The sequence below is a fragment of the Vicugna pacos genome, unplaced genomic scaffold (assembly GCF_048564905.1).
Source record: "Vicugna pacos unplaced genomic scaffold, VicPac4 scaffold_112, whole genome shotgun sequence".
NCBI classification, from domain to species: Eukaryota; Metazoa; Chordata; class Mammalia; order Artiodactyla; family Camelidae; genus Vicugna; species Vicugna pacos.
Window position 1 is genome coordinate 541,217 of NW_027328792.1, and position 288,358 is coordinate 829,574.

Consider the following 288,358-nt stretch of genomic DNA (forward strand, 5'->3'; position numbering starts at 1 on the left):
TGGGGTGAGGGGAACAAGATACATTTTTAGATATGTTCATTAAAAAGCAGACCACCAGACCAGCCAGGTCCTTGTTTTGGGGATAATACATTATCTAACAACACACAAGCCCAGCGTTTATAGCTGAGGGTCTCGGTCCTTGCTTTACAACCAGCAGAGTGCTATCTAAAACCTCAACTACACAAGCAAAGCATTGTCTCTGCTTTTTAAGGCAAGGCGTCTGGAGTGAGGATGCACAGGAACTTGCTTGTAAAGCAGTATCAAAGCATATTTTTTCTTCTTAAAATTCAGAGGCGACTGGGGTGTGTTACAATTTGTTAACCCAATCATCTGCTTCCACATGGAACCATTATGGAGGACACCCTAGGATGAAAATCCTGGATGTGGGTCTCTTCCTGCCATCTTCAGCCACTCTATCAGGGTCTAGGCACATCCGTGAATAACGATCCTACAGTACCACTCACTCTCTTAACTCCTGGTGATTGAAACTTAATTTTAGCTCTACACAACTTAACGTAGAAAAGTTTCAGCAATAAAAGATATAATATTCCATTTATATCTCATCATATTACTGATTTTCTGATTGCTCTAAGCTGCTTCTACTTGGTAAAGCACCTCATTCTGAAGCTGAATTCAGTAATTTCCATTGTGCATTTCTAGCCAGTTTGGGCTCGCTAACTTCTTTTGGTCAAATATCGATATACTTAATTGATTTCTTTGTTTATCAATTTCAACCAGGAGGAGAGGGAGTGTCACTCTTTTCCTCAGCCCACCCTCAACTCTTTTCCCATCAACTCAGGCCTCCTGAAAACAAAACAAAGTATTTTTTTCCCTTCTACTCTTTCCACAAACCCAACAGGAAACATCAGCCTGGAGAAAGAATTCAACACAAATGTTAAAACAAAAATCTATAAACCTGAAACAATACCATCTCCGAATCATGATACACAATGACATGAGATTAAGTGTGTCAGGCACAAAGCATGAGGGAGCCTGACTACCTGATTTCTATTCTTCAAAGGAAGGAAGGTTTTCGTATTTTTTATTATCATTCTTGGTCATTGTTTCTGATTATGCCAAAAAATAATTTATGAAATATTTATGCACTGCAATAACTGATTTTTATTGTATCAATTTTAGAAGGCATTCAGAGGGGATAGGAAAACCCACCTCTGTAAAAAATGCAAAATTTCTTCCCCTGTAAAGAACACGTATACAAAATGCAACAGAGAATTCAAATTCTTGTGGAGAGGAGCAAAAGACACAGAATCAAATCAAAGTCATTACAATGAGTCAATTTAAAATTCACTGGACAAACATGCTCAATGCATACAAATAATTTTAAAGGCACACTGCAAACCATTCACTTAATGATCTGCAGGCTAGAGGAAGAATTTCACTCTTTAACAGACAACAGAAATCAATAGGGTGCCCCACCAAACAAAGAGCAGTGAACAATCAGGTTTTTAACAGTTCTGAGAAATCAGCATGTTCTAAAGATCAAAATCCAGAAATTTTAAACATTCATTCAAACCACAATGAAAAAAGCACTTAAAGAAAAAAAAAAAAAAGAAAGTAAGCACATAGATCATTGCAACAGAACAATGAGAATTTCTTGTACCGCTAGAAGAAAGAACAGGCTATAGCCTTTTACTTGAAAAGAGACTACTTTTAAAAATAACTGCTAAAACACATTTCATCATTCATGTTGCATTTAAAAATCTGAGGTACATGTATCTGATCAGAAAAGCAATTCTGAGTAATAGTATGTTACAATTCAGTGCCAGTTTGCTTTAGAAGAAAAGAGAAAAGTTACTGTTTCTAATTCTGCACAAAGTTTAAAGAACCTCCCTGCCTCTATCTCCTCCCATTTCCTAAGCTCGTGCTCCCTAATCCTTCTGAAACAAGTATGAGAAAGTCTTATTCCCAATATGCCAAATGACAACTGAATATCAATTTATTAGTGTAAATATATGCCAACACCTTGAAATGGAGGAGAAAGGTATCAGAAGTCTATATGGAATTTCTTTCTACCTTCCTGAAATCACACACACCAACGTTCACACAGACACAGACACAGACACAGACACATACCCCCTGGATTACTGGGCACTTCACAAGCTTAGTACTTACAACTTGTAGAAGGTAACTTTGTAGTTACTTTAAAATACAAAACTGTCAGCTTTTGAAAGCCTTCATCATCTGCTAAACCATCTAAATATCAAAGAGACCCAATTAGCCTTCTCTGTAGAATGTAATTTCCCTTGATGGCAAAAGAGTCTCTAAGAAGTACTGGATCAAAGATTCGTGTTTATCACTACCTATGATCGTTTTTAAGCACATTAACAGATTCAGAAATGTATGTCTCAAAAACATTTATTCCTATTGAAATAGTATACGTGTTCAATTGTCTATACAGTGACTAGGTCCCATGATGGTGTTTAAGAGCTATTTTGTGTATAGCAATATTTACCTTCAAGTGCAGAAAAGGAGGGTGTGTATTACTCAGTTGTAGAGCACCTGCTTAGCATGCACAATGTCCTGGCTTCAGTCCCCAGTACCTCCAAAAAAAATAAATAAAAATAAGTGCATATTTAAAAATAAGAATAAAGTTATAAAAAATGCAGACTAAAAACCACTGCAATCTAGGTGCTACAATTATACTAAAAAAACAAGTGTTTCTATCAAATATTAACTATATGCCAATCACAGAGACAACCAAAAGTCACACCTGAAGCATCACGTGTGATTCTCAGCAACCCTACTAAGTAGACACGGATGAGAAACCCGGCTCTGCGGATGAGGAGACGGAGCTCGGAGGAGCCGGGGACGCTGACTGTCCTGCTCCCCGTGACACCGCGTCAGCCCAGGGCAAGCGCTGACAGAGCTGCACTGAGGGGACACCCAGCTGCATGGAACCTTGGGGCACTGGGGAGTCCCAGAAAACACTAAAAACTTTTCAGTGAAAAACCAGCTAAAATATATTACACTGTGCTGCATCCTTTAAACAGGGAAAGTGACTGAGACCTTTTTGATGCCTCCGTGTCCTTTCTGCCATTATCAGTTACTTGCCCTCACAGTGCGACCAGTGATGATCTGGACCCCATATGAAGTGCACTCAGATGGAAGAGCTTTTAAAGCTGGTTTATGAAGTTTGTAAGACTGTCTATGACTCACAAAGGCGGTCATTCATCACTTCTCACCGGTGTGGACGTACCACCTGAAATCACTCCTTTCTGCTTTTTAAAATCCCTTCATCTACTCCAGACTTTTCAACAGCAAAGAAGTAGCTCAACCACAGACAGTGGACAGCTTTTCACCAAATGGACTCGAACAGCCCATCTGACAACCTGGAAGCCCTTGTCTTCTATTAAACCCACTTCCAGGTACTTCATCATTTTCTGATTGGTGGACTCGGCCTCTGACTGGCCTACTCAGAGAGCTCCCAACCTCACATCCAGGGGTGGGAGAGGACCATGCTGTTGGGGGAAATCAGTGAGGAAGCTGGACATCCTCCAGCCACGTCTGCACGGGTAGAAGTGCCTCAACGTGCTCAGAAATTATACCGTCATCATCCCTGGGCTCCCATGGACTGGTTTCACATTAACCAAGCTCATGAGACACTGATGCAAGGAAACCAGAAACTTAAATTTTTAATGTAACAGAAGACGTGAATCTATGAACCAGACTGAAATATCAGAGTTCAACCATGAGTACATTTTCTCCTCCACGGCCCAATCACGGGCAGGCAGTCACATGGCAAGCATGGACAGAAACGGAGCAGGAAGGGTTTCTAGATTAATTCAATGGACTATATTTCTATTATACGAACAGATCTACTGCCCAGAAGTCAATTAACGCCAATCACGGTGCACTCTCCGTGGACAGCGGCCAAGAAATGACTATGAGCTCCTGTGTAACACTCCTTTCCCTGTCCTTTCTAGGCTAACTGATGCACAGAGGTATAAAGATTCAGGGATGTCGATAATGCTAAACACCCAAAGCCCATCTCTGGGAACCTCAAAACCAGACAGCCAGGGTTTAAATACCAGCTCTGCCAATTACTAGTTCTGTGATTTTGCCAACTTAATTACCCTCTGTGTGCCTCAATTTCCACACTGTAAAACTGGGATAACAATCAAACCTTCCTTACTCGCTTGTTGAGAAGATTGAAGGATTCATTTCTGTAAAATGCTCAGAAAAGAATGTAGCACATTTTGGGTGTTCAACAAATGTCAACTTAATATCAAATTGTTTTACAAGTGTCCCCTCTAATCATCTTATCTGTTTCCTGGCTAGCCTAAGTCCCAAATGAAATCCTTATTTCTCCTTTTACACACTCTTGGGGAGCACCCTTATGTTCCATCCAACCACCTGTTTAAACTGAGGGAGTGGATGTCTCCTAACCACTCCTCTGGGCCATGGAGGGTGCTTCTCCCTTCACACCCCTGGCCCCTGGCCCACAGCTAGCACTCATTACACTAACAGAGTGAGGTGTGAGTCCGGGGAGACAAGCAGGGCATGTGAAACCCTTCCTTTCACTCCAGTGTTGGTCACCATTGGGAAGCACGCGGGATGCTCAGCTCCATGTCAGGAAAGCCCTGTGCATGAAAGGGCAGGTCTTCTCAAGGGAAGGCTCGCTGTGGCCCAGAGCTACATGGGACAGGGTGAGTCTGTATTTCTGGGACACAGTATCATGACACGCATTTTCCCACAGCCTTGAAGTTCATGGAGAACGTGGCTTCATCAGTAACAAAGAAGACATTTATTGCCTGTCTACTCTTTTGTGTCATCTCTCAGTAGGCTGCTGGAGACAACATAAGTATAAGTATTGGATCTCCTTAAACCCCAAAATATATGAAGTAACAAATAATTCTGTGGCTTAACGTTGGTTTAGGGCGACTGTGTAACAGTTCTGACTCTGCTGATGCTAAATTATGGGTATAGGAACTATGGAACCTCCTCAAATATCTTTCATCATAAAACCATCTCTTCTTATTTTCCTGTTTCTTAGTAATTGCCAAAGACTCTCAAATGATGGCTTCACACAAAACAGCAGCTAAAGTTTAAGAGCCCTCTTGACATACACACTGTGGTAAACACTGCACATAATTTCTAATTCTCACAATTCTACAAATCAGATACAAATGTCCCCATCTCACAGACGAGGGAAAAACTCAAAACGAACTGACTCAGGCTCAAGTGGCTCAGTGGCAGCGCGTGCAGGCAAACCATATCAAAAACTACACCCCTTCGTATATGTACCAAATCTCCTACCACCAATTAACACACAGCGGCGGGGTCAAAACTCAGGGAACTCAATACACTTTTCACCTTTAAGGTCCTCCAGATGCCGCTTCTAGCTGTTTTATAAAATCCCGGCTCACTGGTTTCTAACACTAGAAGAAAAGCCCGATTTTGCTATTGTTTGCACAGCAAGTCTGAAATGTTCACAGTGAGATGACAGAATAAATCTAAGATATAAGCAGAATAACTTTTCCAGTTAGACAGACATAATGGACATTGGGCTATTCTGAAGCATTAAGTAAAGTAATCAAAATAAAATAACGTTGTTTAAGCCTCCTTTTACAAACAGGAAAGTTAAGACTGTAAGTAGGTGCAACAGTGCCACCTATGGGTAAAATGACCTTCCAGGTTACCAGGAAAGATGCAACACAAAAATTGCCTGTAGGATCAGTAACGAGAATCAGATAAATAAAACTTATATAGCACATGCTGCACTTTGATTCGGGGGAAAGGAGGGATATTCAGTATTTAATCTGATATTGCTAATACTCCTGAATATAAACAGAAGATATAGGCTCATGGAAACTCATCTTAGAAGAGGAAAGAATCCAGTTCAGCCACTTCATTTTACAGGAGGGGAAACTGAGACATGGGATCTGTCCTCCTGGCAATCAGCAGCAAAGTTCTCCTATGCCTCATGTCTTGCACTGTAGCAAAAACCAACAGATCTGTACTAGGCCTATATTCATAAAATTCACGTTTGTATTTTTCCAACAGTAGGTTATCTAAGTATCTTGCAAAATACTAAAAGAGCCAGGATATCATACAATTTTGTTGCCATACAAAAACATTTATTTACATAATAAAACAGCATGAGCTTTATTCTCTCTATTAAAAAAGTGACATGTCAAATCAATGTTTTGATATTTTAAACCTGTTAAGAATGTAGAAAAAAATCAAAATTTTCTTTAATCACAAAATAGAGGAGTTTATTCCCTGAAAATGATCAATATGGATTTTACTAAACTTAACGGATCTGGTCAGAATCCCACGAATTTAAATGTCTGAGTGGATGGTTACACGGCAACATAAATTCTGATTTGTAACAATACATATTCTGTGTAAATAATCTTCAAGGTCATCTGATTAAGGCAATTTAACTAGTCCCTGTCTCACTAGAATGATACAGATTTCATTAAAACTTCATACTACACCAAAAAAAAAAAAAATGAATCCTTGTTACTTTAAACCATATTCAAATATATCATACAAATACATATTGAATATGTATCAGAAATAAGCGACACTCTTTAGTATTCAGAGTTGATCCTTCTAAAATATCTGTCATTGTGACAGCACACTTTTATTAAGCACCTCTTGGGTTCTTTGTATACAAGGCATCTACCTCTCACAGTCAGACAAATTAAACGATATTACTCAAATTTCACAAATGAGGAAATGTACATAAGCCATGAAAATAAAGTACATATTCATCAACAGGAAAGAAAAGAGTAAAGACTTTTCTTACAATATTCACTGACAATCTTTTCTTCCATATTAAAACTACATAAAACCAATTCAGTCTTTGTAAGTGTTTCTGTCAAAAAGGGCCACAAGAGAAAAACAAGCAACATCATTAGCAGTGGTTGGACTTTAAGAGCTCACTTCTCTTTTGCACTATAATTATTTTTAATGTTTTGTTTTTAGTGCTTACAGAGCACTAAAATAAAAAAATAACTTTTTATGTAATTACCTGAGAATTAAAAATTTGTGAAAATGAACAATTTTAATTTCTGCCACTCTGTCTCAACTTCTCAATGGTGTCTCTCCTTTCAAGGCCTCATCAGTCTGAGGTCACTAAACTCGGCCGTTTATGGAGTCACAGGTGTTCGGGTAACCACTTAACGGGAGGCTGATAAGAGGAGCAATTAAGAATGCATTCTGTGCAGCCTGGGTTCCAGCACCGAGCTAGCCACAGCCTGCTGCGTGTAATTGGGACAAGCTGCTCCATCTCTCAATCCCTCAGCTGCAAAAAAGGAGACACTGATACCTACAATCAAACACCTGCTATGAATTAAAACATGAGGAAAACATTTTAGCCTTAGGTAGGTGTCCACTCACAGTGAGTTTGGTCATTATGATGATGAGGATGGCTGTTAACAAATTAAGCTAGACCAAACAGGAGAAATCCCCTTAAAGGAGAAACATTTTAAGTCAATGAGCATTTCTTTTTGGATGAATTGCAGAATATTCTAATGATTTTTTAATAAACCAAATTTTGTCCATTAATTATAGATTTACAGGTTCATGGACAAGTCTCCAGAAAAAGAATTAGAGGCCTCTTACCTCTGTAAACTAAGAAAGTAAATTTTAACAAAAATCACGGAGGAGATTATACCTCATTTGGGAGAGTAAGTGCTTAACATGCATGAGGCACTCAGTTCAGTCCCCATTAACTCCATTTAAAAACATGGTTTTTTAGGAAATGGAAAATTAAAGCAAAAAGATGGAGGAATACAGAATTTTTTAGAGACTCATCTCAGATTTAAGATGGGGAAGAAACCATCCATTTCTCAGAAGAAATCTTGAGGACTATGTAAACTGGATCTGAGATGTCTAGTCCTTTAACATTATTCAAGAATTCATATTACCAAGTCTTAAAATTACCTGATAACGCACAGTGGTGATACTGATCATAACAGCTTCCATCACGGATCGAGCTCCGGCTAGGACTGCTCTGTTCTGACATCTCTGCCCCTCAGGCCTCACCAGGCTGAGAGCACTAAATTCGGTCATTCAAGAGCATCTTTTGTAAGTCCTCCATTTGTGCTTCTGACTCTCCCCTCACCAGCTCCTCTGAGGGAAGCACTGTTATCATCTTTCCCACTCACAGATAAGGCCACTGAGGCACAGAGACTAAACTCGTTCCAGGTCACATTGGCATTAAAGGAATTCTGTATTTCTGCTGTTTGCTTTTGACAAAGGAATCTGAGATATCAATTCAAGGCAGACTGTTAAATAATCAAGTCTGTCAGGTCTTCACCTCAAAGAGCAGATAGTATAAATTCCTGATGTAGGATGAGGCTGCCGCCACAAACTGACTCAGCTTGAAATTAATGTCCAAGATGAAGCAGCGGATACACGTAAATATTCACGATTGTCAAGTCTGCTCACGGGTCTGGGCCCTTCACTGCCTGAACGGGGGTGAAATCCCCACCCGTGTCTGGGAGAGATGCATGGTGCTTCCCAGGCTCAAACAGGCTTCACGGGCTAATTCCTCCCACAGACTGGCCTCAACGATTAAAAGCTCTCAAGGTTTTTACACCATGCAAAACAAAAAGACATTTCTGCAGATGGAGCACTTTCTTAGGCTTAAATCTTTTTTTGCCTACACTCACCCAGGGGGAAAAAAGAAACATGACTCTGCAAAGTCTCTGACCCTCACCACTCACAGGAGTAGAACAGCCACAGCAGAAGATGGCTCTTCACATTGCAGGATGAGAACAAAATAAAGATGTCCCAACAACAGGCACTCCCAGACACAGCGCTCAGCAGTCTTCTGCAAACTCACGGTTGTGTAGCACCCATCACCTTCTATTTCCAGAACACTTCATCACCCCTAAAGAATCCGCCTATCACTAACAGTCACTCCCTAATCCCCCTCCAACCAGCCCCTTCCAGCCATCACCTGCTCTCTGCCTCTGCATGTGCCTTTTCTGGGCATTTCAGATCACTGAAATCAACAATATTTGACCGTTTGTGTCTGCTTCCTTTCAATTAACAAGCTGTTATCAAGGCTTGTATATTTTGAAGTGGTATCAGCATCTCTTTCTTTTTTTTTTTTTGAAAACGTTAAAGATTATTAGAAGGTGGTAAGCACTATCAAAAAGAGTAGAGTGGAGCATAAGTGATTGGGTTTCAAAGGGAAAAGTGTGGGTTGAACAGTCAGGGTGGACTTCCAAAAACAGGTGGCCTTTTTCATTTTCCTCTTTTTTTTTTCTTTTTTATTCACTCTTACGTGTGAATAATCTTCCACTACATGGAGATACTACATTCTGTTCATCCATTCAGCAGCTATTTATGGACGAGTTCCAGAAAACTGAGTGTAAGAGTTGACTAGCATGGATGGCATTTAAGCAAAGGGCAAAATGTGCTTTAAAAAAAAAGCCAACAAACAGAGGCACAAGGAAATTCAGTGCGTTTCTGAGCAAAGTGCTTGCTTGCTTCGGCAGGACTACCGTGCAGGACTGTGGCGGATATTGGTAGGAGTCACGGTGTGGGAGAAACATGAGAAGACTCCCCACTGCAAGTAGCTCAGACAATTCTCCTCCCTCATCCTGTATTGTTAGAGCAATGTTTCTAGGTTACTCTTATTTCAAGTAATAGCACTTTAACTGCACATCTGATCATCTCCATCAGACCACCTTTCCTCCAAGCAACGGAAAAGCATTCAATGACCTGAGCAGCTCCAGGACATAATGGTGATGGATTAGGGAGTCCTGCAGCATTCCAGCCTGCAGGCACAAACCGCACATGTGCCCTGGTGATGTCCAGAAAATAAAATGCATGGAAATATCTCACTGTTTTTACACGACATCTGCCCTCAATTTGCCCCAAAATCATGCTCGCAAAGCACTAATCAACCCTCTCAATACAAAAATAAAAAAGCTAAGAAGGCAAATTTAGGCTCTTTCATTGAAAACCAGCAACCATCACTGCCAGTATCTGAGCTGGAATGCTCCTGACTTTGAAAACCACTGCACAGTTACTTTTCAAGCGTAAAACTCATATATGTATTCCATGTAGATGATATTGCAGTAGGATTTTTCTTTTCAAAATTTCCACTTGCAACATTAGCACAAGAAAGTTTATGTATAGGCTTTAAAAAAATCAATTATCCTCCACTTTCTTAATTTTGAACTAATTATTATTTTATAAATGTGGCTATGCTGCGTATTATAAACCGTTTGATTTCTGAAAACAAGACCTTTATGACCTCACTATTTCAGAGAAAACTTTAACGATTCTTTGAGAGGTGGGGCCTGGGGCGCCCACTATCAGCTCTTTAAATACTGACAAGGATGTGCTATGAAGTAATGCAAAGGCTCTAACTCCACATTAGCTCAGAAAGCAAAGAAACTACACCAAAGACTTCCTTAAATATTTTATATATTTCTATTCTTTTGAATATTAAAGTTCTTAAATGATATGATTTTTTTGAAAAAGACAACAGCTGTATTAAATTTCCTCTCACCAAGAAAGCAATCTTTATGAAGTAAAAAACCCCTATGGAAATCGAAATGACAGGACGTTTCTAGCTAAGTGAACATCCAGATCTGAACACAAAAGTAAATCCGATCAGATCTCACTCGAAGGAGCTCTACAAAGTCCTGGGCAACCCTGGAAATTAGCTCTTTTGTTCCAAATGTTGGCTGAGCTAAGATCATCACACTAGGCAGGGAAGGAGAGAAGAGGAAAATCCACCTGGCGGCCTCCATCAGTTTTCTTCCAGCCACAAAATGCCTCTAGGTCGGCCCGCTAACAAGTCCCCCAATAAGGAAAGCCGGCATCCACACTGCCCCTGCCATCCCCAAGTAGCCCCGATGCCCATATCCCAGCCTGTGAATGGTCTTCTAATGATCCCCCAGTTGGTGGCACCCACCCCCTCTTCCCCGCTATACAAACACAGAGAGCCACGGCAGCCTTCCCAAATCACAAATTTGATTACATCAACCCCCACTTCAAACCCTTTAGAGGCTCCCTGTTAGAGTTCTAGCCCCACCCCAGACCCTGCTCGCCCATCCTCACCTAAGTACACAGGTCCCCAGTGACCACAGGGGCCCCTGACCTGCTCCTACTTCCCACTTGCTCCAGTCTCATTTTGACTGTTTCCCAAGGAAGCCTTCCCTCCCTCCAACCTCCACAATTTGTTCCTCTCTTCCTAGAACATTCTAGGCTAAGTCAACTTCTGACAATGCTAAGCTCTCAAGAATCAAATACATTTTGCTTACTAAAGTGGCTACACGCTCTCTCCCCTAGACTCACAGAAGTGCACGTGTAATGTATAAATGAATGACCGGTTGGGTCTCAAAGGGACAGACATACCTGCTCTCGCCCGTCCCGATCCTTCGGTCTGTAGAATATCAGAAGCAAAACCAGAAGTACCTTTCCTGAGGGTCACTTCTGTTGACACCCTTCACTGCCTACTGTGTCAGTTCTAGTAAAACTCAACTTCTTCCAAAGCACTACATCCCGGACTCTCTCCAGTGTCCTCCCCAGCAGGGGCTCCCTCCACCCTGGACTGCACAGGGCACTCTCCCCGGGTGCCCATGCCAAAAGCCTCCAGGCCTCTGCCCGGGCTGCACCTGCGATCTGAGACACATTCTTGACTCCTTCTCCTGGCTGACTCTTACTCTGTCCTCACAACTGAATGTAGAGCCCATTTCTTCCAGGAATTCCTCTCCGATAATGTCCTTTAGGTCTTGTCTGGTCTCTATCTATAGCAGCAGTACATGGTGACCAACTGGGTGTTTGCCCGCTCCTTTGAGACCACGAACACTTGGGAACCACGTGGGAAGGAGTGAGAGATTACAAGACAGGTGGGGGTATCAAAAAGCAGAAATCACAGTCCAAGTCCCAAATTCAAGGATACTTTCTCAGAAAAAAGTATAAACTATTTCACACGTGTGCAATTTGGCTACTATTTTTGTGGCTTGGGGACAGCAAGAACTTGGTGTTCTAGTCCAAAACCTAGGTTACATGCAAAGAAATGTATATATTCATATCCAAAGGAAACAAGAGCTGCTCAACAACAGTTTGCAGTTAGAACTGAAAGGAACTTTGATAAAGGCAATCTCTCTCTCTCTGTCTTCTTTCTTTTCTGGCATCATATAATTTTAGAAGTATTTGCGTGACTAACAGACATCTACAGCCCGTGATTCTGCACTGAAGTGTTTGGGGCTGAGGAAGCCCAGATTACATTCACTCTGTAAATGCAATCACACCAACACACTGATAGGTGCCGTGTGGTGAAACTGATGTTCCAAAGCAGGCAACCTTATTCGGTAAGAGAACTCTGAATAGAAAGGAAGAAATGCAATGTCCTATACTGAATTTCATTTGCTATATGGGCCATTAACTGATAGTATATCTTGACTAATGAAACCCAAAAATAAATTGTCAATGTCGGTTTTCTTCATCTGACCATTTTATGCTAACTTCGGATATTAAATCCTCACTCCATACGGAAGCTCAGGCCTATGCTGCAGCACAGTTACACCCCGTGGAAGAAAGCCGACCAAGGGAGAATTGGAGAGTTTCCCTTTAGAAGCTGCGAAGTGTGGTTTTACACCTGTATATCATTTGCAACCACATCATCGACAATGGAGTTAGACGTTACCTCTGTGGGGCGAAAAGCACTGCATGCTTCAGAACCATAAAAGAACGCTGAGCTTTGTGAAACAGTCCTGAGGCACTTAAATCATACTTTTTCTGAAAGGCTCCAAATCTGACCCACTTCACCATTCCAGGTATAACAGGGAAGTACTGGAAACAGTAGAGAGAACATGCCCTTGAAGTCTGACAAGGCTCTGCTTGAATCCTGCTACAGCATTTATCAACCGCTAAACAAACCAATTCCTTAACCCCTCTGAGAAGGCTTCCCAATCCCCAAAAGGGGGCTGTCAGCGCCCACCTGGGAGTCATGGATGTGAATGAAACACGCAAGTAGGGCGGCCGACTGCTACCTGACACGGGGCCTGGCTAGTTTCGCTCCGCTGCCCTTCTGCCCCTTTAAACTTGCACTGATCCCCCTGGTAAGGATCAAGTCCCCGGAACAGACTGCCCGTATCTTCTGTGTATCCCTGGATACATGACTTACACTTAGGAGGCCAGAAAAACAACTGCCTCCTCCCAAGTCACTAACAATATTCTTAAGAGTCTGGGTATTTTTAACTCTATTTTTCAGGGAGACTATTCCAGAACTTTCCAAGCACCATTCTCCAGGTTGGCTCCCCTCCCAGTGCCCATCCTTCTTACCTCAGATCCTCTGTCTGACTGCCTCCTGTTCATGGGAAAGCGAGTCCGGTAGGGTGGGGACTCCCTAGGCCTCCCTCCCTCCCTCACAGGTGACTGTGAATACCTTCTCCCCACTCCAACTCCAGCTTCTGAGGATTCTAGCCTTCCGTATCCTGCAGCCTCTGCACCTTCCTAAGACGCACACGTGGCCAAGACTCTCCCTTTGGATTTCTTTCTGGCTGGCCCTGCTGACCCCCAGGCCCCTTAAGGATAAATGGGATTGCTCTGAAATTGATAAACGCCGCTGGCTGACACACCAAAGCTGCGTGGTCTGGGCTTACCTCCAACCGAGGCACAGCCCTCCCCTCCCTCAGCCTCAGTCTGCAGCTCTCGAGATGATCTAATTCACATGCAAGGCTGTGAACACCAGCTAAGAATGACGACTCCCAACTTGTATCTCTAGTCCAGCTCCTTCACCTGAGCCCCAGTCTCATAGAGCCGAGTGCCTCTTTGAAGTCCTAACTTGGATGAAAAATGGCATCTTAAAAATGCCTCATGTCCACCATTTACTCTGGAATTCGATTCCTGGCAGGTACCTCCCAGACTCCCCATTTTAGTAACAGGCTCAGCACCCACCTAGTTGTCTCAGCTCACATTCAATTTCCACTGTTCCCTCCCCCCGGCCCTGCCCTGGAATCAGTCCTTTTATTTTCGCCAATAAGCTGATCTCAAGTGTGGTTTTGCAGGGACCATGGCCGGAAACACACAAGCTCACAGCATGGTTCACTAACAGTCCGCCGTAGGGTGCTCCCTGGAGGGGGAGGCATCTCCTGCCGCTGGTCACCTCAGAAGGCACTGGATTCTCACACAGGAGGCCCAGGAGAAGGGACTCAAGATTTTCCCGTGGTCTGAGCTTTGAAGGGCCCGAGGTCTGGGGGAGCTCCTAATTAGCAGACACACTTGCCAGTGAGCAGATGAGGATGGGGGAACCCACGCAAGGCTGTTATCACTCCAACTCCTGGGCTCTCGGGAGCCACGGGAAAGACCTGTGTCCAGTGTACAGCCCAGCCATCACAGATCCCAGCCTGCATTTGCCAACCCGGACAGCCTAGACTCCATCTACTTGCGACACTTACTTCTGTTCTGTTCCCCACCCAGAATGTGATGGACTCATTCAGATATTCTGGCCTGTCTCAAGCGAGACAGATTCAGTGAAAAATGAAGTGTCCACATTTGGACCAGAGCATGAAAGGAGAAACAAGGCCTCATGGTCAGCATGATGGTGGTGGCCACACCCTTCCACCGGGTGAGATGAACCATGGTGAGGGTGAGAATCCAGGGTCCTAGGTCGGCCAAATCATCTTCCTTCACGGTTGTCTGGGGTGTTGGAGACTGACTACCACAAACTAACGACACGGCTGTCAGTGGTGGATGTCAGCTGCAACAGAAACGGATTCAACTCTTTACTGCCAACATGGGTTAAAAGTAAAGGCCGGGGCAGGGAGGTCTGCACGGCTGCTGAGGAAAACCACAGACCCAGCTCTGAATGCCCACTGGCTGGAGCAGAGAGGAAGCTACGGCCCTTTTAGCTGTCCCTGTGTCCAACAGATCCAGGTGAGCCAGCTACTTAGGAGAAGGTCATGTTGTCCTGATACCCAGAAAAACCAGCCTCGTAAAGGGAACAAATAGTGTCATGGATTTTAGACCCAATTCTGCCCCTTTATGAAGGCAAAGTAAAGTAAATGGCACGGGGAAGTTGAATGCAAAAAAAAAAAATTAAAGAACCAAACGGTGACCGCTTCCTCCAACAGCGTCCCCTGCAGCTGTCACCCCCGAGCCGGCCACTTCCTCACCAGTGACCGCTGGCCAGGAAGCGCCGTCACGCACGTCACACAGCGACAGCCAGGAACCGCGTGCCGAGCACGTTTGTGTAAAAGCAGGAATCGAGCAAAATGCTGCAGAGTTTGAGCTTACAAGTTTAAATACTCCATGAAAAGAATCCCTGAGCAGCCGACTAAATCAAGTCGCATCTTACTTCTTCAAAACAATCAAACAAATTTAATAAGGGCGCATTTGTCACCAAATAAAAGGAGGACCAAACAGGTCCCTCAAAGCAAGGATTTTAACAGGTATCTAACACCAGTGGGTAATGTGCTAACAAAGCAAATATTCCAAAACATTAGAAAATACAAAATGACTAGGATAATACATGGATCAAGACAGATATTAAGATTTTGCTTTTTAAAGCGATGGAGACAGTATGGAGGGCAATCTGGCTATTTCCAATGCAGGGTGTGCACAGCCCACATTTTCAGATGCAACAACATGCTCACTGGGCAGTACAAATGAAAAAGGAATAAAGAAAAAGGAAAAGAGGAACAAGAGAAAATTAGAAACACACAAGAACAAAAATGATTTTGACAGCATGTACAAGAATTTACGTGAGTGTGTGAGGCCAGGGACGAGGGGATGGTGAGACCCACCCTCACCCCCTGCTCCAGGGAAAGCAGGGACCTAAGGGGAGCGGCGCTGCCGGGGGACCCCAACGTGGTCAGCGCCCCTAACCAAAATTCCACCTACAAGCTTCAAGGCAGCTTTTGAGCTACAAATTGTGGTCGCATTTCAGTCTGGACCGTTTTACTCACTTCCACCAAGAGTAGCAGGAGAGAATTAGGCTCTGCTCCTGTACCAAAGAATTGTTTAAATAATTAATGACTGTGGAATACTAAAAGCAACAATGGGGTAAAAGTGACTGGAGGAGAATGTGCTTGACCCGAGCTCACTGGCCGCGTTATCTCACTGACGTTCAGAAGCTGGCTGAGCCCTTATGGTACCAGAACAGACAGACCCAAAAGGAGGGAGGTTTAATGCGCTGCTGTGTTTCGATACTGGGAGCCATGCCTGGTACACGAGGTTCTGGGTAAACAATGGGGACAGTGTCAACCACTGTGGGCTAATTACACATCCGGATACTCCGCCAAGTCCCAAGGGCAGACTTCAAAAGACAAAAACAAGCTGGCATTCTCTGGTGGGGCTGCAGACTCAGAGACAAGCATTTGTTGAGCAAAAATATCACCAGTGCCTCCTATGACAAAAGAGGAGGCACTGGCGTGGGGGCTGGGGCAGGGCTCCAGGCTTCCACTGCTCACTCACCAGTCTGTCCAGGGGGAGAAGTGGTCCCTGCTTATGTTGCACTGATGCACCTACCTTGACTAATGCCTGGGGCCTCAGCAGGTGTTGACAGGAGAGGTGAACGGAGCCAGACTTGGTGTAGCACGGTGCTGGCAGCTATGCCCTCAGCAGTGCCCAGGCTCCTATACATGCCAGCTCATCTTAAGAAGCAGATGGGGAGTGCGGGCATGTAGATCACAGGGCCCTGAGAGGACAAGTACAGATCATGGCTACAGCATGCCTCTCCCCTTCCTTAAGTCATAGAGGTATGTCTGGGAGGAAAAGAAAATTCATCCAGAGCCCGCTACATTATCTCTCGCAGGTGGGACTCGTGTCCCCTGTGCTTCTCACTCACAGGGCTGGTCTAGACATTCTTTTTATCAATTCTCTAGCATCTTCTCCTCCAACTTACCAACAACCAGAGAGTAGGATCTGATCTTAGCTAAGTTCAAGAGTCACAGAGCACTTCCTTCACAGCGGGCCCAGAAACATGTGCCAGGTTCTCCGACCGTCACCTGTGGGACCACCATGAGCCCTCTCCAGACTCAAGGACAGAGGCCGTAGGCCGGGGGAACACAGCTTCCCTCACTCTCCCCAGCAAAGGTTTCCACGTCTCGGAAAAGGCATCTCACCCTCTTCTGCCTGAGGGACAGCACAACAGATACACCGGGAAACAGAGCTGAAGTTGGGGGGGTAGGCAGCCCAGAAGAGCTCGTCTGTACTTCCGAGGCAATGTGGGGCCGTTGACTTAATCACAGGGAAAAAGTGAGAATGAACATTTCCCTGCTCTGTCCCATACACCGTGATACGCCTTTCCCTGCATAAGGAGTTCATTCGGAAGTCCCCGGCGGTGTTTCTGATGTCCTAACTTGGCATGGAGGCTGTCGGGCAAGAAGAGAGGGCCTGAGCAGAATAGGTGCTGGGCCTGGGAGGCAGGAGACACCGGCTCCAGCCCCAGCTCAACCAGCTCCTCGTTCCGCCTCTCGGGGTTCAGCATCTCATCTATAAGCAAAGGGATGAGACTGTCCCAGGACAGGCTGCCCAACAGAAATGAAATGAGAGCCATGTAAATAACGTTTCCCATTTGCCACGTTTAAAATGGTAAACAAAGAAACAAACCAACAAACAAAAAACAAATACTAGAAACTGATTTTAAGAACAGATCTTACTTAATCTACTGTATGTAAAATACTATCATTTTGACATGTAATCAATATAGGAAGTAAAGAGATAGTTTATATACTTTTACTAGACAAGCCTCAGTGTCTGATGTGCATTTGACCTAGAGCACATCTCAGCTCAGTCCAGCCTCCTCCCCAGTGCTCCTAGCATCAGTGGCTTTGGCTACTTTATTGGACAGCAACCCCAGGGGTCCCACCATGGTCATGGCTGTAAAGCGGGAGTAAGTGTCCACACTAACCCTAAAAGGATCTCTCTGAAACAAAGGCGGATTCACTTTGAAATGTCTGGAAACCGGCGGGCTGCATCTCCATCCCCCCTTGGCTACAAGACAGACTTCTTCCTTGCTGATCCCTTTCTGGATGTAGGGAAGCAATCCGGCACAAAGCCAGGGTGGACTGGCCTCCAGGTAAACTTACCTGCTGTCTGTGTCCAGTCCCATGAAGTCCTCCTTCTCAAACGGGATGCAGGGGAGGGGGATCTTGTCCCCAGAATTCTTGGGGCCACCATCCAGCCACTTGGAATTGAGCAAGATGAAGAGTGACTCAGTGAAGTCCTCGATCCTCATCTCCACCACCCTGCAGTCCTCTAAATTTGAAGGCAACGTCGGTGCGCGGCTGCTCGACTTCCTCCACATGCAGTACAAAGACAAAGAGCTGAGAGTCATTATCGAGGTGCCATACAGCTCCTCTGCACGTGGAGCTTCTCCAAGGCCTTGGCAGAGAGACAGTCGGTAATGGTGACAAGGCCCACGACCTTGCAGTGTTTCTGGAAGACGCTCCACCCATTCTCGGGCACATAGCGGTGCCTGTAGTGGATACAGAGTGTCCACTGGGAGCCACATGGGCTGATATGGCTCACCGAGGTGAGTAGCTGATAGATGCAAAAGAAATTCTCCTCTGAGATGATCTCCATGGTTTGGACTACAACGGGAAGAGTCTGGTGGTCCTCAGCACACTGCACGTAGTCAGGGATGCTCATGTTGCAGGCCCTGCCGAGACAGGAGAGGAGATCGAGGTACATACTCTGCTGTGTGCTATGGGCCCATCTGGGTTGCGGTGACCTGGTGTGTACCAGACAGAAGGCAAGGGAAGCCAAAGCAAATCCAAGGGTACAGTTTGTCCTCATAGTCTGCACATGGCTACTGTAGCTCGGATCACATTACCCAGCTTTTGGTCTAGGCTTCCTGCCTCTGCAGAGAAAGGTCATTTCTTATTTTCTATTTCCAAGCACCTAGCAAGGCCCTGATGCAAAGTCACTGCTCAAAAATGCTGAATAAAGAAATGAACAAAGGAAATGCTTCCCCAACCCCCTTCAGCAGAATATAAAGAGAAGGACCACAGTAGGATCAAAAGATCTGGATTCCTATTCAATTTATTTGAACCCCTTAGCTTCATAGTAATGGATAAGAAAACTTGCCTTGGGGTAGAGGGTACTGTTCATTGGTGGAGCACATGCTTAGCATGTACGAGGTCCTGGGTTCAAACCCCAGTACCTCATTTTAAAAAATCAAACAAATAAATACACCTAATTTCCCTCCTGAAAAAGTATTTTTTAATTCAAAAGTCAAAAAACACCTTGCAATTGACACAACATTGTAAACTTGACTATACATCAATTAAAAAAAATCCATGCCTTGCAAGAATATATCTGGATTACGGATGTTTGCAAATGTAAAATGCCTAGGGTACCACCTGCATAAAAAGTGGTGACTGTACAATTGTACTATCCCCCCTTTATGAGCTATTCTTCCTTTGGGGGAGTTATAACCTCTCAGAGCTAATTTTCTCAGTTTAAAAAATATAAATATTTCCTGGTTCTCAGTACTGCTGAAGAATCAGATAACCCTAAGAAAGCATCTGACCCACAGAATTTACTCAATAAATGTTTCTTGAATGAATGAATAAACAAGCAAAGTGAATGCTGCTCCCTGCCAAAGACCATCATAATGATACTTCCTGGGAATCCCAAGCCCACGTTCACCAGACTCTGCACTAACAATGTGGGTGACCTGGGCAGGCCTGTGTGCTTCTCTAAGCCCCAATTTAATCGTGGATAGAAATGAGGGCAATAACACAAACCTCAAATTGTTAGTGAGTCAGTAATGAATTGTACCCCAACACTGCAAGATGGAACCATTAAGGAAAACTGGGCAAAGAGTCCATAGGCTCTCTCCATATTATCTCTTACTACCACATGGGAATCTACATTACATCTCAAAATAAAAAGTCTAATTTTTTAAAGAGGTTTTCGAGGTTAGGTGAGCTCACTGTCTCAAATAAGGAACACACAGTACAAATAGGACAATGCCCAGCCCATGAGATACACTCAGTTAACATTCCCACTGAGCCCACTAGTCCCTCCAACTTCTAATGGTGTCCACTTCCAAGAGCCCATGTGACCATCCTTGTTCTAATTTTCTATTTGTAATTTTTTTCTTTTCATTAAATAGAAACACCCAATTCCATAGAATTCTTACCAGATATCATGATGGCAGCCCTTCAAAACCTGACCACAGAGATCATGATGGCAGCCCTTCTTGGTGAAACAATAAAATGAATAGCCATTTTCACAAGACCTCTGAGTAAATCTACTAGGGAACTTCATCCTGGACTGAGGAAGAGGACTGGGGAGGAGGGGGCATTCAGGGGCACAGAGAATCATGGGCCACCTGTCCCACGATGGACTTTAGACTCACCCTCACCCTTCAGGAACTACTAAATACACACAGACAGAGTGCTATGGACAAGATTTTGTTTTTTAAACAAATCCCTGAATCCCTAGCAGGTCTTGTTTCTACCCATACACAAATGGCTTATCTGCATAATGTTTCACAAAAGCCTTAAAATATTATCACCCCAACTTGACACATCAAGAAACTGAGGTAGAGTAGTTTATCACATTCTACAAGATTAGAGAGAGGCCACGTCAGACACCGTATTTAAATCCAAGCCCCTGCTCCAGTGCTCACACTAGAAAGTGTGACATACTGCCCCTTTTCTGCCCTCTCCCTGCAATCAATCTCTGAAGAGTCTTTTCTGTGTCACCTGGAATCACAATCACATTCATTTTCCACAAAGAGCTATGTCACTCCTTGGAGGACTTTTCAAAATCTAAAGGGTTGGTTTGAGAGGAGAGATTTGCATTTTCTGTTTCTCAAAGGAAACATGGCTTTAAAAGAAACTGAAAAGTAGTTATCTAGTCTAAGCCCTCATTGTGCAGAGAAAGAACCGGAGGCTCAGAAGAGATGAGGAAAGGGCCTTATTAACAAATATTGCCTCAGCGCAGCACCAAGCCAGACCTGGCACTTCTAGGGGAGGATCTGGAAGGCCCAGGAGAATGAGTGTTAGAAAACAGAAAGAGAAGAAGCATACAAGGCCCCGTCTCTTCACCACCATAACATGAATTTCCACCAAATTACCCAGAATGGGTGCAGCCAATATTAAGTTTGTCAAAAGAGGTTATAGAATTCTCAACCATAGTGGAAATTCCAACATTTACTGTGCTTTTTTCCCAGTTCAAGCATCAATTCAGTGGGCACTCTGTACCAGGGACTACACGAGGCCTGGGGTTCTCCCAAATACAGATCTCTATTACCACGTGTGCAAACCACATTAAGGCCACCAGAAGAAAAGCGCCCACAGATAAGATGGAATTACTGAAACTGAAAGCAGCAAAAGAGCATATATTACTAGGAAAAACGGTGCTCCTAGTAATGGACTCATGGACATAGAAAGCAAACTGTGTTTAGCAGGCAGGAAAGGGGGGATTAACAGATACAAATTAGTAAATATAAAATAAATGACAAGGACCTGCTACATAACACAGGGAACTATATTCAATTTCTTGTAGTGATTTATACTAAAAACAATCTAAAACATATATATATACATATGCATATGTTTATAACTGAATCTCTGCTGCACACTTGAAACTAACATTGTAAATTGAATACACTTAAATAAAAAATAATTTTAAAAAATAAGTAAAAATAAATGCAATGCCATTAAGAAAAAATAAAAGAACTCTCTAATCCCCTTAACTGTAGGTGGTCGAGAAATCTAGCTGCAAACACCAAGTCCACTGGATCACTCCAGCACTGGCTGTCACTCTTTCTGACCATCAGAGAGTCACTTGCTTCACTGAGGTTACTTTTCTCTTCTGTGAAAGGCTACAGTTGCAACTAATGATGTATAGAATCTCATCATTCACAAGCGCAAAAAGTAGTGAGGACTTCACATGGGCCAGGCTCTGGTCAGATGAAAAGATAGGGTCCCAGATATATTCATGGGTAGAAGAAGTTTATGCCATAAAGGTATAAATTCTTCCTGTTTTGATAGACAGATTCATTTCAATTCTGGTTAGAATTCCTACCAGATTTTTCTTGGAATATAACAAGTTAATTTATGGTCAGGAATAGCCAAGAAATTTCTTTAGAACCACCACTTGGGAGGGGTGGATAGGTCATTCATTTCCACTGCTCTTTCTGAAGTGATGAAAACGTTCTGGAATAATAATGCATGCACCACTGTGAATATGCAAAAAGCTGCTGAATTGTACCATTTAAATGGATGGAATTCATGGTGTGTGAACTATATCACAATAAAACTGTCCTATGAAAATTATTTCTTGACAATTATTTTTCAGTTTATACACTAGTCTGTCCCACAATTTAAGAAAAACAAAAAACCTAAACAAGCCAAACTCTGCCAGGAGCACTTTAGGACTGCAATATCCCTGGGTCTCCAAGGCCTCTGGTGGTGCTGTTCCTGTTAACGCACAATAGCTGGGCTGGGCTAGTTAGGGACTGTAACTATCTTTTGAAAATCGAGGATCACTCCTTTCACCCTGGGAGAGGGAAGGAAGGAGGATGTCACAGCCTCATGCCTTCAGCACATTTTTAACAGAACCAAGCCCTGCTTTCACCACTGCAATCCCTCTCACTATAAAAACACGTGACATCAACAAGCACCGCCATCATAACACCTGAAAGTGTTCAAGGTACTTACCTGAGGCAGAAACATGGAGGGGGGAGACAGAACCTCGCTTAGCAGTGACGCTCCCTTTTCCCGACTCCACCAGGAGAAGCTGGGCGTTAGAGCCGGAGGCTTTCAGCCCAGGTAGCAGCGCCCACGCCACAGAGCTGGTCCTCAGGGAGCGGGAAAGGGAGAGCAGGGCAGCCCCGGGGTCGCGGGGCAGGGAAAGCGGGGAGGGGGACGCGGGCTGCAGCCTCGCTCGGAGGACAGCCCCAGCCACAGTCCCAAGCGCCCGCCCCCGTCCGGGTCCGCAGACCCCGCCCGCCCGGGACACAGCCCGCCCAGGGGCGGGGACGGGCCGCCGGACGAGAAGAGGAAGCCCGGGAGGAGAGGACTAGCGGGAGGGAGAGGGGAAGGGGACGCCAGCCGCGGACTGAGTGGATCCCGGCTGGGTGAGAGATGGCAGGTGCACACCAGGCCCTGGACACTGTGGCCGGGACGCCGGGGCAGGTGGCGCTGGCAGAGGGGTCTGGCCTGAGCAATTCATCTGAACACGGGCTGACTAGCGCCCTTGGGGTCTGTGACAGGCGGACCGCCCTCCCGCAGCCGCCTGACCCCTTTCCCAGGAGCCCCCACCTTGCACTTCCACAGTCAGAGGCCCCGACCCCAGGCAGGAACCAAAGGCCTACCGGGCGACGTAGTTGAGAAGCCTTTGGGCCCGATCCCCGGCTCGGATATGGAGCTCCCAACCAGCGGACCACTTGGCACTGACTGCGCATGCGCAGGAGGGCCAGCGATCCTCTCTGGGTTCTGTGAGAGAAGGTGGGACAGCGAGGGAGGGAGAAGATGGGAGCGGGTGGAGAGGACGGGAAAATTGGAGGGATACAGATGGACAGGATGAGCAGAGAGAAGGAAGGGATCTGGAGAAGGGAGGGTCTTAGAGGAGTTGGAGAAAAAAAGCTTTACCTCTGGGGCACCCCTAGGCGGCAGACCTGCCTCTGTACCCTTCTGTTACCCTTCAAGCCCCGCAGCTCAATTTTACCACCGTGATCCAACCCTCCGTCCGATGCTTCTGCAGAAACCCTAGGGAGATCACACCCGTTGCCCCCACGCGGAGCTGGGTTTTCTGTTGCTCTGAGAACCAAGCACCCGCAGGTGTTGTCGCTCAGAACTACCTTGGGAAGAGCACATATTCCCCTTTTACACGCTGGGAAACAGGCAGGCAGGATCTCTGCCTTAGCTCCACTGTCCCAGGTGTTGGGCTGGCGGGGAGCGGGATGGTACAAGATCAGAGCCCCAGACAGAGCAGACTGCCTGAGTGTTGGTGCATAGTCCCCATCCCTCCTGGGTAAACCATACCCCACCCTAGTGGAAACATCAAGGGCTCACAGTAGTTCCCTGGGTGTGGGAGAGCTGTCCTCATGTGAAGGAAAAGTCCAGCTGGGCTAACAAGCTAAGTCACAAATCTAAGTGTGATAAGTGTCAGTTTACTGATCTAAATTATGCTGGGCTATCTCGTAAATCTGAAGTTTAGTGTCAGTTTATTGGCCTAACAACCTAACTCGTAATTCCAAGCTCAACAAGTGTCAGTAATGTGATCTGTTACAAATTGATAAGCTCCAGTGTACTTATTCCTTGCTTTTTGTTCTTTGAGCCTTATTGGCTAATGCCCCCTTACTTGTAACTAAGCCTTTAAAACCTCATGTGCACGTCTTGGAGGTACTCAAAACTTCGGAGCCGAAGCCCCTCTGAGCCCACCGGCATAATAATTCTGAGTACTCCAACACTCCGATTGGTGCTTTTGTCTTGGCTGGCCTGTTTCCATAACACTCAGCTCCAGTGCCCAGCTTTCTAGGTAGATAGGAGTGTTACCAAGTCAAAATTAATTCTCCTCAGTGCAGGACAGGCCAATAAGTTGGGAGACCAGATGTTGGGGCATGGAATAGCAAGTTTCTGTAGACCTAGATGGCAAACTAATGTCCTGGAAAACCATCTCCCCAAGTCACAATTCAGGCTCCTTTCCTATGTGCTTGGTTAGTGCAAACTTCTTAGTGTAGGAATTCCTTCTTGTTAGAATCCTTTCTTCTTGCAGCTATCTGCGTGGGTCAGATCCCTGTAAACCTCCAACAAAAGAAACGTTATTTTCTATTCTGCAATTTGCTATCTTTTAATGAATGAAAAAGTGTTAAATATCCTTAAAGGTCAGAGCCTTCAGAATAGGGTCTCCTGTTTATTTCAGGCTCTAGGCAACATTGTTTTACAAGCAAGATGAAGCCTAGGTGACAGAGCATAGGGTTAAATTCAAAGGAACAAATCTAATATGGAGTCAGATTTGTTCTGTTATATTACCCGGCCAGATGCCACTTGAGGATTTAAACCCCTTTAAGTTAAAAATAACTAAAATTTTAAAGGAATTTACATACATAGGTGGGAATGTGCAAAGCATATCTGGAAAAGCACCCAAAGGATAGTAAACAGAGGCATCTCCAGAGAGGGCTGAAAGAACAGAGGATGAGGGAAAACTTCTTTCACTTGTGTATTTTTGTTCTCTGAGTTTTTTTTAAACCATTTCCTTGTATTTCTTTTTCAGATAAAAGAAATGTGTAATGGAGCAAAGGAGTAATTAGCTTAGCAAATACAGCAGCCATGGAATCATTAGTCATCACTTTTGATTTAAGCCAGAAAGCATTTTTTGACTCTCTCCAATGTGCTCTGTCCTGTTTTAAGACTTCTATTAATATTATTATTATTATTATTATTATTATTATTATTATTATTATTATTATTATTACTATTACTACAAGTACTACTACTATGACTATTACTATTATTACTATTATTTTATGAAATAATAACACGGTTTACCTCACCCCTGCCCATGGCTGGTGGAAAACCAACTGAGTTTTTCTTGAGTTGTTTTCCAAGGAGTAGAGATGAGTTTATAAACAGAACACATCTTCAGGGCAAAACAGGCAGTGTACATTACCAGCAGGCCAGACAGCAATGAAGGGTTTTCAATAGAGGCACCCAGAAGCTGAGAGAGAAAACCTCCAGGACACTACAAAAAGCTGCCCAAACTGCCATCTCCATGGTACTACTGAAATAGGAAAGAACAAATCTGACTCCATATTTGATCTGTTTCTTTGACTTTAACAAAGCCAAGTTAATATGCTCCGGTCTTTTCATGGGTTATGATGTCACAGAGGAAACGGACAGGTCAACAAGGAACCACTCTGCCGTGATCACGGAGCCGGGGAAAGGGATGGGCTGCAAGATGTATGAAGCAGCCACAACTGTGCCCGTGCTTCTAGGCAGGTATCCAAAATCGCCTCGACAAGGTGTCAAACATTTGTGCCCATGTCCTCATCAACAGACATGTATTAAAGACAAATGGAAACATATAAAAGGCCAATACCCTTGCTGGGTACACCGTCCAAAGAACAAAGTCTCAGTTTGACAACTGGCCATCTCGGTTCCATGGGATTCATTCTTGGAGAACCTTAAAAACCACTCTTCTGTCCTCAAGAATTGCTGCATATTTGTCCTATCTTTGGCTCAGGGATGCAGCACGTTCAAGTGAACTTTAATGTCTGCACAGATTTGACTGTCTTTTTCCAGGTTCACTTGTCCATTCAAAAGAGGCCTGAGCTAAGTCCATCCTCCGTAAGATCTATTCCCTCCAGTGACAGCTCATTGAGCCTGCAATTAAAAGCCAAGTGAACAAGACTGTCCTCAGCTAAAAAGTTCACCGATCTTTCACTGTTTTCTTAATCTCCTCTCCTGGCTAATTGCAACAGACTAACACCTCCCTCCACCAAGATACCCAACTATGTCATTTTTCTCCCCAAAGAGAAAATAAGGTCCATAAAATAGGAGACAACTCCATAGTCACCTCTGAATTCTTAGCATATAGTAATGTCAATAAATACAACTCAGATTATTGTTAGTTTCCTTTAAAACCTTTCTGGTTATTTGAATGAGACCTTGGAAGAGAGGTGTTTGCTGTCCAGTATCTTGATCCACAAGACTCTGGAGGCCTTTTTCGGAATAGCTGTTCACTGATTCATTCAAAATACAACTTATCAATCAAGGAGTAGCTGTGCTTTTCTGCCAGGAGTTTGTGGTCACTCTCATGCCAGAACAGCTTTAAACTATATCCTTACTTTGGATTTGTTATTTTTCCCCTCTTCCAACAAAATTGACTTTTCTTACTTTCTTGTTTTGAGGAATTTTTTTTTTCCTATTTCACCCTTTAGTAAAGCAAGATTCTCAGGATGGGCTTGGCCCATTATATGATCACCCATCCAACTCCTAGTGTGAGAGGTCTGGGGCTCACATCCCTCCCTCCTGTCAAGGCAACTGAAAATCAGTTCAGGAGCCAACCAGCACACCACGGCTTCTAACGCTCACGTATCTCTCAGAAACCCTGCTTTCTCGTTTGTCTTGGCTTCTGAGAATTTTCCCTCACTTTCTTGACAATGAGTTGTGCAGCTTGAAAGATGAGGAAGGAAGGTTTTATTTCTCAATCAGCATTTTAAGGAACTTGTGTAATGAAGGTTTTCAGGAGTTTCTAGTACCCTCCATTGCCGAGACAGAAAACACACTAGACATTTTCTAAATTTAGTTCTCATGTGCATTTTTTCTGTGCTTTTTTTTTCTTAACTGCTAACAGACATTTTTTAATTAAAAAAAAATAAGGCCCCAAAAAGAATAGAACACTGAAGGGGCAAACAAAATTAAAGGGCAAAGACAGAAAAATGATAACTACTCTACAAAGTTAATGTAATACATACACTATGTATCAGATCAGCAATTCTCAGTAACAGCTAATTGAAACATGACCATGAGGTAAAATTTCTCTCCTGTCAGGACATGGCCAACAGAAAATACAATTAAACCAACAAACTAATTTCCTAAGTCTGGCGAGGTACAGAAGTCTACAAGCTAAATGTGTCTTATTCTAGAAAAGAGGGAGTCTCACCAGCTCTTTTCTGTGGAGCCTGAGCCCACGGGAGGACGGTGAAGTGAGCTCTGTAAGTACCCAATTAGCAAAGTGAGTGATGAATAAATAGACGTGAGCTTTGATGACAGAGATAATACTACTATTCGTTTGTCCTTTAAAGTATGACTTCACGTTCAGTGATCAATACTTCGGCGTCCTTAGGAGTTGAGATTTTAGGAAAATGCACAACCTGGGCCCAGATCTCCTCTTTAAGCTCGTGACACTGCAGTTAGTTGTCTCAAAGGCAGCTCCAACTCCACATGCAAAGAGCTGACTTCACGGTGTTCCTCCCATAGCCGTCCTTACCAGGGCCCCTGGTCGGAGGGTAAGGTCTCCCTGCGTCTCCCAACTCAGGCCCATCACTCACAGATGTGAATGGACCCCTCCTTCAGGGACCAGATATCCTCAGACACCGAGTCCCACTACCCTCAACTGACCTACCAGATACTCACTGGCACTCACTCAGCACTGACCCTCTGCTGGAGACCACGCTGCACACTGCACAGTGTATCTCACTGGATCTCCACAATAGTCCTGGGAATTGGGTACATCACTGCTTCAACTGATTAGATAAATTGTTTCACTTCCTTGCGTGCGTCATTCAAACTGACACGGCTACTAAGCCACAAGCCTGGGCCTGAAAACCACTTGAAAATTGGACACTGCTACACCTCGCAGCCACCCTACTCTGACTCATCACATCATCTCCTGCCAAGCCTTCTAAATGTTTCCAAACATTCTAGAAGACAAATATGAACTATGAGAGCACCCCACTCTCCTACTTAAAATCTGTCAATGATGGTTCACTCCCCTTAGGAGAAAGCCCAACCAGGCCTGAGCACAGCCTAAGGCCCCAGCATCCGCTTTCCCTGCACGGCCGCGCCGCCTCACCCACCACGCAGCTCTACACGTGCCGTGTCTAGGACAGGGATGCTGACTCCGCACAACCCAGGGCTTGTCTCACTCGAACAATGATCACCTTCTTCAGTGTTCATCTTCTTCATTGCTGACTCTCACAAAAATGTTTTCTCATGATGAATCAATATCTTTTTCCTTACAACTGCCCATCATTAATAATGAGCTCCCCCCAAAGAGAGAAGACCTAATTCTCAGTCTCCTTATCTGTAAAGTGAGAATAACAAGGAAATATGTGAGGTTTCAAGAGAAATAATATTCATGTGAGGCTGAGGGACAATTCCATCATACAGTAAGCATTCAATATGTGCTTACTTAATATTAATAAGAATATATTGCATTCTAGCAACCTTCAATCAATGTTTTATGACTTTGTCCAACAGACTACTGACAAACTGTTGGACGAACCACTTTGAGCAGATCAGCACAAGCATACTGGGAGAGGTAAGTGCTGACTCCAGTTACAGCTGCAGCCACCCAGCACTACGGGGCGGGGGCAGTTTGCTCAAACTCTTACATGTTGCTTGAGCATTTAGTTCTCATTATAGAATAAAGACAGTTGTTCTTTAGTCAAAGCTCCTGAAACATAAATCTTCAAAGATTGATGCAAATTAGGTTTCAAGTACAACACTCTCACTAGAATTTATTTGAAAATTATAGTCTTAGCTACTCCGCACATCAAAAGGGCATAATCTTAATGTATCTGACTAAATACACTGAAAGGGTTGTTTAAAAGTAATTAAGAAGAAGCCATTCAGAATAAGCTCTCAGTATCATCTGCACAAAGACCCACCCAAGGGTCTCATTTCTCACTTCCACATAGGTGTTTTCAAGTAGCTTACCTTGGGTCTTGGTTTCTTATAACACGGGGCGGGGAATAGTTGTGGATAGATTTATGTAGCAAATATATACCAAGGGTATTTGTTGTGAAGGAATTCTACAAATAAGAAGATTGATACATAGTCCCACCCATAAGAAATTCAGCCTTTCCATTTACAACAGCATTAAAAATAAAGTGAGAGATACATTTAACAAAAATTTACAAGATTTGTACATTGAACTTTTTGAAGTATCACCAGAATAAATTTTAAAAGATCTACATATATGGAAGACATCCCATTTTCATGGAATGTTTGACAATATTATTAAAAATGTTAAGAATCCTCAAAGTGAACTATATATTCAGTGGAATCCCTATCAAAATTCCAGCTGACTTCTATGCAAAATTGAAAAACTGATCCCAAAATTCACATGGACGTGCAAGGGGCCCAGGACAGCAAAAACAACCTTGAAAAAGAAGAGTAAAGTTGGAGGACTCACTTTAAAGTGTACTAAAATGCTATAGTACTAAGTCAGTATGATACTGGCATAAGTTTGGATAAATAAGTCTAAGAGACACAATAAAAACCCACGGGGAAAAACTTACATTTACAGACACTTTTCCACTAGGGGGCCAAAAACACTCCATTGAAAGAATAGTCTATTCAACTAATGGTTCAGGGACAGCTGGGTATCTGCAGGCAAAAGAATCAATCTGGAATCTGAACACCCATATTTTATATAACAAATAAAATTAATTGAAAATAGATCACAGACAGAAATGTAAAAATTAAACCTATAAACTTTCTAAAAGAAGACACAGTATAAATCTTTGTGGGCCTAGGATAGGCTTTGGTTTCCTAGATACAAAACCAAGAGCACAAGTGATAGAAGGAAAAAGCAGATAAACTGGACTTCATCAAAACTAAAACCTTTTTCTTACAAAGGACATCATCAAGAAAGTGAAATGACAGGGGAAAAGGGTATCTCAAGTCAGAGAGTGCGTGCTTTGCAAAAAAATAAAATAAATCTTTACATCAAACTACCTCCCTTGTAAAGAAATTGTTTTAATGTTTAAAAAAATATAGTTAAAGGACAATGTGCAGAATAGAAGAAAAATTTTGCAAAGCATGTATCTAATAAGAGAGTAGTATCCAGGATATATAACGAATGCTTACAACTGAACAATACAAAAAAATACACCCAATTTTTAAATTTACCACGAATTTAAATAGATATACAAATGGCCAATAATCATATGAAAAGATGCTCAGCATCACTAGGGAAGTCAAAAACAAAATGAGATCTCATTTTACACCCACTAGGATGGTTATAACCAAAACATGGACAATAACAAATGTCGTTCAGGAGGCAGAGAAACCTCATATGCGGCCAGGGGAAAGGAACAATGTTGCAGCTTCTTTGGAGAAGTCTGGTATTTCCTCAAAAGCTTAGAGTTATATGTCTCAGCAATTCCACTCCTACATATAGAGTCATCTCTCAATATCCTTGGGGGGTTGGTTTCAGGAACCCCACACCCTGGATACCATAATCCAAGGATGTTCGAGTCCCTTTACAATCAACCATCTGGATTCATGTAGTGGAAACTACAGATATGGCGGGGCAAATGTACAGCCAACAGAATGAAAACATATTCTCATAAAAAATTTCACATCAATATTCATAGCAGTATCATTCAGGGTAGCCAAAAGTTACTAACAATATCCATCCATCAATGAACGGATAAACACATTTACCAAGAATAGGCCCACAAACTTTTGGTCATTGAAACTTTGACAAAGGAGGTGAGAACATACAATGGAGTAAAGACAGCCTCTTCAGCAAATGGTGTAGGGAAAACTTAACAGCTGCATGTAAATCATTGAAGTTAGACTACTCCCTCACAGAATATACAAAAATGAATACAAAATGTGTTAAAGACTTAAACATGTAGACAAGACACTATAAACCTCTTAGAAGCAACCATAGGCAAAACATCTGACATACATCTCAGCAATGTTTTCCTAGAGCAGTCTACTCAAGCAATAGAAAAACAACCAAAAATATACAAGAGGGATCTAATTAAACTTACAAGCTTTTGCACAGCTATGGAAACAGTAAGCAAAACAAAAAGACAACCAACCTATGGAATGGGAGAAAATATTTGCAATAAATGAAACTGCTAGGGGCTTAATTCCCAGAATATGTAAACAGCTTTTACACTTAATAAGAAAGAAAAACAAACAATTCAATTCAAAAATTGGCAGAAGTCCTAAAGAAACATTTCTCCAATGAAGACGTACAAATGGCCAGTAGCCACATAAAAAAATATTCAATATCATTATCAGAGAAATGCAAATCAAAACTGCAATCAAGTATCACCTCTCACCAGTCAGAATAGCCATCATTCAGAAGTTCACTGACAATAAATACTGGAAAGTCTGCGGAGAATTGGGAACACACCTGCACTGTGGTGGGGATACAGTTTGGTGGAGCCATTGTGGAAAAGTGTATAGATGTTCCTCTAAAGACATAAAATTGACCTCCCAGATGACCCAGCAATCCCACTCCTGGGCATATATCCAGAAGGAACCCTAATTGAAAAAGACACCTACACCCCAATGTACACAGCAGCACTATTTACAATATCAAGACATGGAAGCAACCGAAATGTCCACTGAGAGATGACTGGATAAAGAGGTTGTAGCATATTTGTCCAATAGACTACTATTCAGCCATAAAATAATAATAAAATAATGACATTGGCAGCAACATCAATGGACCTGGAGAATGTCATTCTAAGTGAAGTAAGCCAGAAAGAGAAAGGAAAATACCATATGAGATTGCTCACATGTGGACTCTAAAAAAAAAAAATAGAAAGAAACAAAAAAAATAAACTTATCTACAGAACAGAAACAGACACAGAGACATAGAAACCAAACTATGGTTACCAGTGGGGAGAGGGTGTGGGAAGGAATAAACTGGGAGTTCAAGATTTGCAGATACTGAGTATGTAAAGAATAAACAGCAAGTTTATACTGTATAGCACAGGAGAATATATTTAATATCTTATAGTAACTTATGTTTAAAAAGAGGATGAAAATGAATACAGGTAGGTTCCTATTTAGCTGAAGTGTTGTGCTGTACACAAGAAACTAACACAAAATTATAAACTAACAAGACTTCAATGAAAATATTTTTAAATAGACCAAAAACGAAAACAAAGGAAAAGGATATTATCAAGCAAAAAGAATAAAGTACTGATTCAGGCTACAATTATGGATGAACCTTGAAACTTTATGCTAAAATAAGCCAGACACAGAAAGCCAAATAGTGCCCTTTAAAGTGAACTGTATCTAAGCGTTTATTGTACTACTCCTGTAAATTTTCCAGAGGTTTGAAATCTATCAATATCAAAATAAAATGTATTATGCATTAAAAACTTAAAACGCTTCCTCACAGGAGGGCTTTAATTATTAAATGCAGAAACGCATATAAAGCTCTTGGAAAAACAATTTGCACGTCCACACACAGTCACTGCTGTCACTGCCACTCAGAGGGTGGTGACAGCGCTGATGAGAGCTGCCTCCACTCGCTCCCCTGCAGAAAGGAGTGAAGGCCTGAGCTCTGACAGGCAGGGTGAGCGTGAACCTGAGTCATACACAGCCACGTTCCAGACTCTGCGTTACCCAACTTTCTTATACAAACTGCAACATGTAATGTAAACACGCTAGAGGGATGTATCTTACAACACAGGGAATACAGACAATGTTTTACAGTAACTATAAATGGAGCATCTATTGTACACCTGAAACTAATATCATATTTTAAATCAGCTATATTTTTATGAAAAATTAAAAAATATTTTTAAAATGCTATCACTTTAATATTCAATTCGGTTTTTAAGTTACTACTAAACAGCTCAGAATGTATAAAAGCATTTAATTGTGCTGTTTGCTTACATATTTATTTACATTCAGCCTCTTGCTAAAAGAGAATTTAAACAATTCTGTTAAACACAGCTTAACAACCATAACAACAAAAGGCAAAACGGAGAGTGAAGAGAAAATGGAGATTCAATACTTAAATGAAACCAGGGGGAAGTAAACTCATAAAAATGGATTCCATGAAGTCAGGGCAAGTGTTAAGGCTGACTAGAAATTCAGCTGTAGGATTCTTGGCAGCGAAACCAAAAAGAAAAGATGATGGGGCGGGTGGTAGAGCGTGTGCTTAGCGTGCACGGGGTCCTGGGTTGAAGCCCCAGGGCTTCCACTAACAGGTAAATACATCTAATTAACTGCCCCCCTAAAAGATCACCAAAGAAAAGAAAAAGAGAAATTTCTTTCCCAAAGAACCCTGATATTAAATTTGGATTAAATATTAAAAAAAAGAAAAAAAGAAAAATTCAAAAGATAAGTGACACTGAAGGAAAACCACAGCTGGCCTAACAAGCTAAGTCACAAATCAAAGTATGATAAGTGTCGGTTTCCTGATCTAAGTTTTGCTGGGCTACCTGGTAAATCTGAAGTTTAGTGTCAGTTTACTGGGCTAATAAGCTAACCCGAAAATCCAAGGTCAACAGTTGTCAGTAACGTGATCTGTTCCAAATTGATAAGCTTCAGTGTACTGATTCCTTGCTTTTTGTTGTTTGAGCCTTATTGGGTATTAGCCCCATACTTGTAATTAACCCTATAAAACCTCATGTGCACGTCTTGGAGGTGCTCAGAGCTTTGGAAAAGAAACCCCTCTGAGCCCGCCAGCGTAATAAATCTCAGTACTCCAACCCTCTGTGTGATTCTTATTTCTTGGCTGGCCTTTTGTTTCCATAACAACACAAGCGATAATGCCCGTGAGATAAATCTGGGGAGGCTGCTGGTAAGTCGCCATGTCTCACGTGGGAAAATCTGAAACATCCTTCTCACCACTCAGAGTCATCATAAGCCCACACCACACCTCCTGCCGTTAAATGCAGGAGCACGGTTAGGGCCCGGCCTTTGCTGTCTTTGTGTCATCACAGTGATACAGGATGGAAGGGGGAAGAGCACAGCCATTCAAGGAAGGCCGCAGCAATTGACATCAAAATGGTGAAGGATTCAACCCCCAATAGGCCTTGAGGCTCAGGATGAAGAGATTTAACTTCTAGCAGATCTTGAGATTCAGTAAACATCCATTGTAATAGTAACCTGGTGAATAACATGCCCCAGGCACCATGGCAGTCCCAATGATAGCCACAAAAGGTCAAAGGGTGGGAAATGGCCAACTCCCTGGGAATCCTAGCCCCTTGCCCTAAGGCTGGTCCTTCTACTTATTAGCATATGAAACCACCAAGCCCAAGAAAACAAGCAACACAGCGCCACCTCGCGGTCACCACTCTCTGTCCCTCTTTGGAGAAGACAGACCTTCTGTCTGTGGGGTGTGTACCTACTTCTAATCTGTGCATGAAACCCCCACACCTCGTGACGTTTCTCTTGCATTTCAATGTATCTGTCTGAATATATATACCTTTACTCAACACTGGCTTGCTCTTGAATTCTTTACTGCATGAAGTCAAAGAACAAAATCTGGTGGGGCACATCCCAGGGGCTCAACGAAAGCCTGGGACACAGCCCTTCTCATGCCCAACGTTTTTTATTCTTGTATCAACAGGACTGGGCTGTGAAGTGACGTCTGAGGCCCCAGCTAAGGGACAGAACCAGCTTCCAGGGTTCCAATTTGCGGGCAGCCTCTTCCCCAGCTTGGGCCTTGGGGTCTGCCCGGTTCTCTGTGTTTCTCTGTTGTGCTGACTCCCCAGCCATACAGCGTACTCCTAGGCCTGTCCCCACAAAACCCTTCTCTCCAAAATACAAGCACGTCATGTCACAATCCTCTTGTTCAACCAGGAAATGTTCAGCCCACTTTTTTCCTCCCCAATAAATTACCCAACTCTCCTCCCTCCCATCACATCACTTCTTTCTTTGTGAGAACTCTGCACTCGCCACACCCCATCATGAACACAGGTGTCTTGCTGGCTGTGACCGAGATGTTTCTGTCTCACACAGCAAGCGTCCTTTCACTTTCCCCTTGTTACCTTAAAAAAGCCTTTCCTGAGTCACCCACCCCTCTGATTATGAACTCACAATGTGCTGAAGTTGCAGTCACTATGTGCATACATCCCAGTTTTGGCTAGGTTTCCATCACAAGATCTTCATTAAGGAGCTGCATCAAGAAGTTATACAGGGTATTCGTACATCAGAGTGGAGGAACCTGCAAAAAATTTAAACGGCTTTGAAGAGAGTGTTAACCAGGGACAGAGATGTCGCGGGTCCTAGTCAAAAGTGTCATGAGGAAAAATGTTCTCCCAAGGCTCAGAGTGGCTTCTGAACACAGAATCCTCAGGGAGGAGGTGACAGGCAGTGATTAGGGTGGGTGATACAGGTTACGCTCCCCCAGCTGGGGAAGAATAGGTTTTTTTCTTGTTTTCCAAACAATTTCTTACTATCTTTTTCTCTTATTGCCACATACCATTTCCTACGAATTAAGCATATCAATGTCAGTCATTTGGGCCACTTGGGAGAAGCTACACGATGCCATTCACAGGGATGGGGCATGACAGCCACACCAGTCTAGGTTGAAAGACCAGTGGGGGTATTTGCAAGGTAATCACGGGCATGCGACAAACTCCCCAGCTTCAATGACCTCATCTCAAAGCTGGGGTCAATAAAACTACCAAGCAAATTGCGTGAAGATTATGGCCAATGTTTACTAGGTAAGTGCCCGTGAAAGCTGCCGCTTAATGGGGAATGAGTACGATCAATGAGGCCCTGTCTACCTGCCCACATGCGCCCTGCCTTCCTGCCTTGCTGCAACAGCAGAACTTGTTTAGCTGAGATGAACACCCCCAGAGCAGCCCAGACGGGAAAGCTCCCAGCTCTGCACGGCGAGACGTGTTCCTTTCCTTCTCAGAGCTGATCACAGTTTGCTGTCGTCTGTTTTTATGTTTATCCCTTTTGTAACTCCCTCTCCTCCGGAGTTTTTGCTCAAGCAGCACAGGGCCAGGTGTGTCTTGGGTCCTGCCGGATATTCTGGGCAGGGAAACAGCCAACTCCATATCTGGCTCTGGTGCTGAACGGAGAGAGCAGAAGGCCCAGGGGCCCATGCTGAACTGAGGCCCCTGCACCCAAAATTATGGTCTGACCTTGGGCAAATTACACAGTCTTCTTTACCCTGAGATTCCTCATCTGTCCATGAAAATAACTGCCCATGTCACACAGAGTTACAAGTATTAAAGGAAATCAACAAATTCACAACCTAGCCAAGGGGCTACAAGTGCATCCTCAACAGACAAATGCTGCCTTTACGGCTCTGACGCACGCTAAGCGGGGCGGCCCCACACAGTGAACACTGCTAAGTGCCAGGGTGTTAAATGCTTCATGTGTGCTATAATACTCTTTAGATCTTACAACAATCCCAGGAAGAAATGAATATTATCATGCCCATTTCACAGATTCACCAACAGGTTGAGAGTATGCATTCTATTCCAAGGCCCTATGGTGAAGAAATGGCAATTTAAACCGGAATCTGGGCCCAGGCCTTGGCTCCATCTCTCTCCCATCCACCTGACCACTTGCCTATGAATTCCACCTGTCCAATATAAAAGTTTGCAGCCGGCCATCCCTTAAAAGCAATGTGTGCCACCGTTTGTCAATGTTGTTTAATTACCATAAACTGTTCTCAGAAACCACTACAGTAAAGAAAGTTGGACTTAAGGAATTCTGCATTGCGTTCTCCTGTAATGTGCAGGATCCCTTTCCTACACCTCCAAATCCAAGTGTATGCTTCCTCCGTGTTTATGTTTGCACACGGCTTATTAAAGCAGAAGGTATCTGCAGTAATTCCATCTCGGTTGCTTTCCAAGTTTGCAGATTATCCATATTCGGTCTGTGAACGAAAATACTACAATGTGAATGAGAATACTGCAACCATGTCAGTAAACAAAGAATACTGATACCAAGTCATTAAAGGCTTCCGCCACTCCCCGGCGAGGACAGGCTTGCAGCCCAGCCACTGCAGCAACTCACAATGGTGCCCTCTGAGCAGACTCAGAATAAGAAAGGACGGGCTACTGGCCCGAGATAGCTAGGTGCTTGTCTAAAAAATGAATTCAGTGAGTCCTAATATTTGCTTCCTCCCATTCATACAAAATCACTAAATTCTTGAACTTGAGATACCTGGCTTTCTTTAGATAACAAGTAATCTTTTATTGTTCCAACAACCTGGTCTTTGTTGTAAAGCTCCTATATATCCTAGCTCTTCCTCAACCTCTTGGGAGCAGTCCCTCAGAGAGTTCTGAGAGACAGTCATCCTGGCTCGAGTCCTCCCGCCAAATGAAACATAACTCTTAACTTTTAGGCTGCACGTTTATTTCAGTCAACAGTTTTGGACACCATGAAGCACCACAGCAGATTTCTCTCCACCTGAACTCTCCAAGTAACCAGAGCCTTGGTACCAGCAGTGGCCCTTTGTGCTCATCCGCCTCCTCGGGGGGTCCAGATGAATTTGGCTGAGTCTCTCCTGGTTCTCAGATCTCACATATTGGTTGATGATCCTAAGTTTTATCTGGCGGTGTATCCAGGTACGTGGCCCTCCAGTTGAAAGAAACTGAGGTGAATTACCCACCCAGTGGAGACATCCCGAGTGGGTCCAAGTTGAAAGACACTGGGTTCAGGACTGAGTGGTTAGGTAAGAGGCTGGTCTAATGTTTTCCTCAATTTGGTTACCTCCATTGAATTTTTCAGGATAAAAGTAAAACTCTTATGAGGAAACTTTCAACTCCAAATTTTGGACCATCCTCCTGGCTGGTAACAGCATTCTCGGGTGACAGGGAATCTTCCAGGAGTGGTAGACACAAAGACTTCATGCCACAGAGTTGTCCCTCTGGGAAATCTTACTAGCAAATTTATTCTGAGAACCCGACCTTACAATGGGGAATAGAACTTTCAAAAAAAAAAATAAAGAACAGAAAAGAAAAGAAAAAGAAATGACAGATTGCCAGTCTCCAAGTAAAACCCCAGCCAGATTTATGTACATACAAAACTTACAACATTAATCGGGAATAAGAAAAAAAAAAAACTCACTCTGGAAATAACCAGGCCTGATAAAAACATTTTTTGGCATTCTGAACTTGTAAAAACAAAATCCCCTTTAGTGGGAACTTGGATTTCTCTTCCTGTGTCCTTGAAATTTAAACGTTTTATCTTTCTCTGGATGTTTTAAGTGTGTGCATGTAAGTATATATATGTTTAGTTTAGTTTTTAAAGGAAACCTTGGACTCTGCCATACAAAAGTTCAAGTATTGTGTACATATGGTGGCCACGCAAATAAATTGGGATTCTAAGCAATTCTTTGATTGTACCAATTTTCAGATATTTTGCCATCTTAAACTTTGTTGCATCAGCCTGGACCACGAAGGCTTTAAGCTTTTGGAGAGTAAACCTTTGAATTTTATTTAGGCAACACCCCGACTCTCATGTGGAAGGGCCTCTTCATCTTATTGGTTTAAAATCACTATATATATAAATATAAATATATATATAAATTGATGGCCATATGATGGATTTTTTAATTTGGAAAAACTTTTTAATTGGTGAAAGTTTAAAGAGATCTCATAAACGGCTGTTTTATTGGTACCTATTAAAATAAAGTTTAAATGCAGAAAAATATATCTAATGGTTAACCTAAGAACTCAGATATAAAAATATAACTGGTTTGAAAAGCTACATTTTTGTTTTTCCTTTCTGATAAATGTTTCTAGAGATGCTAATAAAAACTTAGTATAATTAATGTTAATTAGGTTGAATAACTGGAAAAAGGATTGTAAAAATGTCAAAAAAACAGATAAGTGGCTTATCCCAAAAGGATAAATATTTTTATATGGTTATTTTGAATGAGATAAATAAAATGGACATTTTTGGATTTACATACAGGGTTTTGATACTACACTACGTAAAGTTAAAAAAAAAGGGCCAAAGAGTTCACCTACTCCCCCCCAACATTAAAGTTCAAACAAGTCCGTTTTATTTACCACAGTTTAACATATATTTATATGTAGACTGAAATACTTGATCAAGGATTGGGACAACAGACCAATTAATGAAATTAAAAATCGAGAAGGGCCTAAGCTCTTTGGCTGAAACTTGGGCATCCTAGAGACTTCTATAAAATTATATACAATGTACACCCACAAAAAAAAGGTTTCTGTCACTCCTTCTAGAAATAAGAATTATTGATTAAACTTAATAAATATAAAAATTAAAGGTATAAGATTTAATAAAATTGAGATAAAAGTTTGTGAAATTGGTATATTTAGATGGTCTTTATATAAACCTTTTGCTTATGTTGTGGGATAGATATGTTTCAGTGGAAAAACGCTTCCCCTTCTTGGTATTATAAGGCTGGGCACATGTCTATCCCTCTGAAAATATTAATTGAACAAATTAAAGGAAACCAATATAGTTACTTGAGACGTCCAATATAACGTAAATCTAAAAAGTAATTTGAGTAGCTAAAAAAAAAAAATAGGTTTACCCTGGGTTTAACTTATAACTCAAGGAAAAGAGACCTTAATAAATGTCTTATGCAAGCTTTGGAAGACAAAATAAAGAAAACCTTAGTTTTAAAACATGGAATTCTTTGTTTACAGCTCTTCTCACTGATACAAAAATGCCAATTAAGGAGATAAAATTGGGTCTGGGTGACAGAGCATTTATCTGGGGACCTGGAAGAGAGTGTCTTTGTCTTGCAGATCAGAAATATAAATACAACAAACAGTGACCTAGGACTGAGCCTAATTAGCTCAACGAAATAAAACTTGAGGCCATGAAATTTTTGGCATTTTAGAACTCAGAACTCTGACGGGTCCTTCAGACTTTGTGAGGAAATCTTAATTATCTGTTTCATAAATAGTAAGCCTTAGTGATTTGAGCAAGCAAATTCAGCTTACTCCAACTATTATTATAAATATAAGTAAGTTTTAAAGTGAAGCTATGAGATCTCTAGCTTTTGTCTGTTTATAAGCCTGCATACAGATTATAGAAGTGAGATATTTCTACTGCTAAAAAAAAAAATTTCGAAGTCAAAGAGCTCTGCTTAATTGATGTAAAAATATAAGAGCTTAAAAATTAAGTATTTTTAAAATAAAAACTTAACAAATTGACTTTCAGTGTCATGTGAATTGGAAAATATTCAATATTAAGGTAATATTTGATATTGTTTAGTTTAAGTATGTTCTAATAAATGTAGACATCTTTAAAATCATCCATCTTAACTATAATACCTTTACTGTACCTAGGTTTAATGAAAGTCAAATAAGATCCTGTTATATCTGTTGCAGATTTGTCAAAAAAAAAAATAACAGTAATGTGCTGTGGTAAAATTTTAAGTAAATTAAATGCAAATGAGATGAGAGCTTTGGGTAAATATTTAAAATTTATTTTTAAAATGTATGCTTAAAATAATCTCTAAATGTTTGATATCTTTAAATTCTAGAGTTGTGCTAAATTAAGTTAAATGACAAGATTTTATTAAATATCTATGCCATTTTCAGATAAAATAAGATTGAAATATGAATTACTTAACATTTAACTTCCTCTTACAGTGAAATTAAGGTGTTTAGAAATATTAATAAATGGTTGGTGTCACACAGAAATAGTCTCTATTAGTAAGGGAATGATCTCAGTATCCTAGGAAAGTAATATAAATGCGTAAAGGAAGATGTAAGAATGGAATAATACTTTGTTAATGAAAAATAGTGACTTTCTCCTGAAGCTGGTTACCTCTGAATGGAAGACAAAATAAGGGACACACTAATATAAGTATAGAAAGCTGTGGAAGGCTTGTGGAAAAGGAACCCTGAGGAAAGTTTTGTACGTGGTCAGAATTGGCTAAGTTTAGAATCAAATTGGGCAACGTAAATGAATCTTAGAAGTTAGCTGGAACAAGATTAGATTTGGTTTTCTCTCTGTTAAGAGGAAAAAATTTTCTTAAAATATTAATCCACCTTCAGTAACAGATTGTAAAACTTCTTATACCACTTAGCTGATCTGTTCTGCCTTTACATTTGACATATTTTCTTGTTAATGAATTAGTACTACATTACAGTGATCTATATGTTTATCTGATCAAGTGTTCTGAAATCTTTCACAAAGCTCCCCAAATATAAAATTCTAATTAATTAAATAAAAATTAATTTAATTAATTAAAATTCTTTTAATCTCCAGTTAAGTTTGGGATGCTACAGAAGGCCCCTGAAACATCCCAAAGAGAGATTTTTAACTATAAAGTTTCATTTGGCATTTTAAATAACATGGAATTGTCAAATGAATCATAAAACTTCTAAGGTTATATTGAATGAGAAATATTATTAATATAGGTATTGTAGAAATTATATGGACTCCCTAAAATTCTGGTTTATCTGAAATGTTACCAGTGATAATTATGGGTATAGTGAACAGGTTTCTTTATTGATTATAGTGTAACGGTGTTTAACCATGCTTTTAAATCTTTTGTCATTTATAGACAGTTAATTGTTTTCTTCTGATGGTTTTGCAAAATGCTTTCTCTTCAAGGAGATTTACTGATTTCTAATAAATTTCAAACTACAGCACTGAACTAAACTGGGTAAGACATTTTAAAGTTCTAATGAAAACTCTCATTAAAAGAATTAGTTACATGGGACTGATTAACCAGCTGAATATGGTTATAATTTTTGATATTGTTTGAAATACTACTGCCTTTTAACCTGTTTCCCAGACATAAAGAATCTCTTCTCCTTAAGCTAGTTATGGTTCACAGCAATTTGATAAATTATAACTATGTATACAGACTTGGAACAGTTATCTTTTCTCTCTATCTGATCCCTCAAAAGACTAAAAATACTTAGGTCCCCAGTGGCTCTATCAGACAAATTAGGGAGATCATCTCCTAAGAGATATAGGAGTATAAAGGTATTTTAAGGATTTTAAAGAGAAAAGAATTTACCTAAATCTGTAAGGCAAAAATCCATGAAAAGCCTTGACGTAGCTTTCTTGGCCTTAGAAAACCTTATTAACATTCTACCCTGAGACTCCGTATTAAAACTTCCAACACAGTCAATTTAAAAAGCCTATATGATCAAATAATCAGATTTAATTTGTAAAGAAATTAATCTTGATTTGGCTATATTTGAGAAAACTGAGGGTAACTTTAGAGAGAAAAAAATTATATTTTAGTCGATATTAAATTCTAGTTTTGTTAATTGAGGTCCATATTTACTAAGACACTTCCCAGATCATTCCTTGCTGTTATGTCACACTGCTGTACAGTTTAATTGAATTATGAAAAGAATACTCTAGGTTTGATTCTGAAGCTCAGTAATCTATCCTTGGGTAAAATTCCAATGCCCCATGACCTGCAGCCAGGGGATTATACATACTGCAACAGGCATGACTTAAAGAACTGTCTCCAACCTGAATGGAAAGACCCTTTTTCAGATACTCTTAACTAGACCATACACACCAAAGCTGAAGGAAACGGAGTCTCGGATTCATTTCCTATCTGAAACAGCCCCTGCAGTGCACTGGCCTATAGAGCACTGCTCACCTTAAAACAATGCCCAAATGGAGAAAAAGCTTCCATACCAGGATGAGAAGAAGATGACATCTGAGCTAGACTGCTGACCCAAGACACCGGACCAGGACTGTATACCAATTACTTTGATAATTTCTCCAACCTTTGATTATGAACTACTCCAATTGTTAAGTTTATGATAAATTACCTATGTCTAGTACTTCTGTGTTACCTTGGTGGGTTTCCCTAATACAAGGCTCTAACTAGATAGCCCTCAGAAACGTTATTCTAAAAAGAATTTATAGTTCTGTTTAGGCCACTGTTGATCTTACAAGGTGGGAGATTTCAACTGGCCAATTAATACCTGCCCTGACCCTGACCATAAATATGAACTTTCTCATAGGATCAAACTCAGAAACACAAGCAAAATTTTAACCCAAAAATACAACTTCTCGACTATTAAATTCTTACTCGTGACTTTATTAACGTTACTAGCTGTATTACTTATATCCTGTCTATTTTATAAAATTGTTGTCTGTTACATTTCCCAATGTGTAACTAGGCCTACAAGATGGATGATGGCTAAACATCTTGAAGAAACAGATAAAATTTATAACCCTGAATAAAATAAATATAATAGTGTGATTCTAGGTATGGGAATGAGCAAAGATGGGTAAACACTTCCTGGATCATAATAGAGTAGTAAGACAGGTGATCCAGAGAACTTTTAGTATCAACAGGGCCTGATAAAAAAAACTAACACCTTGAATGGCAACTCAGAAGATTCTTCACCTGAACTAGGAATGAGCCATCCTAGCACCGTGGGACAAAATTGGTCATGAAATGTCTCTCAAAATATTGGTCGAATTTAGGACCAAGGGGGAACACTGTGAATGAAAATACTACAATGTGCATGAAAATACTGCAACCATGTCAGTAAACAAAGAATGCTGAATCCAAATCATCAGCGGCTGCTGCCAACCCCCAGCGAGTTCATGCCTACAGCCCGGCCTCTCAGCCACTCACAGTGGTGCCCTCTGAGCAGACTCAGTGCAAGAAAGGACAGGATACTGGCCCTAGATAGCCAGGTGCTTGCCAAAGGAATGAATTCAATGACCCAAATGTTTGCTTCCCACCATACATAGAAAACCACTAAATACTTGAACTTGAGATATCTGGTTTTCTTTAGATAACAAGCAATATTTTATTGTTCCAATTACCTGATCTTTGTTGTAAAGATTCTATTTATCCTAGCTCCTCCACTACCTCTTGGGAGCAGTCCCTCAGAGTGATCTGAGAGGATGTCATCCCGGCTCGAGTCCTCCAGCCAAATAAATCAAAGCCCTTAACATTTAGGCTGAACGTTTATTTCAATGACGTTCCAGAATAGACACAACTCATCAATTCTGTAATGGAACACACTGAATCAGGAACCAAAAGCGTGTTTTAGTCCAGAAAATCTCCAGGTTCCTATTTCTTCCTGTCATTATACAATCCCTCCAGAACTCATTACTTTGCTGTCTGCTCCTCTGGCAACCAAACTCAGAGAAGAGACAACTCAGCAGAGCGCCCTGCTGGGGAGAACACCCCGCAGAAGCACTGCAGGCTGCCTTCCCTCCCGCACGCTCTGCTGACCCTTGGTGTCCCCCGTGGAGACCAGGCCAACACAGCTCTTCCCAAGAGCTGCAAAGTCGCACACGTTAAATAAATCATTTTATTTTATATGATATTTTACGTATATACCCATCTCTGAAAACAGCTTTGCCAGAAGCCCAAATCTTCAACATTAATCTGCAAAGGCAAATCAGGTCCCCAAGGGAAAACAAGTCTTAAGACGACGCTAAGGCCTCCAAAGTCCTCTCCACGACCATGAACCAAACTGCCTGCAGGTCTGCAGCTGCAGGACGCTACATGTCTGCTTTTAAAGCAACCCCTTTCTGCCCTCGGGTGCTACAATGCCCTTTTATGCCCTCCCATCACAGGGCAAGAGCAGCCGCTGCAGAGCCTTGCAGGGTAGCACTGACAGGACTGGACAAAGGGGATCAGAGCTAAACAAAGCATTCTGATGACACGAGCTTGTCACTGTGTCTCTTTACAGATGTAGATATATATAGAGAGAAGTGGGGTGATATTGCTCAAAGTCACACAGCTAATAAGTGGCAAAGTATATAACTCTGCTCCTCCCTCCTGTGTGACGCCCAACTGGGACAACCACAGGGTTCTCTCGTGGCTGCCTGAACAGTCTTTTCCTATCACTCATGACACACAATAGTGTCTGAACTTAGCCTGCATTTGCAGCATCTTTTCCCTCCAGTTTCTCAGGAACAAGGCTGTTCGGGCCTGTATGAATTCCGGCTTCCTGAAATCTCCGTGCTCAGGCTGGTCTTGCCTGTGCATCCGGCCCGCTGCTCAGAGGCTCTTCCTCCCCTGCAGGACGACGTTTCTAATCTTCACAGGGACACAACTTCAGGGGAGCTCTCCTCTCGCCCTCAGCATGGCAGGTGTCCCAGGCCTCATCCCGAGCAGCCCCGTTAGGACGGTGTCTGCCCAGCTCTGCTAGTCAGATCAGCAGCCTCAATGCCAGGGATTATACCCAGGTCACACTGCAAACCTACTGCCCGCCTCACAGCCCCCAGCCAGCAGGTCACCTGGAAGTCACAGCAAGTGCCCCACCCAATCCAGAAGTCTCTTCTTTTGCCAGCACCACTGATGAATGGTTTCCAACCTTCGGTCAGTTTCGCACAAAACAGCACCTTCAACTGTGAAACGGGTGGTTTTTCTTCTGCACCTCTTCCTTACTGGAAACGTAAAGGGAAACCAAAAGGCCTTTTCTCAACCCTTTTCTGATGAAACCCTCCCACCCACAATACTCATATGCTCAAGAGCTTTGGATCCACATGATTTTCGTTCTCTTAGGCTAAGTGGCTCAAAAAACTAAGGGATTCTTTCTCCTTTGAGGGTATTAGCACTCAGTTTCTCGGCTTTAATCTGTTTTTGTCTCTCTCTTCAGTGACCCTAGCAGTTGCCACCTCTTACTCCCTTCAGCAGCCTCCCTCCCAACTTCTAGTCTAGGAAATCAGCTGTGATGAGGGGCATGGGGGCAGTCACAGAAGATGCAACTAAGGCACAGAGAGGCTACATAATTTGCCCAAGAAATCACCTTGAACCACCAACAGAGTGTGTCACGTCCCTCTGTTTAACTCTAATACTAAGCAAGTTAACTTTTTGTAGATTATGTTTATAAACAGATGAGGTATGAAAATACATACAAGGACACACATCAACTCTAAGATATTCATTAACTCCACTATTTTGTTTCTATTTATTTTATTTCTATTAAAAAATTAAGAACCCCTGCAGTCAATATAGCAAAATGTTACTGGGTTTTAAATCCAGAATATACAGGGGTTGTGTCATTACTCATTCTTGTATGTATTTTCACAAGACAAAATGATTTGAAAGTCTCTCTCCCCGCCCCCTACTCACTACTGGCTCTCACCAGAGCTCCCAGACCACACATCTAACAGCCTTTCACTTTACCCACAGCTGAACTCATCAGTTTTCCCCCAGAACTCCCTCTGCTGCTTTCCCTCCTCAGAACACAGCAGGACCATTATTTAACTCATTAATCCACCCAGAAACCTGGGCCTTACTCCATCCTACCTTCACAGACAGCATTGATCCTTTCCTCTTTACCATCTAAACATGCCTTCAATCTGTTCGCTTTTACCCACTGACCGTCCCACCGCTCAATTGGAAGCCAACAACACTGCCCACCTGGACTCATGAGTCTCCCAGGTGGCCCCACAGCCACTCTCCCCTACTTGAGACAAATGTGATTGTGTCTCTCCCACGCTTTTGGACTCATTTCAGACCCACTGTTCTTAGAAGAAACTTCAATTTCTTCACCTGGTGAAGGTCCTTGCCATGAAACTGTCAGCTCAGTAAGGGCAGGACACACCCTCGTCCCTCGGCTCCACCATCTGGCAGAGCATCAGCTTGGGAGGATTGAGTTCTTAGCAAACTACTTCACTTATCCATACAAATCCATGGTAGATTAGAAAGATTTTAGATGTTGAGCTCGACTATTAATTTGGGGATTTTGCACTGGCAACCTGCAAGTATATATTCCAATTATTGTGTCTTCTTAAAACCATACCCAGATTAAAGGAGTATTTGTGGAATGTCTTCAGAGTAAAAGGGACTGTACTTTTACAGATTTTATGTTTTAAAATATGAACAACCCGGACAGGGTCAAAAATAGAACCGCCTCACAAGTGACAGAAGACAGGTGAGACGCATATAGCAACAGGTCACAAAGATGGTAAGAGCAAAATTGTTTCTCCAACCCCCAAAACATTCCTCCAAGAACTGAAAACTCAGAAATTTGAAAGTAAAATACTATCATATAAAGAAAGAAAATAAATAATCCTCTTCATCAGGGTTTCTAGACCTGACTGCAGAGTTATTAGCAGGCCATACTGAATCCTAGCACAGAAAAATCAGATGGACTAGTGGTGAGTAAGTTCCAGGAAAATGGCAGTAACTCCTCCACTTGAAAGAGGACACACACTCACTTGTTCAAGGTGATTGTAAACCACATTCTGCAGAAATTCAGAAGATTCAGGCACCGCTTCTAGATGGTGATGACACGGAAGGACGGCTTGGATGCATGCTTCTAACTGAGTCACCGGCATTCTTACACTGCAGGGGGAAATGGAGGCCCTCAGCCAAGAGCACAGTTGTTCCTGTCATGTATCCCAGGCCGTGCCTCGGGGACTCAGTGTACTGTAGCAGTCCGGCCCCAGGTGAGGACCCGCAGCGTGGCCCAAGCAAGCAGGAGGGGCACTGTGCTTGAGAAATCCCATCCCCCATGGGGGCAAGAGGGGCTGGTGGGGTTGTGTGAACCTATAAATGCTCATAGAAATACACCTGCATACAGTGAAGTGATAAAATTAAAAGTAGCAGGCTATTTAACAAAATTTCAATTGTCAGTGTTAATTTTACCATTCCATTCCGCTTGTCCCCTGCACTCTGAGACAGGCTTAGGCTCTCTCACACATGCAGCTCTGATGCAATGGTTGTGAAGTTATTTTACTTTGCTGCAAGTGTCTTCGCTCCCAGTGTCACTGTGACTGTCGTCTCTTAACACAGTCAGATATCTTCCTGCATCTCTCCCTGAGTTCCTTGCTCCTGCTTCTCAGATCCTGAGATAAAGAACAGGTGAAGGCACATGACTGGAAAAGTCAATGTGGACTTGACCAAAGTCCTCAGTGACCCCCTAGGTGAGTGCTGCCCACCCCTTACCTTCGATTCTCAAGGTTCTGCCCAGGGTGACATCCAGCCAGGAGAGAGTCCTGGGCCCTATTAAAAGCTGTGTGGCTTGGGTGCAGGGAAAGCTGCAGGAGCTGGTTCCGTAGCCGGTCCCATCCACACCTCTGCTCCTCTCTCTCCTGAGGCAGCGCTGCCAAGCCCCCAGGCTCCCTGAGCTTCTGTCTTTCTCTTCTACTCTACTTCAAGCCCTTTTCCTCTTCCTTTACTCCCTGATTATCCCTAGCTGGAGTGATTTTTCTATCATAGAATCTGAAAAAATTTCCTGCAGCTGAAAAAGAGGTGCCAGAGGTCAACGCGCATATGGTGGTTCCTGAATAGAGCCCCTGGTTAGGGGGACCCTCACCAACACTCACGGGGCATCAGGCATGTTGCAGGGTCGACCACCACCAACAAGAGTTTGCTGTGACACCAAGGCACGCACAGCATCCCTGCTCACTAAATTGTAGTTGTAGTCCTTTATTAAGAAGCAAAAATAAAAAAATTGCTCACGTTTCTTACTAAAATTATTTATGAGGGAGAAAAAGAAATTGTAATAGAAAGAACAAATTTCACTCCATGTTAGATGTGTTCATTTGGCTTTAATCCTGTACCTTGTTTTCTAGGCTCAGACTTGCTATCTCTGCACCTTTTGTAAAAGAAAGTTGCCTTTAGCCTGAAATATCCAGGAGGGCCTATTCTCCGGGCTCTGATCTTTAAGGATATTTGCTCTTCTACACTTATGTATAGATGGCAAGTTGTAAAATAGTGAATAACCTTTCTTTTTTTTGGAGGTTTTACAGGGGCACCATAATTTGACCCACATGGACAGCTGCAGGAACAAAGGATTTCAAGGACAAACAATTCATACAGCAAGAAGTTTGCAACAACCAGCCACATCCCTGCCGCTTTTTAGTATAAAAGGAGACTGAATTCTGCCCTGGGGAAGAGAGTTCTACTGGATAACAATATGCCATTTTCTGGGTCTGCCAGCTTTACAAATAAAGTCTCTTTTCCTTACTCCAACATCTCATCTCCCGATTAATCGGCCTGTCATGCAGCAAGCAGAACGAGTTTGGACTTGGTAACAAATTGACTGCCTTAGAGGTAGTATGTCTCCACTGTTTCCTCATTTCCAGTATTTCACCACCTATCAATTTTATATGCTTTTTAACAACATGAACAAAAAACCTATTACAAGGAATTGATTCCACAGAAATAAAATTATTTCTACTCCTTCAAAACTTTTTTCTTTTCTATTTTATTTTGTTTTGCTTATTGAAAAGAAAATAAATTCAAATCTTTTTATTTCACGTATTTTTATAACTAGATATTGTAAATACTACAAAGATATTTAAATTGCAATAAAAATTGTTCATATATTAGTATAAAGATATATACACAATCAATGCAGATTAGGAAAGGAGTAGATATTTACTAAAAATCCACTGCACATCCAGTCTTTTACAAGCATATCCTGGAATATAAGCTCTATTATCCAGGGTCCCCCACCCCCAATCTCACTGCGGAGTCCCTTAGTAATCAACTACCAAGGCACCAGCATAGAACCATGAGATCACTAGTTTAGGTATAAATGAGAGTATTAGCTCATTCAATTCTAAAACAGAAACCTTAAAATAAATACTGAACTTACTTACAGATAAACAAATTTGGACACAAAAAAGTACAGTTTCTCCCCAAATTCACAAAGATAATAACTGGTAAAGGCAAGATTTGAACTCATCTGCCTTGAATATAAAGCTAAGTTGGAAATCCCCTTCAACTGTGGAGGACCAGCAGCACAGCCTGTCACCCTATCTTTGTTCAGATCTGGCTTTAGACAGCCTGAGACAGCACCCCTTCCTATGGAACTCGAGGGCAAACAATAACAATAAGGATTTTATATTCAGTAGTTTCTTAGGTCTCAATTATATAAAGTGTCAGCAGGTCAGCAGAAAACTCTGGGAAATATGAGTGGGTCCAGAGCTTTTTGCTGATAAGAAACTCAATCTATCAGGACAGAGTGACCTTCCCATGAGAGGCCTCATGGACATAAACTAAAGGCAACTGAGCAATGAAAACTAGCAAGAACATGGAACTCAAGCAAGAAGGATCCCTACCATCCCCTGCCCAGTTGCCTCTTCACCTTTGTGGACAAGACGGCAGAAAGTCCATGTTCTTGTCCAAGTTACAACATCATGGATTCTCACCCATATAATATTACGACTCTATGCTGTCTTAAGTCCTTTCCAACTAAAATATGATGACACCAATATCTCAGCGGAATGTCTATGTCTCCACTTTCTCTCTTCTATTAGGAGACTATATCTATGGCCACAAAGCCGAAATTCAATTAAAAACACCATGCACGAAGCCTGGTGAAAGTCTGTGTAAGAGACATTGTTCTCAAGCTCAGTGAGTGAAAACTCAGAAAAAGTGGTCCTTATCCCTCTGCAAGTGGAAGGTAGCCTGATTGTGTGTGTGTATGTGTGCACACGTGTATGTGTAAATCAAATACAATGTATTGTGGGATGTGCACAGATTTTTTTTATGTTACTATCATTTCATGAGGATGAGCCAACCTTTAAAGTAATTTGAATCTACTATTCTGAGAGAGTCTCAGGATCTTTTGGTGGAGGATGGGAAAGGGGAAAGGAAAGGAGGAAAGAAGTAAATGAAGCAAAGCTGTAAGTATACTGCTAGGGAAAGGCAAGACATTAATTTTGTTCCTACTTGCATCACACACAAATTAGGGACTGGCTTTCCCACATGTCTTGTCAAGCACTGAGTTGCAGAAGAACAGGTGACAGCCCATTTCTCACTGAGCTTGTGACTGTACGTGGCATCTTATAGACACTAATTATTTAACCTGATCAAACAATCTGGCAGCAGGCTGTAATTCTCCTATTTTGAGAGATAAGAAAACAGGAAGTGAAATAGGGTATATAGCTTGACAAAAGTCAGAGGACAAGTAAACTAAAGAGGATGAATTCAAACTCAGATCTGAATGCAGAGTCTGATCTTCCCACTCTGAGGGCTGGAAATTCCTTAACACACAGGGTCCCCAGCTCCTCTGCTTTGTTCCTGGCACCAAGCATTTCCCATGGCGATATTCTCCAGTTCTCAGACACAGCGCTCTGTGCAGCCAATAACCTCCATTCGACCTTGATCATCTACCTGTCACGCCCACCAGGCTTCACCAGGCAAGAAAGCTGGCTTTCAACTGCAAACAAAGCCACCCCTGTTTTATCCTGGACTCTTCAGCGGCTTTTCCAGCGTAAACACAGCCATGAAAGTGCTCACAGTTTGTACATGAGCCACACTACCTCTCTCCATCTCTGTCCCCACCTATACTACTTTGCTATGACCATTTTGAGAATCTTGGAAACAAATTTTTAAAAACAGAAAAGAAAGGATTCTGTAACAAGTACTTAATACTTACAATTTTAAATGAGAAGTTACAAAGTGAGTATTTACAAACCGAATCTGCCTTCCTAGGTGTCAGTTTTAACAGTTAAAATATACAATAGCAAAAAATTCTGACTTAAATAATTAACAAAAACATCAACAATAATCTGGAATAAACTCAAAAATAATGCCCATGTTGTACATGGTGGAAGTACAGGACTGTACTGTGGGGTAAAGTAAGAGGTGTGAAAGTAGAGACATCAACATTTTGTATGGAGGAAAGCAGTTTTGTAAAAATGTACGTTCTCCTAAAGATAATTCAAAAGTACTAAAAAATCCCACGACAGCACTTCTTTTTTTTTTAACTTGAAAAATTATATTAGAATTCTTCAGGAATAATAAAGTCATAATACTAACCAAGAAAATTTGGGATCGAAAAGAGAATCAAAAAATCGCACTGTCAGATATTAAATAAATGTTTACAATATGTAAGATATAGTGCTAGTGTAAGAAAGTAAGATTGATAAAAATAAACCATGAGCTCAAAAAGAGACTCTAGTGTACATAAGTATTCTTTACAGGTGGGATTTCAAGTTAAAAAGCAAAGTAGGAATTCAATAATTGTCTTGGGACAATCAGAGAATCCCCTGGAAAAAACAAATTCTATTCCAGTCATAATGACCGCAAGAAAAATTACAGAATGTGATGTGAATATTAGAAAGTACTAATAACAGCGAATATAATTCTTTGCTCATATTAATTCAACTTCTCTTCACTATAACAAGTACCATCATCATCTCCATCTTAGAGATTAAAAAAACCTACAGAAGAAATTTATACCATTATAAGAAAGTATTTCTAAGAATAATATCAGGAATAAAACCCAAAAAGAAGACATTTACAATCTTAAGATTATTTTGGGCCACAACAAAAATGAACCTACTGAACAAAATGAAAGGCAAAATATGACAAGGAAAAGCTCTCTGATACATGTTGATGAAGACAAGGGGTTAATGTTCATAATATACATAGAGCTGTCACAAAGCAACAAGAAGCTGCCTCACTTAAATGTGTGCAAAGGACAAAAGAGATCATTCACTTTTTAAAAGTCAGATGGCTAATGAGTGAAAAATGCTCAATACCTCACTGGTCATCAAGTGCAAATTAAAACAATGAAAAAGTACTTTTGCTCATCATATTGGCACATATTTTTAAAAGATATTCTAGCTAGTGTCCATCTTTGAGAGAACAAACTGTGAGCGATCTTTTGGAGGATGACATGTCAATGGATATGTAAACTCTGAAAAATGTGTGTACACACAGGCTGAACTCCACATTTTGGAATCGTTTCATTTAGAAAAATTCAGTTCAAAAAGATGTACTTATCAGAGCATTTACACAGCACTGTTTACAATGGTGAGAAGAAAAGCTGAAGTGAAATCATATCCAGCGATAGAGAATTGGTTACATAAGTTATTCTACATCTTTTCATGCCCCACAGGAGAAGGAATTTCTTGATTCACTTGAAAGGAGCCTGTGATTTATGTAGTTGTCACATCCAAGGACTAAATTTCCAGAAACCTTAACGAAAATAATACTCATACAAGATCACAGGAATGTTTGTATAAGAAGTATGCCAGTCAAACACCCTTTCTGACAGTGGAAAATGGAGAAAACTTAAGTGTCCACCATCAAGACAATGATGCGGTAAATCACGGTGAGCTGTGGGCACTAAAGTTCCGGTGTTTCGGCGTGGTCCAAGGCCTTGTCCACAGTACGCTCCCACGAAAGGTGTCCTTACACAAGAGACCAAACCTGCATATCAGGAAAACCCTCTACTCTATCTGAAAGGACCGGGTGAGTCTGGAGAGAGAGGACGTCTGTGATATATACCTGAGTGAATAAACCGAGCTGCAGAAAACATATAGTATGGCCTTATTTTTCAATAAAGCATATATACACACACATAGACATAGATTTCTCATATACGTGTATGTATGAGTTTATTTATATGACATAGGCATAAAGGTCATGAAATATATACTCCACATTGTCAGCAGTTTTTACTCTCAGGAAAAAAGGGGAAGGGATGTAGGGGACTTTCGGTACCACAACAGATCTCTTTTCAGAATTTCAGTTAAGTATACTTGGAATTTAAAAGTTTATTTAAGTCCAAAGTAAAATGGACGAGGACTCCACAAGACAGAATGCTATACTAGTCATTAAAAATCATGCCAGGGGAGATAGAATATTGTAGAAAAATGTGTAATAAGCCGAATGGAAAATGGAGGTCTCCACACAGTATACAGGCACACATTGCTCGCTGGTTTTTATGACAGAGGTAATACACACTGATGAAAAGAACAGAAAATAGATGTTAATGTGTTAATTATTATCTCTGAGTACTGGCACCAGGATAGATCCATTTGACCCTTTTTTCATACATTTATATTAAATACACACTATTTTTCATCTGAAAAATGCATTTTTAGATGTCTAGTACCACACATTGGAAAATTACACGAGTACTTACAGAAACAAATAACTAGGAGACACCGCAGCAGCGTCACAAAGTGTAGAAAGGGCGATCCTGAATAACACCGCGCAGTTACATAAGGACCCACAAAGTGAGAGCACCTGCTGTAACAGGGCGCGGCCCCCTTCCATTTGTCAGATGTGTCTTCAGGGCTGAGGCAGTTCTGAGCACGGCCAGTGTCAGTGCTGGTGTCTGGATGGATGCCACTGGAGGTGAGGGCACCTGCAAGCCGAGAGGAAGAACAGAAATCATCCTCTGCTTTTTCTGTCTTGTTTCTTTGTTACTTTTAAAGAGAGGCGGAAATAAGATAAACTGGATCTTTCCTACTGAAATTTCAGTAATGAAACCATTTTTAAAGTGATCACAACTTATATTCTGCCTATGACTGTCTTTTCAACAAAGCATCATATTTATAAAATGTTAATTAACTCAGTTAATTAACTCCCTGTTGAAACATTCTAGTAAAGAGCATGAACTGCAGTATGTAAAAGAACCACACCTGCAGTGACTAGCTCAGCTGTCTTGACGGCAGTGCAGTCAGCCCCCACCATCCCGTGGCCCTGAGCTCCTGATGCTGGTAAGAGAGCGCGCTGCTGCCTCAGATGGAAAGAAAAGGTGAAAGCATTTTCTGAAATCTACAGCACTGACAAAACATAACTGATAAATCCCAGGCTCCTTTGAGGCTGTCATTTTCCGTTTCTGGCCAACACCCGTCAATGAGCAGAACCACCCCATTCCCGAGTCATGGGACTCACGTGGGCAGAAGTTTTGGAGAAATTTCCAGGTATAGAATGTAAACCAACTATACATAAAACTCTGAAAAAGAAAAGATGCAATAATCTGATTTTGGAAGACACTAAAATATTCTCCTAAGCCTTAGTACTTGGAAAGGCTGGGCTTCTACTAAGCCACTTATTTATTTCACAGCCAATGAGCATCTCCCACAAACCCTGTTTCCCTGTGTCTGCTGGGAGCTTCAGGCACATTGATGTTGTCTATCTTATAAGTCACAAGGCAGAGGCGTGTGTCTCACGCTGGCAACTCTCACACAGGCTCAACTCCTAGCCTCACTGTATGAACTTGGCCCCATTTTCTCACCTGTTTATTTGGTACCTGTTCTTCTGTAAGCTGCCTGAAATGCTTATTGAAACAAGTCAGAAGAATGAGTGGGTAGAGAAATGGACAGATGGACAGGTGAGAGATGGGCAGAAAAACAGAGAGTCTCCAAGAGAAGGGGAGCAATCAAAATTACCTATGCAAAACCCTCTTCTAGTCAGGGAAGGAAACCACCACGGAGAAGTGTGAAGAGGCAGGTTGCTTAGGACTGTTTCCTGGATTCCATGAAAAGTCACACCAAGAGATGAGAGGGTAGAACTATAAATAATAAAAGAAAAAATCATGCATGTTTGAAAAATATATCTACATTATGTACTTTCTAAAGAATAGAGTCAAATTAGCAAGGCCCAATAACACAATCCTTGGGTATATACAGAAGTGAGAATCCCATCTCCAATCTGCAAGGCATCCCTTTGGAGCACTGAGAGTCTACACGGTGCAGTCATAAAGCCATCACCGCAAAAGCGATGCTATCCTGCACTTACGAGGAAAGAGCAGCTGTGCTCGGTCTGCCTACACGTGTCTTTTACACCCCTCAGCACCTCTACGGGGGAGGGACGCCTAGCGAGCCCCATCTCTGCAGGACAGAAAACAAGTCCAAGAGAGGCTAAGCCGACCTACCAATTCTCCATCTCACAGGACTTGTCACTCCAGACCAGGACTCGAACTCGGACCCACGTTTGTAACCACAGTACTACCGTATTTTATGTGCTTTTTGTGTGTATAATACATTTGTTTCTGGCATGAAAGGGTATTTAATAAATGATCGGTTGTCTTGTCTATCTCATTAGTTCACAATCTTTATATTTTTGAATTGTACTCTTCCCCTGGAGAAAGGAACGGAAAGAGCGGGGGTCAGAATGAGGTGGGGCTCCATTCTTTATCTGTTGCCTCATCTCATCCAAGTCCCCAAACAGGGAGAAAGAGCAAATGTTCTCTTCATCATTTAAAGAGAGGGCTCCAGTGACGGTGACTTACTCAACCCCAAAACCAAGTCTGGGGGAAGGGCACATGCAGCAACGAGAGCAGTATCACCTGTAGGAAGGCAAAAAGAGCTCAGGGGATGGCTCAATGGGTCAGCCTGATTTCATTTCAATCGATAATACAATAGCACACTCTAAAAAAACTAGAATGCAATGGATTTCCTCTTTCTTGACATCTAGCAAGTTTCCACATCTCACATGTAACATTATCACGAACTAGTGAAAGGAAGAGTCCACAGACAAGGAAAATCAATGCCACAGGCAGGCTGAAACACAGGCTGGAGGAAAGGAAGGGAAAGGGCATAGTAAAGAAGAGGGGAAATTCTGGGAAAAAGACATCATCACAAGGACTCTCAAGCATCATCCAGCAATCATATAATCATTCTTTCAAGAGAGAGTTACTTAGGTCCTATTTTGTGCAACATTGTACAGTGGGCGAAGCAAGAGCACAGCGTCCATGGTGGCAGCAAGCTGCGGAGCTCCAATACACTTCTGATCCCGGTACCTTGCACACTTGTCCTCAGTATAAAGGCAAAATATATAGTAAAATAATCCAATGTAAACTCTATGCAATGCTGAAAAAAATTAAAGAATACCTAAATACCTGGACAGACACACCACGCACATTCCTGAATCAAATGACAGCATTCTTGGGATGGCAGTGCTCCCCAGAGCGATCCATATATTCAACGTGGACTCGATCACAATCCCAGTGGGTTCCTCTGCAGAAACTGACTATCTGCTGCTACAATTCATATGGGAATTCGAGGATCTCAGTAACCAAACCGTACTTGAAATAGAAGAACAGTTTGAGAGGACTTGTAATTCTCAATTTCAAACCTTACAACTGTATCTCCAGGTGAGATTAGAGGCCATTTTTAAGTTATAATTGTGTTTATCCTTATTTTCTAAATTCTGTACAACGAATATACCTGTTAGAATAAGAAATTTAAAAAGTAAGGTATCTTTTAAAACATGCAAACCTATTCATTCATTGGGAAAAAAATATTTTGACTATAAAGAAGTAAACAAATATCTAGTGAAAAAGGACTATTTAAAAACAAGAGTGCATTTACATTTTTTGTAAATTGGAAACGGAAAAGCACAAACACATCAAGTTTCTAGGGAGAGTGTTGCAACATATTAATTGTTATTTCCAAAATTCTAATTGAACAATGAAAACTCACGAAAGAGAAAATCTTGATTGACAGCCAACTGCAAACACATGGAGAGCAAAGGCCTAGAAATCACAGTTCCTTTAACTCTGCTACTAACTCAATAGGAGAGGAAATTCCTCAGTGAGGGGACAGTGGAATCCCATGCATAAGACAGGATACACAGTACAAACTGCACTAGAATTGGGGGTGATTTCCATAGAAGAATTCTAAAGTTACAACATTGATGAAAAACTATAAAAACACTGACAGACAGATTAAAACACACAGTCATATATATTATATAAAAACATATGAAGTCTGCCCCCATGTTGCATAGAAATACAAACATATTTGTTCATTTATGGGCACTGATTACTTTATCCCAGGTAGAATATTTCAACTAAAATAGATAATCAATAATACACTCCTCTTGTCAAAACTAGTTGATAAGTTACTCTGCTATGTATGCATAATGTGTCTAAGATAGATTTAAAATTAGTGAAAAAGATTTTTGTATGGTTTCTTGAACCCTTCTCAAAACACCAAGCTTAATTTTAAAATAAATCTGAGCAGTATTTCTATATGATCTTTTCCCTTGTGAAATGAACAACACAGTCTGTTGTCAAAATTCTTTCCTTACAATGATTCACGAGCACCGTATACTCACAAAACTGCTGGACAGCAAGGCACTATCCAGACACTGTGACAAATCAAATGAAACACAAGGAAGACAGTGACCCTATTCTGCAGGGCTTATAATCTGTTCCAACACCGGGTTTTTATTTGATTTGTTTGATTGGTTAGAAAAATAAAATCACTCAAGTACATTCTTCTTTGAGCATTATGTAAATCATGACTCTCTTTTTAGTGTCATGAGCAGGAAAGACTTGAGTATGAATTGATTAGATCAACTAGGCACAATCATCGCTGGAGCCTGTGTAATAAATAAGTACATGAGATCTAAAATAAACCTACACAGATCTCTGCAAGGAAAATGAAGAGGTGAGTTCCCCAATGAGAAAACAAACAATCAAGAAATCAAAAAAGGAAAACTTTTTCATTAATGATTCCAGGCAGTAGTGGAGCATGGTGGTGAAGATCACAAATGCTGGGGACAAACATGAGGGTCTGAAATCCCACAGCACTGGGTAGCTGTGACACTGATATTTCAGTGAAATTTTCTGCACCTCAGTCTCCTATCCATAGACTGGGGACAGCCACAGCACCCATCTCCTAGAACAGTCTTAAGAATTAAGTTATTTTTTATATAAAAGTTTAAATAAAATACCTCAGATTTTAAATATTACCCCAAAAGCTCAAGGAACAAAGAAAACAGTGATAAATTGGAGTTCATCAAATGTTAAAAATTTGCTTCAAAGGACACCATCCAGAAGGTGAAAAAACATCTGAGAGGAGAAAATTTTTTCAAATTATTTATCTGATTAAGTATTTGTATCTTCAAATAAAAGAAAAAACTCCTACAACTCAACAAGAAAAAGAGAACTCAATTAAAATGTGTATAAAGTATCTGAAAATGTATTTTTCAAAGAAAATATACAAATGGCCAATAAGCACAATCAAACGATGTTCAATATCATTAGCTGTAAAAGAAATCAAGTCAAAACCACTAGGAGAAACCGCTTCACACTTACTACAATAGGTTATAATAAAAAAAATGTGTAACAAGCACTAATGAAGACACAGAGGAAGCGGAGCATGCAGCCCTTGCTTTTGAGGATGTAACACAGGGTGGCCACTTTAGAAAACAGCCTGGCAGGTCCTCAGAGAGTTGAACATTTGGTTTATGAATGACCCAGCATTTCTGCTCTCTGGTCACACAAGTAAGAGAACTGAAAACAAATGTCCACATAAAAATTCCTACAGGAGTATTCACGGCGCCATTACTCTTCACAAACAAAAAGCAGACACAACACAAACGACTATCACCTGATGAATGGGTAAACAGTAGGGCCCAGATATACAGTAGAATATAATTCAGCAATAGCAAAGCATAGAGTACTGACCCAGGCCACAACCTGGAAATACATTGAAAAAGTTACTCAGTGTGAAAGAAGTCAGTCACAATAGACAGTTCCATTTACATGAAATAACTTGTTTTACATGAAATGTCCAGCACAGGCAAATCCATAGAGAGAGAACAATGGCTGCCTGGGGCTGGGGGAGGATGAGGAAGATGGGAATGACTGCTTGTGCATACAGGGCTTCCTGTTGGGGGATGAAAATATTCTAAGATTGACTGCGATGCACAATTCTGGGCTTTGAGTAAAAACCGCTGCACATTTTAATGGGTGAATTGTATTAAAACTGTTAAGGACAAAAGCACCTAGGGCCAGAACCTTCAAATAGTAAATGCAAATTGCTAACTTTTATTACAGGAAGAAGAAACTGCCCTCAGCATGAAAGCAGGAGATCGGCAAATATGGGTTAACAGAATTGGACAAGAGCATTTCACTTGAAAGAGTTGCTGAGTGTACACGAAATATTCAGAAATAGGAAAATCAGCTTGACATCACGAAGAAGCATTCTGCTTCAAATGCAGATCAAGGATTCGGCAAGCCCAGCTGCTAGAAATAACCAGAGAAGAAACCTGGTTCTTACAACAAGCACCAGAGCCAACAAGGAAATGGTGGTGAGGAAAGCAGGCAGCCAAAAATCTGGAACAGTTTGCTACAAATAATTTCTCCACTGAAAATTCAAAAATAAAATGAAAGTGATGCAATGCTGAGCTGGCCTCACGTTAAAGGGCTTCCTCTGCTGCTCGACAGTTCTGTAACCCCGAATGAGAGACTCAGGAGAATCAGCATGGCTCCTGGCAGTCCCCAAGTGACTGCCCTCCAGCACGTTTACCACCATCACATCTGCCAGGGTTGTATTGCAGAGAAGAGACCAACTTCTAAAAGGCACAGGAAATGTTTACCAGGGAAGAAAAGGCTGCTGTCAGTCCTGGGACAGAGGCAGTGTGAGCAGAGGCCAGAAGGCTGCAGGTGAACTGGAGCAGACCTGGGGCAGGAAGGGACCACGGAAGAGCAGATCTCAATTTTCTACTCTCTCTCCCTCGGGTAGGAGAGATAAAGCCTGCATCCTTCTCACCTGGAACTGTGGGTTCTGGCTGGCAGAAGTCTTACGTACAGGGAATGAATACTCAAGACTCTGTGGAAAAAGTCACGAAAGAGAGAGGGCGTAGGGACCCAACTCCACGAGCCTCTCAAATGATCCCATATTTATTGTGTATAATCAAAGGAAAACGTCATTAACAGTTGTGTGATAGTAAGCAGGAACTTGGGGAAAGAAGGATGAGACAGAGATTGTAGAATCCACCATGAGTACAAAGGCTTAGTGTATCTTTAGGTAAGTCATGGGGTGAGGGGAATAAGATACATCCTTTAGACATGTGAATTACAAAGCAGACCACCAGACCAGCTAGGTCCTTGCTTGGGGGATAATAGAGTATCTAACTGCACACAAGCCCAGCCTTTATAGCTGTGGGCCTGGGTCATTGCTTTGCGATGAGCAGAGTGCTATCTAAAACATCATCTACGCAAGCAAAGCATTATCTCTGCTTTTTAAGGCAAGGAGACAGGAGTGAGGATGCACAGGCACTTGCTTGCAAAGCAGTTACTAAGCATACGTTTTCTTCTTAAATTTGACAGGCGGCTGGGGTCTGTTACAATTTGTTAACCCAATCATGGGCTCCCACATGGAACCATTATGGAGGACACCCTAAGGTGACAAATCCTGGCTCTGGGTCTTTTCCTGCCAGCTTCAGCCACTCTAGCAGAGTCTAGGCACATTCCTGAATAATGATCATACAGAACCACCCACACTGTTAACTCCTGGTGCTTGAAACTTAATTTTAGCTCTACACAACTTAACGTAGAAAAGTTTCAGAAATAAAAGATATTATATTTACTTTATATCTCATCATAGGACTGATTTTTCTGATTGCTCTAAGCTGCTTCTTCTTGGTAAAGCACCTAATTCTGCAGGTGAATTCAGTACTTTCTTTGGGCATAACTAGCCAGTTTGGGCTCGCTAACTTCTATTGGTCAAATACCGATACACTTAATTGATTTCATTGTTCATCAATTTCAGCTGGGAGCAGAGGGAGTGTCACTCTGTTCCTCAGCCCACCCTCAACCCTTATCATCAGCAACTCAGGCCTCCGGAAACCAAAAAAAGCTTTTGTTTCCCTTCTACAGTTTCAACAAACCCAACAGGATACATAAGCCTGGAGAAAGAATTCAACACAAATGTTAAAACAAAAATCAATAAACCTGAAGCAACTCCATCTCCGAATCATGATACACAATGACATGAGATTAAGTGTGTCAGGCCCAAAGCATGGGTGAGCCTGACCACCTGATTTCTATTCTTCAAAGGAAGGAAAGTTTTCCTATTTTTTATTATCACTCTGTCATTGTTTCTGATTAAGCCAAAAACTAGTTTATGAAATAATTAAGCATTGAAATAACAGATTTTTGTTGTATCAATTACAGAAGGCATTCAGAGGTGTTAGGAAAAACCACCTCTGTAAAAAATGCAAAATTTCTTCCACTGTGAAGAACACGTATACAAAATGCAACAGAGAATTCAAGCTCTTGTGAAGAGGAGCAAAAGCCACAGAATCAAAGCAAAGTCATTACTATGAGTCAACTCAAAATTCACTGGACAATCATGTTCAATGCATTCAATGAAATTTAAAGGCATACTGCAAACCATACACTTAATGATCTGCAGGCTAGAGGAAGAATTTCTCTCTTTAACAGACAAGAGTAATCAATAGGGTGCCCCACCAAACAAGGACCAAAGAACAATCAGGTTTTTAACAGTTCTGATATATCAGCATTTTCTAAAGATCAAAATCCAGAAATTTTAAACATTGATTCACACCACAATGAAACAAGCACTTAAAAAAAAAGAAAAGAAAATAAGCACATAGAACATGTACATAGATCAATGAGAATTTCTTGAGACGCTGGAAGAAACAGGCTATAGTCTTTTACTTGAGAAATAAAACTACTTTTAAAGATAAATGCTAAAACACATTTCATCATTCATGTTGCCTTGAAAAATCTGAGGCACTTGTATCTGATTAGAAAAGCAATTCTGAGTAATAGTGTGTTACAATTCAGAGCCAGTTTGCTTTAGAAGAAAAGAGAAAAGAAAAGCTACCGTTTCTCATATACTGCACAAAGTGTGAAGTGTCTCCCTGCCTCTTTCTCCTCCCGTTTTCTAAGCTCATGCTTCCCAACCCTTCTGAAACAAGTATGAGAACCTCTTATTCCCGCCAATATGCCAAATGACAAAAGAAAATCAATTTATTTGTGTAAGTATATGCTTAAACCTTGAACTGGAAGAGAAAGATATCAGAAGTCTATATGGAACTTATTTCTACATTCCTGAAATCACACACACAAACGTTCACACAGACACAGACACAGACACATACCCCCTGGATTACTGGGAAATTCACAAGCTTAGGATTTCCATCTTCTAGAAGATAACTTTGTAGTTAGTTTAAAATACAAAACTGTCAGCTTTGGAAAGCCTTGATCACCTGCTAAACCATCCAAATATCAAAGAGACCCAATTAGCCTTCTCGGTAGAATGTAATTTCCCATGATGGCAAAACATACCCTAAAAAGTCCTTGATCTAAGTCTCGTGTTTATCACTAGCTATGATCGTTTTTAAGCACATTAACAGATTCAGAAACTTATGTCTCAACAGCATTTATTCTTATTGAAATAGTATACGTGTTCATTTGCCTATACAGAGACCAGGTCCCATGATGGAGTTTAAGAGCTATTTTGTGTATTGCAATATTTATTTTTAAGTGCAGAAAAGGAGGGTGGGTATTACTCAGTTGTAGAGCACCTGCATAGCATGCACAATGTCCTGGCTTCAGTCCCCAGTACCTCAAAAAAAAAATAAATAAAATAAGGGCATATTTAAAAATGAGTAAAGTTATAAAAAAATGCAGACTAAAAACCACTGCAATCTAGGAGACACAATTACAATAAAAAAAACAAGAGTTTCTATCAATTATTGGCTATTTGCCAATCGCAGAGACAACCAGAAATCACACCTGATAACCATCACGTGTGATTCTCAGCAACCCTACTAAGTAGACACGGATGGGAAACCAGGCTCTGCAGATGAGGAGACGGAGCTCAGAGGAGCCGGGGACGCTGACCGTCCTGCTTCCCGTGACACCACATCAGCCCAGGGCAAGCGCTGACGGAGCTGCAATGAGGGGACACCCAGCTGCATGGAACCTTGGGGCACTGGGGAGTCCCAGAAAACACTAAAAACTGTTCAGTGAAAAACCAGCTCAAATATAATACACTGTGCCACATTCTCTAAACAGGGAACATGAGTGAGACCTTTTTGATGCCTCCGTGTCCTTTCTGCCATCGTCAGTTACTTGCCCTCACAGCGTGACCAGTGATGAACTGGACCCCATATGAAGCGCACTCAGATGGCAGAGCATTTGAAGCTGTTTTATGAAGTTTGTAAGACTCTGTCTGTGCCTCACACAGGCGGTCATCCATCACTTCTCACCGGTGTGGATGTACCACCTGAAATCACTCCTTTCTGCTTTTTAAAATCCCTTCATCTACTCCAGACTTTTCAATAGCAAAGCAGCAGCTAAACCACAGACAGTGGACAGCTTTTCACCAAATTTCTTGAACAGCCCATCGGACTACCTGGAAGCCCTTTACTTTTATTAAACCCACTTCCAGGTACTTCATCATTTTCGGATTGGTGGACTTGGCCTCTGACTGAGCTACTCAGAGAGCTCCCAGCCTCACATCCGTGAGAGGACCCTGCTGTTGGGAGAAATCAGTGAGAAAGGCGTACATCCCCCAGTCATGTCTGCATGGCTAGAAGTGCCACAACGTGCTAAAAATTTATACCATCATAACCCCTGGGCTCCCATGGTTTCACATTAACCAAACTCATGAGACACTGATGCAAGAAAACCAGAAATTTAACTTATTAATGTAACAGAAGATGTGAAACTATGAACCAGACTGCAATATCAGAGTTCAACCATGAGTATATGTTCTCCTCCACGGCCCAAACACGGGCAGGCAGTCACATGGCAAGTGTGGACAGAAGCAGAGCAGGAAGGATTTCTAGATGAATTCAATGGACTAAATTTCTGTTATACCAACAGATCTGCTGCCTGGAAAACAATTAATTCTAATCACGGTGCACTCTTCGTGGACAGTTGCCGAGACACGACTGTGAGCACCTGTGTAACTCTCCTTTCCCTGTCCTTTCTGGGCTAATTGATGCACAGACGTACAGAAATCGAGGGATGCAGATACATCTAAACACCCAAAGCCCATTCTGGGAGCCACAATACCATACAGCCAGGGTTAAAATACTTGCTCTGCCACTTACTAGTTCTGTGACCTTGGTCAACTTACCCTCTGTGTGCCTCAATTTCCACACTGTGAAACTGGGATAACAATCAAACCTTCCTTACTCGCTTGTTGAGAAGATTGAAGGATTCATTTCTGTAAAACGCTCAGAAAAGAATGTAGCACATTTTGGGTGCTCAACAAATGTCAAATTAATATTACAGTGGTTTACAAGTCTCCTTCCTAATCATCTTCTGTGTTTCCTGGCTAGACTAATACCCAAAGGAAATTCTTATTTCTCCTTTTATAAACTCATGGGATGAACCCTTCTGTTCCATCCCACCACCTGTTTAAACTGATGGAAGGGATACCTCCTCCCCACTCCTCTGGGCCATGCAGAGTGCTACTCCCTTCACAGCCCTGACCCCTGGCCCACAGCTAGCCCTCCTCACATTAACAGATTGAGTTGTGATTCCGGGAAGACAAGCAGGGCATGTGAAACCCTTCCTTTCCCTCCAGTGTTGACTACCCTAGGGAAGCACCCTGGATGCTCAGCTCCATTGCAGAACAGCCCTGTGCATGATGGGGCTCATTCTCTCAAGGGAAGGCTTGCTGTGGCCCAGAGATACCTGGGACAGGGTGAGTCTCTACTTCTGGGACACAGTATCATGACACTCATTTATCCACAGCCCTGAAGTTCATGGAGAACGTGGCTTCATCAGTAACAAAGAAGACATTTATCGCCTGCCTACTCTTTTGTGTCATCTCTCAGTTGGCTGCTGGAGACAACATGTGTATAAGTATTGGTTCCCCTTAGGCCCCAACATATATGAAGTAACAAAAATTTCTGTGGCTTAACGTTGGTCCAGGGCGACTGTGTAACAGTTCTGACTCTGCTGATGCTAAATTATGGGTGTAGGAATTATGGAACGTCCTCAAATATCTTTCATCATAAAATCAGCTTTTCTTATTTTCTTGTTTCTTTGTAATTACCAAAGACTATAAAATGATGGCTGCACACAAAACAGCAGCTAAAGTTTATGAGCTCTCTTGACATACCCACTGTGGTAAACATGTTACATAATTACTAATTCTCACAATTCTACAAAGCAGATATGAGTGTCCCCTTCTCACAGACGAGGGGAAAACTCAGAACGAGCTGACTCAGGATCACATGGTTCAGTGTCAGCACGTGCAGGCAAACCCAAGTCAAGAAACTACACCCCATCATATATGTACCAAATCAACTCCCACCAATTAACACACAGCGGCGGGGTCAATACTCAGGGAACTCAACACACCTTTCAGCTTTATGGTGCTCCAGAGGCAGCTTCTAGCTGTTTTATAATATCCCGGCTCACTGGTTTCTAACACTAGAAGAAAAGCCCGATTTTGCCATTGTTTGCACAGCAAGTCTGAAATGTTCACAGCGAGATAAAAGAATAAAACTATGATATAAGCAGAAAAAATTTTCCAGGTAGAAAGACATAATGGACGTTGTGCTATTCTGAAGCATTAAGCAAAGGAATCAAAATAAAATCACATTGTTTAAGCCTTATTTTACAAACAGAAAAATTAAGACTGTAAAAAGTTGCAACAGCGCCACCTATGGCTAAAAAGACCTTCCAGGTTGCCGGGAAACATGCAACACAAAAATTGACTGTAAGATGAGAAACGAGAATCAGATAACTAGAAGCTTATGTAGCATATACTGCACTTTGCTTCGGGGGGATGGAGGGGTATTCAGTATTTAATCTGATATTGCTAATACTCCTAAATATAAACAAAAGACATAGGCTCATGGAAGCTCATCTTAGAAGAGGAAAGAATCCAGTCCAGCCACTTCATTTTACACGAGGGGAGACTGAGACCTGAGATCTGTCCTCCTGGCAATCAGCAGCAAAGCTCTCCTAGGTCTCATGTCTTGCACTGTAGTAAAAACCAACAGAACTGTACTAGGCCTATATTCATAAAAGTCACGTCTGTATTTTTCCAACAGTAGGTAATCTAAGTATCTTGCAAAATACTTCTCAAAGAGCCAGGAAATCATAGAAGGGTATTGAAATACAAAAACATTTATTTACATATTAAAACAGCATGAGCTTTATTCTCTCTATTAAAAAAGTGACATGTCAAATCAAAATTTTGAAATTTTAAAACCTGAAAAGAGTGCAGAAAAAAATCAAAATTTTCTTTAGTCACAAAAGAGAGAAGCTTATTCCCTGATAATAATCAATGTGGATTTTTCTAAACTTAATGGTTCTGGTCAGGATCCCGAGAAATTAAATGTCTGATGGATGGTTACACGGCAACATGAATTCTGAGCTTACATTCTGTGTAAATAATCTTCAAGGTCGTCTGCTTAAGGCAATTTAAGTAGTCCCTGTCTCACTAGAATGACACAGATTTCATTAAAGCTTCATACTGCACTTAAAAAAAAACAATCCTAGTTACTTTAAGCCATATTAATGTATATCATATATACACATATTGAATATGCATCAGAAATAAGCTACCCTTTTTAGTATTCAGAGTTGATACTTCTAAACTATCAGTCACTGTGAAAGCACATTTTTATTAAGCACCTCTACGGTGCTTTGTATACAAGGCGTCCAGCTCTCACAGTCAGACAAGGTAAACCATATTACTCAAATTTCACAAATGACGAAATATACTTAAGCCATGTAAACAACTAAGATATTCATCATCAGGAAAGAAAAGAGTAAGGATTTTACTTACAATACTCACTGACAAAGTTTTCTTTCATACTAAGACTACATAAAACAAATTCAGTGTTTGGAAATTTTTCAGTAAATAAGCACCACTAGAAAAAACAAGTAACATCATTAGCAACAGTTGGACTTTCAAAGACCACTTCTCTCTTGCACAATAGTTATTTTAAATGTTTTGTTTTTAGTTCTCACAAAGCACTAAATTAAAAAACTATTTCCTTTACAGTCATTACCTGAGAATAAAACATTTGTGAAAATGTACAATTTTAATTTATGCCACTCTGCCTCTCATTCTCACTGGTGTCTCTCCTTTGAAGACCTCATCAGGCTGAGATAGCTAAAATCGGTCATTTATGGGCTCACAGGAGTTCGGGAAAACACTCAACGGGAAGCTGATTAGAGGAGCAATTGAGAATTCATCCTGTGCAGCCTGGATTCCAGCATCGAGCTAGCCACCGCCAGCTGCGTGTCATTTGGGGCAAGCTGACCCATCTCTCAATCCCTCAGCTACAAAAAAGGAGACACTGATACCTACAATCAAACACTTGCTATGAAGTAAAATATGAGCAAAGCATTTTAGCCTCAGTTAGGCGTCCACTCACAGCGAGTTTGGTCATTATGATGATGAGGATGGCTGTTAACAAATTAAGCTCGACCAAACAGGAGAAATCACCTTAAAGGAGAAACATTTTAAGTCCATGAGTATTTCCTTTTGGGTGGACTGTAGAATATTCTATAGATTTTTTTTTAATAAACCAAATTTTGTCCATTAATTGTAGATTTACAGGTTCATGGACAAGTCTCCAGAAAAATAATTAGAGGCCTCTAACCTCTGAAAATTAAGATGTAAATTTAAAAAAAAAATCAGGGAAGAGATTATACCTCATTTGGGAGAGTATGTGCTTAGCATGCATGAGGCCCTCAATTCAGTCCCCAGTAACTCCATCTAGAAACTTTGTTTTTTAAGAAATAGAGAATTAAAGCAAAAGGATGGAGGAATACGGAAATTTTTAGAGACTCATCTCAGATTTAAGATAGGGAAGAAACCATCCAATTCTCAGAAGAAATCTTGAGGACTATGTAAACTGGATCTGAGATGTCTAGTCTTTTAACATTATTCATGAAATCATATTACCAAGTCTTAAAACTACCTGATAACCCACAGTGGTGATACTGATCATAACAGCTACCATCACGTATCGAGCTCCGGCTAGGACTGCTCTGTTCTGACATCTCTACCCCTAAGGCCTCACCAGGCGGAGAGCACTAAATTCGGTCATTTATGAGCATCTCGTGTAAGTCCTCCATTTGTGCTTCTCACTCTCCCCTCACCAGCTCCTCTGAGGGAAGCACTGTTATCATCTTCCCCACCCGCAGATAAGGCCACTGAGGCACAGACACTAAACCCGTTCCAGGCCACATTGGAATTAAAGGACGTCTGTATTTCTGCTGTTTTGCTTTTGACAAAGGAATCTGAGATATCAATTCAAAGCAGACTGTTAAATATTCAAGTCTGTCAGGTCTTCACCTCAAAGAGCAGATACTATAAATTCCTGCTGTAGGATGAGGCTGCCGTCACAAACTGACTCAGCTTGAAATTAATATCCAAGATGAAGCAGCGGATACACGTAAATATTCACGATTGTCAAGTCTGCCCACGGGTCTGGGCCCTTCACTGCCTGAAAGGGGGTGAAATCCCCACCCGTGTCTGGGAGGGAAGCGCGGCTCTTCCCGGGCTCACCCAGGCTTCATAGGCTATTTACCCCCACAGACTAGCCTCAACGGTTAAAAGCTCTCAAGATTTTTACACCAGGCAAAACTGAAAGACATTTCTGTAGATGGAGCACTTTCTCAGGCTTAAATTTTTTTGCCTACACTCAGCCAGAGGGAGAAAAGAAACAGGACTCTACAAAGTCCTGACCCTCACCACTCACAGGAGTAGAATGACCACAGCAGAAGATGGCCCTTCACATTGCAGGATGTGAACAAAATAAAGATGCCCCAACAACAGGCACTCCCAGACACAGCGCTCAGCAGTCTTCTGCACAATCACAGTTGTGCAGCCCTCAACACCTTCTATTTCCAGAACACTTCATCAGCCCAAAAGAATCCCCCTATCACTAGCATTCACTCCGTAATCCCCCTCCACCCAGCCCCTTCCAACCATCACCTGCTCTCTGCCTCTGCATGTGCCTTTTCTGGGCTTTTCCGATCACTGAAATCAACAATATCTGGCCGTTTGTGTCTGCTTCCTTTCAATTAACATGCTGTTAGCAAGGCTTGTATATTTTGAAGTGGCATCAGCATCTCTTTATTTTTTATTTTTTTTGGAAACGTTAAAGATTATTAGAAGGTGGTAAGTACTATCAAAAAGAGTAGAGTGGAGCATAAGTGATTGTGTTTCAAAGGGAAAAGTGTGGGTTGAACAGTCAGGGTGGACTTCCCAAAACAGGTGGCATTTTTCATTTTCCTCTTTTTTTTTTCTTTTTTATTCACTCTTACGTGTGAATAATGTTCCACTACATGGAGATACTACATTCTGTTCATCCATTCAGCAGCTATGTATGGACGAGGTCCAGAAGAATGAGTGTAAGGGGTGACTAGCATGGATGGCATTTAAGCAAAGGGCAAAATGTGTTTTCAAAAAAAAGCCAACAAACAGAGGCGCAAGGAAATTCAGTGCGTTTCTGAGCAAAGTGCTTGCTTGCTTCGGCAGGACTACCGTGCAGGGCTGGGGCGGATATTGGCAGGAATCACGGTGAGGGAGTCACCTGAGAAGACATCCCACTGCAAGCAGCTCAGCCAATCCTCCTCCCTCATCCTGTATTGTTAGAGCAATGTTTCTAGGTTACTCTTATTTCAATTAATAGCATTTAACTGCACGTCTGATCATCACCATCAGACCACATTACCTCCAAGTCACAGAAAATCATTCACTGACCGGAGCAGCACCAGGACATAATGGTGATGGATTAGGGAGTCCTGCAGCATTCCAGCCTGCAGGCACAAACCCCACATGTGCCCTGGTGATGTCCAGAAAATAAAATGCATGGAAATATCTCACTGCTGGAACACGACAGCTGCCCTCAAATTGCCCGAAAATCATGCTGGCAAAGCACTACTCAACCTTCTCAGTACAAAAAAAAAAAAAAGCTAAGAAGGCAAATTTAGGCTCTTCCATTGAAAACCAGCAGCCACCACTGCCAGTATTTGAGCTGGAATGCTCCTGACTTTGAAAACCACTGCGCAGTTACTTTTCAAACGTGAAACTCATATATATATACCACGTAGATGATATTGCAGTAGGATTTTTCTTTTCAAAATTTCCAGTTGCAAAATTAGCACAAGAAAGTTTATGTTTAGGCTTTAAAAAAAAATCAATTATCCTCCATTTTCTTAATTTTGAACTTATTATTATTTTATAAATGGAGCTATGGTGCGTATTTAAAACCTTTTGATTTCTGAAAACAAGACGTTTATGACCTCACTATTTCAGAGCAAACTTTAACGATTCTTTGAGAGGTGGGGCCTGGGGTGCTCACTAACAGCTCTTTAAATACTGACAAGGATGTGCTATTAAGTAATACAAAGGCTCTAAGTCCACATTAGCTCAGAAAGCAAAGAAACCACACCAAAGACTTCCTTAAATATTTTATATATTCCTATTCTTTTGAATATTAAAGCTCTTAAAACATATGATTTTTTTTGAAAAAGACAACAGCTGTAATAATTTTCCTCTCACCAAGAAAGCAATCTTTATCAGGAATAAAAACCCCTATGGAAATCGAAATGACAGGACGTTTCTAGCTAAGTGAACATCCAGATCTGAACACAAACCTAAATCCTATCAGATCTCACTCGAAGGAGCTCTACAAAGGCCTGGGCAACCCTGGAGATTAGCTCTTTTGTTCCAAATGTTGGCTGAGCTAAGATAATCACACTAGGCATGGAAAGAGAGAAGAGGAATGTCCCCCTGGCAGCCTCCATCAGTTTTCTTCCAGCCACAAGGTGCCTCTAGGGCAGCCCCGCTAACAAGTCCCCCATAAGAAAAGCCGGCATCCACACTGCCCCTGCCGTCCCCAAGTAGCCCCGAAGCCCATATCCCAGCCTGTGAATGGTCTTCAAATGATCCCCCAGTTGGTGGCACCCTCCACCTCTTCCCCGCTACACACACACACAAAGCCACGACAGCCTTCCCAAAGCACAAATTTGATTACATCAACCCCACTTCAAACAGTTCAGAGGCTCCCTGGTAGAGTTCTAGCCCCACCCCAGACCCTGCTCGCCCAGCCTCATCTCAGTACATAGGTCCCCAGTGACCTCAGGAGCCCCCTGACCTGCTCCTACTTCCCACTTGCCTCCAGGTTCATTTTGACTGTTTCCCAAGGAAGCCTTCCCTCCCTCCAACCTCCACAATTTGTTCCTCTCTTCCTAGAACATTCTAGGCTAACTGACAACGCTAAGCTCTCAAGAAGCAAATACATTTTGCTTATTTATGTGGCTACACTCTCTCTCCCCTAGACTCACTGAAGTGCACGTGTTATGAATAAATGAATGACGGGTTGGATCTCAAAGGGACAGACATACCTGCTCTCACCAGTCCCGACCCTTTTGTCTGTAGTATATCAGAAGCAAAACCAGAAGTACCTTCCCTGAGGGTCACTTCTGTTGACACCCTTCACTGCCTACTGTGTCAGTTCTAGTAAAACTCAACTTCTTCCAAAGCCCTACACCCCGGACTCTCTCCAGTGTCCTCCCCAGCAGGGGCTCCCTCCACCCTGGACCGCACAGGGCACTCTCCCCGGGTCCCCACGCCAAAAGCCTCCAGGCCTCTGCCCGGGCTGCACCTGTGACCTGAGCCACATTCTTGACTCCTTCTCTTGGCTGACTCTTACTCTGTCCTCACAACTGAATGTACAGCCCATTTCTTCCAGGAAGTTCTCTCTGATAATGTCCTTTAAGTCTTGTCTGGGCTCTATCTATAGCAGCAGTACATGGTGACCAACTGGGTGTTTGCCCGCTCCTTTGAGACCACGAACACTTGGGAACCACGTGGGAAGGAGTGAGAGATTACAAGACAGGTGGGGAAATCAAAAAGCAGAAATCACAGCCCAAGTCCCAAATTCAACGATACTTTCTCAGAAAAAAGTATAAAATATTTCACACGTGTGCCATTTGGCTACTATTTTTGTGGCTTGTGGACAGCAAGAACTTGGTGTTCTAGCCCAAAACCCAGGTTACATGCAAAGAAATGTATATATTCTTATCCAAAGGAAACCAGAGCTGCTCAACAACAGTTTTCATTTAGAACTGAAAGGAAATTTGATAAAGGCAATCTCTCTCTCTCTCTTCTTTCTTTTCTGGAATCATATAATTTTAGAAGTATTTGCGTGACTAACAGACGTCTACAGCCCGTGATTCTGCACTGAAGTGTTTGGGGCTGAGGAAGCCCAGATTACATTCACTCTGTAAATGCAATCACACCAACACACTGATAGGTGCCGTGAGTGGTGGAGCTGATGTTCCAAAGCAGGCAACATTATTCTGTAAGAGAACTCTAAATAGAAAGTAAGAAATGCAATGTCCTGTACTCAATTTCATTTGCTATATGGGCCATTAACTGATAGTATATCTTGACTAATGAAACCCAAAAATAAATTGTCAACTTCGATTTTCTTCATCTGACCGTTTTATGCTAACATCGGATATTAAACTCTCACTCCATATGGAAAGCTCAGGCCTACGCTGCAGCACAGTTACATCCCGTGGAAGAAAGCCGACCAAGGGAGAACTGGAGAGTTTCCCTTCAGAAGCTGCAAAGTCTGGTTTTGCACCTGTACACCATTTGCAACCACGTCATCATCAAAGGAGTTAGACGTTACCTCTCTGGGACGAAAATCACTGCGTGCTTCAGAACCATCAAAGAATGCTGAGCTTTGTGAAACAGTCCAGAGGCGCTTAAATCATACTTTTTCTGAAAGGCTCCAAAACTGACCCACTTCACCATTCCAGGTATAACAGGGAAGTACTGGAAACAGTAGAGAGAACATGCCCTTGAATTCTGACAAGGCCCTGCTTGAATCCTGCTACAGCATTTACTAGTCGCTAAATGGACCAATTCTTTAACCCCTCTGAGAAGGCTTCCCAATCCCCAAAAGGGGGCTGCCGCCGCCCACCTGGGAGGCATGGATGTGAATGAAACACGCAAGTAGGGCGGCCGACTGGTACCTGACACGGGGCCTGGCTAGTTTCCCTCCGCTGCCCTTCTCCCCTTTTAAACTTGCACTGTTCCCCCGGTAACGATCAAGCCCCCGGAACAGACTGCCCGTATCTTCTGTGTATCCCTGGATACATGCCTTACCCTTAGGAGGCCAGAAAAACAACTGCCTCCTCCCAAGTCACTAACAATGTTCTTAAGAGTCTGGGTATTTTTAACTCTATTTTTCAGGGAGACTATTCCAGAATTTTGCAAGCACCATTCTCCAGGTTGGCTCCCCTCCCAGTGCCCATCCCTTCTCACCTCAGATCCTCTGTCTGACTGCCTTCTGTTCATGGGAAAGCGAGTCCGGTAAGGTGGGGCTCCCTAGGCCTCCCTCCCTCCCTCACAGGTGATTGTGATTAACTTCTCCCCACTCCTCACTGCAACTCTAGCTTCTGAGGAGTCTACCCTCCCGTACCCTGCAGCCTCTGCACCTTCCCAAGACGCACACGTGGCCACGACCCTCCCTTCAGATTTCTTCCTGGCTGGCCCTGCCCAGCCCCTGGCCCCTTAAGGATAACTGGCATTGCTTTGAAAATGGCAAACGCCACTGACTGACACACCAGAGCTGTATGGTCTGGGCTTTCCTCCAACCAAGACACAGCCCTGCCCCCCTCAGTCTCAGTCTGCAGCTCTCGAGATGATCTAATTCACATGCAAGGCTGTGAACACCAGCTAAGAATGACGACTCCCAACGTGTATCTCTAGTCCGGCTCCTTCACCTGAGCCCCAGGCTCATCGACCCGAGTGCCTCTTTGAAGTCCTAATTTGGATGACAAATGGCATCTTAAAAATGCCTCATGTCCACCATTTACTCTGGAATTCCATTCCTGTCAGGTATCTCCCAGACTCCCCATTTTAGTAACAGCCCCAGCACCCACCGAGGTGTCTGAGGTCACATTCAATTTCCACTGTTCCCTCCCCCAGGCCCTGCCCTGGAATCAGTCCTGTTATCTCCATCAATAAGCCCATCTCAAGTGTAGTTCTGTAGGGACCATGGCCGGAAACACACAAGCTCACAGCATGGTGCACTAACAGTCCTCCGTAGGGTGCTCCCTGGATGGGGAGGCATCTCCTGCCGCTGGTCACCTCAGAAGGCAGTGGATTCTCACACAGGAGGCCCAGGAGAAGGGACTCAAGGTTCTCCCATGGTCTGAGCTTTGAAGGGCCCGAGGTCTGGGGGAGCTCCTAATTAGCAGACACACTTGCCAATGAGCAGATGAGGATGGGGGAACCCACGCAAGGCTGTTATCACTTCAACTCATGGGCTCTCAGGAGCCATGGGAAAGGCCTGTGTCCAGTGTACAGCCCAGCCATCACAGATCCCAGCCTGCATTTGCCAACCCGGACAGCCTAGACTCCATCTACTTGCGACACTTACTTCTGTTCTGTTCCCCACCCAGAATGTGATGGACTCATTCAGATATTCTGGCCTGTCTCAAGCGAGACAAATTCAGTGAAAAATGAAGTGTCCACATTTGGACCAGAGCATGAAAGGAGAAACAAGGCCTCATGGTCAGCATGATGGTGGTGGCCAAACAATTCCACCAGGTGAGATGAACCAGGGTAGGGTTGAGAATCCAAGGTCCTGGGTTGGACAAATCATCTTCCTTCATTGTTGACTGGGGTGTTGGGGACTGACTACCACAAACTAACGACACGTTAGGGGGCCCACGTGGTGGGCGTCAGCTGCAACAGAAACGGATTCAGCTCTTTACTGCCAACATGGGTTAAAAGTAAAGGCCGAGGCAGGAAGGTCTGCACGGCTGCTGAGGCAAACCACAGACCCAGCTCTGAATGCCCACTGGCTGGAGCAGAGAGGAAGCTACGGCCCTTTTAGCAGTCCCTTTGCCCAACAGATCCAGGTAAGCCAGCTACTTAGGAGAAGGCCATGTTGTCCTGATACTCAGAAAAACCAGCCTCGTAAAGGGAAAAAATAGTGGCATGGATTTTAGACCCAATTCTGCCCATTTATGAAGGCAAAGTAAAGTAAATGGCACGGGGAAGTTGAATGCAAAAAAAAAAAAATTAAAGAACCAAACGGTGACCTCTTCCTCCAACAGCGTCCCCTGCAGCTGTCACCTCCGTGGCGGCCACATCCTCACCAGTGACCGCCGGCCAGGAAGCGACGTCACGCACGTCACACAGCGACAGCCAGGAACCGCGTGCTGAGCACGTTTGTGTAAAAGCAGGAATCGAGCAAAATGCTGCAGAGTTTGACCTTACAAGTTTAAATACTCCATGAAAAGAATCCCTGAGCAGCCGACTAAATCAATTCACATCTTACTTCTTCAAAACAATGAAACAAATTTAATAAGGGCGCATTTGTCATCAAATAAAAGGAGGACCAAACATGTTCCTCAAAAGCAAGGATTTCAACAGGTATCAAACACCAGTGGGTGATGAGCTAACAAAGCAAATATTCCAAAAAATTAGAAAATAAAAAATGACTAAGATAATAGATGGATCAAAACAGCTGTTAAGTTGTTGCTTTTTAAAGCGATGGAGACTGTACGGAGGGCAATCTGGCTATTTCCAATGCAGGGTGTGCACAGCCCACATTTTCAGAAGCAACAACATGCTCACTGGGCAGTACAAGTGAAAAAGGAGTAAAGAAAAAGGAAAAGAGGAACAAGAGAAAATTAGAATCACACAAGAACAAAAATAATTTTGACTGCATGTACAAGAATTTATGTGAGTGTGTGAGGCCAGGGACGCGGGGATGGTGAGGCCCAACCTCACCTCCTGCTCAAGGGAAAGCAGGGGCCTGAGGGGAGCGGCGCTGCCGGGGGACCACAACGTGTTCAGCTCCCCTAACCAAAATTCGACCTACAAGCGACTAGGCAGCTTTTGAGCTACAAATTATTGTCGCATTTCAGTCTGAACCGTTTTACTCACTTCCACCAAGAGTAGCAGGAGAGAATGAGGCTCTGCTCCTGCACCAAAGCATTGTTTAAAAAATTAATGACTGTGGAATAGTAAAAGAAACAATGGAGTAAAAGTGACTGGAGGAGAATGTGCTTGACCCGAGCTCACTGGCCGCGTTATCTCAATGACGTTCAGATGCTGGCTGAGCCCTTATGGTACCAGAATAGACAGACCCACAAGGAGGCAGGTTTAATGCGCTGAACCACTGTGGGCTAAGTACACATCCGGCTACTCCGCCAAGTCCCAAGGGCAGACTTCAAAAGGCAAAAACAAGCTGGCATTCTCTGGTGGGTCTGCAGACTCAGAGACAAGCATTTGTTGAGCAAAAATGTCACCAGTGCCTCCTATGACAAAAGAAGTGGCACTGGCGTGGGGGCTGGGGCAGGGCTCCAGGCTTCCACTGCTCACTCACCAGTCTGTCCAGGGGGAGAAGGTGGTCCCTGCTTAGGTTTCGCTGATGCACCTACTTGACTAATGTCTGGGGCCTCAGCAGGAGTTGACAGATGAGGTGAACGGAGCGAGACTCTGTGTAGCACGGTGCTGGGAGCTATGCCCTCAGCAGTGCCCAGGCTCCTAAACATGCCAGCTCATCTCCAAGAAGCAGATGGGGAGTGCGGGCATGTAGATCACAGGGCCCTGTGAGGACAAGTACAGATCATGGCCACGACATGCCTCTCCTCTTCCTTAAGCCATAGAGGTATTTCTGGGGAGGAACAGAAAATTCATCCAGAGCCTGCTAGGTGGGCTCTCGCAGGTGGGACTAGTGTCCCCTGTGCTTCTCACTCACAGGGCTGGTCTAGACATTCTTTTTATTAATTCCCTAGCATCTTCTCCTCCAACTTACCAACAACCAGAAAGTAGGATCTGATCTTAGGTAAGTTCAAGAATCACAGAGCACCACCTCCAAAGCGGGCCCGGTAGCACATGCCAGGTCTTCTGACCGCCACCTGTGGGACCACCATGAGCCCTCTCCAGACTCAAGGACCGAGGCCGTAGGCCGGGGGGACACAGCTTCCCTCACTCACCCCAGCAAAGGGGGACCACGTCTCGGCAAAGGCATCTCACCCTCTTCAGCCCGAGGGAAAACATGATAGATATACGGGGAAACAGAGCAGAAGGTGGGGGGTAGGCAGCCCAGAAGAGCTCATCTGTACTTCCGAGGCAAAGTGGGGCCATTGACTTAATCACAGGGACAAAGTGGGAATGAACATTTCCCTGCTCTGTCCCATACACCGTGATACGCCTTTCCCTGCATAAGGAGTTCATTAGGAAGTCCCTGGCGGTGTTTCTGATGTCCTAACTTGGCATGGTGGCTGTCGGGCAGGAAGAGACGGCCTGAGCTGAAAAGGTGCTGGGCCTGGGAGGCAGGTGACAGCGGCTCCAGCCGCAGCTCAACCAGCGCCTCGTTCTGCCTCTCGGGGCTCAGCATCTCATCTATAAGCAAAGGGATGAGCATGTACCAGGACAGGCTGTGCAACAGAAATGAAATGAGAGCCATGTAAAGAAAGTTTCCCAGTTGCCACGTTTAAAATTTGAAACAAAGAAACAAACCAACAAACAAAAAACAAATACTAGAATGTGATTTTAAGAACAGATCTTACTTAATCTACTGTATGTAAAATACTATTATTTTGACATGTAATCAATATAGGAAGTAGAGAGATAATTTATGTACTTTTACTAGACAAGCCTCAGCGTCTGATGTGCATTTGACCTACAGTACATCTCAGCTGAGTCCAGCCTCCTCCCCAGTGCTCCTAGCATGTGGCTTTGGCTACTTTATTGGACAGCAACTCCAGGGGTCCCACCATGTTCCTGGCTGTAAAGCGGGAGTAAGTGTCCACACTAACCCTAAAAGGATCTCTCTGAAATAAAGGCGGATTCACTTTGAAATGTCTGGAAACCGGCGGGCTGCACCTCCCTCCCCCCTTGGCTACAAGATTGACTTCTTCCTTGCTGATCCGTTTCTGGATGTAGGGAAGCAATCCAGCACACAGCCAAGGTGGACTGGCTTCCAGGTAAATTTACCTGCTGTCTGTGTCCAGTCCCATGAAGTCCTCCTTCTCAAACGGGATGCAGGGGAGGGGGATCTTGTCCCCAGAATTCTTGGGGCCACCATCCAGCCACTTGGACTTGAGCAAGATGAAGAGTGACTCAGTGAAGTCCTCGATCCTCTTCTCCACCACCCTGCAGTACTCTTAGATTGAAGGCAACGTCGGTGCGTGTCTGCTCGGCTACCTCCCCATGCTGCACAAAGACAAAAAGCTGAGAGTCATTAAGCGATGCACCATACAGCTCCTCTGCATGTGGAGCTTCTCGAAGGCCTTGGCAGAGAGACATTCGGTAATGGTGACAAGGCCCACGACCTTGGGGTGTTTCTGGAAGACGCTCCACCGATTCTCGGGCACATAGCGGTGCCTGTAGTGGATACAGAGTGTCCACTGGGAGCCACAAGGGCTGATATGGCTAACCGAGGTGAGTAGCTGATAGATGCAAAAGAAATTCTCCTCTGAGATGATCTCTATGGATTGGACCACAACGGGACGAGTCTGGTGGTCCTCAGCACACTGCACGTAGTCAGGGATGCTCATGTTGCAGACCCTGCCGAGAGGGGAGAGGAGATCGAGGTACATTCTCTGCTGTGTGCTACGGGCCCATCTGGGTTGCGGTGACCTGGTGTGTACCAGCCAGAAGACAAGGGAAGCCAAAGCAAATCCAAGGGTACAGTTTGTCCTCAGAGTCTGCATATGGCTACTGTAGCTCGGATCACATTACCCAGCTTTTGGTCTAGGCTTCCTGCCTCTGCAGAGAAAGGTCATTTCTTATTTTCTATTTCCAAGCACCTAGCAAGGCCCTGATGCAAAGTCACTGCTCAAAAATGCTGAATAAAGAAATGAACAAAGGAAATGCTTCCCCAACCCCCTTCAGCAGAATATAAAGAGAAGGACCACAGTAGGATCAAAAGATCTGGATTCCTATTCAATTTATTTGAACTCCTAAGCTTCATAATAATGGATAAGAAAACTTGCCTTGGGGTAGAGGGTACTGTTCATTGGTGGAGCACATGCTTAGCATGTACGAGGTCCTGGGTTCAAACCCCAGTACCTCATTTTAAAAAATCAAACAAATAAATACACCTAATTTCCCTCCTGAAAAAGTATTTTTTAATTCAAAAGTCAAAAAACACCTTGCAATTGACACAACATTGTAAACTTGACTATACTTCAATTAAAAAAAAAGCCTTGCCTTACAAGAATATATCTGGATTACGGATGTTTGAAAATGTAAAATGCATAGGGTACCACCTGCATAAAAGGAGGTGACTGTACACATGTTCTATCCCTCCTTTATGAGTTATACTTCCTTTGGGGAGGTTATAACCTCTCAGAGCTAATTTTCTCAGATTAAAAAATATAAACATTACCTGATTCTCAGTACTGCTGAAGAATCAGATAACTCTATGAAAGCATCTGACCCACAGAGTTTACTCAATAAATGTTTGTTGAATGAATGAATAAACAAGCAAAGTGAATGCTGCTCCCTGCCACAAACCATCATAATGGTACTGCCTGGAAATCCCAAGCCCACCTTCACCCGACTCTGCATTAACAATGTGGGTGACCTGGACAGGCCTGCGTGCTTCACGAAGCCCCAGTTTAATCGTGAATAGAAATAAGGGCAATAACACAAACCTCAAATTGTTAGTGAGTCAGTAATGAATTGTACCCCAACACTGCATGATGGAACCATTAAGAAAACTGGGCAAAGGGTCCATAGGCCCTCTCCATATAATCTCTTACTACCACATGGGAATCTACATTACATCTCAAAATTAAAAGTCTAATATTTTAAAGAGGTTATCGAAGTTAGGTGAGCTCACTGTCTCAAATAAGGAACACACAGTACAAATAGGACAATGCCCAGCCCATGAGATACACTCAGTTAACATTCCCACTGAGCCCACTAGTCCCTCCAACTTCAGAGCAAGAGGATGGGTCCTCGTGGCAACAGGCCACAGCACCTGAAGCTAACAAAGCTAATGGTGTCCACTTAAAAGAGCCCCTGTCACCACCCTTGTTCTAATTTTCTATTTGTAATTTTTTTCTTTTCATTAAATTGGAACTCCAAATTGCATAGAATTCTTACCAGATATCATGATGGCAGCCCTTCAAAACCTGACCACAGAGATCATGATGGCAGCCCTTCTTGGTGAAACAATAAAATGAAAAGCCATTTCCACAAGACCTCTGTGTAAATCTACTAGGGAACTTCATCCTGGACTGAGGAAGAGGACTGGGGAGTAGGGGGTAAACTGGGACACGGAGAAATATGGGCCACCTGTCCCACAATGGACTTTAGACTCACCCTCACCCTCCAGGAACTTCTAAATACACACAGACAGAGTGCTATGGACAAGAATTTTTTTTAAACAAATCCCTGAATCCCTAGCAGATCTTGTTTCTACCGAGACACAAATGTCTTATTTGTATAATGTTTCACAGAAGCCTTAAAATATTATCACCCCAACTTGACACATCAAGAAACTGAGGTAGAGAAGTTTATCACATTCTACAAGATTAGAGAGAGGCCACGTCAGACACCGTATTTAAATCCAAGTCCCTGCTCCGTTGCTCACACTAGAAAGTGTCACATACTGCCTCTTTCCTGCCCTCTCCCTGCAATAAATCTCTGAAGAGTCTTTTCTGTGTCACCTGCAATCAAAATCACATCAATTTTTCACAAAGAGCTATGTCACTCCTTGGAGGACATACCAAAATCTAAAGGGTTGGGTTGAGAGGAGATATTTGCATTTTCTGTTTCTCAAAGGAAACATGGCTTTAAAAGAAACTGAAAAGTATTTATCTAGTCTAAGCGCTCATTGTGCACAGAAAGAAACGGAGGCTCAGAGGAGAAGAGGAAAGGGCGTTATTAACAAATATTGCCTCAGTGCAGCACTAAGCCAGCCCTGGGCACTTCTGGGGGAGGATCTGGAAGGCCCAGGAAAATGAGTGTTAGAAAATAGAAAGAGAAGAAGAATATAAGGTCCCGTCTCTACACCACCATACCATGAATTTCCACCAAATTACCCAGTATGGGTGCAGCCAATAGTAAGGTTGTCTAAACAGGTTATTGAAACCTGGAATTCTCAACCATAGTGGAAATTCCAGCATTTACTGTGCTTTTTTCCCAGTTCAATCATCAATTCAGTGGGCATTCTGTACCAGGGACTACACGAGACCTGGAGTTCTCCCAAATAAAGATCTCTATTACCACGTGTGCAAACCACATAAAGGCAACCAGAAGAAAAGCGCCCACAGATAAGATGGAATTACTGAAACTGAAAGCAGCCAAAGAGCATATATTACTAGGAAAAATGGTGCTCCTATAAATGGACTCATGGACATAGAAAGCAAACTGTATTTAGCAGGCAGGAAAGGAGGGATTAACAGATACAAATTAGTAAATATAAAATAAATGACAAGGACCTGCTATATAACACAGGGAACTATATTCAATTTCTTGTAATGAGTTATACTAAAAACAATCTAAAACATATGTATATACATATGCATATGTTTATAACTGAATCTCTGCTGTACACCTGAAACTAACATTGTAAATTGACTACACTTAAATAAAAAATAATTTAAAAAATAAGTAAAAATAAAAGCAACGCCATTAAGAAAAAATAAAAGAACACTCTAATCCCCTTAGCTGTAGGTGGTGGAGAATTCTGGTTGTAAACACCAAGTCCACTGGATCACTCCAGCAATGGCTGTCACTCTTTCTGACCATCAGAGAGTCACTTGCTTCACTGAGGTTTCTTTTCTCTTCTGTGAAAGGCTACAGCTGCAACTAACGATGTATAGAATCTCATCATTCACAAGCCCAACAAGTAGTGAGGACTTCCCATGGGCCAGGCTCTGGACAGAGGAAAATATAGGGTCCGAAATATATTCATGGGTAGAAGAAGTTTGTGCCATAAAGACGTTAATTCTTCCTGTTTTGATAGACAGATTCATTGCAATTCTGATTAGAATTCCTACCAGATTTTTCTTGGAATGTAACAAGTGAATTTATGGTCAAGATTAGCCAAGAAATTTCTTTAGAACCACCACTGGGGAGGGGTGGATAGGTCATTAATTTCCACTGCTCTTTCTGAAGTGATAAAAACGTTCTGGAATAATAATGGTTGCACAACTGTGAATATGCTAAAAGCTGCTGAATTTTACCATTTAAATGGATGGAATTCATGGTGTGTGAACTATATCACAATAACGCTGTTATATGAAAAAATATTTCTTGACAAATATTTTTCTTTTTATACCACTAGTCTGTCCCACAATTTAAGAAAAACAAAAAACCAATACAAACCAAACTGTGCCAGGAGTTCTTTAGGACTGCAATATCCCTGGGTCTCCAAGGCCTCTGGTGATGCTGTTCCTGTTAACACACACTAGCTGGGCTGGGCTAGCTAGGGACTGTAACTATCTTTTTAAAATTGACTGTCACACGTTTCACCCTTGGAGAGGGAAGGAAGGAGGATATCACAGCTTCATGCCTTCAGCTCATTTTTAACAGAACCAAGCCCTGCTTTCACCACTGTTAATCCCTCTCACTATAAAAACACGTGACATCAACAAGCACCGCCATCATAACACCTGAAAGTGTTCAAGATACTTACCTGCGGCAGAAACACTGAGGGAGGAGACAGAAGCTTGCTCAGCACTGATGCTCCCTTTTCCCGACTCCACCAGGTGAAGCTGGGCGCTACAGCCAGAGGCTCTCAGTCCGGGGAGCAGCACACACGCCACTGAGCTGGTCCTGAGGGAGGGTGAAAGGGAAAGGAGGGCAGCCCTAGGGGGGAGGGAAAGGGGGGGTGCGGGCTGCAGCCCCGCTCGGAGGCCAGCCCCAGCCCCAGCCCAAGCCGCCCGCCCCGTCCGGGTGTGCAGACCCCGCCCGCCCGGGACACAGCCCGCCCAGTGGTGGGGACGGGTCGGCGGCCTAGGAGAGGAAGCCCGGGAGGGGAGGACTCGCGGGCGGAAGAGGGGAAGCGGACGCCAGCCGCGGACTGAGGGGAGCCCGGCTGGGCCAAGAGGCGCAGGGGCACACCTGGCCCTGGACAGCTGTGGCCGGGGCGCCGGGGCAGGTGGCGCGGGCAGAGGGGTCTGGCCCGAGCAATCCAGCTGAACACACGCTGACTGGCGCCCTGGGGGGCTGTGACACGCCGACCGCCCTCCCGCAGCCGCCTCACCCCTTTCCCGATATCCCCTCACCTTGCACTTCCACAGCCAGAGGCCCCGGCCCCAGGCAGTAGCCAAAGGCCTACAGGGCGACAGAGCTGAGAAGCCATTGGGGCCGATCCCCGGCTCGGAGCTGGAGCTTCCAACCCGCGGTCCAGCTGGCAGCAACTGCGCATGCGCAGGAGGGCCAGCGATCCGCTCTGGGTCCTGAGAGAGAAGGGGAACCGAGGGAGGGAGAATAGGGGAGGAGGAGGGGAGGCGGGGAAAAGTGGAGGGAGACACATGGACAGGAGGAGCAGAGGGAAGGCAGTTATCTGGAATTGGGAGGGGAGTAACAGAGATGGGGAGAAAGCGTTTTACCTCTTGTGGCACCCCGAAGGAGGCAGCAGTCCTGCCTATACACCCTTCTCTTACCCGTCATTGCCCACAGATCATATTTTACGTCCCTGGCCCAGCCCTCCAGCTAAGGTCTCTGCAGAAACCCTACGGGTATCATACCCGTTGCCCCCACAAGGAGCTAGGTTTACTGTTGCTCAGGGAACCAAGCACCCGCAGGTGTTGTTTCTCAGAACTACCTTGGGAAGAGAACATATTCCCCTTTTACACGCTGGGAAACAGGCAGGCACGATCTCTGCCTTAGCTCCACTGTCCCAAATGTTGGGCTGGCAGGGAGCGGGAGGTAAAATGTCAGAGCCCCAGAAGGAGCAGACTGCCTGAGTGTTGGTGTAGAGTCCCCATCCCTCCTGGGTAAACCACACCCCAACCTCGGGGAATAATCAAGGGCTCACCGTAGGCCCCTGTGTGTGGGAGAGCTGCCCTCAGTCCCAGTGTCCAACTTGCTAGGTAGGTAGAAGTGTTATTGAGTCCAAATTCATTCTCCTCAGTGCAGGACAGGCCAGTAAGTTGGGAGACCAAGTGTTGGGGCATGGAATAGCAAGTTTCTGTAGACCTAGATGGCAAACTAATGTCCTGGAAAACCATCTCCCCAAGTCACAATTCAGGCTGCTTTCCTATGTGCTTGGTTTTTGCAAACTTCTTGGTGTAGGAATTCCTTCTTGTTAGAATCCTTTGTTCTTGCAGCTATCTCCCTGGGTCAGATCCCTGTAAACCTCCAACAAAACAAACGTTATTTTCTATTCTGCAACGTGTTATCTTTATATGATTGGAAAAGTGTTAAATACCCTTAAAGGTCAGAGCCTTCAGAATAGGCTCTCCTGTATATTTTAGGCTCTAGGCAACATTGTTTTACAAGCAAGAAGAAGCCTAGGAGACAGAGCACAGGGTTAAAGTCAAAGGAACAGATCTAATATGGAGTCAGATTTCTTCTTTTCTATTACTGTGGCAGAAGCCACTTGAGGATTTAAATCCCTTAAAGTTAAAAATAAGTAAAACTTTAAAGGAATTTACATACATTGGTGGGAACTTGCATAGCATATCTGGAAAAGCACACAAAGGATTGTAAACATTGGCATCTCCAGGGAGGCATGTAAGAACAGAGGATGAGGGAAAACTTCTTTCACTTGAGTATTTTTTGCTCTGTTTGAATTTTTTTAACCATATGCATATATTTCTTTTTCAGTTAAAATAAATGTGTAATGGAGCAAAGGAGTAACTAGCTCAGCAAATACAGCAGCCATAGACTCACTGAGTCATCATTTTCGATTTAAGCCAGGAAGCATTGATTGTCTCTCTCCTATGTGCCCAGTGCTGTTTTAAAACTCTTTTATATATTTTTTTAATAAAATAATAACATGCTATCCCTCACCCCTGCTCAGGGCTGGTGGGAAACCAACTGAGTTTTTATTGAGTTGTTTTCCAAGGAGTAGAGATGAGTTATAAACAGAACACAACTTCAGGGCAAAACAGGCGGACTGGTTTTCCAGCAGGCCAGATAGCGATGACGGGTTTTCAATAGAGGCGCACAGAGGCTGAGAGAGAAAGCCTCCAGGACCCTACAGAAAGCTGCCCACAGTGCCTTCTCCATGGCACTACTGAAATAGGAAAGAACAAATCTGACTCCATATTAGATCTGTTCCTTTGACTTTAAACCTGTGCCCTGTTTCCTAGGCTTAGTCTTGCTGTTTCTGCACCTTTTGTGAAACAATGTTGCCTAGATCCTGAAATATACAGGAGACCCTATTCTCAAGGCTCTGACTTTGAAGGATATTATCACTTTTCCATTCGTATAAAGATAACAAGATACAGAATAGAAAATAACATTTGCTTGTTGGAGGTTTACACGGATCTGACCCAGGTGAAGAGCTGCAAGAACAAAGGATTCTAACAACAAAGAATTCATACACCAAGTTTGCAACAACCAAGCATTCCCGCTTCCCCTTTTTAATATAAGAAGAGCCTGAATTCTGACTTGGGATGATGGTTCTCCAGGACATTGGTCTACCATCTTCTCCGCTGGCTTTACAAATTAAAGCCGCTATTTCTTGCCCCAAATCCTTGTCTCCTGATGTGTTGGCCTATAATGCACGAGTAGAACAAGCGTGGACTCGGAAACACAAACATACATTGAAAGTACGCATTTGGTATATTAAATGACCTGCTTCCACTCGTATTCCTGAGGTTTTCTTCTCTTGACCACTCCTACTATATTTATGAAAAACCTGTCATGTGGACACATTTCCTTCTCTAGCCACTACCCTTCCATGTAAAAACTGATGCCAAGAAGGCAATGGAAGTTGCTAGAAGGTATTACCTGGCCAAAAAAGAGCAGAAGTGGGTTCTGGCTGATGTTCAGGAGCAGGCCGTGGCACCTGACAAGATGTCATAAGTACGGATAGACAGCTGGGCACCAAAGGAGAAGCTTCTAAACTTCCATGAGGGAATTGTTGGATAGGAAGGAACAGTCCCAGACTATAGCTCTGATCCCACCACGAGCTTCCTGGGCAAGGCTGGGCAAGTCATTTAAATTCTCTAGACCCTTGCTGTCCAACACGGGAGCCACCAGCCACATGCAGGTTTATGATGTTATTCTGTAGCCAGACAGAATTATAAATAAACACTTTATTGCAAAGGGTCAGCAGGTATAATATTTAAAAACATTATTGGTTATCTTGCCCTAACAAGTTATTTTTGTATGTCTAGCTTTCTGTGGGTTGTAATGCCTGCAACTAATGTTTCCCTTACAGTGAGGTATTTTGAAATTATAAGTTACTGGACACAGTACACTCATATCACAGTTGAAAAAAAACTGATCTAAATAAGCAAGGTGATCTGACTTAGTAGTTATGAGCAGGGGCTCTGGGGCCAGCCTGCATAAGTATTAATTCTCACTCTCCCTCCAGGGAGTTCTGTGTGAATCTTGGACAAATTATTGTTGCTGTTGTTGTTGTTGTTGTCATTGTCATTGTTATTATTTGTGCCTCTTTTTCCTTACCTTTTAAATAGCGAGGAAAATGTAGACTCTATCCCCTACAGTGTTGGCAGGATTAAATGAGTAAACGTCTGTGCTGCCCACTTCCCTGGGTTTCAGCATTCTCCAGGCAATCAGTGCCAAACGCAGTGGCATTCTCCACTGTCTTCGTCAGTCTGGGATTCTGTAACAAATTACCGTGTGTCGGGTGGCTTAAACAACCAGCATATTCCTTATGGTTTGGAGGCTGAGGCTTTCAAGGTCAATGTATCTGGGAGAGGATTGCCAGCTCGAAGATGGCTGTCTTCCCACTATCTTCATGGCCCAGAGAGGAGAGAGAAGCAAGCACTTTGGGGCCCTGTATAAGAACACTAATACCATTCATGAGGGCAATACTCTCATGACCTCATTTTATCCTACTAATCACCTCCCAAAGGCCCCGCATCCTTATATCATCAACCTGGGAGATGAGGTTTCGACATATGGATTTTGAGGGGATGCATTCAGTCCACACATCGGCTAACTCTCCCAAACATGCAGTCATCAAACCTGTAGCTAATTTCAAAATAATGTTTATATCTCTCTGCCCATTTCCATTCCTACATCTACTAACACTGAAGCCCTGCTACATTTTATTTCTTATTTTCCTTGTAGAGGTTTAATTGATTCCTCTAACTCCAAGGATTCGCTCACTCCAGTCTGCTTGACAGCCCTGCCAGGTAGGACTTCCTTAAAACACCTTCCCACTTCACCTGGTTGTTTTTTAGGTGTAAATGTCAGAATTCTCTCCACACCCCATCCTAGACCTTTAATCCCTTACACTACCGCTCACTATGTTATTTTCCTATTACCACTGTAACAAATTCCATTAAGCTTAATAGCTTAAACCAGCACAGACTTATCAGCTTATGGCTGTGGATGTCAGAGATCCAACACAGTTCTCATTGGGGTAAATTCAAGATACCAGCAGGGTTCCTTCCTTCTAGAGGGTCTAGAAGAGAATGTTTCCTTTTTTTTTTTTCCAGTTTACAGAGGTCACCCACCTTCCTTAGCTTGTGCCCCTCAACTTCCTCCATTTTCATGGTCAGCAGCCTTTCTGAACATTGCTCCATCGCTACACCTCCCTCTGATTTTAAACTCAGCTGGGAAATATCCTCCAATTTAAGGACCCCTGTGATTACATTCAGCCCACCTGGACAATCCAGACTACTCACCCTATTGTCTCATCTCAGGATCCCCTTGTCCCATCCCACTCAGGCAGTATGTATGTGGCTGTGACATTCACCTTGTGTAACATTTCCTCATGAGCAATTTATGGTTCAAGGCACTTATAAGTGACTTTTTGTTTTTCTTCCTTATCCTTTCTACATTCAGTTTGTCTGGTGAGATTATATGAATCCTTTTTATTTGTGCCCCTGCACTAATCTATAATAATGTATCATGGGTTTAAAGGCTAACTAATAGACAATTTAGGAGACAGAAATCCTCTAAGATTTTTAATCCTAAAATATCTGTCATCCCTTTTGCCATGTACAGTAACATGTCACAGGTGGCTACCCTGTGGCCGGGGAGGGACATGATTCTGCCATCACACTCCCCTCATTCTTACCAATGTGCTGATCAACTAACCAAGGATCTATGCTCTCCAACTCACTCACTTCCTCCTCCTTTGCATTGACTATCCTGTTCCCACCGCTTCCTTCATTCACCACATCAGGATTTCATGACCACATTCTCCCCTAAATGAAATGGGTATCTTGCATCTAATGCCTGACAGCTGTTCTTATTGTACATGCACACACTGACCTACACATAATCCCGTCCATCTCTTTATTTTCCTAGAATCTTCCAGAAGAATCAGTTCCATGATGATAATGATGATACTGACAATGATGACAGGGGCCTCTCAAGGATTCTGATAAAGAGGGAATCGATAAAGGGAGGGAATCATTGCAAAATTGCCCCAGAAACAGGCTTAAAGGTAAATAACTCTTATAGTGTTTAATGAAATTGACTAATATTTAACTATTTTTAAGACTTTATATCACTGAATTTAAAATTTTAACGGGAATTTTCATTCACCACTAACCAAGATTCAACTCTGGGACCAAAATCTAAGGATTTCTGTCTTCTAAAAAAGTGTCCACTAGCCTTTTAAACACGTGATCCTTTTAAAAAGTTTAGTGCTGGGCTGAAAATAAGCAGGATTCATATAATCTCACGAGACACAGTGAATGTGGAAAGACTAAGAAATAAAAATAAAAAGCCATTCATAACGTCTTGAACTTTACGTTGCTCACAGGGGAAAATGTTTGCCAATGTGTGTGTCACATCAACATGACGACTGAGTGGGATGGGGAAGCTGATCTTCCTCATCAGTCATTTATGCTGATTTGTTAGATGCCAAAACAGTTTCCTCATTGAAATTGCTTCTAACAAGTATGGAAGAATTTAGGTTCTACCAAAAGCAGGCTGAACATTTTCCCCTGCTTTCAGGTCTCTGGACTGAGTGTCCCCACAAGAAGGACATGATTATGTTTCATAGGGAAGTCTTCCTGAGAAGCAACAGGCTTTTCTAGGGCAGAACTGCAGGGCCCCCCATGGAGGGCTGGAGGAGGTCTAGAGGGGACACTGGAAAAATAGCAGGAGTGAATTCAGATACTGCTGCTCAGGTCGCCAAAGACAGCATTGCTATCTCTAAGGATATGACATTCTCCCAAATTTTCCATGAGTGAAGGAGCCTGTGAACACTAAGCAGGTTGTTAAGACACAGCAGCACATAATTTGCGTGACAACACAATTAGAGTATGATTTGATATTTGCAAAATAACTAGCCCATTGTTCTTTGAAACTGCAGCAGTAGCAATAGAAATAAAAAAGACTGAGCCGTCTTGGAGACAACAATCAATAAACAATTCTAAATCTGCAGAATTCCTTGACAATATTCAAGCAATGAGCTAGATGTGTGCTGCAGATACCTCTTACTGCAGGGCTCACTCCTGCAAAGCATAGAACTAGTTTCTCAGCACACAGAGGGAACCAAGTCAAGATTCCTAATCTTTTGAGATTTACTAAATGGCTGGAAAGATCAGACAAGTACATACAGGCAAATATGATTAAATGGAATCAAATAATATCAAATGTGATTTGAGCACAGACGAAAGAGAAATTCCTTTCACCTGGGATCTAGAGAGACTTCTTCAGAAAATGTGGCTCTGGAGACGGCCAAAGACATGGGTGGAATTTTGGCAGAACAGGATGTAAGGAATTTAAAAACTTATTCTATAATTCATATAAAAATTCAAAGGATCCCAAAAATCCAAAACAACTTTGAACAAGAAAAACAATGTTGGAAGACTTGCACTATCTGATTTTCAAACTTTTTTTTTATAAAGCTACAGTAATCAGAAATTAGGGTGTTGGTGTAAAACAGGAAAATAGAATAATGGAACACAATAGAATGTTCAGAACTAAACCAAGACTTATACAGACAATTGATTCTCAAAAAGGATGCTGTGGAGAAAGGATCTTTTCAGCATGTAGTGCTGGAACAATTAGATAGTGATACGCAAAAAAAAAAAATGAACTTTGATTCACACCTCACAAAATATACAAAATTTACCTCAAAATGGATCATAGATCTTAATAGGAAATCTAAAACTAAAAAACAGCTAGGAGAACAAGCATAGGCTTAAGCTTTATGGCCTTGGGTTTGGCAAATTTTTCTTTGCTATGACACCAAAAGTATCATCTATTTTAAAAAGAAACTGATAGAGTGAACTTTATGAACATGAAGACTCTTCAATGCTCTTCTAAACACTGCTAAGCAAATGAAAAGACAAGCCATAGACAGAAGCTATTTGCAGATCATATATCTGATAATGGTCTCTCTTTGTATCTGATCCAGAATAAAGAGGTCTCAAAATTCAATAATAATTCAAACACCTGAATGAATGAGGCCAGAAAACACACTTCAGTAAAGATATCCAGATGGATAATAAGCATATGAAAAGATGCTGATTAAAGGTGTCATTAATGATTAGAGAAATACTTTTAAAAACCACAGTGAGATACTAGTTCACATACATACTAGAATGAATACAGTTAGAAAGACTGACCTTACAAGGTGCTGGCAAGGAAGTAGAGCAACCAGAACTGATACACACCACGAGGAATTTACAATAGTACAACCATTTTGGAAAAGTCTTTAACAGATTCTTTTAAAAAGGTAAACACCTATGTACCATATAATCCAGACATTCCTCATCTGGTGCTTTAGAAAGGAAAAGCATATGTCCATACAAAGACTTATAACCAAATATTCACTGCTATTTTATTTATAATAGCACAAGTTGTAAATAACCCATGCATCCATCAAGAAGTAAATGCAGAAAGAAATGATGGTCTATACAAACACTGCTCACAATAAACTCTTCAGTAAAAACTCAGCACTAAACAATACTCTACTATAAGACAAATAAGCTATTAATACAGCAACACAGATGATTCTCAAAATAATTACACTGAATGAAAGAAGTCAGACAACATAGAGTAGATACTGCATGAATCCATTCATATAAGGATCTTGAAAATGCAAACCAATATGTTGTGATAGAAAGCAGATCAATGGTTCCCAGGGGAAGAGACAGGGAGGGAGGGAGGGACAAAAAAAGTCAGGAGAGAAGCTTTGTGGGTGATGGGTATGTTCACTGTCTTGAGTGTGGTCATGGTTCCTTGGGGATATTCTTACGTCAAAACATATTAAGCTGTACACTTTAAACGTGTGAAAATTATTTTGCCAAGTATACCTCAAAGCTGTTTTAAGAAAAAAGGCACTTTAGTCCTGATCCACCTCAGCGCCTGATTGGAGTGACATGATCAGTCCCTCACACTGTCTGCCTAACGGGAAGGTAGAAAAGCTCTCACAGAAGATAACATGGATTTTTCATTTGCAATGTCTGCCATGTAATAAAGAATTTCTAGACATGCAACATGTCCAGACTATATGACAGATAACATGAGAATAAGGAGCATTAGACAAAGGATGCAAACCCCAGGTGATGTAGGCATCAGAGTTACCAATAAAGGCTATAAAATACTTTTAATATATTCAAGAAAATAAGGAAATGATGGGAGAATAGATAACAGGGTAGAGACTTTCACCAGAGAAATATACTGGAATGTATTTTTAGGAAAAATCAAACTGATACTCTAGAACTGAAGCTTTCAGCTCTGGAAACAGGTAAACAGAGCTAATTAGGATCCCTTTTAAGTAAAACTTTCAGTAATTCTGGGTAAAATATAACAACAAAGTAACACAGAGCTAACTATGGAAAGAGAAGTTCCCTGATGACAATACAAAGAGGACACTTAAAGCCCAGAGTGGTCATCTTGTGAGCTGATGCCACCGCACCCTGGAGGGAAGGGGTTTTCATCTGCACATAAATAAGGATACAATGTCCATGTAGGAAAAAGGGTCCATACCAGATGTAGAAGACTCTTCCTCTATATCTATATAGTCAGAGACAGAGATGTAAAGTGGCAGCAGAGGTCACAGTGACACAGGGCCCTGGGCCAAGGAGTGTGAGCACCTCTGCAAGCTGGGAAAGGTAGGATGATGAATCCCTCCCAAGAGCCTAGGTGTGGAACTTAGCCTTGGCCACTCCTTGGTTTTAGCCCACTGACATTGACTTTGCACTACTGCACCCTAGAACAGTGAGAAGATGAATGTGTATTGCTTTAAGCCACTGAGTCTGTGGTCCTTTGTTACAACAGCAATAGGAAAGGAACTCAGGAACCAATATGAACTTGAACCACAGGCTGCCTTCTGTGCTGGCAGGGAGTCCTTTGTCTCTGATCCTGGGGGAGTGTCCTGTCCTCTGGCAGCATCCACAAACTACCTCATGCTAACTTGGCAGTTTGCAGAGGGTTAAATCTTATCCCTGCACAGTTCTTGATATTTAGTTAATAAAAATGATGGTGCCATCATGGGTATTTTTCCATCTTTTAAATACCCTTCAGTCTTCTAATAAAGCTACTTCTAATTAAGAGACCATGTAAATAGTTTTCAATCTTCATAATAAATAACTGTGGTTTTATCTGGTTACTTAAATTATGAATAATAATGTTCACATTTGTAAAAGTTATTAAAATCAACATTGTTTAATGAAAATATCATTTCTTTTCACATGAACATGTATTAACTACAAGAAATGTTCCATGCTTTCTTCTACGATTTACTGTTAGAGCCTTAAAGAATAATATTTTCCTCAAAAGATATTACGGCAAAGGGATTTCTTTTGGTGGAACTGTTCCGGCATCAAATCTGGTGCATGTCTCAGGCCACTGGCAACATAGAGATGATAGAAATTAGGAGGCATTATAAACACAGAATCATTTTTAAAGGAATTAAAAAAACTGGATGTGTGTAAACAAAGAATCAGGGAATATTCTGGTGAAATAAATGTATTTTTCAGCTTAAGCAAGACATGGGGTGAATAAATCTGAAATGAAAAAACCACCCAGAGATTAGCAGCGAGTCATGCATGCAGTGTGAATGATCAAAACCAAGTTGTTTCCAAACCAGTGTGCAGGCTTGATGCCTTCATGAATCAAATCTGTGTGGCACCAGGCCACCTCGAATACATGTTGATGAGGTATTTATAAGCCCTTCACCATCCCAAATCAAAGCCCACGCACGAGCCACAAGACCATCACCTACACATTTGGAAAACACACAACATGGTGAATAGCACTTTTCTTGTTCAGTAGCCGGTGGCAGCGAACTGTCAGCAGACAGAGATACAGGGACACAGAGGCACCTCCCCTCACTCAGCTGATAAACTTCCGTGCATCCCTGGGGACAGGATTGTCATAAAATGCACCATGGATTGATCCTCCTCCTAGGAAAGGAACCGTAGTGCTGTCATTAGGTTTGAGCAGGGGTGGGTGGAGGATCTCAGAAGAGTTGTTTCAGCACACCAATAGAATTCTTGGCCACCGTGACCACGAAAGACAAGTCCCCTGCCATCCCGGTAGGCACTTGGGCTCCTGACAAAAGCTGGGCTCAGTAAAGGGTTGAGTAGAAGGCACAGACCTGAGGGATGCCCCAGCAATAGGCAGGAGGTAGGGCCTGGTTTATACTGCTCTGGGTGTATCCCAGACTCATCCGAATACGAAATCAGAAATTTGCAAAACAGCAGAGCTGGGGTGGATCATCTACTCCAGACTCCTCACCTTACAGTTAAAAGGGTGGCAACCCTGACAGGCAAAGCAACGTGCTAAAGGCAGAGCGTGGAAGTGGCAGTGCCAGATGAAACGCAGCGTGCAACCCCCGTTCAAGGCCGCTGACTCTGACGACGGGGCCAAGGTTTCCAATGAGGAGAATAAGACAGTGTAAATACTTTGTTCCCCCTAAAACCCCAAATGTTTTTTAAAGGCACAAAAACTCACCTTAACTAGATCTCTTCTGAGGGGGCTCTCTTCTGCTTCTTCGTCTTTCTGTCTCCATTTCCCTCTCTCAGACACAAACACATTCAGTTTTGTGAAAGGGGACTTCCTTCCATACAAAGACAGACTTCACATCTTCAGAAAGATACCTGAGAAAGCACGTTTCTCAATTCAAGTCTTTGTGTGAGTTCTGGGCAACTGGCTTATTTTCTAGAACAATCGGTAGTTACAAAATCAGGAAATCATCTTCCACAAAGGCAGAGTTCTGGTCCGTGTTGATAAAGTTGGGGATGTCACATTTCATGAGTCTGTTCGGCTCCTCCTCTGGCCACCTGCTGCATCTGATGGCTTCCTGGAGCCGAATAACACTGTAAAGGGCTATGGTAGGGATACCAGCTTTGGCCTTGTCCAAGTGGTCCACTTCATTGATGTAGCAGTGAAAGAGGGACCTAGATTCGTCATTGCACTGCCAGAGAACACCTTGGGCAGCAGCGGTCTTCCAAAGTCTGACACAAAGCTGTTGAGTCTAAATCTCTTCTCGGGAGACTCTGCATTGCTACAAAGAAAACCAAAATAAAATATCGTTCACAGTGTAGCTCGGTGACCTGAAGAATCATAGTTTTTGCCATCTACTGAGAGTAAATCCCTGCACAGAGCATGCTGACATGCACTGGAATTGAAAGACATCACTTCTGAACACATAAAATTAAACTCAAGGCAAAAGTCTAAAGTGAGGGCCCATGGACCATCCTAAAAAGACATCGTTCCCTGAGAATCCTCAATATTGGTGCCTCGCACACCAGTGTTTCTCCGTGGGACACTCAGATCTCTTCATCAGGATTCGTTAAAGTGCTTCTTAAAATGCAGAATCCTGGGGTGCACACCCTCAGAGTCTCCAGAGGTAGCGACTGGTAGTCTGTATTTTCATAGCCACCAGGATAACTAAACATGCTCAGGTTTAGCACCGCAGTCTACATCGGGTCACCTGAGCATCGACAATTCTGTCTCACGGGATGGGGGGTGCCATGTGTGTCAGGGTGCTGTCCTACCCATGTGTCTCCCCTGATTCTCAGAACTGACAGTGCTGCCCCATTGGGCACGAAATACCACCGTTTCACAATGCATACGCAGGGCGCCCGACTGAAAAACAATCAGTGATAGGAGAGGGGACAAAACTCAGCTTCCTGTTACCTTGTTTCACTTACTGTGGGACGAGTGATCAATTCAAGGGTAATAAATCAGTGAATGAGTGAATAACATGACTCGCGTTAGTCCCACGAGTGCCTGGAAGAGCAAGCCTGGGCACATTGAGAACCATAACAGCCCATCTACTTAAATGTCATCCTCCACAGATCTATGTAAAGGTTACTTCCACCCAGGCAGTGACTCCAGAAGGGCAAGAATCATGTATGAACACACTCTCAAATCCAGAACAGAACCTGACAACAATTAGGCTCTGGAGTCTGTGTTTAGCGAGTGTGGAATCTCAGTGATTCCAGCTCTTACACCTTGCCTTCCCATCCCACCACACACGATATGGCCCTTATGTCCAGTTCTCCCGGGGCTGGGGCCACAGAACCCATTTATAGGACTGGAAGAATCTGATCATTTAAACCATCCCCCAGATTATCATCAAGAGTCACCTGCATTTCAGGGATCAGTAATCCCAGAAGCTTTGCAGTTCAGGCAGCTGAGGGATTTTTATATCAGCTCTGTCTTCTACTGTGACTGCCTGGGTGACATCAGACAAGGAATTCTGAAAAGCCTGAACTTTTCCTTTCAGGAATAATCTAATTAACAAATCTCGTTGACCACTCAACAAATGTGATGTGAAGATCAATGATTTTACACAGGAGTACAACATTCACTAGGTCGTGGATTTAGAATCAGAGGAAAATCATTTTAGAAAGATTGACAGAATGTAGCTTTAATGCGAATTTAAGTATTCTTACCTTTCAGTAAATCATCTTCCCCTACTTATCACTTCACCCAAGTTTAAAAGATGTCTGAGAACAGGGATGAGTGTGCCAGCAATCTGAGACCCAATAACCTAAAATGTCACCTAGGAAAAAGAGGGGAGTAACACATTTTTAAAAAGCATGGCAAGGATGGCGGGGCCATCCCCAACCCCAGACTAAGAAGCTCTGAGTAATAGCTTTCCTGCCTGCCTGGGGCATCAGCTGATGTGAAAATCCACCCAGAAACCTCACTGTCCAGCAGCTCTTCCATAACACAGGCTACACTTTCTCAGAATTAAGAATTGCGTCCAGTAACCACTTCGCTGAAGAATAAAGACAAAGGAGAACAAGAGAGTTCTGCCCCTCCCAAGGGAGAGCCCAGACCTCGGGCTGCATGCACTGCGCCCACCTCCCTGGAGAAGAATAAACTGGAGAAGGGCGTTCTGCGAAACTGGGGCAGCAAAGGTTGAGATGGGAACAAATTGACCAGCTGGCCAGGGACAGCCCCCTCCGTCGCTGCCTTGGCGGCTGCCTCAGCCCTCTCAGCCCATCCTGCCCACCTCTGGTGGCTAAGCTGTCAGGGAAATTGCTTTGCGATCTGGAGCAACAGAGGCTGCCCACAGGCCAATCTGCGGAAAAGATGGGCGCTAAACCCCCAGCTCCCGAGTGACAGGCTCCATACCCCCGCCAACACCCCGACGCCCCCGCACCCTACCGCAACCCCGGGGAAATATGACCCGAAGAAGTGTGACCTGGGAACGAGGGGCAGCAGAGGCCGCCCCCACGTCAGGCCTGCAGAGAGATTGGAGCTTATCCTCCAGCTCTCCAGGGGCAGCCCCTGTCCTCTCCACCTCCTGATCTCACCGCGCCCACCTTCCAGGAGCAATCAGACCAGGTGTGGGGTGTCAGGCGAATCTTGCGCCAGAGAGGACGTCCCCAGGCCAGGTCAGGGGAGAGGAGAAGAAGTGGCCCCATTAGGCGGGGCAGCCGGCCGTCGCAACTGCCTCTGCCCCTTGACCGCATCGGGCCCGTCTCCCAGGAGCAAGCTGACCTGGAGACGGGCATCCGGCTTCTTGGGCAGCAGAGGACGCCCCCAGGATTGGTCACGGGGAAGAGGAGAGCAAATTGACAGGCTCCGCGCTGCAGGTCTTCTACCCCCGCCATCGCCACCCCCGCACCTTAAAGGCACCGCCCAGGGCGCCCCTCCCCCAGCAGGCTGAGTGGGACAGGTGCGTCTGGTGACCTGGGGCAGGAGAGGCCACTCCCACACCAGGCCATCGGGGAGACGGGAGCCAATCCACCAGCTCCCCAAGGCAGCCCCTACCCCCGCAGCAGCCACCACTCTTGCCCATGACCTCACAGTGGCCTCCTCTAGGGAGCAGGCTGACCTGGAGATGGACGTCCGACGAACTTGGGACAACAGGGACCGCCCCCAGGGCAAACCATGGGGGGAAGTGGGAGCAAATGGACAAGTTCCATGGGAAAACCTGCCGCTGCTGCCACCACCCCCAAAGTACCAAGTCCAACTCCCGGGGTCAGGCCGACTAGGATACACGCGTCTCATAACACAGGGCAACAGCGACCGCCCCCAGGACAAGACGCGGGGAAGATGGGAGCAAATGGTCCGCTCCCCCGCTGCAGGCCCCCGACCACCGCCACCCCTGCACCCTGACTACCCTGCCTCCCGCCCCCAGCAGGCAAAGTGGGACAGGGGTGTCCCGGGACCTGGAGCAGCAGAGGCCGCCTTCAGGCCACGCGGTGCAGACATGGAGCTAATCCACAGTCTCCTCCGGGGCAGCCTCCCTATGCCTGCAGCCACCACCTTACCAGCCCCCTGACCGCACCGCACCCATCTCCCAGGAGCAAGCTCACCTGGAGTCGGACCTGAGGCAAATCTCCGGCGGCAGACGTCGCCCCCAAGCCAGGCCGTGGGGGAGAGAAGAAATGGAGCAACTCCCTGGAACACATCCCCTGCCCCTGCCGCCTCCGCCGCCGCCTCCCAGGAGCAAGATCATCTGGAGACCCGCGTCCCGCCTCTAGGGCAGCAGAAGCCGCCCCTGGCTCCGCCTCTGGGGAGAGCGGAGCGAATTGATCGGCTCCCCCGCGGCAGCCTCCCTCCCCCCGTGGGTCCCGCACCTTAACGGCCCCGCCCCCACTCCGCACTCAGCAAGCTGAGTGGGACAGGAGTGTCCGGCGACCTGGGGAAGAAGAGGCCGCTCCCAGGCCCAGCAGCCGGGACAAGGCAGCTATTCCACCCGTTCACCAGGGGTAGACCCGCTCCGCCCCTCTGCCGCTGCCACTGCCTTCTGACCTAACCGCCCCACCTACCAGGAGCAAGCTTACCTGGAGTGCAACATCTGGCGAATCTCCGGCGGCCAAGCCCCACCCCAGGCCAGGCTGCAGGGAAGAGAAGAAATCGATCGGCTTGCCCGGGCAGCCTCCCAACCGCCACCGCCGCCGCCGCAGCCCAAAAGCATTGCAATAGCCTACCGGGGTCAGGCTGACTGCAAGGATGTGCACTTGCCTTCTTATCCTGGCCAGGTCCCTGAGCACCTCCCTGCATCCCTACACTCCCTGCACCTCTGCACCCCTGCTACTCTCTGCAATTCTGCATCCCTCCACCCCCACATCCCCTGAAATGCCTGCGCCCTCCACAGCCCCTGCACCCCTGTCACCAGTTACACTTTTGCACTGCTTACACTCCTGCACCCCTGCATGTCCCACACACCACCTCTTGGGCCTTTGGCAGAGTCTCTGCTGTTAGACCAATGCACAGTGACTCACTCTTTGCCAGTATATGATGCATCAGTGGACGTCAGGGGTTGCCTGCAGGAAGGTACATGTTCCCGGTCACTAGCCTGGGCCACTAGGGTGATCTCTGTGAGGTCACCCAGGACGGGTTCAGAGATGCTGTTCTCTGGGAAGAGAGGAGTTGAAACCGGTCTTGAGGGCAGAGCTGTGCTCACCAGGCCGTCCACGCTTCATGTTTTACACAGGGCTTCGGAGAAGTGAAATGGATCCGGCCAAGTAATACCGGCCTGCTGTGAGCCCACCTCAGTCCTGGGCTCTGAGTCAGACCGACTGGCTCCCTCAATCAGGGCCCAGTTTGGGCACCTGAATGGTCCCTTTGAGGCATCCCAACAGTTCTCAGGATGAAGTCTGGCTGCTTCCACCCCATGGCCCTCCCTCCTACTGTGCTGGCCTCAGGAAGGTTCCTTATATGGGGAAGAAGGCAGCCCACACCCTACCCCACCCCTCACCTTTCTCTAACCCAGGCTGGTGCTCTCTCTGCCCCTCAGAGTCTGGGAAGCCATCCCTCTTCAGTTATGTCCCTTCTGAGATGGACTTGCTTCCACTCAATTCTAGGCGAGGATGCACCATGGAATGCACTGGGTAAGAGAACCAAAATAAATAATTTCTTCTGTGAGGTTGTCTGTTTATCTACTGGGGCTGGGCTGTGTGTAGTTTGCTACAGCTATTGGTGTGAGCGGCTAAAACAGCCTGTGTGTCCTTGTTTTCATCTCCCCGCTGTCTTTGGGTTTTCCCTAGACACTCCTGAGACGTTTACTTCTGTTAGTATTATTCCTGTTATTACACACGGGCCCTACTGACATGGAGGTAAGGTGTTGGGGGAGCGGGACAGAGCAGGGCATCTGCAGTCCTGTGATTAGTTCTCATTGAGCCTGTGCCCTGAGCTGTGACCTCCACAAGTGTGTCTCTTTCCCCCCACCCCAATTTGGGTGACACAGAAGGGATTTCCCTTCTCCCAGGTTGGTTAGGCTCTGGTAAAATAATTTCTCATTAAAAAAACAAACAAAAAACAACTTCCCCCAATGAAACAGAATGTTCTGGGTGTATTTCAATACAGTTATTTTCTCCTCTCCAGGCAGGAAGCATGAGGAGTTATCCTCTGACCTTCATTCTGAGAACAGGACACGGTCCTGGATGTAAAATACATGAAAAAGAGCATGGGGCCCCTCTGACTGGCCCCCTGGAGTTGTCACACTCTGATTTCCCCACACTGAGCCTCCTGCTGGCCTCAGGAACCTGTTAAATCTGCCTGCCCCCAGGGTTCTTACAAAAGCAGGTTCTGCCTTGGGAGCTGTGACTCTCCAAGCCTGCCCGCTGTTCCCTTTGCAACCTCTCTGGGTTGGAAGCAGCTTTCCCCCTCAGTCTTCTGGGATCTAAGAAGAGCAGTGGGTTTGCAGCTCCCTCAGATTTGGTGTTATTTTCAGGACAGGAGGAAGAACTTCTGAGCTCCACACGAGCTGGACCAGAGGCTGGAATCCTCCCTTCCTCTGCCACCGTGCAATCAGTGGCTGTGGTTCTAGCCGAGTTTCTGAAGATGTGGACTTAAACACACATATCCCAGCCCTCACAGGAGCACACAGTCCCATAAATCCCCCTAGTTTCCACTGGTAACTATGGAGCCGATGGGGACACGGGTTTCGGGACCACAGAGGCCTGACTGCACGACTTGCTCCGTGGCCTATTTACGTGGTTGCTCCGGGCCTTGTCTGAAGTGGCTTGTTTACCACACCTGGTACGTGGGAAACACAAAATAAGTACTAGAACCTTCACTTTTTCTCCCTCCAGGGCCTTCAAACGTAGAAAGTAATAAGTGAACTCAGACAGCCTAGTCACCACAATGAGGTCCGTCCAGCCTGGCTCTCCTGAGTGATGGGCACTGACTTGCACCTTAACTCGGAACAGTAGGGGAACTGCCTTCCTCTAACTGGGCCTCTCCCCACACCAGGCACGCCCGCAGCTCAGACGGGGCCAGCTCCCCAACTGAGGTGTGTGCTGGTGGCTTCAGTGTGACCTGGCCCTGCCGGGACATGAACCTGCAGTGAGTGAGGTGGAGGGTCGGGTGGAGGGGGGTCCCTTCTGGGGTGGCAGGGGGCCCGGTAGCACCCCTCCCAGCCTGGTGCCTGGGGCTCCCTAACACCTCCTACAGCTCCTGGGTTGGCTCCGGTCCTGGCCACTCCACACACCCTCCCAGTATCTTTTCATTATGACCCTTTTCTGCTTTTATCAGCGAGAAGTGGCTTCTGTTGCTTGTTCAGTGAAACAGTACATCGGGAAACCAGACTACTTCTAACATCAGTAAAATACCAACCTCGGTCAGCTCGCCGGGCAGGCCGTGCAGCACAAAGGCCTGAACAGGGCTGTGCGAACGGCTTACGTGAAGGGTCCTCAGCATCTGTCTTCAGAGATACAGAAGCTGATGGTTCAGGTAAAACCTCAGGGTGGGATTGAGGAATCCAAAGCTGGTTGGTTTCAAAGGCTAACTGGTCAGACCAGACCCCTGAGCTGTGGTCAGAAGCCTGGCTCAACGTCACGCAGACTCAGCGCCCTAAGTGCCGGGTGGGGCCGGTGCTGTTCCCTTTGCAGGCTCTCGTTGGGGATTCACTGTAGCCCCTTAAATACAGCAGAAATTCCAGCCCCATTAGCCCCCACCCTGAGTGTTCCATGACACAAATCCCGGGAGTGTTTAATTTTCATCTTTGTTTAGGAGGATGAAGGTGGTTCAAGAGAAGACATAAATTCACACTTAGTGACACAAGGTCACAGCCAGTACTTCCTCCACGGAGAGCTATGTGCTCCCACAGTGGTGGCTGGGGGCTGGGCAGAGACCCTCTGCTGGTCCCAGAGGGACTCGCTCATCTGGCCACAACTCATGGGTTGGACAGAAGATCCAGAGGGTGACAGAGCATCTTTCCTGGGAATTTGGAACTGACACATAGAAATCAAGTTCACTCATCTGGAGTTTGGCGGAGGGGAGGGGCGGTGGTTGGAAATCAAATGAAACCAGAGCATGAGAGAAACTTAGAAGTGAAAGAGCGAGAGACAGAGAGACTGAGCTTGTGAGAGCAAATAGTCAGAAAGAAGGCAAACAATCAGGGGACAGAAGAATTCCAGCTCCTGACTGTGTAGTCTGTCCCAGCCCATCAATGACCCCGCGAGATGTTTAATAACATTCCAGTTTTGCAGATTAGGAAACAGGCTGAAAGAGGTGGGGGCTGGGTTTGGGTGCACAGTTAATTCAATTGCCACTGGACCCCACACTTCCCATTGCCTGAAGGCACCCTAATCCTCACTGGGACCCCTGTGGTCCCCTGACAGCCCAGCACCCTGATCAAAGGGACCCTGCGGGAGTGGGAACCCCTCTTGAGTGTGGAGAGTTCCCTGCCCCGAGATGCCATGCATCAGCAAGCTCCCGCTCACCCCAGGTTAACATCAGCCCAGCTGTACAGTCTCCCAACCCGCTTCCCTCCCTGCCAGGCACCCCCATCCTTACCACCGAGTGTACTGCAGGAATTCAGGCACAGGGATGCCCAAATCAACACGAGCCCATCGGCAATAGAAAAAGCAGACTCCCAGGCCCACCTGGGTTGCGAGGGGACAGAAGGTGTCCTCAACTTTCATGTGTCTAAGACAATCTTCTTCAGCTGGAGGTTCTAGAGAAAAATAAAAGGTCCAAAACATAGTTCGGTGAGGAATTCCTCCAAGGACCTGACTCCAGTGTCTACAACCATGTGTACCTACCCCCGGAATTGGGGTGAAGGTGGATTATTGATCAGCACAACCCCTGGTGGCCCAGCTCCTTGGCTTGGCTGCCCAGAGGGGGCTGGGGGAATGGGTAAGGCCAGGGCACTCAGGAAAAGCACAGAGGACCTGACCTCTCCCTTCTGCACTCGTAAACCCTTCCCCAAATCTCAAGGCATTGGACAGAGATCCGCCACAATAATGAGATGCTCCCATCTCTTCACTCACTCCTGTCGGTTCACTTACATGCTGAGCATCCACTGGGTCCCAGGACAAGACACATAGGATGGCTGATGGGACAGGCTTGGTCCTTCCCCCTGGAACCTGTTCAATCTGATCAAAGAATGATCACTTATAAAGAGTTTCTCAAAATTATACAGAGACCAAAGACCAACTGCAGAGTGAACCAAATTTAAAAATATATATGAAGATCCCCCAGTCTCCCCGCCTAAGGTTAACAGCATAAAGCAAAAAGTTCTTGCCTTTAATCAGCAGGGAAGTTGTCACCCCCTCTCAGGTGGAAAGGAGAGTTATTCTTTGAGCACGTCACAGAAGTGCTCCATCGGATTGGACCAGGGCATCTACATTCATTCAGCAAATGTGTATAAGCTCCTACTACATACGGGAATCTCCTAACTAGACCGTTCCCAAGGCTCTCGGGCTTTATCAGTCAACAAAATAGACATGACTCCCCATCACTGGGGGCTCAGAATTTTAGCAGAGGAAACAGGCAGCATGTTGGGGTAGCAAGAGTTTGGATAAATTTTTAAAAAAGAGTGATATGAGCAAACTCGGGTGATGGCGGTGGGGTGGGAGGCAGGCAGGAGAGAATAAGGCAATCCTGGCAGATCTCACGGAGTAATGAACTTGAAGCAGAATAGATCCGGAGGAAGAAGGAAGAGCCGGAGCCAGAGGCCCCCAGAGTGAGGGGGAGAGTGTGGGCAGAGAGGCAGAGCACGCCGGGTCCTGAGGCCTTTGTGACGACTTTGGCTCCTAATGACATGGTGACCCGTTTAGTGAGTTTTGAGGGGAGGGGTGATGTAGTCCAACTTATGCTTTTGTGTTTGTGTTTTTTGGGGGGAAGTAATTTATTTATTTTAATGAATGTGCTGGTGATTGAACCCAGGATCTCAAGCATGCTAAGCATGCGCCCTACCACTGAGCAACACCCACCACCCCCAATGTATGTTTTTACAGGCTCCCTCTGACTCTGTGTGGATGAGAGATTGTAGGAAAGCAAAGATGGAAACAGAAGGCTATTGGTATCCAGGAAAGGCTGAAGGTGGCTCTTAGGAGGGCGGGGAGCAGAGAGCAGGTATTTAATTAAGACAGAATATCCAGAATTTTCTAACAAGCTGGATTTGCTGTCTGTGAGTGTAAAAGAAAGAGAGAGAAAGGACATGGTTCCAACATCTGGGCCTGGACAATGGGAGGGATGTCCTCTCCGGATGGGAAAGGGGATGGGAAAAGGTGGGGCTGAGCAGGTGGAAAGGGGCTGGTATCAGCTCAGTTCTTCAATGTCATGGTTAAGGGGTGTGTTACATATTGCCACAGAAGTGCCTAATAGGTAGAGGAATCTGTTTTCTTTTTCTTTTTAACATTTAAAAAATATAATTAAACATATTAATTGTATTATGTGAATGATTTGGGAATTTTGTTTCATGCCAAGTTATATGTTATATATAGCCAAATGGAGCATATATCAAAAAGGGGAGAAATGAGGGCTTTCACATAAACTGACTGTCCGTAACGTAGGTAAAATTTCAATAAAACCAGTCTTCAGGGCAAAAACCTCATCTCGGTGTTACATAAAAATAAATGAAAAACGACTATGTTGATGTACCATTATTTCATGTTACATAATAGCCCCAAACTAACAGTGTTTAACTATGAGGCTTGTAGAAATACTATTCGCTTTATTCACATAAATACAGAAGTGCAGAAATGTTCTAAGGTAGAATTAGCATCTTAGTGGAAATAATACATATTTGAGCATTTTACATGATATATATGTACTGATTCAAAATTTGGAAAAGTAATTTCATAGTAGAACATATGTATGAATGTGAAAGCAAGATGAATGAAAGGAAAAGAATGTGATGTGAGTCTCAGGGATAAAGGCTCAGATGGAAAGGGGAAATCAGGGAATTTTGGAGAAATCGAGAAATTGATGGCATGCCAATTTCCAAGGCTGGGTTGCTTCCACCAAAGGAATAGCAGAGAGAGAGAGGAGAGGCCCAGGAACCCACCCTGGGGAACACCCACAGTATATGTTTGGAAAAAACAGGAGACATTGGCAAAGGACCAGCCAGCAGGCCAAAAGCAGAAACAGACAGAGAGATGGGCTGGGGGTTGAGTGAAGCAGGAACACGGGGTAGGAGGGATGGAAGAGCTGGGTCAAATGCTGCCGAGGGGCCAAGCATGATGAGGAGTCAAAATTGACCACTATATTTAGCAACATGGGGTCACTGATGGCCTTGACAGGGCAGTTTCCATAGAGCGAGGGATCAGGCGAAAAGCCAGAATGGGTGTAAAAGGGGATGGCTCAAGAGAAGATGCAGACAGTGAGTTTAAACAACTCCTTAAAGATTTGCTGCAAAGACACAGGGTGGCAATTGGTGGGGGTGAATTAGGGTCAAGGAGTGCTGTTGGTTTAAGAGGATGGACGTTTATATACTGATGGTGCCAACTAGCAGGAGAACAAAATAGATGAGGCAGTGAAAGAGAGGATGGTTTTGGGAGTGACAACCCAGAGAAGATGGGAGGGATGGGGCCTCGGGGACTTTTGGAGGAACTGGCTTTCGATGCCACTTTTAATAAGCGGTGGGGCACCGAGAGTGAGGTCACAGACATCAGAAGGCGAGCGGATGTGCTGGGAGTTGCTTGTGAAATTTCTCTTCTGTTGGCTTGTTTGCTTGTTCAAAGTAGAAAACTAACCTTACCAGCTGAGGAACAAGGAGGAAGAAAGAGTTACTGGAGCCATGAGCAGAAGATAAGAAAGAGCCTTCCAGGGAGAATGGGACAGTAAAAAGGGCAGGGGGAGGCGGGGGAGTGAGCTCCCAGAAAGTTACATTTTCTCTTTGACGTCCCCAAATGTGTGACGTGTTATTACCCTTCCTGCTGTCTACAAAATAAAAATTAATTATGGTTCAGAGGAAATGCTATTTCATTCTAAGAGGCTGCCTGTTTCTCAGGAATGGTCATCTTAAACTGCAAATATTACAAACAATGTTGAAAAGATGAACCTGTGTACCTAAAATCCCCTATTTTCTATTAATCTGTTTACTACTTAGTTCCCCTATCAATAACACATAACAAATACTGCCATGATGGAGGTACACCGATGCTTAAAAGGAAATGAGATCTGTATCCTTTTGCTAAATTCCATGGCTTCCTTAATATGCAGTTCCACTTGGAATTTAGGAATGTCTGGTATAAGAAGTGAGAAACAGTTTGAGAAAATCCCGGCTCAGAATTATACATCACAACCACATCACACAAGTATATACAGCCGTAAAAAAGTTTAAAAGCAAAACTCCGTAACTACTCTTAAAGACCTTTGCAAACCTGGGCCTGCCAAGATGTTTCCAAACTGGAAAGGAACTCCAATCTCTTGCCTGGTACCGGACCAGAGGCTGGCCAGCCTTTTCTGTAAAAGCGAGAGAGTAAATATTTTCAGTTTTGCAGATCATTTTGTTGTAACCATGCAGGTAGGCAATAAGAAAGCTAAGAGCACTGGGAGATAGGAAACAAACGGGCATGCCCACACTCTCCCTTCCACTCAGGGCAGCTTCTCTGTGGTGGGGAGCTTTGCCACAATCACTTGCTTCTTTTTTCCATTGGTTTCTTTGTTTCCACCTTACTGCTCGAGCTCAGAACTTCAGGTGGGCCTGGTCCTTCAGCATCCATGCAGAGAAGGCTGAGCGGGGTTGGGAACCCCACCTGATGGAGAAGAGAGATTACCGGGAGGGACATTGTGGAGGCCACCATGACACGAGACAATCACACCTTCCGGGGTGAAAGGGAACGAAGACAAGGGAAGGACACAGTAGTGGGACCCCTAGGTCGCCTGCCAGGCTTGTTCTCCCTCCACGGCAACCATGGGGGCCTGGGGGGTGTTGGGCTTCAGCTACGGTGATTAGGATGAAGGGACTCAATATAAAGGACCCTCCAACTCCTCACTAGGTTCCAAACGCAGCCCCTCTAAGTCCACCCTCTGAGTTTCTGGAACTCTGCTGGAAGAATACATGAGCAGGCCAGAACCAGAGCCCAAGCCAAACATGACAGGGGTCTCGTGGGGCTGTAACCCCATGCTCAGTGGTCGGGGACTCCTTGCAAATCTGCAGAAATCCCTGTTCCACCTCATTCCTGGGAGAAACCCCAGATCTCCTCCTGCTCTGTCTGTTCTTCTCTTGAGGCTATTGTCCTGGAGGGATGCTGAGTCATTGAACCTGGTCCTCCAAACGTACATAAGCAGCCTGTTCAATAAAACAAATTATGCACTTTTTCACATTTGCCAGTTTTTTGATTCCAGAAAGGCTGTGGGACTCATTCTCACAGTCTCCTGTGCCCCCACCACATGGTGGCCCTCTGCTCATGTAAACACGATTTCCCACAACTGCACCCTGCCTCCCAGCTTGTCAGAGGGGAGTGTCCCACAAAGACACAGGTGTTTGTGAGGATCCTGTCCCCCAGCAGAAAACCTGCTCCTGGAGCCACGGTCAGGGATCTGGCCTCCTAAGCCGCTCAGCTCTAATTCAAAGCCTAAAGTGGGGGCCCCGAACATTGCTGAATGACTTTCTGAATCACCTGGACTGGAGGGGACTGATTTTCTTTCCAGGAATGGAGGTAGCGCAGCCTCCATTTTCAGGGCTGACCTTGACGATGGATCTAGTTCCCCCGACTGCAACACAGGAAGGAGTGGCCCTTCCATCCCACAGGTTGGAGACCCAACCCAAGGGAGTACTGAAGCAGTGCATTGCTGCCAGGTCCAGCATCCCTGCAGAGTGGCCTCTGCCCTTGAATGACCCCCTTCCCAGGGCCTTTCTTGCCCGGACACCACCACACCCCAGGCTGTGCCAGAGCTCTGGGGCTCTGCGTGTCCAGGGCACAGAGGTGGCACCTGAGCCAGGTGTCCCCTGGGCCTCAAGGGAGAGAGGTCTGCTTCTGCATCAGGGGAAGGTGACCCCACAAGGCTGGCAGGACACTCTCAATATGGACCTCCAGGAGCCCTGGGAGCAGTTTCCCTGCAGGTGTTAAGAGCCATCATCAGGAGGGCAGGCCCCTCTTTGTGCAGACCATCCAGCAGTGCTGGGCCCACGTGCTGACCTCAGAAATCTACATGCCCCCACGATTCCCCAGGCAACCTCACAACTTCGTCACTTGGTGACCTGGGTACCACGAGCTCCTTGGCCATCCCATGAGGGTGGTCCTTGCAGGCATGGTCTCCAGGTTCTCCTGTTGAGAAATCCCCCTGGGTTTCTGTGGTCACAGAGCAGACACCAGAAGATTCTAGTCCTGCAGTGACCCCCACAGCAGTCAGCTCCCCTGTGCATGTCCAGGGACAAATGACAGCAATTTATTGCCAGGAACCGTGATTCCATACTAAGTTCAGGATCCTGGTAACTCACTCTGCACCCCAAAAAGCTTCCATGAGAAATGTGTGTATTGGGATGTCTGTGCCCCTAGAAGAGCTGTTCCTGAGGGTTCCTGGGACCCTCCAGCCCCTCTCAAGGTTCTCAGATCCTGGGTCTAAATTTCTATCTGCCTCTTTTGGTGTACGGCCACCTGTGTCTCGTGGTCACGGGTCACTTTATTGCATGACTTGGCATGTTCTTAGTGCTCGTCCTCCACCCCTGCACTAGACTCCCAAGATGTTCCCACTGACCCTTGGCTCCCTGGGTGGCTCAGGGGGCCCTAAGTCTGCACCCTTCACTCTCCTCCTCTACCCCCACCTCTGGGGCCACCCCTAGGTGGACTTGGAGGTGTTTGTAAATGAGTCTTACACAAGGACATATCTGGACAAAGCAGGACCCCACCCCCGGAAAACTCACCTGCTCCCTTCTCAGAAGAGGACCCCACAGCCCCACATTGCCTCCCAGGGGTCTGCTCAGGACACAGTCCCCCAGTTCTGGGCAAGGTGTCTCCCTGGAATCCTTGCTTCCAGGAAGAGTCTCTCTGTCCTTCTTCAGAGTTTAGAGGTGTTCCCATGTCCCTGACCACCAAGATGCCCAGCACAGTCCCTTCAGTGACCTGGAGAGACAAGGAACTTATGTGGCCACAGGTCTCACAGGACACACCTGCTGGGACCCCAGGCTAAAGGGCTGTCCTTCTGCCTTCTCAGGTGTGGCTCCCGTGGTATCTTTTTGCAGGGGGCCCAAACGGGGAGTGTGGCCCAAAGCAGTTCATGGGGCTCTCTGGGCAGGGAAGACTTGGGCCAGGTGGCCTTGCCTGGTTTCCCTGCTGGGCCACTCTGAAAACCCCCGCTCCTCTGGCTGTGGCTGGAGGCCCCTCAAACCTCAGGGCGGGGCTCTTTCTCTCAGCCTCCACTGACTCCAAAGCCACGCTGGTGCTGGCAAGGGGAAAGAGCTTTCTTGCCTTCTTTTGGCCAAGTTGCCACAGGTGGATGCTGCGGGGAGCTGGAGAGAGAGGTAGCACTTGCTCAGATGTGAGTGGTTAAGCAATTTGACACCCTGTCAACTAGCCTTAAACATTGGAATGAGGTCTTTCCCGGTAAAGCTGGAAGTTACTTTCAGTAACTTGTCTAAAGATTTCTTTTTTTTTTTCCACTTAAAGACTCATAAAACCTCTCCCAGGTCATTCCTGGTATGGACCATTATCCAGGGATCAATCAGGAAATGCAGGAGGAGAGGGGTGGGGGTGGGGGAGAGGGGAGGTTAGATCAGAGCCCACGGAGAGGAGATGCCCCTCCCAGGAGCCTCACACTGGGCAGTGGCTTCTGGCATCCAGCTCTCCTGTCCTCAGGCCCATTCCATCTGCAGGGTTTTCCAAAAACATAATGGTGGAAGGGCCATGGAGGACACCTAGAACTTCCAGAATAGACAGGGGGAGCAGAGTTACCATGCTGGCCCTGGGTTTGGAGACAGACCTGCAGTGGAGACCACAGGCTTCTGAGAAGCCAGTTTCGAAATAAAGGCAGTATGCACTGGAATACCCGGCTCGAGAGAGTGCTTCATCATAGACATGTAATTTACATAGTTCTCACCACTAAATTCTGTGTTCCCAACACGCTACATGAATGACGGCTTCAACACACATTCATTTCTGAGATGTGAAAAAGTGTAGAGCCGCTCTTTCATCCTGCATAATGGGCATGGCTACACTTAAGAACACTTACCAAGATTTCTCAGCAAGAGCCAATTTCGAAATAAAGGCAGTTTGTGCAGGAAAACCCTGTTGGAGTGAGGGCTTCCCCATACACATGTAAGTTATAGAGTTCCCCTCACCATGAAACGCTGTTCCCAACATGCTACATGCATGAAGGCTTCGACACACATTCAGTTCTAAGCTGTTAGCATGTGGAGAGCCGCTCTTTCATTCAGCACAAAAGGCATGGTTACACCCAGGAAGATTTACCCAGATTTCTCAGCTGCTTCCTTCAGCCAGATTCAAAATAAAGGCAGTTTGTGCTGGGAAAGCCTGTTGGAGCGTGTTCAGAGCTGTTTCGGGCTCTGTCCCAGCTGGAGGGTGCAAAGCCCAACCTCCAGAAAGAGGGACCAGGACCCCACCCGCCAGGTGGTGTTGCCTTTGTAGGGGAACAGTGATCTTTGGGTAAGATATATTGCGGCTCTCTCTAAAAACTGCTTTGACTTAAGTTTGCATCCTAGTCACCAGTTCCAGGACAACAGAAAAGGCATACCCTACATCCCTTTGCACTCAACTCTTCCCAAAAGAGCAAATATTTGTCCATGAAAATACCAGCTGCTCTTCTAAGGCCCACTAAATACCCAGCAGTGTGGGCGGTGCACTCTTGATCAGGGACAGGAGGAGAGGGAACAGCGGTCCTCCTGCAGGCTTGGCCTGGTGTGGCAGCTGCGCTGTGGGTGCGTGGTGGGGAGGGAATGCAGGGAATCCTGTTTGAGGGGCCTCTGTGCACGCCTGCATTATAGTCTGAGGTTTCATACAAAGGCTCCAGGCATCCTAACTGGTTAGATACAGCCCCCACCCTTGGGCTGGAACCACCAGGAGATAAGTACCTGTAACAGGGACGGTGCCTGGTGTGGGGAGAGGTCATGGGACACTCCGGGGGCAGGGGCGGTGGTGCTGGGGAAGGCAGGGGATGCAGTGAAGGGTGGAGGGAGCAGGGTCCTTTGCTTGGGGGTGCGAGTTCTTTGGGAGACCACAGGGAATGGCACACATCATCCCCACCCTATACCCCAAATTCCTAGCCCCGCCAACACAGGGGCTGCTCTGCACCCTCTCAACGTGGCTCTCCTGTAAGACCGCACCCAACCAGGCATCTGGCACCCTGCCCTACCTCCCCTCTTGGGACAGATCCCGTCTTCTTGGAAACTGCCTAGCAGCGCGTATTCAAGGCCGGCAGCCGGCCTGGCGGATCTGCACTTCAGGTGCCCTACCTGGCCAGACGTGCCTGCCTGGGCTCAGTCCTCTATCTTGCCCACCGGTAGCCTGGGTCCACTTCCGGTGCAAGCGGAGGCCGCGGAGCCCAGGCTGAGCCCCGCACACAGACAGGTGAGGGTGCCCCCGCCCCGCTGCCCCGCCGCCGCGCCCACTGTTGGCAGCATTGCCCCAGCCTCCGGCCGGTGCCACCTGCAGCTGAGGACCTCCGCGCGGCCCCGCCCGCCCCGGCCCCGCCCAGCTGCCCCATAAGCCTCCCCCCACCCCCGTCCTGGCCGCGCCCTTGCTCCCATTGGCTCCGAAAGTTCTGCCCTTGCACGTCTAGCCTCGGGAGGACGCAGACGCAAGCGCTAGGGGAGGGCCCCGCGGCGTTGCCATGGATAAAGACGCCGCGCTCCTCGCGGGCTGGCGTGCGCTTCTGGGGCAGGCAGCGGGCTCCGGAAGTGTGCAGCTGCCCGGGGCCATGGCGGTGTTTGCTGCTGGGGATGGCGGCTTGCTTGGCCGGGCCACTAGTTCTGGCCGCGTCAGTCGGCGGCCGACATCCTTTCTGGGGCGGCGTCTCACAGACGGTAAACGTACGGCAGCGCCGTTGGCGGGGCCAGTGGACATGGACCGGGGTGGGATCCGGGTTGGTGTGGCGGCCGGGGAGGGCTGAGGTCATGATGGCAGCCCTTCTTGGTGAAACAATAAAATGAATAGCCATTTTCACAAGACCTCTGAGTAAATCTACTAGGGAACTTCATCCTGGACTGAGGAAGAGGACTGGGGAGGAGGGGGCATTCAGGGGCACAGAGAACCATGGGCCACCTGTCCCACGATGGACTTTAGACTCACCCTCACCCTTCAGGAACTACTAAATACACACAGACAGAGTGCTATGGACAAGATTTTTTTTTTTAAACAAATCCCTGAATCCCTAGCAGGTCTTGTTTCTACCCATACACAAATGGCTTATGTGCATAATGTTTCACAAAAGCCTTAAAATATTATCACCCCAACTTGACACATCAAGAAACTGAGGTAGAGAAGTTTATCACATTCTACAAGATTAGAGAGAGGCCGCGTCAGACACCGTATTTAAATCCAAGCCCCTGCTCCAGTGCTCACACTAGAAAGTGTGACATACTGCCCCTTTCCTGCCCTCTCCCTGCAATCAATCTCTGAAGAGTCTTTTCTGTGTCACCTGGAATCACAATCACATTCATTTTCCACAAAGAGCTATGTCACTCCTTGGAGGACTTTTCAAAATCTAAAGGGTTGGTTTGAGAGGAGAGATTTGCATTTTCTGTTTCTCAAAGGAAACATGGCTTTAAAAGAAACTGAAAAGTAGTTATCTAGTCTAAGCCCTCATTGTGCAGAGAAAAAACCGGAGGCTCAGAAGAGATGAGGAAAGGGCCTTATTAACAAATATTGCCTCAGTGCAGCACCAAGCCAGACCTGGCACTTCTAGGGGAGGATCTGGAAGGCCCAGGAGAATGAGTGTTAGAAAACAGAAAGAGAAGAAGCATACAAGGCCCCGTCTCTTCACCACCATAACATGAATTTCCACCAAATTACCCAGAATGGGTGCAGCCAATATTAAGTTTGTCAAAAGAGGTTATAGAATTCTCAAACATAGTGGAAATTCCAACATTTACTGTGCTTTTTTCCCAGTTCAAGCATCAATTCAGTGGGCACTCTGTACCAGGGACTACACGAGGCCTGGGGTTCTCCCAAATACAGATCTCTATTACCACGTGTGCAAACCACATTAAGGCCACCAGAAGAAAAGCGCCCACAGATAAGATGGAATTACTGAAACTGAAAGCAGCAAAAGAGCATATATTACTAGGAAAAACGGTGCTCCTAGTAATGGACACATGGACATAGAATGCAAACTGTGTTTAGCAGGCAGGAAAGGGGGGATTAACAGATACAAATTAGTAAATATAAAATAAATGACAAGGGCCTGCTATATAACACAGGGAACTATATTCAATTTCTTGTAGTGATTTATACTAAAAACAATCTAAAACATATATATATACATATGCATATGTTTATAACTGAATCTCTGCTGCACACTTGAAAATAACATTGTAAATTGACTACACTTAAATAAAAAATAATTTTAAAAAATAAGTAAAAATAAATGCAACGCCATTAAGAAAAAATAAAAGAACTCTCTAATCCCCTTAACTGTAGGTGGTCGAGAAATCTAGCTGCAAACACCAAGTCCACTGGATCACTCCAGCACTGGCTGTCACTCTTTCTGACCATCAGAGAGTCACTTGCTTCACTGAGGTTACTTTTCTCTTCTGTGAAAGGCTACAGTTGCAACTAACGATGTATAGAATCTCATCATTCACAAGCCCAAAAAGTAGTGAGAACTTCACATGGGCCAGGCTCTGGTCAGATGAAAAGATAGGGTCCCAGATATATTCATGGGTAGAAGAAGTTTATGCCATAAAGGTATAAATTCTTCCTGTTTTGATAGACAGATTCATTTCAATTCTGGTTAGAATTCCTACCAGATTTTTCTTGGAATATAACAAGTTAATTTATGGTCAGGAATAGCCAAGAAATTTCTTTAGAACCACCACTTGGGAGGGGTGGATAGGTCATTCATTTCCACTGCTCTTTCTGAAGTGATGAAAACGTTCTGGAATAATAATGGATGCACCACTGTGAATATGCAAAAAGCTGCTGAATTGTACCATTTAAATGGATGGAATTCATGGTTTGTGAACTATATCACAATAAAACTGTCCTATGAAAATTATTTCTTGACAATTATTTTTCAGTTTATACACTAGTCTGTCCCACAATTTAAGAAAAACAAAAAACCTAAACAAGCCAAACTCTGCCAGGAGCACTTTAGGACTGCAATATCCCTGGGTCTCCAAGGCCTCTGGTGGTGCTGTTCCTGTTAACGCACAATAGCTGGGCTGGGCTAGTTAGGGACTGTAACTATCTTTTGAAAATCGAGGATCACTCCTTTCACCCTGGGAGAGGGAAGGAAGGAGGATGTCACAGCCTCATGCCTTCAGCACATTTTTAACAGAACCAAGCCCTGCTTTCACCACTGCAATCCCTCTCACTATAAAAACACGTGACATCAACAAGCACCGCCATCATAACACCTGAAAGTGTTCAAGGTACTTACCTGAGGCAGAAACATGGAGGGGGGAGACAGAACCTCGCTTAGCAGTGACGCTCCCTTTTCCCGACTCCACCAGGAGAAGCTGGGCGTTAGAGCCGGAGGCTTTCAGCCCAGGTAGCAGCGCCCACGCCACAGAGCTGGTCCTCAGGGAGCGGGAAAGGGAGAGCAGGGCAGCCCCGGGGTCGCGGGGCAGGGAAAGCGGGGAGGGGGACGCGGGCTGCAGCCTCGCTCGGAGGACAGCCCCAGCCACAGTCCCAAGCGCCCGCCCCCGTCCGGGTCCGCAGACCCCGCCCGCCCGGGACACAGCCCGCCCAGGGGCGGGGACGGGCCGCCGGACGAGAAGAGGAAGCCCGGGAGGAGAGGACTAGCGGGAGGGAGAGGGGAAGGGGACGCCAGCCGCGGACTGAGTGGATCCCGGCTGGGTGAGAGATGGCAGGTGCACACCAGGCCCTGGACACTGTGGCCGGGACGCCGGGGCAGGTGGCGCTGGCAGAGGGGTCTGGCCTGAGCAATTCATCTGAACACGGGCTGACTAGCGCCCTTGGGGTCTGTGACAGGCGGACCGCCCTCCCGCAGCCGCCTGACCCCTTTCCCAGGAGCCCCCCACCTTGCACTTCCACAGTCAGAGGCCCCGACCCCAGGCAGGAACCAAAGGCCTACCGGGCGACGTAGTTGAGAAGCCTTTGGGCCCGATCCCCGGCTCGGATATGGAGCTCCCAACCAGCGGACCACTTGGCACTGACTGCGCATGCGCAGGAGGGCCAGCGATCCTCTCTGGGTTCTGTGAGAGAAGGTGGGACAGCGAGGGAGGGAGAAGATGGGAGCGGGTGGAGAGGACGGGAAAATTGGAGGGATACAGATGGACAGGATGAGCAGAGAGAAGGAAGGGATCTGGAGAAGGGAGGGTCTTAGAGGAGTTGGAGAAAAAAAGCTTTACCTCTGGGGCACCCCTAGGCGGCAGACCTGCCTCTGTACCCTTCTGTTACCCTTCAAGCCCCGCAGCTCAATTTTACCACCGTGATCCAACCCTCCGTCCGATGCTTCTGCAGAAACCCTAGGGAGATCACACCCGTTGCCCCCACGCGGAGCTGGGTTTTCTGTTGCTCTGAGAACCAAGCACCCGCAGGTGTTGTCGCTCAGAACTACCTTGGGAAGAGCACATATTCCCCTTTTACACGCTGGGAAACAGGCAGGCAGGATCTCTGCCTTAGCTCCACTGTCCCAGGTGTTGGGCTGGCGGGGAGCGGGATGGTACAAGATCAGAGCCCCAGACAGAGCAGACTGCCTGAGTGTTGGTGCATAGTCCCCATCCCTCCTGGGTAAACCATACCCCACCCTAGTGGAAACATCAAGGGCTCACAGTAGTTCCCTGGGTGTGGGAGAGCTGTCCTCATGTGAAGGAAAAGTCCAGCTGGGCTAACAAGCTAAGTCACAAATCTAAGTGTGATAAGTGTCAGTTTACTGATCTAAATTATGCTGGGCTATCTCGTAAATCTGAAGTTTAGTGTCAGTTTATTGGCCTAACAACCTAACTCGTAATTCCAAGCTCAACAAGTGTCAGTAATGTGATCTGTTACAAATTGATAAGCTCCAGTGTACTTATTCCTTGCTTTTTGTTCTTTGAGCCTTATTGGCTAATGCCCCCTTACTTGTAACTAAGCCTTTAAAACCTCATGTGCACGTCTTGGAGGTACTCAAAACTTCGGAGCCGAAGCCCCTCTGAGCCCACCGGCATAATAATTCTGAGTACTCCAACACTCCGATTGGTGCTTTTGTCTTGGCTGGCCTGTTTCCATAACACTCAGCTCCAGTGCCCAGCTTTCTAGGTAGATAGGAGTGTTACCAAGTCGAAATTAATTCTCCTCAGTGCAGGACAGGCCAATAAGTTGGGAGACCAGATGTTGGGGCATGGAATAGCAAGTTTCTGTAGACCTAGATGGCAAACTAATGTCCTGGAAAACCATCTCCCCAAGTCACAATTCAGGCTCCTTTCCTATGTGCTTGGTTAGTGCAAACTTCTTAGTGTAGGAATTCCTTCTTGTTAGAATCCTTTCTTCTTGCAGCTATCTGCGTGGGTCAGATCCCTGTAAACCTCCAACAAAAGAAACGTTATTTTCTATTCTGCAATTTGCTATCTTTTAATGAATGAAAAAGTGTTAAATATCCGTAAAGGTCAGAGCCTTCAGAATAGGGTCTCCTGTTTATTTCAGGCTCTAGGCAACATTGTTTTACAAGCAAGATGAAGCCTAGGTGACAGAGCATAGGGTTAAATTCAAAGGAACAAATCTAATATGGAGTCAGATTTGTTCTGTTATATTACCCGGCCAGATGCCACTTGAGGATTTAAACCCCTTTAAGTTAAAAATAACTAAAATTTTAAAGGAATTTACATACATAGGTGGGAATGTGCAAAGCATATCTGGAAAAGCACCCAAAGGATAGTAAACAGAGGCATCTCCAGAGAGGGCTGAAAGAACAGAGGATGAGGGAAAACTTCTTTCACTTGTGTATTTTTGTTCTCTGAGTTTTTTTTAAACCATTTCCTTGTATTTCTTTTTCAGATAAAAGAAATGTGTAATGGAGCAAAGGAGTAATTAGCTTAGCAAATACAGCAGCCATGGAATCATTAGTCATCACTTTTGATTTAAGCCAGAAAGCATTTTTTGACTCTCTCCAATGTGCTCTGTCCTGTTTTAAGACTTCTATTAATATTATTATTATTATTATTATTATTATTATTATTATTATTATTATTATTATTATTACTATTACTACAAGTACTACTACTATGACTATTACTATTATTACTATTATTTTATGAAATAATAACACGGTTTACCTCACCCCTGCCCATGGCTGGTGGAAAACCAACTGAGTTTTTCTTGAGTTGTTTTCCAAGGAGTAGAGATGAGTTTATAAACAGAACACATCTTCAGGGCAAAACAGGCAGTGTGCATTACCAGCAGGCCAGACAGCAATGAAGGGTTTTCAATAGAGGCACCCAGAAGCTGAGAGAGAAAACCTCCAGGACACTACAAAAAGCTGCCCAAACTGCCATCTCCATGGTACTACTGAAATAGGAAAGAACAAATCTGACTCCATATTTGATCTGTTTCTTTGACTTTAACAAAGCCAAGTTAATATGCTCCGGTCTTTTCATGGGTTATGATGTCACAGAGGAAACGGACAGGTCAACAAGGAACCACTCTGCCGTGATCACGGAGCCGGGGAAAGGGATGGGCTGCAAGATGTATGAAGCAGCCACAACTGTGCCCGTGCTTCTAGGCAGGTATCCAAAATCGCCTCGACAAGGTGTCAAACATTTGTGCCCATGTCCTCATCAACAGACATGTATTAAAGACAAATGGAAACATATAAAAGGCCAATACCCTTGCTGGGTACACCGTCCAAAGAACAAAGTCTCAGTTTGACAACTGGCCATCTCGGTTCCATGGGATTCATTCTTGGAGAACCTTAAAAACCACTCTTCTGTCCTCAAGAATTGCTGCATATTTGTCCTATCTTTGGCTCAGGGATGCAGCACGTTCAAGTGAACTTTAATGTCTGCACAGATTTGACTGTCTTTTTCCAGGTTCACTTGTCCATTCAAAAGAGGCCTGAGCTAAGTCCATCCTCCGTAAGATCTATTCCCTCCAGTGACAGCTCATTGAGCCTGCAATTAAAAGCCAAGTGAACAAGACTGTCCTCAGCTAAAAAGTTCACCGATCTTTCACTGTTTTCTTAATCTCCTCTCCTGGCTAATTGCAACAGACTAACACCTCCCTCCACCAAGATACCCAACTATGTCATTTTTCTCCCCAAAGAGAAAATAAGGTCCATAAAATAGGAGACAACTCCATAGTCACCTCTGAATTCTTAGCATATAGTAATGTCAATAAATACAACTCAGATTATTGTTAGTTTCCTTTAAAACCTTTCTGGTTATTTGAATGAGACCTTGGAAGAGAGGTGTTTGCTGTCCAGTATCTTGATCCACAAGACTCTGGAGGCCTTTTTCGGAATAGCTGTTCACTGATTCATTCAAAATACAACTTATCAATCAAGGAGTAGCTGTGCTTTTCTGCCAGGAGTTTGTGGTCACTCTCATGCCAGAACAGCTTTAAACTATATCCTTACTTTGGATTTGTTATTTTTCCCCTCTTCCAACAAAATTGACTTTTCTTACTTTCTTGTTTTGAGGAATTTTTTTTTCCTATTTCACCCTTTAGTAAAGCAAGATTCTCAGGATGGGCTTGGCCCATTATATGATCACCCATCCAACTCCTAGTGTGAGAGGTCTGGGGCTCACATCCCTCCCTCCTGTCAAGGCAACTGAAAATCAGTTCAGGAGCCAACCAGCACACCACGGCTTCTAACGCTCACGTATCTCTCAGAAACCCTGCTTTCTCGTTTGTCTTGGCTTCTGAGAATTTTCCCTCACTTTCTTGACAATGAGTTGTGCAGCTTGAAAGATGAGGAAGGAAGGTTTTATTTCTCAATCAGCATTTTAAGGAACTTGTGTAATGAAGGTTTTCAGGAGTTTCTAGTACCCTCCATTGCCGAGACAGAAAACACACTAGACATTTTCTAAATTTAGTTCTCATGTGCATTTTTTCTGTGCTTTTTTTTTCTTAACTGCTAACAGACATTTTTTAATTAAAAAAAAATAAGGCCCCAAAAAGAATAGAACACTGAAGGGGCAAACAAAATTAAAGGGCAAAGACAGAAAAATGATAACTACTCTACAAAGTTAATGTAATACATACACTATGTATCAGATCAGCAATTCTCAGTAACAGCTAATTGAAACATGACCATGAGGTAAAATTTCTCTCCTGTCAGGACATGGCCAACAGAAAATACAATTAAACCAACAAACTAATTTCCTAAGTCTGGCGAGGTACAGAAGTCTACAAGCTAAATGTGTCTTATTCTAGAAAAGAGGGAGTCTCACCAGCTCTTTTCTGTGGAGCCTGAGCCCACGGGAGGACGGTGAAGTGAGCTCTGTAAGTACCCAATTAGCAAAGTGAGTGATGAATAAATAGACGTGAGCTTTGATGACAGAGATAATACTACTATTCGTTTGTCCTTTAAAGTATGACTTCACGTTCAGTGATCAATACTTCGGCGTCCTTAGGAGTTGAGATTTTAGGAAAATGCACAACCTGGGCCCAGATCTCCTCTTTAAGCTCGTGACACTGCAGTTAGTTGTCTCAAAGGCAGCTCCAACTCCACATGCAAAGAGCTGACTTCACGGTGTTCCTCCCATAGCCGTCCTTACCAGGGCCCCTGGTCGGAGGGTAAGGTCTCCCTGCGTCTCCCAACTCAGGCCCATCACTCACAGATGTGAATGGACCCCTCCTTCAGGGACCAGATATCCTCAGACACCGAGTCCCACTACCCTCAACTGACCTACCAGATACTCACTGGCACTCACTCAGCACTGACCCTCTGCTGGAGACCACGCTGCACACTGCACAGTGTATCTCACTGGATCTCCACAATAGTCCTGGGAATTGGGTACATCACTGCTTCAACTGATTAGATAAATTGTTTCACTTCCTTGCGTGCGTCATTCAAACTGACACGGCTACTAAGCCACAAGCCTGGGCCTGAAAACCACTTGAAAATTGGACACTGCTACACCTCGCAGCCACCCTACTCTGACTCATCACATCATCTCCTGCCAAGCCTTCTAAATGTTTCCAAACATTCTAGAAGACAAATATGAACTATGAGAGCACCCCACTCTCCTACTTAAAATCTGTCAATGATGGTTCACTCCCCTTAGGAGAAAGCCCAACCAGGCCTGAGCACAGCCTAAGGCCCCAGCATCCGCTTTCCCTGCACGGCCGCGCCGCCTCACCCACCACGCAGCTCTACACGTGCCGTGTCTAGGACAGGGATGCTGACTCCGCACAACCCAGGGCTTGTCTCACTCGAACAATGATCACCTTCTTCAGTGTTCATCTTCTTCATTGCTGACTCTCACAAAAATGTTTTCTCATGATGAATCAATATCTTTTTCCTTACAACTGCCCATCATTAATAATGAGCTCCCCCCAAAGAGAGAAGACCTAATTCTCAGTCTCCTTATCTGTAAAGTGAGAATAACAAGGAAATATGTGAGGTTTCAAGAGAAATAATATTCATGTGAGGCTGAGGGACAATTCCATCATACAGTAAGCATTCAATATGTGCTTACTTAATATTAATAAGAATATATTGCATTCTAGCAACCTTCAATCAATGTTTTATGACTTTGTCCAACAGACTACTGACAAACTGTTGGACGAACCACTTTGAGCAGATCAGCACAAGCATACTGGGAGAGGTAAGTGCTGACTCCAGTTACAGCTGCAGCCACCCAGCACTACGGGGCGGGGGCAGTTTGCTCAAACTCTTACATGTTGCTTGAGCATTTAGTTCTCATTATAGAATAAAGACAGTTGTTCTTTAGTCAAAGCTCCTGAAACATAAATCTTCAAAGATTGATGCAAATTAGGTTTCAAGTACAACACTCTCACTAGAATTTATTTGAAAATTATAGTCTTAGCTACTCCGCACATCAAAAGGGCATAATCTTAATGTATCTGACTAAATACACTGAAAGGGTTGTTTAAAAGTAATTAAGAAGAAGCCATTCAGAATAAGCTCTCAGTATCATCTGCACAAAGACCCACCCAAGGGTCTCATTTCTCACTTCCACATAGGTGTTTTCAAGTAGCTTACCTTGGGTCTTGGTTTCTTATAACACGGGGCGGGGAATAGTTGTGGATAGATTTATGTAGCAAATATATACCAAGGGTATTTGTTGTGAAGGAATTCTACAAATAAGAAGATTGATACATAGTCCCACCCATAAGAAATTCAGCCTTTCCATTTACAACAGCATTAAAAATAAAGTGAGAGATACATTTAACAAAAATTTACAAGATTTGTACATTGAACTTTTTGAAGTATCACCAGAATAAATTTTAAAAGATCTACATATATGGAAGACATCCCATTTTCATGGAATGTTTGACAATATTATTAAAAATGTTAAGAATCCTCAAAGTGAACTATATATTCAGTGGAATCCCTATCAAAATTCCAGCTGACTTCTATGCAAAATTGAAAAACTGATCCCAAAATTCACATGGACGTGCAAGGGGCCCAGGACAGCAAAAACAACCTTGAAAAAGAAGAGTAAAGTTGGAGGACTCACTTTAAAGTGTACTAAAATGCTATAGTACTAAGTCAGTATGATACTGGCATAAGTTTGGATAAATAAGTCTAAGAGACACAATAAAAACCCACGGGGAAAAACTTACATTTACAGACACTTTTCCACTAGGGGGCCAAAAACACTCCATTGAAAGAATAGTCTATTCAACTAATGGTTCAGGGACAGCTGGGTATCTGCAGGCAAAAGAATCAATCTGGAATCTGAACACCCATATTTTATATAACAAATAAAATTAATTGAAAATAGATCACAGACAGAAATGTAAAAATTAAACCTATAAACTTTCTAAAAGAAGACACAGTATAAATCTTTGTGGGCCTAGGATAGGCTTTGGTTTCCTAGATACAAAACCAAGAGCACAAGTGATAGAAGGAAAAAGCAGATAAACTGGACTTCATCAAAACTAAAACCTTTTTCTTACAAAGGACATCATCAAGAAAGTGAAATGACAGGGGAAAAGGGTATCTCAAGTCAGAGAGTGCGTGCTTTGCAAAAAAATAAAATAAATCTTTACATCAAACTACCTCCCTTGTAAAGAAATTGTTTTAATGTTTAAAAAAATATAGTTAAAGGACAATGTGCAGAATAGAAGAAAAATTTTGCAAAGCATGTATCTAATAAGAGAGTAGTATCCAGGATATATAACGAATGCTTACAACTGAACAATACAAAAAAATACACCCAATTTTTAAATTTACCACGAATTTAAATAGATATACAAATGGCCAATAATCATATGAAAAGATGCTCAGCATCACTAGGGAAGTCAAAAACAAAATGAGATCTCATTTTACACCCACTAGGATGGTTATAACCAAAACATGGACAATAACAAATGTCGTTCAGGAGGCAGAGAAACCTCATATGCGGCCAGGGGAAAGGAACAATGTTGCAGCTTCTTTGGAGAAGTCTGGTATTTCCTCAAAAGCTTAGAGTTATATGTCTCAGCAATTCCACTCCTACATATAGAGTCATCTCTCAATATCCTTGGGGGGTTGGTTTCAGGAACCCCACACCCTGGATACCATAATCCAAGGATGTTCGAGTCCCTTTACAATCAACCATCTGGATTCATGTAGTGGAAACTACAGATATGGCGGGGCAAATGTACAGCCAACAGAATGAAAACATATTCTCATAAAAAATTTCACATCAATATTCATAGCAGTATCATTCAGAGTAGCCAAAAGTTACTAACAATATCCATCCATCAATGAACGGATAAACACATTTACCAAGAATAGGCCCACAAACTTTTGGTCATTGAAACTTTGACAAAGGAGGTGAGAACATACAATGGAGTAAAGACAGCCTCTTCAGCAAATGGTGTAGGGAAAACTTAACAGCTGCATGTAAATCATTGAAGTTAGACTACTCCCTCACAGAATATACAAAAATGAATACAAAATGTGTTAAAGACTTAAACATGTAGACAAGACACTATAAACCTCTTAGAAGCAACCATAGGCAAAACATCTGACATACATCTCAGCAATGTTTTCCTAGAGCAGTCTACTCAAGCAATAGAAAAACAACCAAAAATATACAAGAGGGATCTAATTAAACTTACAAGCTTTTGCACAGCTATGGAAACAGTAAGCAAAACAAAAAGACAACCAACCTATGGAATGGGAGAAAATATTTACAATAAATGAAACTGCTAGGGGCTTAATTCCCAGAATATGTAAACAGCTTTTACACTTAATAAGAAAGAAAAACAAACAATTCAATTCAAAAATTGGCAGAAGTCCTAAAGAAACATTTCTCCAATGAAGACGTACAAATGGCCAGTAGCCACATAAAAAAATATTCATTATCATTATCAGAGAAATGCAAATCAAAACTGCAATCAAGTATCACCTCTCACCAGTCAGAATAGCCATCATTCAGAAGTTCACTGACAATAAATACTGGAAAGTCTGCGGAGAATTGGGAACACACCTGCACTGTGGTGGGGATACAGTTTGGTGGAGCCATTGTGGAAAAGTGTATAGATGTTCCTCTAAAGACATAAAATTGACCTCCCAGATGACCCAGCAATCCCACTCCTGGGCATATATCCAGAAGGAACCCTAATTGAAAAAGACACCTACACCCCAATGTACACAGCAGCACTATTTACAATATCAAGACATGGAAGCAACCGAAATGTCCACTGAGAGATGACTGGATAAAGAGGTTGTAGCATATTTGTCCAATAGACTACTATTCAGCCATAAAATAATAATAAAATAATGACATTGGCAGCAACATCAATGGACCTGGAGAATGTCATTCTAAGTGAAGTAAGCCAGAAAGAGAAAGGAAAATACCATATGAGATTGCTCACATGTGGACTCTAAAAAAAAAAAAAATAGAAAGAAACAAAAAAATAAACTTATCTACAGAACAGAAACAGACACAGAGACATAGAAACCAAACTATGGTTACCAGTGGGGAGAGGGTGTGGGAAGGAATAAACTGGGAGTTCAAGATTTGCAGATACTGAGTATGTAAAGAATAAACAGCAAGTTTATACTGTATAGCACAGGAGAATATATTTAATATCTTATAGTAACTTATGTTTAAAAAGAGGATGAAAATGAATACAGGTAGGTTCCTAATTAGCTGAAGTGTTGTGCTGTACACAAGAAACTAACACAAAATTATAAACTAACAAGACTTCAATGAAAATATTTTTAAATAGACCAAAAACGAAAACAAAGGAAAAGGATATTATCAAGCAAAAAGAATAAAGTACTGATTCAGGCTACAATTATGGATGAACCTTGAAACTTTATGCTAAAATAAGCCAGACACAGAAAGCCAAATAGTGCCCTTTAAAGTGAACTGTATCTAAGCGTTTATTGTACTACTCCTGTAAATTTTCCAGAGGTTTGAAATCTATCAATATCAAAATAAAATGTATTATGCATTAAAAACTTAAAACGCTTCCTCACAGGAGGGCTTTAATTATTAAATGCAGAAACGCATATAAAGCTCTTGGAAAAACAATTTGCACGTCCACACACAGTCACTGCTGTCACTGCCACTCAGAGGGTGGTGACAGCGCTGATGAGAGCTGCCTCCACTCGCTCCCCTGCAGAAAGGAGTGAAGGCCTGAGCTCTGACAGGCAGGGTGAGCGTGAACCTGAGTCATACACAGCCACGTTCCAGACTCTGCGTTACCCAACTTTCTTATACAAACTGCAACATGTAATGTAAACACGCTAGAGGGATGTATCTTACAACACAGGGAATACAGACAATGTTTTACAGTAACTATAAATGGAGCATCTATTGTACACCTGAAACTAATATCATATTTTAAATCAGCTATATTTTTATGAAAAATTAAAAAATATTTTTAAAATGCTATCACTTTAATATTCAATTCGGTTTTTAAGTTACTACTAAACAGCTCAGATTGTATAAAAGCATTTAATTGTGCTGTTTGCTTACATATTTATTTACATTCAGCCTCTTGCTAAAAGAGAATTTAAACAATTCTGTTAAACACAGCTTAACAACCATAACAACAAAAGGCAAAACGGAGAGTGAAGAGAAAATGGAGATTCAATACTTAAATGAAACCAGGGGGAAGTAAACTCATAAAAATGGATTCCATGAAGTCAGGGCAAGTGTTAAGGCTGACTAGAAATTCAGCTGTAGGATTCTTGGCAGCGAAACCAAAAAGAAAAGATGATGGGGCGGGTGGTAGAGCGTGTGCTTAGCGTGCACGGGGTCCTGGGTTGAAGCCCCAGGGCTTCCACTAACAGGTAAATACATCTAATTAACTGCCCCCCTAAAAGATCACCAAAGAAAAGAAAAAGAGAAATTTCTTTCCCAAAGAACCCTGATATTAAATTTGGATTAAATATTAAAAAAAAGAAAAAAAGAAAAATTCAAAAGATAAGTGACACTGAAGGAAAACCACAGCTGGCCTAACAAGCTAAGTCACAAATCAAAGTGTGATAAGTGTCGGTTTCCTGATCTAAGTTTTGCTGGGCTACCTGGTAAATCTGAAGTTTAGTGTCAGCTTACTGGGCTAATAAGCTAACCCGAAAATCCAAGGTCAACAGTTGTCAGTAACGTGATCTGTTCCAAATTGATAAGCTTCAGTGTACTGATTCCTTGCTTTTTGTTGTTTGAGCCTTATTGGGTATTAGCCCCATACTTGTAATTAACCCTATAAAACCTCATGTGTACGTCTTGGAGGTGCTCAGAGCTTTGGAAAAGAAACCCCTCTGAGCCCGCCAGCGTAATAAATCTCAGTACTCCAACCCTCTGTGTGATTCTTATTTCTTGGCTGGCCTTTTGTTTCCATAACAACACAAGCGATAATGCCCGTGAGATAAATCTGGGGAGGCTGCTGGTAAGTCGCCATGTCTCACGTGGGAAAATCTGAAACATCCTTCTCACCACTCAGAGTCATCATAAGCCCACACCACACCTCCTGCCGTTAAATGCAGGAGCACGGTTAGGGCCCGGCCTTTGCTGTCTTTGTGTCATCACAGTGATACAGGATGGAAGGGGGAAGAGCACAGCCATTCAAGGAAGGCCGCAGCAATTGACATCAAAATGGTGAAGGATTCAACCCCCAATAGGCCTTGAGGCTCAGGATGAAGAGATTTAACTTCTAGCAGATCTTGAGATTCAATAAACATCCATTGTAATAGTAACCTGGTGAATAACATGCCCCAGGCACCATGGCAGTCCCAATGATAGCCACAAAAGGTCAAAGGGTGGGAAATGGCCAACTCCCTGGGAATCCTAGCCCCTTGCCCTAAGGCTGGTCCTTCTACTTATTAGCATATGAAACCACCAAGCCCAAGAAAACAAGCAACACAGCGCCACCTCGCGGTCACCACTCTCTGTCCCTCTTTGGAGAAGACAGACCTTCTGTCTGTGGGGTGTGTACCTACTTCTAATCTGTGCATGAAACCCCCACACCTCGTGACGTTTCTCTTGCATTTCAATGTATCTGTCTGAATATATATACCTTTACTCAACACTGGCTTGCTCTTGAATTCTTTACTGCATGAAGTCAAAGAACAAAATCTGGTGGGGCACATCCCAGGGGCTCAACGAAAGCCTGGGACACAGCCCTTCTCATGCCCAACGTTTTTTATTCTTGTATCAACAGGACTGGGCTGTGAAGTGACGTCTGAGGCCCCAGCTAAGGGACAGAACCAGCTTCCAGGGTTCCAATTTGCGGGCAGCCTCTCCCCCAGCTTGGGCCTTGGGGTCTGCCCGGTTCTCTGTGTTTCTCTGTTGTGCTGACTCCCCAGCCATACAGCGTACTCCTAGGCCTGTCCCCACAAAACCCTTCTCTCCAAAATACAAGCACGTCATGTCACAATCCTCTTGTTCAACCAGGAAATGTTCAGCCCACTTTTTTCCTCCCCAATAAATTACCCAACTGTCCTCCCTCCCATCACATCACTTCTTTCTTTGTGAGAACTCTGCACTCGCCACACCCCATCATGAACACAGGTGTCTTGCTGGCTGTGACCGAGATGTTTCTTTCTCACACAGCAAGCGTCCTTTCACTTTCCCCTTGTTACCTTAAGAAAGCCTTTCCTGAGTCACCCACCCCTCTGATTATGAACTCACAATGTGCTGAAGTTGCAGTCACTATGTGCATACATCCCAGTTTTGGCTAGGTTTCCATCACAAGATCTTCATTAAGGAGCTGCATCAAGAAGTTATACAGGGTATTCGTACATCAGAGTGGAGGAACCTGCAAAAAATTTAAACGGCTTTGAAGAGAGTGTTAACCAGGGACAGAGATGTCGCGGGTCCTAGTCAAAAGTGTCATGAGGAAAAATGTTCTCCCAAGGCTCAGAGTGGCTTCTGAACACAGAATCCTCAGGGAGGAGGTGACAGGCAGTGATTAGGGTGGGTGATACAGGTTACGCTCCCCCAGCTGGGGAAGAATAGGTTTTTTTCTTGTTTTCCAAACAATTTCTTACTATCTTTTTCTCTTATTGCCACATACCATTTCCTACGAATTAAGCATATCAATGTCAGTCACTTGGGCCACTTGGGAGAAGCTACACGATGCCATTCACAGGGATGGGGCATGACAGCCACACCAGTCTAGGTTGAAAGACCAGTGGGGGTATTTGCAAGGTAATCACGGGCATGCAACAAACTCCCCAGCTTCAATGACCTCATCTCAAAGCTGGGGTCAATAAAACTACCAAGCAAATTGCGTGAAGATTATGGCCAATGTTTACTAGGTAAGTGCCCGTGAAAGCTGCCGCTTAATGGGGAATGAGTACGATCAATGAGGCCCTGTCTACCTGCCCACATGCGCCCTGCCTTCCTGCCTTGCTGCAACAGCAGAACTTGTTTAGCTGAGATGAACACCCCCAGAGCAGCCCAGACGGGAAAGCTCCCAGCTCTGCACGGCGAGACGTGTTCCTTTCCTTCTCAGAGCTGATCACAGTTTGCTGTCGTCTGTTTTTATGTTTATCCCTTTTGTAACTCCCTCTCCTCCGGAGTTTTTGCTCAAGCAGCACAGGGCCAGGTGTGTCTTGGGTCCTGCCGGATATTCTGGGCAGGGAAACAGCCAACTCCATATCTGGCTCTGGTGCTGAACGGAGAGAGCAGAAGGCCCAGGGGCCCATGCTGAACTGAGGCCCCTGCACCCAAAATTATGGTCTGACCTTGGGCAAATTACACAGTCTTCTTTACCCTGAGATTCCTCATCTGTCCATGAAAATAACTGCCCATGTCACACAGAGTTACAAGTATTAAAGGAAATCAACAAATTCACAACCTAGCCAAGGGGCTACAAGTGCATCCTCAACAGACAAATGCTGCCTTTACGGCTCTGACGCACGCTAAGCGGGGCGGCCCCACACAGTGAACACTGCTAAGTGCCAGGGTGTTAAATGCTTCATGTGTGCTATAATACTCTTTAGATCTTACAACAATCCCAGGAAGAAATGAATATTATCATGCCCATTTCACAGATTCACCAACAGGTTGAGAGTATGCATTCTATTCCAAGGCCCTATGGTGAAGAAATGGCAATTTAAACCGGAATCTGGGCCCAGGCCTTGGCTCCATCTCTCTCCCATCCACCTGACCACTTGCCTATGAATTCCACCTGTCCAATATAAAAGTTTGCAGCCGGCCATCCCTTAAAAGCAATGTGTGCCACCGTTTGTCAATGTTGTTTAATTACCATAAACTGTTCTCAGAAACCACTACAGTAAAGAAAGTTGGACTTAAGGAATTCTGCATTGCGTTCTCCTGCAATGTGCAGGATCCCTTTCCTACACCTCCAAATCCAAGTGTATGCTTCCTCCGTGTTTATGTTTGCACACGGCTTATTAAAGCAGAAGGTATCTGCAGTAATTCCATCTCGGTTGCTTTCCAAGTTTGCAGATGATCCATATTCGGTCTGTGAACGAAAAACTACAATGTGAATGAGAATACTGCAACCATGTCAGTAAACAAAGAATACTGATACCAAGTCATTAAAGGCTTCCGCCACTCCCCGGCGAGGACAGGCCTGCAGCCCAGCCACTGCAGCAACTCACAATGGTGCCCTCTGAGCAGACTCAGAATAAGAAAGGACGGGCTACTGGCCCGAGATAGCTAGGTGCTTGTCTAAAAAATGAATTCAGTGAGTCCTAATATTTGCTTCCTCCCATTCATACAAAATCACTAAATTCTTGAACTTGAGATACCTGGCTTTCTTTAGATAACAAGTAATCTTTTATTGTTCCAACAACCTGGTCTTTGTTGTAAAGCTCCTATATATCCTAGCTCTTCCTCAACCTCTTGGGAGCAGTCCCTCAGAGAGTTCTGAGAGACGGTCATCCTGGCTCGAGTCCTCCCGCCAAATGAAACATAACTCTTAACTTTTAGGCTGCACGTTTATTTCAGTCAACAGTTTTGGACACCATGAAGCACCACAGCAGATTTCTCTCCACCTGAACTCTCCAAGTAACCAGAGCCTTGGTACCAGCAGTGGCCCTTTGTGCTCATCCGCCTCCTCAGGGGGTCCAGATGAATTTGGCTGAGTCTCTCCTGGTTCTCAGATCTCACATATTGGTTGATGATCCTAAGTTTTATCTGGCGGTGTATCCAGGTACGTGGCCCTCCAGTTGAAAGAAACTGAGGTGAATTACCCACCCAGTGGAGACATCCCGAGTGAGTCCAAGTTGAAAGACACTGGGTTCAGGACTGAGTGGTTAGGTAAGAGGCTGGTCTAATGTTTTCCTCAATTTGGTTACCTCCATTGAATTTTTCAGGATAAAAGTAAAACTCTTATGAGGAAACTTTCAACTCCAAATTTTGGACCATCCTCCTGGCTGGTAACAGCATTCTCAGGTGACAGGGAATCTTCCAGGAGTGGTAGACACAAAGACTTCATGCCACAGAGTTGTCCCTGTGGGAAATCTTACTAGCAAATTTATTCTGAGAACCCGACCTTACAATGGGGAATAGAACTTTCAAAAAAAAAATAAAGAACAGAAAAGAAAAGAAAAAGAAATGACAGATTGCCAGTCTCCAAGTAAAACCCCAGCCAGATTTATGTACATACAAAACTTACAACATTAATCGGGAATAAGAAAAAAAAAAAACTCACTCTGGAAATAACCAGGCCTGATAAAAACATTTTTTGGCATTCTGAACTTATAAAAACAAAATCCCCTTTAGTGGGAACTTGGATTTCTCTTCCTGTGTCCTTGAAATGTAAACGTTTTATCTTTCTCTGGATGTTTTAAGTGTGTGCATGTAAGTATATATATGTTTAGTTTAGTTTTTAAAGGAAACCTTGGACTCTGCCATACAAAAGTTCAAGTATTGTGTACATACGGTGGCCACGCAAATAAATTGGGATTCTAAGCAATTCTTTGATTGTACCAATTTTCAGATATTTTGCCATCTTAAACTTTGTTGCATCAGCCTGGACCACGAAGGCTTTAAGCTTTTGGAGAGTAAACCTTTGAATTTTATTTAGGCAACACCCCGACTCTCATGTGGAAGGGCCTCTTCATCTTATTGGTTTAAAATCACTATATATATATATATATATATATATATATATATATATATATATATTTATATATATATAAATTGATGGCCATATGATGGATTTTTTAATTTGGAAAAACTTTTTAATTGGTGAAAGTTTAAAGAGATCTCATTATAAACGGCTGTTTTATTGGTACCTATTAAAATAAAGTTTAAATGCAGAAAAATATATCTAATGGTTAACCTAAGAACTCAGATATAAAAATATAACTGGTTTGAAAAGCTACATTTTTGTTTTTCCTTTCTGATAAATGTTTCTAGAGATGCTAATAAAAACTTAGTATAATTAATGTTAATTAGGTTGAATAACTGGAAAAAGGATTGTAAAAATGTCAAAAAAACAGATAAGTGGCTTATCCCAAAAGGATAAATATTTTTATATGGTTATTTTGAATGAGATAAATAAAATGGACATTTTTAGATTTACATACAGGGTTTTGATATTACACTACGTAAAGTTAAAAAAAAAGGGCCAAAGAGTTCACCTACTCCCCCCCAACATTAAAGTTCAAACAAGTCCGTTTTATTTACCACAGTTTAACATATATTTATATGTAGACTGAAATACTTGATCAAGGATTGGGACAACAGACCAATTAATGAAATTAAAAATCGAGAAGGGCCTAAGCTCTTTGGCTGAAACTTGGGCATCCTAGAGACTTCTATAAAATTATATACAATGTACACCCACAAAAAAAAGGTTTCTGTCACTCCTTCTAGAAATAAGAATTATTGATTAAACTTAATAAATATAAAAATTAAAGGTATAAGATTTAATAAAATTGAGATAAAAGTTTGTGAAATTGGTATATTTAGATGGTCTTTATATAAACCTTTTGCTTATGTTGTGGGATAGATATGTTTCAGTGGAAAAACGCTTCCCCTTCTTGGTATTATAAGGCTGGGCACATGTCTATCCCTCTGAAAATATTAATTGAACAAATTAAAGGAAACCAATATAGTTACTTGAGACGTCCAATATAACGTAAATCTAAAAAGTAATTTGAGTAGCTAAAAAAAAAAAATAGGTTTACCCTGGGTTTAACTTATAACTCAAGGAAAAGAGACCTTAATAAATGTCTTATGCAAGCTTTGGAAGACAAAATAAAGAAAACCTTAGTTTTAAAACATGGAATTCTTTGTTTACAGCTCTTCTCACTGATACAAAAATGCCAATTAAGGAGATAAAATTGGGTCTGGGTGACAGAGCATTTATCTGGGGACCTGGAAGAGAGTGTCTTTGTCTTGCAGATCAGAAATATAAATACAACAAACAGTGACCTAGGACTGAGCCTAATTAGCTCAACGAAATAAAACTTGAGGCCATGAAATTTTTGGCATTTTAGAACTCAGAACTCTGACGGGTCCTTCAGACTTTGTGAGGAAATCTTAATTATCTGTTTCATAAATAGTAAGCCTTAGTGATTTGAGCAAGCAAATTCAGCTTACTCCAACTATTATTATAAATATAAGTAAGTTTTAAAGTGAAGCTATGAGATCTCTAGCTTTTGTCTGTTTATAAGCCTGCATACAGATTATAGAAGTGAGATATTTCTACTGCTAAAAAAAAAAATTTCGAAGTCAAAGAGCTCTGCTTAATTGATGTAAAAATATAAGAGCTTAAAAATTAAGTATTTTTAAAATAAAAACTTAACAAATTGACTTTCAGTGTCATGTGAATTGGAAAATATTCAATATTAAGGTAATATTTGATATTGTTTAGTTTAAGTATGTTCTAATAAATGTAGACATCTTTAAAATCATCCATCTTAACTATAATACCTTTACTGTACCTAGGTTTAATGAAAGTCAAATAAGATCCTGTTATATCTGTTGCAGATTTGTCAAAAAAAAAATAACAGTAATGTGCTGTGGTAAAATTTTAAGTAAATTAAATGTAAATGAGATGAGAGCTTTGGGTAAATATTTAAAATATATTTTTAAAATGTATGCTTAAAATAATCTCTAAATGTTTGATATCTTTAAATTCTAGAGTTGTGCTAAATTAAGTTAAATGACAAGATTTTATTAAATATCTATGCCATTTTCAGATAAAATAAGATTGAAATATGAATACTTAACATTTAACTTCCTCTTACAGTGAAACTAAAGGTGTTTAGAAATATTAATAAATGGTTGGTGTCACACAGAAATAGTCTCTATTAGTAAGGGAATGATCTCAGTATCATAGGAAAGTAATATAAATGCGTAAAGGAAGATGTAAGAATGGAATAATACTTTGTTAATGAAAAATAGTGACTTTCTCCTGAAGCTGGTTACCTCTGAATGGAAGACAAAATAAGGGACACACTAATATAAGTATAGAAAGCTGTGGAAGGCTTGTGGAAAAGGAACCCTGAGGAAAGTTTTGTACGTGGTCAGAATTGGCTAAGTTTAGAATCAAATTGGGCAACGTAAATGAATCTTAGAAGTTAGCTGGAACAAGATTAGATTTGGTTTTCTCTCTGTTAAGAGGAAAAAATTTTCTTAAAATATTAATCCACCTTCAGTAACAGATTGTAAAACTTCTTATACCACTTAGCTGATCTGTTCTGCCTTTACATTTGACATATTTTCTTGTTAATGAATTAGTACTACATTACAGTGATCTATATGTTTATCTGATCAAGTGTTCTGAAATCTTTCAAAAAGCTCCCCAAATATAAAATTCTAATTAATTAAATAAAAATTAATTTAATTAATTAAAATTCTTTTAATCTCCAGTTAAGTTTGGGATGCTACAGAAGGCCCCTGAAACATCCCAAAGAGAGATTTTTAACTATAAAGTTTCATTTGGCATTTTAAGTAACATGGAATTGTCAAATGAATCATAAAACTTCTAAGGTTATATTGAATGAGAAATATTATTAATATAGGTATTGTAGAAATTATATGGACTCCCTAAAATTCTGGTTTATCTGAAATGTTACCAGTGATAATTATGGGTATAGTGAACAGGTTTCTTTATTGATTATAGTGTAACGGTGTTTAACCATGCTTTTAAATCTTTTGTCATTTATAGACAGTTAATTGTTTTCTTCTGATGGTTTTGCAAAATGCTTTCTCTTCAAGGAGATTTACTGATTTCTAATAAATTTCAAACTACAGCACTGAACTAAACTGGGTAAGACATTTTAAAGTTCTAATGAAAACTCTCATTAAAAGAATTAGTTACATGGGACTGATTAACCAGCTGAATATGGTTATAATTTTTGATATTGTTTGAAATACTACTGCCTTTTAACCTGTTTCCCAGACATAAAGAATCTCTTCTCCTTAAGCTAGTTATGGTTCACAGCAATTTGATAAATTATAACTATGTATACAGACTTGGAACAGTTATCTTTTCTCTCTATCTGATCCCTCAAAAGACTAAAAATACTTAGGTCCCCAGTGGCTCTATCAGACAAATTAGGGAGATCATCTCCTAAGAGATATAGGAGTATAAAGGTATTTTAAGGATTTTAAAGAGAAAAGAATTTACCTAAATCTGTAAGGCAAAAATCCATGAAAAGCCTTGACGTGGCTTTCTTGGCCTTAGAAAACCTTATTAACATTCTACCCTGAGACTCCGTATTAAAACTTCCAACACAGTCAATTTAAAAAGCCTATATGATCAAATAATCAGATTTAATTTGTAAAGAAATTAATCTTGATTTGGCTATATTTGAGAAAACTGAGGGTAACTTTAGAGAGAAAAAAATTATATTTTAGTCGATATTAAATTCTAGTTTTGTTAATTGAGGTCCATATTTACTAAGACACTTCCCAGATCATTCCTTGCTGTTATGTCACACTGCTGTACAGTTTAATTGAATTATGAAAAGAATACTCTAGGTTTGATTCTGAAGCTCAGTAATCTATCCTTGGGTAAAATTCCAATGCCCCATGACCTGCAGCCAGGGGATTATACATACTGCAACAGGCATGACTTAAAGAACTGTCTCCAACCTGAATGGAAAGACCCTTTTTCAGATACTCTTAACTAGACCATACACACCAAAGCTGAAGGAAACGGAGTCTCGGATTCATTTCCTATCTGAAACAGCCCCTGCAGTGCACTGGCCTATAGAGCACTGCTCACCTTAAAACAATGCCCAAATGGAGAAAAAGCTTCCATACCAGGATGAGAAGAAGACGACATCTGAGCTAGACTGCTGACCCAAGACACCGGACCAGGACTGTATACCAATTACTTTGATAATTTCTCCAACCTTTGATTATGAACTACTCCAATTGTTAAGTTTATGATAAATTACCTATGTCTAGTACTTCTGTGTTACCTTGGTGGGTTTCCCTACTCCAAGGCTCTAACTAGATAGCCCTCAGAAACGTTATTCTAAAAAGAATTTATAGTTCTGTTTAGGCCACTGTTGATCTTACAAGGTGGGAGATTTCAACTGGCCAATTAATACCTGCCCTGACCCTGACCATAAATATGAACTTTCTCATAGGATCAAACTCAGAAACACAAGCAAAATTTTAACCCAAAAATACAACTTCTCGACTATTAAATTCTTACTCGTGACTTTATTAACGTTACTAGCTGTATTACTTATATCCTGTCTATTTTATAAAATTGTTGTCTGTTACATTTCCCAATGTGTAACTAGGCCCACAAGATGGATGATGGCTAAACATCTTGAAGAAACAGATAAAATTTATAACCCTGAATAAAATAAATATAATAGTGTGATTCTAGGTATGGGAATGAGCAAAGATGGGTAAACACTTCCTGGATCATAATAGAGTAGTAAGACAGGTGATCCAGAGAACTTTTAGTATCAACAGGGCCTGATAAAAAAAACTAACACCTTGAATGGCAACTCAGAAGATTCTTCACCTGAACTAGGAATGAGCCATCCTAGCACCGTGGGACAAAATTGGTCATGAAATGTCTCTCAAAATATTGGTCGAATTTAGGACCAAGGGGGAACACTGTGAATGAAAATACTACAATGTGCATGAAAATACTGCAACCATGTCAGTAAACAAAGAATGCTGAATCCAAATCATCAGCGGCTGCTGCCAACCCCCAGCGAGTTCATGCCTACAGCCCGGCCTCTCAGCCACTCACAGTGGTGCCCTCTGAGCAGACTCAGTGCAAGAAAGGACAGGATACTGGCCCTAGATAGCCAGGTGCTTGCCAAAGGAATGAATTCAATGACCCAAATGTTTGCTTCCCACCATACATAGAAAACCACTAAATACTTGAACTTGAGATATCTGGTTTTCTTTAGATAACAAGCAATATTTTATTGTTCCAATTACCTGATCTTTGTTGTAAAGATTCTATTTATCCTAGCTCCTCCACTACCTCTTGGGAGCAGTCCCTCAGTGTGATCTGAGAGGCTGTCATCCCGGCTCGAGTCCTCCAGCCAAATAAACCAAAGCCCTTAACATTTAGGCTGAACGTTTATTTCAATGACGTTCCAGAATAGACACAACTCATCAATTCTGTAATGGAACACACTGAATCAGGAACCAAAAGCGTGTTTTAGTCCAGAAAATCTCCAGGTTCCTATTTCTTCCTGTCATTATACAATCCCTCCAGAACTCATTACTTTGCTGTCTGCTCCTCTGGCAACCAAACTCAGAGAAGAGACAACTCAGCAGAGCACCATGCTGGGGAGAACACCCCGCAGAAGCACTGCAGGCTGCCTTCCCTCCCGCACGCTCTGCTGACCCTTGGTGTCCCCCGTGGAGACCAGGCAAACACAGCTCTTCCCAACAGCTGCAAAGTCGCACACGTTAAATAAATCATTTTATTTTATATGATATTTTACGTATATACCCATCTCTGAAAACAGCTTTGCCAGAAGCCCAAATCTTCAACATTAATCTGCAAAGGCAAATCAGGTCCCCAAGGGAAAACAAGTCTTAAGACGACGCTAAGGCCTCCAAAGTCCTCTCCACGACCATGAACCAAACTGCCTGCAGGTCTGCAGCTGCAGGACGCTACATGTCTGCTTTTAAAGCAACCCCTTTCTGCCCTCGGGTGCTACAATGCCCTTTTATGCCCTCCCATCACAGGGCAAGAGCAGCCGCTGCAGAACCTTGCAGGGCAGCACTGACAGGACTGGACAAAGGGGATCAGAGTTAAACAAAGCATTCTGATGACACGAGCTTGTCACTGTGTCTCTTTACAGATGTAGATATATATAGAGAGAAGTGGGGTGATATTGCTCAAAGTCACACAGCTAATAAGTGGCAAAGTATATAACTCTGCTCCTCCCTCCTGTGTGACGCCCAACTGGGACAACCACAGGGTTCTCTCGTGGCTGCCTGAACAGTCTTTTCCTATCACTCATGACACACAATAGTGTCTGAACTTAGCCTGCATTTGCAGCATCTTTTCCCTCCAGTTTCTCAGGAACAAGGCTGTTCGGGCCTGTATGAATTCCGGCTTCCTGAAATCTCCGTGCTCAGGCTGGTCTTGCCTGTGCATCCGGCCCGCTGCTCAGAGGCTCTTCCTCCCCTGCAGGAGGACGTTTCTAATCTTCACAGGGACACAACCTCAGGGGAGCTCTCCTCTCGCCCTCAGCATGGCAGGTGTCCCAGGCCTCATCCCGAGCAGCCCCGTTAGGACGGTGTCTGCCCAGCTCTGCTAGTCAGATCAGCAGCCTCAATGCCAGGGATTATACCCAGGTCACACTGCAAACCTACTGCCCGCCTCACAGCCCCCAGCCAGCAGGTCACCTGGAAGTCACAGCAAGTGCCCCACCCAATCCAGAAGTCTCTTCTTTTGCCAGCACCACTGATGAATGGTTTCCAACCTTCGGACAGTTTCGCACAAAACAGCACCTTCTACTGTGAAACGGGTGGTTTTTCTTCTGCGCCTCATCCTTACTGGAAACGTAAAAGGAAACCAAAAGGCCTTTTCTCAACCCTTTTCTGATGAAACCCTCCCACCCACAATACTCATATGCTCAAGAGCTTTGGATCCACATGATTTTCGTTCTCTTAGGCTAAGTGGCTCAAAAAACTAAGGGATTCTTTCTCCTTTGAGGGTATTAGCACTCAGTTTCTCGGCTTTAATCTGTTTTTGTCTCTCTCTTCAGTGACCCTAGCAGTTGCCACCTCTTACTCCCTTCAGCAGCCTCCCTCCCAACTTCAAGTCTAGGAAATCAGCTGTGATGAGGGGCATGGGGGCAGTCACAGAAGATGCAACTAAGGCACAGAGAGGCTACATAATTTGCCCAAGAAATCACCTTGAACCACCAACAGAGTGTGTCACGTCCCTCTGTTTAACTCTAATGCTAAGCAAGTTAACTTTTTGTAGATTATGTTTATAAACAGATGAGGTATGAAAATACATACAAGGACACACATCAACTCTAAGATATTCATTAACTCCACTATTTTGTTTCTATTTATTTTATTTCTATTAAAAAATTAAGAACCCCTGCAGTCAATATAGCAAAATGTTACTGGGTTTTAAATCCAGAATATACAGGGGTTGTGTCATTACTCATTCTTGTATGTATTTTCACAAGACAAAATGATTTGAAAGTCTCTCTCCCCGCCCCCTACTCACTACTGGCTCTCACCAGAGCTCCCAGACCACACATCTAACAGCCTTTCACTTTACCCACAGCTGAACTCATCAGTTTTCCCCCAGAACTCCCTCTGCTGCTTTCCCTCCTCAGAACACAGCAGGACCATTATTTAACTCATTAATCCACCCAGAAACCTGGGCCTTACTCCATCCTACCTTCACAGACAGCATTGATCCTTTCCTCTTTACCATCTAAACATGCCTTCAATCTGTTCGCTTTTACCCACTGACCGTCCCACCGCTCAATTGGAAGCCAACAACACTGCCCACCTGGACTCATGAGTCTCCCAGGTGGCCCCACAGCCACTCTCCCCTACTTGAGACAAATGTGATTGTGTCTCTCCCACGCTTTTGGACTCATTTCAGACCCACTGTTCTTAGAAGAAACTTCAATTTCTTCACCTGGTGAAGGTCCTTGCCATGAAACTGTCAGCTCAGTAAGGGCAGGACACACCCTCGTCCCTCGGCTCCACCATCTGGCAGAGCATCAGCTTGGGAGGATTGAGTTCTTAGCAAACTACTTCACTTATCCATACAAATCCATGGTAGATTAGAAAGATTTTAGATGTTGAGCTCGACTATTAATTTGGGGATTTTGCACTGGCAACCTGCAAGTATATATTCCAATTATTGTGTCTTCTTAAAACCATACCCAGATTAAAGGAGTATTTGTGGAATGTCTTCAGAGTAAAAGGGACTGTACTTTTACAGATTTTATGTTTTAAAATATGAACAACCCGGACAGGGTCAAAAATAGAACCGCCTCACAAGTGACAGAAGACAGGTGAGACGCATATAGCAACAGGTCACAAAGATGGTAAGAGCAAAATTGTTTCTCCAACCCCCAAAACATTCCTCCAAGAACTGAAAACTCAGAAATTTGAAAGTAAAATACTATCATATAAAGAAAGAAAATAAATAATCCTCTTCATCAGGGTTTCTAGACCTGACTGCAGAGTTATTAGCAGGCCATACTGAATCCTAGCACAGAAAAATCAGATGGACTAGTGGTGAGTAAGTTCCAGGAAAATGGCAGTAACTCCTCCACTTGAAAGAGAACACACACTCACTTGTTCAAGGTGATTGTAAACCACATTCTGCAGAAATTCAGAAGATTCAGGCACCGCTTCTAGATGGTGATGACACGGAAGGACGGCTTGGATGCATGCTTCTAACTGAGTCACCGGCATTCTTACACTGCAGGGGGAAATGGAGGCCCTCAGCCAAGAGCACAGTTGTTCCTGTCATGTATCCCAGGCCGTGCCTCGGGGACTCAGTGTACTGTAGCAGTCCGGCCCCAGGTGAGGACCCGCAGCGTGGCCCAAGCAAGCAGGAGGGGCACTGTGCTTGAGAAATCCCATCCCCCATGGGGGCAAGAGGGGCTGGTGGGGTTGTGTGAACCTATAAATGCTCATAGAAATACACCTGCATACAGTGAAGTGATAAAATTAAAAGTAGCAGGCTATTTAACAAAATTTCAATTGTCAGTGTTAATTTTACCATTCCATTCCGCTTGTCCCCTGCACTCTGAGACAGGCTTAGGCTCTCTCACACATGCAGCTCTGATGCAATGGTTGTGAAGTTATTTTACTTTGCTGCAAGTGTCTTCGCTCCCAGTGTCACTGTGACTGTCGTCTCTTAACACAGTCAGATATCTTCCTGCATCTCTCCCTGAGTTCCTTGCTCCTGCTTCTCAGATCCTGAGATAAAGAACAGGTGAAGGCACATGACTGGAAAAGTCAATGTGGACTTGACCAAAGTCCTCAGTGACCCCCTAGGTGAGTGCTGCCCACCCCTTACCTTCGATTCTCAAGGTTCTGCCCAGGGTGACATCCAGCCAGGAGAGAGTCCTGGGCCCTATTAAAAGCTGTGTGGCTTGGGTGCAGGGAAAGCTGCAGGAGCTGGTTCTGTAGCCGGTCCCATCCACACCTCTGCTCCTCTCTCTCCCGAGGCAGCGCTGCCAAGCCCCCAGGCTCCCTGAGCTTCTGTCTTTCTCTTCTACTCTACTTCAAGCCCTTTTCCTCTTCCTTTACTACCTGATTATCCCTAGCTGGAGTGATTTTTCTATCATAGAATCTGAAAAAATTTCCTGCAGCTGAAAAAGAGGTGCCAGAGGTCAACGCGCATATGGTGGTTCCTGAATAGAGCCCCTGGTTAGGGGGACCCTCACCAACACTCACGGGGCATCAGGCATGTTGCAGGGTCGACCACCACCAACAAGAGTTTGCTGTGACACCAAGGCACGCACAGCATCCCTGCTCACTAAATTGTAGTTGTAGTCCTTTATTAAGAAGCAAAAATAAAAAAATTGCTCATGTTTCTTACTAAAATTATTTATGAGGGAGAAAAAGAAATTGTAATAGAAAGAACAAATTTCACTCCATGTTAGATGTGTTCATTTGGCTTTAATCCTGTACCTTGTTTTCTAGGCTCAGACTTGCTATCTCTGCACCTTTTGTAAAAGAAAGTTGCCTTTAGCCTGAAATATCCAGGAGGGCCTATTCTCCGGGCTCTGACCTTTAAGGATATTTGCTCTTCTACACTTATGTATAGATGGCAAGTTGTAAAATAGTGAATAACCTTTCTTTTTTTTTGGAGGTTTTACAGGGGCACCATAATTTGACCCACATGGACAGCTGCAGGAACAAAGGATTTCAAGGACAAACAATTCATACAGCAAGAAGTTTGCAACAACCAGCCACATCCCTGCCGCTTTTTAGTATAAAAGGAGACTGAATTCTGCCCTGGGGAAGAGAGTTCTACTGGATAACAATATGCCATTTTCTGGGTCTGCCAGCTTTACAAATAAAGTCTCTTTTCCTTACTCCAACATCTCATCTCCCGATTAATCGGCCTGTCATGCAGCAAGCAGAACGAGTTTGGGCTTGGTAACAAATTGACTGCCTTAGAGGTAGTATGTCTCCACTGTTTCCTCATTTCCAGTATTTCACCACCTATCAATTTTATATGCTTTTTAACAACATGAACAAAAAACCTATTACAAGGAATTGATTCCACAGAAATAAAATTATTTCTACTCCTTCAAAACTTTTTTCTTTTCTATTTTATTTTGTTTTGCTTATTGAAAAGAAAATAAATTCAAATCTTTTTATTTCACGTATTTTTATAACTAGATATTGTAAATACTACAAAGATATTTAAATTGCAATAAAAATTGTTCATATATTAGTATAAAGATATATACACAATCAATGCAGATTAGGAAAGGAGTAGATATTTACTAAAAATCCACTGCACATCCAGTCTTTTACAAGCATATCCTGGAATATAAGCTCTATTATCCAGGGTCCCCCACCCCCAATCTCACTGCGGAGTCCCTTAGTAATCAACTACCAAGGCACCAGCATAGAACCATGAGATCACTAGTTTAGGTATAAATGAGAGTATTAGCTCATTCAATTCTAAAACAGAAACCTTAAAATAAATACTGAACTTACTTACAGATAAACAAATTTGGACACAAAAAAGTACAGTTTCTCCCCAAATTCACAAAGATAATAACTGGTAAAGGCAAGATTTGAACTCATCTGCCTTGAATATAAAGCTAAGTTGGAAATCCCCTTCAACTGTGGAGGACCAGCAGCACAGCCTGTCACCCTATCTTTGTTCAGATCTGGCTTTAGACAGCCTGAGACAGCACCCCTTCCTATGGAACTCGAGGGCAAACAATAACAATAAGGATTTTATATTCTGTAGTTTCTTAGGTCTCAATTATATAAAGTGTCAGCAGGTCAGCAGAAAACTCTGGGAAATATGAGTGGGTCCAGAGCTTTTTGCTGATAAGAAACTCAATCTATCAGGACAGAGTGACCTTCCCATGAGAGGCCTCATGGACATAAACTAAAGGCAACTGAGCAATGAAAACTAGCAAGAACATGGAACTCAAGCAAGAAGGATCCCTACCATCCCCTGCCCAGTTGCCTCTTCACCTTTGTGGACAAGACGGCAGAAGGTCCATGTTCTTGTCCAAGTTACAACATCATGGATTCTCACCCATATAATATTACGACTCTATGCTGTCTTAAGTCCTTTCCAACTAAAATATGATGACACCAATATCTCAGCGGAATGTCTATGTCTCCACTTTCTCTCTTCTATTAGGAGACTATATCTATGGCCACAAAGCCGAAATTCAATTAAAAACACCATGCACGAAGCCTGGTGAAAGTCTGTGTAAGAGACATTGTTCTCAAGCTCAGTGAGTGAAAACTCAGAAAAAGTGGTCCTTATCCCTCTGCAAGTGGAAGGTAGCCTGATTGTGTGTGTGTATGTGTGCACACGTGTGTGTGTAAATCAAATACAATGTATTGTGGGATGTGCACAGATTTTTTTTATGTTACTATCATTTCATGAGGATGAGCCAACCTTTAAAGTAATTTGAATCTACTATTCTGAGAGAGTCTCAGGATCTTTTGGTGGAGGATGGGAAAGGGGAAAGGAAAGGAGGAAAGAAGTAAATGAAGCAAAGCTGTAAGTATACTGCTAGGGAAAGGCAAGACATTAATTTTGTTCCTACTTGCATCACACACAAATTAGGGACTGGCTTTCCCACATGTCTTGTCAAGCACTGAGTTGCAGAAGAACAGGTGACAGCCCATTTCTCACTGAGCTTGTGACTGTACGTGGCATCTTATAGACACTAATTATTTAACCTGATCAAACAATCTGGCAGCAGGCTGTAATTCTCCTATTTTGAGAGATAAGAAAACAGGAAGTGAAATAGGGTATATAGCTTGACCAAAGTCAGAGGACAAGTAAACTAAAGAGGATGAATTCAAACTCAGATCTGAATGCAGAGTCTGATCTTCCCACTCCGAGGGCTGGAAATTCCTTAACACACAGGGTCCCCAGCTCCTCTGCTTTGTTCCTGGCACCAAGCATTTCCCATGGCGATATTCTCCAGTTCTCAGACACAGCGCTCTGTGCAGCCAATAACCTCCATTCGACCTTGATCATCTACCTGTCACGCCCACCAGGCTTCACCAGGCAAGAAAGCTGGCTTTCAACTGCATACAAAGCCACCCCTGTTTTATCCTGGACTCTTCAGCGGCTTTTCCAGCGTAAACACAGCCATGAAAGTGCTCACAGTTTGTACATGAGCCACACTACCTCTCTCCATCTCTGTCCCCACCTATACTACTTTGCTATGACCATTTTGAGAATCTTGGAAACAAATTTTTAAAAACAGAAAAGAAAGGATTCTGTAACAAGTACTTAATACTTACAATTTTAAATGAGAAGTTACAAAGTGAGTATTTACAAACCGAATCTGCCTTCCTAGGTGTCAGTTTTAACAGTTAAAATATACAATAGCAAAAAATTCTGACTTAAATAATTAACAAAAACATCAACAATAATCTGGAATAAACTCAAAAACAATGCCCATGTTGTACATGGAGGAAGTACAGGACTGTACTGTGGGGTAAAGTAAGAGGTGTGAAAGTAGAGACATCAACATTTTGTATGCAGGAAAGCAGTTTTGTAAAAATGTACGTTCTCCTAAAGATAATTCAAAAGTACTAAAAAATCCCACGAGAGCACTTCTTTTTTTTTTTAACTTGAAAAATTATATTAGAATTCTTCAGGAATAATAAAGTCATAATACTAACCAAGAAAATTTGGGATCGAAAAGAGAATCAAAAAATCGCACTGTCAGATATTAAATAAATGTTTACAATATGTAAGATATAGTGCTAGTGTAAGAAAGTAAGATTGATAAAAATAAACCATGAGCTCAAAAAGAGACTCTAGTGTACATAAGTATTCTTTACAGGTGGGATTTCAAGTTAAAAAGCAAAGTAGGAATTCAATAATTGTCTTGGGACAATCAGAGAATCCCCTGGAAAAAACAAATTCTATTCCAGTCATAATGACCGCAAGAAAAATTACAGAATGTGATGTGAATATTAGAAAGTACTAATAACAGCGAATATAATTCTTTGCTCATATTAATTCAACTTCTCTTCACTATAACAAGTACCATCATCATCTCCATCTTAGAGATTAAAAAAACCTACAGAAGAAATTTATACCATTATAAGAAAGTATTTCTAAGAATAATATCAGGAATAAAACCCAAAAAGAAGACATTTACAATCTTAAGATTATTTTGGGCCACAACAAAAATGAACCTACTGAACAAAATGAAAGGCAAAATATGACAAGGAAAAGCTCTCTGATACATGTTGATGAAGACAAGGGGTTAATGTTCATAATATACATAGAGCTGTCACAAAGCAACAAGAAGCTGCCTCACTTAAATGTGTGCAAAGGACAAAAGAGATCATTCACTTTTTAAAAGTCAGATGGCTAATGAGTGAAAAATGCTCAATACCTCACTGGTCATCAAGTGCAAATTAAAACAATGAAAAAGTACTTTTGCTCATCATATTGGCACATATTTTTAAAAGATATTCTAGCTAGTGTCCATCTTTGAGAGAACAAACTGTGAGCGATCTTTTGGAGGATGACATGTCAATGGATATGTAAACTCTGAAAAACGTGTGTACACACAGGCTGAACTCCACATTTTGGAATCGTTTCATTTAGAAAAATTCAGTTCAAAAAGATGTACTTATCAGAGCATTTACACAGCACTGTTTACAATGGTGAGAAGAAAAGCTGAAGTGAAATCATATCCAGCGATAGAGAATTGGTTACATAAGTTATTCTACATCTTTTCATGCCCCACAGGAGAAGGAATTTCTTGATTCACTTGAAAGGAGCCTGTGATTTATGTAGTTGTCACATCCAAGGACTAAATTTCCAGAAACCTTAACGAAAATAATACTCATACAAGATCACAGGAATGTTTGTATAAGAAGTATGCCAGTCAAACACCCTTTCTGACAGTGGAAAATGGAGAAAACTTAAGTGTCCACCATCAAGACAATGATGCGGTAAATCACGGTGAGCTGTGGGCACTAAAGTTCCGGTGTTTCGGCGTGGTCCAAGGCCTTGTCCACAGTACGCTCCCACGAAAGGTGTCCTTACACAAGAGACCAAACCTGCATATCAGGAAAACCCTCTACTCTATCTGAAAGGACCGGGTGAGTCTGGAGAGAGAGGACGTCTGTGATATATACCTGAGTGAATAAACCGAGCTGCAGAAAACATATAGTATGGCCTTATTTTTCAATAAAGCATATATACACACACATAGACATAGATTTCTCATATACGTGTATGTATGAGTTTATTTATATGACATAGGCATAAAGGTCATGAAATATATACTCCACATTGTCAGCAGTTTTTACTCTCAGGAAAAAAGGGGAAGGGATGTAGGGGACTTTCGGTACCACAACAGATCTCTTTTCAGAATTTCAGTTAAGTATACTTGGAATTTAAAAGTTTATTTAAGTCCAAAGTAAAATGGACGAGGACTCCACAAGACAGAATGCTATACTAGTCATTAAAAATCATGCCAGGGGAGATAGAATATTGTAGAAAAATGTGTAATAAGCCGAATGGAAAATGGAGGTCTCCACACAGTATACAGGCACACATTGCTCGCTGGTTTTTATGACAGAGGTAATACACACTGATGAAAAGAACAGAAAATAGATGTTAATGTGTTAATTATTATCTCTGAGTACTGGCACCAGGATAGATCCATTTGACCCTTTTTTCATACATTTATATTAAATACACACTATTTTTCATCTGAAAAATGCATTTTTAGATGTCTAGTACCACACATTGGAAAATTACACGAGTACTTACAGAAACAAATAACTAGGAGACACCGCAGCAGCGTCACAAAGTGTAGAAAGGGCGATCCTGAATAACACCGCGCAGTTACATAAGGACCCACAAAGTGAGAGCACCTGCTGTAACAGGGCGCGGCCCCCTTCCATTTGTCAGATGTGTCTTCAGGGCTGAGGCAGTTCTGAGCACGGCCAGTGTCAGTGCTGGTGTCTGGATGGATGCCACTGGAGGTGAGGGCACCTGCAAGCCGAGAGGAAGAACAGAAATCATCCTCTGCTTTTTCTGTCTTGTTTCTTTGTTACTTTTAAAGAGAGGCGGAAATAAGATAAACTGGATCTTTCCTACTGAAATTTCAGTAATGAAACCATTTTTAAAGTGATCACAACTTATATTCTGCCTATGACTGTCTTTTCAACAAAGCATCATATTTATAAAATGTTAATTAACTCAGTTAATTAACTCCCTGTTGAAACATTCTAGTAAAGAGCATGAACTGCAGTATGTAAAAGAACCACACCTGCAGTGACTAGCTCAGCTGTCTTGACGGCAGTGCAGTCAGCCCCCACCATCCCGTGGCCCTGAGCTCCTGATGCTGGTAAGAGAGCGCGCTGCTGCCTCAGATGGAAAGAAAAGGTGAAAGCATTTTCTGAAATCTACAGCACTGACAAAACATAACTGATAAATCCCAGGCTCCTTTGAGGCTGTCATTTTCCGTTTCTGGCCAACACCCGTCAATGAGCAGAACCACCCCATTCCCGAGTCATGGGACTCACGTGGGCAGAAGTTTTGGAGAAATTTCCAGGTATAGAATGTAAACCAACTATACATAAAACTCTGAAAAAGAAAAGATGCAATAATCTGATTTTGGAAGACACTAAAATATTCTCCTAAGCCTTAGTACTTGGAAAGGCTGGGCTTCTACTAAGCCACTTATTTATTTCACAGCCAATGAGCATCTCCCACAAACCCTGTTTCCCTGTGTCTGCTGGGAGCTTCAGGCACATTGATGTTGTCTATCTTATAAGTCACAAGGCAGAGGCGTGTGTCTCACGCTGGCAACTCTCACACAGGCTCAACTCCTAGCCTCACTGTATGAACTTGGCCCCATTTTCTCACCTGTTTATTTGGTACCTGTTCTTCTGTAAGCTGCCTGAAATGCTTATTGAAACAAGTCAGAAGAATGAGTGGGTAGAGAAATGGACAGATGGACAGGTGAGAGATGGGCAGAAAAACAGAGAGTCTCCAAGAGAAGGGGAGCAATCAAAATTACCTATGCAAAACCCTCTTCTAGTCAGGGAAGGAAACCACCACGGAGAAGTGTGAAGAGGCAGGTTGCTTAGGACTGTTTCCTGGATTCCATGAAAAGTCACACCAAGAGATGAGAGGGTAGAACTATAAATAATAAAAGAAAAAATCATGCATGTTTGAAAAATATATCTACATTATGTACTTTCTAAAGAATAGAGTCAAATTAGCAAGGCCCAATAACACAATCCTTGGGTATATACAGAAGTGAGAATCCCATCTCCAATCTGCAAGGCATCCCTTTGGAGCACTGAGAGTCTACACGGTGCAGTCATAAAGCCATCACCGCAAAAGCGATGCTATCCTGCACTTACGAGGAAAGAGCAGCTGTGCTCGGTCTGCCTACACGTGTCTTTTACACCCCTCAGCACCTCTACGGGGGAGGGACGCCTAGCGAGCCCCATCTCTGCAGGACAGAAAACAAGTCCAAGAGAGGCTAAGCCGACCTACCAATTCTCCATCTCACAGGACTTGTCACTCCAGACCAGGACTCGAACTCGGACCCACGTTTGTAACCACAGTACTACCGTATTTTATGTGCTTTTTGTGTGTATAATACATTTGTTTCTGGCATGAAAGGGTATTTAATAAATGATCGGTTGTCTTGTCTATCTCATTAGTTCACAATCTTTATATTTTTGAATTGTACTCTTCCCCTGGAGAAAGGAACGGAAAGAGCGGGGGTCAGAATGAGGTGGGGCTCCATTCTTTATCTGTTGCCTCATCTCATCCAAGTCCCCAAACAGGGAGAAAGAGCAAATGTTCTCTTCATCATTTAAAGAGAGGGCTCCAGTGACGGTGACTTACTCAACCCCAAAACCAAGTCTGGGGGAAGGGCACATGCAGCAACGAGAGCAGTATCACCTGTAGGAAGGCAAAAAGAGCTCAGGGGATGGCTCAATGGGTCAGCCTGATTTCATTTCAATCGATAATACAATAGCACACTCTAAAAAAACTAGAATGCAATGGATTTCCTCTTTCTTGACATCTAGCAAGTTTCCACATCTCACATGTAACATTATCACGAACTAGTGAAAGGAAGAGTCCACAGACAAGGAAAATCAATGCCACAGGCAGGCTGAAACACAGGCTGGAGGAAAGGAAGGGAAAGGGCATAGTAAAGAAGAGGGGAAATTCTGGGAAAAAGACATCATCACAAGGACTCTCAAGCATCATCCAGCAATCATATAATCATTCTTTCAAGAGAGAGTTACTTAGGTCCTATTTTGTGCAACATTGTACAGTGGGCGAAGCAAGAGCACAGCGTCCATGGTGGCAGCAAGCTGCGGAGCTCCAATACACTTCTGATCCCGGTACCTTGCACACTTGTCCTCAGTATAAAGGCAAAATATATAGTAAAATAATCCAATGTAAACTCTATGCAATGCTGAAAAAAATTAAAGAATACCTAAATACCTGGACAGACACACCACGCACATTCCTGAATCAAATGACAGCATTCTTGGGATGGCAGTGCTCCCCAGAGCGATCCATATATTCAACGTGGACTCGATCACAATCCCAGTGGGTTCCTCTGCAGAAACTGACTATCTGCTGCTACAATTCATATGGGAATTCGAGGATCTCAGTAACCAAACCGTACTTGAAATAGAAGAACAGTTTGAGAGGACTTGTAATTCTCAATTTCAAACCTTACAACTGTATCTCCAGGTGAGATTAGAGGCCATTTTTAAGTTATAATTGTGTTTATCCTTATTTTCTAAATTCTGTACAACGAATATACCTGTTAGAATAAGAAATTTAAAAAGTAAGGTATCTTTTAAAACATGCAAACCTATTCATTCATTGGGAAAAAAATATTTTGACTATAAAGAAGTAAACAAATATCTAGTGAAAAAGGACTATTTAAAAACAAGAGTGCATTTACATTTTTTGTAAATTGGAAACGGAAAAGCACAAACACATCAAGTTTCTAGGGAGAGTGTTGCAACATATTAATTGTTATTTCCAAAATTCTAATTGAACAATGAAAACTCACGAAAGAGAAAATCTTGATTGACAGCCAACTGCAAACACATGGAGAGCAAAGGCCTAGAAATCACAGTTCCTTTAACTCTGCTACTAACTCAATAGGAGAGGAAATTCCTCAGTGAGGGGACAGTGGAATCCCATGCATAAGACAGGATACACAGTACAAACTGCACTAGAATTGGGGGTGATTTCCATAGAAGAATTCTAAAGTTACAACATTGATGAAAAACTATAAAAACACTGACAGACAGATTAAAACACACAGTCATATATATTATATAAAAACATATGAAGTCTGCCCCCATGTTGCATAGAAATACAAACATATTTGTTCATTTATGGGCACTGATTACTTTATCCCAGGTAGAATATTTCAACTAAAATAGATAATCAATAATACACTCCTCTTGTCAAAACTAGTTGATAAGTTACTCTGCTATGTATGCATAATGTGTCTAAGATAGATTTAAAATTAGTGAAAAAGATTATTGTATGGTTTCTTGAACCCTTCTCAAGACACCAAGCTTAATTTTAAAATAAATCTGAGCAGTATTTCTATATGATCTTTTCCCTTGTGAAATGAACAACACAGTCTGTTGTCAAAATTCTTTCCTTACAATGATTCACGAGCACCGTATACTCACAAAACTGCTGGACAGCAAGGCACTATCCAGACACTGTGACAAATCAAATGAAACACAAGGAAGACAGTGACCCTATTCTGCAGGGCTTATAATCTGTTCCAACACCGGGTTTTTATTTGATTTGTTTGATTGGTTAGAAAAATAAAATCACTCAAGTACATTCTTCTTTGAGCATTATGTAAATCATGACTCTCTCTTTAGTGTCATGAGCAGGAAAGACTTGAGTATGAATTGATTAGATCAACTAGGCACAATCATCGCTGGAGCCTGTGTAATAAATAAGTACATGAGATCTAAAATAAACCTACACAGATCTCTGCAAGGAAAATGAAGAGGTGAGTTCCCCAATGAGAAAACAAACAATCAAGAAATCAAAAAAGGAAAACTTTTTCATTAATGATTCCAGGCAGTAGTGGAGCATGGTGGTGAAGATCACAAATGCTGGGGACAAACATGAGGGTCTGAAATCCCACAGCACTGGGTAGCTGTGACACTGATATTTCAGTGAAATTTTCTGCACCTCAGTCTCCTATCCATAGACTGGGGACAGCCACAGCACCCATCTCCTAGAACAGTCTTAAGAATTAAGTTATTTTTTATATAAAAGTTTAAATAAAATACCTCAGATTTTAAATATTACCCCAAAAGCTCAAGGAACAAAGAAAACAGTGATAAATTGGAGTTCATCAAATGTTAAAAATTTGCTTCAAAGGACACCATCCAGAAGGTGAAAAAACATCTGAGAGGAGAAAATTTTTTCAAATTATTTATCTGATTAAGTATTTGTATCTTCAAATAAAAGAAAAAACTCCTACAACTCAACAAGAAAAAGAGAACTCAATTAAAATGTGTATAAAGTATCTGAAAATGTATTTTTCAAAGAAAATATACAAATGGCCAATAAGCACAATCAAACGATGTTCAATATCATTAGCTGTAAAAGAAATCAAGTCAAAACCACTAGGAGAAACCGCTTCACACTTACTACAATAGGTTATAATAAAAAAAAATGTGTAACAAGCACTAATGAAGACACAGAGGAAGCGGAGCGCGCAGCCCTTGCTTTTGAGGATGTAACACAGGGTGGCCACTTTAGAAAACAGCCTGGCAGGTCCTCAGAGAGTTGAACATTTGGTTTATGAATGACCCAGCATTTCTGCTCTCTGGTCACACAAGTAAGAGAACTGAAAACAAATGTCCACATAAAAATTCCTACAGGAGTATTCACGGCGCCATTACTCTTCACAAACAAAAAGCAGACACAACACAAACGACTATCACCTGATGAATGGGTAAACAGTAGGGCCCAGATATACAGTAGAATATAATTCAGCAATAGCAAAGCATAGAGTACTGACCCAGGCCACAACCTGGAAATACATTGAAAAAGTTACTCAGTGTGAAAGAAGTCAGTCACAATAGACAGTTCCATTTACATGAAATAACTTGTTTTACATGAAATGTCCAGCACAGGCAAATCCATAGAGAGAGAACAATGGCTGCCTGGGGCTGGGGGAGGATGAGGAAGATGGGAATGACTGCTTGTGCATACAGGGCTTCCTGTTGGGGGATGAAAATATTCTAAGATTGACTGCGATGCACAATTCTGGGCTTTGAGTAAAAACCGCTGCACATTTTAATGGGTGAATTGTATTAAAACTGTTAAGGACAAAAGCACCTAGGGCCAGAACCTTCAAATAGTAAATGCAAATTGCTAACTTTTATTACAGGAAGAAGAAACTGCCCTCAGCATGAAAGCAGGAGATCGGCAAATATGGGTTAACAGAATTGGACAAGAGCATTTCACTTGAAAGAGTTGCTGAGTGTACACGAAATATTCAGAAATAGGAAAATCAGCTTGACATCACGAAGAAGCATTCTGCTTCAAATGCAGATCAAGGATTCGGCAAGCCCAGCTGCTAGAAATAACCAGAGAAGAAACCTGGTTCTTACAACAAGCACCAGAGCCAACAAGGAAATGGTGGTGAGGAAAGCAGGCAGCCAAAAATCTGGAACAGTTTGCTACAAATAATTTCTCCACTGAAAATTCAAAAATAAAATGAAAGTGATGCAATGCTGAGCTGGCCTCACGTTAAAGGGCTTCCTCTGCTGCTCGACAGTTCTGTAACCCCGAATGAGAGACTCAGGAGAATCAGCATGGCTCCTGGCAGTCCCCAAGTGACTGCCCTCCAGCACGTTTACCACCATCACATCTGCCAGGGTTGTATTGCAGAGAAGAGACCAACTTCTAAAAGGCACAGGAAATGTTTACCAGGGAAGAAAAGGCTGCTGTCAGTCCTGGGACAGAGGCAGTGTGAGCAGAGGCCAGAAGGCTGCAGGTGAACTGGAGCAGACCTGGGGCAGGAAGGGACCACGGAAGAGCAGATCTCAATTTTCTACTCTCTCTCCCTCGGGTAGGAGAGATAAAGCCTGCATCCTTCTCACCTGGAACTGTGGGTTCTGGCTGGCAGAAGTCTTACGTACAGGGAATGAATACTCAAGACTCTGTGGAAAAAGTCACGAAAGAGAGAGGGCGTAGGGACCCAACTCCACGAGCCTCTCAAATGATCCCATATTTATTGTGTATAATCAAAGGAAAACGTCATTAACAGTTGTGTGATAGTAAGCAGGAACTTGGGGAAAGAAGGATGAGACAGAGATTGTAGAATCCACCATGAGTACAAAGGCTTAGTGTATCTTTAGGTAAGTCATGGGGTGAGGGGAATAAGATACATCCTTTAGACATGTGAATTACAAAGCAGACCACCAGACCAGCTAGGTCCTTGCTTGGGGGATAATAGAGTATCTAACTGCACACAAGCCCAGCCTTTATAGCTGTGGGCCTGGGTCATTGCTTTGCGATGAGCAGAGTGCTATCTAAAACATCATCTACGCAAGCAAAGCATTATCTCTGCTTTTTAAGGCAAGGAGACAGGAGTGAGGATGCACAGGCACTTGCTTGCAAAGCAGTTACTAAGCATACGTTTTCTTCTTAAATTTGACAGGCGGCTGGGATCTGTTACAATTTGTTAACCCAATCATGGGCTCCCACATGGAACCATTATGGAGGACACCCTAAGGTGACAAATCCTGGCTCTGGGTCTTTTCCTGCCAGCTTCAGCCACTCTAGCAGAGTCTAGGCACATTCCTGAATAATGATCATACAGAACCACCCACACTGTTAACTCCTGGTGCTTGAAACTTAATTTTAGCTCTACACAACTTAACGTAGAAAAGTTTCAGAAATAAAAGATATTATATTTACTTTATATCTCATCATAGGACTGATTTTTCTGATTGCTCTAAGCTGCTTCTTCTTGGTAAAGCACCTAATTCTGCAGGTGAATTCAGTACTTTCTTTGGGCATAACTAGCCAGTTTGGGCTCGCTAACTTCTATTGGTCAAATACCGATACACTTAATTGATTTCATTGTTCATCAATTTCAGCTGGGAGCAGAGGGAGTGTCACTCTGTTCCTCAGCCCACCCTCAACCCTTATCATCAGCAACTCAGGCCTCCGGAAACCAAAAAAAGCTTTTGTTTCCCTTCTACAGTTTCAACAAACCCAACAGGATACATAAGCCTGGAGAAAGAATTCAACACAAATGTTAAAACAAAAATCAATAAACCTGAAGCAACTCCATCTCCGAATCATGATACACAATGACATGAGATTAAGTGTGTCAGGCCCAAAGCATGGGTGAGCCTGACCACCTGATTTCTATTCTTCAAAGGAAGGAAAGTTTTCCTATTTTTTATTATCACTCTGTCATTGTTTCTGATTAAGCCAAAAACTAGTTTATGAAATAATTAAGCATTGAAATAACAGATTTTTGTTGTATCAATTACAGAAGGCATTCAGAGGTGTTAGGAAAAACCACCTCTGTAAAAAATGCAAAATTTCTTCCACTGTGAAGAACACGTATACAAAATGCAACAGAGAATTCAAGCTCTTGTGGAGAGGAGCAAAAGCCACAGAATCAAAGCAAAGTCATTACTATGAGTCAACTCAAAATTCACTGGACAATCATGTTCAATGCATTCAATGAAATTTAAAGGCATACTGCAAACCATACACTTAATGATCTGCAGGCTAGAGGAAGAATTTCTCTCTTTAACAGACAAGAGTAATCAATAGGGTGCCCCACCAAACAAGGACCAAAGAACAATCAGGTTTTTAACAGTTCTGATATATCAGCATTTTCTAAAGATCAAAATCCAGAAATTTTAAACATTGATTCACACCACAATGAAACAAGCACTTAAAAAAAAAGAAAAGAAAATAAGCACATAGAACATGTACATAGATCAATGAGAATTTCTTGAGACGCTGGAAGAAACAGGCTATAGTCTTTTACTTGAGAAATAAAACTACTTTTAAAGATAAATGCTAAAACACATTTCATCATTCATGTTGCCTTGAAAAATCTGAGGCACTTGTATCTGATTAGAAAAGCAATTCTGAGTAATAGTGTGTTACAATTCAGAGCCAGTTTGCTTTAGAAGAAAAGAGAAAAGAAAAGCTACCGTTTCTCATATACTGCACAAAGTGTGAAGTGTCTCCCTGCCTCTTTCTCCTCCCGTTTTCTAAGCTCATGCTTCCCAACCCTTCTGAAACAAGTATGAGAACCTCTTATTCCCGCCAATATGCCAAATGACAAAAGAAAATCAATTTATTTGTGTAAGTATATGCTTAAACCTTGAACTGGAAGAGAAAGATATCAGAAGTCTATATGGAACTTATTTCTACATTCCTGAAATCACACACACAAACGTTCACACAGACACAGACACAGACACATACCCCCTGGATTACTGGGAAATTCACAAGCTTAGGATTTCCATCTTCTAGAAGATAACTTTGTAGTTAGTTTAAAATACAAAACTGTCAGCTTTGGAAAGCCTTGATCACCTGCTAAACCATCCAAATATCAAAGAGACCCAATTAGCCTTCTCGGTAGAATGTAATTTCCCATGATGGCAAAACATACCCTAAAAAGTCCTTGATCTAAGTCTCGTGTTTATCACTAGCTATGATCGTTTTTAAGCACATTAACAGATTCAGAAACTTATGTCTCAACAGCATTTATTCTTATTGAAATAGTATACGTGTTCATTTGCCTATACAGAGACCAGGTCCCATGATGGAGTTTAAGAGCTATTTTGTGTATTGCAATATTTATTTTTAAGTGCAGAAAAGGAGGGTGGGTATTACTCAGTTGTAGAGCACCTGCATAGCATGCACAATGTCCTGGCTTCAGTCCCCAGTACCTCAAAAAAAAAATAAATAAAATAAGGGCATATTTAAAAATGAGTAAAGTTATAAAAAAATGCAGACTAAAAACCACTGCAATCTAGGAGACACAATTACAATAAAAAAAACAAGAGTTTCTATCAATTATTGGCTATTTGCCAATCGCAGAGACAACCAGAAATCACACCTGATAACCATCACGTGTGATTCTCAGCAACCCTACTAAGTAGACACGGATGGGAAACCAGGCTCTGCAGATGAGGAGACGGAGCTCAGAGGAGCCGGGGACGCTGACCGTCCTGCTTCCCGTGACACCACATCAGCCCAGGGCAAGCGCTGACGGAGCTGCAATGAGGGGACACCCAGCTGCATGGAACCTTGGGGCACTGGGGAGTCCCAGAAAACACTAAAAACTGTTCAGTGAAAAACCAGCTCAAATATAATACACTGTGCCACATTCTTTAAACAGGGAACATGAGTGAGACCTTTTTGATGCCTCCGTGTCCTTTCTGCCATCGTCAGTTACTTGCCCTCACAGCGTGACCAGTGATGAACTGGACCCCATATGAAGCGCACTCAGATGGCAGAGCATTTGAAGCTGTTTTATGAAGTTTGTAAGACTCTGTCTGTGCCTCACACAGGCGGTCATCCATCACTTCTCACCGGTGTGGATGTACCACCTGAAATCACTCCTTTCTGCTTTTTAAAATCCCTTCATCTACTCCAGACTTTTCAATAGCAAAGAAGCAGCTAAACCACAGACAGTGGACAGCTTTTCACCAAATTTCTTGAACAGCCCATCGGACTACCTGGAAGCCCTTTACTTTTATTAAACCCACTTCCAGGTACTTCATCATTTTCGGATTGGTGGACTTGGCCTCTGACTGAGCTACTCAGAGAGCTCCCAGCCTCACATCCGTGAGAGGACCCTGCTGTTGGGAGAAATCAGTGAGAAAGGCGTACATCCCCCAGTCATGTCTGCATGGCTAGAAGTGCCACAACGTGCTAAAAATTTATACCATCATAACCCCTGGGCTCCCATGGACTGGTTTCACATTAACCAAACTCATGAGACACTGATGCAAGAAAACCAGAAATTTAACTTATTAATGTAACAGAAGATGTGAAACTATGAACCAGACTGCAATATCAGAGTTCAACCATGAGTATATGTTCTCCTCCACGGCCCAAACACGGGCAGGCAGTCACATGGCAAGTGTGGACAGAAGCAGAGCAGGAAGGATTTCTAGATGAATTCAATGGACTAAATTTCTGTTATACCAACAGATCTGCTGCCTGGAAAACAATTAATTCTAATCACGGTGCACTCTTCGTGGACAGTTGCCGAGACACGACTGTGAGCACCTGTGTAACTCTCCTTTCCCTGTCCTTTCTGGGCTAATTGATGCACAGACGTACAGAAATCGAGGGATGCAGATACATCTAAACACCCAAAGCCCATTCTGGGAGCCACAATACCATACAGCCAGGGTTAAAATACTTGCTCTGCCACTTACTAGTTCTGTGACCTTGGTCAACTTACCCTCTGTGTGCCTCAATTTCCACACTGTGAAACTGGGATAACAATCAAACCTTCCTTACTCGCTTGTTGAGAAGATTGAAGGATTCATTTCTGTAAAACGCTCAGAAAAGAATGTAGCACATTTTGGGTGCTCAACAAATGTCAAATTAATATTACAGTGGTTTACAAGTCTCCTTCCTAATCATCTTCTGTGTTTCCTGGCTAGACTAATACCCAAAGGAAATTCTTATTTCTCCTTTTATAAACTCATGGGATGAACCCTTCTGTTCCATCCCACCACCTGTTTAAACTGATGGAAGGGATACCTCCTCCCCACTCCTCTGGGCCATGCAGAGTGCTACTCCCTTCACAGCCCTGACCCCTGGCCCACAGCTAGCCCTCCTCACATTAACAGATTGAGTTGTGATTCCGGGGAGACAAGCAGGGCATGTGAAACCCTTCCTTTCCCTCCAGTGTTGACTACCCTAGGGAAGCACCCTGGATGCTCAGCTCCATTGCAGAACAGCCCTGTGCATGATGGGGCTCATTCTCTCAAGGGAAGGCTTGCTGTGGCCCAGAGATACCTGGGACAGGGTGAGTCTCTACTTCTGGGACACAGTATCATGACACTCATTTATCCACAGCCCTGAAGTTCATGGAGAACGTGGCTTCATCAGTAACAAAGAAGACATTTATCGCCTGCCTACTCTTTTGTGTCATCTCTCAGTTGGCTGCTGGAGACAACATGTGTATAAGTATTGGTTCCCCTTAGGCCCCAACATATATGAAGTAACAAAAATTTCTGTGGCTTAACGTTGGTCCAGGGCGACTGTGTAACAGTTCTGACTCTGCTGATGCTAAATTATGGGTGTAGGAATTATGGAACGTCCTCAAATATCTTTCATCATAAAATCAGCTTTTCTTATTTTCTTGTTTCTTTGTAATTACCAAAGACTATAAAATGATGGCTGCACACAAAACAGCAGCTAAAGTTTATGAGCTCTCTTGACATACCCACTGTGGTAAACATGTTACATAATTACTAATTCTCACAATTCTACAAAGCAGATATGAGTGTCCCCTTCTCACAGACGAGGGGAAAACTCAGAACGAGCTGACTCAGGATCACATGGTTCAGTGTCAGCACGTGCAGGCAAACCCAAGTCAAGAAACTACACCCCATCATATATGTACCAAATCAACTCCCACCAATTAACACACAGCGGCGGGGTCAATACTCAGGGAACTCAACACACCTTTCAGCTTTATGGTGCTCCAGAGGCAGCTTCTAGCTGTTTTATAATATCCCGGCTCACTGGTTTCTAACACTAGAAGAAAAGCCCGATTTTGCCATTGTTTGCACAGCAAGTCTGAAATGTTCACAGCGAGATAAAAGAATAAAACTATGATATAAGCAGAAAAAATTTTCCAGGTAGAAAGACATAATGGACGTTGTGCTATTCTGAAGCATTAAGCAAAGGAATCAAAATAAAATCACATTGTTTAAGCCTTATTTTACAAACAGAAAAATTAAGACTGTAAAAAGTTGCAACAGCGCCACCTATGGCTAAAAAGACCTTCCAGGTTGCCGGGAAACATGCAACACAAAAATTGACTGTAAGATGAGAAACGAGAATCAGATAACTAGAAGCTTATGTAGCATATACTGCACTTTGCTTCGGGGGGATGGAGGGGTATTCAGTATTTAATCTGATATTGCTAATACTCCTAAATATAAACAAAAGACATAGGCTCATGGAAGCTCATCTTAGAAGAGGAAAGAATCCAGTCCAGCCACTTCATTTTACACGAGGGGAGACTGAGACCTGAGATCTGTCCTCCTGGCAATCAGCAGCAAAGCTCTCCTAGGTCTCATGTCTTGCACTGTAGTAAAAACCAACAGAACTGTACTAGGCCTATATTCATAAAAGTCACGTCTGTATTTTTCCAACAGTAGGTAATCTAAGTATCTTGCAAAATACTTCTCAAAGAGCCAGGAAATCATAGAAGGGTATTGAAATACAAAAACATTTATTTACATATTAAAACAGCATGAGCTTTATTCTCTCTATTAAAAAAGTGACATGTCAAATCAAAATTTTGAAATTTTAAAACCTGAAAAGAGTGCAGAAAAAAATCAAAATTTTCTTTAGTCACAAAAGAGAGAAGCTTATTCCCTGATAATAATCAATGTGGATTTTTCTAAACTTAATGGTTCTGGTCAGAATCCCGAGAAATTAAATGTCTGATGGATGGTTACACGGCAACATGAATTCTGAGCTTACATTCTGTGTAAATAATCTTCAAGGTCGTCTGCTTAAGGCAATTTAAGTAGTCCCTGTCTCACTAGAATGACACAGATTTCATTAAAGCTTCATACTGCACTTAAAAAAAAACAATCCTAGTTACTTTAAGCCATATTAATGTATATCATATATACACATATTGAATATGCATCAGAAATAAGCTACCCTTTTTAGTATTCAGAGTTGATACTTCTAAACTATCAGTCACTGTGAAAGCACATTTTTATTAAGCACCTCTACGGTGCTTTGTATACAAGGCGTCCAGCTCTCACAGTCAGACAAGGTAAACCATATTACTCAAATTTCACAAATGACGAAATATACTTAAGCCATGTAAACAACTAAGATATTCATCATCAGGAAAGAAAAGAGTAAGGATTTTACTTACAATACTCACTGACAAAGTTTTCTTTCATACTAAGACTACATAAAACAAATTCAGTGTTTGGAAATTTTTCAGTAAATAAGCACCACTAGAAAAAACAAGTAACATCATTAGCAACAGTTGGACTTTCAAAGACCACTTCTCTCTTGCACAATAGTTATTTTAAATGTTTTGTTTTTAGTTCTCACAAAGCACTAAATTAAAAAACTATTTCCTTTACAGTCATTACCTGAGAATAAAACATTTGTGAAAATGTACAATTTTAATTTATGCCACTCTGCCTCTCATTCTCACTGGTGTCTCTCCTTTGAAGACCTCATCAGGCTGAGATAGCTAAAATCGGTCATTTATGGGCTCACAGGAGTTCGGGAAAACACTCAACGGGAAGCTGATTAGAGGAGCAATTGAGAATTCATCCTGTGCAGCCTGGATTCCAGCATCGAGCTAGCCACCGCCAGCTGCGTGTCATTTGGGGCAAGCTGACCCATCTCTCAATCCCTCAGCTACAAAAAAGGAGACACTGATACCTACAATCAAACACTTGCTATGAAGTAAAATATGAGCAAAGCATTTTAGCCTCAGTTAGGCGTCCACTCACAGCGAGTTTGGTCATTATGATGATGAGGATGGCTGTTAACAAATTAAGCTCGACCAAACAGGAGAAATCACCTTGAAGGAGAAACATTTTAAGTCCATGAGTATTTCCTTTTGGGTGGACTGTAGAATATTCTATAGATTTTTTTTTAATAAACCAAATTTTGTCCATTAATTGTAGATTTACAGGTTCATGGACAAGTCTCCAGAAAAATAATTAGAGGCCTCTAACCTCTGAAAATTAAGATGTAAATTTAAAAAAAAAATCAGGGAAGAGATTATACCTCATTTGGGAGAGTATGTGCTTAGCATGCATGAGGCCCTCAATTCAGTCCCCAGTAACTCCATCTAAAAACTTTGTTTTTTAAGAAATAGAGAATTAAAGCAAAAGGATGGAGGAATACGGAAATTTTTAGAGACTCATCTCAGATTTAAGATAGGGAAGAAACCATCCAATTCTCAGAAGAAATCTTGAGGACTATGTAAACTGGATCTGAGATGTCTAGTCTTTTAACATTATTCATGAAATCATATTACCAAGTCTTAAAACTAACTGATAACCCACAGTGGTGATACTGATCATAACAGCTACCATCACGTATCGAGCTCCGGCTAGGACTGCTCTGTTCTGACATCTCTACCCCTAAGGCCTCACCAGGCGGAGAGCACTAAATTCGGTCATTTATGAGCATCTCGTGTAAGTCCTCCATTTGTGCTTCTCACTCTCCCCTCACCAGCTCCTCTGAGGGAAGCACTGTTATCATCTTCCCCACCCGCAGATAAGGCCACTGAGGCACAGACACTAAACCCGTTCCAGGCCACATTGGAATTAAAGGACGTCTGTATTTCTGCTGTTTTGCTTTTGACAAAGGAATCTGAGATATCAATTCAAAGCAGACTGTTAAATAATCAAGTCTGTCAGGTCTTCACCTCAAAGAGCAGATACTATAAATTCCTGCTGTAGGATGAGGCTGCCGTCACAAACTGACTCAGCTTGAAATTAATATCCAAGATGAAGCAGCGGATACACGTAAATATTCACGATTGTCAAGTCTGCCCACGGGTCTGGGCCCTTCACTGCCTGAAAGGGGGTGAAATCCCCACCCGTGTCTGGGAGGGAAGTGCGGCTCTTCCCGGGCTCACCCAGGCTTCATAGGCTATTTACCCCCACAGACTAGCCTCAACGGTTAAAAGCTCTCAAGATTTTTACACCAGGCAAAACTGAAAGACATTTCTGTAGATGGAGCACTTTCTCAGGCTTAAATTTTTTTGCCTACACTCAGCCAGAGGGAGAAAAGAAACAGGACTCTACAAAGTCCTGACCCTCACCACTCACAGGAGTAGAATGACCACAGCAGAAGATGGCCCTTCACATTGCAGGATGTGAACAAAATAAAGATGCCCCAACAACAGGCACTCCCAGACACAGCGTTCAGCAGTCTTCTGCACAATCACAGTTGTGCAGCCCTCAACACCTTCTATTTCCAGAACACTTCATCAGCCCAAAAGAATCCCCCTATCACTAGCATTCACTCCGTAATCCCCCTCCACCCAGCCCCTTCCAACCATCACCTGCTCTCTGCCTCTGCATGTGCCTTTTCTGGGCTTTTCAGATCACTGAAATCAACAATATCTGGCCGTTTGTGTCTGCTTCCTTTCAATTAACATGCTGTTAGCAAGGCTTGTATATTTTGAAGTGGCATCAGCATCTCTTTATTTTTTATTTTTTTTGGAAACGTTAAAGATTATTAGAAGGTGGTAAGTACTATCAAAAAGAGTAGAGTGGAGCATAAGTGATTGTGTTTCAAAGGGAAAAGTGTGGGTTGAACAGTCAGGGTGGACTTCCCAAAACAGGTGGCATTTTTCATTTTCCTCTTTTTTTTTCTTTTTTATTCACTCTTACGTGTGAATAATGTTCCACTACATGGAGATACTACATTCTGTTCATCCATTCAGCAGCTATGTATGGACGAGGTCCAGAAGAATGAGTGTAAGGGGTGACTAGCATGGATGGCATTTAAGCAAAGGGCAAAATGTGTTTTCAAAAAAAAGCCAACAAACAGAGGCGCAAGGAAATTCAGTGCGTTTCTGAGCAAAGTGCTTGCTTGCTTCGGCAGGACTACCGTGCAGGGCTGGGGCGGATATTGGCAGGAATCACGGTGAGGGAGTCACCTGAGAAGACATCCCACTGCAAGCAGCTCAGCCAATCCTCCTCCCTCATCCTGTATTGTTAGAGCAATGTTTCTAGGTTACTCTTATTTCAATTAATAGCATTTAACTGCACGTCTGATCATCACCATCAGACCACATTACCTCCAAGTCACAGAAAATCATTCACTGACCGGAGCAGCACCAGGACATAATGGTGATGGATTAGGGAGTCCTGCAGCATTCCAGCCTGCAGGCACAAACCCCACATGTGCCCTGGTGATGTCCAGAAAATAAAATGCATGGAAATATCTCACTGCTGGAACACGACAGCTGCCCTCAAATTGCCCGAAAATCATGCTGGCAAAGCACTACTCAACCTTCTCAGTACAAAAAAAAAAAAAAGCTAAGAAGGCAAATTTAGGCTCTTCCATTGAAAACCAGCAGCCACCACTGCCAGTATTTGAGCTGGAATGCTCCTGACTTTGAGAACCACTGCGCAGTTACTTTTCAAACGTGAAACTCATATATATATACCACGTAGATGATATTGCAGTAGGATTTTTCTTTTCAAAATTTCCAGTTGCAAAATTAGCACAAGAAAGTTTATGTTTAGGCTTTAAAAAAAAATCAATTATCCTCCATTTTCTTAATTTTGAACTTATTATTATTTTATAAATGGAGCTATGGTGCGTATTTAAAACCTTTTGATTTCTGAAAACAAGACGTTTATGACCTCACTATTTCAGAGCAAACTTTAACGATTCTTTGAGAGGTGGGGCCTGGGGTGCTCACTAACAGCTCTTTAAATACTGACAAGGATGTGCTATTAAGTAATACAAAGGCTCTAAGTCCACATTAGCTCAGAAAGCAAAGAAACCACACCAAAGACTTCCTTAAATATTTTATATATTCCTATTCTTTTGAATATTAAAGCTCTTAAAACATATGATTTTTTTTGAAAAAGACAACAGCTGTAATAATTTTCCTCTCACCAAGAAAGCAATCTTTATCAGGAATAAAAACCCCTATGGAAATCGAAATGACAGGACGTTTCTAGCTAAGTGAACATCCAGATCTGAACACAAACCTAAATCCTATCAGATCTCACTCGAAGGAGCTCTACAAAGGCCTGGGCAACCCTGGAGATTAGCTCTTTTGTTCCAAATGTTGGCTGAGCTAAGATAATCACACTAGGCATGGAAAGAGAGAAGAGGAATGTCCCCCTGGCAGCCTCCATCAGTTTTCTTCCAGCCACAAGGTGCCTCTAGGGCAGCCCCGCTAACAAGTCCCCCATAAGAAAAGCCGGCATCCACACTGCCCCTGCCGTCCCCAAGTAGCCCCGAAGCCCATATCCCAGCCTGTGAATGGTCTTCAAATGATCCCCCAGTTGGTGGCACCCTCCACCTCTTCCCCGCTACACACACACACAAAGCCACGACAGCCTTCCCAAAGCACAAATTTGATTACATCAACCCCACTTCAAACAGTTCAGAGGCTCCCTGGTAGAGTTCTAGCCCCACCCCAGACCCTGCTCGCCCAGCCTCATCTCAGTACATAGGTCCCCAGTGACCTCAGGAGCCCCCTGACCTGCTCCTACTTCCCACTTGCCTCCAGGTTCATTTTGACTGTTTCCCAAGGAAGCCTTCCCTCCCTCCAACCTCCACAATTTGTTCCTCTCTTCCTAGAACATTCTAGGCTAACTGACAACGCTAAGCTCTCAAGAAGCAAATACATTTTGCTTATTTATGTGGCTACACTCTCTCTCCCCTAGACTCACTGAAGTGCACGTGTTATGAATAAATGAATGACGGGTTGGATCTCAAAGGGACAGACATACCTGCTCTCGCCCGTCCCGACCCTTTTGTCTGTAGTATATCAGAAGCAAAACCAGAAGTACCTTTCCTGAGGGTCACTTCTGTTGACACCCTTCACTGCCTACTGTGTCAGTTCTAGTAAAACTCAACTTCTTCCAAAGCCCTACACCCCGGACTCTCTCCAGTGTCCTCCCCAGCAGGGGCTCCCTCCACCCTGGACCGCACAGGGCACTCTCCCCGGGTCCCCACGCCAAAAGCCTCCAGGCCTCTGCCCGGGCTGCCCCTGCGATCTGAGACACATTCTTGACTCCTTCTCCTGGCTGACTCTTACTCTGTCCTCACAACTGAATGTACAGCCCATTTCTTCCAGGAAGTCCTCTCTGATAATGTCCTTTAGGTCTTGTCTGGGCTCTATCTATAGCAGCAGTACATGGTGACCAACTGGGTGTTTGCCCGCTCCTTTGAGACCACGAACACTTGGGAACCACGTGGGAAGGAGTGAGAGATTACAAGACAGGTGGGGGAAGCAAAAAGCAGAAATCACAGCCCAAGTCCCAAATTCAAGGATACTTTCTCAGAAAAAGGTATAAACTATTTCACACGTGTGCAATTTGGCTACTATTTTTGTGGCTTGTGGACAGCAAGAACTTGGTGTTCTAGCCCAAAACCCAGGTTACATGCAAAGAAATGTATATATTCTTATCCAAAGGAAACCAGAGCTGCTCAACAACAGTTTTCATTTAGAACTGAAAGGAAATTTGATAAAGGCAATCTCTCTCTCTCTCTTCTTTCTTTTCTGGAATCATATAATTTTAGAAGTATTTGCGTGACTAACAGACGTCTACAGCCCGTGATTCTGCACTGAAGTGTTTGGGGCTGAGGAAGCCCAGATTACATTCACTCTGTAAATGCAATCACACCAACACACTGATAGGTGCCGTGAGTGGTGGAGCTGATGTTCCAAAGCAGGCAACATTATTCTGTAAGAGAACTCTAAATAGAAAGTAAGAAATGCAATGTCCTGTACTCAATTTCATTTGCTATATGGGCCATTAACTGATAGTATATTTTGACTAATGAAACCCAAAAATAAATTGTCAACGTCGATTTTCTTCATCTGACCGTTTTATGCTAACATCGGATATTAAACTCTCACTCCATATGGAAAGCTCAGGCCTATGCTGCAGCACAGATACATCCCGAGGAAGAAAGCCGACCAAGGGAGAACTGGAGAGTTTCCCTTCAGAAGCTGCAAAGTCTGGTTTTGCACCTGTACACCATTTGCAACCACGTCATCATCAAAGGAGTTAGACGTTACCTCTCTGGGGCGAAAATCACTGCGTGCTTCAGAACCATCAAAGAATGCTGAGCTTTGTGAAACAGTCCAGAGGCGCTTAAATCATACTTTTTCTGAAAGGCTCCAAAACTGACCCACTTCACCATTCCAGGTATAACAGGGAAGTACTGGAAACAGTAGAGAGAACATGCCCTTGAATTCTGACAAGGCCCTGCTTGAATCCTGCTACAGCATTTACTAGTCACTAAATGGACCAATTCTTTAACCCCTCTGAGAAGGCTTCCCAATCCCCAAAAGGGGGCTGTCAGCGCCCACCTGGGAGGCATGGATGTGAATGCAACACGCAAGTAGGGCGGCCGACTGGTACCTGACACGGGGCCTGGCTAGTTTCCCTCCGCTGCCCTTTTCCCCCTTTAAACTTGCACTGTTCCCCCGGTAACGATCAAGCCCCCGGAACAGACTGCCCGTATCTTCTGTGTATCCCTGGATACATGCCTTACCCTTAGGAGGCCAGAAAAACAACTGCCTCCTCCCAAGTCACTAACAATGTTCTTAAGAGTCTGGGTATTTTTAACTCTATTTTTCAGGGAGACTATTCCAGAATTTTGCAAGCACCATTCTCCAGGTTGGCTCCCCTCCCAGTGCCCATCCCTTCTCACCTCAGATCCTCTGTCTGACTGCCTTCTGTTCATGGGAAAGCGAGTCCGGTAAGGTGGGGCTCCCTAGACCTCCCTCCCTCCCTCACAGGTGATTGTGACTAACTTCTCCCCATTCCTCACTGCAACTCTAGCATCTGAGGAGTCTACCCTCCCGTACCCTGCAGACTCTGCACCTTCCCAAGACGCACACGTGGCCACGACCCTCCCTTCAGATTTCTTCCTGGCTGGCCCTGCCCAGCCCCTGGCCCCTTAAGGATAACTGGCATTGCTTTGAAAATGGCAAACGCCACTGACTGACACACCAAAGCTGTATGGTCTGGGCTTTCCTCCAACCAAGACACAGCCCTGCCCCCCCTCAGCCTCAGTCTGCAGCTCTCGAGATGATCTAATTCACATGCAAGGCTGTGAACACCAGCTAAGAATGACGACTCCCAACGTGTATCTCTAGTCCGGCTCCTTCACCTGAGCCCCAGGCTCATCGACCCGAGTGCCTCTTTGAAGTCCTAATTTGGATGACAAATGGCATCTTAAAAATGCCTCATGTCCACCATTTACTCTAGAATTCCATTCCTGGCAGGTATCTCCCAGACTCCCCATTTTAGTAACAGCCCCAGCACCCACCGAGGTGTCTGAGGTCACATTCAATTTCCACTGTTCCCTCCCCCAGGCCCTGCCCTGGAATCAGTCCTGTTATTTCCATCAATAAGCCCATCTCAACTGTAGTTCTGTAGGGACCATGGCCGGAAACACACAAGCTCACAGCATGGTGCACTAACAGTCCTCCGTATGGTGCTCCCTGGAGGGGGAGGCATCTCCTGCTGCTGTTCACCTCAGAAGGCAGTGGATTCTCACACAGGATGTCCAGGAGAAGGGACTCAAGGTTCTCCCATGGTCTGAGCTTTGAAGGGCCCGAGGTCTGGGGGAGCTCCTAATTAGCAGACACACTTGCCAATGAGCAGATGAGGATGGGGGAATCCACGCAAGGCTGTTATCACTTCAACTCATGGGCTCTCAGGAGCCACGGGAAAGGCCTGTGTCCAGTGTACAGCCCAGCCATCACAGATCCCAGCCTGCATTTGCCAACCCGGACAGCCTAGACTCCATCTACTTGTGACACTTACTTCTGTTCTGTTCCCCACCCAGAATGTGATGGACTCATTCAGATATTCTGGCCTGTCTCAAGAGAGACAAATTCAGTGAAAAATGAAGTGTCCACATTTGGACCAGAGCATGAAAGGAGAAACAAGGCCTCATGGTCAGCATGATGGTGGTGGCCAAACCCTTCCACCGGGTGAGATGAACCATGGTGAGGGTGAGAATCCAGGGTCCTAGGTCGGCCAAATCATCTTCCTTCACGGTTGTCTGGGGTGTTGGAGACTGACTACCACAAACTAACGACACGGCTGTCAGTGGTGGATGTCAGCTGCAACAGAAACGGATTCAACTCTTTACTGCCAACATGGGTTAAAAGTAAAGGCCGGGGCAGGGAGGTCTGCACGGCTGCTGAGGCAAACCACAGACCCAGCTCTGAATGCCCACTGGCTGGAGTAGAGAGGAAGCTACGGCCCTTTTAGCTGTCCCTGTGTCCAACAGATCCAGGTGAGCCAGCTACTTAGGAGAAGGTCATGTTGTCCTGATACCCAGAAAAACCAGCCTCGTAAAGGGAACAAATAGTGTCATGGATTTTAGACCCAATTCTGCCCCTTTATGAAGGCAAAGTAAAGTAAATGGCACGGGGAAGTTGAATGCAAAAAAAAAAATTAAAGAACCAAACGGTGACCGCTTCCTCCAACAGCGTCCCCTGCAGCTGTCACCTCCGTGGCGACCACTTCCTCATGACGGCCAGGAAGCGCCGTCATGCACGTCACACAGCGACAGCCAGGAACCGCGTGCCGAGCACGTTTGTGTAAAAGCAGGAATCGAGCAAAATGCTGCAGAGTTTGACCTTACAAGTTTAAATACTCCATGAAAAGAATCCCTGAGCACCCGACAAAATCAATTCGCATCTTACTTCTTCAAAACAATCAAACAAATTTAATAAGGGCGCATTTGTCACCAAATAAAAGGAGGACCAAACATGTTCCTCAAAAGCAAGGATTTCAACAGGTATCAAACACCAGTGGGTGATGAGCTAACAAAGCAAATATTCCAAAAAATTAGAAAATAAAAAATGACTAAGATAATAGATGGATCAAAACAGCTGTTAAGTTGTTGCTTTTTAAAGTGATGGAGACTGTACGGAGGGCAATCTGGCTATTTCCAATGCAGGGTGTGCACAGCCCACATTTTCAGAAGCAACAACATGCTCACTGGGCAGTACAAGTGAAAAAGGAGTAAAGAAAAAGGAAAAGAGGAACAAGAGAAAATTAGAATCACACAAGAACAAAAATGATTTTGACTGCATGTACAAGAATTTATGTGAGTGTGTGAGGCCAGGGACGCGGGGATGGTGAGGCCCAACCTCACCTCCTGCTCAAGGGAAAGCAGGGGCCTGAGGGGAGCGGCGCTGCCGGGGGACCACAACGTGTTCAGCTCCCCTAACCAAAATTCGACCTACAAGCGTCTAGGCAGCTTTTGAGCTACAAATTGTTGTCGCATTTCAGTCTGGACCGTTTTACTCACTTCCACCAAGAGTAGCAGGAGAGAATGAGGCTCTGCTCCTGCACCAAAGCATTGTTTAAAAAATTAATGACTGTGGAATAGTAAAAGAAACAATGGAGTAAAAGTGACTGGAGGAGAATGTGCTTGACCCTAGCTCACTGGCCGCGTTATCTCAATGACGTTCAGATGCTGGCTGAGCCCTTATGGTACCACAATAGACAGACCCACAAGGAGGCAGGTTTAATGCGCTGAACCACTGTGGGCTAAGTACACATCCGGCTACTCCGCCAAGTCCCAAGGGCAGAGTTCAAAGGCAAAAACAAGCTGGCATTCTCTGGTGGGTCTGCAGACTCAGAGACAAGCATTTGTTGAGCAAAAATATCACCAGTGCCTCCTATGACAAAAGAAGTGGCACTGGCGTGGGGGCTGGGGCAGGGCTCCAGGCTTCCACTGCTCACTCACCACTCTGCCCAGGGGGAGAAGGTGGTCCCTGCTTAGGTTTCGCTGATGCACCTACCTTGACTAATGTCTGGGGCCTCAGCAGGAGTTGACGGGTGAGGTGAACAGAGCCAGACTCTGTGCAGCACGGTGCTGGGAGCTATGCCCTCAGCAGTGCCCAGGCTCCTAAACATGTCAACTCATCTCCAAGAAGCAGATGGGGAGTGCGAGCATATAGATCACAGGGCCCTGTGAGGACAAGTACAGATCATGGCCACGACATGCCTCTCCTCTTCCTTAAGCCATAGAGGTATTTCCGGGGAGGAACAGAAAATTCATCCAGAGCCTGCTAGGTGGGCTCTCGCAGGTGGGACTAGTGTCCCCTGTGCTTCTCACTCACAGGGCTGGTCTAGACATTCTTTTTATCAATTCTCTAGCATCTTCTCCTCCAACTTACCAACAACCAGAAAGTAGGATCTGATCTTAGGTAAGTTCAAGAATCACAGAGCACCACCTCCAAAGCGGGCCCGGTAGCACATGCCAGGTCTTCTGACCGCCACCTGTGGGACCACCATGAGCCCTCTCCAGACTCAAGGACCGAGGCCGTAGGCCGGGGGGACACAGCTTCCCTCACTCACCCCAGCAAAGGGGGACCACGTCTCGGCAAAGGCATCTCACCCTCTTCAGCCCGAGGGACAACACAATAGATATATGGGGAAACAGAGCAGAAGGTGGGGGGTAGGCAGCCCAGAAGAGCTCATCTGTACTTCCGAGGCAAAGTGGGGCCATTGACTTAATCACAGGGACAAAGTGGGAATGAACATTTCCCTGCTCTGTCCCATACACCGTGATACGCCTTTCCCTGCATAAGGAGTTCATTAGGAAGTCCCTGGCGGTGTTTCTGATGTCCTAACTTGGCATGGTGGCTGTCGGGCAGGAAGAGACGGCCTGAGCTGAAAAGGTGCTGGGCCTGGGAGGCAGGTGACAGCGGCTCCAGCCGCAGCTCAACCAGCGCCTCGTTCTGCCTCTCGGGGCTCAGCATCTCATCTATAAGCAAAGGGATGAGCATGTACCAGGACAGGCTGCCCAACAGAAATGAAATGAGAGCCATGTAAAGAAAGTTTCCCAGTTGCCACGTTTAAAATTTGAAACAAAGAAACAAACCAACAAACAAAAAACAAATACTAGAATGTGATTTTAAGAACAGATCTTACTTAATCTACTGTATGTAAAATACTATTATTTTGACATGTAATCAATATAGGAAGTAAAGAGATAGTTTATGTACTTTTACTAGACAAGCCTCAGCGTCTGATGTGCATTTGACCTACAGCACATCTCAGCTGAGTCCAGCCTCCTCCCCAGTGCTCCTAGCATCAGTGGCTTTGGCTACTTTATTGGACAGCAACTCCAGGGGTCCCACCATGTTCCTGGCTGTAAAGCGGGAGTAAGTGTCCACAATAACCCTAAAAGGATCTCTCTGAAATAAAGGCGGATTCACTTTGAAATGTCTGGAAACCGGCGGGCTGCACCTCCCTCCCCCCTTGGCTACAAGATTGACTTCTTCCTTGCTGATCCCTTTCTGGATGTAGGGAAGCAATCCAGCACACAGCCAAGGTGGACTGGCTTCCAGGTAAATTTACCTGCTGTCTGTGTCCAGTCCCATGAAGTCCTCCTTCTCAAACGGGATGTAGGGGAGGGGGATCTTGTCCCCAGAATTCTTGGGGCCACCATCCAGCCACTTGGACTTGAGCAAGACGAAGAGTGACTCAGTGAAGTCCTCGATCCTCTTCTCCACCACCCTGCAGTACTCTTAGATTGAAGGCAACGTCGGTGCGTGTCTGCTCGGCTACCTCCCCATGCTGCACAAAGACAAAAAGCTGAGAGTCATTAAGCGATGTGCCATACAGCTCCTCTGCATGTGGAGCTTCTCGAAGGCCTTGGCAGAGAGACATTCGGTAATGGTGACAAGGCCCACGACCTTGGGGTGTTTCTGGAAGACGCTCCACCGATTCTCGGGCACATAGCGGTGCCTGTAGTGGATACAGAGTGTCCACTGGGAGCCACAAGGGCTGATATGGCTAACCGAGGTGAGTAGCTGATAGATGCAAAAGAAATTCTCCTCTGAGATGATCTCTATGGATTGGACCACAACGGGACGAGTCTGGTGGTCCTCAGCACACTGCACGTAGTCAGGGATGCTCATGTTGCAGGCCCTGCCGAGAGGGGGAGGAGATCGAGGTACATTCTCTGCTGTGTGCTACGGGCCCATCTGGGTTGCGGTGACCTGGTGTGTACCAGCCAGAAGACAAGGGAAGCCAAAGCAAATCCAAGGGTACAGTTTGTCCTCAGAGTCTGCATATGGCTACTGTAGCTCGATCACATTACCCAGCTTTTGGTCTAGGCTTCCTGCCTCTGCAGAGAAAGGTCATTTCTTATTTTCTATTTCCAAGCACCTAGCAAGGCCCTGATGCAAAGTCACTGCTCAAAAATGCTGAATAAAGAAATGAACAAAGGAAATGCTTCCCCAACCCCCTTCAGCAGAATATAAAGAGAAGGACCACAGTAGGATCAAAAGATCTGGATTCCTATTCAATTTATTTGGACTCCTAAGCTTCATAATAATGGATAAGAAAACTTGCCTTGGGGTAGAGGGTATTGTTCATTGGTAGAGCATATGCTTAGCATGTACGAGGTCCTGGGTTCAAACCCCAGTACCTCATTTTAAAAATGAAACAAGTAAATACACCTAATTACCCAGCTGAAAAAGTATTTTTTAATTCAAAAGTCAAAAAACACCTTGCAATTGACACAACATTGTAAACTTGACTATACTTCAATTAAAAAAAAAAGCCTTGCCTTACAAGAATATATCTGGATTACGGATGTTTGAAAATGTAAAATGCATAGGGTACCACCTGCATAAAAGGAGGTGACTGTACACATGTTCTATCCCTCCTTTATGAGTTATACTTCCTTTGGGGGGGTTATAACCTCTCAGAGCTAATTTTCTCAGATTAAAAAATATAAACATTACCTGATTCTCAGTACTGCTGAAGAATCAGATAACTCTATGAAAGCATCTGACCCACAGAGTTTACTCAATAAATGTTTGTTGAATGAATGAATAAACAAGCAAAGTGAATGCTGCTCCCTGCCACAAACCATCATAATGGTACTGCCTGGAAATCCCAAGCCCACGTTCACCCGACTCTGCATTAACAATGTGGGTGACCTGGACAGGCCTGCGTGCTTCTCGAAGCCCCAGTTTAATCGTGAATAGAAATAAGGGCAATAACACAAACCTCAAATTGTTAGTGAGTCAGTAATGAATTGTACCCCAACACTGCAAGATGGAACCATTAAGAAAACTGGGCAAAGGGCCCATAGGCCCTCTCCATATAATCTCTTACTACCACATGGGAATCTACATTACATCTCAAAATTAAAAGTCTAATATTTTAAAGAGGTTATCGAGGTTAGGTGAGCTCACTGTCTCAAATAAGGAACACACAGTACAAATAGGACAATGCCCAGCCCATGAGATACACTCAGTTAACATTCCCACTGAGCCCACTAGTCCCTCCAACTTCAGAACAAGAGGATGGGTCCTCGTGGCAACAGGCCACAGCACCTGAAGCTAACAAAGCTAATGGTGTCCACTTAAAAGAGCCCCTGTCACCACCCTTGTTCTAATTTTCTATTTGTAATTTTTTTCTTTTCATTAAATTGGAACTCCAAATTGCATAGAATTCTTACCAGATATCATGATGGCAGCCCTTCAAAACCTGACCACAGAGATCATGATGGCAGCCCTTCTTGGTGAAACAATAAAATGAAAAGCCATTTCCACAAGACCTCTGTGTAAATCTACTAGGGAACTTCATCCTGGACTGAGGAAGAGGACTGGGGAGTAGGGGGTAAACTGGGACACGGAGAAATATGGGCCACCTGTCCCACAATGGACTTTAGACTCACCCTCACCCTCCAGGAACGTCTAAATACACACAGACAGAGTGCTATGGACAAGAATTTTTTTTAAACAAATCCCTGAATCCCTAGCAGATCTTGTTTCTACCGAGACACAAATGTCTTATTTGTATAATGTTTCACAGAAGCCTTAAAATATTATCACCCCAACTTGACACATCAAGAAACTGAGGTAGAGAATTTTATCACATTCTACAAGATTAGAGAGAGGCCACGTCAGACACCGTATTTAAATCCAAGTCCCTGCTCCGTTGCTCACACTAGAAAGTGTCACATACTGCCTCTTTCCTGCCCTCTCCCTGCAATAAATCTCTGAAGAGTCTTTTCTGTGTCACCTGCAATCAAAATCACATCAATTTTTCACAAAGAGCTATGTCACTCCTTGGAGGACATACCAAAATCTAAAGGGTTGGGTTGAGAGGAGATATTTGCATTTTCTGTTTCTCAAAGGAAACATGGCTTTAAAAGAAACTGAAAAGTATTTATCTAGTCTAAGCGCTCATTGTGCACAGAAAGAAACGGAGGCTCAGAGGAGAAGAGGAAAGGGCGTTATTAACAAATATTGCCTCAGTGCAGCACCAAGCCAGCCCTGGGCACTTCTGGGGGAGGATCTGGAAGGCCCAGGAGAATGAGTGTTAGAAAATAGAAAGAGAAGAAGAATATAAGGCCCCGTCTCTACACCACCATACCATGAATTTCCACCAAATTACCCAGTATGGGTGCAGCCAATAGTAAGGTTGTCTAAACAGGTTATTGAAACCTGGAATTCTCAACCATAGTGGAAATTCCAGCATTTACTGTGCTTTTTTCCCAGTTCAATCATCAATTCAGTGGGCATTCTGTACCAGGGACTACACGAGACCTGGAGTTCTCCCAAATAAAGATCTCTATTACCACGTGTGCAAACCACATAAAGGCAACCAGAAGAAAAGCGCCCACAGATAAGATGGAATTACTGAAACTGAAAGCAGCCAAAGAGCATATATTACTAGGAAAAATGGTGCTCCTATAAATGGACTCATGGACATAGAAAGCAAACTGTATTTAGCAGGCAGGAAAGGAGGGATTAACAGATACAAATTAGTAAATATAAAATAAATGACAAGGACCTGCTATATAACACAGGGAACTATATTCAATTTCTTGTAATGAGTTATACTAAAAACAATCTAAAACATATATATATACATATGCATATGTTTATAACTGAATCTCTGCTGTACACCTGAAACTAACATTGTAAATTGACTACACTTAAATAAAAAATAATTTAAAAAATAAGTAAAAATAAAAGCAATGCCATTAAGAAAAAATAAAAGAACACTCTAATCCCCTTAGCTGTAGGTGGTGGAGAATTCTGGTTGCAAACACCAAGTCCACTGGATCACTCCAGCAATGGCTGTCACTCTTTCTGACCATCAGTGAGTCACTTGTTTCACTGAGGTTTCTTTTCTCTTCTGTGAAAGGCTACAGCTGCAACTAACGATGTATAGAATCTCATCATTCACAAGCCCAACAAGTAGTGAGGACTTCCCATGGGCCAGGCTCTGGACAGAGGAAAATATAGGGTCCGAAATATATTCATGGGTAGAAGAAGTTTGTGCCATAAAGACGTTAATTCTTCCTGTTTTGATAGACAGATTCATTGCAATTCTGATTAGAATTCCTACCAGATTTTTCTTGGAATGTAACAAGTGAATTTATGGTCAAGATTAGCCAAGAAGTTTCTTTAGAACCACCACTGGGGAGGGGTGGATAGGCCATTAATTTCCACTGCTCTTTCTGAAGTGATAAAAACGTTCTGGAATAATAATGGTTGCACAACTGTGAATATGCTAAAAGCTGCTGAATTTTACCATTTAAATGGATGGAATTCATGGTGTGTGAACTATATCACAATAACGCTGTTACATGAAAAAATATTTCTTGACAAATATTTTTCTTTTTATACCACTAGTCTGTCCCACAATTTAAGAAAAACAAAAAACCAATACAAACCAAACTGTGCCAGGAGTTCTTTAGGACTGCAATATCCCTGGGTCTCCAAGGCCTCTGGTGATGCTGTTCCTGTTAACACACACTAGCTGGGCTGGGCTAGTTAGGGACTGTAACTGTCTTTTTAAAATCGACGGTCACACGTTTCACCCTTGGAGAGGGAAGGAAGGAGGATATCACAGCTTCATGCCTTCAGCTCATTTTTAACAGAACCAAGCCCTGCTTTCACCACTGTTAATCCCTCTCACTATAAAAACACGTGACATCAACAAGCACCGCCATCATAATACCTGAAAGTGTTCAAGGTACTTACCTGCGGCAGAAACACTGAGGGAGGAGACAGAAGCTTGCTCAGCACTGATGCTCCCTTTTCCCGACTCCACCAGGTGAAGCTGGGCGCTACAGCCAGAGGCCCTCAGCCCCGGGAGCAGCACACACGCCACTGAGCTGGTCCTGAGGGAGGGTGAAAGGGAAAGGAGGGCAGCCCTAGGGGGGAGGGAAAGGGGGGGTGCGGGCTGCAGCCCCGCTCGGAGGCCAGCCCCAGCACCAGCATAAGCCGCCCGCTCCCGTCCAGGTCCGCAGACCACGCCCACCCGGGAAACAGCCCGCCCATTGGTGGGGACGGGCAGGCGGCCGAGGAGAGGAAGACCGGGAGGGGAGGACTCGCCGGCGGGAGAGGGGAAGCGGATGCCAGCCGCGGACTGAGGGGAGCCCGGCTGGGTCAAGAGGCGGCAGGGGCACACCTGGCCCTGGGCAGCTGTGGCCGGTGCGCCGGGGCAGGTGGCGCGGGCAGAGGGGTCTGGCCCGAGCAATCGAGCTGAACACACGCTGACTGGCGCCCTGGGGGGCTGTGACACGCCGACCGCCCTCCCGCAGCCGCCTCACCCCTTTCCCGATATCCCCTCACCTTGCACTTCCACAGCCAGAGGCCCCGGCCCCAGGCAGTAGCCAAAGGCCTACAGGGCGACAGAGCTGAGAAGCCATTGGGGCCGATCCCCGGCTCGGAGCTGGAGCTTCCAACCCGCGGTCCAGCTGGCAGCAACTGCGCATGCGCAGGAGGGCCAGCGATCCGCTCTGGGTCCTGAGAGGGAAGGGGAACCGAGGGAGGGAGAATAGGGGAGGAGGAGGGGAGGCGGGGAAAAGTGGAGGGAGACACATGGACAGGAGGAGCAGAGGGAAGGCAGTTATCTGGAATTGGGAGGGGAGTAACAGAGATGGGGAGAAAGCGTTTTACCTCTTGTGGCACCCCGAAGGAGGCAGCAGTCCTGCCTATACACCCTTCTCTTACCCGTTATTGCCCACAGATCATATTTTACGTCCCTGGCCCAGCCCTCCAGCTAAGGTCTCTGCAGAAACCCTACGGGTATCATACCCGTTGCCCCCACAAGGAGCTAGGTTTACTGTTGCTCAGGGAACCAAGCACCCGCAGGTGTTGTTTCTCAGAACTACCTTGGGAAGAGTACATATTCCCCTTTTACACGCTGGGAAACAGGCAGGCACGATCTCTGCCTTAGCTCCACTGTCCCAAATGTTGGGCTGGCAGGGAGCGGGAGGTAAAATGTCAGAGCCCCAGAAGGAGCAGACTGCCTGAGTGTTGGTGTAGAGTCCCCATCCCTCCTGGGTAAACCACACCCCAACCTCGGGGAATAATCAAGGGCTCACCGTAGGCCCCTGTGTGTGGGAGAGCTGCCCTCAGTCCCAGTGTCCAACTTGCTAGGTAGGTAGAAGTGTTATTGAGTCCAAATTCATTCTCCTCAGTGCAGGACAGGCCAGTAAGTTGGGAGACCAAGTGTTGGGGCATGGAATAGCAAGTTTCTGTAGACCTAGATGGCAAACTAATGTCCTGGAAAACCATCTCCCCAAGTCACAATTCAGGCTGCTTTCCTATGTGCTTGGTTTTTGCAAACTTCTTGGTGTAGGAATTCCTTCTTGTTAGAATCCTTTGTTCTTGCAGCTATCTCCCTGGGTCAGATCCCTGTAAACCTCCAACAAAACAAACGTTATTTTCTATTCTGCAACGTGTTATCTTTATATGATTGGAAAAGTGTTAAATACCCTTAAAGGTCAGAGCCTTCAGAATAGGCTCTCCTGTATATTTTAGGCTCTAGGCAACATTGTTTTACAAGCAAGAAGAAGCCTAGGAGACAGAGCACAGGGTTAAAGTCAAAGGAACAGATCTAATATGGAGTCAGATTTCTTCTTTTCTATTACTGTGGCAGAAGCCACTTGAGGATTTAAATCCCTTAAAGTTAAAAATAAGTAAAACTTTAAAGGAATTTACATACATTGGTGGGAACTTGCATAGCATATCTGGAAAAGCACACAAAGGATTGTAAACATTGGCATCTCCAGGGAGGCATGTAAGAACAGAGGATGAGGGAAAACTTCTTTCACTTGAGTATTTTTTGCTCTGTTTGAATTTTTTTAACCATATGCATATATTTCTTTTTCAGTTAAAATAAATGTGTAATGGAGCAAAGGAGTAACTAGCTCAGCAAATACAGCAGCCATAGACTCACTGAGTCATCATTTTCGATTTAAGCCAGGAAGCATTGATTGTCTCTCTCCTATGTGCCCAGTGCTGTTTTAAAACTCTTTTATATATTTTTTTAATAAAATAATAACATGCTATCCCTCACCCCTGCTCAGGGCTGGTGGGAAACCAACTGAGTTTTTATTGAGTTGTTTTCCAAGGAGTAGAGATGAGTTATAAACAGAACACAACTTCAGGGCAAAACAGGCGGACTGGTTTTCCAGCAGGCCAGATAGCGATGACGGGTTTTCAATAGAGGCGCACAGAGGCTGAGAGAGAAAGCCTCCAGGACCCTACAGAAAGCTGCCCACAGTGCCTTCTCCATGGCACTACTGAAATAGGAAAGAACAAATCTGACTCCATATTAGATCTGTTCCTTTGACTTTAAACCTGTGCCCTGTTTCCTAGGCTTAGTCTTGCTGTTTCTGCACCTTTTGTGAAACAATGTTGCCTAGATCCTGAAATATACAGGAGACCCTATTCTCAAGGCTCTGACTTTGAAGGATATTATCACTTTTCCATTCGTATAAAGATAACAAGATACAGAATAGAAAATAACATTTGCTTGTTGGAGGTTTACACGGATCTGACCCAGGTGAAGAGCTGCAAGAACAAAGGATTCTAACAACAAAGAATTCATACACCAAGTTTGCAACAACCAAGCATTCCCGCTTCCCCTTTTTAATATAAGAAGAGCCTGAATTCTGACTTGGGATGATGGTTCTCCAGGACATTGGTCTACCATCTTCTCCGCTGGCTTTACAAATTAAAGCCGCTATTTCTTGCCCCAAATCCTTGTCTCCTGATGTGTTGGCCTATAATGCACGAGTAGAACAAGCGTGGACTCGGAAACACAAACATACATTGAAAGTACGCATTTGGTATATTAAATGACCTGCTTCCACTCGTATTCCTGAGGTTTTCTTCTCTTGACCACTCCTACTATATTTATGAAAAACCTGTCATGTGGACACATTTCCTTCTCTAGCCACTACCCTTCCATGTAAAAACTGATGCCAAGAAGGCAATGGAAGTTGCTAGAAGGTATTACCTGGCCAAAAAAGAGCAGAAGTGGGTTCTGGCTGATGTTCAGGAGCAGGCCGTGGCACCTGACAAGATGTCATAAGTACGGATAGACAGCTGGGCACCAAAGGAGAAGCTTCTAAACTTCCATGAGGGAATTGTTGGATAGGAAGGAACAGTCCCAGACTATAGCTCTGATCCCACCACGAGCTTCCTGGGCAAGGCTGGGCAAGTCATTTAAATTCTCTAGACCCTTGCTGTCCAACACGGGAGCCACCAGCCACATGCAGGTTTATGATGTTATTCTGTAGCCAGACAGAATTATAAATAAACACTTTATTGCAAAGGGTCAGCAGGTATAATATTTAAAAACATTATTGGTTATCTTGCCCTAACAAGTTATTTTTGTATGTCTAGCTTTCTGTGGGTTGTAATGCCTGCAACTAATGTTTCCCTTACAGTGAGGTATTTTGAAATTATAAGTTACTGGACACAGTACACTCATATCACAGTTGAAAAAAAACTGATCTAAATAAGCAAGGTGATCTGACTTAGTAGTTATGAGCAGGGGCTCTGGGGCCAGCCTGCATAAGTATTAATTCTCACTCTCCCTCCAGGGAGTTCTGTGTGAATCTTGGACAAATTATTGTTGCTGTTGTTGTTGTTGTTGTCATTGTCATTGTTATTATTTGTGCCTCTTTTTCCTTACCTTTTAAATAGCGAGGAAAATGTAGACTCTATCCCCTACAGTGTTGGCAGGATTAAATGAGTAAACGTCTGTGCTGCCCACTTCCCTGGGTTTCAGCATTCTCCAGGCAATCAGTGCCAAACGCAGTGGCATTCTCCACTGTCTTCGTCAGTCTGGGATTCTGTAACAAATTACCGTGTGTCGGGTGGCTTAAACAACCAGCATATTCCTTATGGTTTGGAGGCTGAGGCTTTCAAGGTCAATGTATCTGGGAGAGGATTGCCAGCTCGAAGATGGCTGTCTTCCCACTATCTTCATGGCCCAGAGAGGAGAGAGAAGCAAGCACTTTGGGGCCCTGTATAAGAACACTAATACCATTCATGAGGGCAATACTCTCATGACCTCATTTTATCCTACTAATCACCTCCCAAAGGCCCCGCATCCTTATATCATCAACCTGGGAGATGAGGTTTCGACATATGGATTTTGAGGGGATGCATTCAGTCCACACATCGGCTAACTCTCCCAAACATGCAGTCATCAAACCTGTAGCTAATTTCAAAATAATGTTTATATCTCTCTGCCCATTTCCATTCCTACATCTACTAACACTGAAGCCCTGCTACATTTTATTTCTTATTTTCCTTGTAGAGGTTTAATTGATTCCTCTAACTCCAAGGATTCGCTCACTCCAGTCTGCTTGACAGCCCTGCCAGGTAGGACTTCCTTAAAACACCTTCCCACTTCACCTGGTTGTTTTTTAGGTGTAAATGTCAGAATTCTCTCCACACCCCATCCTAGACCTTTAATCCCTTACACTACCGCTCACTATGTTATTTTCCTATTACCACTGTAACAAATTCCATTAAGCTTAATAGCTTAAACCAGCACAGACTTATCAGCTTATGGCTGTGGATGTCAGAGATCCAACACAGTTCTCATTGGGGTAAATTCAAGATACCAGCAGGGTTCCTTCCTTCTAGAGGGTCTAGAAGAGAATGTTTCCTTTTTTTTTTTTCCAGTTTACAGAGGTCACCCACCTTCCTTAGCTTGTGCCCCTCAACTTCCTCCATTTTCATGGTCAGCAGCCTTTCTGAACATTGCTCCATCGCTACACCTCCCTCTGATTTTAAACTCAGCTGGGAAATATCCTCCAATTTAAGGACCCCTGTGATTACATTCAGCCCACCTGGACAATCCAGACTACTCACCCTATTGTCTCATCTCAGGATCCCCTTGTCCCATCCCACTCAGGCAGTATGTATGTGGCTGTGACATTCACCTTGTGTAACATTTCCTCATGAGCAATTTATGGTTCAAGGCACTTATAAGTGACTTTTTGTTTTTCTTCCTTATCCTTTCTACATTCAGTTTGTCTGGTGAGATTATATGAATCCTTTTTATTTGTGCCCCTGCACTAATCTATAATAATGTATCATGGGTTTAAAGGCTAACTAATAGACAATTTAGGAGACAGAAATCCTCTAAGATTTTTAATCCTAAAATATCTGTCATCCCTTTTGCCATGTACAGTAACATGTCACAGGTGGCTACCCTGTGGCCGGGGAGGGACATGATTCTGCCATCACACTCCCCTCATTCTTACCAATGTGCTGATCAACTAACCAAGGATCTATGCTCTCCAACTCACTCACTTCCTCCTCCTTTGCATTGACTATCCTGTTCCCACCGCTTCCTTCATTCACCACATCAGGATTTCATGACCACATTCTCCCCTAAATGAAATGGGTATCTTGCATCTAATGCCTGACAGCTGTTCTTATTGTACATGCACACACTGACCTACACATAATCCCGTCCATCTCTTTATTTTCCTAGAATCTTCCAGAAGAATCAGTTCCATGATGATAATGATGATACTGACAATGATGACAGGGGCCTCTCAAGGATTCTGATAAAGAGGGAATCGATAAAGGGAGGGAATCATTGCAAAATTGCCCCAGAAACAGGCTTAAAGGTAAATAACTCTTATAGTGTTTAATGAAATTGACTAATATTTAACTATTTTTAAGACTTTATATCACTGAATTTAAAATTTTAACGGGAATTTTCATTCACCACTAACCAAGATTCAACTCTGGGACCAAAATCTAAGGATTTCTGTCTTCTAAAAAAGTGTCCACTAGCCTTTTAAACACGTGATCCTTTTAAAAAGTTTAGTGCTGGGCTGAAAATAAGCAGGATTCATATAATCTCACGAGACACAGTGAATGTGGAAAGACTAAGAAATAAAAATAAAAAGCCATTCATAACGTCTTGAACTTTACGTTGCTCACAGGGGAAAATGTTTGCCAATGTGTGTGTCACATCAACATGACGACTGAGTGGGATGGGGAAGCTGATCTTCCTCATCAGTCATTTATGCTGATTTGTTAGATGCCAAAACAGTTTCCTCATTGAAATTGCTTCTAACAAGTATGGAAGAATTTAGGTTCTACCAAAAGCAGGCTGAACATTTTCCCCTGCTTTCAGGTCTCTGGACTGAATGTCCCCACAAGAAGGACATGATTATGTTTCATAGGGAAGTCTTCCTGAGAAGCAACAGGCTTTTCTAGGGCAGAACTGCAGGGCCCCCCATGGAGGGCTGGAGGAGGTCTAGAGGGGACACTGGAAAAATAGCAGGAGTGAATTCAGATACTGCTGCTCAGGTCGCCAAAGACAGCATTGCTATCTCTAAGGATATGACATTCTCCCAAATTTTCCATGAGTGAAGGAGCCTGTGAACACTAAGCAGGTTGTTAAGACACAGCAGCACATAATTTGCGTGACAACACAATTAGAGTATGATTTGATATTTGCAAAATAACTAGCCCATTGTTCTTTGAAACTGCAGCAGTAGCAATAGAAATAAAAAAGACTGAGCCGTCTTGGAGACAACAATCAATAAACAATTCTAAATCTGCAGAATTCCTTGACAATATTCAAGCAATGAGCTAGATGTGTGCTGCAGATACCTCTTACTGCAGGGCTCACTCCTGCAAAGCATAGAACTAGTTTCTCAGCACACAGAGGGAACCAAGTCAAGATTCCTAATCTTTTGAGATTTACTAAATGGCTGGAAAGATCAGACAAGTACATACAGGCAAATATGATTAAATGGAATCAAATAATATCAAATGTGATTTGAGCACAGACGAAAGAGAAATTCCTTTCACCTGGGATCTAGAGAGACTTCTTCAGAAAATGTGGCTCTGGAGACGGCCAAAGACATGGGTGGAATTTTGGCAGAACAGGATGTAAGGAATTTAAAAACTTATTCTATAATTCATATAAAAATTCAAAGGATCCCAAAAATCCAAAACAACTTTGAACAAGAAAAACAATGTTGGAAGACTTGCACTATCTGATTTTCAAACTTTTTTTTTATAAAGCTACAGTAATCAGAAATTAGGGTGTTGGTGTAAAACAGGAAAATAGAATAATGGAACACAATAGAATGTTCAGAACTAAACCAAGACTTATACAGACAATTGATTCTCAAAAAGGATGCTGTGGAGAAAGGATCTTTTCAGCATGTAGTGCTGGAACAATTAGATAGTGATACGCAAAAAAAAAAAATGAACTTTGATTCACACCTCACAAAATATACAAAATTTACCTCAAAATGGATCATAGATCTTAATAGGAAATCTAAAACTAAAAAACAGCTAGGAGAACAAGCATAGGCTTAAGCTTTATGGCCTTGGGTTTGGCAAATTTTTCTTTGCTATGACACCAAAAGTATCATCTATTTTAAAAAGAAACTGATAGAGTGAACTTTATGAACATGAAGACTCTTCAATGCTCTTCTAAACACTGCTAAGCAAATGAAAAGACAAGCCATAGACAGAAGCTATTTGCAGATCATATATCTGATAATGGTCTCTCTTTGTATCTGATCCAGAATAAAGAGGTCTCAAAATTCAATAATAATTCAAACACCTGAATGAATGAGGCCAGAAAACACACTTCAGTAAAGATATCCAGATGGATAATAAGCATATGAAAAGATGCTGATTAAAGGTGTCATTAATGATTAGAGAAATACTTTTAAAAACCACAGTGAGATACTAGTTCACATACATACTAGAATGAATACAGTTAGAAAGACTGACCTTACAAGGTGCTGGCAAGGAAGTAGAGCAACCAGAACTGATACACACCACGAGGAATTTACAATAGTACAACCATTTTGGAAAAGTCTTTAACAGATTCTTTTAAAAAGGTAAACACCTATGTACCATATAATCCAGACATTCCTCATCTGGTGCTTTAGAAAGGAAAAGCATATGTCCATACAAAGACTTATAACCAAATATTCACTGCTATTTTATTTATAATAGCACAAGTTGTAAATAACCCATGCATCCATCAAGAAGTAAATGCAGAAAGAAATGATGGTCTATACAAACACTGCTCACAATAAACTCTTCAGTAAAAACTCAGCACTAAACAATACTCTACTATAAGACAAATAAGCTATTAATACAGCAACACAGATGATTCTCAAAATAATTACACTGAATGAAAGAAGTCAGACAACATAGAGTAGATACTGCATGAATCCATTCATATAAGGATCTTGAAAATGCAAACCAATATGTTGTGATAGAAAGCAGATCAATGGTTCCCAGGGGAAGAGACAGGGAGGGAGGGAGGGACAAAAAAAGTCAGGAGAGAAGCTTTGTGGGTGATGGGTATGTTCACTGTCTTGAGTGTGGTCATGGTTCCTTGGGGATATTCTTACGTCAAAACATATTAAGCTGTACACTTTAAACGTGTGAAAATTATTTTGCCAAGTATACCTCAAAGCTGTTTTAAGAAAAAAGGCACTTTAGTCCTGATCCACCTCAGCGCCTGATTGGAGTGACATGATCAGTCCCTCACACTGTCTGCCTAACGGGAAGGTAGAAAAGCTCTCACAGAAGATAACATGGATTTTTCATTTGCAATGTCTGCCATGTAATAAAGAATTTCTAGACATGCAACATGTCCAGACTATATGACAGATAACATGAGAATAAGGAGCATTAGACAAAGGATGCAAACCCCAGGTGATGTAGGCATCAGAGTTACCAATAAAGGCTATAAAATACTTTTAATATATTCAAGAAAATAAGGAAATGATGGGAGAATAGATAACAGGGTAGAGACTTTCACCAGAGAAATATACTGGAATGTATTTTTAGGAAAAATCAAACTGATACTCTAGAACTGAAGCTTTCAGCTCTGGAAACAGGTAAACAGAGCTAATTAGGATCCCTTTTAAGTAAAACTTTCAGTAATTCTGGGTAAAATATAACAACAAAGTAACACAGAGCTAACTATGGAAAGAGAAGTTCCCTGATGACAATACAAAGAGGACACTTAAAGCCCAGAGTGGTCATCTTGTGAGCTGATGCCACCGCACCCTGGAGGGAAGGGGTTTTCATCTGCACATAAATAAGGATACAATGTCCATGTAGGAAAAAGGGTCCATACCAGATGTAGAAGACTCTTCCTCTATATCTATATAGTCAGAGACAGAGATGTAAAGTGGCAGCAGAGGTCACAGTGACACAGGGCCCTGGGCCAAGGAGTGTGAGCACCTCTGCAAGCTGGGAAAGGTAGGATGATGAATCCCTCCCAAGAGCCTAGGTGTGGAACTTAGCCTTGGCCACTCCTTGGTTTTAGCCCACTGACATTGACTTTGCACTACTGCACCCTAGAACAGTGAGAAGATGAATGTGTATTGCTTTAAGCCACTGAGTCTGTGGTCCTTTGTTACAACAGCAATAGGAAAGGAACTCAGGAACCAATATGAACTTGAACCACAGGCTGCCTTCTGTGCTGGCAGGGAGTCCTTTGTCTCTGATCCTGGGGGAGTGTCCTGTCCTCTGGCAGCATCCACAAACTACCTCATGCTAACTTGGCAGTTTGCAGAGGGTTAAATCTTATCCCTGCACAGTTCTTGATATTTAGTTAATAAAAATGATGGTGCCATCATGGGTATTTTTCCATCTTTTAAATACCCTTCAGTCTTCTAATAAAGCTACTTCTAATTAAGAGACCATGTAAATAGTTTTCAATCTTCATAATAAATAACTGTGGTTTTATCTGGTTACTTAAATTATGAATAATAATGTTCACATTTGTAAAAGTTATTAAAATCAACATTGTTTAATGAAAATATCATTTCTTTTCACATGAACATGTATTAACTACAAGAAATGTTCCATGCTTTCTTCTACGATTTACTGTTAGAGCCTTAAAGAATAATATTTTCCTCAAAAGATATTACGGCAAAGGGATTTCTTTTGGTGGAACTGTTCCGGCATCAAATCTGGTGCATGTCTCAGGCCACTGGCAACATAGAGATGATAGAAATTAGGAGGCATTATAAACACAGAATCATTTTTAAAGGAATTAAAAAAACTGGATGTGTGTAAACAAAGAATCAGGGAATATTCTGGTGAAATAAATGTATTTTTCAGCTTAAGCAAGACATGGGGTGAATAAATCTGAAATGAAAAAACCACCCAGAGATTAGCAGCGAGTCATGCATGCAGTGTGAATGATCAAAACCAAGTTGTTTCCAAACCAGTGTGCAGGCTTGATGCCTTCATGAATCAAATCTGTGTGGCACCAGGCCACCTCGAATACATGTTGATGAGGTATTTATAAGCCCTTCACCATCCCAAATCAAAGCCCACGCACGAGCCACAAGACCATCACCTACACATTTGGAAAACACACAACATGGTGAATAGCACTTTTCTTGTTCAGTAGCCGGTGGCAGCGAACTGTCAGCAGACAGAGATACAGGGACACAGAGGCACCTCCCCTCACTCAGCTGATAAACTTCCGTGCATCCCTGGGGACAGGATTGTCATAAAATGCACCATGGATTGATCCTCCTCCTAGGAAAGGAACCGTAGTGCTGTCATTAGGTTTGAGCAGGGGTGGGTGGAGGATCTCAGAAGAGTTGTTTCAGCACACCAATAGAATTCTTGGCCACCGTGACCACGAAAGACAAGTCCCCTGCCATCCCGGTAGGCACTTGGGCTCCTGACAAAAGCTGGGCTCAGTAAAGGGTTGAGTAGAAGGCACAGACCTGAGGGATGCCCCAGCAATAGGCAGGAGGTAGGGCCTGGTTTATACTGCTCTGGGTGTATCCCAGACTCATCCGAATACGAAATCAGAAATTTGCAAAACAGCAGAGCTGGGGTGGATCATCTACTCCAGACTCCTCACCTTACAGTTAAAAGGGTGGCAACCCTGACAGGCAAAGCAACGTGCTAAAGGCAGAGCGTGGAAGTGGCAGTGCCAGATGAAACGCAGCGTGCAACCCCCGTTCAAGGCCGCTGACTCTGACGACGGGGCCAAGGTTTCCAATGAGGAGAATAAGACAGTGTAAATACTTTGTTCCCCCTAAAACCCCAAATGTTTTTTAAAGGCACAAAAACTCACCTTAACTAGATCTCTTCTGAGGGGGCTCTCTTCTGCTTCTTCGTCTTTCTGTCTCCATTTCCCTCTCTCAGACACAAACACATTCAGTTTTGTGAAAGGGGACTTCCTTCCATACAAAGACAGACTTCACATCTTCAGAAAGATACCTGAGAAAGCACGTTTCTCAATTCAAGTCTTTGTGTGAGTTCTGGGCAACTGGCTTATTTTCTAGAACAATCGGTAGTTACAAAATCAGGAAATCATCTTCCACAAAGGCAGAGTTCTGGTCCGTGTTGATAAAGTTGGGGATGTCACATTTCATGAGTCTGTTCGGCTCCTCCTCTGGCCACCTGCTGCATCTGATGGCTTCCTGGAGCCGAATAACACTGTAAAGGGCTATGGTAGGGATACCAGCTTTGGCCTTGTCCAAGTGGTCCACTTCATTGATGTAGCAGTGAAAGAGGGACCTAGATTCGTCATTGCACTGCCAGAGAACACCTTGGGCAGCAGCGGTCTTCCAAAGTCTGACACAAAGCTGTTGAGTCTAAATCTCTTCTCGGGAGACTCTGCATTGCTACAAAGAAAACCAAAATAAAATATCGTTCACAGTGTAGCTCGGTGACCTGAAGAATCATAGTTTTTGCCATCTACTGAGAGTAAATCCCTGCACAGAGCATGCTGACATGCACTGGAATTGAAAGACATCACTTCTGAACACATAAAATTAAACTCAAGGCAAAAGTCTAAAGTGAGGGCCCATGGACCATCCTAAAAAGACATCGTTCCCTGAGAATCCTCAATATTGGTGCCTCGCACACCAGTGTTTCTCCGTGGGACACTCAGATCTCTTCATCAGGATTCGTTAAAGTGCTTCTTAAAATGCAGAATCCTGGGGTGCACACCCTCAGAGTCTCCAGAGGTAGCGACTGGTAGTCTGTATTTTCATAGCCACCAGGATAACTAAACATGCTCAGGTTTAGCACCGCAGTCTACATCGGGTCACCTGAGCATCGACAATTCTGTCTCACGGGATGGGGGGTGCCATGTGTGTCAGGGTGCTGTCCTACCCATGTGTCTCCCCTGATTCTCAGAACTGACAGTGCTGCCCCATTGGGCACGAAATACCACCGTTTCACAATGCATACGCAGGGCGCCCGACTGAAAAACAATCAGTGATAGGAGAGGGGACAAAACTCAGCTTCCTGTTACCTTGTTTCACTTACTGTGGGACGAGTGATCAATTCAAGGGTAATAAATCAGTGAATGAGTGAATAACATGACTCGCGTTAGTCCCACGAGTGCCTGGAAGAGCAAGCCTGGGCACATTGAGAACCATAACAGCCCATCTACTTAAATGTCATCCTCCACAGATCTATGTAAAGGTTACTTCCACCCAGGCAGTGACTCCAGAAGGGCAAGAATCATGTATGAACACACTCTCAAATCCAGAACAGAACCTGACAACAATTAGGCTCTGGAGTCTGTGTTTAGCGAGTGTGGAATCTCAGTGATTCCAGCTCTTACACCTTGCCTTCCCATCCCACCACACACGATATGGCCCTTATGTCCAGTTCTCCCGGGGCTGGGGCCACAGAACCCATTTATAGGACTGGAAGAATCTGATCATTTAAACCATCCCCCAGATTATCATCAAGAGTCACCTGCATTTCAGGGATCAGTAATCCCAGAAGCTTTGCAGTTCAGGCAGCTGAGGGATTTTTATATCAGCTCTGTCTTCTACTGTGACTGCCTGGGTGACATCAGACAAGGAATTCTGAAAAGCCTGAACTTTTCCTTTCAGGAATAATCTAATTAACAAATCTCGTTGACCACTCAACAAATGTGATGTGAAGATCAATGATTTTACACAGGAGTACAACATTCACTAGGTCGTGGATTTAGAATCAGAGGAAAATCATTTTAGAAAGATTGACAGAATGTAGCTTTAATGCGAATTTAAGTATTCTTACCTTTCAGTAAATCATCTTCCCCTACTTATCACTTCACCCAAGTTTAAAAGATGTCTGAGAACAGGGATGAGTGTGCCAGCAATCTGAGACCCAATAACCTAAAATGTCACCTAGGAAAAAGAGGGGAGTAACACATTTTTAAAAAGCATGGCAAGGATGGCGGGGCCATCCCCAACCCCAGACTAAGAAGCTCTGAGTAATAGCTTTCCTGCCTGCCTGGGGCATCAGCTGATGTGAAAATCCACCCAGAAACCTCACTGTCCAGCAGCTCTTCCATAACACAGGCTACACTTTCTCAGAATTAAGAATTGCGTCCAGTAACCACTTCGCTGAAGAATAAAGACAAAGGAGAACAAGAGAGTTCTGCCCCTCCCAAGGGAGAGCCCAGACCTCGGGCTGCATGCACTGCGCCCACCTCCCTGGAGAAGAATAAACTGGAGAAGGGCGTTCTGCGAAACTGGGGCAGCAAAGGTTGAGATGGGAACAAATTGACCAGCTGGCCAGGGACAGCCCCCTCCGTCGCTGCCTTGGCGGCTGCCTCAGCCCTCTCAGCCCATCCTGCCCACCTCTGGTGGCTAAGCTGTCAGGGAAATTGCTTTGCGATCTGGAGCAACAGAGGCTGCCCACAGGCCAATCTGCGGAAAAGATGGGCGCTAAACCCCCAGCTCCCGAGTGACAGGCTCCATACCCCCGCCAACACCCCGACGCCCCCGCACCCTACCGCAACCCCGGGGAAATATGACCCGAAGAAGTGTGACCTGGGAACGAGGGGCAGCAGAGGCCGCCCCCACGTCAGGCCTGCAGAGAGATTGGAGCTTATCCTCCAGCTCTCCAGGGGCAGCCCCTGTCCTCTCCACCTCCTGATCTCACCGCGCCCACCTTCCAGGAGCAATCAGACCAGGTGTGGGGTGTCAGGCGAATCTTGCGCCAGAGAGGACGTCCCCAGGCCAGGTCAGGGGAGAGGAGAAGAAGTGGCCCCATTAGGCGGGGCAGCCGGCCGTCGCAACTGCCTCTGCCCCTTGACCGCATCGGGCCCGTCTCCCAGGAGCAAGCTGACCTGGAGACGGGCATCCGGCTTCTTGGGCAGCAGAGGACGCCCCCAGGATTGGTCACGGGGAAGAGGAGAGCAAATTGACAGGCTCCGCGCTGCAGGTCTTCTACCCCCGCCATCGCCACCCCCGCACCTTAAAGGCACCGCCCAGGGCGCCCCTCCCCCAGCAGGCTGAGTGGGACAGGTGCGTCTGGTGACCTGGGGCAGGAGAGGCCACTCCCACACCAGGCCATCGGGGAGACGGGAGCCAATCCACCAGCTCCCCAAGGCAGCCCCTACCCCCGCAGCAGCCACCACTCTTGCCCATGACCTCACAGTGGCCTCCTCTAGGGAGCAGGCTGACCTGGAGATGGACGTCCGACGAACTTGGGACAACAGGGACCGCCCCCAGGGCAAACCATGGGGGGAAGTGGGAGCAAATGGACAAGTTCCATGGGAAAACCTGCCGCTGCTGCCACCACCCCCAAAGTACCAAGTCCAACTCCCGGGGTCAGGCCGACTAGGATACACGCGTCTCATAACACAGGGCAACAGCGACCGCCCCCAGGACAAGACGCGGGGAAGATGGGAGCAAATGGTCCGCTCCCCCGCTGCAGGCCCCCGACCACCGCCACCCCTGCACCCTGACTACCCTGCCTCCCGCCCCCAGCAGGCAAAGTGGGACAGGGGTGTCCCGGGACCTGGAGCAGCAGAGGCCGCCTTCAGGCCACGCGGTGCAGACATGGAGCTAATCCACAGTCTCCTCCGGGGCAGCCTCCCTATGCCTGCAGCCACCACCTTACCAGCCCCCTGACCGCACCGCACCCATCTCCCAGGAGCAAGCTCACCTGGAGTCGGACCTGAGGCAAATCTCCGGCGGCAGACGTCGCCCCCAAGCCAGGCCGTGGGGGAGAGAAGAAATGGAGCAACTCCCTGGAACACATCCCCTGCCCCTGCCGCCTCCGCCGCCGCCTCCCAGGAGCAAGATCATCTGGAGACCCGCGTCCCGCCTCTAGGGCAGCAGAAGCCGCCCCTGGCTCCGCCTCTGGGGAGAGCGGAGCGAATTGATCGGCTCCCCCGCGGCAGCCTCCCTCCCCCCGTGGGTCCCGCACCTTAACGGCCCCGCCCCCACTCCGCACTCAGCAAGCTGAGTGGGACAGGAGTGTCCGGCGACCTGGGGAAGAAGAGGCCGCTCCCAGGCCCAGCAGCCGGGACAAGGCAGCTATTCCACCCGTTCACCAGGGGTAGACCCGCTCCGCCCCTCTGCCGCTGCCACTGCCTTCTGACCTAACCGCCCCACCTACCAGGAGCAAGCTTACCTGGAGTGCAACATCTGGCGAATCTCCGGCGGCCAAGCCCCACCCCAGGCCAGGCTGCAGGGAAGAGAAGAAATCGATCGGCTTGCCCGGGCAGCCTCCCAACCGCCACCGCCGCCGCCGCAGCCCAAAAGCATTGCAATAGCCTACCGGGGTCAGGCTGACTGCAAGGATGTGCACTTGCCTTCTTATCCTGGCCAGGTCCCTGAGCACCTCCCTGCATCCCTACACTCCCTGCACCTCTGCACCCCTGCTACTCTCTGCAATTCTGCATCCCTCCACCCCCACATCCCCTGAAATGCCTGCGCCCTCCACAGCCCCTGCACCCCTGTCACCAGTTACACTTTTGCACTGCTTACACTCCTGCACCCCTGCATGTCCCACACACCACCTCTTGGGCCTTTGGCAGAGTCTCTGCTGTTAGACCAATGCACAGTGACTCACTCTTTGCCAGTATATGATGCATCAGTGGACGTCAGGGGTTGCCTGCAGGAAGGTACATGTTCCCGGTCACTAGCCTGGGCCACTAGGGTGATCTCTGTGAGGTCACCCAGGACGGGTTCAGAGATGCTGTTCTCTGGGAAGAGAGGAGTTGAAACCGGTCTTGAGGGCAGAGCTGTGCTCACCAGGCCGTCCACGCTTCATGTTTTACACAGGGCTTCGGAGAAGTGAAATGGATCCGGCCAAGTAATACCGGCCTGCTGTGAGCCCACCTCAGTCCTGGGCTCTGAGTCAGACCGACTGGCTCCCTCAATCAGGGCCCAGTTTGGGCACCTGAATGGTCCCTTTGAGGCATCCCAACAGTTCTCAGGATGAAGTCTGGCTGCTTCCACCCCATGGCCCTCCCTCCTACTGTGCTGGCCTCAGGAAGGTTCCTTATATGGGGAAGAAGGCAGCCCACACCCTACCCCACCCCTCACCTTTCTCTAACCCAGGCTGGTGCTCTCTCTGCCCCTCAGAGTCTGGGAAGCCATCCCTCTTCAGTTATGTCCCTTCTGAGATGGACTTGCTTCCACTCAATTCTAGGCGAGGATGCACCATGGAATGCACTGGGTAAGAGAACCAAAATAAATAATTTCTTCTGTGAGGTTGTCTGTTTATCTACTGGGGCTGGGCTGTGTGTAGTTTGCTACAGCTATTGGTGTGAGCGGCTAAAACAGCCTGTGTGTCCTTGTTTTCATCTCCCCGCTGTCTTTGGGTTTTCCCTAGACACTCCTGAGACGTTTACTTCTGTTAGTATTATTCCTGTTATTACACACGGGCCCTACTGACATGGAGGTAAGGTGTTGGGGGAGCGGGACAGAGCAGGGCATCTGCAGTCCTGTGATTAGTTCTCATTGAGCCTGTGCCCTGAGCTGTGACCTCCACAAGTGTGTCTCTTTCCCCCCACCCCAATTTGGGTGACACAGAAGGGATTTCCCTTCTCCCAGGTTGGTTAGGCTCTGGTAAAATAATTTCTCATTAAAAAAACAAACAAAAAACAACTTCCCCCAATGAAACAGAATGTTCTGGGTGTATTTCAATACAGTTATTTTCTCCTCTCCAGGCAGGAAGCATGAGGAGTTATCCTCTGACCTTCATTCTGAGAACAGGACACGGTCCTGGATGTAAAATACATGAAAAAGAGCATGGGGCCCCTCTGACTGGCCCCCTGGAGTTGTCACACTCTGATTTCCCCACACTGAGCCTCCTGCTGGCCTCAGGAACCTGTTAAATCTGCCTGCCCCCAGGGTTCTTACAAAAGCAGGTTCTGCCTTGGGAGCTGTGACTCTCCAAGCCTGCCCGCTGTTCCCTTTGCAACCTCTCTGGGTTGGAAGCAGCTTTCCCCCTCAGTCTTCTGGGATCTAAGAAGAGCAGTGGGTTTGCAGCTCCCTCAGATTTGGTGTTATTTTCAGGACAGGAGGAAGAACTTCTGAGCTCCACACGAGCTGGACCAGAGGCTGGAATCCTCCCTTCCTCTGCCACCGTGCAATCAGTGGCTGTGGTTCTAGCCGAGTTTCTGAAGATGTGGACTTAAACACACATATCCCAGCCCTCACAGGAGCACACAGTCCCATAAATCCCCCTAGTTTCCACTGGTAACTATGGAGCCGATGGGGACACGGGTTTCGGGACCACAGAGGCCTGACTGCACGACTTGCTCCGTGGCCTATTTACGTGGTTGCTCCGGGCCTTGTCTGAAGTGGCTTGTTTACCACACCTGGTACGTGGGAAACACAAAATAAGTACTAGAACCTTCACTTTTTCTCCCTCCAGGGCCTTCAAACGTAGAAAGTAATAAGTGAACTCAGACAGCCTAGTCACCACAATGAGGTCCGTCCAGCCTGGCTCTCCTGAGTGATGGGCACTGACTTGCACCTTAACTCGGAACAGTAGGGGAACTGCCTTCCTCTAACTGGGCCTCTCCCCACACCAGGCACGCCCGCAGCTCAGACGGGGCCAGCTCCCCAACTGAGGTGTGTGCTGGTGGCTTCAGTGTGACCTGGCCCTGCCGGGACATGAACCTGCAGTGAGTGAGGTGGAGGGTCGGGTGGAGGGGGGTCCCTTCTGGGGTGGCAGGGGGCCCGGTAGCACCCCTCCCAGCCTGGTGCCTGGGGCTCCCTAACACCTCCTACAGCTCCTGGGTTGGCTCCGGTCCTGGCCACTCCACACACCCTCCCAGTATCTTTTCATTATGACCCTTTTCTGCTTTTATCAGCGAGAAGTGGCTTCTGTTGCTTGTTCAGTGAAACAGTACATCGGGAAACCAGACTACTTCTAACATCAGTAAAATACCAACCTCGGTCAGCTCGCCGGGCAGGCCGTGCAGCACAAAGGCCTGAACAGGGCTGTGCGAACGGCTTACGTGAAGGGTCCTCAGCATCTGTCTTCAGAGATACAGAAGCTGATGGTTCAGGTAAAACCTCAGGGTGGGATTGAGGAATCCAAAGCTGGTTGGTTTCAAAGGCTAACTGGTCAGACCAGACCCCTGAGCTGTGGTCAGAAGCCTGGCTCAACGTCACGCAGACTCAGCGCCCTAAGTGCCGGGTGGGGCCGGTGCTGTTCCCTTTGCAGGCTCTCGTTGGGGATTCACTGTAGCCCCTTAAATACAGCAGAAATTCCAGCCCCATTAGCCCCCACCCTGAGTGTTCCATGACACAAATCCCGGGAGTGTTTAATTTTCATCTTTGTTTAGGAGGATGAAGGTGGTTCAAGAGAAGACATAAATTCACACTTAGTGACACAAGGTCACAGCCAGTACTTCCTCCACGGAGAGCTATGTGCTCCCACAGTGGTGGCTGGGGGCTGGGCAGAGACCCTCTGCTGGTCCCAGAGGGACTCGCTCATCTGGCCACAACTCATGGGTTGGACAGAAGATCCAGAGGGTGACAGAGCATCTTTCCTGGGAATTTGGAACTGACACATAGAAATCAAGTTCACTCATCTGGAGTTTGGCGGAGGGGAGGGGCGGTGGTTGGAAATCAAATGAAACCAGAGCATGAGAGAAACTTAGAAGTGAAAGAGCGAGAGACAGAGAGACTGAGCTTGTGAGAGCAAATAGTCAGAAAGAAGGCAAACAATCAGGGGACAGAAGAATTCCAGCTCCTGACTGTGTAGTCTGTCCCAGCCCATCAATGACCCCGCGAGATGTTTAATAACATTCCAGTTTTGCAGATTAGGAAACAGGCTGAAAGAGGTGGGGGCTGGGTTTGGGTGCACAGTTAATTCAATTGCCACTGGACCCCACACTTCCCATTGCCTGAAGGCACCCTAATCCTCACTGGGACCCCTGTGGTCCCCTGACAGCCCAGCACCCTGATCAAAGGGACCCTGCGGGAGTGGGAACCCCTCTTGAGTGTGGAGAGTTCCCTGCCCCGAGATGCCATGCATCAGCAAGCTCCCGCTCACCCCAGGTTAACATCAGCCCAGCTGTACAGTCTCCCAACCCGCTTCCCTCCCTGCCAGGCACCCCCATCCTTACCACCGAGTGTACTGCAGGAATTCAGGCACAGGGATGCCCAAATCAACACGAGCCCATCGGCAATAGAAAAAGCAGACTCCCAGGCCCACCTGGGTTGCGAGGGGACAGAAGGTGTCCTCAACTTTCATGTGTCTAAGACAATCTTCTTCAGCTGGAGGTTCTAGAGAAAAATAAAAGGTCCAAAACATAGTTCGGTGAGGAATTCCTCCAAGGACCTGACTCCAGTGTCTACAACCATGTGTACCTACCCCCGGAATTGGGGTGAAGGTGGATTATTGATCAGCACAACCCCTGGTGGCCCAGCTCCTTGGCTTGGCTGCCCAGAGGGGGCTGGGGGAATGGGTAAGGCCAGGGCACTCAGGAAAAGCACAGAGGACCTGACCTCTCCCTTCTGCACTCGTAAACCCTTCCCCAAATCTCAAGGCATTGGACAGAGATCCGCCACAATAATGAGATGCTCCCATCTCTTCACTCACTCCTGTCGGTTCACTTACATGCTGAGCATCCACTGGGTCCCAGGACAAGACACATAGGATGGCTGATGGGACAGGCTTGGTCCTTCCCCCTGGAACCTGTTCAATCTGATCAAAGAATGATCACTTATAAAGAGTTTCTCAAAATTATACAGAGACCAAAGACCAACTGCAGAGTGAACCAAATTTAAAAATATATATGAAGATCCCCCAGTCTCCCCGCCTAAGGTTAACAGCATAAAGCAAAAAGTTCTTGCCTTTAATCAGCAGGGAAGTTGTCACCCCCTCTCAGGTGGAAAGGAGAGTTATTCTTTGAGCACGTCACAGAAGTGCTCCATCGGATTGGACCAGGGCATCTACATTCATTCAGCAAATGTGTATAAGCTCCTACTACATACGGGAATCTCCTAACTAGACCGTTCCCAAGGCTCTCGGGCTTTATCAGTCAACAAAATAGACATGACTCCCCATCACTGGGGGCTCAGAATTTTAGCAGAGGAAACAGGCAGCATGTTGGGGTAGCAAGAGTTTGGATAAATTTTTAAAAAAGAGTGATATGAGCAAACTCGGGTGATGGCGGTGGGGTGGGAGGCAGGCAGGAGAGAATAAGGCAATCCTGGCAGATCTCACGGAGTAATGAACTTGAAGCAGAATAGATCCGGAGGAAGAAGGAAGAGCCGGAGCCAGAGGCCCCCAGAGTGAGGGGGAGAGTGTGGGCAGAGAGGCAGAGCACGCCGGGTCCTGAGGCCTTTGTGACGACTTTGGCTCCTAATGACATGGTGACCCGTTTAGTGAGTTTTGAGGGGAGGGGTGATGTAGTCCAACTTATGCTTTTGTGTTTGTGTTTTTTGGGGGGAAGTAATTTATTTATTTTAATGAATGTGCTGGTGATTGAACCCAGGATCTCAAGCATGCTAAGCATGCGCCCTACCACTGAGCAACACCCACCACCCCCAATGTATGTTTTTACAGGCTCCCTCTGACTCTGTGTGGATGAGAGATTGTAGGAAAGCAAAGATGGAAACAGAAGGCTATTGGTATCCAGGAAAGGCTGAAGGTGGCTCTTAGGAGGGCGGGGAGCAGAGAGCAGGTATTTAATTAAGACAGAATATCCAGAATTTTCTAACAAGCTGGATTTGCTGTCTGTGAGTGTAAAAGAAAGAGAGAGAAAGGACATGGTTCCAACATCTGGGCCTGGACAATGGGAGGGATGTCCTCTCCGGATGGGAAAGGGGATGGGAAAAGGTGGGGCTGAGCAGGTGGAAAGGGGCTGGTATCAGCTCAGTTCTTCAATGTCATGGTTAAGGGGTGTGTTACATATTGCCACAGAAGTGCCTAATAGGTAGAGGAATCTGTTTTCTTTTTCTTTTTAACATTTAAAAAATATAATTAAACATATTAATTGTATTATGTGAATGATTTGGGAATTTTGTTTCATGCCAAGTTATATGTTATATATAGCCAAATGGAGCATATATCAAAAAGGGGAGAAATGAGGGCTTTCACATAAACTGACTGTCCGTAACGTAGGTAAAATTTCAATAAAACCAGTCTTCAGGGCAAAAACCTCATCTCGGTGTTACATAAAAATAAATGAAAAACGACTATGTTGATGTACCATTATTTCATGTTACATAATAGCCCCAAACTAACAGTGTTTAACTATGAGGCTTGTAGAAATACTATTCGCTTTATTCACATAAATACAGAAGTGCAGAAATGTTCTAAGGTAGAATTAGCATCTTAGTGGAAATAATACATATTTGAGCATTTTACATGATATATATGTACTGATTCAAAATTTGGAAAAGTAATTTCATAGTAGAACATATGTATGAATGTGAAAGCAAGATGAATGAAAGGAAAAGAATGTGATGTGAGTCTCAGGGATAAAGGCTCAGATGGAAAGGGGAAATCAGGGAATTTTGGAGAAATCGAGAAATTGATGGCATGCCAATTTCCAAGGCTGGGTTGCTTCCACCAAAGGAATAGCAGAGAGAGAGAGGAGAGGCCCAGGAACCCACCCTGGGGAACACCCACAGTATATGTTTGGAAAAAACAGGAGACATTGGCAAAGGACCAGCCAGCAGGCCAAAAGCAGAAACAGACAGAGAGATGGGCTGGGGGTTGAGTGAAGCAGGAACACGGGGTAGGAGGGATGGAAGAGCTGGGTCAAATGCTGCCGAGGGGCCAAGCATGATGAGGAGTCAAAATTGACCACTATATTTAGCAACATGGGGTCACTGATGGCCTTGACAGGGCAGTTTCCATAGAGCGAGGGATCAGGCGAAAAGCCAGAATGGGTGTAAAAGGGGATGGCTCAAGAGAAGATGCAGACAGTGAGTTTAAACAACTCCTTAAAGATTTGCTGCAAAGACACAGGGTGGCAATTGGTGGGGGTGAATTAGGGTCAAGGAGTGCTGTTGGTTTAAGAGGATGGACGTTTATATACTGATGGTGCCAACTAGCAGGAGAACAAAATAGATGAGGCAGTGAAAGAGAGGATGGTTTTGGGAGTGACAACCCAGAGAAGATGGGAGGGATGGGGCCTCGGGGACTTTTGGAGGAACTGGCTTTCGATGCCACTTTTAATAAGCGGTGGGGCACCGAGAGTGAGGTCACAGACATCAGAAGGCGAGCGGATGTGCTGGGAGTTGCTTGTGAAATTTCTCTTCTGTTGGCTTGTTTGCTTGTTCAAAGTAGAAAACTAACCTTACCAGCTGAGGAACAAGGAGGAAGAAAGAGTTACTGGAGCCATGAGCAGAAGATAAGAAAGAGCCTTCCAGGGAGAATGGGACAGTAAAAAGGGCAGGGGGAGGCGGGGGAGTGAGCTCCCAGAAAGTTACATTTTCTCTTTGACGTCCCCAAATGTGTGACGTGTTATTACCCTTCCTGCTGTCTACAAAATAAAAATTAATTATGGTTCAGAGGAAATGCTATTTCATTCTAAGAGGCTGCCTGTTTCTCAGGAATGGTCATCTTAAACTGCAAATATTACAAACAATGTTGAAAAGATGAACCTGTGTACCTAAAATCCCCTATTTTCTATTAATCTGTTTACTACTTAGTTCCCCTATCAATAACACATAACAAATACTGCCATGATGGAGGTACACCGATGCTTAAAAGGAAATGAGATCTGTATCCTTTTGCTAAATTCCATGGCTTCCTTAATATGCAGTTCCACTTGGAATTTAGGAATGTCTGGTATAAGAAGTGAGAAACAGTTTGAGAAAATCCCGGCTCAGAATTATACATCACAACCACATCACACAAGTATATACAGCCGTAAAAAAGTTTAAAAGCAAAACTCCGTAACTACTCTTAAAGACCTTTGCAAACCTGGGCCTGCCAAGATGTTTCCAAACTGGAAAGGAACTCCAATCTCTTGCCTGGTACCGGACCAGAGGCTGGCCAGCCTTTTCTGTAAAAGCGAGAGAGTAAATATTTTCAGTTTTGCAGATCATTTTGTTGTAACCATGCAGGTAGGCAATAAGAAAGCTAAGAGCACTGGGAGATAGGAAACAAACGGGCATGCCCACACTCTCCCTTCCACTCAGGGCAGCTTCTCTGTGGTGGGGAGCTTTGCCACAATCACTTGCTTCTTTTTTCCATTGGTTTCTTTGTTTCCACCTTACTGCTCGAGCTCAGAACTTCAGGTGGGCCTGGTCCTTCAGCATCCATGCAGAGAAGGCTGAGCGGGGTTGGGAACCCCACCTGATGGAGAAGAGAGATTACCGGGAGGGACATTGTGGAGGCCACCATGACACGAGACAATCACACCTTCCGGGGTGAAAGGGAACGAAGACAAGGGAAGGACACAGTAGTGGGACCCCTAGGTCGCCTGCCAGGCTTGTTCTCCCTCCACGGCAACCATGGGGGCCTGGGGGGTGTTGGGCTTCAGCTACGGTGATTAGGATGAAGGGACTCAATATAAAGGACCCTCCAACTCCTCACTAGGTTCCAAACGCAGCCCCTCTAAGTCCACCCTCTGAGTTTCTGGAACTCTGCTGGAAGAATACATGAGCAGGCCAGAACCAGAGCCCAAGCCAAACATGACAGGGGTCTCGTGGGGCTGTAACCCCATGCTCAGTGGTCGGGGACTCCTTGCAAATCTGCAGAAATCCCTGTTCCACCTCATTCCTGGGAGAAACCCCAGATCTCCTCCTGCTCTGTCTGTTCTTCTCTTGAGGCTATTGTCCTGGAGGGATGCTGAGTCATTGAACCTGGTCCTCCAAACGTACATAAGCAGCCTGTTCAATAAAACAAATTATGCACTTTTTCACATTTGCCAGTTTTTTGATTCCAGAAAGGCTGTGGGACTCATTCTCACAGTCTCCTGTGCCCCCACCACATGGTGGCCCTCTGCTCATGTAAACACGATTTCCCACAACTGCACCCTGCCTCCCAGCTTGTCAGAGGGGAGTGTCCCACAAAGACACAGGTGTTTGTGAGGATCCTGTCCCCCAGCAGAAAACCTGCTCCTGGAGCCACGGTCAGGGATCTGGCCTCCTAAGCCGCTCAGCTCTAATTCAAAGCCTAAAGTGGGGGCCCCGAACATTGCTGAATGACTTTCTGAATCACCTGGACTGGAGGGGACTGATTTTCTTTCCAGGAATGGAGGTAGCGCAGCCTCCATTTTCAGGGCTGACCTTGACGATGGATCTAGTTCCCCCGACTGCAACACAGGAAGGAGTGGCCCTTCCATCCCACAGGTTGGAGACCCAACCCAAGGGAGTACTGAAGCAGTGCATTGCTGCCAGGTCCAGCATCCCTGCAGAGTGGCCTCTGCCCTTGAATGACCCCCTTCCCAGGGCCTTTCTTGCCCGGACACCACCACACCCCAGGCTGTGCCAGAGCTCTGGGGCTCTGCGTGTCCAGGGCACACAGGTGGCACCTGAGCCAGGTGTCCCCTGGGCCTCAAGGGAGAGAGGTCTGCTTCTGCATCAGGGGAAGGTGACCCCACAAGGCTGGCAGGACACTCTCAATATGGACCTCCAGGAGCCCTGGGAGCAGTTTCCCTGCAGGTGTTAAGAGCCATCATCAGGAGGGCAGGCCCCTCTTTGTGCAGACCATCCAGCAGTGCTGGGCCCACGTGCTGACCTCAGAAATCTACATGCCCCCACGATTCCCCAGGCAACCTCACAACTTCGTCACTTGGTGACCTGGGTACCACGAGCTCCTTGGCCATCCCATGAGGGTGGTCCTTGCAGGCATGGTCTCCAGGTTCTCCTGTTGAGAAATCCCCCTGGGTTTCTGTGGTCACAGAGCAGACACCAGAAGATTCTAGTCCTGCAGTGACCCCCACAGCAGTCAGCTCCCCTGTGCATGTCCAGGGACAAATGACAGCAATTTATTGCCAGGAACCGTGATTCCATACTAAGTTCAGGATCCTGGTAACTCACTCTGCACCCCAAAAAGCTTCCATGAGAAATGTGTGTATTGGGATGTCTGTGCCCCTAGAAGAGCTGTTCCTGAGGGTTCCTGGGACCCTCCAGCCCCTCTCAAGGTTCTCAGATCCTGGGTCTAAATTTCTATCTGCCTCTTTTGGTGTACGGCCACCTGTGTCTCGTGGTCACGGGTCACTTTATTGCATGACTTGGCATGTTCTTAGTGCTCGTCCTCCACCCCTGCACTAGACTCCCAAGATGTTCCCACTGACCCTTGGCTCCCTGGGTGGCTCAGGGGGCCCTAAGTCTGCACCCTTCACTCTCCTCCTCTACCCCCACCTCTGGGGCCACCCCTAGGTGGACTTGGAGGTGTTTGTAAATGAGTCTTACACAAGGACATATCTGGACAAAGCAGGACCCCACCCCCGGAAAACTCACCTGCTCCCTTCTCAGAAGAGGACCCCACAGCCCCACATTGCCTCCCAGGGGTCTGCTCAGGACACAGTCCCCCAGTTCTGGGCAAGGTGTCTCCCTGGAATCCTTGCTTCCAGGAAGAGTCTCTCTGTCCTTCTTCAGAGTTTAGAGGTGTTCCCATGTCCCTGACCACCAAGATGCCCAGCACAGTCCCTTCAGTGACCTGGAGAGACAAGGAACTTATGTGGCCACAGGTCTCACAGGACACACCTGCTGGGACCCCAGGCTAAAGGGCTGTCCTTCTGCCTTCTCAGGTGTGGCTCCCGTGGTATCTTTTTGCAGGGGGCCCAAACGGGGAGTGTGGCCCAAAGCAGTTCATGGGGCTCTCTGGGCAGGGAAGACTTGGGCCAAGTGGCCTTGCCTGGTTTCCCTGCTGGGCCACTCTGAAAACCCCCGCTCCTCTGGCTGTGGCTGGAGGCCCCTCAAACCTCAGGGCGGGGCTCTTTCTCTCAGCCTCCACTGACTCCAAAGCCACGCTGGTGCTGGCAAGGGGAAAGAGCTTTCTTGCCTTCTTTTGGCCAAGTTGCCACAGGTGGATGCTGCGGGGAGCTGGAGAGAGAGGTAGCACTTGCTCAGATGTGAGTGGTTAAGCAATTTGACACCCTGTCAACTAGCCTTAAACATTGGAATGAGGTCTTTCCCGGTAAAGCTGGAAGTTACTTTCAGTAACTTGTCTAAAGATTTCTTTTTTTTTTTCCACTTAAAGACTCATAAAACCTCTCCCAGGTCATTCCTGGTATGGACCATTATCCAGGGATCAATCAGGAAATGCAGGAGGAGAGGGGTGGGGGTGGGGGAGAGGGGAGGTTAGATCAGAGCCCACGGAGAGGAGATGCCCCTCCCAGGAGCCTCACACTGGGCAGTGGCTTCTGGCATCCAGCTCTCCTGTCCTCAGGCCCATTCCATCTGCAGGGTTTTCCAAAAACATAATGGTGGAAGGGCCATGGAGGACACCTAGAACTTCCAGAATAGACAGGGGGAGCAGAGTTACCATGCTGGCCCTGGGTTTGGAGACAGACCTGCAGTGGAGACCACAGGCTTCTGAGAAGCCAGTTTCGAAATAAAGGCAGTATGCACTGGAATACCCGGCTCGAGAGAGTGCTTCATCATAGACATGTAATTTACATAGTTCTCACCACTAAATTCTGTGTTCCCAACACGCTACATGAATGACGGCTTCAACACACATTCATTTCTGAGATGTGAAAAAGTGTAGAGCCGCTCTTTCATCCTGCATAATGGGCATGGCTACACTTAAGAACACTTACCAAGATTTCTCAGCAAGAGCCAATTTCGAAATAAAGGCAGTTTGTGCAGGAAAACCCTGTTGGAGTGAGGGCTTCCCCATACACATGTAAGTTATAGAGTTCCCCTCACCATGAAACGCTGTTCCCAACATGCTACATGCATGAAGGCTTCGACACACATTCAGTTCTAAGTTGTTAGCATGTGGAGAGCCGCTCTTTCATTCAGCACAAAAGGCATGGTTACACCCAGGAAGATTTACCCAGATTTCTCAGCTGCTTCCTTCAGCCAGATTCAAAATAAAGGCAGTTTGTGCTGGGAAAGCCTGTTGGAGCGTGTTCAGAGCTGTTTCGGGCTCTGTCCCAGCTGGAGGGTGCAAAGCCCAACCTCCAGAAAGAGGGACCAGGACCCCACCCGCCAGGTGGTGTTGCCTTTGTAGGGGAACAGTGATCTTTGGGTAAGATATATTGCGGCTCTCTCTAAAAACTGCTTTGACTTAAGTTTGCATCCTAGTCACCAGTTCCAGGACAACAGAAAAGGCATACCCTACATCCCTTTGCACTCAACTCTTCCCAAAAGAGCAAATATTTGTCCATGAAAATACCAGCTGCTCTTCTAAGGCCCACTAAATACCCAGCAGTGTGGGCGGTGCACTCTTGATCAGGGACAGGAGGAGAGGGAACAGCGGTCCTCCTGCAGGCTTGGCCTGGTGTGGCAGCTGCGCTGTGGGTGCGTGGTGGGGAGGGAATGCAGGGAATCCTGTTTGAGGGGCCTCTGTGCACGCCTGCATTATAGTCTGAGGTTTCATACAAAGGCTCCAGGCATCCTAACTGGTTAGATACAGCCCCCACCCTTGGGCTGGAACCACCAGGAGATAAGTACCTGTAACAGGGACGGTGCCTGGTGTGGGGAGAGGTCATGGGACACTCCGGGGGCAGGGGCGGTGGTGCTGGGGAAGGCAGGGGATGCAGTGAAGGGTGGAGGGAGCAGGGTCCTTTGCTTGGGGGTGCGAGTTCTTTGGGAGACCACAGGGAATGGCACACATCATCCCCACCCTATACCCCAAATTCCTAGCCCCGCCAACACAGGGGCTGCTCTGCACCCTCTCAACGTGGCTCTCCTGTAAGACCGCACCCAACCAGGCATCTGGCACCCTGCCCTACCTCCCCTCTTGGGACAGATCCCGTCTTCTTGGAAACTGCCTAGCAGCGCGTATTCAAGGCCGGCAGCCGGCCTGGCGGATCTGCACTTCAGGTGCCCTACCTGGCCAGACGTGCCTGCCTGGGCTCAGTCCTCTATCTTGCCCACAGGTAGCCTGGGTCCACTTCCGGTGCAAGCGGAGGCCGCGGAGCCCAGGCTGAGCCCCGCACACAGACAGGTGAGGGTGCCCCCGCCCCGCTGCCCCGCCGCCGCGCCCACTGTTGGCAGCATTGCCCCAGCCTCCGGCCGGTGCCACCTGCAGCTGAGGACCTCCGCGCGGCCCCGCCCGCCCCGGCCCCGCCCAGCTGCCCCATAAGCCTCCCCCCACCCCCGTCCTGGCCGCGCCCTTGCTCCCATTGGCTCCGAAAGTTCTGCCCTTGCACGTCTAGCCTCGGGAGGACGCAGACGCAAGCGCTAGGGGAGGGCCCCGCGGCGTTGCCATGGATAAAGACGCCGCGCTCCTCGCGGGCTGGCGTGCGCTTCTGGGGCAGGCAGCGGGCTCCGGAAGTGTGCAGCTGCCCGGGGCCATGGCGGTGTTTGCTGCTGGGGATGGCGGCTTGCTTGGCCGGGCCACTAGTTCTGGCCGCGTCAGTCGGCGGCCGACATCCTTTCTGGGGCGGCGTCTCACAGACGGTAAACGTACGGCAGCGCCGTTGGCGGGGCCAGTGGACATGGACCGGGGTGGGATCCGGGTTGGTGTGGCGGCCGGGGAGGGCTGAGGTCATGATGGCAGCCCTTCTTGGTGAAACAATAAAATGAATAGCCATTTTCACAAGACCTCTGAGTAAATCTACTAGGGAACTTCATCCTGGACTGAGGAAGAGGACTGGGGAGGAGGGGGCATTCAGGGGCACAGAGAACCATGGGCCACCTGTCCCACGATGGACTTTAGACTCACCCTCACCCTTCAGGAACTACTAAATACACACAGACAGAGTGCTATGGACAAGATTTTTTTTTTTAAACAAATCCCTGAATCCCTAGAAGGTCTTGTTTCTACCCATACACAAATGGCTTATGTGCATAATGTTTCACAAAAGCCTTAAAATATTATCACCCCAACTTGACACATCAAGAAACTGAGGTAGAGAAGTTTATCACATTCTACAAGATTAGAGAGAGGCCGCGTCAGACACCGTATTTAAATCCAAGCCCCTGCTCCAGTGCTCACACTAGAAAGTGTGACATACTGCCCCTTTCCTGCCCTCTCCCTGCAATCAATCTCTGAAGAGTCTTTTCTGTGTCACCTGGAATCACAATCACATTCATTTTCCACAAAGAGCTATGTCACTCCTTGGAGGACTTTTCAAAATCTAAAGGGTTGGTTTGAGAGGAGAGATTTGCATTTTCTGTTTCTCAAAGGAAACATGGCTTTAAAAGAAACTGAAAAGTAGTTATCTAGTCTAAGCCCTCATTGTGCAGAGAAAGAACCGGAGGCTCAGAAGAGATGAGGAAAGGGCCTTATTAACAAATATTGCCTCAGCGCAGCACCAAGCCAGACCTGGCACTTCTAGGGGAGGATCTGGAAGGCCCAGGAGAATGAGTGTTAGAAAACAGAAAGAGAAGAAGCATACAAGGCCCCGTCTCTTCACCACCATAACATGAATTTCCACCAAATTACCCAGAATGGGTGCAGCCAATATTAAGTTTGTCAAAAGAGGTTATAGAATTCTCAACCATAGTGGAAATTCCAACATTTACTGTGCTTTTTTCCCAGTTCAAGCATCAATTCAGTGGGCACTCTGTACCAGGGACTACACGAGGCCTGGGGTTCTCCCAAATACAGATCTCTATTACCACGTGTGCAAACCACATTAAGGCCACCAGAAGAAAAGCGCCCACAGATAAGATGGAATTACTGAAACTGAAAGCAGCCAAAGAGCATATATTACTAGGAAAAACGGTGCTCCTAGTAATGGACACATGGACATAGAATGCAAACTGTGTTTAGCAGGCAGGAAAGGGGGGATTAACAGATACAAATTAGTAAATATAAAATAAATGACAAGGGCCTGCTATATAACACAGGGAACTATATTCAATTTCTTGTAGTGATTTATACTAAAAACAATCTAAAACATATATATATACATATGCATATGTTTATAACTGAATCTCTGCTGCACACTTGAAAATAACATTGTAAATTGACTACACTTAAATAAAAAATAATTTTAAAAAATAAGTAAAAATAAATGCAACGCCATTAAGAAAAAATAAAAGAACTCTCTAATCCCCTTAACTGTAGGTGGTCGAGAAATCTAGCTGCAAACACCAAGTCCACTGGATCACTCCAGCACTGGCTGTCACTCTTTCTGACCATCAGAGAGTCACTTGCTTCACTGAGGTTACTTTTCTCTTCTGTGAAAGGCTACAGTTGCAACTAACGATGTATAGAATCTCATCATTCACAAGCCCAAAAAGTAGTGAGAACTTCACATGGGCCAGGCTCTGGTCAGATGAAAAGATAGGGTCCCAGATATATTCATGGGTAGAAGAAGTTTATGCCATAAAGGTATAAATTCTTCCTGTTTTGATAGACAGATTCATTTCAATTCTGGTTAGAATTCCTACCAGATTTTTCTTGGAATATAACAAGTTAATTTATGGTCAGGAATAGCCAAGAAATTTCTTTAGAACCACCACTTGGGAGGGGTGGATAGGTCATTCATTTCCACTGCTCTTTCTGAAGTGATGAAAACGTTCTGGAATAATAATGGATGCACCACTGTGAATATGCAAAAAGCTGCTGAATTGTACCATTTAAATGGATGGAATTCATGGTTTGTGAACTATATCACAATAAAACTGTCCTATGAAAATTATTTCTTGACAATTATTTTTCAGTTTATACACTAGTCTGTCCCACAATTTAAGAAAAACAAAAAACCTAAACAAGCCAAACTCTGCCAGGAGCACTTTAGGACTGCAATATCCCTGGGTCTCCAAGGCCTCTGGTGGTGCTGTTCCTGTTAACGCACAATAGCTGGGCTGGGCTAGTTAGGGACTGTAACTATCTTTTGAAAATCGAGGATCACTCCTTTCACCCTGGGAGAGGGAAGGAAGGAGGATGTCACAGCCTCATGCCTTCAGCACATTTTTAACAGAACCAAGCCCTGCTTTCACCACTGCAATCCCTCTCACTATAAAAACACGTGACATCAACAAGCACCGCCATCATAACACCTGAAAGTGTTCAAGGTACTTACCTGAGGCAGAAACATGGAGGGGGGAGACAGAACCTCGCTTAGCAGTGACGCTCCCTTTTCCCGACTCCACCAGGAGAAGCTGGGCGTTAGAGCCGGAGGCTTTCAGCCCAGGTAGCAGCGCCCACGCCACAGAGCTGGTCCTCAGGGAGCGGGAAAGGGAGAGCAGGGCAGCCCCGGGGTCGCGGGGCAGGGAAAGCGGGGAGGGGGACGCGGGCTGCAGCCTCGCTCGGAGGACAGCCCCAGCCACAGTCCCAGGCGCCCGCCCCCGTCCGGGTCCGCAGACCCCGCCCGCCCGGGACACAGCCCGCCCAGGGGCGGGGACGGGCCGCCGGACGAGAAGAGGAAGCCCGGGAGGAGAGGACTAGCGGGAGGGAGAGGGGAAGGGGACGCCAGCCGCGGACTGAGGGGATCCCGGCTGGGTGAGAGATGGCAGGTGCACACCAGGCCCTGGACACTGTGGCCGGGACGCCGGGGCAGGTGGCGCTGGCAGAGGGGTCTGGCCTGAGCAATTCATCTGAACACGGGCTGACTAGCGCCCTTGGGGTCTGTGACAGGCGGACCGCCCTCCCGCAGCCGCCTGACCCCTTTCCCAGGAGCCCCCCACCTTGCACTTCCACAGTCAGAGGCCCCGACCCCAGGCAGGAACCAAAGGCCTACCGGGCGACGTAGTTGAGAAGCCTTTGGGCCCGATCCCCGGCTCGGATATGGAGCTCCCAACCAGCGGACCACTTGGCACTGACTGCGCATGCGCAGGAGGGCCAGCGATCCTCTCTGGGTTCTGTGAGAGAAGGTGGGACAGCGAGGGAGGGAGAAGATGGGAGCGGGTGGAGAGGACGGGAAAATTGGAGGGATACAGATGGACAGGATGAGCAGAGAGAAGGAAGGGATCTGGAGAAGGGAGGGTCTTAGAGGAGTTGGAGAAAAAAAGCTTTACCTCTGGGGCACCCCTAGGCGGCAGACCTGCCTCTGTACCCTTCTGTTACCCTTCAAGCCCCGCAGCTCAATTTTACCACCGTGATCCAACCCTCCGTCCGATGCTTCTGCAGAAACCCTAGGGAGATCACACCCGTTGCCCCCACGCGGAGCTGGGTTTTCTGTTGCTCTGAGAACCAAGCACCCGCAGGTGTTGTCGCTCAGAACTACCTTGGGAAGAGCACATATTCCCCTTTTACACGCTGGGAAACAGGCAGGCAGGATCTCTGCCTTAGCTCCACTGTCCCAGGTGTTGGGCTGGCGGGGAGCGGGATGGTACAAGATCAGAGCCCCAGACAGAGCAGACTGCCTGAGTGTTGGTGCATAGTCCCCATCCCTCCTGGGTAAACCATACCCCACCCTAGTGGAAACATCAAGGGCTCACAGTAGTTCCCTGGGTGTGGGAGAGCTGTCCTCATGTGAAGGAAAAGTCCAGCTGGGCTAACAAGCTAAGTCACAAATCTAAGTGTGATAAGTGTCAGTTTACTGATCTAAATTATGCTGGGCTATCTCGTAAATCTGAAGTTTAGTGTCAGTTTATTGGCCTAACAACCTAACTCGTAATTCCAAGCTCAACAAGTGTCAGTAATGTGATCTGTTACAAATTGATAAGCTCCAGTGTACTTATTCCTTGCTTTTTGTTCTTTGAGCCTTATTGGCTAATGCCCCCTTACTTGTAACTAAGCCTTTAAAACCTCATGTGCACGTCTTGGAGGTACTCAAAACTTCGGAGCCGAAGCCCCTCTGAGCCCACCGGCATAATAATTCTGAGTACTCCAACACTCCGATTGGTGCTTTTGTCTTGGCTGGCCTGTTTCCATAACACTCAGCTCCAGTGCCCAGCTTTCTAGGTAGATAGGAGTGTTACCAAGTCGAAATTAATTCTCCTCAGTGCAGGACAGGCCAATAAGTTGGGAGACCAGATGTTGGGGCATGGAATAGCAAGTTTCTGTAGACCTAGATGGCAAACTAATGTCCTGGAAAACCATCTCCCCAAGTCACAATTCAGGCTCCTTTCCTATGTGCTTGGTTAGTGCAAACTTCTTAGTGTAGGAATTCCTTCTTGTTAGAATCCTTTCTTCTTGCAGCTATCTGCGTGGGTCAGATCCCTGTAAACCTCCAACAAAAGAAACGTTATTTTCTATTCTGCAATTTGCTATCTTTTAATGAATGAAAAAGTGTTAAATATCCGTAAAGGTCAGAGCCTTCAGAATAGGGTCTCCTGTTTATTTCAGGCTCTAGGCAACATTGTTTTACAAGCAAGATGAAGCCTAGGTGACAGAGCATAGGGTTAAATTCAAAGGAACAAATCTAATATGGAGTCAGATTTGTTCTGTTATATTACCCGGCCAGATGCCACTTGAGGATTTAAACCCCTTTAAGTTAAAAATAACTAAAATTTTAAAGGAATTTACATACATAGGTGGGAATGTGCAAAGCATATCTGGAAAAGCACCCAAAGGATAGTAAACAGAGGCATCTCCAGAGAGGGCTGAAAGAACAGAGGATGAGGGAAAACATCTTTCACTTGTGTATTTTTGTTCTCTGAGTTTTTTTTAAACCATTTCCTTGTATTTCTTTTTCAGATAAAAGAAATGTGTAATGGAGCAAAGGAGTAATTAGCTTAGCAAATACAGCAGCCATGGAATCATTAGTCATCACTTTTGATTTAAGCCAGAAAGCATTTTTTGACTCTCTCCAATGTGCTCTGTCCTGTTTTAAGACTTCTATTAATATTATTATTATTATTATTATTATTATTATTATTATTATTATTATTATTATTACTATTACTACAAGTACTACTACTATGACTATTACTATTATTACTATTATTTTATGAAATAATAACACGGTTTACCTCACCCCTGCCCATGGCTGGTGGAAAACCAACTGAGTTTTTCTTGAGTTGTTTTCCAAGGAGTAGAGATGAGTTTATAAACAGAACACATCTTCAGGGCAAAACAGGCAGTGTGCATTACCAGCAGGCCAGACAGCAATGAAGGGTTTTCAATAGAGGCACCCAGAAGCTGAGAGAGAAAGCCTCCAGGACACTACAAAAAGCTGCCCAAACTGCCATCTCCATGGTACTACTGAAATAGGAAAGAACAAATCTGACTCCATATTTGATCTGTTTCTTTGACTTTAACAAAGCCAAGTTAATATGCTCCGGTCTTTTCATGGGTTATGATGTCACAGAGGAAACGGACAGGTCAACAAGGAACCACTCTGCCGTGATCACGGAGCCGGGGAAAGGGATGGGCTGCAAGATGTATGAAGCAGCCACAACTGTGCCCGTGCTTCTAGGCAGGTATCCAAAATCGCCTCGACAAGGTGTCAAACATTTGTGCCCATGTCCTCATCAACAGACATGTATTAAAGACAAATGGAAACATATAAAAGGCCAATACCCTTGCTGGGTACACCGTCCAAAGAACAAAGTCTCAGTTTGACAACTGGCCATCTCGGTTCCATGGGATTCATTCTTGGAGAACCTTAAAAACCACTCTTCTGTCCTCAAGAATTGCTGCATATTTGTCCTATCTTTGGCTCAGGGATGCAGCACGTTCAAGTGAACTTTAATGTCTGCACAGATTTGACTGTCTTTTTCCAGGTTCACTTGTCCATTCAAAAGAGGCCTGAGCTAAGTCCATCCTCCGTAAGATCTATTCCCTCCAGTGACAGCTCATTGAGCCTGCAATTAAAAGCCAAGTGAACAAGACTGTCCTCAGCTAAAAAGTTCACCGATCTTTCACTGTTTTCTTAATCTCCTCTCCTGGCTAATTGCAACAGACTAACACCTCCCTCCACCAAGATACCCAACTATGTCATTTTTCTCCCCAAAGAGAAAATAAGGTCCATAAAATAGGAGACAACTCCATAGTCACCTCTGAATTCTTAGCATATAGTAATGTCAATAAATACAACTCAGATTATTGTTAGTTTCCTTTAAAACCTTTCTGGTTATTTGAATGAGACCTTGGAAGAGAGGTGTTTGCTGTCCAGTATCTTGATCCACAAGACTCTGGAGGCCTTTTTCGGAATAGCTGTTCACTGATTCATTCAAAATACAACTTATCAATCAAGGAGTAGCTGTGCTTTTCTGCCAGGAGTTTGTGGTCACTCTCATGCCAGAACAGCTTTAAACTATATCCTTACTTTGGATTTGTTATTTTTCCCCTCTTCCAACAAAATTGACTTTTCTTACTTTCTTGTTTTGAGGAATTTTTTTTTTCCTATTTCACCCTTTAGTAAAGCAAGATTCTCAGGATGGGCTTGGCCCATTATATGATCACCCATCCAACTCCTAGTGTGAGAGGTCTGGGGCTCACATCCCTCCCTCCTGTCAAGGCAACTGAAAATCAGTTCAGGAGCCAACCAGCACACCACGGCTTCTAACGCTCACGTATCTCTCAGAAACCCTGCTTTCTCGTTTGTCTTGGCTTCTGAGAATTTTCCCTCACTTTCTTGACAATGAGTTGTGCAGCTTGAAAGATGAGGAAGGAAGGTTTTATTTCTCAATCAGCATTTTAAGGAACTTGTGTAATGAAGGTTTTCAGGAGTTTCTAGTACCCTCCATTGCCGAGACAGAAAACACACTAGACATTTTCTAAATTTAGTTCTCATGTGCATTTTTTCTGTGCTTTTTTTTTCTTAACTGCTAACAGACATTTTTTAATTAAAAAAAAATAAGGCCCCAAAAAGAATAGAACACTGAAGGGGCAAACAAAATTAAAGGGCAAAGACAGAAAAATGATAACTACTCTACAAAGTTAATGTAATACATACACTATGTATCAGATCAGCAATTCTCAGTAACAGCTAATTGAAACATGACCATGAGGTAAAATTTCTCTCCTGTCAGGACATGGCCAACAGAAAATACAATTAAACCAACAAACTAATTTCCTAAGTCTGGCGAGGTACAGAAGTCTACAAGCTAAATGTGTCTTATTCTAGAAAAGAGGGAGTCTCACCAGCTCTTTTCTGTGGAGCCTGAGCCCACGGGAGGACGGTGAAGTGAGCTCTGTAAGTACCCAATTAGCAAAGTGAGTGATGAATAAATAGACGTGAGCTTTGATGACAGAGATAATACTACTATTCGTTTGTCCTTTAAAGTATGACTTCACGTTCAGTGATCAATACTTCGGCGTCCTTAGGAGTTGAGATTTTAGGAAAATGCACAACCTGGGCCCAGATCTCCTCTTTAAGCTCGTGACACTGCAGTTAGTTGTCTCAAAGGCAGCTCCAACTCCACATGCAAAGAGCTGACTTCACGGTGTTCCTCCCATAGCCGTCCTTACCAGGGCCCCTGGTCGGAGGGTAAGGTCTCCCTGCGTCTCCCAACTCAGGCCCATCACTCACAGATGTGAATGGACCCCTCCTTCAGGGACCAGATATCCTCAGACACCGAGTCCCACTACCCTCAACTGACCTACCAGATACTCACTGGCACTCACTCAGCACTGACCCTCTGCTGGAGACCACGCTGCACACTGCACAGTGTATCTCACTGGATCTCCACAATAGTCCTGGGAATTGGGTACATCACTGCTTCAACTGATTAGATAAATTGTTTCACTTCCTTGCGTGCGTCATTCAAACTGACACGGCTACTAAGCCACAAGCCTGGGCCTGAAAACCACTTGAAAATTGGACACTGCTACACCTCGCAGCCACCCTACTCTGACTCATCACATCATCTCCTGCCAAGCCTTCTAAATGTTTCCAAACATTCTAGAAGACAAATATGAACTATGAGAGCACCCCACTCTCCTACTTAAAATCTGTCAATGATGGTTCACTCCCCTTAGGAGAAAGCCCAACCAGGCCTGAGCACAGCCTAAGGCCCCAGCATCCGCTTTCCCTGCACGGCCGCGCCGCCTCACCCACCACGCAGCTCTACACGTGCCGTGTCTAGGACAGGGATGCTGACTCCGCACAACCCAGGGCTTGTCTCACTCGAACAATGATCACCTTCTTCAGTGTTCATCTTCTTCATTGCTGACTCTCACAAAAATGTTTTCTCATGATGAATCAATATCTTTTTCCTTACAACTGCCCATCATTAATAATGAGCTCCCCCCAAAGAGAGAAGACCTAATTCTCAGTCTCCTTATCTGTAAAGTGAGAATAACAAGGAAATATGTGAGGTTTCAAGAGAAATAATATTCATGTGAGGCTGAGGGACAATTCCATCATACAGTAAGCATTCAATATGTGCTTACTTAATATTAATAAGAATATATTGCATTCTAGCAACCTTCAATCAATGTTTTATGACTTTGTCCAACAGACTACTGACAAACTGTTGGACGAACCACTTTGAGCAGATCAGCACAAGCATACTGGGAGAGGTAAGTGCTGACTCCAGTTACAGCTGCAGCCACCCAGCACTACGGGGCGGGGGCAGTTTGCTCAAACTCTTACATGTTGCTTGAGCATTTAGTTCTCATTATAGAATAAAGACAGTTGTTCTTTAGTCAAAGCTCCTGAAACATAAATCTTCAAAGATTGATGCAAATTAGGTTTCAAGTACAACACTCTCACTAGAATTTATTTGAAAATTATAGTCTTAGCTACTCCGCACATCAAAAGGGCATAATCTTAATGTATCTGACTAAATACACTGAAAGGGTTGTTTAAAAGTAATTAAGAAGAAGCCATTCAGAATAAGCTCTCAGTATCATCTGCACAAAGACCCACCCAAGGGTCTCATTTCTCACTTCCACATAGGTGTTTTCAAGTAGCTTACCTTGGGTCTTGGTTTCTTATAACACGGGGCGGGGAATAGTTGTGGATAGATTTATGTAGCAAATATATACCAAGGGTATTTGTTGTGAAGGAATTCTACAAATAAGAAGATTGATACATAGTCCCACCCATAAGAAATTCAGCCTTTCCATTTACAACAGCATTAAAAATAAAGTGAGAGATACATTTAACAAAAATTTACAAGATTTGTACATTGAACTTTTTGAAGTATCACCAGAATAAATTTTAAAAGATCTACATATATGGAAGACATCCCATTTTCATGGAATGATTGACAATATTATTAAAAATGTTAAGAATCCTCAAAGTGAACTATATATTCAGTGGAATCCCTATCAAAATTCCAGCTGACTTCTATGCAAAATTGAAAAACTGATCCCAAAATTCACATGGACGTGCAAGGGGCCCAGGACAGCAAAAACAACCTTGAAAAAGAAGAGTAAAGTTGGAGGACTCACTTTAAAGTGTACTAAAATGCTATAGTACTAAGTCAGTATGATACTGGCATAAGTTTGGATAAATAAGTCTAAGAGACACAATAAAAACCCACGGGGAAAAACTTACATTTACAGACACTTTTCCACTAGGGGGCCAAAAACACTCCATTGAAAGAATAGTCTATTCAACTAATGGTTCAGGGACAGCTGGGTATCTGCAGGCAAAAGAATCAATCTGGAATCTGAACACCCATATTTTATATAACAAATAAAATTAATTGAAAATAGATCACAGACAGAAATGTAAAAATTAAACCTATAAACTTTCTAAAAGAAGACACAGTATAAATCTTTGTGGGCCTAGGATAGGCTTTGGTTTCCTAGATACAAAACCAAGAGCACAAGTGATAGAAGGAAAAAGCAGATAAACTGGACTTCATCAAAACTAAAACCTTTTTCTTACAAAGGACATCATCAAGAAAGTGAAATGACAGGGGAAAAGGGTATCTCAAGTCAGAGAGTGCGTGCTTTGCAAAAAAATAAAATAAATCTTTACATCAAACTACCTCCCTTGTAAAGAAATTGTTTTAATGTTTAAAAAAATATAGTTAAAGGACAATGTGCAGAAAAGAAGAAAAATTTTGCAAAGCATGTATCTAATAAGAGAGTAGTATCCAGGATATATAACGAATGCTTACAACTGAACAATACAAAAAAATACACCCAATTTTTAAATTTACCACGAATTTAAATAGATATACAAATGGCCAATAATCATATGAAAAGATGCTCAGCATCACTAGGGAAGTCAAAAACAAAATGAGATCTCATTTTACACCCACTAGGATGGTTATAACCAAAACATGGACAATAACAAATGTCGTTCAGGAGGCAGAGAAACCTCATATGCGGCCAGGGGAAAGGAACAATGTTGCAGCTTCTTTGGAGAAGTCTGGTATTTCCTCAAAAGCTTAGAGTTATATGTCTCAGCAATTCCACTCCTACATATAGAGTCATCTCTCAATATCCTTGGGGGGTTGGTTTCAGGAACCCCACACCCTGGATACCATAATCCAAGGATGTTCGAGTCCCTTTACAATCAACCATCTGGATTCATGTAGTGGAAACTACAGATATGGCGGGGCAAATGTACAGCCAACAGAATGAAAACATATTCTCATAAAAAATTTCACATCAATATTCATAGCAGTATCATTCAGGGTAGCCAAAAGTTACTAACAATATCCATCCATCAATGAACGGATAAACACATTTACCAAGAATAGGCCCACAAACTTTTGGTCATTGAAACTTTGACAAAGGAGGTGAGAACATACAATGGAGTAAAGACAGCCTCTTCAGCAAATGGTGTAGGGAAAACTTAACAGCTGCATGTAAATCATTGAAGTTAGACTACTCCCTCACAGAATATACAAAAATGAATACAAAATGTGTTAAAGACTTAAACATGTAGACAAGACACTATAAACCTCTTAGAAGCAACCATAGGCAAAACATCTGACATACATCTCAGCAATGTTTTCCTAGAGCAGTCTACTCAAGCAATAGAAAAACAACCAAAAATATACAAGAGGGATCTAATTAAACTTACAAGCTTTTGCACAGCTATGGAAACAGTAAGCAAAACAAAAAGACAACCAACCTATGGAATGGGAGAAAATATTTACAATAAATGAAACTGCTAGGGGCTTAATTCCCAGAATATGTAAACAGCTTTTACACTTAATAAGAAAGAAAAACAAACAATTCAATTCAAAAATTGGCAGAAGTCCTAAAGAAACATTTCTCCAATGAAGACGTACAAATGGCCAGTAGCCACATAAAAAAATATTCAATATCATTATCAGAGAAATGCAAATCAAAACTGCAATCAAGTATCACCTCTCACCAGTCAGAATAGCCATCATTCAGAAGTTCACTGACAATAAATACTGGAAAGTCTGCGGAGAATTGGGAACACACCTGCACTGTGGTGGGGATACAGTTTGGTGGAGCCATTGTGGAAAAGTGTATAGATGTTCCTCTAAAGACATAAAATTGACCTCCCAGATGACCCAGCAATCCCACTCCTGGGCATATATCCAGAAGGAACCCTAATTGAAAAAGACACCTACACCCCAATGTACACAGCAGCACTATTTACAATATCAAGACATGGAAGCAACCGAAATGTCCACTGAGAGATGACTGGATAAAGAGGTTGTAGCATATTTGTCCAATAGACTACTATTCAGCCATAAAATAATAATAAAATAATGACATTGGCAGCAACATCAATGGACCTGGAGAATGTCATTCTAAGTGAAGTAAGCCAGAAAGAGAAAGGAAAATACCATATGAGATTGCTCACATGTGGACTCTAAAAAAAAAAAATAGAAAGAAACAAAAAAAATAAACTTATCTACAGAACAGAAACAGACACAGAGACATAGAAACCAAACTATGGTTACCAGTGGGGAGAGGGTGTGGGAAGGAATAAACTGGGAGTTCAAGATTTGCAGATACTGAGTATGTAAAGAATAAACAGCAAGTTTATACTGTATAGCACAGGAGAATATATTTAATATCTTATAGTAACTTATGTTTAAAAAGAGGATGAAAATGAATACAGGTAGGTTCCTATTTAGCTGAAGTGTTGTGCAGTACACAAGAAACTAACACAAAATTATAAACTAACAAGACTTCAATGAAAATATTTTTAAATAGACCAAAAACGAAAACAAAGGAAAAGGATATTATCAAGCAAAAAGAATAAAGTACTGATTCAGGCTACAATTATGGATGAACCTTGAAACTTTATGCTAAAATAAGCCAGACACAGAAAGCCAAATAGTGCCCTTTAAAGTGAACTGTATCTAAGCGTTTATTGTACTACTCCTGTAAATTTTCCAGAGGTTTGAAATCTATCAATATCAAAATAAAATGTATTATGCATTAAAAACTTAAAACGCTTCCTCACAGGAGGGCTTTAATTATTAAATGCAGAAACGCATATAAAGCTCTTGGAAAAACAATTTGCACGTCCACACACAGTCACTGCTGTCACTGCCACTCAGAGGGTGGTGACAGCGCTGATGAGAGCTGCCTCCACTCGCTCCCCTGCAGAAAGGAGTGAAGGCCTGAGCTCTGACAGGCAGGGTGAGCGTGAACCTGAGTCATACACAGCCACGTTCCAGACTCTGCGTTACCCAACTTTCTTATACAAACTGCAACATGTAATGTAAACACGCTAGAGGGATGTATCTTACAACACAGGGAATACAGACAATGTTTTACAGTAACTATAAATGGAGCATCTATTGTACACCTGAAACTAATATCATATTTTAAATCAGCTATATTTTTATGAAAAATTAAAAAATATTTTTAAAATGCTATCACTTTAATATTCAATTCGGTTTTTAAGTTACTACTAAACAGCTCAGAATGTATAAAAGCATTTAATTGTGCTGTTTGCTTACATATTTATTTACATTCAGCCTCTTGCTAAAAGAGAATTTAAACAATTCTGTTAAACACAGCTTAACAACCATAACAACAAAAGGCAAAACGGAGAGTGAAGAGAAAATGGAGATTCAATACTTAAATGAAACCAGGGGGAAGTAAACTCATAAAAATGGATTCCATGAAGTCAGGGCAAGTGTTAAGGCTGACTAGAAATTCAGCTGTAGGATTCTTGGCAGCGAAACCAAAAAGAAAAGATGATGGGGCGGGTGGTAGAGCGTGTGCTTAGCGTGCACGGGGTCCTGGGTTGAAGCCCCAGGGCTTCCACTAACAGGTAAATACATCTAATTAACTGCCCCCCTAAAAGATCACCAAAGAAAAGAAAAAGAGAAATTTCTTTCCCAAAGAACCCTGATATTAAATTTGGATTAAATATTAAAAAAAAGAAAAAAAGAAAAATTCAAAAGATAAGTGACACTGAAGGAAAACCACAGCTGGCCTAACAAGCTAAGTCACAAATCAAAGTGTGATAAGTGTCGGTTTCCTGATCTAAGTTTTGCTGGGCTACCTGGTAAATCTGAAGTTTAGTGTCAGTTTACTGGGCTAATAAGCTAACCCGAAAATCCAAGGTCAACAGTTGTCAGTAACGTGATCTGTTCCAAATTGATAAGCTTCAGTGTACTGATTCCTTGCTTTTTGTTGTTTGAGCCTTATTGGGTATTAGCCCCATACTTGTAATTAACCCTATAAAACCTCATGTGCACGTCTTGGAGGTGCTCAGAGCTTTGGAAAAGAAACCCCTCTGAGCCCGCCAGCGTAATAAATCTCAGTACTCCAACCCTCTGTGTGATTCTTATTTCTTGGCTGGCCTTTTGTTTCCATAACAACACAAGCGATAATGCCCGTGAGATAAATCTGGGGAGGCTGCTGGTAAGTCGCCATGTCTCACGTGGGAAAATCTGAAACATCCTTCTCACCACTCAGAGTCATCATAAGCCCACACCACACCTCCTGCCGTTAAATGCAGGAGCACGGTTAGGGCCCGGCCTTTGCTGTCTTTGTGTCATCACAGTGATACAGGATGGAAGGGGGAAGAGCACAGCCATTCAAGGAAGGCCGCAGCAATTGACATCAAAATGGTGAAGGATTCAACCCCCAATAGGCCTTGAGGCTCAGGATGAAGAGATTTAACTTCTAGCAGATCTTGAGATTCAATAAACATCCATTGTAATAGTAACCTGGTGAATAACATGCCCCAGGCACCATGGCAGTCCCAATGATAGCCACAAAAGGTCAAAGGGTGGGAAATGGCCAACTCCCTGGGAATCCTAGCCCCTTGCCCTAAGGCTGGTCCTTCTACTTATTAGCATATGAAACCACCAAGCCCAAGAAAACAAGCAACACAGCGCCACCTCGCGGTCACCACTCTCTGTCCCTCTTTGGAGAAGACAGACCTTCTGTCTGTGGGGTGTGTACCTACTTCTAATCTGTGCATGAAACCCCCACACCTCGTGACGTTTCTCTTGCATTTCAATGTATCTGTCTGAATATATATACCTTTACTCAACACTGGCTTGCTCTTGAATTCTTTACTGCATGAAGTCAAAGAACAAAATCTGGTGGGGCACATCCCAGGGGCTCAACGAAAGCCTGGGACACAGCCCTTCTCATGCCCAACGTTTTTTATTCTTGTATCAACAGGACTGGGCTGTGAAGTGACGTCTGAGGCCCCAGCTAAGGGACAGAACCAGCTTCCAGGGTTCCAATTTGCGGGCAGCCTCTCCCCCAGCTTGGGCCTTGGGGTCTGCCCGGTTCTCTGTGTTTCTCTGTTGTGCTGACTCCCCAGCCATACAGCGTACTCCTAGGCCTGTCCCCACAAAACCCTTCTCTCCAAAATACAAGCACGTCATGTCACAATCCTCTTGTTCAACCAGGAAATGTTCAGCCCACTTTTTTCCTCCCCAATAAATTACCCAACTGTCCTCCCTCCCATCACATCACTTCTTTCTTTGTGAGAACTCTGCACTCGCCACACCCCATCATGAACACAGGTGTCTTGCTGGCTGTGACCGAGATGTTTCTTTCTCACACAGCAAGCGTCCTTTCACTTTCCCCTTGTTACCTTAAAAAAGCCTTTCCTGAGTCACCCACCCCTCTGATTATGAACTCACAATGTGCTGAAGTTGCAGTCACTATGTGCATACATCCCAGTTTTGGCTAGGTTTCCATCACAAGATCTTCATTAAGGAGCTGCATCAAGAAGTTATACAGGGTATTCTTACATCAGAGTGGAGGAACCTGCAAAAAATTTAAACGGCTTTGAAGAGAGTGTTAACCAGGGACAGAGATGTCGCGGGTCCTAGTCAAAAGTGTCATGAGGAAAAATGTTCTCCCAAGGCTCAGAGTGGCTTCTGAACACAGAATCCTCAGGGAGGAGGTGACAGGCAGTGATTAGGGTGGGTGATACAGGTTACGCTCCCCCAGCTGGGGAAGAATAGGTTTTTTTCTTGTTTTCCAAACAATTTCTTACTATCTTTTTCTCTTATTGCCACATACCATTTCCTACGAATTAAGCATATCAATGTCAGTCACTTGGGCCACTTGGGAGAAGCTACACGATGCCATTCACAGGGATGGGGCATGACAGCCACACCAGTCTAGGTTGAAAGACCAGTGGGGGTATTTGCAAGGTAATCACGGGCATGCAACAAACTCCCCAGCTTCAATGACCTCATCTCAAAGCTGGGGTCAATAAAACTACCAAGCAAATTGCGTGAAGATTATGGCCAATGTTTACTAGGTAAGTGCCCGTGAAAGCTGCCGCTTAATGGGGAATGAGTACGATCAATGAGGCCCTGTCTACCTGCCCACATGCGCCCTGCCTTCCTGCCTTGCTGCAACAGCAGAACTTGTTTAGCTGAGATGAACACCCCCAGAGCAGCCCAGACGGGAAAGCTCCCAGCTCTGCACGGCGAGACGTGTTCCTTTCCTTCTCAGAGCTGATCACAGTTTGCTGTCGTCTGTTTTTATGTTTATCCCTTTTGTAACTCCCTCTCCTCCGGAGTTTTTGCTCAAGCAGCACAGGGCCAGGTGTGTCTTGGGTCCTGCCGGATATTCTGGGCAGGGAAACAGCCAACTCCATATCTGGCTCTGGTGCTGAACGGAGAGAGCAGAAGGCCCAGGGGCCCATGCTGAACTGAGGCCCCTGCACCCAAAATTATGGTCTGACCTTGGGCAAATTACACAGTCTTCTTTACCCTGAGATTCCTCATCTGTCCATGAAAATAACTGCCCATGTCACACAGAGTTACAAGTATTAAAGGAAATCAACAAATTCACAACCTAGCCAAGGGGCTACAAGTGCATCCTCAACAGACAAATGCTGCCTTTATGGCTCTGACGCACGCTAAGCGGGGCGGCCCCACACAGTGAACACTGCTAAGTGCCAGGGTGTTAAATGCTTCATGTGTGCTATAATACTCTTTAGATCTTACAACAATCCCAGGAAGAAATGAATATTATCATGCCCATTTCACAGATTCACCAACAGGTTGAGAGTATGCATTCTATTCCAAGGCCCTATGGTGAAGAAATGGCAATTTAAACCGGAATCTGGGCCCAGGCCTTGGCTCCATCTCTCTCCCATCCACCTGACCACTTGCCTATGAATTCCACCTGTCCAATATAAAAGTTTGCAGCCGGCCATCCCTTAAAAGCAATGTGTGCCACCGTTTGTCAATGTTGTTTAATTACCATAAACTGTTCTCAGAAACCACTACAGTAAAGAAAGTTGGACTTAAGGAATTCTGCATTGCGTTCTCCTGCAATGTGCAGGATCCCTTTCCTACACCTCCAAATCCAAGTGTATGCTTCCTCCGTGTTTATGTTTGCACACGGCTTATTAAAGCAGAAGGTATCTGCAGTAATTCCATCTCGGTTGCTTTCCAAGTTTGCAGATGATCCATATTCGGTCTGTGAACGAAAAACTACAATGTGAATGAGAATACTGCAACCATGTCAGTAAACAAAGAATACTGATACCAAGTCATTAAAGGCTTCCGCCACTCCCCGGCGAGGACAGGCCTGCAGCCCAGCCACTGCAGCAACTCACAATGGTGCCCTCTGAGCAGACTCAGAATAAGAAAGGACGGGCTACTGGCCCGAGATAGCTAGGTGCTTGTCTAAAAAATGAATTCAGTGAGTCCTAATATTTGCTTCCTCCCATTCATACAAAATCACTAAATTCTTGAACTTGAGATACCTGGCTTTCTTTAGATAACAAGTAATCTTTTATTGTTCCAACAACCTGGTCTTTGTTGTAAAGCTCCTATATATCCTAGCTCTTCCTCAACCTCTTGGGAGCAGTCCCTCAGAGAGTTCTGAGAGACGGTCATCCTGGCTCGAGTCCTCCCGCCAAATGAAACATAACTCTTAACTTTTAGGCTGCACGTTTATTTCAGTCAACAGTTTTGGACACCATGAAGCACCACAGCAGATTTCTCTCCACCTGAACTCTCCAAGTAACCAGAGCCTTGGTACCAGCAGTGGCCCTTTGTGCTCATCCGCCTCCTCGGGGGGTCCAGATGAATTTGGCTGAGTCTCTCCTGGTTCTCAGATCTCACATATTGGTTGATGATCCTAAGTTTTATCTGGCGGTGTATCCAGGTACGTGGCCCTCCAGTTGAAAGAAACTGAGGTGAATTACCCACCCAGTGGAGACATCCCGAGTGGGTCCAAGTTGAAAGACACTGGGTTCAGGACTGAGTGGTTAGGTAAGAGGCTGGTCTAATGTTTTCCTCAATTTGGTTACCTCCATTGAATTTTTCAGGATAAAAGTAAAACTCTTATGAGGAAACTTTCAACTCCAAATTTTGGACCATCCTCCTGGCTGGTAACAGCATTCTCAGGTGACAGGGAATCTTCCAGGAGTGGTAGACACAAAGACTTCATGCCACAGAGTTGTCCCTGTGGGAAATCTTACTAGCAAATTTATTCTGAGAACCCGACCTTACAATGGGGAATAGAACTTTCAAAAAAAAAATAAAGAACAGAAAAGAAAAGAAAAAGAAATGACAGATTGCCAGTCTCCAAGTAAAACCCCAGCCAGATTTATGTACATACAAAACTTACAACATTAATCGGGAATAAGAAAAAAAAAAACTCACTCTGGAAATAACCAGGCCTGATAAAAACATTTTTTGGCATTCTGAACTTGTAAAAACAAAATCCCCTTTAGTGGGAACTTGGATTTCTCTTCCTGTGTCCTTGAAATGTAAACGTTTTATCTTTCTCTGGATGTCTTAAGTGTGTGCATGTAAGTATATATATGTTTAGTTTAGTTTTTAAAGGAAACCTTGGACTCTGCCATACAAAAGTTCAAGTATTGTGTACATACGGTGGCCACGCAAATAAATTGGGATTCTAAGCAATTCTTTGATTGTACCAATTTTCAGATATTTTGCCATCTTAAACTTTGTTGCATCAGCCTGGACCACGAAGGCTTTAAGCTTTTGGAGAGTAAACCTTTGAATTTTATTTAGGCAACACCCCGACTCTCATGTGGAAGGGCCTCTTCATCTTATTGGTTTAAAATCACTATATATATATATATATATATATATATATATATATATATATATATTTATATATATATAAATTGATGGCCATATGATGGATTTTTTAATTTGGAAAAACTTTTTAATTGGTGAAAGTTTAAAGAGATCTCATTATAAACGGCTGTTTTATTGGTACCTATTAAAATAAAGTTTAAATGCAGAAAAATATATCTAATGGTTAACCTAAGAACTCAGATATAAAAATATAACTGGTTTGAAAAGCTACATTTTTGTTTTTCCTTTCTGATAAATGTTTCTAGAGATGCTAATAAAAACTTAGTATAATTAATGTTAATTAGGTTGAATAACTGGAAAAAGGATTGTAAAAATGTCAAAAAAACAGATAAGTGGCTTATCCCAAAAGGATAAATATTTTTATATGGTTATTTTGAATGAGATAAATAAAATGGACATTTTTGGATTTACATACAGGGTTTTGATACTACACTACGTAAAGTTAAAAAAAAAAGGGCCAAAGAGTTCACCTACTCCCCCCCAACATTAAAGTTCAAACAAGTCCGTTTTATTTACCACAGTTTAACATATATTTATATGTAGACTGAAATACTTGATCAAGGATTGGGACAACAGACCAATTAATGAAATTAAAAATCGAGAAGGGCCTAAGCTCTTTGGCTGAAACTTGGGCATCCTAGAGACTTCTATAAAATTATATACAATGTACACCCACAAAAAAAAAGGTTTCTGTCACTCCTTCTAGAAATAAGAATTATTGATTAAACTTAATAAATATAAAAATTAAAGGTATAAGATTTAATAAAATTGAGATAAAAGTTTGTGAAATTGGTATATTTAGATGGTCTTTATATAAACCTTTTGCTTATGTTGTGGGATAGATATGTTTCAGTGGAAAAACGCTTCCCCTTCTTGGTATTATAAGGCTGGGCACATGTCTATCCCTCTGAAAATATTAATTGAACAAATTAAAGGAAACCAATATAGTTACTTGAGACGTCCAATATAACGTAAATCTAAAAAGTAATTTGAGTAGCTAAAAAAAAAAAATAGGTTTACCCTGGGTTTAACTTATAACTCAAGGAAAAGAGACCTTAATAAATGTCTTATGCAAGCTTTGGAAGACAAAATAAAGAAAACCTTAGTTTTAAAACATGGAATTCTTTGTTTACAGCTCTTCTCACTGATACAAAAATGCCAATTAAGGAGATAAAATTGGGTCTGGGTGACAGAGCATTTATCTGGGGACCTGGAAGAGAGTGTCTTTGTCTTGCAGATCAGAAATATAAATACAACAAACAGTGACCTAGGACTGAGCCTAATTAGCTCAACGAAATAAAACTTGAGGCCATGAAATTTTTGGCATTTTAGAACTCAGAACTCTGACGGGTCCTTCAGACTTTGTGAGGAAATCTTAATTATCTGTTTCATAAATAGTAAGCCTTAGTGATTTGAGCAAGCAAATTCAGCTTACTCCAACTATTATTATAAATATAAGTAAGTTTTAAAGTGAAGCTATGAGATCTCTAGCTTTTGTCTGTTTATAAGCCTGCATACAGATTATAGAAGTGAGATATTTCTACTGCTAAAAAAAAAAATTTCGAAGTCAAAGAGCTCTGCTTAATTGATGTAAAAATATAAGAGCTTAAAAATTAAGTATTTTTAAAATAAAAACTTAACAAATTGACTTTCAGTGTCATGTGAATTGGAAAATATTCAATATTAAGGTAATATTTGATATTGTTTAGTTTAAGTATGTTCTAATAAATGTAGACATCTTTAAAATCATCCATCTTAACTATAATACCTTTACTGTACCTAGGTTTAATGAAAGTCAAATAAGATCCTGTTATATCTGTTGCAGATTTGTCAAAAAAAAATAACAGTAATGTGCTGTGGTAAAATTTTAAGTAAATTAAATGCAAATGAGATGAGAGCTTTGGGTAAATATTTAAAATATATTTTTAAAGTGTATGCTTAAAATAATCTCTAAATGTTTGATATCTTTAAATTCTAGAGTTGTGCTAAATTAAGTTAAATGACAAGATTTTATTAAATATCTATGCCATTTTCAGATAAAATAAGATTGAAATATGAATTACTTAACATTTAACTTCCTCTTACAGTGAAACTAAAGGTGTTTAGAAATATTAATAAATGGTTGGTGTCACACAGAAATAGTCTCTATTAGTAAGGGAATGATCTCAGTATCCTAGGAAAGTAATATAAATGCATAAAGGAAGATGTAAGAATGGAATAATACTTTGTTAATGAAAAATAGTGACTTTCTCCTGAAGCTGGTTACCTCTGAATGGAAGACAAAATAAGGGACACACTAATATAAGTATAGAAAGCTGTGGAAGGCTTGTGGAAAAGGAACCCTGAGGAAAGTTTTGTACGTGGTCAGAATTGGCTAAGTTTAGAATCAAATTGGGCAACGTAAATGAATCTTAGAAGTTAGCTGGAACAAGATTAGATTTGGTTTTCTCTCTGTTAAGAGGAAAAAATTTTCTTAAAATATTAATCCACCTTCAGTAACAGATTGTAAAACTTCTTATACCACTTAGCTGATCTGTTCTGCCTTTACTTTTGACGTATTTTCTTGTTAATGAATTAGTACTACTTTACAGTGATCTATATGTTTATCTGATCAAGTGTTCTGAAATCTTTCACAAAGCTCCCCAAATATAAAATTCTAATTAATTAAATAAAAATTAATTTAATTAATTAAAATTATTTTAATCTCCAGTTAAGTTTGGGATGCTACAGAAGGCCCCTGAAACATCCCAAAGAGAGATTTTTAACTATAAAGTTTCATTTGGCATTTTAAATAACATGGAATTGTCAAATGAATCATAAAACTTCTAAGGTTATATTGAATGAGAAATATTATTAATATAGGTATTGTAGAAATTATATGGACTCCCTAAAATTCTGGTTTATCTGAAATGTTACCAGTGATAATTATGGGTATAGTGAACAGGTTTCTTTATTGATTATAGTGTAACGGTGTTTAACCATGCTTTTAAATCTTTTGTCATTTATAGACAGTTAATTGTTTTCTTCTGATGGTTTTGCAAAATGCTTTCTCTTCAAGGAGATTTACTGATTTCTAATAAATTTCAAACTACAGCACTGAACTAAACTGGGTAAGACATTTTAAAGTTCTAATGAAAACTCTCATTAAAAGAATTAGTTACATGGGACTGATTAACCAGCTGAATATGGTTATAATTTTTGATATTGTTTGAAATACTACTGCCTTTTAACCTGTTTCCCAGACATAAAGAATCTCTTCTCCTTAAGCTAGTTATGGTTCACAGCAATTTGATAAATTATAACTATGTATACAGACTTGGAACAGTTATCTTTTCTCTCTATCTGATCCCTCAAAAGACTAAAAATACTTAGGTCCCCAGTGGCTCTATCAGACAAATTAGGGAGATCATCTCCTAAGAGATATAGGAGTATAAAGGTATTTTAAGGATTTTAAAGAGAAAAGAATTTACCTAAATCTGTAAGGCAAAAATCCATGAAAAGCCTTGACGTGGCTTTCTTGGCCTTAGAAAACCTTATTAACATTCTACCCTGAGACTCCGTATTAAAACTTCCAACACAGTCAATTTAAAAAGCCTATATGATCAAATAATCAGATTTAATTTGTAAAGAAATTAATCTTGATTTGGCTATATTTGAGAAAACTGAGGGTAACTTTAGAGAGAAAAAAATTATATTTTAGTCGATATTAAATTCTAGTTTTGTTAATTGAGGTCCATATTTACTAAGACACTTCCCAGATCATTCCTTGCTGTTATGTCACACTGCTGTACAGTTTAATTGAATTATGAAAAGAATACTCTAGGTTTGATTCTGAAGCTCAGTAATCTATCCTTGGGTAAAATTCCAATGCCCCATGACCTGCAGCCAGGGGATTATACATACTGCAACAGGCATGACTTAAAGAACTGTCTCCAACCTGAATGGAAAGACCCTTTTTCAGATACTCTTAACTAGACCATACACACCAAAGCTGAAGGAAACGGAGTCTCGGATTCATTTCCTATCTGAAACAGCCCCTGCAGTGCACTGGCCTATAGAGCGCTGCTCACCTTAAAACAATGCCCAAATGGAGAAAAAGCTTCCATACCAGGATGAGAAGAAGACGACATCTGAGCTAGACTGCTGACCCAAGACACCGGACCAGGACTGTATACCAATTACTTTGATAATTTCTCCAACCTTTGATTATGAACTACTCCAATTGTTAAGTTTATGATAAATTACCTATGTCTAGTACTTCTGTGTTACCTTGGTGGGTTTTCCTACTCCAAGGCTCTAACTAGATAGCCCTCAGAAACGTTATTCTAAAAAGAATTTATAGTTCTGTTTAGGCCACTGTTGATCTTACAAGGTGGGAGATTTCAACTGGCCAATTAATACCTGCTCTGACCCTGACCATAAATATGAACTTTCTCATAGGATCAAACTCAGAAACACAAGCAAAATTTTAACCCAAAAATACAACTTCTCGACTATTAAATTCTTACTCGTGACTTTATTAACGTTACTAGCTGTATTACTTATATCCTGTCTATTTTATAAAATTGTTGTCTGTTACATTTCCCAATGTGTAACTAGGCCCACAAGATGGATGATGGCTAAACATCTTGAAGAAACAGATAAAATTTATAACCCTGAATAAAATAAATATAATAGTGTGATTCTAGGTATGGGAATGAGCAAAGATGGGTAAACACTTCCTGGATCATAATAGAGTAGTAAGACAGGTGATCCAGAGAACTTTTAGTATCAACAGGGCCTGATAAAAAAAACTAACACCTTGAATGGCAACTCAGAAGATTCTTCACCTGAACTAGGAATGAGCCATCCTAGCACCGTGGGACAAAATTGGTCATGAAATGTCTCTCAAAATATTGGTCGAATTTAGGACCAAGGGGGAACACTGTGAATGAAAATACTACAATGTGCATGAAAATACTGCAACCATGTCAGTAAACAAAGAATGCTGAATCCAAATCATCAGCGGCTGCTGCCAACCCCCAGCGAGTTCATGCCTACAGCCCGGCCTCTCAGCCACTCACAGTGGTGCCCTCTGAGCAGACTCAGTGCAAGAAAGGACAGGATACTGGCCCTAGATAGCCAGGTGCTTGCCAAAGGAATGAATTCAATGACCCAAATGTTTGCTTCCCACCATACATAGAAAGCCACTAAATACTTGAACTTGAGATATCTGGTTTTCTTTAGATAACAAGCAATATTTTATTGTTCCAATTACCTGATCTTTGTTGTAAAGATTCTATTTATCCTAGCTCCTCCACTACCTCTTGGGAGCAGTCCCTCAGAGTGATCTGAGAGGCTGTCATCCCGGCTCGAGTCCTCCAGCCAAATAAACCAAAGCCCTTAACATTTAGGCTGAACGTTTATTTCAATGAAGTCCCAGAATAGACACAACTCATCAATTCTGTAATGGAACACACTGAATCAGGAACCAAAAGCGTGTTTTAGTCCAGAAAATCTCCAGGTTCCTATTTCTTCCTGTCATTATACAATCCCTCCAGAACTCATTACTTTGCTGTCTGCTCCTCTGGCAACCAAACTCAGAGAAGAGTCAACTCAGCAGAGCACCATGCTGGGGAGAACCCCCCGCAGAAGCACTGCAGGCTGCCTTCCCTCCCGCACGCTCTGCTGACCCTTGGTGTCCTCCGTGGAGACCAGGCCAACACAGCTCTTCCCAACAGCTGCAAAGTCGCTCACGTTAAATAAATCATTTTATTTTATATGATATTTTATGTATATACCCATCTCTGAAAACAGCTTTGCCAGAAGCCCAAATCTTCAACATTAATCTGCAAAGGCAAATCAGGTCCCCAAGGGAAAACAAGTCTTAAGACGACGCTAAGGCCTCCAAAGTCCTCTCCACGACCATGAACCAAACTGCCTGCAGGTCTGCAGCTGCAGGACGCTACATGTCTGCTTTTAAAGCAACCCCTTTCTGCCCTCGGGTGCTACAATGCCCTTTTATGCCCTCCCATCACAGGGCAAGAGCAGCCGCTGCAGAACCTTGCAGGGCAGCACTGACAGGACTGGACAAAGAGGATCAGAGCTAAACAAAGCATTCTGATGACACGAGCTTGTCACTGTGTCTCTTTACAGATGTAGATATATATAGAGAGAAGTGGGGTGATATTGCTCAAAGTCACACAGCTAATAAGTGGCAAAGTATATAACTCTGCTCCTCCCTCCTGTGTGACGCCCAACTGGGACAACCACAGGGTTCTCTCGTGGCTGCCTGAACAGTCTTTTCCTATCACTCATGACACACAATAGTGTCTGAACTTAGCCTGCATTTGCAGCATCTTTTCCCTCCAGTTTCTCAGGAACAAGGCTGTTCGGGCCTGTATGAATTCCGGCTTCCTGAAATCTCCGTGCTCAGGCTGGTCTTGCCTGTGCATCCGGCCCGCTGCTCAGAGGCTCTTCCTCCCCTGCAGGAGGACGTTTCTAATCTTCACAGGGACACAACCTCAGGGGAGCTCTCCTCTCGCCCTCAGCATGGCAGGTGTCCCAGGCCTCATCCCGAGCAGCCCCGTTAGGACGGTGTCTGCCCAGCTCTGCTAGTCAGATCAGCAGCCTCAATGCCAGGGATTATACCCAGGTCACACTGCAAACCTACTGCCCGCCTCACAGCCCCCAGCCAGCAGGTCACCTGGAAGTCACAGCAAGTGCCCCACCCAATCCAGAAGTCTCTTCTTTTGCCAGCACCACTGATGAATGGTTTCCAACCTTCGGACAGTTTCGCACAAAACAGCACCTTCAACTGTGAAACGGGTGGTTTTTCTTCTGCGCCTCATCCTTACTGGAAACGTAAAAGGAAACCAAAAGGCCTTTTCTCAACCCTTTTCTGATGAAACCCTCCCACCCACAATACTCATATGCTCAAGAGCTTTGGATCCACATGATTTTCGTTCTCTTAGGCTAAGTGGCTCAAAAAACTAAGGGATTCTTTCTCCTTTGAGGGTATTAGCACTCAGTTTCTCGGCTTTAATCTGTTTTTGTCTCTCTCTTCAGTGACCCTAGCAGTTGCCACCTCTTACTCCCTTCAGCAGCCTCCCTCCCAACTTCAAGTCTAGGAAATCAGCTGTGATGAGGGGCATGGGGGCAGTCACAGAAGATGCAACTAAGGCACAGAGAGGCTACATAATTTGCCCAAGAAATCACCTTGAACCACCAACAGAGTGTGTCACGTCCCTCTGTTTAACTCTAATGCTAAGCAAGTTAACTTTTTGTAGATTATGTTTATAAACAGATGAGGTATGAAAATACATACAAGGACACACATCAACTCTAAGATATTCATTAACTCCACTATTTTGTTTCTATTTATTTTATTTCTATTAAAAAATTAAGAACCCCTGCAGTCAATATAGCAAAATGTTACTGGGTTTTAAATCCAGAATATACAGGGGTTGTGTCATTACTCATTCTTGTATGTATTTTCACAAGACAAAATGATTTGAAAGTCTCTCTCCCCGCCCCCTACTCACTACTGGCTCTCACCAGAGCTCCCAGACCACACATCTAACAGCCTTTCACTTTACCCACAGCTGAACTCATCAGTTTTCCCCCAGAACTCCCTCTGCTGCTTTCCCTCCTCAGAACACAGCAGGACCATTATTTAACTCATTAATCCACCCAGAAACCTGGGCCTTACTCCATCCTACCTTCACAGACAGCATTGATCCTTTCCTCTTTACCATCTAAACATGCCTTCAATCTGTTCGCTTTTACCCACTGACCGTCCCACCGCTCAATTGGAAGCCAACAACACTGCCCACCTGGACTCATGAGTCTCCCAAGTGGCCCCACAGCCACTCTCCCCTACTTGAGACAAATGTGATTGTGTCTCTCCCACGCTTTTGGACTCATTTCAGACCCACTGTTCTTAGAAGAAACTTCAATTTCTTCACCTGGTGAAGGTCCTTGCCATGAAACTGTCAGCTCAGTAAGGGCAGGACACACCCTCGTCCCTCGGCTCCACCATCTGGCAGAGCATCAGCTTGGGAGGATTGAGTTCTTAGCAAACTACTTCACTTATCCATACAAATCCATGGTAGATTAGAAAGATTTTAGATGTTGAGCTCGACTATTAATTTGGGAATTTTGCACTGGCAACCTGCAAGTATATATTCTAATTATTGTGTCTTCTTAAAACCATACCCAGATTAAAGGAGTATTTGTGGAATGTCTTCGGAGTAAAAGGGACTGTACTTTTACAGATTTTATGTTTTAAAATATGAACAACCCGGACAGGGTCAAAAATAGAACCGCCTCACAAGTGACAGAAGACAGGTGAGACGCATATAGCAACAGGTCACAAAGATGGTAAGAGCAAAGTTGTTTCTCCAACCCCCGAAAAAATTCCTCCAAGAACTGAAAACTCAGAAATTTGAAAGTAAAATACTATCATATAAAGAAAGAAAATAAATAATCCTCTTCATCAGGGTTTCTAGATCTGACTGCAGAGTTATTAGCAGGCCATACTGAATCCTAGCACAGAAAAATCAGATGGACTAGTGGTGAGTAAGTTCCAGGAAAATGGCAGTAACTCCTCCACTTGAAAGAGGACACACACTCACTTGTTCAAGGTGATTGTAAACCACATTCTGCAGAAATTCAGAAGATTCAGGCACCGCTTCTAGATGGTGATGACACGGAAGGACGGCTTGGATGCATGCTTCTAACTGAGTCACCGGCATTCTTACACTGCAGGGGGAAATGGAGGCCCTCAGCCAAGAGCACAGTTGTTCCTGTCATGTATCCCAGGCCGTGCCTCGGGGACTCAGTGTACTGTAGCAGTCCGGCCCCAGGTGAGGACCCGCAGCGTGGCCCAAGCAAGCAGGAGGGGCACTGTGCTTGAGAAATCCCATCCCCCATGGGGGCAAGAGGGGCTGGTGTGGTTGTGTGAACCTATAAATGCTCATAGAAATACACCTGCATACATTGAAGTGATAAAATTAAAAGTAGCAGGCTATTTAACAAAATTTCAATTGTCAGTGTTAATTTTACCATTCCATTCCGCTTGTCCCCTGCACTCTGAGACAGGCTTAGGCTCTCTCACACATGCAGCTCTGATGCAATAGTTGTGAAGTTATTTTACTTTGCTGCAAGTGTCTTCGCTCCCAGTGTCACTGTGACTGTCATCTCTTAACACAGTCAGATATCTTCCTGGATCTCTCCCTGAGTTCCTTGCTCCTGCTTCTCAGATCCTGAGATAAAGAACAGGTGAAGGCACTTGACTGGAAAAGTCAATGTGGACTTGACCAAAGTCCTCAGTGACCCCCTAGGTGAGTGCTGCCCACCCCTTACCTTCGATTCTCAAGGTTCTGCCCAGGGTGACATCCAGCCAGGAGAGAGTCCTGGGCCCTATTAAAAGCTGTGTGGCTTGGGTGCAGGGAAAGCTGCAGGAGCTGGTTCCGTAGCCGGTCCCATCCACACCTCTGCTCCTCTCTCTCCCGAGGCAGCGCTGCCAAGCCCCCAGGCTCCCTGAGCTTCTGTCTTTCTCTTCTACTCTACTTCAAGCCCTTTTCCTCTTCCTTTATTCCCTGATTATCCCTAGCTGGAGTGATTTTTCTATCATAGAATCTGAAAAAATTTCCTGCAGCTGAAAAAGAGGTGCCAGAGGTCAACGCGCATATGGTGGTTCCTGAATAGAGCCCCTGGTTAGGGGGACCCTCACCAACACTCACGGGGCATCAGGCATGTTGCACCACCAACAAGAGTTTGCTGTGACACCAAGGCACGCACAGCATCCCTGCTCACTAAATTGTAGTTGTAGTCCTTTATTAAGAAGCAAAAATAAAAAAATTGCTCACGTTTCTTACTAAAATTATTTATGAGGGAGAAAAAGAAATTGTAATAGAAAGAACAAATTTCACTCCATGTTAGATGTGTTCATTTGGCTTTAATCCTGTACCTTGTTTTCTAGGCTCAGACTTGCTATCTCTGCACCTTTTGTAAAAGAAAGTTGCCTTTAGCCTGAAATATCCAGGAGGGCCTATTCTCCGGGCTCTGATCTTTAAGGATATTTGCTCTTCTACACTTATGTATAGATGGCAAGTTGTAAAATAGTGAATAACCTTTCTTTTTTTTGGAGGTTTTACAGGGGCACCATAATTTGACCCACATGGACAGCTGCAGGAACAAAGGATTTCAAGGACAAACAATTCATACAGCAAGAAGTTTGCAACAACCAGCCACATCCCTGCCGCTTTTTAGTATAAACGGAGACTGAATTCTGCCCTGGGGAAGAGAGTTCTACTGGATAACAATATGCCATTTTCTGGGTCTGCCAGCTTTACAAATAAAGTCTCTTTTCCTTACTCCAACATCTCATCTCCCGATTAATCGGCCTGTCATGCAGCAAGCAGAACGAGTTTGGACTTGGTAACAAATTGACTGCCTTAGAGGTAGTATGTCTCCACTGTTTCCTCATTTCCAGTATTTCACCACCTATCAATTTTATATGCTTTTTAACAACATGAACAAAAAACCTATTACAAGGAATTGATTCCACAGAAATAAAATTATTTCTACTCCTTCAAAACTTTTTTCTTTTCTATTTTATTTTGTTTTGCTTATTGAAAAGAAAATAAATTCAAATCTTTTTATTTCACGTATTTTTATAACTAGATATTGTAAATACTACAAAGATATTTAAATTGCAATAAAAATTGTTCATATATTAGTATAAAGATATATACACAATCAATGCAGATTAGGAAAGGAGTAGATATTTACTAAAAATCCACTGCACATCCAGTCTTTTACAAGCATATCCTGGAATATAAGCTCTATTATCCAGGGTCCCCCACCCCCAATCTCACTGCGGAGTCCCTTAGTAATCAACTACCAAGGCACCAGCATAGAACCATGAGATCACTAGTTTAGGTATAAATGAGAGTATTAGCTCATTCAATTCTAAAACAGAAACCTTAAAATAAATACTGAACTTACTTACAGATAAACAAATTTGGACACAAAAAAGTACAGTTTCTCCCCAAATTCACAAAGATAATAACTGGTAAAGGCAAGATTTGAACTCATCTGCCTTGAATATAAAGCTAAGTTGGAAATCCCCTTCAACTGTGGAGGACCAGCAGCACAGCCTGTCACCCTATCTTTGTTCAGATCTGGCTTTAGACAGCCTGAGACAGCACCCCTTCCTATGGAACTCGAGGGCAAACAATAACAATAAGGATTTTATATTCTGTAGTTTCTTAGGTCTCAATTATATAAAGTGTCAGCAGGTCAGCAGAAAACTCTGGGAAATATGAGTGGGTCCAGAGCTTTTTGCTGATAAGAAACTCAATCTATCAGGACAGAGTGACCTTCCCATGAGAGGCCTCATGGACATAAACTAAAGGCAACTGAGCAATGAAAACTAGCAAGAACATGGAACTCAAGCAAGAAGGATCCCTACCATCCCCTGCCCAGTTGCCTCTTCACCTTTGTGGACAAGACGGCAGAAGGTCCATGTTCTTGTCCAAGTTACAACATCATGGATTCTCACCCATATAATATTACGACTCTATGCTGTCTTAAGTCCTTTCCAACTAAAATATGATGACACCAATATCTCAGCGGAATGTCTATGTCTCCACTTTCTCTCTTCTATTAGGAGACTATATCTATGGCCACAAAGCCGAAATTCAATTAAAAACACCATGCACGAAGCCTGGTGAAAGTCTGTGTAAGAGACATTGTTCTCAAGCTCAGTGAGTGAAAACTCAGAAAAAGTGGTCCTTATCCCTCTGCAAGTGGAAGGTAGCCTGATTGTGTGTGTGTATGTGTGCACACGTGTGTGTGTAAATCAAATACAATGTATTGTGGGATGTGCACAGATTTTTTTTATGTTACTATCATTTCATGAGGATGAGCCAACCTTTAAAGTAATTTGAATCTACTATTCTGAGAGAGTCTCAGGATCTTTTGGTGGAGGATGGGAAAGGGGAAAGGAAAGGAGGAAAGAAGTAAATGAAGCAAAGCTGTAAGTATACTGCTAGGGAAAGGCAAGACATTAATTTTGTTCCTACTTGCATCACACACAAATTAGGGACTGGCTTTCCCACATGTCTTGTCAAGCACTGAGTTGCAGAAGAACAGGTGACAGCCCATTTCTCACTGAGCTTGTGACTGTACGTGGCATCTTATAGACACTAATTATTTAACCTGATCAAACAATCTGGCAGCAGGCTGTAATTCTCCTATTTTGAGAGATAAGAAAACAGGAAGTGAAATAGGGTATATAGCTTGACCAAAGTCAGAGGACAAGTAAACTAAAGAGGATGAATTCAAACTCAGATCTGAATGCAGAGTCTGATCTTCCCACTCCGAGGGCTGGAAATTCCTTAACACACAGGGTCCCCAGCTCCTCTGCTTTGTTCCTGGCACCAAGCATTTCCCATGGCGATATTCTCCAGTTCTCAGACACAGCGCTCTGTGCAGCCAATAACCTCCATTCGACCTTGATCATCTACCTGTCACGCCCACCAGGCTTCACCAGGCAAGAAAGCTGGCTTTCAACTGCATACAAAGCCACCCCTGTTTTATCCTGGACTCTTCAGCGGCTTTTCCAGCGTAAACACAGCCATGAAAGTGCTCACAGTTTGTACATGAGCCACACTACCTCTCTCCATCTCTGTCCCCACCTATACTACTTTGCTATGACCATTTTGAGAATCTTGGAAACAAATTTTTAAAAACAGAAAAGAAAGGATTCTGTAACAAGTACTTAATACTTACAATTTTAAATGAGAAGTTACAAAGTGAGTATTTACAAACCGAATCTGCCTTCCTAGGTGTCAGTTTTAACAGTTAAAATATACAATAGCAAAAAATTCTGACTTAAATAATTAACAAAAACATCAACAATAATCTGGAATAAACTCAAAAACAATGCCCATGTTGTACATGGAGGAAGTACAGGACTGTACTGTGGGGTAAAGTAAGAGGTGTGAAAGTAGAGACATCAACATTTTGTATGCAGGAAAGCAGTTTTGTAAAAATGTACGTTCTCCTAAAGATAATTCAAAAGTACTAAAAAATCCCACGAGAGCACTTCTTTTTTTTTTTAACTTGAAAAATTATATTAGAATTCTTCAGGAATAATAAAGTCATAATACTAACCAAGAAAATTTGGGATCGAAAAGAGAATCAAAAAATCGCACTGTCAGATATTAAATAAATGTTTACAATATGTAAGATATAGTGCTAGTGTAAGAAAGTAAGATTGATAAAAATAAACCATGAGCTCAAAAAGAGACTCTAGTGTACATAAGTATTCTTTACAGGTGGGATTTCAAGTTAAAAAGCAAAGTAGGAATTCAATAATTGTCTTGGGACAATCAGAGAATCCCCTGGAAAAAACAAATTCTATTCCAGTCATAATGACCGCAAGAAAAATTACAGAATGTGATGTGAATATTAGAAAGTACTAATAACAGCGAATATAATTCTTTGCTCATATTAATTCAACTTCTCTTCACTATAACAAGTACCATCATCATCTCCATCTTAGAGATTAAAAAAACCTACAGAAGAAATTTATACCATTATAAGAAAGTATTTCTAAGAATAATATCAGGAATAAAACCCAAAAAGAAGACATTTACAATCTTAAGATTATTTTGGGCCACAACAAAAATGAACCTACTGAACAAAATGAAAGGCAAAATATGACAAGGAAAAGCTCTCTGATACATGTTGATGAAGACAAGGGGTTAATGTTCATAATATACATAGAGCTGTCACAAAGCAACAAGAAGCTGCCTCACTTAAATGTGTGCAAAGGACAAAAGAGATCATTCACTTTTTAAAAGTCAGATGGCTAATGAGTGAAAAATGCTCAATACCTCACTGGTCATCAAGTGCAAATTAAAACAATGAAAAAGTACTTTTGCTCATCATATTGGCACATATTTTTAAAAGATATTCTAGCTAGTGTCCATCTTTGAGAGAACAAACTGTGAGCGATCTTTTGGAGGATGACATGTCAATGGATATGTAAACTCTGAAAAACGTGTGTACACACAGGCTGAACTCCACATTTTGGAATCGTTTCATTTAGAAAAATTCAGTTCAAAAAGATGTACTTATCAGAGCATTTACACAGCACTGTTTACAATGGTGAGAAGAAAAGCTGAAGTGAAATCATATCCAGCGATAGAGAATTGGTTACATAAGTTATTCTACATCTTTTCATGCCCCACAGGAGAAGGAATTTCTTGATTCACTTGAAAGGAGCCTGTGATTTATGTAGTTGTCACATCCAAGGACTAAATTTCCAGAAACCTTAACGAAAATAATACTCATACAAGATCACAGGAATGTTTGTATAAGAAGTATGCCAGTCAAACACCCTTTCTGACAGTGGAAAATGGAGAAAACTTAAGTGTCCACCATCAAGACAATGATGCGGTAAATCACGGTGAGCTGTGGGCACTAAAGTTCCGGTGTTTCGGCGTGGTCCAAGGCCTTGTCCACAGTACGCTCCCACGAAAGGTGTCCTTACACAAGAGACCAAACCTGCATATCAGGAAAACCCTCTACTCTATCTGAAAGGACCGGGTGAGTCTGGAGAGAGAGGACGTCTGTGATATATACCTGAGTGAATAAACCGAGCTGCAGAAAACATATAGTATGGCCTTATTTTTCAATAAAGCATATATACACACACATAGACATAGATTTCTCATATACGTGTATGTATGAGTTTATTTATATGACATAGGCATAAAGGTCATGAAATATATACTCCACATTGTCAGCAGTTTTTACTCTCAGGAAAAAAGGGGAAGGGATGTAGGGGACTTTCGGTACCACAACAGATCTCTTTTCAGAATTTCAGTTAAGTATACTTGGAATTTAAAAGTTTATTTAAGTCCAAAGTAAAATGGACGAGGACTCCACAAGACAGAATGCTATACTAGTCATTAAAAATCATGCCAGGGGAGATAGAATATTGTAGAAAAATGTGTAATAAGCCGAATGGAAAATGGAGGTCTCCACACAGTATACAGGCACACATTGCTCGCTGGTTTTTATGACAGAGGTAATACACACTGATGAAAAGAACAGAAAATAGATGTTAATGTGTTAATTATTATCTCTGAGTACTGGCACCAGGATAGATCCATTTGACCCTTTTTTCATACATTTATATTAAATACACACTATTTTTCATCTGAAAAATGCATTTTTAGATGTCTAGTACCACACATTGGAAAATTACACGAGTACTTACAGAAACAAATAACTAGGAGACACCGCAGCAGCGTCACAAAGTGTAGAAAGGGCGATCCTGAATAACACCGCGCAGTTACATAAGGACCCACAAAGTGAGAGCACCTGCTGTAACAGGGCGCGGCCCCCTTCCATTTGTCAGATGTGTCTTCAGGGCTGAGGCAGTTCTGAGCACGGCCAGTGTCAGTGCTGGTGTCTGGATGGATGCCACTGGAGGTGAGGGCACCTGCAAGCCGAGAGGAAGAACAGAAATCATCCTCTGCTTTTTCTGTCTTGTTTCTTTGTTACTTTTAAAGAGAGGCGGAAATAAGATAAACTGGATCTTTCCTACTGAAATTTCAGTAATGAAACCATTTTTAAAGTGATCACAACTTATATTCTGCCTATGACTGTCTTTTCAACAAAGCATCATATTTATAAAATGTTAATTAACTCAGTTAATTAACTCCCTGTTGAAACATTCTAGTAAAGAGCATGAACTGCAGTATGTAAAAGAACCACACCTGCAGTGACTAGCTCAGCTGTCTTGACGGCAGTGCAGTCAGCCCCCACCATCCCGTGGCCCTGAGCTCCTGATGCTGGTAAGAGAGCGCGCTGCTGCCTCAGATGGAAAGAAAAGGTGAAAGCATTTTCTGAAATCTACAGCACTGACAAAACATAACTGATAAATCCCAGGCTCCTTTGAGGCTGTCATTTTCCGTTTCTGGCCAACACCCGTCAATGAGCAGAACCACCCCATTCCCGAGTCATGGGACTCACGTGGGCAGAAGTTTTGGAGAAATTTCCAGGTATAGAATGTAAACCAACTATACATAAAACTCTGAAAAAGAAAAGATGCAATAATCTGATTTTGGAAGACACTAAAATATTCTCCTAAGCCTTAGTACTTGGAAAGGCTGGGCTTCTACTAAGCCACTTATTTATTTCACAGCCAATGAGCATCTCCCACAAACCCTGTTTCCCTGTGTCTGCTGGGAGCTTCAGGCACATTGATGTTGTCTATCTTATAAGTCACAAGGCAGAGGCGTGTGTCTCACGCTGGCAACTCTCACACAGGCTCAACTCCTAGCCTCACTGTATGAACTTGGCCCCATTTTCTCACCTGTTTATTTGGTACCTGTTCTTCTGTAAGCTGCCTGAAATGCTTATTGAAACAAGTCAGAAGAATGAGTGGGTAGAGAAATGGACAGATGGACAGGTGAGAGATGGGCAGAAAAACAGAGAGTCTCCAAGAGAAGGGGAGCAATCAAAATTACCTATGCAAAACCCTCTTCTAGTCAGGGAAGGAAACCACCACGGAGAAGTGTGAAGAGGCAGGTTGCTTAGGACTGTTTCCTGGATTCCATGAAAAGTCACACCAAGAGATGAGAGGGTAGAACTATAAATAATAAAAGAAAAAATCATGCATGTTTGAAAAATATATCTACATTATGTACTTTCTAAAGAATAGAGTCAAATTAGCAAGGCCCAATAACACAATCCTTGGGTATATACAGAAGTGAGAATCCCATCTCCAATCTGCAAGGCATCCCTTTGGAGCACTGAGAGTCTACACGGTGCAGTCATAAAGCCATCACCGCAAAAGCGATGCTATCCTGCACTTACGAGGAAAGAGCAGCTGTGCTCGGTCTGCCTACACGTGTCTTTTACACCCCTCAGCACCTCTACGGGGGAGGGACGCCTAGCGAGCCCCATCTCTGCAGGACAGAAAACAAGTCCAAGAGAGGCTAAGCCGACCTACCAATTCTCCATCTCACAGGACTTGTCACTCCAGACCAGGACTCGAACTCGGACCCACGTTTGTAACCACAGTACTACCGTATTTTATGTGCTTTTTGTGTGTATAATACATTTGTTTCTGGCATGAAAGGGTATTTAATAAATGATCGGTTGTCTTGTCTATCTCATTAGTTCACAATCTTTATATTTTTGAATTGTACTCTTCCCCTGGAGAAAGGAACGGAAAGAGCGGGGGTCAGAATGAGGTGGGGCTCCATTCTTTATCTGTTGCCTCATCTCATCCAAGTCCCCAAACAGGGAGAAAGAGCAAATGTTCTCTTCATCATTTAAAGAGAGGGCTCCAGTGACGGTGACTTACTCAACCCCAAAACCAAGTCTGGGGGAAGGGCACATGCAGCAACGAGAGCAGTATCACCTGTAGGAAGGCAAAAAGAGCTCAGGGGATGGCTCAATGGGTCAGCCTGATTTCATTTCAATCGATAATACAATAGCACACTCTAAAAAAACTAGAATGCAATGGATTTCCTCTTTCTTGACATCTAGCAAGTTTCCACATCTCACATGTAACATTATCACGAACTAGTGAAAGGAAGAGTCCACAGACAAGGAAAATCAATGCCACAGGCAGGCTGAAACACAGGCTGGAGGAAAGGAAGGGAAAGGGCATAGTAAAGAAGAGGGGAAATTCTGGGAAAAAGACATCATCACAAGGACTCTCAAGCATCATCCAGCAATCATATAATCATTCTTTCAAGAGAGAGTTACTTAGGTCCTATTTTGTGCAACATTGTACAGTGGGCGAAGCAAGAGCACAGCGTCCATGGTGGCAGCAAGCTGCGGAGCTCCAATACACTTCTGATCCCGGTACCTTGCACACTTGTCCTCAGTATAAAGGCAAAATATATAGTAAAATAATCCAATGTAAACTCTATGCAATGCTGAAAAAAATTAAAGAATACCTAAATACCTGGACAGACACACCACGCACATTCCTGAATCAAATGACAGCATTCTTGGGATGGCAGTGCTCCCCAGAGCGATCCATATATTCAACGTGGACTCGATCACAATCCCAGTGGGTTCCTCTGCAGAAACTGACTATCTGCTGCTACAATTCATATGGGAATTCGAGGATCTCAGTAACCAAACCGTACTTGAAATAGAAGAACAGTTTGAGAGGACTTGTAATACTCAATTTCAAACCTTACAACTGTATCTCCAGGTGAGATTAGAGGCCATTTTTAAGTTATAATTGTGTTTATCCTTATTTTCTAAATTCTGTACAACGAATATACCTGTTAGAATAAGAAATTTAAAAAGTAAGGTATCTTTTAAAACATGCAAACCTATTCATTCATTGGGAAAAAAATATTTTGACTATAAAGAAGTAAACAAATATCTAGTGAAAAAGGACTATTTAAAAACAAGAGTGCATTTACATTTTTTGTAAATTGGAAACTGAAAAGCACAAACACATCAAGTTTCTAGGGAGAGTGTTGCAACATATTAATTGTTATTTCCAAAATTCTAATTGAACAATGAAAACTCAAGAAAGAGAAAATCTTGATTGACAGCCAACTGCAAACACATGGAGAGCAAAGGCCTAGAAATCACAGTTCCTTTAACTCTGCTACTAACTCAATAGGAGAGGAAATTCCTCAGTGAGGGGACAGTGGAATCCCATGCATAAGACAGGATACACAGTACAAACTGCACTAGAATTGGGGGTGATTTCCATAGAAGAATTCTAAAGTTACAACATTGATGAAAAACTATAAAAACACTGACAGACAGATTAAAACACACAGTCATATATATTATATAAAAACATATGAAGTCTGCCCCCATGTTGCATAGAAATACAAACATATTTGTTCATTTATGGGCACTGATTACTTTATCCCAGGTAGAATATTTCAACTAAAATAGATAATCAATAATACACTCCTCTTGTCAAAACTAGTTGATAAGTTACTCTGCTATGTATGCATAATGTGTCTAAGATAGATTTAAAATTAGTGAAAAAGATTATTGTATGGTTTCTTGAACCCTTCTCAAGACACCAAGCTTAATTTTAAAATAAATCTGAGCAGTATTTCTATATGATCTTTTCCCTTGTGAAATGAACAACACAGTCTGTTGTCAAAATTCTTTCCTTACAATGATTCACGAGCACCGTATACTCACAAAACTGCTGGACAGCAAGGCACTATCCAGACACTGTGACAAATCAAATGAAACACAAGGAAGACAGTGACCCTATTCTGCAGGGCTTATAATCTGTTCCAACACCGGGTTTTTATTTGATTTGTTTGATTGGTTAGAAAAATAAAATCACTCAAGTACATTCTTCTTTGAGCATTATGTAAATCATGACTCTCTCTTTAGTGTCATGAGCAGGAAAGACTTGAGTATGAATTGATTAGATCAACTAGGCACAATCATCGCTGGAGCCTGTGTAATAAATAAGTACATGAGATCTAAAATAAACCTACACAGATCTCTGCAAGGAAAATGAAGAGGTGAGTTCCCCAATGAGAAAACAAACAATCAAGAAATCAAAAAAGGAAAACTTTTTCATTAATGATTCCAGGCAGTAGTGGAGCATGGTGGTGAAGATCACAAATGCTGGGGACAAACATGAGGGTCTGAAATCCCACAGCACTGGGTAGCTGTGACACTGATATTTCAGTGAAATTTTCTGCACCTCAGTCTCCTATCCATAGACTGGGGACAGCCACAGCACCCATCTCCTAGAACAGTCTTAAGAATTAAGTTATTTTTTATATAAAAGTTTAAATAAAATACCTCAGATTTTAAATATTACCCCAAAAGCTCAAGGAACAAAGAAAACAGTGATAAATTGGAGTTCATCAAATGTTAAAAATTTGCTTCAAAGGACACCATCCAGAAGGTGAAAAAACATCTGAGAGGAGAAAATTTTTTCAAATTATTTATCTGATTAAGTATTTGTATCTTCAAATAAAAGAAAAAACTCCTACAACTCAACAAGAAAAAGAGAACTCAATTAAAATGTGTATAAAGTATCTGAAAATGTATTTTTCAAAGAAAATATACAAATGGCCAATAAGCACAATCAAACGATGTTCAATATCATTAGCTGTAAAAGAAATCAAGTCAAAACCACTAGGAGAAACCGCTTCACACTTACTACAATAGGTTATAATAAAAAAAAATGTGTAACAAGCACTAATGAAGACACAGAGGAAGCGGAGCGCGCAGCCCTTGCTTTTGAGGATGTAACACAGGGTGGCCACTTTAGAAAACAGCCTGGCAGGTCCTCAGAGAGTTGAACATTTGGTTTATGAATGACCCAGCATTTCTGCTCTCTGGTCACACAAGTAAGAGAACTGAAAACAAATGTCCACATAAAAATTCCTACAGGAGTATTCACGGCGCCATTACTCTTCACAAACAAAAAGCAGACACAACACAAACGACTATCACCTGATGAATGGGTAAACAGTAGGGCCCAGATATACAGTAGAATATAATTCAGCAATAGCAAAGCATAGAGTACTGACCCAGGCCACAACCTGGAAATACATTGAAAAAGTTACTCAGTGTGAAAGAAGTCAGTCACAATAGACAGTTCCATTTACATGAAATAACTTGTTTTACATGAAATGTCCAGCACAGGCAAATCCATAGAGAGAGAACAATGGCTGCCTGGGGCTGGGGGAGGATGAGGAAGATGGGAATGACTGCTTGTGCATACAGGGCTTCCTGTTGGGGGATGAAAATATTCTAAGATTGACTGCGATGCACAATTCTGGGCTTTGAGTAAAAACCGCTGCACATTTTAATGGGTGAATTGTATTAAAACTGTTAAGGACAAAAGCACCTAGGGCCAGAACCTTCAAATAGTAAATGCAAATTGCTAACTTTTATTACAGGAAGAAGAAACTGCCCTCAGCATGAAAGCAGGAGATCGGCAAATATGGGTTAACAGAATTGGACAAGAGCATTTCACTTGAAAGAGTTGCTGAGTGTACACGAAATATTCAGAAATAGGAAAATCAGCTTGACATCACGAAGAAGCATTCTGCTTCAAATGCAGATCAAGGATTCGGCAAGCCCAGCTGCTAGAAATAACCAGAGAAGAAACCTGGTTCTTACAACAAGCACCAGAGCCAACAAGGAAATGGTGGTGAGGAAAGCAGGCAGCCAAAAATCTGGAACAGTTTGCTACAAATAATTTCTCCACTGAAAATTCAAAAATAAAATGAAAGTGATGCAATGCTGAGCTGGCCTCACGTTAAAGGGCTTCCTCTGCTGCTCGACAGTTCTGTAACCCCGAATGAGAGACTCAGGAGAATCAGCATGGCTCCTGGCAGTCCCCAAGTGACTGCCCTCCAGCACGTTTACCACCATCACATCTGCCAGGGTTGTATTGCAGAGAAGAGACCAACTTCTAAAAGGCACAGGAAATGTTTACCAGGGAAGAAAAGGCTGCTGTCAGTCCTGGGACAGAGGCAGTGTGAGCAGAGGCCAGAAGGCTGCAGGTGAACTGGAGCAGACCTGGGGCAGGAAGGGACCACGGAAGAGCAGATCTCAATTTTCTACTCTCTCTTTACCCTCGGGTAGGAGAGATAAAGCCTGCATCCTTCTCACCTGGAACTGTGGGTTCTGGCTGGCAGAAGTCTTACGTACAGGGAATGAATACTCAAGACTCTGTGGAAAAAGTCACGAAAGAGAGAGGGCGTAGGGACCCAACTCCACGAGCCTCTCAAATGATCCCATATTTATTGTGTATAATCAAAGGAAAACGTCATTAACAGTTGTGTGATAGTAAGCAGGAACTTGGGGAAAGAAGGATGAGACAGAGATTGTAGAATCCACCATGAGTACAAAGGCTTAGTGTATCTTTAGGTAAGTCATGGGGTGAGGGGAATAAGATACATCCTTTAGACATGTGAATTACAAAGCAGACCACCAGACCAGCTAGGTCCTTGCTTGGGGGATAATAGAGTATCTAACTGCACACAAGCCCAGCCTTTATAGCTGTGGGCCTGGGTCATTGCTTTGCGATGAGCAGAGTGCTATCTAAAACATCATCTACGCAAGCAAAGCATTATCTCTGCTTTTTAAGGCAAGGAGACAGGAGTGAGGATGCACAGGCACTTGCTTGCAAAGCAGTTACTAAGCATACGTTTTCTTCTTAAATTTGACAGGCGGCTGGGATCTGTTACAATTTGTTAACCCAATCATGGGCTCCCACATGGAACCATTATGGAGGACACCCTAAGGTGACAAATCCTGGCTCTGGGTCTTTTCCTGCCAGCTTCAGCCACTCTAGCAGAGTCTAGGCACATTCCTGAATAATGATCATACAGAACCACCCACACTGTTAACTCCTGGTGCTTGAAACTTAATTTTAGCTCTACACAACTTAACGTAGAAAAGTTTCAGAAATAAAAGATATTATATTTACTTTATATCTCATCATAGGACTGATTTTTCTGATTGCTCTAAGCTGCTTCTTCTTGGTAAAGCACCTAATTCTGCAGGTGAATTCAGTACTTTCTTTGGGCATAACTAGCCAGTTTGGGCTCGCTAACTTCTATTGGTCAAATACCGATACACTTAATTGATTTCATTGTTCATCAATTTCAGCTGGGAGCAGAGGGAGTGTCACTCTGTTCCTCAGCCCACCCTCAACCCTTATCATCAGCAACTCAGGCCTCTGGAAACCAAAAAAAGCTTTTGTTTCCCTTCTACAGTTTCAACAAACCCAACAGGATACATAAGCCTGGAGAAAGAATTCAACACAAATGTTAAAACAAAAATCAATAAACCTGAAGCAACTCCATCTCCGAATCATGATACACAATGACATGAGATTAAGTGTGTCAGGCCCAAAGCATGGGTGAGCCTGACCACCTGATTTCTATTCTTCAAAGGAAGGAAAGTTTTCCTATTTTTTATTATCACTCTGTCATTGTTTCTGATTAAGCCAAAAACTAGTTTATGAAATAATTAAGCATTGAAATAACAGATTTTTGTTGTATCAATTACAGAAGGCATTCAGAGGTGTTAGGAAAAACCACCTCTGTAAAAAATGCAAAATTTCTTCCACTGTGAAGAACACGTATACAAAATGCAACAGAGAATTCAAGCTCTTGTGGAGAGGAGCAAAAGCCACAGAATCAAAGCAAAGTCATTACTATGAGTCAACTCAAAATTCACTGGACAATCATGTTCAATGCATTCAATGAAATTTAAAGGCATGCTGCAAACCATACACTTAATGATCTGCAGGCTAGAGGAAGAATTTCTCTCTTTAACAGACAAGAGTAATCAATAGGGTGCCCCACCAAACAAGGACCAAAGGACAATCAGGTTTTTAACAGTTCTGATATATCAGCATTTTCTAAAGATCAAAATCCAGAAATTTTAAACATTGATTCACACCACAATGAAACAAGCACTTAAAAAAAAAGAAAAGAAAATAAGCACATAGAACATGTACATAGATCAATGAGAATTTCTTGAGACGCTGGAAGAAACAGGCTATAGTCTTTTACTTGAGAAATAAAACTACTTTTAAAGATAAATGCTAAAACACATTTCATCATTCATGTTGCCTTGAAAAATCTGAGGCACTTGTATCTGATTAGAAAAGCAATTCTGAGTAATAGTGTGTTACAATTCAGAGCCAGTTTGCTTTAGAAGAAAAGAGAAAAGAAAAGCTACCGTTTCTCATATACTGCACAAAGTGTGAAGTGTCTCCCTGCCTCTTTCTCCTCCCGTTTTCTAAGCTCATGCTTCCCAACCCTTCTGAAACAAGTATGAGAACCTCTTATTCCCGCCAATATGCCAAATGACAAAAGAAAATCAATTTATTTGTGTAAGTATATGCTTAAACCTTGAACTGGAAGAGAAAGATATCAGAAGTCTATATGGAACTTATTTCTACATTCCTGAAATCACACACACAAACGTTCACACAGACACAGACACAGACACATACCCCCTGGATTACTGGGAAATTCACAAGCTTAGGATTTCCATCTTCTAGAAGATAACTTTGTAGTTAGTTTAAAATACAAAACTGTCAGCTTTGGAAAGCCTTGATCACCTGCTAAACCATCCAAATATCAAAGAGACCCAATTAGCCTTCTCGGTAGAATGTAATTTCCCATGATGGCAAAACATACCCTAAAAAGTCCTTGATCTAAGTCTCGTGTTTATCACTAGCTATGATCGTTTTTAAGCACATTAACAGATTCAGAAACTTATGTCTCAACAGCATTTATTCTTATTGAAATAGTATACGTGTTCATTTGCCTATACAGAGACCAGGTCCCATGATGGAGTTTAAGAGCTATTTTGTGTATTGCAATATTTATTTTTAAGTGCAGAAAAGGAGGGTGGGTATTACTCAGTTGTAGAGCACCTGCATAGCATGCACAATGTCCTGGCTTCAGTCCCCAGTACCTCAAAAAAAAAATAAATAAAATAAGGGCATATTTAAAAATGAGTAAAGTTATAAAAAAATGCAGACTAAAAACCACTGCAATCTAGGAGACACAATTACAATAAAAAAAACAAGAGTTTCTATCAATTATTGGCTATTTGCCAATCGCAGAGACAACCAGAAATCACACCTGATAACCATCACGTGTGATTCTCAGCAACCCTACTAAGTAGACACGGATGGGAAACCAGGCTCTGCAGATGAGGAGACGGAGCTCAGAGGAGCCGGGGACGCTGACCGTCCTGCTTCCCGTGACACCACATCAGCCCAGGGCAAGCGCTGACGGAGCTGCAATGAGGGGACACCCAGCTGCATGGAACCTTGGGGCACTGGGGAGTCCCAGAAAACACTAAAAACTGTTCAGTGAAAAACCAGCTCAAATATAATACACTGTGCCACATTCTTTAAACAGGGAACATGAGTGAGACCTTTTTGATGCCTCCGTGTCCTTTCTGCCATCGTCAGTTACTTGCCCTCACAGCGTGACCAGTGATGAACTGGACCCCATATGAAGCGCACTCAGATGGCAGAGCATTTGAAGCTGTTTTATGAAGTTTGTAAGACTCTGTCTGTGCCTCACACAGGCGGTCATCCATCACTTCTCACCGGTGTGGATGTACCACCTGAAATCACTCCTTTCTGCTTTTTAAAATCCCTTCATCTACTCCAGACTTTTCAATAGCAAAGAAGCAGCTAAACCACAGACAGTGGACAGCTTTTCACCAAATTTCTTGAACAGCCCATCGGACTACCTGGAAGCCCTTTACTTTTATTAAACCCACTTCCAGGTACTTCATCATTTTCGGATTGGTGGACTTGGCCTCTGACTGAGCTACTCAGAGAGCTCCCAGCCTCACATCCGTGAGAGGACCCTGCTGTTGGGAGAAATCAGTGAGAAAGGCGTACATCCCCCAGTCATGTCTGCATGGCTAGAAGTGCCACAACGTGCTAAAAATTTATACCATCATAACCCCTGGGCTCCCATGGACTGGTTTCACATTAACCAAACTCATGAGACACTGATGCAAGAAAACCAGAAATTTAACTTATTAATGTAACAGAAGATGTGAAACTATGAACCAGACTGCAATATCAGAGTTCAACCATGAGTATATGTTCTCCTCCACGGCCCAAACACGGGCAGGCAGTCACATGGCAAGTGTGGACAGAAGCAGAGCAGGAAGGATTTCTAGATGAATTCAATGGACTAAATTTCTGTTATACCAACAGATCTGCTGCCTGGAAAACAATTAATTCTAATCACGGTGCACTCTTCGTGGACAGTTGCCGAGACACGACTGTGAGCACCTGTGTAACTCTCCTTTCCCTGTCCTTTCTGGGCTAATTGATGCACAGACGTACAGAAATCGAGGGATGCAGATACATCTAAACACCCAAAGCCCATTCTGGGAGCCACAATACCATACAGCCAGGGTTAAAATACTTGCTCTGCCACTTACTAGTTCTGTGACCTTGGTCAACTTACCCTCTGTGTGCCTCAATTTCCACACTGTGAAACTGGGATAACAATCAAACCTTCCTTACTCGCTTGTTGAGAAGATTGAAGGATTCATTTCTGTAAAACGCTCAGAAAAGAATGTAGCACATTTTGGGTGCTCAACAAATGTCAAATTAATATTACAGTGGTTTACAAGTCTCCTTCCTAATCATCTTCTGTGTTTCCTGGCTAGACTAATACCCAAAGGAAATTCTTATTTCTCCTTTTATAAACTCATGGGATGAACCCTTCTGTTCCATCCCACCACCTGTTTAAACTGATGGAAGGGATACCTCCTCCCCACTCCTCTGGGCCATGCAGAGTGCTACTCCCTTCACAGCCCTGACCCCTGGCCCACAGCTAGCCCTCCTCACATTAACAGATTGAGTTGTGATTCCGGGGAGACAAGCAGGGCATGTGAAACCCTTCCTTTCCCTCCAGTGTTGACTACCCTAGGGAAGCACCCTGGATGCTCAGCTCCATTGCAGAACAGCCCTGTGCATGATGGGGCTCATTCTCTCAAGGGAAGGCTTGCTGTGGCCCAGAGATACCTGGGACAGGGTGAGTCTCTACTTCTGGGACACAGTATCATGACACTCATTTATCCACAGCCCTGAAGTTCATGGAGAACGTGGCTTCATCAGTAACAAAGAAGACATTTATCGCCTGCCTACTCTTTTGTGTCATCTCTCAGTTGGCTGCTGGAGACAACATGTGTATAAGTATTGGTTCCCCTTAGGCCCCAACATATATGAAGTAACAAAAATTTCTGTGGCTTAACGTTGGTCCAGGGCGACTGTGTAACAGTTCTGACTCTGCTGATGCTAAATTATGGGTGTAGGAATTATGGAACGTCCTCAAATATCTTTCATCATAAAATCAGCTTTTCTTATTTTCTTGTTTCTTTGTAATTACCAAAGACTATAAAATGATGGCTGCACACAAAACAGCAGCTAAAGTTTATGAGCTCTCTTGACATACCCACTGTGGTAAACATGTTACATAATTACTAATTCTCACAATTCTACAAAGCAGATATGAGTGTCCCCTTCTCACAGACGAGGGGAAAACTCAGAACGAGCTGACTCAGGATCACATGGTTCAGTGTCAGCACGTGCAGGCAAACCCAAGTCAAGAAACTACACCCCATCATATATGTACCAAATCAACTCCCACCAATTAACACACAGCGGCGGGGTCAATACTCAGGGAACTCAACACACCTTTCAGCTTTATGGTGCTCCAGAGGCAGCTTCTAGCTGTTTTATAATATCCCGGCTCACTGGTTTCTAACACTAGAAGAAAAGCCCGATTTTGCCATTGTTTGCACAGCAAGTCTGAAATGTTCACAGCGAGATAAAAGAATAAAACTATGATATAAGCAGAAAAAATTTTCCAGGTAGAAAGACATAATGGACGTTGTGCTATTCTGAAGCATTAAGCAAAGGAATCAAAATAAAATCACATTGTTTAAGCCTTATTTTACAAACAGAAAAATTAAGACTGTAAAAAGTTGCAACAGCGCCACCTATGGCTAAAAAGACCTTCCAGGTTGCCGGGAAACATGCAACACAAAAATTGACTGTAAGATGAGAAACGAGAATCAGATAACTAGAAGCTTATGTAGCATATACTGCACTTTGCTTCGGGGGGATGGAGGGGTATTCAGTATTTAATCTGATATTGCTAATACTCCTAAATATAAACAAAAGACATAGGCTCATGGAAGCTCATCTTAGAAGAGGAAAGAATCCAGTCCAGCCACTTCATTTTACACGAGGGGAGACTGAGACCTGAGATCTGTCCTCCTGGCAATCAGCAGCAAAGCTCTCCTAGGTCTCATGTCTTGCACTGTAGTAAAAACCAACAGAACTGTACTAGGCCTATATTCATAAAAGTCACGTCTGTATTTTTCCAACAGTAGGTAATCTAAGTATCTTGCAAAATACTTCTCAAAGAGCCAGGAAATCATAGAAGGGTATTGAAATACAAAAACATTTATTTACATATTAAAACAGCATGAGCTTTATTCTCTCTATTAAAAAAGTGACATGTCAAATCAAAATTTTGAAATTTTAAAACCTGAAAAGAGTGCAGAAAAAAATCAAAATTTTCTTTAGTCACAAAAGAGAGAAGCTTATTCCCTGATAATAATCAATGTGGATTTTTCTAAACTTAATGGTTCTGGTCAGAATCCCGAGAAATTAAATGTCTGATGGATGGTTACACGGCAACATGAATTCTGAGCTTACATTCTGTGTAAATAATCTTCAAGGTCGTCTGCTTAAGGCAATTTAAGTAGTCCCTGTCTCACTAGAATGACACAGATTTCATTAAAGCTTCATACTGCACTTAAAAAAAAACAATCCTAGTTACTTTAAGCCATATTAATGTATATCATATATACACATATTGAATATGCATCAGAAATAAGCTACCCTTTTTAGTATTCAGAGTTGATACTTCTAAACTATCAGTCACTGTGAAAGCACATTTTTATTAAGCACCTCTACGGTGCTTTGTATACAAGGCGTCCAGCTCTCACAGTCAGACAAGGTAAACCATATTACTCAAATTTCACAAATGACGAAATATACTTAAGCCATGTAAACAACTAAGATATTCATCATCAGGAAAGAAAAGAGTAAGGATTTTACTTACAATACTCACTGACAAAGTTTTCTTTCATACTAAGACTACATAAAACAAATTCAGTGTTTGGAAATTTTTCAGTAAATAAGCACCACTAGAAAAAACAAGTAACATCATTAGCAACAGTTGGACTTTCAAAGACCACTTCTCTCTTGCACAATAGTTATTTTAAATGTTTTGTTTTTAGTTCTCACAAAGCACTAAATTAAAAAACTATTTCCTTTACAGTCATTACCTGAGAATAAAACATTTGTGAAAATGTACAATTTTAATTTATGCCACTCTGCCTCTCATTCTCACTGGTGTCTCTCCTTTGAAGACCTCATCAGGCTGAGATAGCTAAAATCGGTCATTTATGGGCTCACAGGAGTTCGGGAAAACACTCAACGGGAAGCTGATTAGAGGAGCAATTGAGAATTCATCCTGTGCAGCCTGGATTCCAGCATCGAGCTAGCCACCGCCAGCTGCGTGTCATTTGGGGCAAGCTGACCCATCTCTCAATCCCTCAGCTACAAAAAAGGAGACACTGATACCTACAATCAAACACTTGCTATGAAGTAAAATATGAGCAAAGCATTTTAGCCTCAGTTAGGCGTCCACTCACAGCGAGTTTGGTCATTATGATGATGAGGATGGCTGTTAACAAATTAAGCTCGACCAAACAGGAGAAATCACCTTGAAGGAGAAACATTTTAAGTCCATGAGTATTTCCTTTTGGGTGGACTGTAGAATATTCTATAGATTTTTTTTTAATAAACCAAATTTTGTCCATTAATTGTAGATTTACAGGTTCATGGACAAGTCTCCAGAAAAATAATTAGAGGCCTCTAACCTCTGAAAATTAAGATGTAAATTTAAAAAAAAAATCAGGGAAGAGATTATACCTCATTTGGGAGAGTATGTGCTTAGCATGCATGAGGCCCTCAATTCAGTCCCCAGTAACTCCATCTAAAAACTTTGTTTTTTAAGAAATAGAGAATTAAAGCAAAAGGATGGAGGAATACGGAAATTTTTAGAGACTCATCTCAGATTTAAGATAGGGAAGAAACCATCCAATTCTCAGAAGAAATCTTGAGGACTATGTAAACTGGATCTGAGATGTCTAGTCTTTTAACATTATTCATGAAATCATATTACCAAGTCTTAAAACTAACTGATAACCCACAGTGGTGATACTGATCATAACAGCTACCATCACGTATCGAGCTCCGGCTAGGACTGCTCTGTTCTGACATCTCTACCCCTAAGGCCTCACCAGGCGGAGAGCACTAAATTCGGTCATTTATGAGCATCTCGTGTAAGTCCTCCATTTGTGCTTCTCACTCTCCCCTCACCAGCTCCTCTGAGGGAAGCACTGTTATCATCTTCCCCACCCGCAGATAAGGCCACTGAGGCACAGACACTAAACCCGTTCCAGGCCACATTGGAATTAAAGGACGTCTGTATTTCTGCTGTTTTGCTTTTGACAAAGGAATCTGAGATATCAATTCAAAGCAGACTGTTAAATAATCAAGTCTGTCAGGTCTTCACCTCAAAGAGCAGATACTATAAATTCCTGCTGTAGGATGAGGCTGCCGTCACAAACTGACTCAGCTTGAAATTAATATCCAAGATGAAGCAGCGGATACACGTAAATATTCACGATTGTCAAGTCTGCCCACGGGTCTGGGCCCTTCACTGCCTGAAAGGGGGTGAAATCCCCACCCGTGTCTGGGAGGGAAGTGCGGCTCTTCCCGGGCTCACCCAGGCTTCATAGGCTATTTACCCCCACAGACTAGCCTCAACGGTTAAAAGCTCTCAAGATTTTTACACCAGGCAAAACTGAAAGACATTTCTGTAGATGGAGCACTTTCTCAGGCTTAAATTTTTTTGCCTACACTCAGCCAGAGGGAGAAAAGAAACAGGACTCTACAAAGTCCTGACCCTCACCACTCACAGGAGTAGAATGACCACAGCAGAAGATGGCCCTTCACATTGCAGGATGTGAACAAAATAAAGATGCCCCAACAACAGGCACTCCCAGACACAGCGTTCAGCAGTCTTCTGCACAATCACAGTTGTGCAGCCCTCAACACCTTCTATTTCCAGAACACTTCATCAGCCCAAAAGAATCCCCCTATCACTAGCATTCACTCCGTAATCCCCCTCCACCCAGCCCCTTCCAACCATCACCTGCTCTCTGCCTCTGCATGTGCCTTTTCTGGGCTTTTCAGATCACTGAAATCAACAATATCTGGCCGTTTGTGTCTGCTTCCTTTCAATTAACATGCTGTTAGCAAGGCTTGTATATTTTGAAGTGGCATCAGCATCTCTTTATTTTTTATTTTTTTTGGAAACGTTAAAGATTATTAGAAGGTGGTAAGTACTATCAAAAAGAGTAGAGTGGAGCATAAGTGATTGTGTTTCAAAGGGAAAAGTGTGGGTTGAACAGTCAGGGTGGACTTCCCAAAACAGGTGGCATTTTTCATTTTCCTCTTTTTTTTTCTTTTTTATTCACTCTTACGTGTGAATAATGTTCCACTACATGGAGATACTACATTCTGTTCATCCATTCAGCAGCTATGTATGGACGAGGTCCAGAAGAATGAGTGTAAGGGGTGACTAGCATGGATGGCATTTAAGCAAAGGGCAAAATGTGTTTTCAAAAAAAAGCCAACAAACAGAGGCGCAAGGAAATTCAGTGCGTTTCTGAGCAAAGTGCTTGCTTGCTTCGGCAGGACTACCGTGCAGGGCTGGGGCGGATATTGGCAGGAATCACGGTGAGGGAGTCACCTGAGAAGACATCCCACTGCAAGCAGCTCAGCCAATCCTCCTCCCTCATCCTGTATTGTTAGAGCAATGTTTCTAGGTTACTCTTATTTCAATTAATAGCATTTAACTGCACGTCTGATCATCACCATCAGACCACATTACCTCCAAGTCACAGAAAATCATTCACTGACCGGAGCAGCACCAGGACATAATGGTGATGGATTAGGGAGTCCTGCAGCATTCCAGCCTGCAGGCACAAACCCCACATGTGCCCTGGTGATGTCCAGAAAATAAAATGCATGGAAATATCTCACTGCTGGAACACGACAGCTGCCCTCAAATTGCCCGAAAATCATGCTGGCAAAGCACTACTCAACCTTCTCAGTACAAAAAAAAAAAAAAAGCTAAGAAGGCAAATTTAGGCTCTTCCATTGAAAACCAGCAGCCACCACTGCCAGTATTTGAGCTGGAATGCTCCTGACTTTGAGAACCACTGCGCAGTTACTTTTCAAACGTGAAACTCATATATATATACCACGTAGATGATATTGCAGTAGGATTTTTCTTTTCAAAATTTCCAGTTGCAAAATTAGCACAAGAAAGTTTATGTTTAGGCTTTAAAAAAAAATCAATTATCCTCCATTTTCTTAATTTTGAACTTATTATTATTTTATAAATGGAGCTATGGTGCGTATTTAAAACCTTTTGATTTCTGAAAACAAGACGTTTATGACCTCACTATTTCAGAGCAAACTTTAACGATTCTTTGAGAGGTGGGGCCTGGGGTGCTCACTAACAGCTCTTTAAATACTGACAAGGATGTGCTATTAAGTAATACAAAGGCTCTAAGTCCACATTAGCTCAGAAAGCAAAGAAACCACACCAAAGACTTCCTTAAATATTTTATATATTCCTATTCTTTTGAATATTAAAGCTCTTAAAACATATGATTTTTTTTGAAAAAGACAACAGCTGTAATAATTTTCCTCTCACCAAGAAAGCAATCTTTATCAGGAATAAAAACCCCTATGGAAATCGAAATGACAGGACGTTTCTAGCTAAGTGAACATCCAGATCTGAACACAAACCTAAATCCTATCAGATCTCACTCGAAGGAGCTCTACAAAGGCCTGGGCAACCCTGGAGATTAGCTCTTTTGTTCCAAATGTTGGCTGAGCTAAGATAATCACACTAGGCATGGAAAGAGAGAAGAGGAATGTCCCCCTGGCAGCCTCCATCAGTTTTCTTCCAGCCACAAGGTGCCTCTAGGGCAGCCCCGCTAACAAGTCCCCCATAAGAAAAGCCGGCATCCACACTGCCCCTGCCGTCCCCAAGTAGCCCCGAAGCCCATATCCCAGCCTGTGAATGGTCTTCAAATGATCCCCCAGTTGGTGGCACCCTCCACCTCTTCCCCGCTACACACACACACAAAGCCACGACAGCCTTCCCAAAGCACAAATTTGATTACATCAACCCCACTTCAAACAGTTCAGAGGCTCCCTGGTAGAGTTCTAGCCCCACCCCAGACCCTGCTCGCCCAGCCTCATCTCAGTACATAGGTCCCCAGTGACCTCAGGAGCCCCCTGACCTGCTCCTACTTCCCACTTGCCTCCAGGTTCATTTTGACTGTTTCCCAAGGAAGCCTTCCCTCCCTCCAACCTCCACAATTTGTTCCTCTCTTCCTAGAACATTCTAGGCTAACTGACAACGCTAAGCTCTCAAGAAGCAAATACATTTTGCTTATTTATGTGGCTACACTCTCTCTCCCCTAGACTCACTGAAGTGCACGTGTTATGAATAAATGAATGACGGGTTGGATCTCAAAGGGACAGACATACCTGCTCTCGCCCGTCCCGACCCTTTTGTCTGTAGTATATCAGAAGCAAAACCAGAAGTACCTTTCCTGAGGGTCACTTCTGTTGACACCCTTCACTGCCTACTGTGTCAGTTCTAGTAAAACTCAACTTCTTCCAAAGCCCTACACCCCGGACTCTCTCCAGTGTCCTCCCCAGCAGGGGCTCCCTCCACCCTGGACCGCACAGGGCACTCTCCCCGGGTCCCCACGCCAAAAGCCTCCAGGCCTCTGCCCGGGCTGCCCCTGCGATCTGAGACACATTCTTGACTCCTTCTCCTGGCTGACTCTTACTCTGTCCTCACAACTGAATGTACAGCCCATTTCTTCCAGGAAGTCCTCTCTGATAATGTCCTTTAGGTCTTGTCTGGGCTCTATCTATAGCAGCAGTACATGGTGACCAACTGGGTGTTTGCCCGCTCCTTTGAGACCACGAACACTTGGGAACCACGTGGGAAGGAGTGAGAGATTACAAGACAGGTGGGGGAAGCAAAAAGCAGAAATCACAGCCCAAGTCCCAAATTCAAGGATACTTTCTCAGAAAAAGGTATAAACTATTTCACACGTGTGCAATTTGGCTACTATTTTTGTGGCTTGTGGACAGCAAGAACTTGGTGTTCTAGCCCAAAACCCAGGTTACATGCAAAGAAATGTATATATTCTTATCCAAAGGAAACCAGAGCTGCTCAACAACAGTTTTCATTTAGAACTGAAAGGAAATTTGATAAAGGCAATCTCTCTCTCTCTCTTCTTTCTTTTCTGGAATCATATAATTTTAGAAGTATTTGCGTGACTAACAGACGTCTACAGCCCGTGATTCTGCACTGAAGTGTTTGGGGCTGAGGAAGCCCAGATTACATTCACTCTGTAAATGCAATCACACCAACACACTGATAGGTGCCGTGAGTGGTGGAGCTGATGTTCCAAAGCAGGCAACATTATTCTGTAAGAGAACTCTAAATAGAAAGTAAGAAATGCAATGTCCTGTACTCAATTTCATTTGCTATATGGGCCATTAACTGATAGTATATTTTGACTAATGAAACCCAAAAATAAATTGTCAACGTCGATTTTCTTCATCTGACCGTTTTATGCTAACATCGGATATTAAACTCTCACTCCATATGGAAAGCTCAGGCCTATGCTGCAGCACAGATACATCCCGAGGAAGAAAGCCGACCAAGGGAGAACTGGAGAGTTTCCCTTCAGAAGCTGCAAAGTCTGGTTTTGCACCTGTACACCATTTGCAACCACGTCATCATCAAAGGAGTTAGACGTTACCTCTCTGGGGCGAAAATCACTGCGTGCTTCAGAACCATCAAAGAATGCTGAGCTTTGTGAAACAGTCCAGAGGCGCTTAAATCATACTTTTTCTGAAAGGCTCCAAAACTGACCCACTTCACCATTCCAGGTATAACAGGGAAGTACTGGAAACAGTAGAGAGAACATGCCCTTGAATTCTGACAAGGCCCTGCTTGAATCCTGCTACAGCATTTACTAGTCACTAAATGGACCAATTCTTTAACCCCTCTGAGAAGGCTTCCCAATCCCCAAAAGGGGGCTGTCAGCGCCCACCTGGGAGGCATGGATGTGAATGCAACACGCAAGTAGGGCGGCCGACTGGTACCTGACACGGGGCCTGGCTAGTTTCCCTCCGCTGCCCTTTTCCCCCTTTAAACTTGCACTGTTCCCCCGGTAACGATCAAGCCCCCGGAACAGACTGCCCGTATCTTCTGTGTATCCCTGGATACATGCCTTACCCTTAGGAGGCCAGAAAAACAACTGCCTCCTCCCAAGTCACTAACAATGTTCTTAAGAGTCTGGGTATTTTTAACTCTATTTTTCAGGGAGACTATTCCAGAATTTTGCAAGCACCATTCTCCAGGTTGGCTCCCCTCCCAGTGCCCATCCCTTCTCACCTCAGATCCTCTGTCTGACTGCCTTCTGTTCATGGGAAAGCGAGTCCGGTAAGGTGGGGCTCCCTAGACCTCCCTCCCTCCCTCACAGGTGATTGTGACTAACTTCTCCCCATTCCTCACTGCAACTCTAGCATCTGAGGAGTCTACCCTCCCGTACCCTGCAGACTCTGCACCTTCCCAAGACGCACACGTGGCCACGACCCTCCCTTCAGATTTCTTCCTGGCTGGCCCTGCCCAGCCCCTGGCCCCTTAAGGATAACTGGCATTGCTTTGAAAATGGCAAACGCCACTGACTGACACACCAAAGCTGTATGGTCTGGGCTTTCCTCCAACCAAGACACAGCCCTGCCCCCCCTCAGCCTCAGTCTGCAGCTCTCGAGATGATCTAATTCACATGCAAGGCTGTGAACACCAGCTAAGAATGACGACTCCCAACGTGTATCTCTAGTCCGGCTCCTTCACCTGAGCCCCAGGCTCATCGACCCGAGTGCCTCTTTGAAGTCCTAATTTGGATGACAAATGGCATCTTAAAAATGCCTCATGTCCACCATTTACTCTAGAATTCCATTCCTGGCAGGTATCTCCCAGACTCCCCATTTTAGTAACAGCCCCAGCACCCACCGAGGTGTCTGAGGTCACATTCAATTTCCACTGTTCCCTCCCCCAGGCCCTGCCCTGGAATCAGTCCTGTTATTTCCATCAATAAGCCCATCTCAACTGTAGTTCTGTAGGGACCATGGCCGGAAACACACAAGCTCACAGCATGGTGCACTAACAGTCCTCCGTATGGTGCTCCCTGGAGGGGGAGGCATCTCCTGCTGCTGTTCACCTCAGAAGGCAGTGGATTCTCACACAGGATGTCCAGGAGAAGGGACTCAAGGTTCTCCCATGGTCTGAGCTTTGAAGGGCCCGAGGTCTGGGGGAGCTCCTAATTAGCAGACACACTTGCCAATGAGCAGATGAGGATGGGGGAATCCACGCAAGGCTGTTATCACTTCAACTCATGGGCTCTCAGGAGCCACGGGAAAGGCCTGTGTCCAGTGTACAGCCCAGCCATCACAGATCCCAGCCTGCATTTGCCAACCCGGACAGCCTAGACTCCATCTACTTGTGACACTTACTTCTGTTCTGTTCCCCACCCAGAATGTGATGGACTCATTCAGATATTCTGGCCTGTCTCAAGAGAGACAAATTCAGTGAAAAATGAAGTGTCCACATTTGGACCAGAGCATGAAAGGAGAAACAAGGCCTCATGGTCAGCATGATGGTGGTGGCCAAACCCTTCCACCGGGTGAGATGAACCATGGTGAGGGTGAGAATCCAGGGTCCTAGGTCGGCCAAATCATCTTCCTTCACGGTTGTCTGGGGTGTTGGAGACTGACTACCACAAACTAACGACACGGCTGTCAGTGGTGGATGTCAGCTGCAACAGAAACGGATTCAACTCTTTACTGCCAACATGGGTTAAAAGTAAAGGCCGGGGCAGGGAGGTCTGCACGGCTGCTGAGGCAAACCACAGACCCAGCTCTGAATGCCCACTGGCTGGAGTAGAGAGGAAGCTACGGCCCTTTTAGCTGTCCCTGTGTCCAACAGATCCAGGTGAGCCAGCTACTTAGGAGAAGGTCATGTTGTCCTGATACCCAGAAAAACCAGCCTCGTAAAGGGAACAAATAGTGTCATGGATTTTAGACCCAATTCTGCCCCTTTATGAAGGCAAAGTAAAGTAAATGGCACGGGGAAGTTGAATGCAAAAAAAAAAATTAAAGAACCAAACGGTGACCGCTTCCTCCAACAGCGTCCCCTGCAGCTGTCACCTCCGTGGCGACCACTTCCTCATGACGGCCAGGAAGCGCCGTCATGCACGTCACACAGCGACAGCCAGGAACCGCGTGCCGAGCACGTTTGTGTAAAAGCAGGAATCGAGCAAAATGCTGCAGAGTTTGACCTTACAAGTTTAAATACTCCATGAAAAGAATCCCTGAGCACCCGACAAAATCAATTCGCATCTTACTTCTTCAAAACAATCAAACAAATTTAATAAGGGCGCATTTGTCACCAAATAAAAGGAGGACCAAACATGTTCCTCAAAAGCAAGGATTTCAACAGGTATCAAACACCAGTGGGTGATGAGCTAACAAAGCAAATATTCCAAAAAATTAGAAAATAAAAAATGACTAAGATAATAGATGGATCAAAACAGCTGTTAAGTTGTTGCTTTTTAAAGTGATGGAGACTGTACGGAGGGCAATCTGGCTATTTCCAATGCAGGGTGTGCACAGCCCACATTTTCAGAAGCAACAACATGCTCACTGGGCAGTACAAGTGAAAAAGGAGTAAAGAAAAAGGAAAAGAGGAACAAGAGAAAATTAGAATCACACAAGAACAAAAATGATTTTGACTGCATGTACAAGAATTTATGTGAGTGTGTGAGGCCAGGGACGCGGGGATGGTGAGGCCCAACCTCACCTCCTGCTCAAGGGAAAGCAGGGGCCTGAGGGGAGCGGCGCTGCCGGGGGACCACAACGTGTTCAGCTCCCCTAACCAAAATTCGACCTACAAGCGTCTAGGCAGCTTTTGAGCTACAAATTGTTGTCGCATTTCAGTCTGGACCGTTTTACTCACTTCCACCAAGAGTAGCAGGAGAGAATGAGGCTCTGCTCCTGCACCAAAGCATTGTTTAAAAAATTAATGACTGTGGAATAGTAAAAGAAACAATGGAGTAAAAGTGACTGGAGGAGAATGTGCTTGACCCTAGCTCACTGGCCGCGTTATCTCAATGACGTTCAGATGCTGGCTGAGCCCTTATGGTACCACAATAGACAGACCCACAAGGAGGCAGGTTTAATGCGCTGAACCACTGTGGGCTAAGTACACATCCGGCTACTCCGCCAAGTCCCAAGGGCAGAGTTCAAAGGCAAAAACAAGCTGGCATTCTCTGGTGGGTCTGCAGACTCAGAGACAAGCATTTGTTGAGCAAAAATATCACCAGTGCCTCCTATGACAAAAGAAGTGGCACTGGCGTGGGGGCTGGGGCAGGGCTCCAGGCTTCCACTGCTCACTCACCACTCTGCCCAGGGGGAGAAGGTGGTCCCTGCTTAGGTTTCGCTGATGCACCTACCTTGACTAATGTCTGGGGCCTCAGCAGGAGTTGACGGGTGAGGTGAACAGAGCCAGACTCTGTGTAGCACGGTGCTGGGAGCTATGCCCTCAGCAGTGCCCAGGCTCCTAAACATGTCAACTCATCTCCAAGAAGCAGATGGGGAGTGCGAGCATATAGATCACAGGGCCCTGTGAGGACAAGTACAGATCATGGCCACGACATGCCTCTCCTCTTCCTTAAGCCATAGAGGTATTTCCGGGGAGGAACAGAAAATTCATCCAGAGCCTGCTAGGTGGGCTCTCGCAGGTGGGACTAGTGTCCCCTGTGCTTCTCACTCACAGGGCTGGTCTAGACATTCTTTTTATCAATTCTCTAGCATCTTCTCCTCCAACTTACCAACAACCAGAAAGTAGGATCTGATCTTAGGTAAGTTCAAGAATCACAGAGCACCACCTCCAAAGCGGGCCCGGTAGCACATGCCAGGTCTTCTGACCGCCACCTGTGGGACCACCATGAGCCCTCTCCAGACTCAAGGACCGAGGCCGTAGGCCGGGGGGACACAGCTTCCCTCACTCACCCCAGCAAAGGGGGACCACGTCTCGGCAAAGGCATCTCACCCTCTTCAGCCCGAGGGACAACACAATAGATATATGGGGAAACAGAGCAGAAGGTGGGGGGTAGGCAGCCCAGAAGAGCTCATCTGTACTTCCGAGGCAAAGTGGGGCCATTGACTTAATCACAGGGACAAAGTGGGAATGAACATTTCCCTGCTCTGTCCCATACACCGTGATACGCCTTTCCCTGCATAAGGAGTTCATTAGGAAGTCCCTGGCGGTGTTTCTGATGTCCTAACTTGGCATGGTGGCTGTCGGGCAGGAAGAGACGGCCTGAGCTGAAAAGGTGCTGGGCCTGGGAGGCAGGTGACAGCGGCTCCAGCTGCAGCTCAACCAGCGCCTCGTTCTGCCTCTCGGGGCTCAGCATCTCATCTATAAGCAAAGGGATGAGCATGTACCAGGACAGGCTGCCCAACAGAAATGAAATGAGAGCCATGTAAAGAAAGTTTCCCAGTTGCCACGTTTAAAATTTGAAACAAAGAAACAAACCAACAAACAAAAAACAAATACTAGAATGTGATTTTAAGAACAGATCTTACTTAATCTACTGTATGTAAAATACTATTATTTTGACATGTAATCAATATAGGAAGTAAAGAGATAGTTTATGTACTTTTACTAGACAAGCCTCAGCGTCTGATGTGCATTTGACCTACAGCACATCTCAGCTGAGTCCAGCCTCCTCCCCAGTGCTCCTAGCATCAGTGGCTTTGGCTACTTTATTGGACAGCAACTCCAGGGGTCCCACCATGTTCCTGGCTGTAAAGCGGGAGTAAGTGTCCACAATAACCCTAAAAGGATCTCTCTGAAATAAAGGCGGATTCACTTTGAAATGTCTGGAAACCGGCGGGCTGCACCTCCCTCCCCCCTTGGCTACAAGATTGACTTCTTCCTTGCTGATCCCTTTCTGGATGTAGGGAAGCAATCCAGCACACAGCCAAGGTGGACTGGCTTCCAGGTAAATTTACCTGCTGTCTGTGTCCAGTCCCATGAAGTCCTCCTTCTCAAACGGGATGTAGGGGAGGGGGATCTTGTCCCCAGAATTCTTGGGGCCACCATCCAGCCACTTGGACTTGAGCAAGACGAAGAGTGACTCAGTGAAGTCCTCGATCCTCTTCTCCACCACCCTGCAGTACTCTTAGATTGAAGGCAACGTCGGTGCGTGTCTGCTCGGCTACCTCCCCATGCTGCACAAAGACAAAAAGCTGAGAGTCATTAAGCGATGTGCCATACAGCTCCTCTGCATGTGGAGCTTCTCGAAGGCCTTGGCAGAGAGACATTCGGTAATGGTGACAAGGCCCACGACCTTGGGGTGTTTCTGGAAGACGCTCCACCGATTCTCGGGCACATAGCGGTGCCTGTAGTGGATACAGAGTGTCCACTGGGAGCCACAAGGGCTGATATGGCTAACCGAGGTGAGTAGCTGATAGATGCAAAAGAAATTCTCCTCTGAGATGATCTCTATGGATTGGACCACAACGGGACGAGTCTGGTGGTCCTCAGCACACTGCACGTAGTCAGGGATGCTCATGTTGCAGGCCCTGCCGAGAGGGGGAGGAGATCGAGGTACATTCTCTGCTGTGTGCTACGGGCCCATCTGGGTTGCGGTGACCTGGTGTGTACCAGCCAGAAGACAAGGGAAGCCAAAGCAAATCCAAGGGTACAGTTTGTCCTCAGAGTCTGCATATGGCTACTGTAGCTCGATCACATTACCCAGCTTTTGGTCTAGGCTTCCTGCCTCTGCAGAGAAAGGTCATTTCTTATTTTCTATTTCCAAGCACCTAGCAAGGCCCTGATGCAAAGTCACTGCTCAAAAATGCTGAATAAAGAAATGAACAAAGGAAATGCTTCCCCAACCCCCTTCAGCAGAATATAAAGAAAAGGACCACAGTAGGATCAAAAGATCTGGATTCCTATTCAATTTATTTGGACTCCTAAGCTTCATAATAATGGATAAGAAAACTTGCCTTGGGGTAGAGGGTATTGTTCATTGGTAGAGCATATGCTTAGCATGTACGAGGTCCTGGGTTCAAACCCCAGTACCTCATTTTAAAAATGAAACAAGTAAATACACCTAATTACCCAGCTGAAAAAGTATTTTTTAATTCAAAAGTCAAAAAACACCTTGCAATTGACACAACATTGTAAACTTGACTATACTTCAATTAAAAAAAAAAGCCTTGCCTTACAAGAATATATCTGGATTACGGATGTTTGAAAATGTAAAATGCATAGGGTACCACCTGCATAAAAGGAGGTGACTGTACACATGTTCTATCCCTCCTTTATGAGTTATACTTCCTTTGGGGGGGTTATAACCTCTCAGAGCTAATTTTCTCAGATTAAAAAATATAAACATTACCTGATTCTCAGTACTGCTGAAGAATCAGATAACTCTATGAAAGCATCTGACCCACAGAGTTTACTCAATAAATGTTTGTTGAATGAATGAATAAACAAGCAAAGTGAATGCTGCTCCCTGCCACAAACCATCATAATGGTACTGCCTGGAAATCCCAAGCCCACGTTCACCCGACTCTGCATTAACAATGTGGGTGACCTGGACAGGCCTGCGTGCTTCTCGAAGCCCCAGTTTAATCGTGAATAGAAATAAGGGCAATAACACAAACCTCAAATTGTTAGTGAGTCAGTAATGAATTGTACCCCAACACTGCAAGATGGAACCATTAAGAAAACTGGGCAAAGGGCCCATAGGCCCTCTCCATATAATCTCTTACTACCACATGGGAATCTACATTACATCTCAAAATTAAAAGTCTAATATTTTAAAGAGGTTATCGAGGTTAGGTGAGCTCACTGTCTCAAATAAGGAACACACAGTACAAATAGGACAATGCCCAGCCCATGAGATACACTCAGTTAACATTCCCACTGAGCCCACTAGTCCCTCCAACTTCAGAACAAGAGGATGGGTCCTCGTGGCAACAGGCCACAGCACCTGAAGCTAACAAAGCTAATGGTGTCCACTTAAAAGAGCCCCTGTCACCACCCTTGTTCTAATTTTCTATTTGTAATTTTTTTCTTTTCATTAAATTGGAACTCCAAATTGCATAGAATTCTTACCAGATATCATGATGGCAGCCCTTCAAAACCTGACCACAGAGATCATGATGGCAGCCCTTCTTGGTGAAACAATAAAATGAAAAGCCATTTCCACAAGACCTCTGTGTAAATCTACTAGGGAACTTCATCCTGGACTGAGGAAGAGGACTGGGGAGTAGGGGGTAAACTGGGACACGGAGAAATATGGGCCACCTGTCCCACAATGGACTTTAGACTCACCCTCACCCTCCAGGAACGTCTAAATACACACAGACAGAGTGCTATGGACAAGAATTTTTTTTAAACAAATCCCTGAATCCCTAGCAGATCTTGTTTCTACCGAGACACAAATGTCTTATTTGTATAATGTTTCACAGAAGCCTTAAAATATTATCACCCCAACTTGACACATCAAGAAACTGAGGTAGAGAATTTTATCACATTCTACAAGATTAGAGAGAGGCCACGTCAGACACCGTATTTAAATCCAAGTCCCTGCTCCGTTGCTCACACTAGAAAGTGTCACATACTGCCTCTTTCCTGCCCTCTCCCTGCAATAAATCTCTGAAGAGTCTTTTCTGTGTCACCTGCAATCAAAATCACATCAATTTTTCACAAAGAGCTATGTCACTCCTTGGAGGACATACCAAAATCTAAAGGGTTGGGTTGAGAGGAGATATTTGCATTTTCTGTTTCTCAAAGGAAACATGGCTTTAAAAGAAACTGAAAAGTATTTATCTAGTCTAAGCGCTCATTGTGCACAGAAAGAAACGGAGGCTCAGAGGAGAAGAGGAAAGGGCGTTATTAACAAATATTGCCTCAGTGCAGCACCAAGCCAGCCCTGGGCACTTCTGGGGGAGGATCTGGAAGGCCCAGGAGAATGAGTGTTAGAAAATAGAAAGAGAAGAAGAATATAAGGCCCCGTCTCTACACCACCATACCATGAATTTCCACCAAATTACCCAGTATGGGTGCAGCCAATAGTAAGGTTGTCTAAACAGGTTATTGAAACCTGGAATTCTCAACCATAGTGGAAATTCCAGCATTTACTGTGCTTTTTTCCCAGTTCAATCATCAATTCAGTGGGCATTCTGTACCAGGGACTACACGAGACCTGGAGTTCTCCCAAATAAAGATCTCTATTACCACGTGTGCAAACCACATAAAGGCAACCAGAAGAAAAGCGCCCACAGATAAGATGGAATTACTGAAACTGAAAGCAGCCAAAGAGCATATATTACTAGGAAAAATGGTGCTCCTATAAATGGACTCATGGACATAGAAAGCAAACTGTATTTAGCAGGCAGGAAAGGAGGGATTAACAGATACAAATTAGTAAATATAAAATAAATGACAAGGACCTGCTATATAACACAGGGAACTATATTCAATTTCTTGTAATGAGTTATACTAAAAACAATCTAAAACATATATATATACATATGCATATGTTTATAACTGAATCTCTGCTGTACACCTGAAACTAACATTGTAAATTGACTACACTTAAATAAAAAATAATTTAAAAAATAAGTAAAAATAAAAGCAATGCCATTAAGAAAAAATAAAAGAACACTCTAATCCCCTTAGCTGTAGGTGGTGGAGAATTCTGGTTGCAAACACCAAGTCCACTGGATCACTCCAGCAATGGCTGTCACTCTTTCTGACCATCAGTGAGTCACTTGTTTCACTGAGGTTTCTTTTCTCTTCTGTGAAAGGCTACAGCTGCAACTAACGATGTATAGAATCTCATCATTCACAAGCCCAACAAGTAGTGAGGACTTCCCATGGGCCAGGCTCTGGACAGAGGAAAATATAGGGTCCGAAATATATTCATGGGTAGAAGAAGTTTGTGCCATAAAGACGTTAATTCTTCCTGTTTTGATAGACAGATTCATTGCAATTCTGATTAGAATTCCTACCAGATTTTTCTTGGAATGTAACAAGTGAATTTATGGTCAAGATTAGCCAAGAAGTTTCTTTAGAACCACCACTGGGGAGGGGTGGATAGGCCATTAATTTCCACTGCTCTTTCTGAAGTGATAAAAACGTTCTGGAATAATAATGGTTGCACAACTGTGAATATGCTAAAAGCTGCTGAATTTTACCATTTAAATGGATGGAATTCATGGTGTGTGAACTATATCACAATAACGCTGTTATATGAAAAAATATTTCTTGACAAATATTTTTCTTTTTATACCACTAGTCTGTCCCACAATTTAAGAAAAACAAAAAACCAATACAAACCAAACTGTGCCAGGAGTTCTTTAGGACTGCAATATCCCTGGGTCTCCAAGGCCTCTGGTGATGCTGTTCCTGTTAACACACACTAGCTGGGCTGGGCTAGTTAGGGACTGTAACTGTCTTTTTAAAATCGACGGTCACACGTTTCACCCTTGGAGAGGGAAGGAAGGAGGATATCACAGCTTCATGCCTTCAGCTCATTTTTAACAGAACCAAGCCCTGCTTTCACCACTGTTAATCCCTCTCACTATAAAAACACGTGACATCAACAAGCACCGCCATCATAATACCTGAAAGTGTTCAAGGTACTTACCTGCGGCAGAAACACTGAGGGAGGAGACAGAAGCTTGCTCAGCACTGATGCTCCCTTTTCCCGACTCCACCAGGTGAAGCTGGGCGCTACAGCCAGAGGCCCTCAGCCCCGGGAGCAGCACACACGCCACTGAGCTGGTCCTGAGGGAGGGTGAAAGGGAAAGGAGGGCAGCCCTAGGGGGGAGGGAAAGGGGGGGTGCGGGCTGCAGCCCCGCTCGGAGGCCAGCCCCAGCACCAGCATAAGCCGCCCGCTCCCGTCCAGGTCCGCAGACCACGCCCACCCGGGAAACAGCCCGCCCATTGGTGGGGACGGGCAGGCGGCCGAGGAGAGGAAGACCGGGAGGGGAGGACTCGCCGGCGGGAGAGGGGAAGCGGATGCCAGCCGCGGACTGAGGGGAGCCCGGCTGGGTCAAGAGGCGGCAGGGGCACACCTGGCCCTGGGCAGCTGTGGCCGGTGCGCCGGGGCAGGTGGCGCGGGCAGAGGGGTCTGGCCCGAGCAATCGAGCTGAACACACGCTGACTGGCGCCCTGGGGGGCTGTGACACGCCGACCGCCCTCCCGCAGCCGCCTCACCCCTTTCCCGATATCCCCTCACCTTGCACTTCCACAGCCAGAGGCCCCGGCCCCAGGCAGTAGCCAAAGGCCTACAGGGCGACAGAGCTGAGAAGCCATTGGGGCCGATCCCCGGCTCGGAGCTGGAGCTTCCAACCCGCGGTCCAGCTGGCAGCAACTGCGCATGCGCAGGAGGGCCAGCGATCCGCTCTGGGTCCTGAGAGGGAAGGGGAACCGAGGGAGGGAGAATAGGGGAGGAGGAGGGGAGGCGGGGAAAAGTGGAGGGAGACACATGGACAGGAGGAGCAGAGGGAAGGCAGTTATCTGGAATTGGGAGGGGAGTAACAGAGATGGGGAGAAAGCGTTTTACCTCTTGTGGCACCCCGAAGGAGGCAGCAGTCCTGCCTATACACCCTTCTCTTACCCGTTATTGACCACAGATCATATTTTACGTCCCTGGCCCAGCCCTCCAGCTAAGGTCTCTGCAGAAACCCTACGGGTATCATACCCGTTGCCCCCACAAGGAGCTAGGTTTACTGTTGCTCAGGGAACCAAGCACCCGCAGGTGTTGTTTCTCAGAACTACCTTGGGAAGAGTACATATTCCCCTTTTACACGCTGGGAAACAGGCAGGCACGATCTCTGCCTTAGCTCCACTGTCCCAAATGTTGGGCTGGCAGGGAGCGGGAGGTAAAATGTCAGAGCCCCAGAAGGAGCAGACTGCCTGAGTGTTGGTGTAGAGTCCCCATCCCTCCTGGGTAAACCACACCCCAACCTCGGGGAATAATCAAGGGCTCACCGTAGGCCCCTGTGTGTGGGAGAGCTGCCCTCAGTCCCAGTGTCCAACTTGCTAGGTAGGTAGAAGTGTTATTGAGTCCAAATTCATTCTCCTCAGTGCAGGACAGGCCAGTAAGTTGGGAGACCAAGTGTTGGGGCATGGAATAGCAAGTTTCTGTAGACCTAGATGGCAAACTAATGTCCTGGAAAACCATCTCCCCAAGTCACAATTCAGGCTGCTTTCCTATGTGCTTGGTTTTTGCAAACTTCTTGGTGTAGGAATTCCTTCTTGTTAGAATCCTTTGTTCTTGCAGCTATCTCCCTGGGTCAGATCCCTGTAAACCTCCAACAAAACAAACGTTATTTTCTATTCTGCAACGTGTTATCTTTATATGATTGGAAAAGTGTTAAATACCCTTAAAGGTCAGAGCCTTCAGAATAGGCTCTCCTGTATATTTTAGGCTCTAGGCAACATTGTTTTACAAGCAAGAAGAAGCCTAGGAGACAGAGCACAGGGTTAAAGTCAAAGGAACAGATCTAATATGGAGTCAGATTTCTTCTTTTCTATTACTGTGGCAGAAGCCACTTGAGGATTTAAATCCCTTAAAGTTAAAAATAAGTAAAACTTTAAAGGAATTTACATACATTGGTGGGAACTTGCATAGCATATCTGGAAAAGCACACAAAGGATTGTAAACATTGGCATCTCCAGGGAGGCATGTAAGAACAGAGGATGAGGGAAAACTTCTTTCACTTGAGTATTTTTTGCTCTGTTTGAATTTTTTTAACCATATGCATATATTTCTTTTTCAGTTAAAATAAATGTGTAATGGAGCAAAGGAGTAACTAGCTCAGCAAATACAGCAGCCATAGACTCACTGAGTCATCATTTTCGATTTAAGCCAGGAAGCATTGATTGTCTCTCTCCTATGTGCCCAGTGCTGTTTTAAAACTCTTTTATATATTTTTTTAATAAAATAATAACATGCTATCCCTCACCCCTGCTCAGGGCTGGTGGGAAACCAACTGAGTTTTTATTGAGTTGTTTTCCAAGGAGTAGAGATGAGTTATAAACAGAACACAACTTCAGGGCAAAACAGGCGGACTGGTTTTCCAGCAGGCCAGATAGCGATGACGGGTTTTCAATAGAGGCGCACAGAGGCTGAGAGAGAAAGCCTCCAGGACCCTACAGAAAGCTGCCCACAGTGCCTTCTCCATGGCACTACTGAAATAGGAAAGAACAAATCTGACTCCATATTAGATCTGTTCCTTTGACTTTAAACCTGTGCCCTGTTTCCTAGGCTTAGTCTTGCTGTTTCTGCACCTTTTGTGAAACAATGTTGCCTAGATCCTGAAATATACAGGAGACCCTATTCTCAAGGCTCTGACTTTGAAGGATATTATCACTTTTCCATTCGTATAAAGATAACAAGATACAGAATAGAAAATAACATTTGCTTGTTGGAGGTTTACACGGATCTGACCCAGGTGAAGAGCTGCAAGAACAAAGGATTCTAACAACAAAGAATTCATACACCAAGTTTGCAACAACCAAGCATTCCCGCTTCCCCTTTTTAATATAAGAAGAGCCTGAATTCTGACTTGGGATGATGGTTCTCCAGGACATTGGTCTACCATCTTCTCCGCTGGCTTTACAAATTAAAGCCGCTATTTCTTGCCCCAAATCCTTGTCTCCTGATGTGTTGGCCTATAATGCACGAGTAGAACAAGCGTGGACTCGGAAACACAAACATACATTGAAAGTACGCATTTGGTATATTAAATGACCTGCTTCCACTCGTATTCCTGAGGTTTTCTTCTCTTGACCACTCCTACTATATTTATGAAAAACCTGTCATGTGGACACATTTCCTTCTCTAGCCACTACCCTTCCATGTAAAAACTGATGCCAAGAAGGCAATGGAAGTTGCTAGAAGGTATTACCTGGCCAAAAAAGAGCAGAAGTGGGTTCTGGCTGATGTTCAGGAGCAGGCCGTGGCACCTGACAAGATGTCATAAGTACGGATAGACAGCTGGGCACCAAAGGAGAAGCTTCTAAACTTCCATGAGGGAATTGTTGGATAGGAAGGAACAGTCCCAGACTATAGCTCTGATCCCACCACGAGCTTCCTGGGCAAGGCTGGGCAAGTCATTTAAATTCTCTAGACCCGTGCTGTCCAACACGGGAGCCACCAGCCACATGCAGGATAATGATGTTATTCTGTAGCCAGACAGAATTATAAATAAACACTTTATTGCAAAGGGTCAGCAGGTATAATATTTAAAAACATTATTGGCTATCTTGCCCTAACAAGTTATTTTTGTATGTCTAGCTTTCTGTGGGTTGTAATGCCTGCAACTAATGTTTCCCTTACAGTGAGGTATTTTGAAATTATAAGTTACTGGACACAGTACACTCATATCACAGTTGAAAAAAAACTGATCTAAATAAGCAAGGTGATCTGACTTAGTAGTTATGAGCAGGGGCTCTGGGGCCAGCCTGCATAAGTATTAATTCTCACTCTCCCTCCAGGGAGTTCTGTGTGAATCTTGGACAAATTATTGTTGCTGTTGTTGTTGTTGTTGTCATTGTCATTGTTATTATTTGTGCCTCTTTTTCCTTACCTTTTAAATAGCGAGGAAAATGTAGACTCTATCCCCTACAGTGTTGGCAGGATTAAATGAGTAAACGTCTGTGCTGCCCACTTCCCTGGGTTTCAGCATTCTCCAGGCAATCAGTGCCAAACGCAGTGGCATTCTCCACTGTCTTCGTCAGTCTGGGATTCTGTAACAAATTACCGTGTGTCGGGTGGCTTAAACAACCAGCATATTCCTTATGGTTTGGAGGCTGAGGCTTTCAAGGTCAATGTATCTGGGAGAGGATTGCCAGCTCGAAGATGGCTGTCTTCCCACTATCTTCATGGCCCAGAGAGGAGAGAGAAGCAAGCACTTTGGGGCCCTGTATAAGAACACTAATACCATTCATGAGGGCAATACTCTCATGACCTCATTTTATCCTACTAATCACCTCCCAAAGGCCCCGCATCCTTATATCATCAACCTGGGAGATGAGGTTTCGACATATGGATTTTGAGGGGATGCATTCAGTCCACACATCGGCTAACTCTCCCAAACATGCAGTCATCAAACCTGTAGCTAATTTCAAAATAATGTTTATATCTCTCTGCCCATTTCCATTCCTACATCTACTAACACTGAAGCCCTGCTACATTTTATTTCTTATTTTCCTTGTAGAGGTTTAATTGATTCCTCTAACTCCAAGGATTCGCTCACTCCAGTCTGCTTGACAGCCCTGCCAGGTAGGACTTCCTTAAAACACCTTCCCACTTCACCTGGTTGTTTTTTAGGTGTAAATGTCAGAATTCTCTCCACACCCCATCCTAGACCTTTAATCCCTTACACTACCGCTCACTATGTTATTTTCCTATTACCACTGTAACAAATTCCATTAAGCTTAATAGCTTAAACCAGCACAGACTTATCAGCTTATGGCTGTGGATGTCAGAGATCCAACACAGTTCTCATTGGGATAAATTCAAGATACCAGCAGGGTTCCTTCCTTCTAGAGGGTCTAGAAGAGAATGTTTCCTTTTTTTTTTTCCAGTTTACAGAGGTCACCCACCTTCCTTAGCTTGTGCCCCTCAACTTCCTCCATTTTCATGGTCAGCAGCCTTTCTGAACATTGCTCCATCGCTACACCTCCCTCTGATTTTAAACTCAGCTGGGAAATATCCTCCAATTTAAGGACCCCTGTGATTACATTCAGCCCACCTGGACAATCCAGACTACTCACCCTATTGTCTCATCTCAGGATCCCCTTGTCCCATCCCACTCAGGCAGTATGTATGTGGCTGTGACATTCACCTTGTGTAACATTTCCTCATGAGCAATTTATGGTTCAAGGCACTTATAAGTGACTTTTTGTTTTTCTTCCTTATCCTTTCTACATTCAGTTTGTCTGGTGAGATTATATGAATCCTTTTTATTTGTGCCCCTGCACTAATCTATAATAATGTATCATGGGTTTAAAGGCTAACTAATAGACAATTTAGGAGACAGAAATCCTCTAAGATTTTTAATCCTAAAATATCTGTCATCCCTTTTGCCATGTACAGTAACATGTCACAGGTGGCTACCCTGTGGCTGGGGAGGGACATGATTCTGCCATCACACTCCCCTCATTCTTACCAATGTGCTGATCAACTAACCAAGGATCTATGCTCTCCAACTCACTCACTTCCTCCTCCTTTGCATTGACTATCCTGTTCCCACCGCTTCCTTCATTCACCACATCAGGATTTCATGACCACATTCTCCCCTAAATGAAATGGGTATCTTGCATCTAATGCCTGACAGCTGTTCTTATTGTACATGCACACACTGACCTACACATAATCCCGTCCATCTCTTTATTTTCCTAGAATCTTCCAGAAGAATCAGTTCCATGATGATAATGATGATACTGACAATGATGACAGGGGCCTCTCAAGGATTCTGATAAAGAGGGAATCGATAAAGGGAGGGAATCATTGCAAAATTGCCCCAGAAACAGGCTTAAAGGTAAATAACTCTTATAGTGTTTAATGAAATTGACTAATATTTAACTATTTTTAAGACTTTATATCACTGAATTTAAAATTTTAACGGGAATTTTCATTCACCACTAACCAAGATTCAACTCTGGGACCAAAATCTAAGGATTTCTGTCTTCTAAAAAAGTGTCCACTAGCCTTTTAAACACGTGATCCTTTTAAAAAGTTTAGTGCTGGGCTGAAAATAAGCAGGATTCATATAATCTCACGAGACACAGTGAATGTGGAAAGACTAAGAAATAAAAATAAAAAGCCATTCATAACGTCTTGAACTTTACGTTGCTCACAGGGGAAAATGTTTGCCAATGTGTGTGTCACATCAACATGACGACTGAGTGGGATGGGGAAGCTGATCTTCCTCATCAGTCATTTATGCTGATTTGTTAGATGCCAAAACAGTTTCCTCATTGAAATTGCTTCTAACAAGTATGGAAGAATTTAGGTTCTACCAAAAGCAGGCTGAACATTTTCCCCTGCTTTCAGGTCTCTGGACTGAATGTCCCCACAAGAAGGACATGATTATGTTTCATAGGGAAGTCTTCCTGAGAAGCAACAGGCTTTTCTAGGGCAGAACTGCAGGGCCCCCCATGGAGGGCTGGAGGAGGTCTAGAGGGGACACTGGAAAAATAGCAGGAGTGAATTCAGATACTGCTGCTCAGGTCGCCAAAGACAGCATTGCTATCTCTAAGGATATGACATTCTCCCAAATTTTCCATGAGTGAAGGAGCCTGTGAACACTAAGCAGGTTGTTAAGACACAGCAGCACATAATTTGCGTGACAACACAATTAGAGTATGATTTGATATTTGCAAAATAACTAGCCCATTGTTCTTTGAAACTGCAGCAGTAGCAATAGAAATAAAAAAGACTGAGCCGTCTTGGAGACAACAATCAATAAACAATTCTAAATCTGCAGAATTCCTTGACAATATTCAAGCAATGAGCTAGATGTGTGCTGCAGATACCTCTTACTGCAGGGCTCACTCCTGCAAAGCATAGAACTAGTTTCTCAGCACACAGAGGGAACCAAGTCAAGATTCCTAATCTTTTGAGATTTACTAAATGGCTGGAAAGATCAGACAAGTACATACAGGCAAATATGATTAAATGGAATCAAATAATATCAAATGTGATTTGAGCACAGACGAAAGAGAAATTCCTTTCACCTGGGATCTAGAGAGACTTCTTCAGAAAATGTGGCTCTGGAGACGGCCAAAGACATGGGTGGAATTTTGGCAGAACAGGATGTAAGGAATTTAAAAACTTATTCTATAATTCATATAAAAATTCAAAGGATCCCAAAAATCCAAAACAACTTTGAACAAGAAAAACAATGTTGGAAGACTTGCACTATCTGATTTTCAAACTTTTTTTTTATAAAGCTACAGTAATCAGAAATTAGGGTGTTGGTGTAAAACAGGAAAATAGAATAATGGAACACAATAGAATGTTCAGAACTAAACCAAGACTTATACAGACAATTGATTCTCAAAAAGGATGCTGTGGAGAAAGGATCTTTTCAGCATGTAGTGCTGGAACAATTAGATAGTGATACGCAAAAAAAAAATGAACTTTGATTCACACCTCACAAAATATACAAAATTTACCTCAAAATGGATCATAGATCTTAATAGGAAATCTAAAACTATAAAACAGCTAGGAGAACAAGCATAGGCTTAAGCTTTATGGCCTTGGGTTTGGCAAATTTTTCTTTGCTATGACACCAAAAGTATCATCTATTTTAAAAAGAAACTGATAGAGTGAACTTTATGAACATGAAGACTCTTCAATGCTCTTCTAAACACTGCTAAGCAAATGAAAAGACAAGCCATAGACAGAAGCTATTTGCAGATCATATATCTGATAATGGTCTCTCTTTGTATCTGATCCAGAATAAAGAGGTCTCAAAATTCAATAATAATTCAAACACCTGAATGAATGAGGCCAGAAAACACACTTCAGTAAAGATATCCAGATGGATAATAAGCATATGAAAAGATGCTGATTAAAGGTGTCATTAATGATTAGAGAAATACTTTTAAAAACCACAGTGAGATACTAGTTCACATACATACTAGAATGAATACAGTTAGAAAGACTGACCTTACAAGGTGCTGGCAAGGAAGTAGAGCAACCAGAACTGATACACACCACGAGGAATTTACAATAGTACAACCATTTTGGAAAAGTCTTTAACAGATTCTTTTAAAAAGGTAAACACCTATGTACCATATAATCCAGACATTCCTCATCTGGTGCTTTAGAAAGGAAAAGCATATGTCCATACAAAGACTTATAACCAAATATTCACTGCTATTTTATTTATAATAGCACAAGTTGTAAATAACCCATGCATCCATCAAGAAGTAAATGCAGAAAGAAATGATGGTCTATACAAACACTGCTCACAATAAACTCTTCAGTAAAAACTCAGCACTAAACAATACTCTACTATAAGACAAATAAGCTATTAATACAGCAACACAGATGATTCTCAAAATAATTACACTGAATGAAAGAAGTCAGACAACATAGAGTAGATACTGCATGAATCCATTCATATAAGGATCTTGAAAATGCAAACCAATATGTTGTGATAGAAAGCAGATCAATGGTTCCCAGGGGAAGAGACGGGGAGGGAGGGAGGGACAAAAAAAGTCAGGAGAGAAGCTTTGTGGGTGATGGGTATGTTCACTGTCTTGAGTGTGGTCATGGTTCCTTGGGGATATTCTTACGTCAAAACATATTAAGCTGTACACTTTAAACGTGTGAAAATTATTTTGCCAAGTATACCTCAAAGCTGTTTTAAGAAAAAAGGCACTTTAGTCCTGATCCACCTCAGCGCCTGATTGGAGTGACATGATCAGTCCCTCACACTGTCTGCCTAACGGGAAGGTAGAAAAGCTCTCACAGAAGATAACATGGATTTTTCATTTGCAATGTCTGCCATGTAATAAAGAATTTCTAGACATGCAACATGTCCAGACTATATGACAGATAACATGAGAATAAGGAGCATTAGACAAAGGATGCAAACCCCAGGTGATGTAGGCATCAGAGTTACCAATAAAGGCTATAAAATACTTTTAATATATTCAAGAAAATAAGGAAATGATGGGAGAATAGATAACAGGGTAGAGACTTTCACCAGAGAAATATACTGGAATGTATTTTTAGGAAAAATCAAACTGATACTCTAGAACTGAAGCTTTCAGCTCTGGAAACAGGTAAACAGAGCTAATTAGGATCCCTTTTAAGTAAAACTTTCAGTAATTCTGGGTAAAATATAACAACAAAGTAACACAGAGCTAACTATGGAAAGAGAAGTTCCCTGATGACAATACAAAGAGGACACTTAAAGCCCAGAGTGGTCATCTTGTGAGCTGATGCCACCGCACCCTGGAGGGAAGGGGTTTTCATCTGCACATAAATAAGGATACAATGTCCATGTAGGAAAAAGGGTCCATACCAGATGTAGAAGACTCTTCCTCTATATCTATATAGTCAGAGACAGAGATGTAAAGTGGCAGCAGAGGTCACAGTGACACAGGGCCCTGGGCCAAGGAGTGTGAGCACCTCTGCAAGCTGGGAAAGGTAGGATGATGAATCCCTCCCAAGAGCCTAGGTGTGGAACTTAGCCTTGGCCACTCCTTGGTTTTAGCCCACTGACATTGACTTTGCACTACTGCACCCTAGAACAGTGAGAAGATGAATGTGTATTGCTTTAAGCCACTGAGTCTGTGGTCCTTTGTTACAACAGCAATAGGAAAGGAACTCAGGAACCAATATGAACTTGAACCACAGGCTGCCTTCTGTGCTGGCAGGGAGTCCTTTGTCTCTGATCCTGGGGGAGTGTCCTGTCCTCTGGCAGCATCCACAAACTACCTCATGCTAACTTGGCAGTTTGCAGAGGGTTAAATCTTATCCCTGCACAGTTCTTGATATTTAGTTAATAAAAATGATGGTGTCATCATGGGTATTTTTCCATCTTTTAAATACCCTTCAGTCTTCTAATAAAGCTACTTCTAATTAAGAGACCATGTAAATAGTTTTCAATCTTCATAATAAATAACTGTGGTTTTATCTGGTTACTTAAATTATGAATAATAATGTTCACATTTGTAAAAGTTATTAAAATCAACATTGTTTAATGAAAATATCATTTCTTTTCGCATGAACATGTATTAACTACAAGAAATGTTCCATGCTTTCTTCTACGATTTACTGTTAGAGCCTTAAAGAATAATATTTTCCTCAAAAGATATTACGGCAAAGGGATTTCTTTTGGTGGAACTGTTCCGGCATCAAATCTGGTGCATGTCTCAGGCCACTGGCAACATAGAGATGATAGAAATTAGGAGGCATTATAAACACAGAATCATTTTTAAAGGAATTAAAAAAACTGGATGTGTGTAAACAAAGAATCAGGGAATATTCTGGTGAAATAAATGTATTTTTCAGCTTAAGCAAGACATGGGGTGAATAAATCTGAAATGAAAAAACCACCCAGAGATTAGCAGCGAGTCATGCATGCAGTGTGAATGATCAAAACCAAGTTGTTTCCAAACCAGTGTGCAGGCTTGATGCCTTCATGAATCAAATCTGTGTGGCACCAGGCCACCTCGAATACATGTTGATGAGGTATTTATAAGCCCTTCACCATCCCAAATCAAAGCCCACGCACGAGCCACAAGACCATCACCTACACATTTGGAAAACACACAACATGGTGAATAGCACTTTTCTTGTTCAGTAGCCGGTGGCAGCGAACTGTCAGCAGACAGAGATACAGGGACACAGAGGCACCTCCCCTCACTCAGCTGATAAACTTCCGTGCATCCCTGGGGACAGGATTGTCATAAAATGCACCATGGATTGATCCTCCTCCTAGGAAAGGAACCGTAGTGCTGTCATTAGGTTTGAGCAGGGGTGGGTGGAGGATCTCAGAAGAGTTGTTTCAGCACACCAATAGAATTCTTGGCCACCGTGACCACGAAAGACAAGTCCCCTGCCATCCCGGTAGGCACTTGGGCTCCTGACAAAAGCTGGGCTCAGTAAAGGGTTGAGTAGAAGGCACAGACCTGAGGGATGCCCCAGCAATAGGCAGGAGGTAGGGCCTGGTTTATACTGCTCTGGGTGTATCCCAGACTCATCCGAATACGAAATCAGAAATTTGCAAAACAGCAGAGCTGGGGTGGATCATCTACTCCAGACTCCTCACCTTACAGTTAAAAGGGTGGCAACCCTGACAGGCAAAGCAACGTGCTAAAGGCAGAGCGTGGAAGTGGCAGTGCCAGATGAAACGCAGCGTGCAACCCCCGTTCAAGGCCGCTGACTCTGACGACGGGGCCAAGGTTTCCAATGAGGAGAATAAGACAGTGTAAATACTTTGTTCCCCCTAAAACCCCAAATGTTTTTTAAAGGCACAAAAACTCACCTTAACTAGATCTCTTCTGAGGGGGCTCTCTTCTGCTTCTTCGTCTTTCTGTCTCCATTTCCCTCTCTCAGACACAAACACATTCAGTTTTGTGAAAGGGGACTTCCTTCCATACAAAGACAGACTTCACATCTTCAGAAAGATACCTGAGAAAGCACGTTTCTCAATTCAAGTCTTTGTGTGAGTTCTGGGCAACTGGCTTATTTTCTAGAACAATCGGTAGTTACAAAATCAGGAAATCATCTTCCACAAAGGCAGAGTTCTGGTCCGTGTTGATAAAGTTGGGGATGTCACATTTCATGAGTCTGTTCGGCTCCTCCTCTGGCCACCTGCTGCATCTGATGGCTTCCTGGAGCCGAATAACACTGTAAAGGGCTATGGTAGGGATACCAGCTTTGGCCTTGTCCAAGTGGTCCACTTCATTGATGTAGCAGTGAAAGAGGGACCTAGATTCGTCATTGCACTGCCAGAGAACACCTTGGGCAGCAGCGGTCTTCCAAAGTCTGACACAAAGCTGTTGAGTCTAAATCTCTTCTCGGGAGACTCTGCATTGCTACAAAGAAAACCAAAATAAAATATCGTTCACAGTGTAGCTCGGTGACCTGAAGAATCATAGTTTTTGCCATCTACTGAGAGTAAATCCCTGCACAGAGCATGCTGACATGCACTGGAATTGAAAGACATCACTTCTGAACACATAAAATTAAACTCAAGGCAAAAGTCTAAAGTGAGGGCCCATGGACCATCCTAAAAAGACATCGTTCCCTGAGAATCCTCAATATTGGTGCCTCGCACACCAGTGTTTCTCCGTGGGACACTCAGATCTCTTCATCAGGATTCGTTAAAGTGCTTCTTAAAATGCAGAATCCTGGGGTGCACACCCTCAGAGTCTCCAGAGGTAGCGACTGGTAGTCTGTATTTTCATAGCCACCAGGATAACTAAACATGCTCAGGTTTAGCACCGCAGTCTACATCGGGTCACCTGAGCATCGACAATTCTGTCTCACGGGATGGGGGGTGCCATGTGTGTCAGGGTGCTGTCCTACCCATGTGTCTCCCCTGATTCTCAGAACTGACAGTGCTGCCCCATTGGGCACGAAATACCACCGTTTCACAATGCATACGCAGGGCGCCCGACTGAAAAACAATCAGTGATAGGAGAGGGGACAAAACTCAGCTTCCTGTTACCTTGTTTCACTTACTGTGGGACGAGTGATCAATTCAAGGGTAATAAATCAGTGAATGAGTGAATAACATGACTCGCGTTAGTCCCACGAGTGCCTGGAAGAGCAAGCCTGGGCACATTGAGAACCATAACAGCCCATCTACTTAAATGTCATCCTCCACAGATCTATGTAAAGGTTACTTCCACCCAGGCAGTGACTCCAGAAGGGCAAGAATCATGTATGAACACACTCTCAAATCCAGAACAGAACCTGACAACAATTAGGCTCTGGAGTCTGTGTTTAGCGAGTGTGGAATCTCAGTGATTCCAGCTCTTACACCTTGCCTTCCCATCCCACCACACACGATATGGCCCTTATGTCCAGTTCTCCCGGGGCTGGGGCCACGGAACCCATTTATAGGACTGGAAGAATCTGATCATTTAAACCATCCCCCAGATTATCATCAAGAGTCACCTGCATTTCAGGGATCAGTAATCCCAGAAGCTTTGCAGTTCAGGCAGCTGAGGGATTTTTATATCAGCTCTGTCTTCTACTGTGACTGCCTGGGTGACATCAGACAAGGAATTCTGAAAAGCCTGAACTTTTCCTTTCAGGAATAATCTAATTAACAAATCTCGTTGACCACTCAACAAATGTGATGTGAAGATCAATGATTTTACACAGGAGTACAACATTCACTAGGTCGTGGATTTAGAATCAGAGGAAAATCATTTTAGAAAGATTGACAGAATGTAGCTTTAATGCGAATTTAAGTATTCTTACCTTTCAGTAAATCATCTTCCCCTACTTATCACTTCACCCAAGTTTAAAAGATGTCTGAGAACAGGGATGAGTGTGCCAGCAATCTGAGACCCAATAACCTAAAATGTCACCTAGGAAAAAGAGGGGAGTAACACATTTTTAAAAAGCATGGCAAGGATGGCGGGGCCATCCCCAACCCCAGACTAAGAAGCTCTGAGTAATAGCTTTCCTGCCTGCCTGGGGCATCAGCTGATGTGAAAATCCACCCAGAAACCTCACTGTCCAGCAGCTCTTCCATAACACAGGCTACACTTTCTCAGAATTAAGAATTGCGTCCAGTAACCACTTCGCTGAAGAATAAAGACAAAGGAGAACAAGAGAGTTCTGCCCCTCCCAAGGGAGAGCCCAGACCTCGGGCTGCATGCACTGCGCCCACCTCCCTGGAGAAGAATAAACTGGAGAAGGGCGTTCTGCGAAACTGGGGCAGCAAAGGTTGAGATGGGAACAAATTGACCAGCTGGCCAGGGACAGCCCCCTCCGTCGCTGCCTTGGCGGCTGCCTCAGCCCTCTCAGCCCATCCTGCCCACCTCTGGTGGCTAAGCTGTCAGGGAAATTGCTTTGCGATCTGGAGCAACAGAGGCTGCCCACAGGCCAATCTGCGGAAAAGATGGGCGCTAAACCCCCAGCTCCCGAGTGACAGGCTCCATACCCCCGCCAACACCCCGACGCCCCCGCACCCTACCGCAACCCCGGGGAAATATGACCCGAAGAAGTGTGACCTGGGAACGAGGGGCAGCAGAGGCCGCCCCCACGTCAGGCCTGCAGAGAGATTGGAGCTTATCCTCCAGCTCTCCAGGGGCAGCCCCTGTCCTCTCCACCTCCTGATCTCACCGCGCCCACCTTCCAGGAGCAATCAGACCAGGTGTGGGGTGTCAGGCGAATCTTGCGCCAGAGAGGACGTCCCCAGGCCAGGTCAGGGGAGAGGAGAAGAAGTGGCCCCATTAGGCGGGGCAGCCGGCCGTCGCAACTGCCTCTGCCCCTTGACCGCATCGGGCCCGTCTCCCAGGAGCAAGCTGACCTGGAGACGGGCATCCGGCTTCTTGGGCAGCAGAGGACGCCCCCAGGATTGGTCACGGGGAAGAGGAGAGCAAATTGACAGGCTCCGCGCTGCAGGTCTTCTACCCCCGCCATCGCCACCCCCGCACCTTAAAGGCACCGCCCAGGGCGCCCCTCCCCCAGCAGGCTGAGTGGGACAGGTGCGTCTGGTGACCTGGGGCAGGAGAGGCCACTCCCACACCAGGCCATCGGGGAGACGGGAGCTAATCCACCAGCTCCCCAAGGCAGCCCCTACCCCCGCAGCAGCCACCACTCTTGCCCATGACCTCACAGTGGCCTCCTCTAGGGAGCAGGCTGACCTGGAGATGGACGTCCGACGAACTTGGGACAACAGGGACCGCCCCCAGGGCAAACCATGGGGGGAAGTGGGAGCAAATGGACAAGTTCCATGGGAAAACCTGCCGCTGCTGCCACCACCCCCAAAGTACCAAGTCCAACTCCCGGGGTCAGGCCGACTAGGATACACGCGTCTCATAACACAGGGCAACAGCGACCGCCCCCAGGACAAGACGCGGGGAAGATGGGAGCAAATGGTCCGCTCCCCCGCTGCAGGCCCCCGACCACCGCCACCCCTGCACCCTGACTACCCTGCCTCCCGCCCCCAGCAGGCAAAGTGGGACAGGGGTGTCCCGGGACCTGGGGCAGCAGAGGCCGCCTTCAGGCCACGCGGTGCAGACATGGAGCTAATCCACAGTCTCCTCCGGGGCAGCCTCCCTATGCCTGCAGCCACCACCTTACCAGCCCCCTGACCGCACCGCACCCATCTCCCAGGAGCAAGCTCACCTGGAGTCGGACCTGAGGCAAATCTCCGGCGGCAGACGTCGCCCCCAAGCCAGGCCGTGGGGGAGAGAAGAAATGGAGCAACTCCCTGGAACACATCCCCTGCCCCTGCCGCCTCCGCCGCCGCCTCCCAGGAGCAAGATCATCTGGAGACCAGCGTCCCGCCTCTAGGGCAGCAGAAGCCGCCCCTGGCTCCGCCTCTGGGGAGAGCGGAGCGAATTGATCGGCTCCCCCGCGGCAGCCTCCCTCCCCCCGTGGGTCCCGCACCTTAACGGCCCCGCCCCCACTCCGCACTCAGCAAGCTGAGTGGGACAGGAGTGTCCGGCGACCTGGGGAAGAAGAGGCCGCTCCCAGGCCCAGCAGCCGGGACAAGGCAGCTATTCCACCCGTTCACCAGGGGTAGACCCGCTCCGCCCCTCTGCCGCTGCCACTGCCTTCTGACCTAACCGCCCCACCTACCAGGAGCAAGCTTACCTGGAGTGCAACATCTGGCGAATCTCCGGCGGCCAAGCCCCACCCCAGGCCAGGCTGCAGGGAAGAGAAGAAATCGATCGGCTTGCCCGGGCAGCCTCCCAACCGCCACCGCCGCCGCCGCAGCCCAAAAGCATTGCAATAGCCTACCGGGGTCAGGCTGACTGCAAGGATGTGCACTTGCCTTCTTATCCTGGCCAGGTCCCTGAGCACCTCCCTGCATCCCTACACTCCCTGCACCTCTGCACCCCTGCTACTCTCTGCAATTCTGCACCCCTCCACCCCCACATCCCCTGAAATGCCTGCGCCCTCCACAGCCCCTGCACCCCTGTCACCAGTTACACTTTTGCACTGCTTACACTCCTGCACCCCTGCATGTCCCACACACCACCTCTTGGGCCTTTGGCAGAGTCTCTGCTGTTAGACCAATGCACAGTGACTCACTCTTTGCCAGTATATGATGCATCAGTGGACGTCAGGGTTTGCCTGCAGGAAGGTACATGTTCCCGGTCACTAGCCTGGGCCACTAGGGTGATCTCTGTGAGGTCACCCAGGACGGGTTCAGAGATGCTGTTCTCTGGGAAGAGAGGAGTTGAAACCGGTCTTGAGGGCAGAGCTGTGCTCACCAGGCCGTCCACGCTTCATGTTTTACACAGGGCTTCGGAGAAGTGAAATGGATCCGGCCAAGTAATACCGGCCTGCTGTGAGCCCACCTCAGTCCTGGGCTCTGAGTCAGACCGACTGGCTCCCTCAATCAGGGCCCAGTTTGGGCACCTGAATGGTCCCTTTGAGGCATCCCAACAGTTCTCAGGATGAAGTCTGGCTGCTTCCACCCCATGGCCCTCCCTCCTACTGTGCTGGCCTCAGGAAGGTTCCTTATATGGGGAAGAAGGCAGCCCACACCCTACCCCACCCCTCACCTTTCTCTAACCCAGGCTGGTGCTCTCTCTGCCCCTCAGAGTCTGGGAAGCCATCCCTCTTCAGTTATGTCCCTTCTGAGATGGACTTGCTTCCACTCAATTCTAGGCGAGGATGCACCATGGAATGCACTGGGTAAGAGAACCAAAATAAATAATTTCTTCTGTGAGGTTGTCTGTTTATCTACTGGGGCTGGGCTGTGTGTAGTTTGCTACAGCTATTGGTGTGAGAGGCTAAAACAGCCTGTGTGTCCTTGTTTTCATCTCCCCGCTGTCTTTGGGTTTTCCCTAGACACTCCTGAGACATTTACTTCTGTTAGTATTATTCCTGTTATTACACACGGGCCCTACTGACATGGAGGTAAGGTGTTGGGGGAGCGGGACAGAGCAGGGCATCTGCAGTCCTGTGATTAGTTCTCATTGAGCCTGTGCCCTGAGCTGTGACCTCCACAAGTGTGTCTCTTTCCCCCCACCCCAATTTGGGTGACACAGAAGGGATTTCCCTTCTCCCAGGTTGGTTAGGCTCTGGTAAAATAATTTCTCATTAAAAAAACAAACAAAAAACAACTTCCCCCAATGAAACAGAATGTTCTGGGTGTATTTCAATACAGTTATTTTCTCCTCTCCAGGCAGGAAGCATGAGGAGTTATCCTCTGACCTTCATTCTGAGAACAGGACACGGTCCTGGATGTAAAATACATGAAAAAGAGCATGGGGCCCCTCTGACTGGCCCCCTGGAGTTGTCACACTCTGATTTCCCCACACTGAGCCTCCTGCTGGCCTCAGGGACCTGTTAAATCTGCCTGCCCCCAGGGTTCTTACAAAAGCAGGTTCTGCCTTGGGAGCTGTGACTCTCCAAGCCTGCCCGCTGTTCCCTTTGCAACCTCTCTGGGTTGGAAGCAGCTTTCCCCCTCAGTCTTCTGGGATCTAAGAAGAGCAGTGGGTTTGCAGCTCCCTCAGATTTGGTGTTATTTTCAGGACAGGAGGAAGAACTTCTGAGCTCCACACGAGCTGGACCAGAGGCTGGAATCCTCCCTTCCTCTGCCACCGTGCAATCAGTGGCTGTGGTTCTAGCCGAGTTTCTGAAGATGTGGACTTAAACACACATATCCCAGCCCTCACAGGAGCACACAGTCCCATAAATCCCCCTAGTTTCCACTGGTAACTATGGAGCCGATGGGGACACGGGTTTCGGGACCACAGAGGCCTGACTGCACGACTTGCTCCGTGGCCTATTTACGTGGTTGCTCCGGGCCTTGTCTGAAGTGGCTTGTTTACCACACCTGGTACGTGGGAAACACAAAATAAGTACTAGAACCTTCACTTTTTCTCCCTCCAGGGCCTTCAAACGTAGAAAGTAATAAGTGAACTCAGACAGCCTAGTCACCACAATGAGGTCCGTCCAGCCTGGCTCTCCTGAGTGATGGGCACTGACTTGCACCTTAACTCGGAACAGTAGGGGAACTGCCTTCCTCTAACTGGGCCTCTCCCCACACCAGGCACGCCCGCAGCTCAGACGGGGCCAGCTCCCCAACTGAGGTGTGTGCTGGTGGCTTCAGTGTGACCTGGCCCTGCCGGGACATGAACCTGCAGTGAGTGAGGTGGAGGGTCGGGTGGAGGGGGGTCCCTTCTGGGGTGGCAGGGGGCCCGGTAGCACCCCTCCCAGCCTGGTGCCTGGGGCTCCCTAACACCTCCTACAGCTCCTGGGTTGGCTCCGGTCCTGGCCACTCCACACACCCTCCCAGTATCTTTTCATTATGTCCCTTTTCTGCTTTTATCAGCGAGAAGTGGCTTCTGTTGCTTGTTCAGTGAAACAGTACATCGGGAAACCAGACTACTTCTAACATCAGTAAAATACCAACCTCGGTCAGCTCGCCGGGCAGACCGTGCAGCACAAAGGCCTGAACAGGGCTGTGCGAACGGCTTACGTGAAGGGTCCTCAGCATCTGTCTTCAGAGATACAGAAGCTGATGGTTCAGGTAAAACCTCAGGGTGGGATTGAGGAATCCAAAGCTGGTTGGTTTCAAAGGCTAACTGGTCAGACCAGACCCCTGAGCTGTGGTCAGAAGCCTGGCTCAACGTCACGCAGACTCAGCGCCCTAAGTGCCGGGTGGGGCCGGTGCTGTTCCCTTTGCAGGCTCTCGTTGGGGATTCACTGTAGCCCCTTAAATACAGCAGAAATTCCAACCCCATTAGCCCCCACCCTGAGTGTTCCATGACACAAATCCCGGGAGTGTTTAATTTTCATCTTTGTTTAGGAGGATGAAGGTGGTTCAAGAGAAGACATAAATTCACACTTAGTGACACAAGGTCACAGCCAGTACTTCCTCCACGGAGAGCTATGTGCTCCCACAGTGGTGGCTGGGGGCTGGGCAGAGACCCTCTGCTGGTCCCAGAGGGACTCGCTCATCTGGCCACAACTCATGGGTTGGACAGAAGATCCAGAGGGTGACAGAGCATCTTTCCTGGGAATTTGGAACTGACACATAGAAATCAAGTTCACTCATCTGGAGTTTGGCGGAGGGGAGGGGCGGTGGTTGGAAATCAAATGAAACCAGAGCATGAGAGAAACTTAGAAGTGAAAGAGCGAGAGACAGAGAGACTGAGCTTGTGAGAGCAAATAGTCAGAAAGAAGGCAAACAATCAGGGGACAGAAGAATTCCAGCTCCTGACTGTGTAGTCTGTCCCAGCCCATCAATGACCCCGCGAGATGTTTAATAACATTCCAGTTTTGCAGATTAGGAAACAGGCTGAAAGAGGTGGGGGCTGGGTTTGGGTGCACAGTTAATTCAATTGCCACTGGACCCCACACTTCCCATTGCCTGAAGGCACCCTAATCCTCACTGGGACCCCTGTGGTCCCCTGACAGCCCAGCACCCTGATCAAAGGGACCCTGCGGGAGTGGGAACCCCTCTTGAGTGTGGAGAGTTCCCTGCCCCGAGATGCCATGCATCAGCAAGCTCCCGCTCACCCCAGGTTAACATCAGCCCAGCTGTACAGTCTCCCAACCCGCTTCCCTCCCTGCCAGGCACCCCCATCCTTACCACCGAGTGTACTGCAGGAATTCAGGCACAGGGATGCCCAAATCAACACGAGCCCATCGGCAATAGAAAAAGCAGACTCCCAGGCCCACCTGGGTTGCGAGGGGACAGAAGGTGTCCTCAACTTTCATGTGTCTAAGACAATCTTCTTCAGCTGGAGGTTCTAGAGAAAAATAAAAGGTCCAAAACATAGTTCGGTGAGGAATTCCTCCAAGGACCTGACTCCAGTGTCTACAACCATGTGTACCTACCCCCGGAATTGGGGTGAAGGTGGATTATTGATCAGCACAACCCCTGGTGGCCCAGCTCCTTGGCTTGGCTGCCCAGAGGGGGCTGGGGGAATGGGTAAGGCCAGGGCACTCAGGAAAAGCACAGAGGACCTGACCTCTCCCTTCTGCACTCGTAAACCCTTCCCCAAATCTCAAGGCATTGGACAGAGA

At 43.9% G+C, this 288,358-nt stretch overlaps 2 protein-coding genes and 2 long non-coding RNA genes across 4 annotated transcripts; all 4 read right to left on the reverse strand.

Moving 5' to 3' along the window:
- Positions 1-18,312: 18,312 nt before the first annotated feature.
- On the reverse strand, positions 18,313-84,279 carry LOC140694920 (trafficking protein particle complex subunit 9-like). The gene is made up of 8 exons (XM_072957924.1): positions 84,005-84,279; positions 83,413-83,552; positions 78,756-78,974; positions 54,660-54,757; positions 54,262-54,382; positions 47,484-47,610; positions 23,279-23,399; positions 18,313-18,604 (listed from the first exon to the last, which is right to left on the reverse strand). The coding sequence occupies exons 3-8, from the start codon at positions 78,776-78,778 to the stop codon at positions 18,591-18,593; spliced, it is 504 nt and encodes a 167-aa protein (XP_072814025.1). The 5' UTR covers positions 78,779-78,974; positions 83,413-83,552; positions 84,005-84,279; the 3' UTR covers positions 18,313-18,590.
- A 10,789-nt stretch (positions 84,280-95,068) lies between these two features.
- On the reverse strand, positions 95,069-187,491 carry LOC140694925 (uncharacterized). Its single transcript, XR_012070589.1, has 10 exons — positions 187,234-187,491; positions 106,862-106,943; positions 103,541-103,627; positions 103,047-103,206; positions 100,006-100,134; positions 99,530-99,662; positions 99,089-99,142; positions 98,618-98,812; positions 96,740-96,849; positions 95,069-95,343 (listed from the first exon to the last, which is right to left on the reverse strand). It is a non-coding gene; the product is annotated as an uncharacterized lncRNA (long non-coding RNA).
- LOC140694921 (uncharacterized) lies at positions 107,183-116,076 on the reverse strand. Its single transcript, XM_072957925.1, has 7 exons — positions 115,972-116,076; positions 115,695-115,815; positions 115,038-115,116; positions 109,745-109,932; positions 109,348-109,546; positions 108,685-108,751; positions 107,183-107,772 (listed from the first exon to the last, which is right to left on the reverse strand). Exons 2-7 carry the CDS (start codon positions 115,782-115,784, stop codon positions 107,448-107,450), a joined length of 948 nt encoding a protein of 315 aa, XP_072814026.1. The 5' UTR covers positions 115,785-115,815; positions 115,972-116,076; the 3' UTR covers positions 107,183-107,447.
- LOC140694923 (uncharacterized) lies at positions 137,881-175,993 on the reverse strand. Its single transcript, XR_012070586.1, has 7 exons — positions 175,854-175,993; positions 171,199-171,417; positions 147,864-147,985; positions 146,609-146,833; positions 140,363-140,562; positions 139,933-140,059; positions 137,881-138,153 (listed from the first exon to the last, which is right to left on the reverse strand). It is a non-coding gene; the product is annotated as an uncharacterized lncRNA (long non-coding RNA).
- Positions 187,492-288,358: the final 100,867 nt, after the last annotated feature.

What these genes read in the sequence shown, in the direction of transcription:
- LOC140694920 (XM_072957924.1), bottom strand. Translation starts at nt 78,778, where the DNA reads ATGGGACTGGACACAGACAGCAG. An exon ending in AGCTGAGCTAGTCACTGCAG is followed by an intron (nt 54,383 to 54,659) that starts GTGTGGTTCTTT and finishes CTCGGCTTGCAG; the next exon opens with GTGCCCTCACCTCCAGTGGC. An exon ending in GCCGCGCCCTGTTACAGCAG is followed by an intron (nt 47,611 to 54,261) that starts GTGCTCTCACTT and finishes TTCCCCCTGCAG; the next exon opens with TGTAAGAATGCCGGTGACTC.
- LOC140694921 (XM_072957925.1), bottom strand. Translation starts at nt 115,784, where the DNA reads ATGCGCAGTCAGTGCCAAGTGGTCCGCTGGTTGGGAGCTCCATATCCG. An exon ending in CCTCCATGTTTCTGCCTCAG is followed by an intron (nt 109,933 to 115,037) that starts GTAAGTACCTTG and finishes CTCTCTCTCCAG; the next exon opens with CTCCCCGCAGCATCCACCTG. An exon ending in AAGGAGCTCGTGGTACCCAG is followed by an intron (nt 107,773 to 108,684) that starts GTCACCAAGTGA and finishes TTTATTGAACAG; the next exon opens with GCTGCTTATGTACGTTTGGA.